The following is a 288358-nucleotide window of genomic DNA, read 5'->3' on the forward strand; positions in this document are numbered from 1 at the left end:
ATTCTAGCCCGACCTGTCAGTCAAATCCCGGACACGAATCAGGTCTCGGCGGAGGCGTGATTAGTCTCTAGAACCAGGGTATTTAAGGGAGCTCTCAGCATTTGCTCATTGCCCTGTCGTGGTTCTAGCCAGCCTAGTCACACAGTGCTCTTGTATTCTCTTGTCTTTTGGTTCTGACCCGGCTTTGTTATTACTTACCTGTCTTCTCTGTTATCCTTGACCCGGCTTGTCTCTCGCTTACCTGTCTTCTCGTTCCCTCGACCTCGGCTTGTCCCTGACCATTCTATACGTAGTTTTACGTTAAGTCCGGCCATTCTAAGGTCCGGTATACGTATCTGCTACTCTTTGTACTCTGCGTGTTGGATCCCTGTCCCGATCCTGACATTACGACAGGGCCAATGGATCCTGCAGGTACAAACTGTCAGCTTGGTTCTCCTGATCCTAGGTTTGACGCCATGGATCATAGAATGGATCAGATGGCACTGGCACTACAGGCGTTACTATCACGTCCTAATAATCCACCTGAGGAGATGCGTAATACTTCTATTCCTCCTGTGAGTTCAGGGCTAGAGGTAGCCACTGTAGGTGCTTCTTCCCGAGTTACCCCACCTGTACGTTATGCTGGTTCTCCTGAAAGGTGTCGTGGCTTTTTGAACCAGATCGGTATCCATTTCGAGCTACAACCCCGTTCCTACCCTACTGATAGGGCAAAGGTGGGATTTATTATCACCTTACTCATTGAGAAGGCTCTGAGATGGGCTAATCCCTTGTGGGAGAATGATAATCCATTAGTCTATAACTTTGTAGCTGCTTTTAGAAGAACTTTTGACCCCCCTGGCAGAAAGGTCAATGCAGCTAGATTACTGTTGCGCCTTAGACAAGAGAACCGAACACTTGTGGATTACGCACTAGAGTTCAGGTCTTTGGCGGCAGAGGTTAAGTGGAATGAACAGGCTTATATAGACGTATTTTTAAACGGATTATCCGATGTAATACTTGACGAGGTAGCGACGAGAGACCTTCCCGAGAATTTGGAGGACTTAATTTCCTTTATCTCTCGCATTGACGAACGTCTAAGAGAGAGGCAGAACACTCGAGATAGAACCGGTAGACTCCGGAGCTGCTGAGAGCTTTATCGACCAAGTTTTTCTCACCAAACACGCTATCCCATCCCAGTTAAGGAAGACACCTTTGGCTGTTGAGGCCATAGATGGTAGACCTTTAGTTGAGCCTGTGATTTTCCGGGAGACCACACCTCTTAACTTAACTACTGGTATTCTACACAAGGAGGAGATATCTCTACTACTCATTTCATCTCCTTCTGTTCCCATAGTCCTGGGATACTCCTGGCTGAAGAGACATAACCCCATTATAGATTGGAAATCAGGGGAAATAGTCTCGTGGGGTCAGGGTTGTCAAGAGAGATGTTTAAAGAGAGTGTCACCCCTTTGTATTGTTAACACACTTAATAACTCTACCGACTACTAAAGTACAGATACCGTCCTTGTATCTAGATTTAAAGGCGGTATTTGACAAAGGAAAGGCTGATACCTTACCACCACACAGGCCTTTTGATTGCAAAATTAATTTACTTCCTGGTACTATGCCTCCCAGGGGCCATGTATACCCTTTGTCTACGAATGAGAACTTAGTCTTAGAGGAGTATATTCGTGAGAACCTAGACAAAGGGTTCATTAGGAGATCCTCCTCCCCTGCTGGGGCTGGATTTTTTTTTGTTAAAAAGAAGGATGGTTCTTTAAGACCTTGCATTGACTACCGAGGTTTGAACAAGATAACCATTAGAAATGCCTATCCGATCCCCTTGATCACCGAGCTTTTTGATCGATTAAAGGGTTCCAAGATTTTCACTAAGTTAGACCTCAGAGGTGCTTATACAGGGACACGAGTGGAAGACTGCGTTCAATACTCGTTATGGGCACTATGAGTATACTGTAATGCCTTTTGTTCTCTGTAATGCCCGGCGGTATTTCAGGATCTTATTAATGAAGTTCTTAGGGAATTTCAGCATGACTGTGTTATTGTATACCTCGATGATATACTTATACATTCCAGGGATATTGAGACTCACCACGGACAGGTCAGAAGGGTTTTGCACAAACTTCTTCAACATGGCTTGTACTGCAAATTAGAGAAATGTAGCTTTGACCAATCCCAGACTACCTTTCTTGGTTACGTGATTTCTGGAGAGGGGTTTGAAATGGATCCGGAGAAACTCCAATCCATTTTAGATTGGCCTTTACCTAAGGGTCTCAAGGCCATTCAGAGATTTATTGGTTTCTCTAATTATTACAGACGTTTCATTAAGGGTTACTCCTCTATTATTGCTCCTATCACCAATATGACCAGACAAGGGGCAGACACTAAGAATTGGTCTAATGAAGCACTTCTGGCTTTTAAGACTCTCAAGGAGCTGTTTGCTTCCGCACCAATTTTAGTTCACCCTGATACTACTCTACCTTTCCTACTCGAGGTTGACGCTTCTGAGACGGGTATAGGTGCCATCCTGTCCCAAAGGTTGGGTGTGGATAAACCATTACATCCATGTGGGTATTTTTCCAAAAAATTATCGGGTACTGAGAGCAGATATGACATTGGTGACAGGGAACTCCTAGCGGTTATCATGGCTTTAAAGGAGTGGAGACATCTATTGGAGGGGACTTTGCATCCTGTTACCATTTTGACGGATCATAAAAACTTATCCTATATTGGGGAGGCTAAACGATTATCATCTAGACAGGCCCGTTGGTCTATATTCCTCACTCACTTCAATTACATACTCACATATAGGCCTGGTTCTAAGAATTCTAAAGCTGATGCCTTGTCTCGCCAACATGAACCTTCTGCCATATCTGAGCCGGTTTTATCCTCTATAGTACCTAAGTGTAATATTATCGCTAACACAACTCTCAAAATCCATTCTCCGCTTCTGGATCAGATCAGGAGCTTGCAGCATCTGGCACCTAGACTGACTCCTGCATCTAGACACTTCGTTCCTCCTGAACTCCAACTGGAGCTCTTACAGTGTCTTCACGAGAGTAAGGTGGCTGGTCATCCGGGCGTTCACAAAACATATTCCTTGATCTCTAAGGATTTCTGGTGGCCTTCTTTACGGAGGGATATTAAGGATTTTATCGGAGCCTGTGAGGTCTGTACTAAGACTAAACTACCTCATTCGCTTCCTTGTGGTCTCTTACATCCCCTGGAAGTTCCAGAGAAACCTTGGTCCTGTTTGGTGATGGATTTTATTGTGGATTTGCCTGTTTCGAAAAAGCACACTGTTATTCTCACAGTGGTGGATAGGTTTACCAAGATGGCTCATTTCGTGCCTTTACCTAAACTTCCGACTTCACCTGAATTAGCGGAGATTTTTGCTAAAGAGATCTTTCGCTTACATGGGATACCTTCCGAGATTACTTCTGATAGAGGTTCCCAGTTTGTTTCACGTTTCTGGAGATCATTCTGTTCTCAACTAGGCGTTAAATTGAATTTTTCTTCTGCTTATCACCCTCAGTCTAACGGAGCCGCTGAACGTACCAATCAAAAGATTGAACAATATCTGCGTTGTTTTGTTTCTGAACACCAGGACGATTGGGTCGGTCTGATTCCTTGGGCAGAGTTCGCACACAATAATCTTGTTTGCGATTCAACTCGCTCTAGCCCCTTTTTCATGAATTATGGTTTTCATCCTTCCATTCTTCCGTCGGTTCCTTCTTCCCAGGGGGTACCGTCGGTTGATACTCATGTTGCCAATCTGAAGAAGTTGTGGGATCAGACTCGACAAATTCTCCTACATAATTCTATACTGTATAAAAAACACGCTGACAAACGCAGAAGGCTGGCTCCTAGTTTTGTCCCTGGTGATAGGGTATGGTTGAGTACTAGAAACATTCGTTTGAAAGTACCGTCTATGAAATTCGCTCCTCGCTACATTGGACCCTATAGGATCCTGAATCGAATTAATCCTGTTGCGTATCGCCTAGCGCTCCCCTCTGCCTTACGTATTCCTAATTCCTTTCATGTTTCCTTGCTAAAACCCCTGATCTGTAACAGATTCTCCTCCAAGGTCTCCTCTCCTCACTCTGTTCAGGTTGAGGGCCAGGAGGAGTACGAAATCAACTCCATCATCGATTCTCGAATCTCCCGGGGGAAAATTCAATACCTGGTTGACTGGAAGGGATATGGTCCAGAAGAGAGGACCTGGGTACCACAGGAGGATGTCCATGCTCCTCGTCTTCGCAGGGCTTTTCATTCCCGCTTTCCATCTCGTCCCGGTTCCTTCCGCCCGGTGGGCGTTTCTGAGAGGGGGGGTACTGTCAGGGTACCTGTAGTCTCTACCCCTGAGACGGGTAGAGACTTAGACGTTTTTCCATCCGGACGGCATGATTCTCCCGTTCCTCGCGGTCCCCTCGCGCATGTAAACGCCGGCCGCGAGAGAACTATGCCTTTTTGTAACGTGACGCTCAATAGTCGACGTCATGACGCTATTCTAGCCCGACCTGTCAGTCAAATCCCGGACACGAATCAGGTCTCGGCGGAGGCGTGATTAGTCTCTAGAACCAGGGTATTTAAAGGAGCTCTCAGCATTTGCTCATTGCCCTGTCGTGGTTCTAGCCAGCCTAGTCACACAGTGCTCTTGTATTCTCTTGTCTTTTGGTTCTGACCCGGCTTTGTTATTACTTACCTGTCTTCTCTGTTATCCTTGACCCGGCTTGTCTCTCGCTTACCTGTCTTCTCGTTCCCTCGACCTCGGCTTGTCCCTGACCATTCTATACGTAGTTTTACGTTAAGTCCGGCCATTCTAAGGTCCGGTATACGTATCTGCTACTCTTTGTACTCTGCGTGTTGGATCCCTGTCTCGATCCTGACAGCCTGGCAGCAAAGGGACTTGGCTGTTCCTGCATTTCATGGTGTTATAATGTAGACTCCAAGCACAATAATGACTTAAATCAACAAAAGTGGTCATATAATCCATACACTATCTCCTGGTCATATATTAACCAATCAGAATGCTTAAATAAAAATTCAGGCTGTGCCTGAGATGGTCCACAGAGGCGGATAGTTAAGGTCTTAAGCTAATTCTATTGTGGATAATGCTAGTCTACCGCTAATTAAGACTTATCTGGTTCATCATATTTTGTGGAGTTGGTTCCCACCTGATGTACCAAGTAGGTTCATTAGGAATGAATCAGTCATGTTGCAGCATGACTCTGCTAAACTTGTATGAGGGTTTTTTTTTTTTTTATTCCTCAAACACTGTGTCGTCTTATCTGCAGAAATTGGGTAAAACCCTGTATAACGAGCCTTTATTGCCAGACATCTTAATATGTTTTCCATTAAATTGGGTAAATGTAACATCCCCAAGATACACTGAGAAACCAGAAACACCCAAATCCCATACGTGAAGTAGTTGCGTTAAGATCCTATGGTCAAGAAGGCTGTGACCGCTTACAGGCATTTTTTTTAGACTGCTGGTTTTCGCTATAAGGCTTTGCTGGCAGGTGCAGCGGTTTCCAGAACTAATACTTTTAATGTAATCATTAATGGAGGTTTTTGGAGTCTTCGAATAAGCTGCTTGTAAGTTTACTGCAGTATTTGTAAATATCATATGCTTTTATGATGGATATGAGGAATATACTTTAAAGGTCTCAGCCAAGATCTTGGGTTGACCTTCTTTTGCCCTTATAACCTTGGGCTTTGACTGCAGATCAGCGTCCCTTTCGGTCGTCTGCTGACTCCCGTTAGAAAAATGGGTATCTTAATACTTATGTCAGAAACAATAAAGCTCTGCCTCAAGACAGGTAGTTTTTTTTTTGGTAAGCTGGTTGCAGAACTGGGTTCGACTTTGGTGGGCATTTCTGACGCCCAGAAGGATTTAAGGCTGAATCCAGTATTTCTATTCCAAGTGGGTGGAAACTACTGGCAATCACTGGTTTCTTAATCTAGTAAAAAGGGTTACCGCTTGCTCTTTATTATTTTGCACAATCCATAATTCCTTTTTTCATTCTAATCTTCCAGAAAATCTGGTTCTCTAATTACAAAAACAGTGTTTCTGTTGGATTAGGAGTTAGAGATAGGGCCTAAACCACAAAAAAACCCGATCATTCCTTTAGACCTGTTATGGATTTTAATGAATTGTTTCTCACTTGAGGTTCAGAATAGAGTCTATTGCTTCTGTACTCTGAAAAGGGAAATTGCATGGTGAAAGTAGAACACCGATATCTACCTACATATCTCTATTGCGATCCACGATATAGGTTTATCAACCCATTTAGTCAGGTCGCCAATCAGATCTTTAAAAAGCGGGATATAGTTCTGCGCGTATAATTGGTCAAGGGAGGCTGTTAATCTGACTCCTAAATATTTAATGGCAGTGTGGTTTAGTTGTATACGGTGCGTTGTGGTGATAAAGGTGGCATCTATGTCTGTCATGTTGAGTGGTAGGGCACTGGACTTTCCCAGGTTAACTTTATAGCCCGATAAGCCGCCATACTCTTCTAGCACCTGTGCGAAGGTCCATATTGAGTCCTCTGGGCGAGTCAGTGTGAGGAGTATGTTGTCTGCGTAACCTGCCACTTTGAATGGTTTCCCCCCACCCTCCCCATGGTCATCCTGTGAATATTAGGATGCTTCCTGATGTTATGTAAAAGCAGTTCGAGGGCAAGGACAAACAAGAGCGGGGAGAGCGGGCAGCCCTGTCTGGTCCCATTCCTGAGACCGAAGGGTCTGTTCGGGGCTCCGGTTATCTGAATCTGAGCATTGATATCATTGTACATTGCTTTGATTGCTGTAACATATGGGGCTGGGAAGCCCAGATGGGCCAACAGGGTGAACAGGAATGGCCATCTGACCCTGTCAAATGTTTTTTCAGCATCTAGTGACAGGATCAGAGACGGTTCCCCCGTCTTCGTCTGCCTCCAGATAATGTCAATTTTGCATTTAATATTTATTTATTATTGCCATTTATATAGCGCCTACAGATTCCGTAGCGCTTTACAATATTATGAGAGGGGATTTAACTATGAATAGGACAATTACAAAAAACTGACGGGAACAATAGGTTGAAGAGGACCCTGCTCAATTGAGCTTACATTTTATAGGAGGTGGGGTGTAAAACACATTAGGACAGGAATTTGCAGTCAAATAAGGTGGGTTGCCCTTAAGAAGAGAGCAAGAGACAAGTATGTGAGGTAGAGGTTACTCTGGGAGGCCATAAGCTTTCCTAAAGAGATGGGTTTTAAGGCACTTCTTAAAAGATGCAAGACCAGGGGAGAGTCTGATGGAGGTAGGCAGGCTATTCCATAGGAAGGGAGCTGCCCGTGAGAAGTCCTGCAAGCGTGAGTTGGCCGTATGGGTGCGAACAACGGACAGGAGGTGGTCACGGGCAGCGCGGAGAGACCGAGAAGGGACATACCTATGGATCTGTGAGGAGATATAAGAGGGGCTAGAGTTGTTCAGTGCTTTATAGGTGTGAATTAGTACCTTGAATTGACTCCTATAGCATACAGGAAGCCAATGTAAGGACTGACAGAGGGGTGAGGTGTGAGAGAAACGACTAGAGAGGAAAATCAGTCTGGCAGCAGCGTGCAGTACGGCTTTTGGGAAGACCAATCAGGAGAGGGTTACAATAATCCATGCGGGAAATTACTAGAGCATGGACAAGCTCCTTGGTAGTATCTGGTGCAAGAAAGGGGCGGATGCGGGCTATGTTTTTAAGATGGAATCTACAGGATTTGGCAACATGCTGGATGTGAGGCTCAAAGGTGAGGCCAGAATCAAGTATGAGGCCAAGACAGCGCGCTTGCAAGGATGGACTGATGTGGGTAGCACAAACTTGAAGGGAGAGCGAAAGAGGAGGATCAGTATTAGGAGGAGGAAAGACAAGGAGCTTAGTTTTAGAGAGATTGAGTTTCAGAAAGCGGGAGGACATCCAGTCAGTGATGGAAGAAAGGCAAGCAGTGACACGTATCAGGACGGCAGGGGAGAGGTCCGGGGAGGAGAGATATATAACTGGGGGTCATCAGCGTACAGGTGGTATCGGAATCCAAAAGAGGTAATAAGTTTGCCAAGAGAGGCAGTATAAAAAGAAAATAGAAGGGGACCAAGGACAGAGCCTTGGGGGACTCCAACTGAGACAAGACGAGGGGAGGAGGTATCATTAGAAAAAGAGACACTGAATGAGCGTTGGGAGAGATAAGAGGAAAACCACGAGAGGACAGAGTCACAGAGACCAAGCGATTGAAGAGTTTGAAGAAGGAGAGAATGATCAACGGTGTCAAAAGCCGCTGAGAGGTCAGGAAGAATTAGTATGGAGTAGTGGCCTTTATTTAGCTGCGATTAGGTCGTTAGTAACTTTGATAAGCGCAGTCTCAGTAGAGTGGAGAGGGCGGAAACCAGATTGAAGAGGGTCAAGGAGAGAGTTGGAATTGAGAAAATTAGACACACGGGTAAATACAAGTCTTTCCAGAAGCTTTGAGGAAAAAGGGAGCAGGGATATGGGACGATAGTTAGAGGGGGTGGACAGGTCGAGGGATGGTTTTTTTAGTATAGGTACTACAGTGGCATGTTTAAGGTCAGCAGGGACAATGCCAGAAGAGAGAGAGCAGTTTAAGATGTGAGTTAAGGAAGGCACGAGACAAATGGAGAGAGATCTAATAAGGTGAGATGGGACAGGAACGAGTGGGCAAGTGGTGGGGCGAGAGGAACAGAGAAGAGCAGCCACCTCTTGGTCAGTAGCCGGGGAGAATGTCTGAAGGGTAGGAAAGGCATGATCTATGTGTGGTTGAGGAACAGAATGGCAAGGAGGGGAGAATTATTTCCTTAGCTGTTCAATCTTGTCAGTAAAGTAACATGCAAAGTTATCAGCATTAAGGTTAGTTTGGGGGGTGGCCACAGCAGGGCGAAGAAGAGAATTAAAGGTGTCAAAGAGACGTCTGGGATTGCGGGAGCATGAACTAATGAGTTGTGTTCTCGAATAGTCACCCCCACCAAAAAAAAAAATGAACCCCCCTACCTATCACCCTCACCCTAAAAATAATGAGGGGAGGACCTTTAACTAAGTACCTGTAAAAAAAAACAAAAAACTCCTCATGACCTTAACAGCATTCTGTCTCAGGTCCAGCCCAAGTACATACATACTGCAAGGCATCTCAGAATGCAGTGTGCCTTATGCTCCCCAATGTCACTTTGAAGCAGTGCATGGTATTAAATCCATCTACATTACTTCCTATGGATTTAACAGAGGGGAGTGGCAGTGGCAATTAATTTCTTATCACCTGATGAGTTAGTTAAGGCACATGTACCTCATGACTGTGCAGCCTTAATGGCTCAGGAAACTGCAGATTTGTCGCATATCATTGATTCACCATTGTCTAATCCAGACTTTGAGTATTTTGTAGCTGGTTCTCGATTTGCTGATGAGAAGGGTAACTTCTGGATATGCTATTGTCTTTGCACAGAAGGTAATTAAAGCACCACTCGCTCCTCACTGCTCTGCACAGGAGGCCAAGCTGAAGGCTCTCACTGAAGCGTGTAAACTGGCCTCAGGTAAGACTGCTAATATCTATACTGACTCTCTGTACGCCTTTGGCATAGTCCATGACTTTGGACCTCTTTGGCGGGTCTGAGATTTTCTCACATCTGCAGGAACCCAAATCAAGAACTCAGAAGCCGTGAGTGCCCTAATGGGGAAAAAATACATAAAATAATGCAAGCACTGAGGATCAGTCAGGCCTTCCATACACCATATCATCCCCAAAGCAGTGGGAAAGTAGAAAGGGCAAATGGAACCCTGAAGAATAAGATAGCAAAAGCTATGCAAGAGACAGGGAAACCATAGACTGAATGCACTGTAAATTGGTGCCTGATCCAGAATGAAGTTACTTTTCATTTCCTTATCTGCTATACTGACCTTGACCTTCTCTATTATCCCTGGGATGAAGTTAACAGACTGTTCACAGGACACTATGTTTTTTAAGAATAAAACAAAGAAAAAAGGGGAAAGGGTGCGCCTTAAAATATAGTAATACAAATAGTATATACAAGTGGATAATAAGATATAGTCCAAATAATTTAACACTGGTCCAATGTAGTGTAATTCACAGTAGCAGGGAAAATTCTTGTAGAACAGCAGATTGGATGAATCGTCACAGGTATGGACTTGTAATTCAATGGAACATATGGGAAAAAACAGAAAGCCGGAACTCCAATGGTACAGTAGCTAGATAAACTTGGATATTGGAATTATGGTAATAAAGTACTACTCACAATCTCCAGAGCTAAAATCCAGCTCTGGTATGGAATGCGTGAAGTGGAATAATCCCCACTCAAGGATATATGGAGTGTTACCAGTTGAAGGATGTGTATAGCAATGCAGTAGTCCAACAGCGGTGTGGTTCAGCCCAAAAATAAAAATAATAACATATAGTGCTCACTGCATCTTATTAAAATAAAAAGATAAAAGTATGACATTTACTCAGTGTATTGAGCAGGCTCACTGCCCATGTTAAGCGTATGGGTGGTATAATCCCCACCTAAGGATTCTTTATGTTTCTTTTAGGCGATGAACATCAATGTAGTCAGGTTAAAAACAAAATAGAAGAAAGGAATATGGCAACCAAGGTATTTAGAGCCAAAAATTCCTTTATTGTAACAAATAAAAATACTTAAACCTGACATACATGACTTTATGTAGGGTACATTAACTGTATTGGAATTTGAATATTCCCGCCAAAATGACATCATCAAAGTTTTAGTGAAAAGATACATACTTAAAAATGAATGCTGATATTAAATAAACTATTAAAATGTATCAGGGAAAGTAATAATAAGTATTCTTTACAAAAACAAGGTTTTAATCTGCTAGAAATTAAAAGACCACTATAGTGCCAGGAAAACACTCGTTTTCCTGGCACTATAGTGTTAACAGGTCCCCGCCACCCTCATGGCCCCCCTCCTGCCGGGCTCTAGGGGGAGGAAGTGTTTAAAGGCTTACCTTTCTCCAGCGCTGTGCTCACTCGGCGCTGGGGACTCTCCTCCCTCTACCGTCGAATGGGCATGCGCGGCAAGGGCCGCGCGAATTCAGTCAGTCCATAGGAAAGCATTCTCAATGCTTTCCTATGGATGCTGGCTTCTTCTCACTGTGAAAATCACAGTGAGAAGCACGGAAGCGCCTCTAGCGGCTGTCAATAAGACAGCCACTAGTGGCTGGATTAACCCTAATGTAAACATAGCAGTTTCTCTACAGCAGGCAGGGTTAACCCTAGATGGACCTGGCACCCAAACCACTTCGTTGAGCTGAAGTGGTCTGGGTGCCTATAGTGGTCCTTTTAAAGTATAAAGAGAATCACGTGACGCGCGGCTATTTTACTTCCGCCTCACGTGGTCTCGGGTGGAACACATGCGTCACATATAGGTTGGACGCATGTGTATAAAAGAGAAAACTGAGGCAGAGCCGTCAGGGGGAGAATCGTCGCGTCACCAAAAGGGAGGAGCCCTTGGGTGATCGCAACGAGAATTAGTATATGCCGATATCGAAAGACACTTGCCCCACAGGGTCTAAATATAGACTTTTTTTAGAGAATTTTTCATAATACCTATTATATCTTTTTTTTTTTTTTATTCTTTATTTTATTTGTGCATAGCTTGAACAATCATGTTTGTACCGCCACAATAGCAGGTGCAAGCAGGTTTGGAAACCTACAATAACATAGGTATGGCATTGAAATACATAGCACAGTTTTTTTTTTTTATATTCAAGATAGGAGACATGTTAAAGGTTAAACAATGGTGTATATTTGCACAAGAAATCTGCCTGTCTTAGAGTTTAGTAATGCAGTATGCTGATTAATCTTACAGCCTATGGATTAACATGCTAGCTGAAAATATCTGAGGCTTACTTAGTGCATATGGTACCATCGCTGCTCTATCTAAACTTAGAATTGGCATGCTATGTCACGAACTACCAGAATGTATACATGCAGTTTAATCATATTTGCATTGTAATCTGTGAATAACACACAAGCTTTTGCAGGCTAGTCTCGCTTAGCTGTTAGATTACTTATATTAAATCTGCGCTTCGCTGCCTGGTAGGCTTGAAAGATGGAACAAGGCAAAAACTTAATGCACAGTTATAGTAGGTTAGGTGAGAGAGACAAATATGCTAGGTAATATGGCACAGTTGGTGTTTGCTTAAAATATAAAAAAGAAAAAATTATGCCACCGTGATTAACAAATAACCCTGGGTTCCGAACAGGGACTCCTCTCCCAAAGGAGAGGGAAACTTGCTCTTGAATGTAGTTCTTTAGGAGGCAGAGAGTAGGCAGCCCCAGTCCTCATGCAGAGAGCAGCTAACTCCCATCACTGGCAGGTCACAGTTCTGTGTTGTTCAGCTCTATCCGAATAAGGATGCTGTGGTGTGGTTTGTCAGGTAGTGTTAGACGGTTGCAGGTGGGAGCTGGGTATGTGTGAGGTCTTCGTACTGATCCTCGGCTGTCGTGCGTGTTGCTCGCTTGTACAGGAACGTGCCGGCTTACAGTCTGAGTGCCCTTAGAGTTGCTTGCCAGTCAGATGGTCTCCGCTCAAGGTCCTCGGTGTCGATTGGAGCACTCAAGGTCGGGACACAGGACAGGTAGGTTGCTCTAATGATTGTCTCCCTGAGTTGCCCGTAGTGAGCGCCAAGAGCCGCGAGGAGGGGCCGCCCTCTCCATAGTGTGCCGTTCAGGCGCAGCCGCCATCTTAGGTAATAAACAAAGTCCCCCGCTCGGGGTAGAACCCCAGGGTAGGCCGGGATGACCCCCACCGGCCCAGAGGGGGGGAAGCAGGGCCATCACCCCATTGTATTAGGGGACCTCCGTGTTGCAGCCAGGCAGGATAGCAGGGCGGCGGCCGTCCGCCCTACTCACCACCCGGATAGGTTTGACTAGGACTCGAAGCTCCGTTTTCACTCCAAACGCGGGCCCAGAAGCGGGTCGCTGACTGTTCTCCGGTCCTAGCACCTCATAGTGCAGTTGCCTGCCGTGACTCAGTGCCAGAAGGTGCGTTTTGGGGCCATAATGCCTGAAAATAGCGGGAGCTCTAGTGCCATGCATCCACTCTGCTTGGCGGTCTGGCCCCGCCCCCCTATATCTTTTTTTTAATAGTGTTTCTCTTACCCTATTTTATTATAATTTTATTATTTTATTTATTTATTTTAGTTAAAATTCTAAGTTACTGTCATACTCTGACTTACACATGCTGTTATTTTTTAAAGCTAAACATAAAAGTATCTTTTTCTTTTTTCTTTTGTGCTAATAGACAAGTAATATCTGTTGACATTCTGTTGTTTTTATTTCATATATCTGTAAAATATTTGTCCAGTGATAAGCCCTTCATAACACATGATTGTCTGTGTGAAATGTTTGGTCTCCCTTCGGGTCTTGATCCTGTGACCCGTTCGGGATAAATGTGCCTGTGCTGTCTGCTCTGCCAAATGAGCATACAGCATATCGGCATATACTAATTCTCGTCGCGATCATCACAGGGCTCCTCCCTTTTGGTGCCGTGACGATTCTCCCCCTGACGGCTCTGCCTCAGTTCTCTGTTTTATTCACCACGTGACGCGGAAGTAAAATAGCCGCGCGTCACGTGATTCTCTTTATACTCATCGCCTAAAAAAAGCATAAAGAATCCTTAGGTGGGGATTATACCACCCAAACGCTATACATTGGGCAGTGAGCCTGCTCAATACACTGTGAGTAAATTTCCTACTTGTATCTTTTTATTTTAATAAGATGCAGTGAGCACTATATTTTATTCTTTTTATTTTTGGGCTGAACCACACCGCTGTTGGACTACTGCATTGCTATACACACCCTTCAACTGGTAACACTCCATATATCCTTGAGTGGGGATTATTCCACTTCACGCATTCCATACCAGAGCTGGATTTTAGCTCTGGAGATTGTGAGTAGTACCCTATTACCATAATTCAGGGCCGGAATGGCCATCGGGCATACCGGGCAAATGCCCGGTGGGCCGCGATGGCCGTGGGGCCGAGGCCGGCAGGAGAGAGAACAGGATCTCCCCTGCCTGCCCCTGCAGGGCCGGCGCTACCCGAGCGCCGGCCCTGCTGTGTACCTCCATGGGCCGGTGGGGAGATTAAAGATCTCCCCTACCGGCCCACAGGCACTGTTACAGGCGGCCGCTGGCTGTGGTGGGAGGGAGGAGAGGACCGGTGGAGCTCTAGCCAGCAGCTCCGCCGGGTCCTCTCGCGAGGTCTGAGCGTTGCCACGGTTACCGCGGCAACGCTTAGATCTCGCCAATCACCACTGGACCACCAGGGATCAGGCAAAATGGCACCCTCCATGACACCAGGCACCCCCCCATGGAAACCCGGCTTCCCACCCCCTCCCAGGCTAAAGGTAAGAAGGGAGGGGGTGGGATAAATAATTTTAGTTTTTATAAATAATAATAAAAAACATTTATTCAAACATTGTGCTATATACACTCAGCACACTCATACTAACATCACCCTCAGACACAGACAGCACCCTCAGACACAGACAGCACACACAGCACCCTCAGACACAGACAGCACCCTCAGACACACACACACACACAGCACCCTCAGACACACACACAGCCCCCTCAGACACACACACACAGCCCCCTCAGACACACACACACAGCCCCCTCAGACACACACACACACACACACACACACACACACACACACACACAGCACTCTCAGACACACACACACACAGCACCCTCAGACACAGCACACTCTCACACATATACAACACACACGTATGTATAATATATAAAATAACACTCAGTAAGTTAACAGACAAAAAAAAATAGAAACATAGAATGTGACAGTAGATAAGAACACCCTCACACACACGGCACCCCTCTTACACACACACTGCAATCCTCACACACATGCTGCACCCTTCACACATACAATACGTCCAAATGTATATATATATATATATATATGTGTTTGGACATATTGTATGTGTGAAGAGCGCAGTGTGTTGGGTGTGCTGTGTGTATGTGTGAAGGGTGCAGCATGCATAATATTATTATTATTATTATTGCCATTTATATAGCACCAACAGATTCCGTAGCGCTTTACAATATTATATACTACAGCACCACTACACACATTACGCTCCAGATGCATGCTAGATCCCTTACCCTATATACACTCTGAATCCTCTATACAAACACACACACACACACACACACACTCTGGGTCCTTTACACACAAGATCCCCTACACACACTGCATCACCTACACACACTACATTCCTGACATACAAACTCTGGATCCCCTATGCACACACTACATTCCTTGTAAGCAAACACATACTACATTCTCTAAACACACACTCTCTACAACCCCTACACACACTACAGCCCGTATGCACACACTCGCTACATGCCCTATACACACTATGCCCCCTATAAACACTCGCTACAGCCCCTAGCCCCACATATTACACCACAAACACGAATTTAATTGACCTATTTACACAATACCACACCACAATCAACTTACTCAACACACACGCAATCCCACAAGCAGGCTCCAAACACATGCACCATACGCTTTTCTGGCCCTTTTGTCCTCTGGTATCCCACTTATGGAGACACCAGAGACAAGTTAAAAGCAAACACAGCGCAAGCTTGTTATTAAATTTGCTTGCACTGCGCAGAAAAAATACAGGGCCTTTTTCTAATGCTAGAGCTCCTCAGCGGGGCTCTGCGCATTGAACTAATATGCTCACTTTGAGAGGGGGCGTGCTTGTCATTAGTGATGACAAAACACACCCTCTCTGGCCCCGCCCCTTTCTCAGGGGGCCGCTGTGATTGAAAAACGCCCGGGCCGAATTTTTTTCCCAGTGCGGCCATGCCATAATTCCAATATCCACGTTTATCTACCTACTGTACCGTCTTTCTGTTTTTTTCTCATATGTCCCATTGAATTACAAGTCTACACCCGTGACGATTCATCCAATCTGCTGTTCTACAAGAATTTTCCCTACTACTGTGGATTACACTACATTGGACTAGTGTTTTAAAGTAATTTTTTATAATTTTTATGAAAATATTATTTTAATATTTATCACCCCATAAATATACTCACAGTACTCCGGTGTCCTCTGGGCTAGCAGGTATGCCAATAATCCCATACTCATGTATACTGGGCAGTGCAGTCGTTTCTGGTGCTAGGTATTGAGCTGGGCCCGATGTGGCTCTCTTGTGTTAGCTGATAAGGCAGCAGATACCTGCTTCATTCTTCCTCCCAAGAGAGTAGGTAAATAGGTTACAGCAGCATGCCACAAAGTGATCTGCCATCCCCTGCTACGCCTCACTAGTAGGGCACCCATTGATGTTGCAGGGGGGTTGCATTGTAGAAATCTAGAAGGTTAGGCCACTTTATATTAAAGGAACACTAATTGGTCAGGAACACAAACATGTACTCCTGACCCTAAATTTTTAAAACACCACCTAGCCCCTCTGCTACCCTTAAATATAATAAAATCTTACTTTTGTTCAAGTCTGCAGCTGCTAGTTCTGCCCCTGATCTGCCTACTTGGCTGACATCATAAGAAGTGATTCTCTGAGCCTATCACAATGCTTTCCCATAGGAGGTAGATCAGGGGCAGAGTAAGCACAAGTCAAACACAGCCATGGTATATCAGCATCTCCTCATAGAGATGCATTGAATCAATACATCTCTATGAGGAAAGTTCAATGTCTCCATGCAAAGAGCGTAGACACTGAATGGCCCCAGGAAGCACCTCTAGCAGCCATATGAGGGGTGGCCAGTGGAGGCCGAGGTTGTAATGTAAACACTGCATTTTCTCTGAAAAGACAGTGTTTGCTGCAAACAGCCTGAAGGGAATAATTATACTCACCAGAACGAATGCAATAAGCTGTAGTTGGTCTAATGATTATAATGTCCATTTAATGGGTGGCAGTAGTAGAGTTGTGCCAAGGTCCACAATATGCCCCTATGGGTACGGATTAGCTGCCGTCCAGTCTTTGTGTGAATAAAAGGCCCGTGGGCATTTGCCAGCTGTATCTTACTTTCTGTGTTTGTAGGACTATTGTCAAAGGTTTCAAAGCTCTCCAATATGTCAGTGTTGCTGGGTTCAGGTTAGTGAAGAGTTGCAGGGATTATTATATACCGTATATATTATGTCACACGTTTTTCTGGTTCTTTGGACGATTTCCTCCTTTTAGGCTGTAGCGATAAAGACAGCAGATTGTGTCTCGAGGTGGGGTGTCTGGCGGACTTTGTAGGCGCAGGGCCCTGGGTGCCTGTTCAAAGACAATTTCAGTCTGCGGATGGCATTCCAGCAGGATATTAATGATTTCCCTGAGGACATCCCTCAATTGTTCTGGTGATTATCCCAGCTCCAGTAGGCCATGGAGTCTTTGATTATGCCGACGACCATGTTTGTACAGATCTTCTACATGAAAGACCAGTTTCTTGATATGGTCGGTGAATTTTGCAATTCGGCTGAGGTCATGGTTTGGGCAGCCATGACAGAGTCACATATGGCCTTGATGCAGCCCACTCTTCCTGTGAGAACCTGCAGGTCTTTTCTAACCGTCTGGATGTCTGTCCGTACAGAGGCTTGCAAGTCTGAGTTTGTTTGTCTGTCTGAGGTATTCTTTAGTGGGCACGTTACAGAGCATGGCCACCCAGTCAGATTTGTCCGGTTGCTCCCCTGACTTTGCCTCCAAGCTTGGGGTGGCTGTTTTGGGCTGTCTGAGGCTCATGGGCTTCTTGCACGTGGCGGCTGTGAGGCGAGATCAGCTGGGGTTGAGAAGTACTGCCTAAGAAGGCTGATGTGTCCTTTTCATGCGATTGGGGTCTTCAAGGGACTCTGAGTTCTTCCTCATTTGCCACAAATGTGCTATGTGTTTGCAGTGAAGGTGCTCTTAAATGCCACGAGGTGAAGCATCTTTGATGACATCCAGATCACGCACCCCTTTTTTGTACAATTTTAATGCATTATCTATATAATGTAATAAGGAGACTGGATTACATTCTGCATAATGTGTTCCCTTTAATTGGCAATTTATTGTATTAGGAAGTGAATAGGACAAACTGATGATATGGAAAAGCCCAGTAAGGATGGCACACAGGTTGCAACAGAGTCATGTCATTTGTTAAAGGACCACTCTAGTGCCAGGAAAGCATACTCGTTTTCCTGGCACTAGAGTGCCCTGAGGGTGCCCCCACCCTCAGGGACCCCCTCCCGCCCGGCTCTGGAAAGGGGAAAGGGGTTAAATCTTACCTTTTTCCAGCGCTGGGCGGAGAGATCTCCTCCTGCTCTCCTCCTCTTCTCCTCCCCGTCGGCTGAATGCGCACGCGCGGCAAGAGCTGCGCGCGCATTCAGCCTGTCACATAGGAAAGCATTCATAATGCTTTCCTATGGACGCTGGCGTGCTCTCACTGTGAAAATCACAGTGAGAAGCACGCAAGCGCCTCTAGCGGCTGTCAATGAGACAGCCACTAGAGGACATAGGGGGCAGGCTTAACCCATTCATAAACATAGCAGTTTCTCTGAAACTGCTATGTTTATGAAAAAATGGGTTAACCCTAGAAGGACCTGGCACCCAGACCACTTCATTAAGCTGAAGTGGTCTGGGTGCCTAGAGTGGTCCTTTAATTATATTCCAGTCAACCGTGATTATTATTATTGCACACTAAACTGGGAATTTGTGGAGGATTGCAAACTAGATCAAAGTAGCCAATTTAATAAATGTTAGATATTTTTGTTGTTGTTGTAATTCTTCATACATTCCCACATTAGTAGATAACACATCCATGTGGCTGGCTGAATTATACTTGGCGAATATCACTTTTTGGCCTATATATTCAGTAAAATGATCAAGTGTTTAACATATGCAATCCCTATCTAGGCCATGTGTATGAGTTTGTTTGTGTCCAGTGCAGCTCTTATTGCTAAGCAATAAATTTACTTCTTTGTTGCTGTATTATATAATAGTAATATACCTGTATGATGCTTGGGATGGGGGTTCATACATCTTGTAGTCAGCGCATACAGGTAGGAGTTATTTCAGTAGGCTTCAACTTATAGTGATTTACATTAAATGTAGGCAAAAAATATTGATTTAGAAAATAATGCACAGACTAATTATTTTTTAAATCTAAATTTTACTGTTTGGTTTCCACAGAGCCGTAATTCGCTGCTTAGTTAATAACCCCCTATAGAGTTTGCGTGTAGAGCCAGGCAGTGTTCGGGGAGAGGACATGGGGTATACCTGATGCATCCAGGCGGCAGAAGATGGAAATGTTACTACGGTATTTTGCGCGTGTTATTGTTTACGCCTCTCGCTGTGCGCGCACTCGCGTCCTGTACGCGGACACGCGCGTTCGCGCCAGTGGTGGTGCTGCTCTCGGGAGCGCGGTATAGGGAACCCCGGGAACATCAACGAGAAATACCCGGGGACCAGGATACCGGAGATACCGATTCCATGCAGGTCAGTGTCCTATCGGGTCTACAGGCCAGTTCATTCCTGCTCCGTGTGTGCTGCTCTACTTATCATTATTATTATTATTACTAGAATGGTATGAGATCATTTATAATATTGAGTTTCTCTTAATGTTGACATGGTGACGTCAGAGCCTAACTCTGCTCTTACCACACATTCTCTGACGCCTCTCTGTGTGTAATTTTTTTTGTTTTGTTCCCAGTATAGGAAAGGAGGTTTATCCACTAGCATTAATCTATAAATAATATAACAAACGTCATATTAGATGTGCCTAATTGGGTAATATTAAGGTTCCTGGCGGAATAAAATAGTGATTTTAGAGATAAGTGGCTATAAAATGTATTAGTGGTACTTTGTAAAAAAAATCAGGTGCAGAAGTTCTGATCTGATAGAACGCTGGCTTTTAAAAAGTAAAGACCCATTTGATTGCAAACTGTGCCATTATGGGTTAGATATATATCTATATAAATGCCACTCATACCCAATGCGTTGAAGGACTTTTGATGGCTAAAAGAAGTACTTGGGCCCCCATGTCTGTGTGGAACTATCAACACAATTCAACATGAAGAACCCAAATTTTGCAGTTGAATGTATGAAGTTATTCATCACTCCATTATCTTGGTGTACAGAGTATTTAGCAGGCCTTAACACAAAACATGCACAAAAAAACAGGCAGTGTGTATAAATTTAAGAGAGCGGTATGGCGGCTGAATTGAACTGCAGCTGGGGCATAAACTACATATCCTTAAGCACCTGCTGGACAGTGGTTTATTAGATAAGATCAAACTCCACAGACCAGAATGAGAGGCTGCTGGTCTGAAAAGGGACTGCTGGTAGCCTTAGACTTCCTCTCTAAGCTGTGCAGCTGCAGGAATTTTGAAGATCAATATCTTTTTTTTAATTTTTAATTTTTTTTTTTATAATTTGCGTAAACAAAATTAGAGGATTCACTGCACCTAAAACCCGCTGCCTCTTTTTAGGATGTCGCAAACGATTACTTCAACAATTCTGCTTTTAGAAGTGGTCAGGGTGGTAGGGGTCTACATGTGCATAGCGGAAGGCTTGAAAAGAAACTTTGGCTGCATTGAAGGTTCCTCAGAGTACAGTGGCCCTTATAATTTAACAGAAGAAGTTTGGAACAACCAGGAACCAGTTGCCCAGTACAAACTGGGCAATGGGGGACACTGGCCTTGGTAAGAAAGATGACCAAGAACCTGATGTGAGCTCCAGAGATCATGTTGGGAGAGATGGGAGAAGGACAACCATCACTGCAACATGCCACGGATCGGGCCTTTACGGCAGCATGGTCTACTCACTACAGGACACATGAAAGTAATTTGCAAAAAAGCACTTAAGGGGTTAAAGGACTGTAAGAAACAAGATTCTATGCTTTGATGTGATGAAGATTGAATTGTTTGGCCTTAATTTAAACCATCGTGTCTGGAGGAAACTGGGCACTTCTCGTCACCTACTCAGTACCATCCCAATGGTAATCATGGGTGTTTTCCAGTAGCAGGGAGTGGGAAACTGGTCAGGATTGCAGGAAAGCAAAACACCAAAAAATACAGAGATATCCTTAATAAAAACCTGATCCAAAGCACACTTGAGGGCTGTAAGCACACAGCCAAATCAACGTCCTAAAAACGGCTGACTACCGACGATCCCCATCCAACCTGACAGAGCTTGAGAGGATCAGCAAAGATAATTGGCAGAAACTACCCAAGTCCTGTTCTACAAAGCTTGTCACATCCTACCCAAAAAGACTTGAGGCTTTAATCGCTGCCAAAGGTTCTTCGACTAAGTACTGAGTCAAGTATTGAATACTATCACGTCAATGTGATAGTTCCTTTTTTTCTGTTTAATATATTTGCAATGGTGTCCAAAATCTGTTTTTAGCTTTGTCATTACAGCATATTGATGTGAAAATAAATAATTCAAACAGTTGTAGTATGAGATTGCAAAAAAACTAATGGGTCTCAATTCTTTATGAGTGCACTGTACATTCATACACACACACACGTTGTTACTTGCTGGTTCAAATATTTGCCTTCTCCCATTGCATAGTGAGCTTTGTCAGCAGTGAGGAGGGAGAGGAGATGGGAGGTCAGCAGTGAGGAGGGAGAGGAGATGGGAGGTCAGCAACTCTGTCCCTGACATTTAGTTGAGAAAAGAGCTGTTGCTCTGTGACAGCAAATACAGCTTTTCCTACTCCTCTTGCGCATCCTAGCATTACATTTATGCAGCATGCTGGGAACGTGTGATGTTATGTCTTTTTCTCACAATGCTGCTAGGGAGTGCATTATAAGTTCCACTTTAAAATAACACTCCACTGCAAAATAAAACATTCATGCATATTTGTATGCATTTTCTTCTTTGGGGGCTTAACTATAAACAGCCTGGAAAACCTGTAGATCTCTTGTCTGCAGCCTTTGCATAACCTACATCTTGCCTGGGCTGGGGAATACATTAATCTGAGGCTTTTAACTGTAAAGCCCCTGTGCTGCAGGCACAAGCACGCATGCTCCGGCGAGTGTGGCTTTCCTAATCTTCCCAATCAGCTGTAATACAGTAGCCATTGAAAGGCAAGCGCGTGCAAGCACCGTGAGCCTGCAACTTCTGATAGCTCTCTGGAGCTAACGGAAGCTGTAGAAAACCTCACTAGCTGTCAGTCAGAAAAGTATTGAAATTAGCACTTTTATAAACTGTAAAATATACAACAAACTCCAGACCCATTAAGCACTTCAGCAAAATGTGCGTGGAGCATTCTTTTAACACTATAAGTATTGCTGTAGATCTTCCAATTCCTCTGCCATAAAACAACAGTGAGCAGCAGGGCGGTGGGTGAGAGAATATTAAACCTGGCAAGTGGGTGTGTCAGGGGAACACATTTGTGACCTGGCACTATTGATTTCTCGAGCTAGGCTCCAAATTAAGAGGATACTTAATCCCACCATTTTGTGATATCACTTTGTACAGCTGTATATCCTCCAAATGATAGGGGACTTCAATGCACTTTCTCCTAGCTTGCGATGAGAGAGTCTGTAGAGCAGCTGCATGTGGCTTGTGTGTATTTGCTTTCAGTAGTACTATGTTTCTTTCATAGATTAAACTTCTTACAGCTGAACAACATTTCTTTTAACGGACCAGTTTGAGCACCATTATGATTTTATTGAAATTCAGTTGTTATGGTGCCAGGAGGTCTCTGACACTGGCTCACCTTAAGGGGTTAAACCGTTTTAAGCCCTTAAGGTGAGTAAGTGCAAGAGACTTCCTGGCACCATAACCGCTTCATTTCACTGGAGTGTTCCTTTAAGCCAGTACTGGGCTATGTGCTCCTATTGAAAACAGTATAGAGTAACACTTAAAATTCGTCTGCTTCCTGTTTGTTTACAGAAGCTAAATATTTGCAGTAATTGAGCAACATTTAATGGGGATTCTTTAAAGGGAATATCTATGTTCATAAATGTATATATTATTTTTAATGTACATCAATAGCCGCCAAAAATAAATTTGCTAAATTGTACACAAATGTTTCCTAAGACTTAAAGGGACACTGTCTGAAGGCACTCGGACTACTTTAGCTAATTGAAGTGGTCTGGGTGCTGTGTCCCTTTTGAACTTAGTCCAGAGAACTGCAATGTGTAAAATGTGCCGATTTCAACAAGATATTGAAAAACATTTACCTTTTTACACCACCCTCTCTATGAATCAAACAACTGGTACAGTTACTTCCTGGTAGTTTAGCTCAGTGGAGCTAAACTCAAGAAGCAGATATTTACCAAGAGCACCTGCCTTGCAAAAACCTCTCATTGAGCTGCATTGGAAAGTCTGTGATTACACAGCCACAGACAAGATATCTCCAGCTTTTACAATCTGTTTTTAGCTGTACCCCCAATGATTTTTTTTTTAAAATAATTAAATACATGTATGTTTTTGTTGGTGTTATATCCTTTAACCCCTTAAGGACTGAGCCAAATGTACACTTTGTGAACAAAACAAAACGTAAAATAAACCTGGCGCTATATGTCTGTCCAACCGTAACTCACCTCTTTCATATTAAATACACCCACCCTTATTATATATCATTTTATTCAGGGGAGGGCTTTCATTTAATATCAAATATTTAGCTATGAAACATAATTTAATATGAAAAAAATGGGAGAAAATAAGAAATTGTGTTATTTATTTAGTTCTACATGACATTTTAACTGTCAATGTCATAATACTGTTTGCTTTTACTGCAATAAAATACACATTTGTATTCAGCAAAGTCTCATGTGTAAAACAGTACCCCCTATGTACAGGTTTTATGGTGTTTTGGGAAGTTACAGGGTCAAATATAGCACGTTACATTTGAAATTGAAATTCGCCAGATTGGTTACGTTGCCTTTGAGACTGTATAGTAGCCCATTAATTAAATTTAGACCCATAATGGCATACCATTTGCAATAGTAGACAACCCAAGGTATTGCAAATGAGGTATGTCCAGTCTTTTTAGTAGCCATTTGGTCACAAACACTGGCCAAAGTTAACGTAGTATTTGTTTGTGTGTGAAAAATGCAATAAACGCCAATTTTGGCCAGTGTTTGTGACTAAGTGGCTACTAAAAAAGACTGGACATACCCCATTTGCAATACCTTGGGTTGTCTACTATTGCAAATGGTATGCCATCATAGGGGTAATTTTCATTCTTGGGCTACCATAGGGTCTCAAAGGCAACGTAACCAATCTGGCGAATTTTAATGTGAAAAAAATGAAACACAATCTTTATATTTGACGCTGTAACTTTTGAAAACACCATAAAACCTGTACATGAGGGGTACTGTTGTACTCGGGAGACTTCGCTGAACACAAATATTTCTGTTTCAAAACAGTAAAAAGTATCACAGCAATAATATCGTCCGTGTAAGTGCTGTTTGTGCGTGAAAAATGCAAAAAAATTCACTTTTACTGGCGATATCATCGTTGTAATACTGTTTTGAAACCCTAATATTTGTATTCAGCGAAGTCTCCCGAGTAAAACAGTACCCCCCATGTACAGGTTTTATGGTGTCTTGGAAAGTTATAGGGTTAAATATAGTGCTAGCAAATTAAATCCCCTTTACTTTCGACATGGGTTGTCAGGCAGGTCCCGCTAATTGTAATTAATTAGGATACCTAATTATGTAAAAATATTACATAAATATATGTAGAATTAATATATGTGTGTATGTATATGTGTATATATATATATATATATATATATATATATACGTGTGTGTGTGTGTGTGTGTGTGTGTGTGTGTGTATATATATATATATATATATATATATATATATAAATAATCTTTTTAAAAAAATATTTTTATTTATATATAGGTATATATATAGTGATATATTCGCATATATTTATGTACCGGTATATAGATATATATTATTTGTATATGTATATTATTTGTATTTGTATATGTATATTAATATCACAATACAGTTAGAACGAAATAACACACATCTATATATTTTTTAATTATTTATTTTTAATTATTTTTAAAATGTAATTTTTTAACGTATTTACATATTTTTTATATTATGCATTAATATATATAACAATAATTATATATATTTAATCAGTATAAGTCTACGTGTAATTTGATATTAATATATATATATAAATATATATATATATATATATATATATATATATATATATATATATATATATTAATAGTAAAATACACCTAGACAGTGTGTGTGTGTGTGTGTATGTATATATATATATATATATATGATCTAAGTATATATATATATATTATTTTTTTTTACAATTATTTCACTTAATTTTATTTTATTTCCAGCCAGCAGGGGGACTACCTGTCATTACAGGCAGTCCCCCTGCTGGCAATGCAGCAGGCAGCTAACCCGGCCATGTGATTGTGAGGTCCTCGTAAGGACCTCACTCTCACATGGCCGAGGGGGGCTGCAGGAGGACGGATGTGCCGCGGGGGGCTCCCTGGGAGTTCCCCCAAACGCGATCGCCGGCGACCGGGTAAGTAAAAAAACCAAAAAAATGGAGGGCGTACTATTACGCCCTGCAGCGTTTAGAGCAGCTTAGAATAGGGCGTAATAGTACGCCCTCTGGTTTTAAGGGGTTAAACTGTGATTCTTATGTATTTGGGCAGTGGGTGTCCCATTAAGGTTTCATTAGATGAAGACCTGGCTTCTGCAGCTAATGAAGTTCCACATTCTCTGTTCCTAGCACTTACACTGCTCAAAAAAATAAAGGGAACTCAAAAATAACACATCCTAGATCTGAATGAATTAAATATTCTTCTGAAATATTTTATTCTTTACATAGCTGAATGTGCTGACAGCAAAATCACACAGAAATTGGAAATCAAATTTTTCAACCCATGGAGGTCTGGATTTGGAGCAACACTAAAAATTAAAGTGGAAAAACACACTACAGGCTGATCTAACTTTTGATGTAATGTCCTTAAAACAAGTCAAAATGAAGCTCAGTAGTGTGTGTGGCCTCCACGTGCCTGTCGGACCTCCCTACAACGCCTGTGCATGCTCATGCTCCATCCTTGTGGCGGATGGTCTCCTGAGGAATCTCCTCCAAGACCTGGACTAAAGCATCTGCCAACTCCTTGACAGTCTGTGGTGCAACGTGACATTGGTGGATGGAGCAAGACATGATGTCTCGGATGTGCTCAGTTGGATTCAGGTCTGGGGAACGGGCGGGCCAGTCCATAGCCTCAATGCCTTCGTCTTGCAGGAACTGCTAACACACTCCAGCCACATGAGGTCTAGCATTGTCTTGCATTATGAGGAACCCAGGGCCAACCGCACCAACATATGGTCTCACAAGGGGTCTGAGGATCTCATCTCTGTACCTAATGACAGTCAGGCTACCTCTGGCGAGCGCATGGAGGGCTGTGCGGCCCCCCAAAGAAATGCCACCTCACATCATTACTGACCCACTGACAAACCGGTCATGCTGGAGGATGTTGCAGGCAGCAGAACGTTCTCCACGGCGTCTCCAGTCTCTGTCACGTCTGTCACATGTGCTCAGTGTGAACCTGCTTTCCTCTATGAAGAGCACAGGGCGCCAGTGGTGAATTTGCCAATCTTGGCGTTCTCTGGCAAATGCCAAACGTCCTGCACGGTGTTGGGCTGTAAGCACAACCCCCACCTGTGGACGTCAGGCCCTCATGGAGTCTGTTTCTGAACGTTTGAGCAGACACTTGCACATTTGTGGCCTGCTGGAGGTCATCTTGCAGGGCTCTGGCAGTGCTCCTCCTGATCCTCCTTGCACAAAGGCAGAGGTAGCTGTCCTGCTGCTGGGTTGTTGCCCTCCTACGGCCTCCTCAACGTCTCCTGATGTACTGGCCTGTCTCCTGGTAGCGCCTCCATGCTCTGGACACTACGCTGACAGACACAGCAAACCTTCTTGCCACAGCCCGCATTGATGTGCCATCTTGGATGAGCTGCACTACCTGAGCCACTTGTGTGGGTTGTAGACTCCGTCTCATGCTACCACTAGAGTGAAAGCGCCGCCAGCATTCAAAAGTGAACTGAGAAGTGCCATGTGGTCACCACCTGCAGAACCACTCCTTTATTGGGGGTGTCTTGCTAATTGCCTATAATTTCCACCTGTTGTCTATCCAATTTGCACAACAGCATGTGAAATTGATTGTCACTCAGTGTTGCTTCCTAATTGGACAGTTTGATTTCACAGAAGTGTGATTGACTTGGAGTTACATTGTGTTGTTTAAGTGTATTTCCTTGTTAGTATTGGGCATTGTCCCAGCAAATGCTTTTCACAGAGTAGCATTGAGGGCATTACTCCTGCCAAAGCTTCTCATAGAGATGGGTGTGTTTATTGAGATTTAGGAAAAGTATAGATATTAAAAAAAAATAAAAAAAAATAACACTTTAGGGCTGTATTTGTTCAATCACCACTTTTAAGCATTAAAGGAAGACTACAGTGTCAGGAATACAAATATGTATTGTACTATAAATTGAATAGATCAACACTTTCCCAGTGCAAGTAAAACACACAATAACGTGAAAAATTAGTTAAATTACCGTTTTCACTAAAAGTTGTAGAAATACAAGGTTCCTCAAAATCCTCGATATGAAATTTACAAAGGTAAATCTACATAAATATAAAACAAGAGACCAAATAGTGTAATACGTTCATAAAACTCAAATTAAAAGATTAAACTCACAAATCCAAATATGGAAAAGGGCTCCACTGGTCTGTGCTGTTGAATTGTATCTTCATGCATACATATAAAGGAAATAAAAAACAGCCATAGTGCAACACTGTAATTAAAATAAATTCACTGCTTTATTAAGTTAAACTAACAAGATGTAAGTAGTTAAAAAGCCCATCATCATTACTTGTAGATCTTGGAAAAAGTGCACCGTGCAGTTACAAACAAATTCATCCAAGTATGATTTGTTTTGGGGATAAAATATACAATAATATAATTTTACAGCATAAAAAGTGAAGCACTCTAAAGGCCCTACGCATTTCGTCCTAACATTAAGACTTCCTCAGGGTATCCAAAGAAATGCAGCATATAATAGTTAATCACAACGCAACCCTTATAAAGCCCATAAAGTTCATCATGTGTCCTGTTTCCTCCAATCCTGGGTTCTAAAACCCAGCTGTGGGATTAAAATTTTGCAATAGAAATAATAATGATCCCAAGGCCCATCAAGGTTTGCACATAAAAAAAGCATTTATTCATGCATTAAAAAATACATCAATAGATTTTGACAGAAAAAAAAGTACATAACGTAGTGCATATCCAATCTATAATACCAATACCACAATAATAATAAAGTGCTAAATGCAAAAACCCATTAAAAAGGTATACTGACCAAGAGCAGGAGAAATGAAAACCCAGACGTTTCGGGGGGACCTCTCACTGACTGATCTATGTTCCTACTTATATACCCTATAGGTTCAAACTAATAAACCTAAGTACGATCAGCTGGATAAAGGGAGGTACTTGCTATTAGTTATTGATGATCTGCATAATCTTCTGTATAATGCCGGAGGCTACTTCCGGGTATCGATGACGTCATGACGCACATGCATCAAATTACGTATGAACGTGATCCGGTAGTACAGAGCAATTACAGGAGAACGAAGTGGCCAAAATTGATATTAGTCAAAAGGAAAAATAGTTCTACTGCATAACGGCTATTTGTAAACTTTATTTAACGCCCATTTCATTCCAGTCCCCTGCAGCACATCATATAAGTACTGTGTGTATGCATATAGTAAATATATGCTATAGAAAGAATCTATGTAATTTGGATATAAGTTCTTATATTAATATTATAGCCCAAATTTGGGTGTTTAAATGAGACAGATTTTATGACATTATTACAGTTGACACACCTCCCGCACCTATACATCCCTTTTGGAGGTGTTAACCATGTGTCTCTATTCATATTGTCTCCATTTGCTCTGGAGTGTATTAAATCCTGCCTGAGATTTCTCGAGTTCTTAAAAGCCATAATTGGAACTGTTCCAAAAATATTCCTCAGGTCCGTATCCTCACTTAACATATGCCATTGTTTTTTTTTATAATTTGTGTACTATGGCGAGACTTGGTGGAATAGGTGTGTACAAAAGGAATTCGTTTTGGTTTTGTCTCAACTTCAATCCTCGGTCTCTCCTGATTATTGTACTCCAAAACCCTTTCTTTTTAAATTTTGCACCATAATTATGTCCGGAATTCGGATTTTCCCATGGAGCGCACCTACGTTGCACCAACATCACTTCCTATGTCTGATTCCCATCGGATATACTACGTCACTCCTCCTGACGTATTTTGTCTCGTGGAATGCTCCTGCGTTCCACCGATAACCCCTCCGCCTTAAGTTCCTCTTCCGGATGTGTTTCATTTTGTGCAACGCATATGCTCCAGAAATATACATGTAAGAAGAAATAAAAAATAAAATAAAAAATTGCTAGTATCATACCTTATATACTACACACAGGAAACATATTAATCGACAAACTTCTTTGGTAACATTACTTTGGAATGAAGTGGTCACTGAGAAGATCCCCTCTTTTACCTACTCTCTCCACCTTCGTTTTCAATTCCTTTATGTGGTAACCTTTTCTAAGAATGTATTACTTAGAATTTGTGCTTGCTCTAAATATTTTCCATGGCCAGTGCAATGGCGTCTCTATAGGTGTAAATATCTGTTTATTCCCGGTCTCACTTACCTCCGGTTAAATAGGTGATGTACTCTCCTTTTTTCCAGCCCAGCGTCGGTTTGGTCGCTGCTGATCCCTCCTATGCTCCTCTCCCTTGGCTGAGATCATCAGCTATCGTGTATATGTGTCAAAATGCTGCGCTGTGCTAATGAGCATCTCCTCATAAAGTTACATTGACTCAATACATCTCTACAGGGAAAGTTCAGCACCTCCATATGGAGTGTGAAAATGCTGAATGTCACGTGCAGCACTGACCTTGGACAGACCTCTAGTGTCCGTCTGAGTTACTGCCAAAGTCAGCTTTTTGAAAAGCACTCTATCCTTTGCAACACAAATGTTATAGGTCACATGGTGTTGCAACCATCATGGTTTTGGTGACCATTTTTGTACAATATTCAAGCATCTTTTTCTCTAAAATTGCTCATGTTACAAATGCACAAATTACAGTGTGAGGATATGTTGTGACCTAGACTTAGATTTATTCAAGAGAAACTTGTTAGTCATATGGTTTGGCAGCTATATTGGACAAAATTGAAGATTATGCTAGCGTTAGTGTACTTATAATCTTAATTTTAGTAATGACAGGAGGCGAGTATTTTGCATTAACTCTCTTTACTAACTCACATAGCAGTAAAGAAAAGGTGAAAAACATTAACCAATCAAAAGAAAGTAGGAGGTATAGTATTCACAGTAATGAGGCTCCTCCCCCTCTTTCGAGAGCGACATCAGATACAATAAAAAATTATCAAAGAACGGATAAAGTCTTGCAACATGCACCAACGGGTGACTTTTTCAAATACGAAGTCCTAGGGTGATCCAAACATGCACCAACAGATGACTTGTCCAGTTGCGAAGTCCTGGTTTCTGAAGGAAGGTCCAAAACCTGTCCGTCCTGAGTGTAGGCTGTACTGTCTTGAGGTTATGCTGAAAGAGAGTGTGGAAAAGGTTAGGAACCGGTCTGGCAACTGTTTGCAGTAATGTAATAAACCCAGCACAAACTCTAACGAAATGTACCTAGTCTAAGTATGACAATAACAGTAATGAAGATGTATTTAAATAAGGTACACGTCTTATATATACCAGGTAGCACACGTCTTATATATACCAGGTAGAAAATATGAAGGAAAAAATAGAGTATAGGTATACTTACATGAGATTTCATCCCTCGAGGGTGCGGAGGGTGGGAAAATAATCGCCTCCTGTCATTACTAAAATTAAGATTATAAGTACACTAACGCTAGCATAATCTTCAATTTTACCACATGACAGGAGGCTTCATATTTTGCATTTTTAACGCTGATGAAGGAGAGACGTGGCTGCCCCCGAGTTTGGGCGGAAATAGAAGGTCCGAAAGGTCGCTTCGCGTGACCAATCCGCGGCTCGTAGGATGTCTGCCAGTGATGCTCCCGCGGAGAAAGCCGACGAGGCCGCCGCTCCGCGAACGGAATGGGCACCGAAGGTGTCTTCCACACCTGCTAGAGACAGGATCCAGCGAACCCATCTGGCCAGGGTGGTAGTAGAGACGGGAACGTGAGGTCTAACGTAAGACACCAATAGTTGTCCCGAAGATGAAACCCGAAGGAGGGAAGTGACCTGAACATAACGACGCAGAGCAGAGACCACGCAAAGTAGCGGTTCCATAGGAAAAAAGGGGTAGAAGACCGACGATGAGTCCGATTTAGTACGACGAGACACTTGGAAGGTAACTCCCTCTGGGGAGACCGAGAAGGCGTCGATGTCGAAAGCCCGCACGTCCGAAACTCTGCGGAACGATACCAGACAAAGTAGGAGTGTTAGTTTGGCCGACAGTTGTCGAAGTGAGAGTCTGTCGTTATCTGGCCAGTCTCGCAGGAACTGTAGGACGACTTCCACGTCCCATAGCCGAGTGTACTTGGGTCTGGGGGGCCTTTGAAGTCTGATGCCCCTGAGGAGGCGGCATACCAGAGGGTGTCTCCCGACGGGTGAACCCAGGACCGGAACGTGAGCCGCTGAGATCGCGGAGCGCACGACGTTGAGGGATCGGTATGACCTGCCCGCGGAGTGTAGGTGGGAGAGAAAATTCAAGATGGCCGTTACAGGTGCCGTAAAGGGATCAAAGTTCCGTTCACTGCACCAAGTGGACCAGGAGTTCCATGCTGCAAGATAGCATCGTCTGGTTCCTGGTGCCCACGAATCCCATAAGAGGTCTCTAGCTGTCTGCGATAAGTCCTCGGTCTGCCAGGCAACCCTGAAAGAGTCCAGGCTACTAGAGTGAGGCGGTCTTCCAGAATGAGAGGATGGGGGTTCCCTCTCGGGTCTGTGAGGAGCGTCCGGTAGGACGGTATGAGGAGAGGATCCCTGTAGGATGAAGCTAGAAGGTCCGGGAACCATGGTTGGCTCGGCCATAGGGGAGTGATGAGGAGCAGAGATCCGCGTTGCGTCTTTAAGTATTGTATCGTCCTTGCCACCATGGCAAATGGGGGAAAGGCGTAAGCGCCCCTGGGTGGCCATGGTTGGAGAAAGGCGTCTACTGCTTTGCAGTCCGGATCTGGTAGCCAGCTGAAGTACTCGTCCGTCTGCCTGTTGTTCCGAGATGCGAAGAGGTCCAGGTGGAGGGGGCCTCTCCTGACCGAGAGGCGATGGAAGATTGTGGGGTCCAGTCTCCAGTCGCTGCTGTCCCGCCAATGGCGAGAGAACCAGTCCGCTGTCAGGTTCGTTTCGCCCGGGAGATATTCTGCCATGAGGGAGATTTTCCGGGGAAGGCAAAACTCGAATATTTCTTTCGTAATCTCTGAGAGGATTCTAGATCGGGCCTCTCCAAGTCTGTAGATGTAACGGACCGCTGACACATTGTCCATCCGGAGGAGGATGCAGCAGTTGGTCCGGTTTCTCGCTAGGCTGCGGATTGCAAATGACCCCGCTAGAAGTTCTAGGCAGTTGATGTGGAGTTTGAGTTCTTGGGAAGTCCAAGCGCCTCCCGTCGAACTGCCTTCGCAGGTGGCGCCCCATCCCCAGAGGCTGGCGTCTGATTCCAGGACCATGTCGGGCGTGTTCCCGAAGATGGCTCGGCCATTCCACGCTTCCATGCTGTCCAGCCACCATCCCAGTTCTTCTTTGACTTCCTCCGTCACCGGAACCGTTTGGTCGTACGAAGGGTTCTGGCGGAGAAAGGAAGCCTTCAAGCGCTGCATCGCTCTGTAGTGGAGTGGACCCGGGAATATCGCCTGGATAGATGCGGATAGCAAGCCCACGATCCGAGCCAGGTTGCGGAGTGGAATGGAGTGGCTGCGAATGGCTCTGCGTATTTCCTTCTTGATGGCTGTGATCTTTGAGGTTGGGAGCCGAAGTGTGCTGGTCTTGGAATCTATCTCGAAGCCCAGGAATTGTATCTTCTGGGCTGGGGATATTTCCGATTTTTGAAAGTTCACCACGAAACCTAGGGACGTGAGGAGCCGGGTGGTATATTGTGTGTGTTGCGTTAGACTGTACCTGTCTGAGGAAAACAGTAGCAGGTCGTCCAGGTAAATAATGCACCGAATTCCTTGAGTGCGTAGTCGAGACACTACTGGCTTCAGGAGTTTGGTGAAGCACCACGGTGCGGAGCTGAGGCCGAAGGGGAGGCATGTAAACTGCCAGGGGCGGCCTTGCCATCGGAATCTGAGGAACTGTCGGCAGGATGTATGGACGGGTACCGATAGGTAGGCGTCCTTGAGGTCCAGTCTTGTGAACCAGTCCCCTTCTTGGAGCAGATCTCTTAGGAGATGGATGCCTTCCATCTTGAAATGTCTGTATGCTACGAAAGCATTGAGTTTCCTTAGGTTTATAACCGGCCGAAAGTCTCCAGATTTCTTTTTCACTAGGAAAATGTTGCTGAAGAAGCCGTTTTGGTCGTGAGCGGGTTCTATCGCTCCTTTGGCCCTGAGTTCCCGTAGTTCGCCATCGATTAGAAGGCGATCTTCCTTGGAGCACTGAATGGGGTACGGAGGGGCGGTCTGGGACGGGGTTTCCACAAAATCTATGATGTAGCCTTGGACCGTCTGGAGGATCCATGCGTCCGTGGAGATGGCTGTCCAGTTCTGAAAAGACAGAGCGATACGACCTGCAGTATACGGGGTTAGTGGACATTGAGGCATAGTGGTGCTTACCTGTGGGGAAGCGTGCTCTGCCACGGCTACGAGGTCCTCTGCCTCTGTCTGCTCCACGGGTGTAGGAGAAAGGCTGCCTGAAACCCACTTCCGGGTAGAAGGGTTGGGGTCTGTGTGAGCGGGGGCCAGAGGGCCAAAAACGGCTGGCTGCTCGGCCCCTGTAGCGGCCAGCCCGTCCAAAAACACCCCGACTGGGGTAGCCCCTGAATACTCGCTTCATTGAAGTTTGCGCCTTATTGAGCGAGGTGAAAATATTTACATGCTTATTAAGCTCTTTGAGGAAGGCTTCCCCAAACAATTTGCCCTGTGCAAGCGGTCCCAACTCCTTGGTGCCCAATTCCACCAGCTTTCCGTCAATACGGAGCAGCGCTGCTTTTCGCCTCTCAGAGGAGAGGGCTACATTGGTGTTACCAACAAAACAAAAGCACCTCTGTGCCCATTCTCTTATATCGTGAGCCCACTCTTTAACCATACTGGTATCAAATTCGTCAGCCCTTGTAAAAGCATCGTCCGCCAAAAACATGATGCGGGAAAGTGGGCCAATAGAGTCTAGGAGTTTGTCTTGAACTCCGTGGAAGCCCTTCTCCACTCCTCTCCTGGGGTCGCGGCCACCCCTAGACATGAATGTGTTCATGACCTGGTCGAATTCGGGGGTTTGGGCCACGTTGTCGGGAAGGGAAGGGCGAGGGCATTCCGAACGTAGTCGGTTGCGCACCGTTTTGTCCAGGGGTTTGCGGAGCCAACGGTGCATAAATTTGGAGAGATGGTCGGGGGGGGGTCCAGTCCCCCGAACGCGGGTGTCGTATGTTGCGGGGGTCGAATAGACGTTGCCCCGTGGGGTCCAGAATGGCTTCCCCTTCTTCTTGGACCGGTGTGGGGTCGTCCGGTAGTTGGATGTCGTCCAAGAAGGTGCCTTTTAGGAGACCCGTATGGGATCCCGTGTCCGAACCCCAGTCATTGTCTGGATCGGAATCTGCGGCCTGCCACTCATCTAACACAGCCATGGAGCGTGTTTGTTCTTCCCCCTCGTCCGAGGAGTAATGGGCGGGGGTGGGTGGTGCTGGCCTGTGGCGTTTGGCAGGAGCCTTGCCTTTGCCCATGTTGTCATTCCTTTCCTTGCCCTTCCAGTGGCGTTTGCTGGGCCGAGAGTCGGCCTGGGCATGGGATTCTGAAGCCTCAGAATCATAGTCATGGGCTTGGGCTGTTGTGGCTTTTTTAGTCTGATCGGCAGTCGCCGTCATAACCCTGGATAATGCTTTCTCCATAGAGGCGGAGATGGCTTCCGCAATCATGGTTTGGAAGTCTGCAGGGTTTTGAGGTGTATCCATGGTAATAGGAGTTGGGTCGCTGTAATAGCTGAGGCACAGAAATGTTGGGCTAGGGGTCTGTCCCAGTTAGTGATAAAAAAGGGGGGTACCTGCAGTACTCAGTTAACCCCAGCAGGGTAGGTATAGGTATTGAAATGTAAAAAGGTAAAAAACCCCAGCAGGGTGAATATGACAATTCTGGCAGTAAAAAAGCACCAGTTTCCCCAGCAGGGAATATTGGGATTTTCTTCTGGGCCACACCCAGGTATAAATGCTCAAATATATATAGGTGGCACGAAATCCACCTGATAGCAGCGGTATTAAATATAGGGCTTCACCCTGTAAGTGTGCAAAAGCACCAGTAGGCAGTAAATATTTTACGATTGTGGGGCCACACCCCAAGCACAGGTAAATAATTTGACTGACCTGGGGACCCCTGCCTGGTTGTGTCCGATTACTGTGTGTACGGGCGCCGGAATGAGGAGACCGCAATGCTCCCAAGATGGCGGCCGTGGATCTCGCGAGACGCGAGATCCAAGATGGCCGCCGGAGGAGCGGGAAAAAACGGTTTCCCGCCGTGCGGCTACAGTGAAAGCGGCTGTGAAGCCGTGTGGAGGAAAAAAAGGGGGGGTGGAGGGTGAGCGTTACCCTCAGGGAAGTGAGAGACAGTCGGTCCGACGGCGGAGAAGCCGGCGGACCGAGAGGTGAAGAAAAGGAGAGAAACCCTGTGAGGAAAACAGGGAGGGGGAAAAGACTCCCCCAAGAGCGAAACCCCAAGAGGGCAGATGAAATAAAGGTAGAAAACAACAATAGTAGCAAAAATAAAACTACATATATAAGATAAATACAGTATATATAAAGAATTACATAAAAAATTACATATACAATAGTGAAAAAGGGAAGAGCCAAAAACTCTGACCTGTCTGCTGATGGAGCAGTAAAGAAAGAGGGGGAGGAGCCTCATTACTGTGAATACTATACCTCCTACTTTCTTTTGATTGGTTAATGTTTTTCACCTTTTCTTTACTGCTATGTGAGTTAGTAAAGAGAGTTAATGCAAAATATGAAGCCTCCTGTCATGTGGTAAAATTCTTCAAACATCTTCTTTGAAATTAGCTGGTAGAAAAATAAGATTTGTCATATATGTCCCCTACCATGGTTGTTCAAAGCAAATTCATATCAAGTTCAATATAGCTGTCATGAAGAAATTACCTTCAAAGCATTCTAGATTTACCTTCATTTGTACTTATTGCACTATTAAATTATAATACAATTGTTTAAATGTTATATCTGCAATATCTGTGCGTATGCTATTATTGCAGGGCTTGACAAATCCCAGGTCGCCATGGCGACTAGAAATTTCCCCCTGGCACCTGAGATTTGCCAGCTATTAATGTTAATGTGCCAGCTGGAGCTTTGAAGGCGGCCATCGCAGGGAGCCGGCCGCCCTGGGGAGCAAGGAGGCGGCCGCCCGCCCTGGGGAGCAAGGAGGCGGCAGCCCGCCCTGGGGAGCAAGGAGGCGGCCGTCCGTCCTGAGAAGCATGGAGCCGGCCGCTTTGCAGAGGATGGAGGCAGGCAGCGTGAGCATTGTAGGCAACATGCGAGGGAGCAGTACTCTGCCTGTAGCTCCTGTAGTGATCCTTTAACCCTGCAATAGTAATTATTGCAGTTATTGAGAAATTGCAATAATTACTATACAGGGATAAAACCATCACTAGTGACAGCCAGTAGAGGGACTTCCTGGTTTGAAACGGACCTTTGGTCCGGTATCTGACGCTGGACGGCCTCACGCTTTGCATGAGGACCTCCAGCGTCATATTTTTCCCCATAGGAAAATGGGCGGAGCCTGACCCAGCGCTGAGGGATAACGGTGCTTAAATCAGGTAAGTGACTGAAGGGGTTTTAACACCTTCAGTGCCACAAGAGGGCGGGGGGAGAGGGGAGAGGGGGGGGGGGGGGGGGTAAAAGGGAGGGGGCACTGTAGGATTCTATAATGCCAGGAAAACAGCTTTGATCATTTATTGTTATTATTTGATATATACTGTACAAAGACAAACTCAAAAGAAAAACCAAACAAAAAAGTAAACCAACACACCAAAATATCCAGAATATATCCAGGATATACCCAAAATATAATTATATTGTGCGAGCGTTTCATGATTGTTACATATTAAGTCCCTTTATTGTCTCTCTGTAATTTTGGACTGTTGAATACTTTGGATTTTTTACATTTAAATATTTAAATGATTACATTGAATTTCAGTCACAATCAACAAATTTCATAGATTTCGTAGATTTATGTATTAGGACCAAAGAAAAGCAAAATAGCAACTGCCACAAAGACACTGTGCTTTTATTAACGAGCATTCCCGGAATCATCTAATTAGCCAAGTCCTCCCCCAGAGCAGGCTGGACAGCTGTCTGTGAGATTAGAGAAACAAGAAACACAGGGTCTCATTCAACTTTAACACTCCACCCCATTCATAAGTATAAGAGGGAGGGATAGAGGCACATCAGGGACACATACCTCTCCCACACTTACTGAAACATCAGAACACTACCTCTCCTTCCCAGTGCAGACATCAGAACACTCCCTCTGATTCCGAATTCAGAATTCTGACTGCAAGGCACTGCCTCTTCCAACCAGCGCAGGCATCAGGATACTGCATCTTATTAATATTGACAGCACGACACTTAATTCCTCTCCTAGTGCAGATAGCAAGACACTGCCTTTTTTCCTGTTTACTAACAACAGAACACTTCCTATTCCTCCTACTGCAGAGATCAGGATATTCGCTTCCCGAGTACTGATAGCAGGACACTGTTTCTCTTTCAAAGTAGGAGTGACTCTCATTTCTAAAACTGACAATAGGACACTGCTTTTCTTTTCCAGTGCAGACAGCAGGACATTGTCTTTCCCATCCAGTGCAGATATCAGAACACTGCTTTACTATCCTAGTATAAACAGTAGAGTACTGCTACAGCCATCGAGCTCTGACATCAGGATACGAGCCTCCGCTATGCAGACACAAAGACACTGTGCTGTTCTATGCAGTGATGAATTATTAAAGGGACACTATAGTAACCCAGACCACTTCAGCTCAATGAAGTGTTCTGGGTGCCAGGTCCCCCAGGTTTTAACCCTTCAGATGTAAACATAGCAGTTTCAGAGAAACTGCTATGTGTACATAGCAGGGTTAATCCAACCTCTAGTGGCTGTCTTCCTTGAGAAATGCTTTCCTATGGACTGTTTGAATGCGTGCGTGGCTCTTGCTTCGCATTCGCATTCTGCTCCACTCGGGAGCTGACGTTGGCAGGGGAGGAGTGGTCACCAGCACTGAGGGAGCCCGGCGCTAGATTAAGGTGAGGGGCTGAAGGGGGACCCTGAGGGTGGGGGGACCCTTAGGATTAAATAGTGTCAGGAAAACGGGTTTGTATCCTTTAAACTTGAATAAAACTGGGCCCTTCTGCTGACTTTCTGAGCACGGTGACATGGCAGACATGCAAACAGGCGCTTGTTAAGAGATTGTTGTATGAGCAAGCAAGACTACTGCTTAATTTTCATCTTCTTATAAAAACAGCAGTGATGAATGTAACTATAGAAAGAATATTTCAGTTCATGTTCAAACTTCTGTATCTCACGTCACCAGTATTCCCTTTTCATGTGCCTTCTTTAATTACTGACTGGACAGTGGCCTTGTGATTCGTAGTGGAAGAACATTTGAATTGAGTTAACCCCTTAAGGACACATGACATGTGTGACATGTCATGATTACCTTTTATTCCAGAAGTTTGGTCCTTAAGGGGTTAAAGGACCACTATAGGCACCCAGACCACTTCAGCTTAATGAAGTGGTCTGGGTGCCTGGTCCAGCTAGGGTTAACCCTTTTTTCTATAAACATAGCAGTTTCAGAGAAACTGCTATGTTTATACTGAGGGTTAATCCAGCCTCTAGTGGCTGTCTCATTGACAGCCGCTAGAGGCGCTTGCGTGCTTCTCACTGTGAAAATCACAGTGAGAAGACGCCAGCGTCCATAGGAAAGCATTGTAAATGCTTTCCTATGAGACTGGCTGAATGCACGCGCGGCTCTTGCCGTGCATGCGCATTCAGCCAAAGAGGAGGAGGAGAACTCCCCGCCCGGCGCTGGAGAAAGAGGTAAGTTTAACCCCTTCCTCTCCATCCACCCAGGCGGGGGCACCCTCAGGGCACTATAGTGCTAGGAAAACGAGTATGTTTTCCTGGCACTATAGTGGTCCTTTAAACAATATTTAGATCAGTCTGGCTATTTTGAGGCTAATATAGGTACATATAGGTACATTTCTTTTCATAACTTTGACTATTGGCTGTCTGATTCCACTCTGCTCTCCCTGTCTGTACTATATACTTTGTGTGTCACCACACATAACCCATCGCTGTTTCTTACAGCACCCAAATTCTGCATGGAGACACTGAGTGTTCCCCATAGAGATGCATTGATTCAATGTATCTCTATGATGAGATGCTGATTAGTACATGTACAATATCCTCCCAATGTTTTCCAATGGGAAAGCATTGACTTGGCTGAGATCATCAAGATTGATTATCTCAGCCATGGAGTCAGAGCCAGTCCATTTCAACCCATTTAACGCAACAGTAATTTGATTGTTTAAACTTTAGAATCAATGAATCACAACTTTCTTTGCTTTACAATACATTTTAACTATTGGAAGCTTGCTATATAATAAGAACCTTTGCTTTACAATAAGTTTAAGCTCTGAAAATATATCTCTCTATATGCAGCGAGCTGTACATACTGACTCTAAGTACCACAACCACTTAAAAATTACTGAAGTTGACATGATGCTGGGAGTGGGAGGTACCCTTTAAAATCCATGGTGGAAAACCAGTATACTCTTGTGATTTATGCAAAAATGGAAAGAAAAACATAGGTTTTGCTTTGGAACACCTGCATTGATAAAACCAGCATACTGCAGCTGAGGCCTAGGCATGTATGTGTCTATACGTAACAAACCTCCATAATTATATCTATACAGTAAACCGGTATTACAGGTTGTGTTACTACAGAGTGAGGGAGGAGCAGCCTCAGCCTGCAGGTAATGACATCAGTGGCCTGTAGGACAACTTGAAGCGGCTCTATGGTTTACTGATATTTGTATCCTGGTGTCCACATCTTGCTGAATTGGTTTTATATTTGCTGTCAGACTTTGAACTATGTGAGGCACATGTTATCAGAAGGGGCCTGAATTTTTGGAAACTCCATGATTCACTTTAAATAGCATAGGGATTTGTTCATTAATATACACCCCGCATAAAGAATCCGCATCAAGCTGAAGAAAGAGGGGGCAAAGGAAGAAAAAGTCAAATACAGAGAGATTGTATCACATTCACTGCACTTTTTTTGTTTCTTGTTGACTAACCATAAAATGTGGTTTCATCCATTATGAGGCTTCTGTGTGTGGGAGATGGACAGAAAAAAACTGAATCCATAATTTTAACACCTACCTTCTTATTTTAATTCATTGAAAGGATGGCTACAGTTACACCAGCTCATTAATTACTGGAAACACATTATATGTGTGTGCATGTAGCATCAGAGGGTTTTGTTTCTCTTCTCTGTGCTTCCCTTAAGCTGCTGTCAGTCTTTTTTTGCACGCAGTGTCACCCTTTGATACGCTCTGTGATGAGCCTGGCAGTGACTATTTGCTTTTTTGTCACAGCTGAGGAGCGAGAGAAGGTTTCTGAGTTACGGATGCAATGAATGACCTTGCATCACTCGTAACTCTCTGTGCCAGGCAAACAAGCAGTATTCAGTAATAGCTGGCAACTTTGTCCACCAGGACTTGACCTCATAAACCTTTGTTCTTTAGAATTGTCACTGCTTGTGCCAAAAATGTTAATATTTTACACTATCAGGGTTATTTACTAAACTCAGAATTTTTGCAAACTAAATCAGAATGTAAAAACTGAAGCAAAAATTGCTCATTGAATGGAAAACTCATGTTTGCCCTGTTATTTCGATTTGAATTTAATTTGCAAAGAAAATATGAGTTTGGTGAATTAACCGTTGAGTTCCACAAATATCAGGGTTATTCACTAAAGTTTGTTCAAATTGAGTTTCAGAATTTAGAGCAAAGTATCTGAACTGGAAGCATAGCTAATTTAGCTATTTATTTACGGTTTGGCTACTTTGGCATTCAATTTTAATTCAATTTGAATTCCTCAAAGAACCTGATCGCTGTTTGTTTATGTATATACATTGGGTGCCTGTAACACTTTAGTGATGTTATCAAATACATAGTTAAGTTCATCCTTTAAAATGCACCTTAAAGTTATCAGTGTTAATTACATTGTAAGGCCTTTACTAGAATTGGTTAGCATGTTGTAACCCTCCAGTACCAGCAGAGTGAGCTACTTCATCTCATTGAGGATCTGCAAGGTGTTTCTCCAGTAGCTTCGGGAACTTACTGATGGATACAGGAGTCGGGATTATCAGTATAACTTTAATAGACCAACATTTATTTATTTATTTGCCAATTGTAAGCAGGTTTCAAAAAAACACACCCAGATCGATAAATTGTTGCATGTTTGTTGATCTGAAATAAAGGAACATATTTGGGATTGAGAAGTACTATATTATATATATTTTTTCTGTTACAGGATAGCTGTATACATACATACATACATACATTCATGAAACTTAAAGTAACACTCCAAACACCATATCAACTACATCTCTTCAGTGGTGGAGGAGGTCTCCAATCCTTGGAGTTTTCCTTTAATTGAAATTAAACGTCAGTGCATTTTAACTCGCATTAACTATATCTATATATTTTAGTCCCATGACTGGCTATTTCTCAATAAAAAAAAATGCAGTTTTCCATTAGAGGCTCAATTCTTTTTGAGCACTCCTGCATACTTTATATCAACGCTTCTTCTTTTTTTGTCTGTGGGCCACTTTTGAAAGATTGGAATCTGAAGACCCCTTTCAACTCTGTACTGTTTGAAATAACAATACAAATAAAAACATTACGATAATTCAAAATAAATAAATCAAATTTTAAGAAACTGGTTCATTTTGATTCTACTTTCTTTTTTTTTTTTGTACATGGATGTTTCTGGGCAAACACTCTAATTCTGCCATGCCGTGCCTCATCCTATTCATTAGCTTTGTTGTCCCGGGGACAACCTTACTACAATTTCAATACAGCTGCCTTAGATGGATCACTTGTCTAATCCAGAATGGAGTGTGTGGATAGCTTTGTGACTAATTTATATTAGCACTCTCTGTGGCTCATTCATAGTGACACTCGGTCACTCCCCCAAAAATAATTATATATCTAAATATTTTTTCAGGTGTGTAAAAAAATAAAAATCTAGCTAGCTTTGCAATATATGCATCCACACCTGTTTGTGTGCACTACAATAAGAAAAATATAAAGCAGGACTCTGTATAAAATATAAGTTCTTCTGTATAGTCTTAAAATGAAAAAATTTAAATATACACCACTATCTGTATGGGTGCATGAAAATCAGGTCTCATCCCAAGCACAGGATATGAGCAGTTTGTGTAATGTGAGTTATTTATATGAACACACCACACCATTCCTATTAATGATAAAATATTATCACAGCAACACAGTACTAGTAATTAGTGTGGTATGTTATTGCATTTGGTAAAATGTTTTTAGAATTGTGGTTGAAGAGTAATAATATCTTATAAAGTGACTAACTGTGATGAGAAACCAATGTTATTATTTTTATTGCCATCAGTTTTATTGTTATTTTTTTTAATGTATTTATAGGTGTGGATTCTAGGTGAGCACCAGGATGGTGTGAGATTCATATTTTGGATACTCCTTACTGTATAATACTGACCGTCAACACACTAATACAAGCTCATGGAGTGTACGTTGGGTCTGAATTCACTATAGTAAGAACAGCCGGAGGCACAGAAAAGCTAACACCATGTGATCATTGCGTGAAATGTGTTCTTGGGGGACTGTTAACCAGCATGAACATAAAAATGGAGCTTGCAGTCTGTCCTATGTGATGCGCTGAAAGCAGTGGAGTCTTACGTTAGAGGAATCAGCTAAGGAGGACGGCACTACACAAATCATTTAGCAGCAAGGCACCTAGAACAGTAGACATAGAGGGGTAAGTGGTTGTATTGACCGTTTCCTCAGTTTGTGAATCAGTGCTCTGATATGATGGGATAACTCCTCAAATGTTGGAACATTATATCGGAATTGCAAATCTTAGGCTAAGCTGTGCCTTCAGGTGAGCTGGAGAATTGCTTTTGAAATCAGTTATTTTCGCATTAATGTTTCAATTTAGATTTGCTTTGCTCAAATTCAGAGAAGAGTGAATAACCCGGTTGGTACTCATGGCGCTCGTATTGTTATGAAAATCTGTTCTCCTCAATTCTCTCCTGAATGGTTGCTAGGCTATCACACTTTAGCGATTTGTCCCTCACATTCACATTTGTTAAAAATACGCTAGTGCCGATGCTACAATGTTACTTTTATTTATTAGTATGATTACTTGTATTTATAAAGTACTAATAATTTCAATTTTTATTTATTTATTAGTATGATTACTTGTATTTATAAAGTACTAATAATTTCAATTTTTTATTATGCTCATGATACACTAATTTCAACAATTTCTACAACTTTCACATGGACTGGCTTTACACCACTAAACCTGAAACATAAACCAAAATGTTATTGCATTAATAGAAGTCTTACCCTGCCACCATGGACCCTCATCTGCAGGACACACAACAAAAGCACACATACACCACACACATTACATACAGCCAGCCAGCACACACCACAGACATTGCATACAGCCACACACATCATGCATTACAGCCTGCAGACACTATACACATTTATTACTCACAGCCAACACACTACATACACACACTACATACATGCAACACACACCACACACATTCATTACTCACAGCTAGCACACACCAAACACATTCATTACTCACAGCCAGCACACACTACACACATTCATTACTCACATCCAACACACTACATACACACATTACATACAACCAATGCACTACACACGCACACTACATACAACCAACGCACTACACACACACACTACATACATGCAACACACACCACACACATTCATTACTCACAGCTAGCACACACCAAACACATTCATTACTCACAGCCAGCACACACTACACACATTCATTACTCACATCCAACACACTACATACACACATTACATACAACCAATGCACTACACACGCACACTACATACAGCCAGCACACTACACACACACACACACACACACTACATACAGCCAGCACACAGCCAACACATTCATTACTTACAACCAACACACTACACACACACACACACACACATTACATACATGCAGCACACACCATACACACACCTAACATGCAGCCAGCACATACCTTACATTCATTACACCTAGCCAGTGCCACCAAACACACTCTATGGGGGAGGATTGAAGGCAGGACACTAAACTCAAAATTGCAAATTAAATCCATTGAGCAAAATTAAGACAAGCAATAGCTAGTTGTGACTATTGCTGAGTTTATTTATTTTTTCCAAATCAGCTATTTTGCCTCAGTCTATCCCATTCTGTTTTAATTTGATAAAATTTAGAGTTTGGTGAAAAATGTCCAGGTCAAAACTAGGTTCCCAAATTTTCTAATTAGAGTGTTGTGTCAGGAAAAGTAGATTGTAACGACGGTGAAATAGATTTAGCTACCACTTTAGTCCCTTGGACAAGTAGATTTTTTGTTTTTAATTTCCACACCCTCGACTTACTTGTGTTACTATATACATTATTGTCTTTGTAAGACTGTATAAGGCTATTATTGGTTTCAAGAACATCATCCCATATCCCAGATTTGGGAGTTACAGAGGTTAGTCAAATTATGTTTCCCACCCATCCGGCACAATTACAGCTGTTACTATACAGTTTTATTTTAATGGAGTGTGGAACCGGAAACCTATAACACAGGACATCATACCTTCTCCATCTCAGACTGGTTGGCTTAGCATCAAAGTGCTGAAATCACTCAAAGAAGTATCTACTTATTTGCAGGTGGAGATTGCTTCCTGTTGGTCCCTCCCTGCATTCATTACTAGGTCAGGAGTACCTGGGGCGGACAGGAAGTCAAACAGCATTCCTGGGAGCATTCCACTAAATGTGCCCACTCAGCTAGACTCCTGCTAATTACAGGCCAAACTAAATGTGCTTGTACAGTATAAGCTCTACACCTGTCTTTCCCTTAACCTGTGGTTTGCTGGGTCTGACACACTGCATTTTATATTCTCCCTGTTGAAAGCTCTAGCTAATAAAAAAAAATATTTTGCAGTTGCAGGCTGACTTTGCAGGAATGGCATCTTTGTAGTACTGCTATACAAGAAGAGTGGGAAGGAAGTATGTTATTAATTATTGTTAATAGCAATCATATAGTGCCAAGGTTTTCCACATTGTTTGCAGTTATACAGTGGGGTTATATAACAATAAGTAATTGACAGAAAATAACATATATAACATAACATAATATACATACCAGAGGTGAAGAGGGCTGCTGCAGAACTTCATCAACCAAGATGCTTCGCTAAACTTATGGCTTATGAAGCTACATGACATTTGTATTTCTGGGATAGCTGGAGATAAACGTTTTGGCCATCCCTGCTATACAAAATACCAATTAACTAGCCCAATCCGGGGGCATAGTCCCGATTTTGGACCATTGTTGATCTTAATTTTGTTCTCTCCTTAGAAACCAAAGAGATGTTTCCAAATAGTGTAGCTCTTCTATTTTGAGCTAAGTGAAGTCAGTGAGAGCATTTATACTTATTGGCTGCTCTTTTTAAGCAAGCTTGCAGGGCTACCTGCCACTCCAACCTAGCACACATGGGCCCATGTCTGGTCATAGCTTACCTTTCCTTTGTTCATGCTTCCCAGTGGGCTGGGACAATCCGTGATTGCTAAAAGGTTTATTTTTGTGAAATTGCAACTGACAATAAATATTTTAAGAATGGTAATTAGCAGGTGCAAACGTTTTAATGCCTCATAGTAATTTTTATCATATAACATGGAAGCTAGAACTTAGTATTTAACATTTTTTATTAATCACTATCTGTCGCTATCTGACTAAAAAATACGCTTGTCTAATCTAAGTGCAAAGGGAAAAAGACAAGCTAACAACATACCTTTTGTAATAGCTCCCAGCTATCTGCTAAGGGTTTTCTTCCTTACTTGCTCCAAGGCAAAGCGAGATCTTCTCATGGTGAAGCATTGGTATCAATGCTTCTCTGTGAGCAGATTGTGGGGATTGCCTTGCAAGGCCCCCATTGTGGGTGATGTCAGCTTTGATTCTGACCTCACCAGAGAAGGATTGGGCAGCTGCTGCAGAGGAGCCCCGGTGCTAGAAACGAGGTGATTAATATCTATTTCACATAAAAAACTTTGCATTGCAAAGGGGGGTGTACAGAAGGGAACCTATAATCCAGGAAATAATTGTTGTTGTTTTAGAGGCTACAGGTTCCCTTTCAACGAAAAACAGTTTAACACCGAACTGTGGGATGATGCCAGGGTACTCCAGGCCCCATAACAACTTCAAAGCGGTTAAGTGGTTATGGTTCCTAGAGTGTCCCTTCAGCTGATTTTTCTGTGATGGTCATCTAGCTCTTTGGCTGACTGTGCATCATGGGAAATGTAGTTTCAAAACAGGTTTTTTTTTATGGTACTGTGCACTCATGTTTTTATAAAATAATTTTCATGTACCAGTTTATCATAAACATTGTTTTTTTTTTAAAATCTCATTTCCATTTTTATGTCAATAGGGCTAGGATTTACAGTGCATAGTATTGACCATCAGAAATGATACATGGCACCCAATGGTAAAAAATGAAAGCTGAAATTTGGAATGAAATTAGTAAGGGATTTTCTTATTCTAATTAGAATTATAGGAAAATAGAAACTAAATCCTAATATCCTCCTGAAAACAAGGTACACCCCTTCCCTCATGCTGGTGACAGCTTGGTATGAATGTTAATGTATAGCTCACGTAAAGGATAAAAATCTAGCTACTGTAATGTAATATTGCCTTTTTATTTTGTTTTGTTTTAAAATAAATGTCTTGTTCCGTGTAAATCTTAGAAATTCTAAATAAAAAAATGGAAAAAAAATAAAAAATGATACACGGCTAAACATATGGGCATATAGTGCAACAGTAGTAAGGCATATATTTAACTGCCTAACTTCCCCTTGTATTCCCCTCTACATCGTTTGCTGATGTGAGCTGATCTTGGGCGCCTCCCCCTCTCAGTCGTTCACATGTCATTCAGATCTGCAGGACTGTGCCTAGCATATGGAGAGTTTTATCTCAGAAAAGCTGCTTATACCACGAATATTAATGTAAGTCTGAAGCTTTTTCTGGACTAGCCTGTTCCCTTGCTAATTGATTGGAGGGAAGGTTCTTTCATTATGTATATCCTTTTTTGCATTGTGCAACAACTCTACAAACACAGGAGTTGTAAAAGTAGCGATGCTTTGAAATGAATAAAAGCCCCTGTTTGTTCTGTGTTTTGAGAAGGTATGTCTGTTTCCTCCACTTACTCTCATTATTTGCTGAGTATAGCACTTTTATAACAAAATATGGAATGTGTTTGCAAACCCAGCTCATAAAGAAATCCTCAGGGACAACCCAGTCACTTCATCTAAGTTTCTCCCCCAAGAAAGAAAGCTGAGACATGGCCTGTGTATTTAAGGTCCATGCCTTTTTCATTGATCTTGGCTGTGTGTAAACCGATAGCAGTCATGGTGTAGATGCTATCAGTTTATTGAGCAGTTCATATCTTCCTATGCTGTGGTTAGGCAACCTTTGGCACTCCAGATGTTGTGGACGTCATCTCCCAAAATGCTCTTACAGCAATAATGCTGGCAAAGCATCAGGAAAGATTTAATCCACAATGTCTGGAGTGCCAATTGTTGCCTACCCCTGTCCTATGCTATGGATGGAGCTGCTTTTGTCGGACTACTATTGCCTTCACAACTGAGACTACTGCTTCCTTCACTTTCCACGTCCTTTCTAGCTCATCTAGAAGTCTTTGGTATTTGTCCACCTTCTCATGTTCCTGCTTCTTGATGTTATAGTAACTGGGTATTGCCACATGTTTTGATTGGATTAGAATTATACTGAATCAATCTGAGTATTTTATAAACATTGTATGTTTATGAAATGCCCACTAGCTACTAGAGACACTTCCACTGCAACAACTGAGTGAAACTTGGTAATGTGACAAAATGCAGCTCATAGGAAAGCATTGAACCCAGCATTTAATTGGGGACATATTGGATTCCACATGTATTGTGGAAGCCACTATGGCATTGCAGGTTGTGGGGTGTGCAGCAGCTCTGATTGAGTCAAAAAATTAAATTTTTCCCCTGTATTTTTTACTTTGAAAAAAGGGGTCCTTGAATCTAAATAGGTAACAGGTTTGTAATTCTAACACTATAGTGTTCCTTTAAGTAACTTTTTTTTCCTCTAATTTAGTTTTTTTTTCTTTTTTTGCATATTTGATGAAACTTCACGTCATTGAACTGTTGTCACTGACAGTAACATATCCAGTACAAAGTATCCAATTAAAGGATTTCTTGGTTCTTCTACATTTCCACTGCTTCGCATTGCATACTAAGAATTGCATACCCTTATGCTGTGACACCCACTCCACTCCATTCACACAAAGCCTTATTGTCATTCTTTAGTTGATTTGTGTTTGGAACTCTATGAATAACATCTTCACATCTCATTCCCTAACAAGACTATTCAAACAGCTGGACTTAGTACTTGAATTTGTTATATGCCAAAGAACTCTGGGGTTAGCTCTCCAGCTGTTAAAATACGAAGACTACTATCCTCAGTCATATGCAAATTAGGAGCCGAAATAACTGTTGTCCTAGAACAGCAAGAGTATTACTTGTCCACTACTTCTTGGTTATAGTCTTGAGAAACTGGGGAGCCACAATAACCAATAGTTTTTGTTTTAGGTCTTGTGGTCATTGTTATGATCACAGCAATTGTATTGAAACGTTTCTTACAGTCATGTGAGACCTTAACCCCTTCACGCCGTTAATCATGAATTACCAATTGCCAGGGGATGCAGCTGCAATTGTGTATATGCAATTTTTACCATTGCAAATGAAATTATTTTAGTTTGCAATGGTTGTTCGGACAGCAGAGTTGTTTCTACCATTCTAACTCGAGCTTTCTGCACGGGCCGGTGGGGAGATCTATAGGTCTCCCTGCATGTCCTCTGCATTGCTTTCTGTGCTGGCAGCACCTCTGGCTGGGAGCAGATCTCTGCAGGTGCTTACATACACTAAGTTAGCCATGTTATTCCAGAATCTGCTTTAGTAGTGTAGATTGGATTAGCCGTATTAGTCCAGATATATAAAACTTGATTTATCACTCCTCATTCTCAGGTCCTCTACCAGAGACCGGGGAGTCAACACTCTTTTGGACAGAGATCTCAGATGTTCCACCTGGAATCTGTTGAAGCCACTACCCCAACTTGGGAGTCAATATTGATCCTGATGAAAGTCCTTGAATAGGCCTGAAACGTTGATCCTTTTTAATATTACCCAATAAAGACCGGATTTTATAGAAGACCGTGAGTGCAACTGACAATATTTACAATATATATATATATATAGCACTTTGTGGGTGAGCTGGAAATATAGCTTCCCCAAACACAATCCACTTCCCTAACTAACCACTTTCACACTCACCACCCCAACTTACCTCACACACAGATACCCTGCTGCACTCACCCCACACATAACACATAGTCACCGTGTCACACTCACCCCCTCACTCTTTAAAAACAAAACATGCACAGTCACCATGTCACTGTCACCAAAAACAGTCACATTGCCGCAATAGACACTTACAGACACACACTGTGATTGTATGTCTCTATCTGTCAATGTGTGTGTGTCATTGTTTGTCTCAATGCATCACTATGTTTGGCTGTGTGTATGTATTGGGCAATATATATATATTCATGTCCCTCCTTATTCCTTACCAAATTATAAGCATTTTTGATGGTGATCTTATTCAATGCCTTATAATCAATACATGGGCATAACTCTCCTCCTTTCTTGGTAACGAAAAAGAACCCTGCACCTGCAGGAGAAGAGGAGAAGAAGATTTACTCATGTGGCCTTTTTGTAGAGACTCTTTAATGTATTCTTCCATAACTCTACCTTCTGAGTCAATCAGGGTGTTACACGTACATCTTAAATTATCACATTGAGCAGCAACACTAAGGAGAAATCTACTTTGGGTAGTACCAGGGGACATATACATTACACCTCAGGCCGGTCCCCTAATGGTTCTTAGGTGCGCAGGCTTTCCAGACGTATGGGACAAGCATTTCTTATGTGTCCTTTCTTGCCAGAGTATTAGCAGAGGCCTTCTTTTTTCCTAAACTGCTTCTCTGCCTCTAACAGTCTCATAACCCCTAACTGCATAGGTTCCAGTTCAGATTGTACAGAAAGGGCCAGGGACAACAGGATTGGAGAAGCAGGGTGCCAGTGACATATTCATACGTCTGGTTCTATTTCTAGTTATCTCCCTGTTCCTAAGTTCCTATCAATATGCATCACATAAGTGATGTATTCATTTAACCTTCCTGGTAGTTCTTTGGCTGCTATTTCGTCAAGGATAGCTTCAGATAATCCCTCTGCAAATGCAGTAATTAATCAGTTATTAGTCCAGTCTACCTCAGAAGCCAGGGTGTGGAATTCTATGGCTTAATCAAAGACAGAACGGTTCCCTTGTTTAATATGCATTAGTGTAGTGGAAGCGTTGTTCTCCCTTCCCAATGGTTCAAATGTTAATTTGAATTCCGCAAGAAATTCTTCGTAATTATGGGCAATAGTTCTATCACTTTCCCACAATGGATTGGCCCAAGCTAAGGCTTTACCTTTCAGTTGGTTCATTAAGTACCCAATTTTAGCTCTATCCGAGTTGAAGGACCCAGGTGAGACTTTAAAATGGTACTCAATCTGCTTAAGGAATCCCCAACATTCTTGAGTATTTCCTTCAAAATGCGGGAGTGGAGATAGGGAGATAGTAGGTGCCTTATACTATAGTTGTAGGTACAGTAGGCGGGGTGTAACCGCCGGAGGAATTTCAGGCTGCAAATGAGCCATACGTATTAGGAGCGTATTGAAAGCCTGGGCAAATTGATCCATACGATTATCATTTTCCTCTAGCTTTCTCTTGCAAGCTGCTATGTGCTGACACAAATCTGCAGGATCTATGGCCATGTCGTAATGTCAGGATTATATTTGATCCAGCACGCAGAATAGTATCACACTTAGGACTAAGGATAATGTTTAACCAGATCTTAGAATGGCCGGACTTAACATACCGGAGAATAGTCGAAACACTTGCCGAGATCAGGGACACTGAACGTGACACAACGATGAGGAAAGCCAGAAGTCAAGAATACCAGAAATCATGGAAGTCAAAACAAAGCCAAAGTCAAATACCAGAAAAAACACAGTCAGGAACACACTCTCGGATAACCAGCTAGTGGAAACCACAACAGGGCACTAACCAAAAGGTAATTTGGGTTTAAATAACCCTCTTGAGGCTGTAATTGGTTGTCTCTGGCCTCTGACCCCAAAATGTGCGTGCACGTCTATGACGTGGCGTTGCACGCATGTTGGCTCCATCTTTGATGTGGGCGAAGGTTAGTTTCCTATTAAAACCGGAACTGCAGTGGCCGGCATCTCTAGGAACGTCGTATTCGCTGGGGACCGGAACGGAAGGAGGTTGGGCAGTGGTTTGCCGTGACCAAGGTAAGTATACAAAATCTCTGTCGGCGTGGCAGCTTAGTTTATGTGCGGCCACGCCGGCAGAAGAATGGGTACACTAGTGTATCATGCCTACTTTTCCATTATTGCACTTTATCAGTTCTAAGTTCTTTGGTGAAGAGACAGTCTCTCCTCTAGCGTTATTTTTATGTATTTTATTGGCACATATTTATTTGACATGATAAATTATTATAATTTGGTCTGAAGAAAATATTTTGTACATGCCCAAACTGAACATATCATTGAACATGACAATAAATATCACTTGTTGTGGTAAATGTAATTTCTCTTAAAAACAACAAAAAACAAGTACATTACCTGGCTAAAACAGAAGACTATGGATCTTCGCATTATCCAAGAAAATAAAAATGTGAGGGAGCAGCAAGCCAAGGCAATTTTTTCTCCTATTTTCAAAAAAAAACAACAATTTATATTGGGACATAATCCTAGTGATGTTATGTGCAGCTGCCTACAATATACAGTTCCACGCAAAGCACAAGTGATAAATGATAAACAATATGTGGATATTTAGTAGATATTACTGCTATGCTGTTTCTGTAGACAACCAGCCAGATGGGAAGGCCTGAAGGTTGAGTTGGATGTTGCATCTGGTTAAACAGTGGCTAATTGGGTTGACAGTCCTTCTGTAACACAAGCTAAGATCTGCTACTTGGATAGGCCTTAAAAAAGAGTTATTAACCCCTTAAAACCGGCGGTCGTACTATTACGCCCTATTCTAAGCGGCTCTAAACGCCGCAGGGCGTAATAGTACGCCCACCGTTTTTTTTTTACTTACCCGTCGCCGGCCATCCCACGCCGGCCATCGCGGTTGGGGGGACTCCTAGGGAGTCCCCCGCGGCAGATCCTCCCTCCTGCAGCCCCCCCGGCCATGTGAGAGTGAAGTCCTTGCGAGGACCTCACAATCACATGGCGGGGTTAGCTGCCTGCTGCATTGCCAGCAGGGGACTGCCTTTATTCACAGGTAGTCCCCCTGCTGTCTGGAAATAAAATAAAATTACCGTATATACTCGAGTATAAGCCGACCCGAATATAAGCCGAGGCCCCTAATTTTACCCAAAAAACCTGGGAAAACTTATTGACTCGAGTATAAGACTAGGGTGAGAAATGCAGCAGCTACTGGTAAATTTCTAAATAAAATTAGATCCTAAAAAAAATATATTAATTGAATATTTATTTACAGTGTGTGTATAATGAATGCAGTGTGTGTGTATGAATGCAGTGTGTGTGTATGAATGCAGTGTGTGTGTATGAATGCAGTGTGAGTGTATGAATGCAGTGTGAGTGTATGAGTGCAGTGTGTGTATGAGTGCAGTGTGTGTATGAGTGCAGCGTGTGTATGAGTGCAGCGTGTGTATGAGTGCAGCGTGTGTATGAGTGCAGCGTGTGTATGAGTGCAGCGTGTGTATGAATGCAGCGTGTGTATGAATGCAGCGTGTGTATGAGTGCAGCGTGTGTATGAGTGCAGCGTGTGTATGAGTGCAGCGTGTGTATGAGTGCAGTGTGTGTGTATGAATGCAGTGTGAGTGTATGAGTGCAGTGCGAGTGTATGAGTGCAGTGCGAGTGTATGAGTGCAGTGTGAGTGTATGAGTGCAGTGTGTGTGTGTATGAGTGCAGTGTGTGTGTATGAGTGTGAGTGTGTGAGTGTGTGAGAGTGTGAGAGTTGCAGAGCCTTGGTGGGGGGTGGGTGTTTTTTTTATTATTTAAATTTTTATTATTATTATTAATTATTATTTTTATTTATTTAATTATTATTATTATTGTATTATTTTTTATTATTTAATTATTATTATTTTATTATTATTCTTTTTTTTTTTTCGTCCCCCCTCCCTGCTTGATATATGGCAGGGAGGGGGGCTCCTTCCCTGGTGGTCCAGTGGCATTGGCAGTTCAGTGGGGGGAAGGGGGGGCTGGAAGAGCTGTAACTTACCTGTCCTGCAGCTCCTGTCAGCTCTCTCCTCCTCTGCGCCGTCCGTGCAGCTCCCTCTGTCAGCTCACAGTGTAAGTCTCGCGAGAGCCGCGGCTCTCGCGAGACTTACACTGTGAGCTGACCGAGGTGCTGAACGGACGGTGCGGAGGAGGAGAGAGCTGACAGGAGCTGCAGGACAGGTAAGTTACAGCTCTGCCAGCCCCCCTCTCCCCCAGTCTGTATTATGGCAATGCAAATTGCCATAATACATACTATTGACTCGAGTATAAGCCGAGTTGGGGTTTTTTAGCACAAAAAATGTGCAAAAAAACTCGGCTTATACTCGAGTATATACGGTAATCAGTGTAAAAAAATAAAATAATATACTTAGATCATATATATGTGATCTAAGTATATATATACACATATACACACACACACACACACATACACTGTCTAGGTGTATTTTACTATTAATTTATATATATATATATATAATTATATATATATATATATATATATATTAATATCAAATTACACGTAGACTAATACTGATTAAATATATATATATAATTATTGTTATATATATATTTATATATAATATAAAAAAAATTATATGTAAATACGTTAAAAAATAAAATTAAAAAAATAATTAGAATATATAGATGTGTGTTATTTCGTTCTAACTGTATTTTGATATTAATATATATATATTTATATCAAAATACACGTAGAACAAAATAATATATGTATCTATATACATAAATATATATGTATATATCACTATATATATACCTATATTTAAATAAAAATATGTAATTGTTTTTATATATATATATATATATATATATATATATATATATATATATATATATATATATATATATAGTATTCGAATCTCCCGCACTCAATTTGCCGGTCTTGTACTTGCCTCGGTGCTGCCTCAGCCGTGTTATATAAGCATAGAAAAAGAGTGCACTCAAGAGGGCTTCTTTAGAAAATAAATTTCATTTATTCACATACAAGTGATATTTTCAAAAAACGATCAAGTCGACGTTTTCAGTCCGTTTCAGTCCGTTTCAGTCCGTTTCAGTCCATGAAGGACTTTTATCAAGACCCCTTTATCAAGGTCTTGATAAAAGTCCTTCGTGGACTGAAACGTCGACTTGATCGTTTTTTGAAAATATCACTTGTATGTGAATAAATGAAATTTATTTTCTAAAGAAGCCCTCTTGAGTGCACTCTTTTTCTATGCTTATATATATATATATATACATATATTAATTCTACATATATATTTAGGTAATATTTTTACATAATTAGGTATCTTAATTAATTACAATTAGCGGTACCTGCCTGACAACCCATGCCAAAAGTATAGGGAATTTAATTTGCTAGCACTATATTTAACCCTATAACTTTTCAAGACACCATAAAACCTGTACATGGGGGGTACTGTTTTACTCGGGCTACTTCGCTGAACACAAATATTAGTGTTTCAAAACAGTAAAAGGTATTACAACGATGATATAGCCAGTAAAAGTGAAGTTTTTTGCATTTTTCACGCACAAACAGCACTTACACGGACGATATTATTGCTGTGATACTTTTTACTGTTTTAAAACACAAATATTTGTGTTCAGCAAAGTCTCCCGAGTACAACAGTACCCCTCATGTACAGGTTTTATGGTGTTTTCAAAAGTTACAGCGTCAAATATAAAGATTGTGTTTCATTTTTTTCACATTAAAATTCGCCAGATTGGTTACGTTGCATTTGAGACCGTATGGTAGCCCAGGAATGAGAATTACCCCCATGATGGCAGACCATTTGCAATATTAGACAACCCAAGGTATTGCAAATGGGGTATGTCCAGTCTTTTTTAGTAGCCACTTAGTCACAAACACTGGCCAAAATTAGCGTTCAAACGAGTTTTTTGCATTTTTAACACACTGACAAATATTAACGCTAACTTTGGCCAGTGTCTGTGACTAAGTGGCTACTAAAAAAGACTGGACATATCCCATTTGCAATACCTTGGGTTGTCTACTATTGCAAATGGTCTGCCATTATGGGGGTAATTCTCATTCTGTTTCTGCCAGGTTAGGCTTGTAAGAACTTTGGTACATTGTTACTGTTTTATTTTTGATGCCTGTATATTGTCACTCTGTATTTTTTGCTATATGCATATTTAACCAATTGTTGGTTCATTAAATATTTGCATTACTTTATTCATGGTTCTAGTGTGCATTCTCTTTTTGGTAAAATTTTTGTTTATTTTGTACCTGAGGGAGTACCTGTGAATAATAGCACCTAGTGAGATATTTTTTCTATGGTTATATATTCTCTCCATACAGTGTTATTGTATTGCTGATGTAAACTTGCAGCAAACGGGTGTTGATGTCCTCTACACCCTGTGTGTTTTACACTGCAGGATAGTAGCTCTCTGTTCTGGATAATATGGCATGTGTATCAATAAGTATTAGCATTATTCTAATTATAGAAGCCAAAGTTTAAAAATAAATATATATTTTAAAAGCAATCTTAGTAGGAATTATATGTAACTGGTTTTATGTGTAAACCATATTCTAGCAATAAGTAGAATGCTTTCACTTGTATAGTGACAAGCATGTAATAGAATTTAGCACTTTGTTTAGTCATGGGAATAAAGGTAGCTTATTCTAAACTCCTTTTCAAACCCACATATAATGTAAATTATCTTCCTGGATAGTAGATTTTCTCCCAAAAAAGGCAGGCTTTGAGTACAATTTCTCCTTTTTTTGGTTATTTGCCAAGTGTCCTCGGAGACTTGTGAGTAGGCGCCCGGATTGTAAGGAAACCTCTCAGCCGGGTAAACATTATAGAAAGCCCACAGTTTGTTTGAGGCATAGTGATGTCATGGCCTGACCATGAAAGGCCCCTTTAAGAGGTTCGTGACAGCACCATCACGTGTCCAGGAGCAAGGTCGTAGGTTTGGATAAGCTGCTGTCAGGTCAGACTTCAGGTTAGACGCTTGAGCTCAGCATCATGCTGGAGGTAAGGCACGTATAATCCTGCTCCAAATGTCTTTCTTGTCTCATCATTCATTAACCCCATCAGTGCTCATTTGCATACTTGTTTGTGACTAACCATTTATAAACAAAATGTCCTGGAGTAAGATGTGTTTTAAAGAAACAGTGTGATGCATTTGCAAAAGGAAAAAATATATTATATCAAGGTTGCTAAATTCAGATTAGAGAAAGGCAGAAACAGTATCGTTCTTTGACTTTAAAAAAAAAAATTAAAAAAAAATATAGCTTTAGGTCATACGAGATCCTCTTTGTGCTTTTTCTGGGAAAGAATTTTACAGTGCCTGCTCTTTTCTTAGAATTACTGAACCCTAATGTGATTGGATCATAGTACCACTTTGCAATCATGCATATTAATATCCTAAATATCACCCAACGGCAGAAAAAAAATGCTTTACAAATGATTGCAGGGTTGGAAAACATAAGCTTTTCTCACAAATAACTTTATTTCACTGTTTAAAAATAATCTTTTAAATATTATTTTGTGCCACAAAAGAGAATGTTCTTTGTTTTCTGTTACTAATTGTTATTTACATATTCAGGATACCATGATGTATAAAACAGACTCATTAAGGTCTCCTCTTAGTGATCCCCCATATGTGGGAATGTCATGATGCATTCTGCAGGGAAGCTCTATAGCAGTAACAGGCAAATCCGGATCTCTGTGCGTTAATGGACTACAACTCTCATACGACAGCTGCTGAATAACTTTATTTGTTCATTCTAACTCTACAGAATGCGTGCGTCCATATATTTCATTGTAGGACCTCATTAACCTCTTTACTAACAAGTTACTTTTGTTAAAAAAAAATAGCATAGCATTTCTTTGTATGATTGATGAAAAACATAGCTGGTTCATAATTGTAGGATAAAACAGCAGTTCTGTGTAAAAAGTGATGTTCAGGGATACCTAAACAAATATGTTTGTACATTTTCACAATTTTCTCTTTCATTTGCTTGTTTATCATTTATGGGCTGGGAGAAATAAAATATTTTTAGATAGTGTTTGGTGTTGTTTAGAATGTGTTTCTTCAGTCAGGGTAGCATAAAAGCTGATTTATTTTGACACATGAAGTAGATGTGAAAAGATGAATACGTATAGTTAAATGAACTATTTATCGATATTTGTCAGGAACTTCACGAGAATGCTTCTGAAAAACCATGTTTCCTTGTGGCCATAATACATACCTGCATGCAGCAATATCAGTAGCACCAATCATCTGTGATATGCAAGGCTATGCAAAAAGGAAGCTTTATGAATGCTGTTGGGAGGGAATAGGTTAATGTTTTTAATGATTCATGCATGTTGATTGCCTTAGTACATCTCAGAGGGAGACTTCTTTATGGGGAAAAGGAACTGATGAAAGAGATCGGTATTGGTGTAAAATGCAAGTACTCATGAACTTATCCAGGGTGCCCAGAGCTTTTGGTGACTCAGTTATAGGTTTATTAACCTAATGGCGATAACAGACATTCCTGGTGAATGAACACGACATTCCATATAATTTATTGCAATTATCAAATATTCTTGGCCAGAGTGCTTGAACTAAGCTAGTAATAATATAGTAATTGTACCTAGATTCCATTATAAGGATATATGTGGCAGCTGTTTTGCTATGTTCTCCATAGATGTCAATGGGAAAACGGCAGTTCAGTTACCAGAGTAACGTTTATCTCTTATAACCAGAATCAGGTGGAGTCATACTGTTGGTTTTATGGCCTTGGAAATGAAAAGTAGAGGGTTTAAGTGTCACCACACTGGTGGTGAGCATGGGATAATGGGCAAATGCGTTAAATCAGATGCTTTGGACTAAGAGAGAATAATAAGGTATTACAATGTGAAATGTGAAGGAATGCCTTTGCGACAAGAGTTTGTAAAAGAAACAAAACAATTAAAGCATTAGCCTATTGCCCTGTGTTTCATGGCTGGGCAGTGTGTGGCTCCTTGGAAAGCTCTAGGAAGAATGGGCTACTCCTATCACATGTTGCTTCATAATGACAAATATGGAAACTAACTCACTTTCAAAGGGAAGTTTCACTTATCTGGAAATTATCCCACTGAATAAAACAATGAAAGATTGTAATTTGTGTTAACCATTTTTTCATGTCATGCTCTGTTTTTCTTTACATTTATATTTTAGGTAAGTACATCACAAAGTAGGTCCATATAGTATTCTATATAGCCTCTGTAACAGACTCCCCTTTTCAAGTGAGTTTGCCACGAGTTCTTGGAGGGGACTACTTGCCAGGCTTTTGCCCTGTGACTATGGCCCCTTTAATTTATTGTGATTGATAGACCCTATTTGTGGCTACTGGGACTTTAAACAATGGTTCTTCGAACTCCCGAACAGTCGAACTGGCCGCCATTCGACATTCGAACACGTGGTGGCGACCATCTTGTTCACATGGACCAAAAGAGCGAATAGACTTCAGGGGGACTTAGCCGCGAATGCCCTGGAACTATTTTCGGCATGAAAACCTTGCGGTTCCCAGTCGTCCTCCAGCGGCACTTAGCCGCGATTCTATTGAACTGTTTTGGGCATGAAATCCTGGGTTCGCCTGGGCAAAAATATGACTTCCATAACATTTCTGAACCTCTGATTTGATCTGGGTGATTTTTGGATATGTTGTGAATATGCCTTTTTTTTCTTTTTAATATTACTAGTTGTCTAATTTTGTGAATATAGACAATGCTAAAATTATTTTGAAAAATTAATGCGCAAATAAGGGGAAAACAGAAATAAAGTGACGGAAAGAGATTATTTTGGTGCACTAGAGAAAAAGTAGAAAAAAAATCACCAATGTATAAGGATGGAGTAACCGTTTTTTACATAAGAAAATGGCACTCTTGATACAAATGTGAAAACTAACACCTTTTATATATAACCTCATTGGTTAATTTCTCTATCCTGAATTCCATTAGTAAATGATAGAACATTTAACAGTGACTGGCAAAGATGGAGACAGCCTAGTTGCTGGATAAAGATGTATGAATGTCTAAGTTTTATTTTTCACACCTCGTAGATACATGTTTGTTTGTTGTAGCAGATAAGTGAACCTAAAGGGACACTATAGTCACCAGAACAACTATAGCTTAATGTAGTTGTTCTGGTGAGCATAGTCAGTCCCTGCAGCCTTTTTATGTAAACACATGTTGACATTGCTCCGTAGGGACACCTCCAATGGCAGTCACTCAGACGGCCACTAGAGGTGCTTCTGTGCAGCACTGACATTCAGCGTCTTCACGCTCTGTATGGAAGCATTCTCCATAGAGATGGAACTTTCTCCATAGAGATGCACTGATTTAGACACCTCTATGAGGAGATGCTAATTGGCCAGCGTGTCTTTTTGCTCTGTCGCTGCCCTACCTCCTTGGCTGAGATCATCAGAATTGACGATGAATACATTGAATTGGCTGAGATTGTCAATTCTGATGATCTCAGCCAAGCAGGCAGATCGAGGGCGGGACCAGCACCAGCAGACCCGCACGGTGCTAGAATAAAGGTAGGTTTTTATCTTAATTAAGGGGGTTAGAAGGTAGGAGGCAACCAAAATAGTGTTCTTAACACTGTGGAGTCAGGAATACATGTTTGTATTCCAGATCGTATAGTGTTCCTTTAAAATGAAAAAATCCTGTGAAGTGACAATTGGTTTTTTTTCAGGGGAAAACTGTTTTATCCCAGTTACTCCTGGAAGACGTGTTTATATATTTTGGTACCTTAAAGAGTAACTGACTGGCAGACACTCCAAACAGCTTGAAGGTACACTTAGAAGGGACGCTTGGCGTTGTTAACACCACGTAGTAGTGGACACAGGGGTTTTTAATACCGTCTCTAGGCTTAGGAAAAACTAGAGCAACCACATGGCTCTATATAAGTCACAGGGAAGGGCAAGGGTGTCAAAATAATTGTGGATGATTAACAGGAAAGCCTGTAAATGAACACCCACTTGTAGAATCAGAGAAGAAAAGAAAACTGTTGCTCTACTGGAACAAGACACCGGGACAAGTAGAACATACATAACTGTGAAACATGCTGTGGTGGACTGCCTGGCACCTCGACTGGGTACCCGATCATGCTTCTTAGCTGTCGCCGAGTACCCAAAGCACTCCACCAGACACCATAACCACCGTAGCCCCTTACCCACTGTAACTTGGCTGGGGTCTCACTATCCCTTCTCACCCTGGATCCAAACTCCAGGATCCAGCTCCCAGTGAGAAGACCTTTCCTCCAAGAGAGTATAGCAGTATGCTCTTAAAAGAGCAAGGGATTATAGCAATTCCCCCCAAACATGAGACAAGGCTCTATGCTGGGAAGTCATCTGGTTTAATGGGAGCCACACACGGCCTTTTTTTTTTTTTTTGTAAATCTTTCTTTTATTAAGGCATGCGAGATGGGTACAGAATAAAGAACGGGAAATGTACGGGTGGTAAACAATATAGGGTTATTACAGCGTTAACAGTGATTGACATTTCCGATATATTAGTGTCTCATTTTTGTTTTTAGGTTGTTCAACGAAAACATGTTATAAACAGGCTTATATTCCCTCACATGTCACAGATTTAAAGAATAGGGTGGTAAGATGAGGGGCACAAGTGTGCGTGCGGGTTTGCGTAGGTAAGCTTAATTTGTAGGTTATAGACATGTTGAGGCTTCTCACACGTTATAATAGTTACAAGTTGCCAGACAAGCTGAATAGGACATGCATACGTTCAAGTTGGATATGTGTGATTAGTTTGCACATTATAAATAGGCTTAATCTTTTTAACATGTCACGAGAGTTATGAGATGTAAATGCATAACAAATAATAAGGTGAGATGTATAATCTATGCATCAAATTAAAGACATGCTAATAGGTAAGATCACGTTAGGCTAGCTAGTGACAGCAACTCTTCAACATAGACACCCATATACCATGCATTAAGTAGGGAGACATAAGTGGTAGCAGGTTTCTTTATATTAACCCTCTCATAACCAGTGAGGAATGGCATATTCTGGCTGACCAGAGCGTGAGTTGGAGAGAGTCCTTGCAGGGAGACGTAGAGAGAAAAGGTACCATGAGTCCGCAGAACAGTCCCCTTTGGCCCAGGCCGGGTCCTGGCTTGTAGGTTTGCGGTAACAGCCCGCTGATGTGCGTGCGGTGTGTGTCCGTCGCTGGGCTGCAGTGGTTTGCTGCATGACAGGCGATGGAGAGGGTGTCTCTTTAGGCCCAGGGTGGTCAGGAGGTCTGTATTGACTTGCCGTAAGCTCGGTTGCCACTGGGGTCTGGAGTTTCTGCGCCCCGAGTCCACTGGCGTTCGCTGTGGGCGGGTGATGCAACGCCGTGGTGGTCTTCGGCCTGAGGCCTGTGTGGGTGCTCTTGCCTTTAGTCATTGGGCCCATCATCAGGTCCGTGGGCCCAGGGTTCCGCCGGCTCCCAAGCTTCTCCCTGGGTGTATGGCAGGCTGTGGGGGGGGGGGGGGGGGGTTTCGATCCCTGTGACACACTGCCTTTTATGTAACTCCTCATGCAAGGGGTTTCCTTAATCACATTCCAGGGGCAAACCCCACTGGACCTGAGAGGAGACTAGTTACAAGCAAACATTCCATGGTTGTGCGCCTGTTCGGTTCCCAAACAGAATAGGGAAAGTGCCCGAACCAAGTCTTTTATAAGTCCTTTCGCATGGCCCATAGTCCTGGGGCAGGAGGCTGGCAAGCAGGCTCCTCCAGAAACCCGTGGCAAGGTTATGGTCGCCATAGGATCCTGAGATGACATCATTCTCCCATAACACGTGGGTCTCTCTTGTGTAGCTTTTATTTTACATAATAAAGGCTGCCAGGGCATCATGGGACATGCAGATGATGTAAATGCTAACTTTAGAGCTGTACATATGTGATTTCTCTTGTCATGGTCTATGAGAAATTGAGGCTGCATGACCATAGCAACATACACATCATGCAGTCCTAGATAGGATCTGGCTTTTTACTGGAACACACAATAAGAGACTGGGAGAACATAACAGTTGCAGTTAATAATTTTCCTTCTTCCTGCCATATGCAAAGATTGGTTAAGAGGCTTCTGAGTGGTAGCCACAAGTTCTCCCTGATTCTTATTTATAATTCACTGTGATGATGCTGTTCCTGTAAATTATTTTGAAATAAAATAACATGATATAGTGTGGGTTTGTAATGGAATGGGGTGGATAGTTTATTAAAGAGTGGGTAGGTAAATGTTATTTCAGTTTGACCATATTAGAAGCTCAAAACATATACTGATGTAAAAAACTTTTTTAATGGCTTCATTTGCATATGCTTTATAAACTGTTTGCTGGGACAACCAAGCAAATGCTTTTTTTACCTCTTAAGGATGGAGGTAAAAAAAAATAAATATTTCTTTCACCATTATTTAAGGGGTTCTCCCATACATGTTATATATTGTTTTTTAAATGTATATGTAACACTACATAAAAGAAACACGTTAGCCACCAGATCAACTACAGCTTAATGTAGTTGTTCTGATGTCTACAGCATGTCCCTGCAGGCTTTTTATTGGAAAGTCAGACACCATGAGAGGTGCTTTCTGGGTCAGTGCTGCACAGTGTGCATTTAGCTAAACACGTCCCATAGGGATGTATTGATTCAATGTATTCCTATGAGGAGATGCTTATTTGCACAGCTTGGTGTTTTGCTGTATATGCTATAAGAAAGCATTGGATTGACTGAGATCGTCAAGGTAAGTAAAATGCTTTTTCAAACAAAAGCAACAGGGGACGATCAACTAAAGAGTGATTTTGCCACTATAGAGTCAGGAATACATGTTTGTGCTCCTGACACTATAGTGTTGCTATAAGTGTGAATAAAATATAAACAATGGAAAAAGGAAAAAAAGAAAAGAAAAAGTCAAACTCCGCCCCTGTCCTCCTCGTTGTAACTCTGTAATGTAAAACATTGTCATTCTGTTTACATTGCAGTGTTTAAATACCTCTTACTCCTGTCATACTGACACCGACTAGATGTACTTCTGCAGAAATAGCCGAGCTAAACTTGGCTATTTCTATCAGATGGTCTCATGCATTTTCGTATGGGAAAACATTGGATCGCTGAGATTATTGACGGCAGTGAGGAGTTGGACGTCAGCAAGGAGAAGGGCACTAAGAGAAAAGGTAAGTAAAATGTTTTCACAAAGAACCTAAACCGTTAACAGGTAGGAATACAACTGACACTATAGTGCTGGTGTAGGCTGGTGTGACTGTTTAGTTGGCTGGCCCTGCTCCTTTAAAAAGTGAATTTGCTTACCTTTTATCTCACAGTCTCCTTGTGGCTGGTTCCGCCTCCATGACTGAGTTAATCAATATTTTGATTTCAGCCAATCCTATTCCATTCCATATGTGACAAATCTCCTGTATTCCAACTGGGTACGTCTGCCCAGTCCACTTCCTAGTTGCCACAGGAGATTCTGAAGCACTTCAGCCCCAGTTGCCGAAGCTTGACTGTGGACTTTACAAAACGTTCCTACCCAATAGGCTGCAGCTCCCTTATTCCAGGGAGGTATTGTCCCATCTGCCACTTCAGTTCCTCTCCCAAGCTGGTACTAACACATCTGATAGTTTATGAAGGCAGTTCTTGCTCTCAGGGATAGCTCTTGTGCACTTGGCTATGTCACTGGGATCCCTGAACAAATCCACACAGGATACAAAGTTCCAAAAGGAACTGACATACAATACTTTATTTTTGAACTAGGACTAGCATTTGGGGACTAGTTCTTAAACATGCGGTGACAACACTCAAATATTAACAACATACTTATGGTGAAGAAGAAGCAACATAATAATTGCTCAAATATATAACATAAATACAAACTTTCCAAACTATGTGAAAACAGATATATATATAGATGGAACTTGTCATTTTTGCACTTTCCTAATTTGCATATTGCAGTTATACAAATCAATGCATTTTCCGGTTTACATCAACAGAGGGGAATGGAGAGCGTGATCACTGCCTTCACTACTGTCTGAGACCAGCAATTGTGGCTATCACTCCAAACATCTGAGGTTAACATGCGCCATGTATTGACAAAGTGGTACAGTATGGGCCCCCACATTTTATAGGGAAGTAAAGAACTCACCATAAGGCCGTCAGCCATAAGAGGATCCTCTGGCTCCTCGAGACTGCCAAGATCTGCCCCGAACCGGGAAGTAGGTTTAAGGCGACTTGGTCTCAGCAACGTTGTATTTAGAGTGTAGTTGGAGCAGAGCCTCTTTAGCCCTGGCATGAACCCCAGGAGGAACTGCCGGGAAGACAGCCTCAATGTTTGCCGGCCCTGCCAAAAGCCTTCTGTGAGAACACTCTTTTCATATTGGATTGAGCCTTGTCTAATGCCGTGAAGGTATTGACATAGGGGGGCCCAGTTCTTTAACAAAGTTATCTCTGAAGAGAAGGCTTTTTGCCTGTGGCCCAGGCTCAGAAATAGTTAGATTAACTTTGGTTCAATATTGATTAAGATCGCCTTACGCCTCTCATTGACAATCATGCAAACAGAGTGTTGGATCCAGCGTCTGATGGCAAGCTGATCCACTGAGGTTCCCTCAGCCAAGGCTGTTTCAACCATGTCCAGAACTTTGACCTGGCAGTGGCGCAAGGGACAATTCAGGTCTTTCTTGACCTTCCACCCAGATTTGCCCAGGAATTGAGCAACCTTGAGGGTCCATGTCAGAATTGATGCAACCCATGTCTGGGACTGTTGGGTGTGAGCATTCTGCCAGGAATTTATTCCTCGCAGTCTTAGCCAGGAGCTTCCTGATCCGTGCCGTGGATGCTGAAGGATTTTCGAACAGCATTTCCACTTGTGAGTCATATGGTCATACCCTCCTTAGGAAGAACCCTTGGCACGGTAGAAAGACTGTGGTCAGGAGAAGATTTCTCTGAATCAAAAGAGTTAACCACATTAGATTCGATAGACTCAGAATCAGAAGAATCAATTTGGGCTTTTGCCCTCTTTTCAGTTCCTCACCGCTCTTTTCTGTAGTGTAACCACATAATCAGTCGTAACAAGATGCACCCTGTCTCTATCTAGTGTTTTGGAGGTGTGTTTGACCACATGATAGGCCTTCTTAGTGGACCTATGGCCACTGGAAACCAAAGGTTTATTCTCAGAGAGATTAGGGGAGTAAACACCAGTAGTATGTTGGCTATCCATGATGGTGTGCATAATGGAGTGAGACAGGTTGTCTGACATCACTCCCATGGCAGTGTATTTTGCCTGTGTGACCGACTTGACCATAGTCGCATCAAGGAGTGAGTGAAATTCTTCCGAATTGATCTGCTCTTGTAACATTTCATCCTCCCCAGAGTGGGTAGAGGTCCTAGGGGGTACAGTGAGCATATGGTGCCTTTTGGCACTAACAGAGGTACCAGCAGCATGAAACTCCAAATCCTCAGGGGTTTGCATGACCACAAGAAAGCATAAACCAGGGCAAATAAGAGAAGAGAATATATAAATATATATGAACACAAGCTGAATGTCGCAAAACACTGGGCAGGCACCAGCAAAGTCATAAAAAAACACAATCACTACTGGCACAGTGTATGTGAAAATTCTGGCACAGTTAGAAAAAGAAAAAAAACTGGCCCAGTATAAGAGCTGTGAACAGCTAATATAATGTATATTTGCAGCTAATATATATGGGGACAGAGCAATGATACATCAAGAGCTAGCTAACCAAGTGTTCTCTCAGGAATGGCTCCTCGGGAGCACTGGCAAGCGTTGCGAGCCATTGAAAAGTGCGGCAGAAGGATGTTGTGATGCGCATGCGCAAACGTCACAAGACGCTAGCCAGATAAAAGTAAACAAATAAAAGAAACAAAATAACAAATACAATAAAATCAAGACGTATAGACCACAAATATTTGACAGAGAAACTGTCAATGTACTCCGCTAAGGAGGCAGCAGAAAAGGAAGCGGAATTAAATAGTTTTTTTTTTAAACCATTGCATTTGAACGTGCTACTTGTTAAAGATTTACATGCACATTGGCAAGCAATAGGCTGTAACAATTTAAATGGACACAGATATACTAGTCTGTGTATGTGTATATGTGTGTATATGTATAGATATAGATAGAGAGAGAGAACATGATGACGTGCATGCACGCTGTCTAATTTCCCATCGGAAACAATATAATCATATTTGTGTACGCTAAATGCAGCAATCAGCTGCATTATCTTATTCATTAAAATAAATTAATAATTGAATGAGACTGGCTCACGCAAATCCAGTGCCAACGTCTATTTCCTTACATGAACTGGTCTGCTTAATACAGACTTTGGCATCCACTTGGAAGAGAGACCAGGAAGATTATACTAGCCTGAGTACAATATTTTAACAAGAAGTCGGATGCATTTGGAAAATAGATTCTCTACTTAAAAAAACAATGCAAGTGCTAAGATGAAACCATAAAAATAGTGATTCATGCTAACAGATGAATGCAAATATTAATGCAACGGACATTTGTTCATGCTCTAGTGATTGTATAATGTTTTAATAATATTTTCAGATGACTAAGCCATTACAATAAATCTGCCCTGAAACTTGGTCATATTTTTTTAATACTGATTTTAACCTGAAAAGGGTAAATGACTTTTCAAGTCAAACTCAGTTCTTAAATGCACAATGCTTAACAAGCATTTATTTCCATGTTAGTGTATTCAGACCTGAAAATCCATTATTTTCAAAATGAAGGTAGAGGAACTAAAATTTGCTTAAGGACACAACTTCTTGAATAAAAGGGAATCATGACGGAATATTTCCGTCATGTGTCCTTAAGGGGTTAATAAAGGGTGATCCTTTATTTTTATATTTTTTATTTATATATATACCCAAATAGGTTATGGGGGGGAAAAATGGTGATTGAAAACCCCTTCCACCTGAAGTCTGTGGATAGTTAATACAATGTGTTAAACAAAAATCTGCACACCAGTCAAGCCATAAGACTTGCTTTTCCCACAGAAATCACAAATCTGCAGTGATGTTACTACCGCAAAGGATTCTGGTCGGGCATATGCAAATTAGTTTAACATTGAATCACATTTTTGCCTCATTCCATTTTAAACATGGATTCCTTTGAGTCTGTGTTTGCTGCATACAACAGCTTTGAAACACAACTTAGGAAAAGATGCAAAGCCAGTAAACCACTCATGGACAGCTGTTTCATTGTTTATGTGAATCATCAACATGAGGTTGCTTACTGGTTTGGTGGATGGGGGCCCTAAATAACAATAAGGGGGAGGACCTATTGTCCTTCCCCCGGGCCACACTGCTGAGCAGCAGGTGGCGGCCCTAACTAACAATAAAGGTGGGGACCTATTTTCCCTCTCCTCCGGCCCCCACCCCTATTTGGCAGGTGGGGGCCCTAAATCAATATGGGGGGGCTATTGTCTCCCCCCCCGCCCTCACCCATGAGCGACGGGTGGGGGCCCTAAAAGAAAATGTTAACTGCCCCAGGTGACTTGGGGTCTTTTTTGAGGCAGAAAAAAGAAGATTTTAGAAAATAGTTGACATCAAATGGTAAGTTATTTTTAATTTACAGGGATTTAGTTTTATTATTACCCCCTCACTATTGTTAGGGTAAAGGGGGTAGGTAGGGGTTTATTATTATTACTTTTTTAGTGGGGGGGTGACCTGGGGCTTGGGACCCCTAGTCACCTTGGGGGGGGTTAACATTTTCATTTAGGGCCCCCACCCGCCGCTCATGGGTAGGGGCTGGGGGGAGGACAATAGGCACAAATAGGATCGGAGTTTCATTCATTCAAATGAAATTCTTATCTAAACAAAGTCCCGAATGACATCCTAACACAATTTGAGAAACTGTTCTCATTCTGTTAGGACGAAATTCGGTAGTTTTGCCGGCGTTCTGTTTAAGTGACAGGATGTTCGGGAATACACACAGGAAGCATCGCGAGATCACGGATCAAAGGTGAGAATTGTGGTAAAATTGCTTTGATGACCGGAAATGAAGCACACTTTGCTCCTCCGCTGGTCATAGCTGGTCAGGCGTAGGAAACCTCCATAAGACAAAGTAGTCACTACATTGTCTTATGTTTTAAAGAAAACTAGAGCAGACAGGAAGAAATGAAGAACATATCCTGACAAAGGGAGAGAAGAGGAATCGATTAAAGAAAGGTAAGTTTGGCATGACAGTGCCGCTTTAAGCAAGGTTTTTAAGATGACACGGAATGTCATCATTTCTTAATTATGGGATCTGTGTGAAACCACAATGGTGTTTGCCAGTGGGGAAGTGTTTTCTGAGAAGTCAGCATTACACCTATTATAACAGTAGAACTAATAGGATCATCATTCATAAACCCAGGTAATTTCATGTGATGTATCCTCTGGAGCATGTCTCAGCCAAAGTGCCATTAAATAATACTTGAGCACTTTTAAAGGTTACAACAAGAATGAACACATCAGAACGAGAAATTCTTTGCTGCTTGTCTTTCATTCCCTCTGGATTTATATCCAGACACTGCTGATATAAAAGTCTGTCGTATAAAATGCATGTGACAGTTATTCACAGTTTAAGCAGTTAAAAGAACACTCTGGGCACCTAAACAACTTTATCAAAAGGATATCCCAGGCCCTGGATTCTCGAACGATTTAATATCTTTGTTCCAGCGCTGAATCTCTCTCTGCGTCTCTGTCCTTGACCCCCCCCCCCCCCTTCATAAAACTGGCTTGAAAAAGGTACTGGTTTGAAAAAGGGCCTTCCGGTTTCCCAATTTTGAGAAAACAGAATGACAAATAAGTAGGGAGATTCAGCGTTGGAACACAGACTTTGGGGTTAACCCCCTCGAGAGTGGTTTAACCATTCAAGGTGAGCCAGTGCCCGTTACCATAACAACTTCATTTCGATAACTTATTGTGGTGCCTAAACTATTCCTTTAAGTTAATATGTCAGAGTTTTGCAAAAAAAACAAACAGTATCTGTTTAAAAGTTTTTTGTATTTTTATTAAAATCGAAATCATTGTTTTTTACTTAAAAGTACTTGCAAATTAATTTAACATTCACAGTGCAGTACCTGCTGATGTACACCTGTGTATGACTCTATGAAACAAAGCCAGAGCCCACATTTGGTTGACATTTCCCAGCAGACACCGGAGTACAAATGAGCATGCCGAGAGCATTATAGGAAAATTATGTTGCACTGGACATAGAAGTGTTGCAGAGCTCAGTGTGTTTATCTACAATCCCTAGTACTTACTTAATGAAGGATTTAAAGGGACACTCCAGGCACCCAGACCACTTTTGCCCATTGGAGTGGTCTGGGTGCCAACTCCCACTACTCTTAACCCTGCAAGTTTAATTATTGCAGTTTTTTATAAACTGCAATAATTACCTTGCAGGGTTAACTCCACCTCTAGTGGCTGTCTACTAGACAGCCACTAGGGGGCACTTCCTGCATCATAGCACAGAAAACCTGTGCTAGAGCGTCGCTGGACGTCCTCACGCTGTGTGAGGACCTCCAGCGTCGCTCAATTCCCCATAGGAAAGCATTGAAAAGCATTTTAAATGCTTTCCTATGGGGAGCTCTAATGCGCATGCGCGGCATTGCTGCGCATGCGCATTAGGTCTCCCCGGCCGGTGGGCGGCATCAGTCTCGCCCACCGGCCGACATAATACAGATGAGGAGCGGCGGCGGAGGAAGAAGCAGCGACGTGGGACATGTCGCTGCCTCTGGTAAGTTACTGAAGGGGTTTTCACTCCTTCAGCAACCGGGGATTTGGGGGTGAGAGGGAAAGGGGGGATTGTTTTCCTGGCACTGGAGTTTCCCTTTAATAGTATTTAATACTATTTAAATAGTATTTACTGTAGTGAGGGAATGATTAACAGTGACTTGCAGAGAAGTGACAGTTCTATTTTAATGCGTGCTGGAAAAAATTCAAACAAGTCAAATTATGTGAGCAATTGATGAAGAGAAATATGCACAATTACATTTAATTTGTCTGCATAATTGATAGAACTTGTGTCTTTCTCAATAAAAAAAAATTGATGCATGCTCAGCATTATGAATTCTAGTTTGAACATCATTTCTCACTGTGTCACTGTCATGTGTGATGGTGCCACTCATTTGCAGGTTCCACTGATGCACAAAATTATAATAAATGTAGTGCAATATATTTTATGTGTAGAAAAAGCAAGCCTAGGAGGCTCAAACCCCAATCTTACCACCAGAGTGAAACTGATAGAGTCCCAAAGTCCAGATAATATAGCGATAAAGGCCTCCTCCTCAAGCTAAAATTCCAATAAACTGGCGATCGAAAAAGTATGTGAGCTCGGAATGCATTAGACTGGCTTGTCCCTCCCTCCATGTTGTATTTGTTCTCGTTTTTATATAATAAACAACATTTTAGTTTTTCACTTTTTGGTAATATCTCCAGTTTGGATTGTTTTTGCAGGCATTTTCATTTGGGTATTCAAACGACAGTTTATTTATTTTTAAATTTAGCTATAGTCCACTGCAAATTCTATATCAGGGGTGGCTAAATGTCATGTCTATAAGAGCCTTGTGTTCAAATTTAGACATATTCATGAGCTGGATTTAAATTTACTGGAGTATTCAACAAAACCAAATATCTGAATTATAACTTCTATAAATATGATTAATTAATTATACAAAAAAAAATAAAAAAACAGAAATCAAGAGAACAAAATGAATAGGTGAGAACAAAATCTATAGAAAAGTATTTATATATTTTTTTTCTCTATTGTTTTCCACTATTATACAAATAACAGAAATCAAGAGAACAAAATTAACAGGTGAGAAAAAAATCTATAAAAATATTTTTTTTTGTCAATCTTTTTTTTATTGAGAAATAGTCACTATGCCTCAATAAAAGAAAAATTGAATTTTTTTTATTGATTTTGTTCTCACTTATTAATTTTGTTTTCTTGATTTCTGTTTTCTTGTATCATAGTGAAAAGCAATACAGAAAAATGATTTATAACAAAAGTACACGTGTCACTAATGCAGTACTTTGAGTACTGCTGTATACTCCTGCATAGGCAGCTTCATTTCTTTATAATAAACAGGTTAGGCAAACATGTCTAAACATGATACAAAACAATATTTAATTGTGTCTTATTCCCCCAGCATCTCCACTCACCTGTCTCATTTCCCCAGCCTTCCCATGTGTCTCATTCCCCCAAACTCCATGTGTTTTTATTCCCCCGAACCCTCCTTTATCTCTTTCCCCAAGCCCCCCTCATGTGTCTAATTTCCTCCCCCGCCTGTGCCAGCTTACCTCCTATGCATAGTGTGGCTGAGCAGTGGACCGGGGTAGAGAAGCTTGTTTCCCTCCACCCGATCTCACAGGTAGCAGTTCGGTGCCATCAGTGCACACTCCTTTTCAGACCGGATAGAGGGAAACAAGCTGAAAAAATTTAATTAAATGCAGAATTACACATATGGAATGCAATAAAGGCTGCTCTTTTCTGCCATTTAACATAATAATAATAATAATAATAATAAAGAACAAAATAAATAAAAAAAAATGTATTTTCCTCATTTGAGTGCTCTGGCTGTGCCGGGAATGCAACTGAATTATGATGCAATTTCCTAAGGCTACTTACAAATGACATTTGCCTCTTTGAGCAAGCTGAAAACCTGCCAGAGAGAAATTTAGAAGTAGCATAAGGGAATTGTATTTATTAGACAGACTAAGCAACTTACAAGAGAAATTCTACACCTGCCCATGGCAGACGTAAGGCTGGCATATCTCTAACTTGTAGTGCTGCTTTTTACCAGCCAGCCACTACTTGCCAAAATATCTATTACGACTTTTATCATCTGCTAATTTCACCAGCAGCCAATACTAAAAATAATGTAGAAAGGGGGTATGGATTGTCGTAGTGCAGGTCTATCATATCTATTGTCATCACTATTTTGACGTTTTCATTCCAGGAAAATTAATACAGTGGACTGAACTTTTAGGCTACTTTCTGATACCATGACCCAGATTTCATGGATCTTTTAAAAGAAATACAAGTATAAATATATTTTTTATCTTTAATATGCATTTTAAAAGAAAACAGAGCATCACATGAAAAAAAGAAGAAAACTATTTAGCACAAGTTATAGGTGATTTTCAATGTTTTATTCAATAGTTTAATGCAGTGCTCGACAAATCCCAGGCACCAGGTCACCATGGCAACTAGAAATGTCACCCTGGCGCCGGGGATTTGTTAGTCCTTTAGCGAAGTTGGCCGCTCGGGTTAGCATTGGAGCCATGGGTGAATGTGTGTCTGTTTAGCAACCTGCATCCCGTGTCCCCCCCACCCCCATTGCACTGGAAAGGTGTTTCTATTTTTTTCCCATGGCATGCTGGTTTCAGTGTGGATGGTCCACTTCCATAGCTTAGATCATCAATCTTGATGATCTTAGCTAAGCTAATGCGTTCCCATAGGAAAGCGGCGGAAGGACATTGCGCATGCGCGGCACAACACCATGTTGCACCAGTCATAGAGATGCATTGAATCAATGTGTCCCTGTGGGGGATGTTCATTGCATCCATGCAGAGCCTGGAGACGCTGAACGTAGGAAGCACCTCTAGTGACTGTCTGAGTGATTGTCACTAGAGGTGTTACTAGGCAGTAATTATAAACACTGAATTTACAATAAAAAGCCTGACAGGACAGGCTTTAGACACCAGGACAACTTCATTAAGCTGCAGTTGGTCTGGCGACTATAATTGCATTGTTCTTATTAAAAATGAAACTTTGCTAGTTTAAAAAAAACACTGGCTCATAAATTTTTTTTAGCTGGCTCCTAGATTCCCAAAAAATAGTCAAGCCATGGTTTAATGAAGTGGTTTCTAAACCAGTTAATATGGCCCTGCAACAGCTCAGATTTTGTCAGCATCTCTATGGGAATAGAAAAAGAAAATACATAAATCCTTGACCATTGCTGAACCATGAGGACTTTTTTAGGAACCATTAGTGCAGGGGTAGGCAACCTTCGGCACGCCAGATGTTGTGGACTACATCCCCCATAATGTTTTTACACCTATAGTGCTGGCAAAGCATCATGGGAGGTGTAGTCCAAAACATCTGGAGTGCCGAAGGTTGCCTATGCCTGCATTAGTGTAAAGGTTACCAAGAGTAACAGTTATGCTCTAAGTTCTATTTTAATGTGTATATATTTTTTTGTATGTATTAATCACATGATCTGTCGTTACTGCAAAAAGCTACATAAACCCACGTATTACAAATGAAGATATGTAATATCCTCCTCTACTTCCCCCATATCACATTCCAAAAGCTATTCCTAAAAGTAATTTTTTTTTTAAATTTACAAAATTGATCACTGAGATATTCGTCATGTAAGCTACCTCTTTACATTCTATTCTTCTGTTTCTTTTACTTTTTAAAATATCTGTTAATATACACAGTGACAATTGTTAGGATAACGGAAACCCTTCAAGTAAATATTTAAATAAAAAAATAAAAGGGTTAGAAGATCATGTAATTTATTTTACATCATATTGCCATTAGACGCCATATATTGGTTGTTTGTCTGTTTCGTGTATCAAGCGGTAAATCAAGCTCATAGTGTTTTCATTTTCTTTTATGAATGTGCCTAAGGGGGCATGGGGCTGGCAAGGTTAATATTATATTGTCTGGCAATAGCTGTTTCTGAAACTCTTTTTTTAAATTCACACTAGTTGCAAGTATGCAAATGATTACAACATTTCTGCAGCTGTTTCTATTTTCCTTTTTTTAAATTAAATTATTTTACTTTTTTTTTATATCAGCATTTACTGAAAACTGGCAACTTTTTACTCATTCAGGCTCTGTGCTACAACTCATCAAGGTTATACAAAATGTGACTTATTCTTCACAGGTGCAAGCTACCATGATTTTTGGACTCTGGTCCATGGAATGTCATGCTAAGTTATACACTGTAGCACTTCTAATTTAGCCTCTCTTATCCAGGTGCTTGCTCTTATGCCTCTTCCTTCTTATCTCAGTATGCATTCATTCTTATCCTTTACACAGGTGTTAATCTTTCTTTCAGGCTGAAGGTTAGGAGACACCATGAAACATGCACAGCATCTCTCTGTCTACTGTGCTTTCCTTATTATTATCACAGAGATGCTCTGATGTGGGTGGGGGTGGTGCTTACCCAGCAGATGTGGTCTGGGTGATTGCCGCTGGGTTGGGAGGCTCAGCTCAACCTTCACTAATCTGCAGTGAGAGGTGGAGACAGAGAGGAGCTGCTGGCACTGACACAGAAAGGGAGGGTGTATTGTGTACCCAGCAGTGGGGGGGGGGGGGGGGTGGCGTGAAGCTGCAGTGCAGAACTGCGACAGCCTTTTGCATGGCCAGTCCTATCTCCCATACAAATGGATGTTCTGGGAAGGTTTTATAAAGCAGCCTACTAATGCCTGCACCCTGTCTTACATTTTCAGGCAGAAGTGAACAGCAGAAGGAAAACGGGAACATAAGCAGAATTTTATTATCTATGGACAATGTATTGTGCTACAGTTACATTTGTTCTTTTGGATAATGCTGTATCTGCCATGATGCTCTCCGCAACAACACAGAGTTTGGTTTTTGCATTTAGTTCCTGACCGGACGCCGTGAGAGTTGGCGCAACCTACAATTATTCAGTTTTTTTAAATTTTTTTATTATGACACATCAGCTGCTAATTAGGAAACAAATAAGGACTATGGTGCTTGTCAGACAACATTCCGGTTTCTGGTAGCTTTTTTAATTAGCCATTATTTTTATTTATTTTTTTGTTTGCCCTTTTAATACATCCAGAAAACCACTGCAGGTGCAGACATCTACTTGGACTATTTCTATGAGGCATAGACCAAATGCCATTTAATGCTGTGATTTGTAATGTTCTCTTTACTGACTTCTGAGGAGAGGAAAATACAGGAACACATATACTTTAAAATTAAGTTTTTCTGAACCCCCGCAAAGCAAAAAGTTTGTCATGTAAACAGTCATCTGCTCGTTACTATTATATATCCAAATGTATATTTTGTCTACGATCGATTCTGTCTTATTGACACCCTGATGCCAGGCTCCTTTCACCCTGGCATTACTAGAGGTAATGGGGGAAAAATCGGAGTACCAGAGGCTCCCAAGCATGGATGGCAAAGAGGAAGAAGAGGTAATACTTCTCTTAAACTGTTTACAGTGACTCACATTTAAACGATTGTTATTGTTTGTATATTTGCGGTGCTGTTGTTTAACTTATACTCTGTGCATGTTATGTATTATATGTTAGATAATATATCTCTCATTTTGAGCCATAGCCGTCTTCTCCTAATAGTCACGTCAAGAGTAATTTATCACGACAAGACATCTGGACATTTTGTTAATTGCATTTATAATCTTAGTAACATCTGGGAGGGTATTTAGTGGAATAAACAGGATTTGCTAGGCTGCCATAGAAACTAAAGCTGCGGATGTTGTTGTTTTGAATGTATATAGCATTGTTTTTTTTTTGCATGTTATTTTTCCATTGTGCATCTCTAAAAAAATAAATAAAAAAAGCGGTGCAGCTTTTATTTAGCACTTTTTTTTTTTTTTTTTTACTTTAATACTGTTATTCTTCTTCTTCTATGCTTGTTAAGCAATGACATTAGAATTCCTCCCTAGTTGCCCAGTGGTTTCTATAGTAACTCTTAAGTTGCCACTTACTGGTTGGTTGATCAAATGCAATACTAGCCAATTACAGAACAGTTTGAATTATAGCCACATGATGGTGGTGAATTGTAATTTTTAACCCTAGGATGTTAGAAGAGCTAGCTCACATAACAATAACTATATATTGAAACATATGCAAAGAGGAGATTTGTGAATTAAAATAAAAGTATTTCTCACATTCTTAGCTGATTTGGAGTGAAAATGGAGAAGGCCGGGAGGAGAGGGGGGTATGGATTACTATACATTTCCTCCAAAAATGGTGGAATGTTGATATGCTGCTAATACATATTTATTTAACTTACATTTCCTTGCTTTAGATTTTCTATATTTTATACTATAGCTTCAATAGCTTTACTTTTTCACATTTCATTTATAGTGCCATGTGTAAAATGTATTCATATTCTGATAAAGGGAACGTCTCTTTCAATTTACTGTGTTCGTATTTTTAATACTTATTTTTCAAAATTACTTTTCATGTTTCAAGATCCTTAAGAACCAAACCTAAATCATTATTGTGTGGTTTATTTACTAAATTCGCAAATCAGAGTGAATTGTAAACAAAAGTGCAAGAACAGGAAGAGCCAAGCTATGACTATAGTTGAGTTAGAGAATATTAACAAATGAGATATTTTAGTCTACATTTTTCAATTAGATTTTCAGTTCACTGTAATTTTTTTTTTTTTTTTAGGTAACAAATTGATTTTTAAAGATGTATGGGCAAATTGAGTGTTCATTCTATAATACCGTATAAGCTATGTCAAAAGTGAGCTTGTTTGTTCTCAGATATAAAAAGCAGCCATGGCACTGTAAAGGCAACATAGTAGCAAGTAAACTATTCAATAACATTTTTCAATAGGCATCATGGTCATATAATGATAACACCAACACATTAATACAAAGTCAGTACTAAAGTGAAAAAAAATTACAGTATTTTTATATAAATTTTTTTTCCTTAATATGGTGGCAGTACACAGATGGGTTGTACTTCCATATGCTGGGACAAGTAGCCTGTAAGATATTAAATTGATTAAACATTCTCCTCCCACTCTCCCCTTAAAGGAGCACTATAGTGCCAGGAAAACAAACTCGTTTTCCTGGCACTGTAGGGTTATTAGTTCCCCCCTCCCTCAGGGCCCCCCTCCCGCTGGGCTGAAGGGGTTAAAACCCCTTCAGCCACTTACGTTAATCCAGCGCTGGGCTCCTTCGGCGCTGGTGACCTCTCCTCCCCCTGCCAACGTTAGCTCCGCCAATTACTCAATGCTTTCCTATGGACGTCAGCGTGTCCTCAATGCGATTTTCATATTGAGAATCGTGGAAGCGGCCTCTAGTGGCTGTCAGGGAGACAGCCACTAGATGCTGGATTAACCCTCAATGTAAACATAGCAGTTTTTCTGAAACTATGTTTACAGTTGCAGGGTTAAAACTAGGGGGACCTGGCATCCAGACCACTTCATTGAGCTGAAGTGGTCTGGGTGCCTATAGTGGTCCTTTAACCCCTTAAGGACCAAACTTCTGGAATAAAAGGGAATCATGACATGTCACACATGTCATGTGTCCTTAAGGGGTTAAATTCCCCATGGTCCTCTACTAACCAATTCTTCTTGTCCCAGCACAGGACGGACAGGTAGTCTGTTTTGGGCTGGTGAGGCACACGGGATGTTGCCAGGGGGAAATGGTCTGATAGCTGCCCTGGTGGTACGCTGAGTGACCCTGCTCCGGCTCCTGCGGCAGTTATGAAGGGAATGAGGTAAGCGCCTGATCGTCTGGCATTTCCTGTTTGGCGGTCAAGGCGGTGATTTCTCGGAATCTTCTGATTTGTCCGCTAGTGTAGAGATGGGTTTCCAACCAGACGAGCTGAGAAAATTTATGAAGGAAGTATCACTGAACTTGAGTGAAGATATATCGAAAAAAATCTAAGGAAAAAGGTTTTCCTTTTCAAGATAAACTAATCAATTTGATCTACAGAGAATGGAAAAATCTATAAAGGAGAGCCTTTATTTCAAGGCATTTTAAAAATCTTTTCAAGATCCAATGTAATGATAAATGGGAAGAACTACCCAAGGTAGACATTCAGGTAGCTCAACTTTCAAAAACCCCTACCATTTCAGTTGGTGAAGTTTCCAGCCTTAAAGATCCGATGAACAAACCGGCTGAGACATCTTGTAGAAGAGCCTTCCAGTCAGTTGGCTTTCAGTGTAATGCAGCCTTAGCCGGGGCTTCTGTTGTTAAAGCTAAAAGCTTATTGTTACAATCTTTGGAAGATAGTTTTATGGAAGACGGTGATAAAAATTTAGCCCTTATCATGAATAACTTGAAACTTACCAATGAATTTGTAATGGATATGTCAGAAGGAATTCTGAAATTGGCAGCGCACATTATGGGCCTTTCCTCTGTAGCCAGAAGAGCTTTATGGCTATGATCTTGGTCTGCTGATACTGCCTCCAAGTCTGCCCTGTGTGAATTGCCTTTAGAAAAGTCTAAGCTGTTTGGATCTCCTCTGGAAGAGATTATCAGACAAATGTCTGAAACTAAAAAGGCATTTCTACAGAATAGAAAGTTCTTGAAAGCCGGGTTACAAAAACGTCCAGTTTCGCATGCGCGAGATTTATGGATATCAAGATCGATTCAGAAAGTTTTATAGATTCCAGAAGGAATCCAGATATGAAGATAAAACCGGTAGACAAGATAGAAAGAGGAGGTTTTGATGTCAGAAGGATAGGAGGCAGGATGCATTACTTTTTTCAGGCTTGGAAGCAGACCACACAAAATTCTTGGGTGCTGAATATCATTGCAGATAGCTACAAAATCAGATTTACAGAAAAACCAAAACACAATCTCACAATTTCCTTTTACCAATCAAAAGAAAACACAGAGGGTCTTTTGGTAGCAGCAGTATCTCTTTTGAGGAAAGGGATTATAGAGAAGGTCCCAAAGAACCAAGATATTTAAGGCGTGTGTTCTCGTATTTTTTTTAGTTCCAAAGCAAGAGCAATACCTGAGACCGATTCTGGATCTAAAGAATTTGAACAAGATCATCCCATACCAAAAATTCGGTATTGAATCCATTCTATCGGCTATCCATATCATACAGAAAGGGGACTTCATGGCTACCCTGGATCTCAAAGATGCTTATTTTTCATGTTTCTATGGCCCAAGCGTCAACAAAATTCTTAAGATTTGTCATAAGAATAAGAGGAAAACTTCTCAATTCTCAATTCAAAGCTCTGCTGTTTGGTCTGACTTCAACTCCAAGAATTTTCACGAAGATCCTCACTCCCAGAACTGCAGTTTTAAGGGAAAAAGGTATTGCTATCATTCCATATCTGGATGATTGGCTTCTAAAGGCAAAGTCAAAAGAGCTCCTGAAGCTTCACGCCCAGACTACTACAGATTTCTTAGAACATGGTTGGGTGATCAATCGAAAAAAGTCTCATCTTCATCCCGCTACAGAAGCTCAGTTTCCGGGATTCATCATAAACTCAAGGACTCTTTCTTTACACCTTACTCCTGAAAGAAAAAAGAAAGAAAAAAACATTTTTTTACAAAAACAACCAAGCTGTTCAATTCGAAGGGCTATGAGTGTTCTGGGGACTTTAACATCGTCCATCCCAGCAGTGAAGTGGTCAAGAGCAGCAATGAGACTCCTGTTCAATGGGAAAGAAGTGGTCCAAAAGGTAAGACGATCTAGATTTGGAAATTATGCTATTTTCCGAAATCAGAAGTCAACTCGATCCTTTCAAAAGGTCTATCTTTCAAACCAAAGAATGGCTTATCATGACTACAGACGCCTTCAAACACGGTTGGGGTGCTCATTTCCAATCCCATATGTGTCAAGGGATCTGGTTCACAAAAGACACACATGCCAATCTTCAAACTTCAGGGAACTAAAAGCCATTCTCAATGCTCTTCTTCATTTCAAAACTTGGATATCACACAAAGCTGTAAGAATTCAATCAGACAACAGTTGCTTATTTGAACAGACAAGGTGGAACAAGAATAAAAAGCCTTTATCTTCTTTGTTCAGAAATCTTTCCTTGGGCACAAAAGGAACTGGAAGATTTGGCTGCTACACGCATAAAGGGGAAAGACAACGTAGTAGCAGACAAGTTGAGCAGGTCAAAATGGTCACAAGCGGAATGGTCCCTTAATCCAGACTTATTCTCAGCTCTCACCAAAAGATTCAGAACTCCACACATAGATCTAATGGCCAGGAGGATAAATCACAAGGTCAGGATGTTCGCCTCACTTCACTGTCAGGATCATCCCCATTTTCTAGACAGAATGACGATCAACTGGAATTTCCATCTGGCAAAAGTTTTCCCACCAGTGGCCTTGATTCCAAGGATCATCCAGAAAATCAGATCAGAAGAGGCTTGAGTGCTGGCAATTATTCCTTACTGGCCCAACAGAAATTGGTTCTCGGAGTTGCGGATGATGACAGTAGTGTTTTGGGAACTACCAATCGACCTTCCCATGTTAGAAAACAGGCAACTGCCCCTCGACACCTTGAGCATGTTCAGGTTGACAGGGTGGCTGCCGCATCTTTTAAAGAGCTCCACTAGGAAATCTACTTCGAGAATGTATTTAAGAATTTGAAAAAGGTTTCTTCTTTGGTGTAATGATCACAACTGCCTCCAAAGTTCCCCTTCAGTGGACACAATTATCCATTTTCTTCAAGATGGTTTCTTATCTGGTCTCAGCGTCTCAACGTTAAAGGACCACTATAGGCACCCAGACCACTTCAGCTTAACCCCTTAAGGACCAAACTTCTGTAATAAAAGGGAATCATGACATGTCACACATGTCATGTGTCCTTAAGGGGTTAATGGAGTGGTCTGGGTGCCTGGTCCATCTAGGGTTAACCCTTTTTTATATAAACATGGCAGTTTCAGAGAAAATGCTATGTTTATATAAGGGTTAAGCCAGCCTCTAGTGACTGTCTCATTGACAGCCGCTAGAGGGCTTGCGTGCTTCTCACTGTGAAAATCACAGTGAGAAGACGCAAGCGTCCATAGGAAAGCATTGTAAATGCTTTCCTTTGAGACCGGCTGAATGCACACGCGGCTCCTGCCGCGCATGCGCATTCAGCCGAGGAGGCGGAGAGGAGGAGGACAGCAGGAGGAGAGCTCCCCGCCCGGCGCTGGAAAAAGAGGTAAGTTTAACCCCTTCCACTCCATCCATCCTGGCGGGAGGGGGACCCTGAAGGTGGGGGCACCCTCAGGGCACTATAGTGCCAGGAAAACGAGTATGTTTTCCTGGCACTATAGTGGTCCTTTAAATGTAAATTTATCTGCCTTGAGCTATTTCCTCGTTAAGGAACGTCTGAGTCTTAGATGCTTCTTCAAAGCTATCATACTGCTCAGACCACCTCTCAATTCTTTTGTCCCTTCTTGGGATTTGTCACTAGTTCTTCAGGCTCTATGTGTACCTCCATTTGAGTCTCTGGAAGATGTCTCTTTAAAATGTATTTTTCTCAAGACCGTTTTTCTCGTGGCTATCACTGCCAAAAGAATTGGAAAAATGCAAGCCCTCTCTTCCTCTGAAGATTTTAAAATTTTTCATCAGGATAAAGTCATGTTATATCCCAAGCCTTCTTTCCTGCCGAAGGTCATCTCTTTGAAGGGCATTAACCAGCCTATTATTCTTCCCTCATTCTGTGGCTCGGCATTTTCTCCTCTGGAACTCAAGCTGCACACATTGGATGTTAAACGATCATTACAAATTTATCTCCGCAGGTCTGCTCTCTCAGGATTTCAGACCACCTATTCATTGGATTCCAAAGAAAATCTAAGGGCAAGGTGGTCTCAAGAACCACCATCACTAGGTGGCCTACAGAAACCATCAGATTATCATATACTCATAGTGGTCTTCAATCTCCTATGTCTGTTAAAGCTCACTCCACTAGAGCTATGGACACTTCATGAGCTGAACCTGCCAACGGATATCTCCAGACAACATTTGCAGAGCTGCCACCTAGTCTTCTTTTCATACATTGATATCCTGATTTCCCACCCTTTTTTTTTTTTTTTCAATTTTGGGATCTTGCTATATATATGTGTACTGCCACCAAATGCTAGGAAATACAGACATTTGTATTCACCGTAAATTCTTTTTTCCTTAATATGGTGGCAGTACAATATCCCTTCCTGTTTTTATCAATTTAATTTGCATTCGTGGAGTCCATATTTCTCTTGGTATTAACTGGTTTGTAGTGGACCGTGGGGAATTTAAGGGGAGAGAGGGGGGAGCACATTTAATCAATTTAATATCTTACAGGCTACTTGTCCCAGCATATGGTTAAGTACAACCCATCTGTGTACTGCCACCATATTAAGCAAAAAAGTTCTGTTTTCTCTGTAGAGTCACTCATTCTGATTATAAAGGTCATTGGGACACTTACTTCTTTGATGTGAAATTTATCTGTGTAGGATATATATTCAGAAGGTTCATTTCATATTTTTATTTAGTTATTTAATTTTCACCAATGGTTGTTTAAAATGTTAGCTGTAGAAATTGAAATTTGCAGCTTTTTTTTTTTCAGCAGACCAAGGACATGTGAAACGTTTATTTAATGAACCATGAATTGACCAGGGTATTGCAATCTTTCAACTATAAAAAATTATATATATATATATATATATATATATATATATATAATTGTTCAGATTTAAAAAAAAATGGCTAACATTTTCAATTCTCTAATGCAAACTCTGCAAATCATGAAAAAAATGGAAATATTGCAGTTTTCTTTGCGTTTATTGGTAATAATGCGTTTATTTAGAACATTGTGTCTTTTTAGGAATGGCAGTATGATAATGTCAGTTAAACTTTTGTTTTATTTAAAACTCAGTAAAAAACTGATAAGTGGCTTATTACTTGCCAGTATATTATACGTAAGAAATGAAAAACAATGCAGGCATTTCACGGGACCGCAACCAAGTGGGAGCCCCTACTGGTCGCCAGTTTGCCCACAAATGTTGTGTGGAACCAAGATCTCTTACATTTTGATTCAGGCATTTCAGGTCTTCCAATGATACACATTTAATATATATATATATATATATATATATATATATATATATATATATATATATATATAATGGGTTTTGAACCTTGTAATATGTATGTAGTTTAATACTTGAAAGCCAGGCTGAGAATAAGACCTATACTCACAGGGTTTAGACAAACCTCTACCAACCTGTTACGATAAGTTTTACTAAGGACTCACTTATACCACAGGGGTTAACGCACTGACATTATCCCATACTGGATATGATCTGTGCAATGAAGATGCATGGCTAGACCTCAGCACTTCTGTTCTAGACAATATTGTGTAATGCAAAATTCTACTTCACAATTACGACTTGTGATCTGTAACTCCACTTTTGAAGAATAATTACTGTATTTTTGTAAAAAAAAAAAAAAAAAAAAGAAATGAAAAACAGTATCATACCTTTTCTTGTGGATGCTTCTTAGAAGAACCGGATTACTCTACAAAAAGCATCTTCAGTTCCAGCAACTTGAATGCAGCTCATCAGGAACTGCTTAACGGTATCTCTTAACTAGCACATTACATTTTTTTCATAGCCAGAATTTCATGCAATACCCAGGTTATGATGCTGGAAAGGTTAAAAAAACATTACACAAATGTATAAAATCAATAAATGATAACGCCTCTTTAGACAAAATGAGAGATTCCAAGCTGCCTATAATCTCAAACAGTGTCAATAAATTATTCCACAATATAGTATGGTCCCTATTATTATTATTATTATTATTGCCATTTATATAGCGCCAACAAATTCCATAGTGTCATAGTTTTTGAAACTGTTTTTCCTTGCGGCAACCAGAGATACAGGTGGACAAATCATCCAGCCGAACAGGGAGAACGCCGGATAAAGCAGCTTACCACCCCGTTATACATAAAGCCTGTATAGTGAGTTGACATATATGTGTCACACTCACCAACGAATCTAGTAAGGGGCTCATCACCCTACTTCTTATTTTTATTTTTTTTATTTTTTTTATTCATTTTATGTATTTATGTGTTTTTTCCTGCATGTGGCAGATAATAAATCAATGTCATTTTTTTCTTATTGGCATTCCACTATAAGTATTCTTCAAAAATAATGCTTTAAAGTCTGTGAATCACTACAGTCATATATGCCTATATTTTCTCTATAGACAATCTGCACCATTATTGTTTTTTCTTTTCCCTTATATATATCTCGATATTGCTGGAGGATATATCATCTAACAGTTTGTATATATGCACCTCTTTTTATTTCATTCTCAATTTTGGTAAAATTGCTCCACTCACTATCACACATTAAATTCCATAGTGCTTTACAATATTATGAAAGGGGGGATTTAACTATAAATAGGACAATTACAATAAAACAGGAACGATAGGTTGAAGAGGACCCTGCTCAAACGAGCTTACATTCTATAGGAGGTGGGGTATAAAACACATTAGGACAGGAAATGGCAATCAAATAAGGTGAGAGTGAAGTAGAGCTGGAGGAGAGAGCAAGAGCTATGTAAGGTAGAGGTTACTCTGGGAGGCCATAAGCTTTCCTAAAGAGATGGGTTTTAAGACACTTCTTCAACGATTGAAAACTAGGGGAGAGTCTGATGGCGGTAGGCAGGCTATTCCATAGGAAGGGAGCCGCCCGTGAGAAGTCCCGTAAGCGTGAGTTGGCCGTACAGGTGCGAGTAGCGGAAGGAGAAGGGGCATACCTATGGATCTGTGAAGAGATATAAGAAGGGCTAGAATTGTTCAGTGCTTTATAGGTATGGGTTAGCACTTTGAATTGACTCCTATAGGATACAGGAAGCCAATGTAAGGACTGACAGAGTGGTGAGGTGTGAGAGGACCGACTAGAGAGGAAAATGAGTTTGGTGTCAGCATTCATTACAGACTGTAACGTGGCAATACGGCTTTTGAGAAGACCGATTAGGAGAGGGTGACAATAATCCATGCTGGAAATTACTAGAGCATGGACAAGCTCCTTGGTAGCATCTTGCGTAAGAAAGTGGCGGATGCGGGCTATGTTTTTACAATGGAATCTACAGGATTTGGCAACATACTGGATGTGAGGCTCAAAGGTGAGGCCAGAATCAAGTATGACACCAAGACACAGCGCTTGCAAGGATAGACTTATGTGGATACCACTCATTTGAAGGGAGAGCGAAAGAGGAGGATCAGTATTAGAAGGAGTAAAGACAAGGAGCTCAGTTTTAGAGAGATTGAGTTTCAGAAAGCAGGAGGACATCCAGTCAGAGATGGAAGAAAGGTAAGCAGTGACGCTGCAGGACAGCAGGGGAGAGGTCCAGGGAGGAGATATATATCTGGGTGTCATCAGCGTACAGGTGGTAGTGGAATCCAAAAGAGGTAATACGAGAGAAGCAGTATAAAGAGAAAATAGAAGGGGCCTTGGGGGACTCTAACCGAGACAGGACAAGGGGAGGAGGTATCATTAGAAAAGGAGACACTGAATGAGCGTTGGGAGAGATAAGAGGAAAACCACGAGAGGACAGAGTCACAGAGACCAAGTGATTGAAGAGGTTGAAGAAGTTGAAGAAGGAGAGTAGGGATGCACCAAAATTTTCAAAGGCAACGGGGTCAAAGGCAGCAGAGAAGTGAAGAAGAATTAGTATGGAGTAGTGGCCTTTGGATTTAGCTGCGATTAGGTTGTTAGTAACTTTGATAAGCGCAGTCTCAGTAGAGTGGAGAGGGCAGAAGCCAGATTGAAGAGGGCCAGGGAGAGAGTTGGAATTGAGGAAGTGAGACATACGGGTAAAGACAAGTCTTTCTAGAAGCTTTGAGGAGAAAGGGAGCAGGTATATGGGACGATAGTTAGAGGGGGAGGACAGGTCAAGAGATTTTTTTTTTCAGAATAGGTACTACAGTGGCATGTTTAAGGTCAGCAGGGACAACACCAGAAGAGAGAGACCAGTTGAAGATGTGTGTTAAGGAAAGCGCAAGACATGGGGAGAGAGATCTAATAAGGTGACATGGAATAGGATCGAGCAGGCAAGTAGTGGGGCGAGAGCCGGTATGATGTCATATTCCGAGTCCCGGCATCACTATATAGCATGAGGGAGCAGAGAGGGGCTGAAGGAAGATCACTGCTCCCTCGTGCGCTACCTCTGCCGACCACCTCGATGATAACCAGGGCGGTTGCCCGGCCGGCTAGCTCCAATGCTCCCTGAGCCGGCTGCCTCCATGCTCCCCAGTACAGCTGGCCGGCTACAATACTCCCTGAGCTTGCTGCCCCCCTGTTCCACTGGGCATGCGCCCAGCTACCATACTCCCTGAGTAGGCCGCCCCCATTCTCCATTGTTTGCCCATTGACCTCCTATGCATATTATACATTGTTTTTTAACAGACAGAATATATATATATATATATATATATATTTAATATCCTATATTTATACCCAACAGTGTGAATAAAATGTCAAAATGTTGAAAAAACACTGTAAAAAACTATTTTTACACATCTAGTACAATTACCAGTATCGGCCCTGGAGGTTAAATGCCTTGTAAGTCTAGCATCTAACTTTATTTTTGGTAGCTAACGCTAAACCACTCCCTATACCACTCCCCATGCTATACCAACCCTACCCCTCTCCCTGTGCTTGCATTAACTCTAACCTTATGCATACCTTAACCTTACCCCTAACATTAACTCTACATTATCTCTTACCCAGAATTAACCAGTACATTACCCCAACCCTAAGGAAACACTATGGAAAAATCAGTACTAATATCAGCAAATGGGTTTCCTAGTTAAAAAAGAGACCACCATCTACTGGCTGTTTTCAACATTACAGGGATATTTTCCTGCAATGCAGAATAAAACTTGCTACCTCTGCTGCTTACAGTGTGATTGGTGCTGGACCCTGGGGATCACCCTGGGGATAGCTTAAAATACACGGCGGCTGAGTGTGATCTACTCAGATGCAATATTCTCAATGCATTTAAATTGCTGTATGCAGCGCTCTCGTTCATGCGGCTGTGTAATGTGTGAACCTTGCTGATAGAGGGAAGCACCAGGTATCAACTGATACCTGGGCTTTCTTGGTGTGAGCATGGATTTAACCCTGCTTACACATTTGAAACAGGGTCTTTAAATGTCTATTTAAATGAATGTATGCACCCTTCACACAGACACACACATACACACTGCACCCCTCACACACAGTGCACCCCCTCACACACACACACACACACACACACACACACACACTGCACTCCTGTTCCCCACACTGAACTCCTCACACACTGCACCCTTCATCCACACACTTCACTCACACACTGCACCTTTTATACACACTGCAGCCTTCACACACAGTGCACCCCTCCACACACACTGCACTATTCTCACACATACACACATTGCACTCCTCACACACATTGCACGCTTCCAGAGCATTGAACCAACATGCTCACTTTGAGAGGGGGCGTGCTTGTCATTGGTGATGGCAAAACACCCCCTCTCTGGCCCCGCCCCCCTTCCCAGTGGACCGATGTGACTTTGAAAATGCCCGGGCCGAATTTCTTTCCCAGTCCGGCCCTGGTGAAACACACTGCTTAATGGTAAAACTGTATTTGTCTTCCAGCATAATTACAAGAAGGATGGTTATCATGGTATGTTAAAAAAACCCAAATGTGTCTGTCTTTCAGCCTGTCTACATGGTTATAAATATGTTTATTACAGCTACATATGTGATTCTTATATCCATATATGCAGATACAGGTTCAGTTTTGTAAAGCCATGCAAAGTAAACTACATCACAATGCTGGCAGCTAAATTGACAAGATTTGTTTGTGTGCTTTTGTGTTTGATAAGCAGACGACGGTTTAATCAGAAAGTTCATTTAAAACTAAAGTGAATACTGTTCATATAACTAGAAGGGATTCATTACAGGTCAGAGAATTCATTTTTATATAATTACTTCCTGTGTGTGCATGCATGCATGTCCTACCTACTCAGTCAGTTTGTGCCAGACTTGAACATCCTCCCATACTTCTTAACCCTTTCATTCTTGTGTCTTTGGAACTTAAAGGGTAATTGCACAAAGCATTAACAGAATGGGGGAACTGCTGAAAGAGCTCACAGTCTAAAGCGGGTAGGCAACCTTCCGCACTCCAGATGTTGTGGATGTGGTCCATAACATCTGGGGTTTTACAAAAGTACACCGAGGCATACATCCAAGCGTTTCTAAAGATGTGTGACCAAAGATTCACCAGTGTAAATATGAAATGTGTTGTGGAGGGCCATATGACAGTGCTACTGAATTTGCTGGCGCTATATAAATAATAAAATAGTAATAATATAAGCAATATAATTTCTGAAATAACGTGCCTGGGCTACTAAGGCCTTTTCCCCCAATTTTGCTGTATGTTTGATCCTGTGTACTTTTCTGCTTTCCCTTTGTATGCACCCATACATATTATAAATCTTGAGCAGCCATTCATAAACATGTTTGGTGCGGTGAGTACCTAGAATACTCATCCCTCTACCTGAGGTAGTTTTGTATCTTTCAAACTTGTCATCTGTTAGGAACGTCCCTCGCACGTCCTTTCAAACTTGTCAAACTTGTCATCTGTTAGGAACATCCCTCACATCTGCCATAAACATTTATTAACAAGATTGTGTAATGCAATGTAATCAAAGACATGCTCTAGTGTTTTTTTTTTGCTTTTGCATTTTCTATAATAAATTCCACATGGAAAATGGTTTTTGGTTGATTTAGCATTTTTTTTTTTTTTAATTCTTTATTTTTGTTGAGGCATGTGATTATAGGGATACAGAAAAAAGAGAGGGAGACGTTCAAAAGTTGTACAGGTTAGGGTCGTCAAAACATATCGTCAAAGTCTCCTATGATTTTCAACCTCATTTTATATATAATAAAGTTTAGACAGTACGCTAAGTCTAGGCGCTCTACAATCATGCACGCTATGGCTAATAAAAGTGTATTCAAGCTTAGTTAAACATTCTGTGCGTTACAACAGGTTAATAGCAGGCGTAATGCAATGCTAGTGGGAGTAGCTAGTTCCATACCATGTTTTGCATAATGTTATTGCTTATCTCGGAGTACTTTTATATTGTTCTACAAGAGAACTAAGTTGTGGGCAGTTAGGGCAGTTGAGGGAGCATGATATAGTAAGCATACATAAGAAGCAATGGCTCCGCCAAAAGGGATTCTAAACGCAAGAGATAGAAGGGTTCAGTATACAATAGATTAGTGAACTAGATAAACAGCTGCACTGACAGATTATTAAGAACAAGACTAGCTAAACATGTTACTTGAACTAAAATGAGATGTAACTATTTGCTTAGCTTTATATCTCAGGCTTAGGTGAAGCCAGGGTAAAGTCCTGTGTGTGATCCTCAGCCGATTCCTACTATGGGCAAAACTGTGCTCCTCCTTATGTCGCCGTTCAGCGGACCGGGCATTAGAGACCGTGGTGAGGCATTAGAGGAATCCCCAAGCACAATAGAGCATGGGTACGTGGGTATGTTGTCTTCTGTGCAGCAGCTGCAGGGTCTCTGCCGGGTCGGCGTGTGGTAGAACCTCGGGGGGGTTGCCCTGGTGTCCGGGGTCTCCCAGCCCATTGCCGGTGGAGTGCGAGGCGTCGGTGTGGCGATACAGGAGTGAGTCCCTGTGGGAGCTTGGGGCGACTTACCGTTGGTCGGGGTTTCATACGGGTCACCCGTGGTTGCTGGTCTGTGTGCTGGGACTTTGGTCGGCTCTTCCCCGCTTTCTTTGGTACTCTTGGGGCGTTCACTTGTGCTGCAGGTTTTAGTTTGGGTGCCTGTTTCATTGCGGTCCCTGGGTTACCGTTCAGGGTGTTCTCACGCCTAGAGAGCTTGGCCCAAAAGTCTGCAAAGATGCGATCCAGCCTCACCGATAGTGGGGGCAGGTCGGACTCCGGCTCTGAGGCCCACGTGGCGTCCGCCATGTTGCTTGTCCCTGGTACAGTGGCGCCGTGCTTCGGAGTGTGATGCCCTCGTGCTGGGTTACATGCTGGAGTTACCGGGATATCCCTCACCGGCAGGGGGGGGGGGGAAGGTTGATCCTTGGAGACCTCCAGTGTAGTGGGTCTCGGTCGGCGGAGGGACCGGCCGTCTCCCCCGCGCCTCCCGGGTAGGCCTCGCCTAGGCCTCAGGATCATCCATCAGCCGTGGTCGCCCAGTCGGGTCTATTCGCCGATTTGGCCTTCCTCCTGTTATAGGCCCCTAGTCCTGGGGTCTGAAGGTGAGTAGCTCGTCGTGTGTGGAGGTGTTTCAGGCTGAATTTATGCTTAAATCGGGCTATTTTGCCCGGAGCTCTTCTGGCTTGCGACCTCTCGGCTGGGCTGTCAGGCTCCGCCCCCGATTTAGCATTTTTATGGTTGTCGATTGACGTAGTTCTTATCAATCATTTTACTATAAATATTTGAGAAGTGAGTGTATAGTTAACAGATACAATTGCATGTTTAAAAAACTGTTAAAACAGTAAACCAGTTCTGAATATAACAAGTCTTTATTTAGTAATTTACTGGTATGTCTCCTGATAAGTAATCACTAGTGTTATACAAACATCATTCATTCACAACTCATGTAGTTGTACGAGTTATACGTTCACGTTATACATTCAATTTAGAAACTATTGGAAACTATATATATGATTGCATGCAGCATTCACATTTTCCTGTGCTGTGCAATTTTATTCTTGTAGGATTTGCTCTGTCTGTTCAGTGATAAAGTATATTCATAGTTCAACACTTCATTCATTTAATGTAAACCTATGTTTATAACTATGACTATAAAGAACAGATTGATCTCCGCATTGCTTTAATTTCATAGCGAGACCAACACTAAAATAGTAATTTCATTCCTTTCAGTTGTGAAATTATTTAGATAACGTTGTGAAAGGCGGTGCAGTACCTTTGGCCCCAGAGACCATCTCATGCAAATGCTAAATGTCTCATGTGCTCTAAAAGGGAAGAAAGGGCCCTATAGGGCACCAGCAGATGTTTGTAGCAGAAAAGAAAAAACACGCTTTGTCCACTTTTCCGGAATTACTGAAGGCTATTTAGTGGCATTGAGCATGGTAGGTGCCCAGCTATCTGTGTGTTAGGATACAACATATAGGTAACTGTTTGTACGTTTAGAATTTGAAATGGAAAGGTGTATATATAGTGGATCTCTGTATGTTAGAAGTAGACACAAACAGATCACTGGTACTGTTCTATTAGAAAGTGACATGTCTGTGTATTAGGAATATGCCACTAATATTTGTGTACTAGGAATTGGTGTGCTACATGGGCTATTGATTTATGTGTTGTAACAGGAGCTAAGGAGAATATATTAAGAGTGTCAGACAGAATTATTCCCTTATTCCGAATTAATCGAAAATAGCCAAGCTGCGGCTCTAACTAACTTGGAAACGTTTTCCAAATAAGCTAATTTAGGCTAAATTTTGCCATTCTGATTTCAATCTGATAAACGATGGAATTGTGTCTGCTGTATCCAGTTGTAAAGATAGACCTGCTCTGTTTGGCAAAAAAAAGCAAAACTGTTTAAAATCCCATCAAGGATAACCTATATACTGAATGGCAACCAGGGCCAACATAAAGATAGTTATAAACCTCATGTTCAGGGGGTTGAAAGGTAACTCTGCCTCTTTGTGGGACCAATACAAAAAATATTTTCTATAATACAAATATACAGATTCAGTGTACATGAACTGTTATAACTTAATAAGAGCTCTTGGTGTTGAACTCATTTTTCTATGTTGCCGTCCTACTTATATACATGTCTTTTGCTTTCCCAATACAATCAAACACTGCATTTCATCATCTCTCGAGTACAGGTGTAGAATACGTCTGGCAGTCCAAAAACTGTGACTCCTACAAAGTGCCTTCCAGCAAAGATTGTACCAGAGGTAGAGTGGTTGTTTATCTTACAAAGCTCTGTTCTATGTGTTTGTGTTGCAGCACTGTTGAGCCTAACTTGAAAGCTTTGCTACTGATAACATGGGAGTGTGAAGGACGTGTTGGGATAAATGGATATCCGTTCTTACGTGTGAGTTTATGTTTAGTGTGGGAATGCCTGGCTTCATTAAGAGTGCTTGTTTTTAAAGGTGTAGACTCCCTGTATGGTTCTAAGCAAGATATACCTATACCTAAAAAATACAAAAGAAAATACGCTCATAGGGGATTAACGTTGATACAATAAAGTGCCCCTTATTTATATAACACACTCACAAGATTGAGGTTTTTTTCAAGCTCATCAGAATGATGTGGATTCTCTTGGACCCCTCGTTTGTTGAAGGAATAGATATTACATGCAAGAGATAAAAGATGACATAGTGTAATGCTGTTTTGAAAAAGTATAAATTGGCTTTAATGGTTACACTTACAGCATAAAAGTTGTAAAAAGGCCCATCAATACAAATCTGTCGTCCAGACAATGCAGGAAACGAAATCCTTGTAGAGATCTCAGCCAGATAGACAAATATAAAATCAAATAAAATAAAATCAAAGTTCAAATAACTCTACGCGTTTCGTCTGACTTCGCAGACTTCCTCAGGAGTGATGAAGTGCTTCAAATCTTCTGGGTGCTTTGTCCTCCATTTATAAGTCTTCCCGCCGTTGATTCGGATCGAAATCAGCTGTAAATCATATGTTGTATTTTGGTCCGTGATGTTTTCCCATATATGGAGATCCGGAGCGTCTCTGTGGAACGCACGTGCGTTCCACCAACCCGGAAACATCCACCTTCATCTCGGCTGGGCGGAAGTCATCGACTTTGCGACGCAATGCGTCTCACTGGAACGCACGTGCGTTCCATCTCACCCCCACGAAGCAGTCATCATAAAATGAAATTGGACAAATACATAATATTAGAAATTTGTTCACATCATTATCATTTTGAGCCAATATAAAAGTATATACTAGGACTCCAGTTATCTTCTAAAATATATTCTTAAGGAGTAAGACACTCATAGCGTTTTTGTGATCTTAAAGTGGTACCAATGTTGAGCACACATAGTAATATCAAGGTTTTTCACATATAATGATTCTATACTTTCTCTTAACATTCCTTGTTCACACTCTATTTTTGGGGAGTATCTTTTGGATGTAAAAAATATCCAAGACTAAATCGAATGGAGCATCACAATCCAAGAATTGGATACACAAAGAGACAAAAAAACAGAGGTAAAAAATAGGATACAGTGACTGGAATAAGTGCACGGCGGAGAAACCAGAGAGAGGGATTCTGGACTACAAAAAATGAATAGATAAAAATAAAAATAAAAATAAAAATAAAAATAAAAATAAAACCCTGTATGGTTCTACAAAATAAGTTTAATAAAATAGGTTATGTGTAAAAGTTATTAAAGTTATTGCAAAGGAAAAAGGAAACTATTCAGTAGAATCCAACATTGCATTTATAATCCTTAAAGGAACGCTCCAGGCACCATAATCACAACAGCCTCCTGTAGTGGTTAAAGGGATACAAAGCTCTGCCTCCCCCTACCTTGCACTTATAAAGGGTTAAAAAATATAAGCAATATAATTTCTGAAAAAACGTGCCTGGGCTACTAAGGCCTTTTCCCACTGCCGATGTCCCTCGGCGCTGGGTCGAAACTCTGCCCCCTCCTCCTTCCCGCGATGAGCAGGGTCTAATGCGCATGTGTGGCAAATGCTGTGCGCGCATTAGACCTCCCCATAAGAAATTATTGAATCAGTACTTTCCTATGAGGAAAAATCTGACGTTGGATGTCGTCATGCAGAGCATGAGGATGTCCAGCATCAGATAACGGACCGGAAGTGCCCCAAGTGGATGTCTGATAGACAGCCACTGAGGGCAGACTTAGTGCTGCAATGTAAACATTGCAGTTCTCTGGAACTGCAATTTTTTACATTGCAGCACTAGGTGCAAAAGGGACACAGCACCCAGACCACTTCAATGAGCTGAAGTGGTCTGGGTGCCTACAGTGTCCCTTTGAGGTGCTAGGAGTGCCCTGGCACTGTCTCAGAGTAAGAAGTCAAACCATTGAAGAACGATGACATCTTACTTGGGTCCCGCCACACACCCGCAGCCACACTGTCTGCATCAAGAGTCCAGCTAGCTCAATTGAGCTAAGTAGGCCTGCTCTTTTTGGTCTCAGCTTAGTGCCTGTATTGGGGTGTGTTTGGCTCCAGATAGACAACCAGATGTTGTGCTGTAATCTGAGGGACCACAGTAAGTTGTCAAACCATTCTTAAATGGTTTAAATACTTATTCTGGGAGGGGCCAGGGCACTTTTGGCACTATAACTACTACAGCAGGTTGTAATGTGTATGATGCTTGGGATATTTAAATAAAAATACTAATGGATTTGTCAAACTGTATACATATAGATGAAGCAGTGCTAAGGAGTTCATTCACAAAGCAACATTTTGTGGTGATTCGACTGACTGATTTGCAGATGCAAACAAAAATAACTGAATTGTGAATTTGGTTAAATTGTTAATTTTATACAAGTCAGCCATTTAGCAAATTCTTAAGTCACTGCGACTTGCTAGTAAGTGAATACATTCTGCCTGATATAGTATGTTCTGAGATTAGTTAGATAGGTTTGATAAAGAGCATTGCTTATCTTGAATTGCCTTTTGCGTACTTGGTCAAGAATTATGAGTGAATTAGGTATTCACCTGGAGGACCAGTGTAATGGGGGTTACTCTGTAGATCTATGAGTCCATGAGGAGATAAAAAGATAAGCCCTAGCTCTGCCAGTTGTTGTGAGAGAACATGTGATCAGTGCCTGTCTGTGAGTAATGATCACTATCGGTGCTCCCTTGCAATTCAACAATTCTTTGTGAGTCAGAATATTCATCGGGGATTTCCTCCAAAAAGAATGGAGGCTCACAAGATTTTTAGACCTAGTGTTCTCCCACCTTACCATTAGAGATAATGTCCCACTCCTTGTCTAAAAGGTAAGAAACAAGGGGTGGATGAATCCTAAAATATAAACAAATGAATGGAGGCAGGGGATGCTCCATGTTTCCCACACACATCATTTACGTGTAGTCGCACACCAACAACATCCACCCCACACATGCAACTCCTAACACACTCTTAGAGCTACATAGAGAGGACTATAAAAGAGCAAGTATATTGTCACTTAAGCAATGTTTGGAGACAAAAACACGAGCCTTTATCAAGCTGTGTGTCTTTTGCTTCTCATTCTTCATCTTTTGTTGAGAGATACAGGGAATTGCTTGGGGATGCTAATGAAAACTCCTGTGGATAAAATTATTGGTGAGAAGAAAGAGTAAGAGGTAGATATGTAACTGACTTGGGAAACTGAGACCAACAAGCATCAGCTGGAGGCGATTGTGTAACACACATAAATGCAAAATGAAACCTAGGCAAAAAAGACACTGATGCTAAGACTGGACAAAATAAGCCATAGGAAAATTTACAGAGTTAGAAACTAAAACGGTGAAAGAAATGTAAAAAAGGTAACCCAATTTTGGCTAAAGGGTGGTAATATTCCATGCATTGGCCCTGGATGAACAGAAAGTCTGGCTGAATAGCATAGCTTTATAATAGCCATATTTCAATATATTGGTATGAATACCCAGTTTGAGTAATCATTGAGTTTGGAGGTGAATAGCAAATTGTATCCATCTCTTAGTAATGATGGCATGAATAATATTTATACAAGACATAAGCTTCTCTTGTGGGGCTTGTTTCCTTCGATGTTCCTTGGAAAGTATGTCTTTCCGATAAACCCTTCACCACTCTTTTACCATTAGTAATACTGTTGCCATGGGAATGAGTTCCGTAAACTATCCTTAGGTACCCAAGTGATTTAAACTGTTTTTCTTTTACACTGAATAGTGTTAAAATTATTTAGACAAAATAAATGAAAACCACCTATCAGAAGATATTTCGTTTTTGCTTGGACCATATCTATTGTAAATGCCTAGACTGTAGTCTTATTAGACATGCCATGTCAGTTCTTTGATGCTTTAAACGGAGCTCAACACTCAGCTTGAGTGTCTCCTTCAAGGGTCTCTCTCTTTCAGCACTGGATACTTGGAGTGATTATAGCTGTTATAGCTGTCTCATCAAAATACTAGCTGTAACTTAGTGAAGGGTGAATAAAAAGTTGATTGACAACTTTTATACACATGACCCTAATAGGAGGTCCATGGCATGAACAATGTAAATCTGACCCAGGTGCCTCGGAGTCTTGGAGATAAATAAATTAGGTTGCGATTTATGCCCCAGACATTAGGACACGGTTACAATATTCCCCAAAACATACAAAATGACACAAAAAAAAACACATGTCTAATATCCCAGAATAGTTCTCCCCCCTCTGCCTCCTTTGGTCAAAAGAGAGCTCTTGTTACACTCATGGTGTTGAATTGTCACCTGGTTAAAGTCTTAGCCAAGTGACTCTTAGGAGATTTGCAGCTTTCCTTGTGAGACTTGTCACCAGGTGGATTGGAGTGATGGCACTCTTTGGAGAAGGTGAAGAACAGAGGGAAAGCCAGGGAGTGTGTCTAGCTCTTAAGTGAGAAATTGGTGTGACTGTCTCTACATAGTGGCAGAATTGCGTTTTTGTCACAATGCTTTAACCCCTTAAGGACCAAACTTCTGGAATAAAAGGGAATCATGACATGTCACACACGTCATGTGTCCTTAAGGGGTTAAATATTCTGCACACAATAAACAGTATTTTTAAAAAATGAATCACTTTATTATGTATAAGAAAGTTAAATATAATATTGGATGGGATAAATATAGCTCTTCTTAGCACCAATTATCACCTTGATTTAATAGAGACATTAAAGATTTTAGCACTGGGTTAGAGTTATGTGAAAATGACATTTACTACTGTCTACATCTAATCAGTTACCCTAGCATAGAAAACTCTCAGTGAGTTGAAAAACTTCAACAGAGAAACACAGTAATAATGATGGGGAAAAGCATTTATTGGGTAGACTAAACAACTTATGCACAGAAATCGGCTACATTTACACCAGAAATTAGGGCGTGTGTGTCTCCATATCTGTTACTACCTTTTACCATATAGTCTCTACTTGCTAAAATATCGGTCACTATTTTTATCAAGTAATAACTATTTACCGACTGGCATTTTCACAAGTAGTGACAGGGAGTTACCAGCAGCAGCTACTAAAAAGTTGCTTCCATTATATTCTATGGGATTGGTTCTAACCCTGTTGCTAATTTTTTTTTTCATACTGACTAATTGATAATGTGTGTGCAAGCTCACTATTGATAAAGGAGCAAAGGTGCATATTCAGCTTCTCTTTGATGATTGTAGGTCTGGACAGGAGTATCTGTTATCGTCTATTATGAAGGCTTTACACTAGGAAATGTATTATGCTTGAGCTGTATATTTACTTAGCTTTTCGATAAGTGAGTAAGACTAGTAAGTGACTACTCTTCTAAAAGAAATACAAGCATAAATAGTTTTCACGTGCACTAACTAATACACTAATAAATCGAGTCATGTATTTAGAAGAATTGAAAAAAATATATATTTAAGGATGGGCCTGTAGTTGTGGGAGGGGCTTGTGGTCCTCTTTAGAAGGGCCTCCAATCCCCTCTCACTGTTATTGGTCTGGCAAGTTGAGTTGTGACTACTTCCAGTCACTCACAAGTCGCCATTTTGCAAGCTTACCTGTATCCCCGTGGTCCTGTCTCCTGGCTTGCTGTCCATTTTCTCCACTGCTTACCAACCGCCGAACTTCACCTCCAGCCCGCTTCCCACTCCTGCTTCCACGAAAACTGACTTGGAAGCATCCTCTGACCCGTAAGTCGAGACCTATGGGTCTATTCCCTTACTTGTTTTGCACGCTTGCATTTCGTTTGTTTGTGCTCGTTTGGGCATAATCACACATATAGTTATTCCCATATGCTGAGCTTCATGGGGCTTGTTCGACTCCTTTTTCACATTTTAAATTCTGTACGTATTCCTAAACTCATGCGAACAAGTTTTTTAATTTTTGGTTCTAGGAGTCGGTTCTAGGAATCTTCCTGATTGCCTTAAATAACGTTAGTTCTCTTAAATAGACGAATGTCAGATAGTTATGCGAACATATTATGTTATATGTAATTCTAATGTATGTAGCAGAATCCCCCTACGGGTGTAGCCTGGTTCTGCAGTCTGATTCTATATTATTTCTTTTACCCTAGAGAATTATTATATTATATAAGATAGTTAATCGGTTATTTATATCTTACATGTTTTAGATTCTGCTGGGTATGTTTGGATCTGTATATATTATCTCTATCTTTGGACGTCCAGCAAATTGTCATTTCTAGGTTGGTCACAATTTTGTATATAATCATGCTATAATCTTACACCCTCCTCTGGACAGATGCTCCTCTGTTGTTGCTCTTGTTTCACTTATTTAGGTGACACGCTTTGTCCAACCTTTTGTCCTGTCAAGTTGCTCATCATTCCTGGCAGCATTTGCCATTTATTTGCCACGTGTCCAACAGTAGGGTAGTGTCGCGGCTTACCTTGGTTGGAGTCTAGCGCAGATAAGTATGCTCACCCTTGCAGATAGACACAGTCCAAGGTGACCAGGTAAGAAGCCACCTGGACTGTGAATCCAATGCAGTACGGACAAGGTCACAAACAGAAGGATAGTTGAGGGATAGCCGAAGTCAAAGGATGCCTGAGGTCAGGATAAACAAAGTGTAGCCGAAGTCAAGGGATGCCAGAGGTCAGAATAAACGAAGACAGAAGCCGGGGTCAATATGGAGTATTAGTTCAAGAGACTAGAACACAGGAACTGAACACATACGCCAGGATAAAATAACTGACAAAGTTCCCAGGGCGAGGCAGTGCTTAAATACTCTGTTGATGAGCGATCTGCCTCAGGTGAAGCACAGGTAATAGCCACAGAAGAAGTCCAGCCCCCAGTGCTGCAGACATAGCCAGGTGTAACAAGGATAGAATTACTCAAAATAACAGAATCTGCTGTGGCTTATTGGCAGCATAGCAAGCCCAAGACCCGGTTCAAATCCCTTGTTGGGCACTTATGGGGTGGCCACGCCCAGCCATCTGGACGGCAAGAACCGTGACAGGTAGGTTACTTTTCATTTCTTTGGGTCCACGATCTGGCCCACACAGATGCATACGTTCTCAGACACTATTCTATGTTATACTAGCCTTACTCTACTCCTATTGAACCTACTTTCAGACTTTATAGTCTTAGGTACGACATTACTTTTTCGGTCTAAATTGTGGTCCCCTATTAGTAGAAATTACTGGCTGTTAGTGATATGGTAGGTTTTCCGGCCTTTATGCCATAGGCAAGCAGTCCCGCGAGGTCAACACCCATCCTCATACTCTGAGGTATATGCCCACTGGCCCAATACATAGTTATTCGCCTTGCATAGTTGCATAGAAGGGCCTCACCTGTCACTCCCATACTATTTCCTGCTTTAAATGTCACTGAGAGGCCGACACACCGCCACAACATTCGATGGCCTCAAAAATCCCCCACGAGCCAACACGTAATTAGAGCCGCTTGGCAACTAGCAGGGCCTCACCTGTCACTTTTAGTGGAATGGTTTTGCCACTTGGCAATAGCTAGTCTGCTAGTACCTGTTGGGTTTTCACACTCAATGGTACCTTTATATTTCAGTATGTCCCAGGAAAACTGTCCCTTTCCAGCACTCCTGCTAGGTCTGGTACTCCTTCCCGGGGAGCAGACACAAATAGTCCATCATCGCTCAGATCATGTAATACCATGTATCACTGCTGAAGTCCGCCGGAGGAATATCCCAGGAAAGCAGAGTTGTTCAAGCATATTAATGTTAACACAGACAACTCTGATGCTGTGGAGGGGACGAGTGGATTCCAGCCGCCTGATGTCCAAGCCATGATGGCATCTTTTTTTATCATCCATTGGACTGATAAACAAAAGGTTGGGGCAGTTTCAAACTGCCAGCACTCTTACCTTGCCTACTAGACCCACAGATGCTATCCAAGCAGCATCCGCACCGACAAACTCGGGTAATTCTCTAGTTCCACTGAGAGCCCCTGAGGCTATAAATCCTTTGCATATGATTCCAGCTCATCTTAAAAAGGACATCCTGTAAGGCAAAGATGTTAACCTGGTTTTGCTTCTTATTAGGGATCGACCGATTATCGGTTTTACCGATATTATCGGCCAATATTTGGTATTTTTGGCAATATCGGTATCGGCCAATTCAGATACTGATATTGCCGATAATATATAACAGGACCGCCAGGCTCATTACAAGCCTGGCGGTCCAGGGGGGCCGGCAGCAAGCGTTTACTTACCTCCCAGCAGCTCCTCCAGCTCCCCAGTGTAAGTCTCGCGAAACCCGCGGCCGTCAGAGCGTTGCCACAGGTTACCATGGCAACGCGGCACGCTGGCCGCGAGACTTACACTGGGGAGCTGGAGGAGCTGCTGTGAGGTAAGTAAACGCTTTCTGCTGGCCCCCCCACAGCTCAACCAATGCCACTGGACCACCAGGGACTGCTATATCCCCCCTACCTGGCCAGGTAAAAAGCAGGGCGGGGGGGGGGCAACAAAAATAAATAATAATAATTAAATATAAAAGAAAAAATGATAATAATTTAATAAAAAATGCCCCCTCACACACACACTCCATTATATACACATACACTACACAAACACACTGTGTATATAATGCACACTACACAAACACACTGCATTATATAAACACACTACACAAACACACTGCATTATATACACAGTGTGTTTGTGTAGTGTGTTTATATAATGCAGTGTGTGTGTTTGTATAGTGTGTTTATATAATGCACACTACACAAACACACTGCATTATAAATACACACTATACAAACACACACTGCATTATATAAACACTACATTCACTATACACACACTACACAAATACACACACAGACTCTGCATTCATTATATACATACACTACACAAACACACACACTTTGCATTTAGTATATACAGCATTCACTTTACACACACTACACAAACACTCTGCTTTCATTACATACACACTACACTAATACACACTGCATCCACTACACATACTAGACAAATACACACTGCATCCACTACACAAACATACACTGCATCCACTACAAACACACTACACAAAACTGCATTGTTGGTTCCGGCACACCACAACCGACTGGTGTTTTAAACTATGTTATTTATTACTATTTATATGTTATTACTATTTATAGGTTATATAACTATTACGGCAATATTGCCCCAACCACAAAGTTAAGGCTGGGCCTGTAGTTGTGGGAGAGGCTTAGGGGCCACTTTATAAGGGCCTCCAATCCTCTCACACATTCCGTTATTGGTCTGGCGAGTTGACCCTCCCACTACTCACTCTTTTCATATCACTCTCTAAGGTGGGCCCTCTTTTATTACAGGCCTACTGCATTGTCAGTTCAGTTCAGTTTTTTTTTTTTACTTTTTATGTTACTACTATTTATAGGTTATCTAACCATTACGCCAATATTGCCCCGACCACAAATATGTATATATCTCCCTAATTTTACTGTTTCAAGGGACACTATCTGCATTGTAACTGCTTTGTCCCATTTTTTTTTTTTTTTGTATTCTTTATTTTATTTGTGCATGGTGTGAACAAACACGTTTGCACTGCCATAATAGCTGGTGCAGACGAATACTTAAACATTTTAGAACATTGGTATGGCATCGAAAACAGTGCACATTTTTTGTTTTTGAGAGTCAAGGTATGGAACAAGTTGAGTCTAGAACAGGCTTATACAAAAGAGAGATTGCCACATTTTTTATACAATATTAACAATATTAAGCAGAGGTGTATAGGATAGGTTTAGCCAGTGCGTCTGCTGTGGTTTTCACTGGAGGAGTGCATTAAAGTAAGCCTGCAAAATGAATAATGAGAGGGTACTGCTGCGTCCGCCAGTGAGACCCGGTTCAATACATAAATGAGCAGCGTTGGCTTAACGTAGTGACTATGCAATACCTAGCTTCACTCCAGGGGGAACGTGCTGTTGATAACCCTGTTATATTAATGGGCTGGCATTGAGTATATATAGATAAACAATACAGTACACGCTAAGCTTACTGGCTGCATTGTCATATTCGGCATTAAAATGGTAAAATGCAAGTGAGTTAAGCAAACTAGGAAAAGCATAACAGGAGGAGTTCAACAGTCCACTGGTACCTGCTCCGCTCTGCTAGGGCTGAGGTAAGTAAGCAGTCAGGTGAGGTGCACCTCAGTTAATACTTTAGCTCATCTGCAGAACAAAAAGAAATATGAGTCCTCGGCAGTCCAGGGTTAGGCATGACAGCCGTGCAGGTAGGAGAAAAAGGCGTTCCTGTGTGGTGTGAGGCGTGTTTGGGACACATGTAGCCAGTCCACCGTAGGCCCTCAGCCCACGCCAGTCCTCGAGGCCTGGTGCCCGGCGGCAAGGTTCCGTTCGGCAGTATGTTGTAGCCAGTTTTTCCGTAAGATGCATGGTGTCAGGCTAGGAGCCGCTTTGATCGTGCACCTCAGTTAATACTTTAGCTCATCTGCAGAACAAAAAGAAATATGAGTCCTCGGCAGTCCAGGGTTAGGCATGACAGCCGTGCAGGTAGGAGAAAAAGGCGTTCCTGTGTGGTGTGAGGCGTGTTTGGGACACATGTAGCCAGTCCACTGTAGGCCCTCAGCCCACGCCAGTCCTCGAGGCCTGGTGCCCGGCGGCAAGGTTCCGTTCGGCAGTATGTTGTAGCCAGTTTTTCCGTAAGATGCATGGTGTCAGGCTAGGAGCCGCTTTGATCGTGGGCGTGTAAGGCAGAGCAGTCTCTTGGGTAAGAATTCTCTGGGATGCTGTGGGTGTGCGGTGGGGTTCTGTTTGAGGTCTCTGCGGTCTCTTGTGTGGGTTCTCCCCATGGTGAGTGCTGATCTTCTGGAGGGTGATGAGGTTACAGAGGGGTAGTCCCTGCTGTGGGGCTGGACGACTCACCGCTGGTCCTGGTCTGCGGTTTCGAGGTTCGTATCGGGACGCCCACCCCTTTCTTCACGCCTTTTTAATTTTTTCATTAGCCCGGACGGGAGCCACAGGTCTTTGCTGGGTCTCACTTTGGATAGCTGCTGGTGGGGTTTCCACTTCTGTGCCCCCTGGTGATAGAGTTTGGCCCAAAAGGCTGCAAACAGGCGATCCAACCTTTCTTCTAAGGAAGGTCGCTGGGCACTATTCAGGGGGTTACACGTGGTGTCCGCCATGATTGTCAGTGCAGTTCCGGCTATGTGGGCCAGGCACCGTTGTGGTCTTATCGCTTTGGTTGCCGGGATATCCCTCACCGGCAGGAGGAAGGGGGGAGTGTGAACGCCGGGGAGACCTCCAGATGAGTGGCTGCGCTCAGCGTAGGGATCGGCCGCCTCCCTCGCCTTGTCCGAGTAGGCCTCTGGTAGGCCTCAGGTCTATCCCCGGTTAGAAGCCGCTTATTTCGGTCAGGATACTTGGTGCTTGATTTTGTAGTGTAGGGCTCCTTTCTCCAGTTCGTTTAATCGTCGATTAGGTAGGTTTTTGCTCAGTTTTTGAGCGTTTTTTGCACAGAGCTCTACTCATGAGCGACCGCTCAGCATGGTAGCTTGGCTCCGCCCCCTGCTTTGTCCCATTTTAAACTGTTTTTAATGTTTTAATCCTAAATAATATTCCTAGCAGCCCATGCCCTCTTCATTGATCTGGTTAATGAGGAATCATTAGCCTGAGCAACAATGGGCAGCGATGATTGGCTGAGAGTGTCAGCTGACCCCTTTCACCCTATAACCGTTGAGATTGCTTGTATGAATTTGTATGAGGTGGTGTGTTATCCTCCTAGAAATACCTGCAGTGGGGACTGGACTATGGGTGGCCAGGCAACCTCATGCAGTATTAAACTACTTGAAAATTGTTTAACATAGAATGAAGGGAGAGTGCCAGGGGACTCTAAGCACTATAACCAATTCAATTAGATGAAATGGTTATACTGCCAAGAGTGTCCCTTTAATGAATGTATTGCTTGAAACATATTTGGTTGGTCATGGATTCACTTCTAAAATATCTTTACTATTTTCTATGTAGAATATTAAAATTCTAGAACAATTCAAAAGTGAAGAACATATTATGTTACACAGAATTCTCTGATTGTGATGTACCATGTGACACGATATTTTCAATTCAATTAATGTATTCAACTGCTGAGCAATAATTACTGCCATATGATTTTCTTCTTATATAAATTCTCTATTATTGTGACAGTGATTTGCAGTGACTATCCATTTACAGTTAATTGATCATGTGGATAATCTACTACATATGATTGTCCAAGCTATTTAATAAAGGTCATTTACCACTAATTTAGCATTGGCATACATAGGTATTTCTAATTGAGTACTACGTATATTCTGATTCTGCTTTTCACTTTTAATTTATTTAGCTGTAAGGAACTTTTTCTACTATTATTCTATTTTAGCTCTATTTCTCTGTGTCACTCCAAACACGTTGGTTCCAGGTTGGAACTTTTCTCAATGAATACTATCCTAGCAACCTACTTTTCTACCTCACCATTACCTTTTGTGACACTACACCCCACTCCGTCTAGCATGTAAGCTCATTGAGCATGGCCCTCAATCCCTCTGTTCCTGTGCGTCAAACTTGTCTGGTTACAAATACGTGTCTATTAGTCCACTCATTGTACAGCGCTACGGAACTTGTTCGCGCCTTATAAACAATAATAATTTATTTCAGAAAATATGGCTCCCATGGGAAACTTCCCGTGGACGGTGCTTTTCTGTTCCTCTTTTTCGCGGTTCCAAACTTTTCTTTCTTCTCTCCTGTCTATATACTTTGTCTACTTCTACGACACTCTATACGTCTCAAGTCTCCTCTTGCAAGGAACTCACTTTTCCCTTGTAATGAAAATACAGGGCAGTGAAACATGCCCACACATCTTGTGTAGTGGTACAACGTTTAACTTTGACTTTGTTACAACTTTTAACTTTGAATTTGTTACAACATTTGACTTTGAATTTGTATGGCTAGAAGGGAGTGTGTAATCCTCCTGTACTGCCTGCTTTTTTTGTTGCCTGGCACTAAATAAAGAATTTAAAAAAATGTTCATATCAGTTAACATTTTTAATTACAAATTCAGATACAATATAATGAAAAAAAAAAGAGCTAACAAAAAAGTTAAAGATAATTTCTTTATTTTTACATATTTAGGTTTACTAAAAAGGAGTTCTCTCAGGGTTAAATAAGGCAAATAGAACATCCTTGTATACATTTTACAGCTGTAGAACAGTGGGCAACAAAGCATTCCTTCTTCTAGTTTAGTATAACTATAAACATACATAAGCTTGGCACTGGTGGAATTAACAGATCGTGTACTCTTACATTAGATATGTGATCAGAGTGTCTCACGCATCATACAGCTTCCGTGCAATGTAGCAGTTAGTGTGCCTGTTATTCAGAAAGGATGTGGGGGATGGGAAGAAATTTTAAATCAGTTTATATTTGATAGCAGCTCTTCTAGAACAATATGTATGTCTTTCTTTTCTTTTCTTGGAAACTGTCCGGATATTACAAGGTCCAAGTTGCAACTTTTGCAATTGCTTCTTATAGGCGTTGTCTAAGCAGATGGATGGGGTTCGGAATTATAGTAACTATACTATTAGTTACATAGTAGTTATATAATCCATCAAGTTATCTCTTTTAACCTTTTGTTCCAGAAGGATTTATAAATAAAATCTTCCACTTCTATAGTTTTTAAAGTTCACATCATTTTTTATAGATTGATGTCATGTTAAATTACCACAATAGAAAATAAAACGTCAATTGCTGGCAAAAATACTAAATAAATAACACCCATATGAAATAATTAAAAAGACAAATGTAATTCTCAATAAATCCCCTCTGACAAGATGTAACTCACTGAAAGTAACATCTCTAAATATTTTGGCAACCCTCGGGAAGAAGTCTAATAGTCTGTTAAATATTTTGCTATATATTCCTTCACTGCTAAATGAAACTAATAAACACAATCTAAAACGTGTCTATAGAACTTTCATAAAACCAATGCAGAAATGGTGAAAACTCGTGACCAGTGATAGCGGATCACGGGTGGCGTCGGTTTTGAGGTAAAAATGACACCTTGTTATGTTAATGCATCACACAGGATGAGCCAAAATTGACAGTAGAATTTGAGGAGTCAGTAACTTATTTTTATTTAGGAACCTATTTCAATGATATTACATTCAATGGATGCTTAACGTGTGGAGATTTATTTGACTAGGTACAGAACATGACATCTTTTAAATGAGCAAAATGTTCTGCCTTGCAAAATCGGCTCTTTCAAATGCATTGTTCATAACAATGTTTGAGGCTCTAGCGGTCTAGAGGCCAAACCACACCAGACTGTGCATTTGGTACGGTGCAACTCACAGAGAGCTGAGTGCAAATTTGACATGCATCGTTCACAAAAGACCTGAGTAACTTGGTAACAACAGTGATATAGGCGTTCACAAACCACCTGAGTAACTTGGTAACAACAGTGATATAGGCGTTCACAAACCACCTTAGTAACTTGGTAACAACAGTGATATAGGCGTTCACAAACCACCTTAGTAACTTGGTAACAACAGTGATATAGGCGTTCACAAACCACCTGAGTAACTTGGTAACAACAGTGATATAGGCGTTCACAAACCACCTTAGTAACTTGGTAACAACAGTGATATAGGCGTTCACAAACCACCTTAGTAACTTGGTAACAACAACAGTGATATAGGCGTTCACAAACCAACTGAGTAACTTGGTAACAACAGTGATATAGGCATTCACAAACCACCTGAGTTATTTGGTAACATCAGTGATATAGGCATTCACAAACCAACTGAGTAACTTGGTAACAGGCGTTCACAAACCACCTGAGTAACTTGGTAACAACAGTGATATAGGCATTCACAAACCAACTGAGTAACTTGGTAACAGGCGTTCACAAACCAACTGAGTAACTTGGTAACAACAGTGTTATAGGTGTTCACAAACCACCTGAGTAACTTGGTAACAACAGTGATATAGGCATTCACAAACCAACTGAGTAACTTGGTAACAGGCGTTCACAAACCAACTGAGTAACTTGGTAACAACAGTGATATAGGCGTTCACAAACCACCTGAGTAACTTGGTAACATCAGTGATATAGGCATTCACAAACCACCTGAGTAACTTGGTAACATCAGTGATATAGGCATTCACAAACCAACTGAGTAACTTGGAAACAGGCGTTCACAAACCAACTGAGTAACTTGGTAACAACAGTGATATAGGCGTTCACAAACCACCTGAGTAACTTGGTAACAACAGTGATATAGGTGTTCACAAACCACCTGAGTAACTTGGTAACGTCAGTGATATAGGCTACCCAACACTGAGTGTTCCAGTTGCTTATTTCTAGTTCTGATGGGCTGCCTTGTTACAAATCTCCATGGTTCTAAGACACTTGGAGCTGAGAGTTGGTTGCATTATGCAACATCACCTTTGCAATCATGCTAAGTTGTGATGGCACTGAGGTTGACCATTTAATCGGGTATCTGTTTAGTGTGCTAGCTAAAGCAGCAAAGAATGTCCATCATTTAGTTTTAAGCTTTTTTCCTATTGAGTTATCTCATTTCTTCTGCCAATACAGATGAAGGAAAACTTCAGACTGACTCCAGCCGCCATAACAACAACAACTTTATCTCAATGATGGTGGTATGGAGGCTAGGGACACTGGGCATCCACTTACCTTTAGGGGTTAAACCATTTTCATACCGTATACCTCTGAAGTGGTTCCCCAGGAGCCTGTCCTGTCTGCCTGTCTGTCTTTGGTCTCTTCCTCCAGCAACCATACAGTCTAGAAAGTTTTCATTGGTGGATTGAGAGCATTAGCTGTACTGTTGCTTGTTATAGATAGCCACTGATTTGCTAAAAGCTAGCACTCTCAGCCTATCACTGGCCAGCAAAAATAAACCTTCCTGGACTTGAAAACATTTAAAAAAAAGAATGTACTGCTGCCACTATAATGAATTGATAGATATAAAGTTATTACGAGTGGGAGTATTCCTTTATACATTAAACTTGATTTAAATCTATTAAATAGATATAGATATTATAAATTATTTGAATTTATCTTCCGGTGTGTTTTTTCACTATCAAATGGTTATCTACCTGAATTAAGTATGTACTACCCACACATTAAAAAATGCCGTTATAAAGAACAATTTTGAAGAATTTGAATTTCATTTATATAATACAATGACACAATTATACATAAAAGTACGTAATTAGCTAATATATATATTATATGTACACATAACATACATAAAAAAGATACTTACCTAATTAGCTATTTGTCTTTCATCATTATTCAGTTTCTGTTCAGTCACGTTAGTCAGGAAGTGTTTGAGAAATCCCAGATAATTCTGATATCCTAGTGACCAGGAGCTAAATCATACCTGGATTTTGCTTAATTATACACACATAAATGTCAATTAGAATAAACAAATAGGTATTTTTTTCCCTTCTTCTATTAAAAATAGCCCAGCCACCATACCAAATCGACCAGAATAATAACTCCAAGTTCATTAAAAAAAACATTTGACCTGTGCTGACAGCGCCACTGGATAAACACACCACCATTACCTGTCTTCGACAGGACAACCAATGAAAAATGAAGGTACCTCAGAACTTCTAGTGGACATGGTTCTTCTAGTGGCCACCCGCTTTTCTCACTCAAAATTAAAGGAACACTTCAAACACTATAATCACTACAATGTGCTGAAGCAGTTGCGGTGCGTGTCTTGGCACCCCACTTCTGTAAGTAGTCAAACTGTTTTGGAATGCCTCCACTACAACTGACACAGAGGCAGAGGCTCCTGCTTAGGAGTTTCCATCAGTTCTCCTGAGCTAAACCCTGCAGTGTGTAGTACATTGACTGAGAACATCAACTGGTCACTCTCAGCCAATAAGCTAAGTCTTGCACTTTTGGTCTTAGCTCATACAGAGAGCTTCTGGCTTATTTTAGCAGTAGTTAAAGCAGTGAGCAGCGCCCAGCTGACTTTAGATAAGTGTTCTAAAATGGTTTGACTTATATAGACACCAGAGCCCTCCTGACACAATAACCACTACAGCAATGTAGTAATGTTGGTGCTTGAAGTGTTTATTTTACTCCCCTTCCAGCTGCCATATTGCCAATGTAGCAAGCACATGTGGAAAATTTAAATGGTGTTTGTGTGCTGTTTCTTATGAAACACAATTGTAGGGGTTACTCTGCCCTAAAGTATGAGCAGGTGAAATTACTGTTAATTTTTGTGATTGTTGTTTTGTTGTAATACTCTGGTTTCAGTGGGTCTAGTAGACAATGAGAAAAAATAGACTATTTAGAAAAAACAAACTGATGCTGATGTGTACAAACAGGAAAGGGAAGGGAAGTGGATAACTCGGACAGCATGCTGAAGGAATTACAGGATGAAGTTAGGAATTTTGTAAAATGTATAAGATAGCAGTGACTGTATTGTGTCCATGTTGAACAGTGAGTGGGTTGTGAACGCAGAACAGGAAGGAAAAGTTTTAAACTGAGAGGTCAGAGACAATGATATGATTTATTCGCTGAACAGTGAACTGAATTGCAAATTTTACCTGGCTAAAGCATACAAAATAGTTGGAGAATATTAATCTCTTTTGTCTTAAATTTTGTGCGTTGATATTTGCTTTAATATATTCACTGTTTAGTCAATAGACACTAAAACTGTGAATTACGGTGAATTGAAAAACACATTTTCAATTTCAGGCTAAATAAGCAGGAATATAGCCAAGTTTGAGTATTTTCCCAAAACAAGTTTTGGCCTGAATTGTGCTATTAGATTTTCCCTTTTCCCCAAATTCACTGTTAGTGTGAGAAAACAGAGGAGGAGGGTAGTGAAAAAGGGTGTAATCTGTAATCTGTATTATTATTGTTCCTATGGATGAGTGCAGGCAAAACAAATTATGGAAAGAATGCAAAAATGTTGATGAAAGAAAATATGGTAGGGCAAGTGGAAGAATTTGAAATGCATAGCACATTAGTGAACTAATGTCTAACATCCCTCACCTGCTTTTCACAAGGTTCTTGCTTGGGGTTAACAAAATGTAGATTATTATATAGGTGTAAAGGATTTCTTGGCCAGGTAAAAAAGCGTTCTGAAAAAAACACGCTAAAAAGCCTTACTACTACTACTTCTTACAGTGATTGAGCTATTTGACACAAACTGGAGCTCTTTTGCACTGTAATCCAGTTCCCTTTGCTAGGGCGCTGTAGTGAAACCAAATTAGCTTTCAAAAATTTTGTGCAATGGCGTGCTGAAAGCACTGGGTTATCCCAGAAGAGCTGCAAAAGGTGGGTTAGGTGGGATCTTTGGTTTTTGTCAAACTGCTCAAAAATACTTTGACAAAACCTGAAGAGAAATACTTTTTGCACCATAAACACTACCTCATTTGTTATGGTGCTCCAAGCCTCTTTTGTTTAAGATAGCATAATGCCCTATGGCACTGCTTGATGCACCCCAGTCTGACATCAAGGGAGCTGCGCCAAGGTTTAATCAAAGGCTTCTCATAGAGCAGCCTTTGATTGGACCACTTTACCAGCCTGCACCAGCTTGCACGGGTGCTCTGAGCCGGCGAAGGGAGTGGGACATATAGGGAAAGGAAAAGGAGGGAGGTAGGGGGGATTGAACATATTGTGAGGGGATAGGGAGGGCTTCCCTCAGTGTAGATTGGATGGAGCGGAGACAAGGAGCAAATAGCTTCTCTTGGCAGCGTGCAGTGTGTGCTGATGACAGATGTATTTTATGCACGGAGTTGACATTACAAATGGGATTAGTTCACTTATGACATCACGTGTGATTAAGTCCCATAGCGATTCCCTTGTTGATTTCCCCCTCCTTTCTGCAACTTAGCTTAAAGGGACACTATATTCACCAGGACAACTACAGCTTAATGCAGGCCTTTTGCTGTAAACACTACCTTTTAACCCCTTAAGGACCCATGACATGTGTGACATGTCATGATTCCTTTTATTCCAGAAGTTTGGTCCTTAAGGGGTTAAGAGAAAAGACAGTGTTTACATTGCTGCCCAGAGGCAGCCACTCAGACGACCACTAGACGTGCTTCCTGGGTCAGTGTTGTACAGTGTGCAACACTAATGTTCAGCTTCTCCACGCTCTGCATGAAAGAGCTGAACTTATCCCATAGAGATGCATTGAGTTAGTGTATCTCTATGAGGAGATGCGTTTGTTGCCGTGCATGTGCATTAGCCTCCTGATTGTCAGTTTTGATGATCTCAGCCAATTGGGGAGCATATGTAAACAAATGTGAATTTTCATTCTTTTTTTTTTTTTTGTACATCTCTTTTTTATTGAGGCATAACAATTTGTGGGTACAGAATGTAAGAAGGGAGACAATAAAGTTTCATACAGGTCGGGAGTAATACAATGCAGTGCATATCATCTCTAAAGGATTGCTAGCCTCATTTTTTTTTAAATATTCTTTATTTTAGTTGTGCATACGATTATAACAGTCGCTTGTGAGGTACCCCAAAGGCAGTCCTCTAGCGCGTGGTAAACAGTTTAAACATAGGGGTAGACGGTGGATCTAGCACATTTTTTAAGTAAATAAGGTTATGAACAGTATAGATTTTCGTTGCTTAAGCATTTCAATACATAACACGAAACAACATCGCTTGTAACTTTCTGGATAGTAGGTTTTCGTTGCTTAAGCATTTCAATATATAACACGAAACAACATCGCTTGTAACTTTCTGGATAGTAGGTTTTCACGCTTTGTCATAAGCTAGTCAAACATAAAATAATTACACTAAACATACATCAGTAGGGTAAAGTAACACTTTGCTTCTTTGGAGTTTGCACAATATATAATCCCTGTAGTATATCCTGCCAGGCTAAGTGTGCGCTAAACACAACTAGTCATGTATAAGATTATGGGTGTATTGCACTTTTTTATAGTGTAGCACAGTAATTAATGATTAGGCGAACTGTGTTTGTCGTGAGAAAATATAGTAGAGGTATATCAAGGTGTAGGCTGATTGCAGGCTGAGCTAGTGTGTCTAAAGTGCTGGGTCCTGTTAGGGTCTATTAGCTAGCTACATTGCACATATGTGTATGCTTAAGTGTGTAAATGTAGGTTTTGCTAGAGTGTCATATGGTAGAAATGTAGTTATAGGGTACTCCCACATAACCCATAATAACTGAGCGTTGGACTTTGTGGTTATTAAGGCAATACGTATACCATAAGACTGCAACACTGAGGCAGAAAATAGGGAAAAGCAGATCTAGAAATGGAGGAGGAATGTAGTGAATGAGAACCGTGTTCAGCAACAGTAAAGCGAGTCCTCTTTACAACAGCTCCTCACCCGACGCCTCTATTGTGCTGGAGCAAATAGTCCCTTTTTTGGCCCGATAGGTTGGTCCTCGCGAGAGGGTGCCACCTGATCCAGATGTACGTGCTTTCCTGTGCCCTATTGATGTGGTAAGTGTCCTGTCCAGCCGCCGGGTCAGGGCTTTGGTGCGTTTTGTAGCGCTGAGTGGGTGTCATGCAGGGCCGGACTGGGGATACAAAGCAGCGCTGGAAAAAAAAATCTATGCCAGCCCCATAAGTCATTGCGCCATATATTGTCGCAATATATATATATATATATATATATATATTGCTTTTTGTAATATAATATATTGGTCCTTTCAGAGTAAAACATTTAATTATACAGTAAGCATACTCACATGCAGACACAGACAATCTCACTGACACACACAAGCTCATTGATACACAGCCTCATAGACAAACAATTTCACTAATATACATAAGCTCATTGACATAAAAACCACAAGCTCACTCACTAGCAGGCACACACACACACACACACATACACATGCAAGCAAGCTCACTAGCAGGCGCACACACACACAGCTTAATGTAGTGGTTCTGGTGTCTATAGCCTGTCCCTGCAGGCTTTTGAATGTAAACACTGACTTTGCAGAGAAAAGGCAGTGTTTACATTGCTTCCTAGTGACACCTCTAGTGACAGACACTCAGACGGTCACTAGAGGCGCTTCCTGTGTCAGTGTGGATTGGCTGAGATCATCAAGCTTGATGATCCCAGTCATAGAGGCAGAGACCAGCACGACGTTGGAAAAAAAAAAAAAAGGTGAGTAAAACACTATTTTTAAAAACACACACAGACACCACGACTGACACACACACACACACACCATGACAGACAAAGACACACACACACACACACACCATGACAGACACACACCATGATACAGACACACCGTGACACAGACAGACACACAGCATGACACATACAGACACACACACACAGCGTAACACAGACAGACATACACACAGCGTAACACAGACACACACACAGCGTAACACAGACAGACACACAGCGTAACACAGACAGGCACACAGCATGACACAGACAGGCACACAGCATGACACAGACAGACACAGCATGACACAGACAGACACACAGCATGACACAGACAGACACACACACACAGCATGACACAGACAGACACACACACACTGCATGACACAGACAGACACACAGCATGACACAGACACACACACACTGCATGACACAGACAGATACACAGCATGACACAGACACACACACACACCGCATGACACAGACAGACACACAGACACACCGCATGACACAGACACACACACAGCATGACACAGACAGACACACACACACCATGACAGACACACACACACACCATGACAGACACACACACACACCATGACAGACACAGCATGACACAGACAGACACACAGCATGATACAGACACACACACACCGCATGACACAGACAGATACACAGCATGACACAGACATAAACACAGCATGATACAGACACACACAGCATGACACAGACACACACACACAGCATGACGCAGACACACACAGCATGACACAGACACACACACACAGCATGACGCAGACACACACACACAGCATGACGCAGACACACACACACAGCATGACGCAGACACACACAGCATGACACAGACAGACAGACACACACACACACACAGCATGATACAGACACACACACACACAGCATGACACAGACACATACACACACCATGACAGACAGACACAAACACACACAGCATGACACACACACACACTTCCACTGACATACATATTTTTTAGTACCTGTGGGCAGGGGCGTACCTAGAGCATTTGGCACCCGGGGCGGACCCTGAGTGTGGCAACCCCCCTCCCCCATAATAAAAATGTAAGAAAACACCCACATATTTTTTCAATGTTTTCAATAATATTTATTGCACAAATTTGTAAACTGCTTGTAAAATTTGTAAAATGCGCCAGTTTTGTAGACGGGGGAAGACCAGTGCTTTTGTAGAAAGGGGCTGGTGAGAACCTTCTAGAAAACTCCTGCCCTGCCCCTTTCTACAAAGCCCCTTGTCTCGCCCTTCATATAAAAACCCTGCACCCCGATCACATAAATTTCAGACACTCCCTACACATAAAAACCCTGCACCCCGATCGCATAAATTTCATTCACTCCCTACACATAAAAATCCTGCACACACCCTTAATAAAAAACCCTGCACACCCCCTTAATAAAAAACAAAAACGTGCACAACCCCTCTTAATAACAAAAAACCTGCACACCCCCTTATAAAAACCCTGCACACCCCCTTAACAAAAAAGCAAAAATCTGCAGTGCACATCCTCCCTTAATAAATAGAATACTGCAACCCCCTTAATCAAAAAAACCCTGCACCCCCATTATGTAAACCTCCCCCTTTAATTCTTTAATCCACAGCCCCCTTTAATTAATCCACACACCCCTTAATTAATACAACACCCTTAATAAATCCTCACCCCCCCTTAATTAATACACCCCCCTTAATTAATCCTCACTCCCCCTTAATTAATACACCCCCTTAATTAATCAACACACCCCTTAATTAACACACCCCCCTTAATTAATCCACACACCCCTTAATTATTACACCCCCTTAATTAATCCTCACTCCCCCTTAATACACCCCCCTTAATTAATCCACACCCCCTTAATTAATACATCCCCCTTAATTAATCCACTCACCCCTTAATTAATCCACTCACCCCTTAATTAATCCTCACTCCCCCTTAATACACCCCCCTTAATTAATAGACCCCCCTTAATTAACCCACACCCCCATTAATACACCCCCCTTAATTAATACATCCCATTTAATTAATCCACTCACCCCTTAATTAATCCTCACTCCCCCTTAATACACCACACTTAATTAATACTCACTCCCCCCTTAATTAATACACCCCCCTTAATTAATCCACACCCCCTTAATTAATACACCCCCTTAATACAACCCCCTTAATTAATCCACACCCCCCTTAATTAATACTCACTCCCGCCTTAATTAATCAATACACCCCCCTTAATTAATACACCCCCTTAATAAATACACCCCGTTAATAAATACACCCCCTTAATAAATACACCCCCGTTAATTAATACACCCCCTTAATTAATACACCCCCCTTAATTAATACACCCCCCTTAATTAATACACCCCATTAATTAATACTCACTCCCCCCTTAATTAATACACCCCCCTTAATTAATACACCCCCTTAATTAATACTCACTCCCCCCTTAATTAATACACCCTCCTTAATTAATACACCCCCCTTAATTAATACTCACTCCCCCCTTAATTAATACACCCCCCCTTAATTAATACACCCCCCCCCTTAATTAAACCTCCCTCCCCTTTAATTCTTTAATTAATCCATTATCCACCCCGCCTTTAATTAATTTAGCCCCATCACATAAAATGACTACTTACATTTTATTGAAGTAGTACGCCACTGCCTGTGGGTGGGCAGACTGGTAGCTGTGCTGGCGGCTGCAGGAAGAACTTGAAAGGCGGCCGCAGGGGAAGCTTTTCATGAGGCCGGGAGCAGGCTCTTCTGGGGGAGCAGGCTGTTCTGTCTCTGCTCCCCCTCCCTCGCGCGCTAGAAAGACCGGGGCCGGAATATGACGTCATATTCCGGCTCTGGTCTCATTAAGCTGTGCGCGAGGGAGGGGGAGCAGAGACAGAACATCCTGCTCCCCCAGAAGAGCCTGCTCCCGGCCTCATGAAAAGCTTCCCCTGCGGCCGCCTTTCAAGTTCTCCCTGCGGCCGCAGGTCACCCCGGCCCCAGTTGCCGACGGCCCACCGGGAAATTTCCCGGTATCCCGGTGGGCCAGTCCGGCCCTGGTGTCATGTGACTCTGTCGGTGGTGTGCAGTGCGTTGGCCCCCTCCGGAGCTCCCTTTTGATAAGCAGCTGCGGGGTGGTTTAGAAGGGTTACGGAGGCGGTGTGTTGCCAGCGGCCAGCATGTGTACCCCTCCGGCGCTTAGTAAAAAATGGGTCGCAAGAGAATACTGAGAACGGGCAGCAACTGAAATAGCCTGCCCTTCGGTCGGTCACCGCTCAGTTCTCAAGCTGTTTTTTGCTCATCTTGTGCCATTACAGAGAGAACTTCTCTGAAACATATCAGACTGGTCCCACCCATACGGGCAGTCCAGATCCGAAATGCCAGCAAGTTCTCTCTGCACGAGAGACACAGCAACCCCAGACGATCGTTTCAGCCTTGTTAGGCATCATCAGTGAGGCATAGCTGATATCTCCCTAGGCACCGTGAGCAAGGGGTCCACGTCTGGATTATCCCTTAAACTTGTGGAGAGTAAAAAATGGGTCGCAAGAGAATACTGAGAACGGGCAGCAACTGAAATAGCCTGCCCTTCGGTCGGTCACCGCTCAGTTCTCAAGCTGTTTTTTGCTCATCTTGTGCCATTACAGAGAGAACTTCTCTGAAACATATCAGACTGGTCCCACCCATACGGGCAGTCCAGATCCGAAATGCCAGCAAGTTCTCTCTGCACGAGAGACACAGCAACCCCAGACGATCGTTTCAGCCTTGTTAGGCATCATCAGTGAGGCATAGCTGATATCTCACTAGGCACCGTGAGCAAGGGGTCCACGTCTGGATTATCCCTTAAACTTGTGGAGAGTAAAAAATGGGTCGCAAGAGAATACTGAGAACGGGCAGCAACTGAAATAGCCTGCCCTTCGGTCGGTCACCGCTCAGTTCTCAAGCTGTTTTTTGCTCATCTTGTGCCATTACAGAGAGAACTTCTCTGAAACATATCAGACTGGTCCCACCCATACGGGCAGTCCAGATCCGAAATGCCAGCAAGTTCTCTCTGCACGAGAGACACAGCAACCCCAGACGATCGTTTCAGCCTTGTTAGGCATCATCAGTGAGGCATAGCTGATATCTCCCTAGGCACCGTGAGCAAGGGGTCCACGTCTGGATTATCCCTTAAAGCCCTCCGGCGCTTGTGTCGCTGCAGACCGTTGGACACTAGCTTTATGAGGCTGTGGGTCCCTCTGCCTCTTATGCCTCCTGTGCAGGTTGCGCTTTGAAGGGCGAGCGGGCTGTGGACGAGGTGATTGTATTCGCGTCACCTGCCTCTGCTTACCCTTCCCCGGCACTACTTTGGGTTTCTCTGCAGGCCTCGCTGCGGCAGGTCATTGTTTCTTTGGCTCTGGTCTGTGAAGGGAGCCGGTGCCCTTAGTCTGTGGATCCCCCTTCTTCCATCGGCGAGATCGTTGTGGCTAATACGTGTGGATTTCTTGTTTGGTATGGTCGCTGGTGTGTTGCCCTGTTGCTCTCTATACGCTATTTTCGCCCAAAAGGCGTCCAAGATGGCATCCAGCCTTGTCTGGGTCTGGAGATCGGTCCCCTCTCTGCCGCCATTGTGGTCGCACGTGGCGTCCGCCATTTTGTGAACCTGTGCGGCCAGGAGTTGCTTGTGGGGCTCCTTCGTCTGCGTCTGCTGTTGCCATGCTGTCTGACAGGGTTGGACCGGGATCACCCCCGCCGGTCCTAGGGGGGGGGGGAGGGGAGCGGGCGATCAGTGGCTCGGCGCCCCGGGCGTGGAGGCGAGGAGAGCGGCTGCCTTCCCTCTGCCCCTGCCACTGCAGGCCACCGTGAACCGCTTCACGTTGATGCCTGTGGGGGACTCGTGTGACTAGTATCGGGCGATTCGCCAGGGTGCCCCCGGCTTGGGTAGCGTACCCCGGCATCTTTTCAGGCTTCAAGTCAGCGAGTATTTCCCGCCCCCGTTTTCATTCTTTTTTAACCTATTAAGGACACATGACATGTGTGACATGTCATGATTCCCTTTTATTCCAGAAGTTTGGTCCTTAAGGGGTTAAAGGGGGTAAGCAGGTCTGGGGAACTAAAATGGGTTTTTAATACTATAGAGTAAGGAATACACATTTGTATTCCTGACCTCATAGTGTTCCTTTAATTCTACTCTAGTAACTTCCCCATTGATTATGATAGGTCTTCATTATTATCCCTGACTGGTTTTAGCTCTTCCCTGATTGGACAAACCAAATGGATATGTGAGGGGGCTTCACTAACTCTTTAGAAAAGTCCTACGGCAGGAACCCACTCCAGTTTTGTGTATCACTGCACTCAGCTCCCAACTCCAATAATAGTTAAAGTTGGCCCTAACCAGTATGATGCATGCACCCATTTTCAAACATCTAGCATCACCAGCCAGCACAAACATGGGTATTTACTTAAATGATTGCTCCAAGCACCATGCCCACTTCAGTGATTTGAAATGGTCATTGTGCCTGGAGTCTGTATGTGATGTGTTTCGCTTTTAAATGCTGAACATACAGAGTTTAACCCCTCTGCTGCTGGAGATGTTACTCCAGCTTTGGAAGCGTCATTGAATTGCACAGAATTTGGTCATTGGCTGAGAGGGGTCAGCTGACGCTGTAAGGCAATAAATGGCGACGGCCACGGTTCTGGGATCAGCAAGCTGTAGTGGTTATGATGATTGGAGTAACCCTTTAAGTGAAAATTTCCATGAATTCTAAGGACAGACTGAGAAGAGGACTTAGCGAGACGGAGTGGGGGAAGCCATGTCATTATTGGTCCCCTGTCAGTAGCATGGTGTGTGCTAAAGATAGATGTCTAATATGCACATAATTGACATTAGCCAGCCCAGAACCCTTGTTCCAAGTTTACTAATGACTCTATAATGACTATTCCAGAAGTGGAATTACACCTCCGACAGCAAAGCGTGATTTAATATATATGTATATGCAGCGTTTTAATAGTGCAATGTTGCGCATACTGACTCCAAGCACAGTAACCACTTCAAATCACTGAAGTGGTTATGGTGCTTGGAGTAAACTTTAAAATTTGACATTCACTTTGAATTCAGGTAAATTTTACAGCAATTATCACTGTAGTGAATAACCTTAAAGTGCGCTAAGAGGAGTATCAACATCTCCCAAGATCAGCTGAGAAGGAGGAGATGCCTGCATCACCAATATATATATATATATATATATATATATATATATATATATATATATATAGGTGAACCCTGTATTCTGGTAGGGACACTGTTCTTAACAATTGCATTATATGTACATCCTGCAGATGTACAATATTAATCTGTGTCTGTTTTTACTGCTTTCCCAGGCTGTGACAATGTCTTGACTCTATTACTTTTATTGTACAACAGAGATCCTGTGTTAGATTGTTGATAAATTAGAAAATAACAGTTTTTTTTAACTTGCATGTTGCTCTTCAAATAATCCAGATGCATGCTTATACTTGACCAGTAGATAATTAGATTTTATTTCATGTTTTAAACAAATTCTTTGCTAACTAGGTGAAGCAATATATTTTTGCAGAATAATTTTATTTGTCTCCAGGAATTTATTAATGCTCGTTGTTAAGCTTCGCTGTGCAGTGCAGGGTGGCTTACTATTTTTGGCATTGGAGGGGTTAAGGGGATGTTGACAGATGAGAGAGAGGGACTGTTTTAAATCCCAGTGGAGGCTTCCACAGGAAATTAACTCTCCATCCTGCAGTTAAATCTGACCCTTTGGCTCTGATTCAAACAGTTAGCCATGTGAACACCATAGAGTGTCTGTTTTTAGCTGGGCAGACTCACAAACCAAGAGGACTGTGCTTCTAGGAATGAGCTGGGACCAGAGGCAACACCCCCTAAACAACATATTTCCTAGTGTGCTGTCAGAGGCACAGAGACGGCTGGGATACACAGCTTTTGATGAGAAAGACAAACACAGGAATTTCACTATTTTCATGCTGCTGCTGCTGTTGATTTCTTGGTGGATTTTATCCCTTAGAGAATGGATTCTGAAGAGTGAGCCCATCACATCCTACAGTTTCTGTGTTTTTAAATCCACAGCCCTGGATGTAGTTTGTAAGTCTCTTTCCTGCTTCCAGAGCTGTACAAGTGAACAAGGACAAGGTCTGCCACACACAAGGCAGGGTTCTGTTACACTAGGCCACCCTTTTGCAATTCTGACTTTGTTGTCATTTATTTGCCCTGCTGGCCCTGGATGTCACATCACACTTAGAAGAAATATTGGGCTTACAGAATGCCATGGACGAACCATCCCGAAATGGATACAGCAGAAAAATGATTGTATTGTACACATCGCTAACTTCTACTGTGCTGAAATAAATGCTGGAAAGGCACACTGACTATGGAACATATGGACACTAATTTCTGATTTTGCATGCTGTAATTACAGAAAAATTCAGGGATCTTTAGTTGTTATGTGCTTTTGATTATTTATTTATTTTATTGACTTTTATACCCTGGTTCACGACTGCAGTTATTCACTAGACAATAATCCTGTCATCTCAGTATGGATACAATCAACTGTATTTTTTGATATACTAATATTTGTAATACTTGTTTGTACTACGTTTGGAATCTTTCATTCATTAGTTTAGTCTAGATGCTTTGAAAGATCCAAACAAAAAACAACAACTCGGCCTTCAAGATGAAGAAAAAAAAACGTCAGTGTGTTTTCTGAGTAATTTGGTTCAAGTCTAATCATTCCCAGGACGACCTAAGAATCATCCCACCTTCCTTCTCTCAGAAAACATTTGTCTGATTTTCTAGAATTTTTTTTATTTTCAAGCTTTTTTTTCTGTTCTTGCTGGAACACGGAATACTTTTTTTTTTATTCTTGAATTTTGATATTTTACATTGTGTTTTGATTGTACTAAAACACTTGAAATAGCTGCTTTGTTTCTTGTGCTTCCAGAATTACAAAGGCGTTAAGATTGGGATCCTTAAAATATAACTGGCTATATATTTACCTCCAAGTAACTAAGGAACACAGACCTTGCCTGTCTTCTCCTATGGTACTTGTATCTCTTTTCTCGTTAAGATGTTTTATTCTGTCAAAATAGCATCTCATTTCAAGAAGCAGCTGAGGAAGTTATGGTAGGTCATTTACAGGAATACAGTCACCCCAGCACCTCTCTGTACCAGTTTGAATACCCAGACACCCTCTACATTTTGGCAGAGCAGTCACCCCTTTTGAGTTTGTTTGATTTTTACTTCTGCTTTTGTGGATTGACTTGTGGCCACGATGAAACGGTTCCAAGCTTGGAAGAACTCTCTTCCTTTTCTCTCTCATTTTAAGATTTATAAAGTAAGTACAAATATGCGATTCCCTATGCTAAAGAGTCAATACATGTTTGTATATATTAATATGTTCATTCAGAGTACATATTCTTTTAAATGGTAATACAGATGTTTGGTATAGCCATGAGACTGTTGTTTGCAAAGTGACAGAGATTCAAAATTCTAGTCTGAGTTTCTTAAACATTCCAGACTCACACTATATGAGACAGTTGACATTTTTAAAACAGATATCAGATTCTCAAGTGAATAATCAAAGCATTTAAAAAAAAAAAAAAAGGAACTGATTTTCTGTATTTTGCTGGGTTTTCCAGAAATGCATACTGTTACTTTGTCCTCAAAAGAAAACTGTAACTTCTGAAAAGTACACCATTGAATAAATCATTGAAAATCACCTATAACTTCATGAACTGCTTCATTTAAAAAAAAAAAAAAAAAAAAGGGCCAGGGCAAGCATTGCAAATGAAGAGGAGAAATAGAAACATTGTTTTCTGTGTAAACAATGATTTACAAGTAGCTAAAATGGAGGCACCAAGCTGCAAGATAAAGAGGTGTGGGTTTCTACAATTAAAGGGACACTATAGTCACGAAAACAACTACAGCTTATTAAATTTGTTCTGGTGAGTAGAATCATTACCTTCAGGCTTTTTGCGGTAAACACTGTCTTTTCAGAGAAAATGCAGTGTTTACATTACAGCCTAGTGATAACTTCACTGGCCACTCGTTAGATGGCTGTTAGAGATCCTTCCTGGGTCATGGCTGCCTAAAATGCATCCAAACATTCAGTATCTCCTCCCTCTGCATGCAGTCACTGAACTTTCCTCATAAAGATTAATTGATTCAATTCATCTCTATGAGGAGATGCTGATTGGCCAGGGCTGTGTTTGAATTGTGCTGGCTCTGCCCCTGATCTGCCTCTTTGTCAGTCTCAGCCAATCCTATGGGGAAGCATTGTGATTGGATCAGGCTACCACTTTTGCTGATGTCAGCAGGCAGTGGGCAGGTCTAAAGAAAACAGGCACAAACCATGTAGCTCCAGACTTGAATAGAAGTAAGATTTGATATATTTAGAGAGGCATGAGGGGACCAGGGTGGCTAGATGATGGTTTTAACCCTATAGTGTCAGGAATACATGTTTGTGTTCCTGACCCTATAGTGCTCCTTTAAAGGACCACTATAGTGTCAGGAAAACAAACTCGTTTTCCTGACACTATATAATCCTTAGGGTGTCCCGTCCCTGAAACTGCTATGTTTACATCTGAAGGGTTAAAACCTGGGGGACCTGGCACCCAGACCACTTCATTGAGCTGAAGTGGTCTGGGTGACTTTAGTGGTCCTTTAATCTTACTTTTCACACCTCACAAATACATATTTAAAAAATACAGGGATAAGTAAACATATTAAAATCCTGGGAAGTGATATTTCTCCATTAAGCCCTTCATGGGGTAACCCAGATTGTAAGCTTCCTTGTTTCCCGAGCTAAATTAAAAATGAAAAAGTTTTCATTCAAATTTTAAATTTTTCATGGTACTTCCAATGGGGTGGATGTGTCCATAAGCTGTAAAAATTGCGATATAGGATTAATGGAAGATTAATCATGCTTGGGTTCTGTTAACAGCAGGTGTTTGCGTTGATTGTAATCGTCCTTATATTCAAGCAGTACTTTCTCATGAGTCTGTCAGCTCCATAGATAGTGCCAGAAATTCTCATTATGTCTTGTAACAAAACAAACTGCAATACAAAAAGAGCCTGCTCCTGCATTCATTCCAAACCATGTTCCATACAGCATTTTGAAGAACCGATATTCTGCTGCTTTGATCATCACACACACTGCCAAAAAACCTTGAGTAGTTGGCATTCAGAGTGTTATTGATTATGAATTGATTTCACATTTCATAGCAATCCCATGAGAGCTTAATATTATTCCCGTAATGTGATAAATATAATTAAAATGTGGCTAGAAAATGAATCAATGCCCTGAAGTGCATGAAGATTAATAAACACGTGGTACACGTGCGAGTTTTTTGGAATGGTGATCAGGTGATAAGCCTAGTACAGTTTTAAATAAATGATTTAAAAGCAAGTGTTTTGTATCAGTATGTAGCTTTATGTCGGGAGTGACACCAGCAGCACTTTACTAAAAATGCCTTGCGAGAGAGTACTAAGCATAAGTCTGAGGTTTACTAGTTCATGTGCAGATGCAATTTACCTTTTTTTATTGCTTTTGTACTAATCTGTACTCTAGGTTTGGAACAGTCTAGTTTTCTGTGTTGTGTTTTACCCTTTGCATGCAATGCATTTTACTTTCGATTTGGTAATACTTCATGAGGAAGCTATTGATAAAAAGATCCTTATAGTAAGTATTTGATTGAGAGGGCACTCTAAGCATCATACCCATTGCAGGTCATTGTAGTGGTTATATAGAGTGTTGAGATGCCCCTAGCTATTGTTAGCCAATCATTACATAGAAACATACTAACCAAACCTGGACAGCCCAATGTGAAAGTCCAATTCATGATTCGATGAACTGCATCAGTTGGGCTGGGCTTTATGCACTTAATGTTTCCTAAGCTGGTTGAAAACAGTTTGAACCAAAGTAATGGGAACTGTGCCCAAAGTCTCTTTGCACTGTAACCCCTACCATGATCTTTTAACATTCTTGCATTTGGACATAATTATAATATTTTCACAAAACTGACTCTCACTTTTTCAATCTTAGCAGGCCTTATTTTTTTTCCCCCCGCAGTCAATTATTTTGTATGCTGTCATGATATTTCCTTGGCTTAGGCCAGTCACTGCAAAGCCTCCTGCTCCACATTCACATATGCCTCCAATTGTATGCTCCTTTTGCTTTTTTTTTCTCCGAACAGTGTTAGAAAAGAATAATTGTAACCAGTTCTTACTGTTTATTTGTTTACTCAGGATTTTAATAAGTTTGAAATTAAATTGTGTTGCAATCAAATATGGCTCACCAGATGTTGAAATTTCAAATGGTTTGGGTTCAAATCAGCAGATATGTGTGCCTTTTGCAGACTGTACATTACCATGGATTCACACTAAACCTTTGCATAGAAACCTGATTTGAGTTCCCTGACTAATGGCTTGTGCGGCCTTTGTTAAAGGGACACTATAGTCACCAGAACAACTACGGCTTATTGTATTTGTTTTGGTGAGTATAATCAGTCCCTGCAGGCTTTTTGCAGTAAACACGTTTTTTTTCAGAGAAAAGGCAGTGTTTACATTACAGCCTAGGGATACTTCTAGTGGCCAGGTCTGTGTTTGGCTTGTGCTGGCTTTGCCCCTGATCTGCCTTCTTGGCAATCTTAGCCAATCCAATGCTTTCCTATAGTGTTCCTTTAATAACACCAGCCATTAAATGTTTTCGGATATTAACCCCTTAATGATGGTGGGCGTTCTATGCCATATTTGGGGACCCGGTCCTAAACGACGGTGGGCAACATAGAACGTCCCCGTCGTCCTATTCACTTACCCGGTTGCCGGCGATCCCATGCCGGCGATCGCGGTGGGGGGACTCACCTGGCATCCCAGGGAGTCCCCCTGCTTCCGATCCGGCCCTCCTGGGCCATGTGATCGCGAAGTCCTTGCGAGGACCTCACAATCACATGGACAGCATAGCCGTCCACAGCATTACCAGCAGGGGGACTGCCTGGAATGACAGGCAGTCCCCCTGCTGGCTGTAAAATGTAAAATAAAAGTTTAAAACAGTTAAAAATTAAATAAAATATATATATATATATATATATTGATATAAAAATACACATAGAATGAAATAATATATATATATCTATATACATAAGTATATACGTATATATCACTATATATTAATACAAATAATAAAAAAATTATATATATATATATATGCATACATATACATATAATTCTACATATATTAATTCTACGTCTATATTTATGTAATATTTTTACATAATTAGGTCATTTTATTAATTACAATTTGCGAGACCTGCCTGACAACCAATGCTAAGAGTATAGGGCATTTAATTTGCTAGCACTATATTTAACCCTATAACTTTCCAAGACATCATAAAACCTGTACATGAGGGGTACTGTTTTACTCTGGAGACTTTGCTGAACACAAATATTAGTGTTTCAAAACAGTAAAATGTATTACAACGATGATATCGCCAGTAAAAGTTAAGTTTTTTGCATTTTTCACACACAAACAGCAATTACACTGATGATATTATTGCTGTGATACTTTTTACTGTTTTAGCTGTTAATATTTGTGTTCAGCGAAGTCTCCCGAGTATAACAGTACCCCCAGTGGCGGATCCAGAGCCTGATCTCGGGAGGGGCACTTGTAGATTATTTAAAGAAATAATCCAGGCACAATAACCACTACAGCTCAGTGTAGTAGTTATGGCGCCCGTAGTGCCAGGATCCCATCCCAGAGTAAGTAGTCAAACCGTTTAAGAACAGTTTGACAACTTACCTGGGGTCTGCTGGGATATAGGGCATAGGAGCAGTGGTATGTGTTAGGGGTGAAGTGTGTGTGAAAGGTGCAGTGTGTGTGTGTGTGTGTGAGCGGTGAAGTGTGTGTGCGAGTGCGTGAGGGCAGCAGTGTATGTCAGGATTGCAGTGTGTGTGTGTTAGGGGACAGTGTATGTGTGGGGCTGTGTGAGAGAGTTGCAGTGTGTGTTTGGGGGGCAGTGTGTGTATGGGGGGCAGTGTGTGAAGTGTGTGTATGAGGGGGCAGTGTGTGTATGGGGGCAGAGTGTAGTGTGTGTATGGGGGCTGTGTTTGTGGGGCAGTGTGTGTAGTATGTGTATGGGGGGCAGTGTGTGTATGGGGGGGGAAGGAGGGTAAGGATGCTTTTAATTTTTTATTATTTTATTTAATCAAATAAATAATCGATGTCCCCCCTCCCTTCTTACCTTTACTGAGGAGGAGGAGGGACATTTCTTAGTCCCTGGTGGTCCCAGTGGGGAATCCCTGGTGGTCCACTGGTTACAGTGAACTCTAGCCCGCGCTACAGGGTAACCGCAGCAACGCTCCATGCTCGCGAGAGGAGGACCCGGAGGAGCTGCAGGTAAGAGCTCCCGGGTCCTCTCTCCCTCCCTCCCCTGCCGGCTGTCAGCACGGTGCCTGCGGACCGGGGAGGAAGATCACTGATCTCCTTCCCCGGTCTGCAGGCACATTGCAGGGCTGGCACTTGGACAATGCCAGCCCTGCATTAGCCGGCAGGGGAGAATCTCGGGGGGGCAATTGCGCCAGTGAGTACCCCTCATGTACAGGTTTTACGGTGTTTTCAAAAGATACAGCGTCAAATATAAGGCTTGCGTTTCAGTTTTTTCACATTGATTACGTTGCCTTTGAGACCGTATGGTAGCCCAGGAATGAAAATTACCCTAATGATAGCATACCATTTGCAATAGTAGACACCCCAAGGTATTACAAATGGGGTATATCCAGTCTTTTTTAGTAGCCACGTAGTCACAAGCACTGTAAAACATTTTTTTTTTGTTTTGTTTTTTTTAAATTCTTTATTTTTGTCGTGCAGGTGATTACAATGCATAGTCACACGCCACAACAGCGTGCTTATGTATTTAAACATAGAATAAACCGTGACATGAAAGTTTTGCACATTTTTGTTTTGAAAAAGACATAAGTAAACCAGACAAATATGTCTAGTCGGGTAGAAATTGTTTGCATTAACTGCAAAGGGTTATCAACAATCGCTTCGTCGTCGTCAGGTGCCACTACAGCGTATTCAGACAGGTGCATGCAGTTTAGGTAGTGGCATGTTTTTTTTATGTTTTAGTATAATATGGCTAGTGTGACCTTGGTTTAGGGCTATAGGGGCTATAGGGGTGCCTGGTAACGGAGTCTCCAGGGGCACAAGGCTGTACTGGCGGGTGGATGTGTCATGAACGTTACATGTGAGACACATGTAGGGGGGTCTCAGTGAGTTCCCTCAGGTGAATCAGTAGGTTTGTGTGGCAAAGTCCCTACGTGTGTGAATAGTGTAAGTCCCCTTCCTGGGTCAAGGTGGAGGTGTGGTGGCTTTTTCGTTTGATTCGGGAGGGGAGGGGGTGGGGGTCTCTATCGTGGTTCTCGCTCTGGTCCCCTATTACTGCGGGTACATTGTGGGTCTGAAATGGGCACGACCGTATATAGCAAGTCACGTGTGGTGGGGGGGGCGTGTTGAACCTATAGTGGTGAGGGGCATCAAGACAAACCACAACAAAAAAGGTAGTAACATTAACATTTTGCGGTATCTTAGATCTGAGTTCAGAACCTAGTTTAATCAGTCTGTGGACCTGGTATGTAGTAGAGAGTCCAGCTACTAGAGCTGTGTTTTTCAGGTTTCTCCTCTGGCATGCAGTTTGCGTTGCGCTGTGCGAGGGGTGAACTCCTGGATGGTGGAGGGGTTTATACCCGCCAGACCCGTTGTGGCGGATATCACCGGTCCGTGCAGGCTCAGGTGTTGCATGTGTTGGTCCAGCTCCTGGAGAATCGTTGCCCTGTATGTCTCGCCCTGATAGGTGAATGAAATGGCTCTCGGGAACCCCCAACGGTAAAGAATGTCCTTGGCCCTTAGAGTCTTTAATAGTGGCTGTAGGGTCTTGTGCTATGTGATGGTGCCTCTGGTGAGGTCCGGGTACAGTGATAGGGTGGACCCCTCGAACACCTGGTTTCGACAGTCGGAACATGCTCTCTGGCTTGACTGCCTTGGCCTGTTTCGGTGACAGCAGGGTGTTAAGCAGGCGTCTTATATAGTGTGGTAGATCTGTCGAGCTCACAGAGTCCGGAATGCCCCGTACTTTCAGGTTCGTGCGCCTCTTGCGTTCCTCCAGGGCTCTGTCCTTTGTCCTCTGTTGAAGCTCCGTCAGTGCGTGTTCCACAGCCGTGGGTCGTGAGTCATGTGTGTCTGTCTTTACCTCCAGGAGGGTTATTTTTTGCACCGTTCCGTCTATGGCGTCTTTATAATGGGCCATATCTGCCGCTATATTCGCTCTCAGTTCCGATAGCATGTCCTTAAGTTGGGCAGCTGTGACCAGGTCACCGGCAGCCGGTGGTCTAACTTTTGGCTCTATTGGCTGATCGTTTGAGGTCCCCACCCCAGGGATATAAGAGAGATCTTCAGAGGAATATGAGGAACCTTCGTCTCCCGACGCCATTTTGTCCCATGTTTGTCTTCGAGGGCCTCGCAGCATCTCACCGATATCATGGCAAAAGGGGCCTCTATCCGCCCTCTGTTTTTTGTTTTTCCGACCCATCACACTCTTATGTGGGTATGTGATAGCTTGGTGTCGGTTCCTGGCTCTTTTCCGTGAGTTTATTGCTTTATTTTAGTTCCGTAGCTCGGAGCTTGGGAAAAGTGTGGCCGCTCCGTTCGGCTGCTAGCTCCGCCCCCTATGTAAAACGTTTTTGTGTCAGACATAAGAGTCAGATAAATTTTGGCTCACAGGCTATAGTGATTTGTTAAGTTCTCCTATACAGCCATCAAGGTTGACACATGCAATAGAAGGGAATATACAATTTAAAACGTAGCAGAAGCTTCAGATAAAAGGATATAATTAGTTTGGTCACACAGTGTATTTTAATTAATCAGAAATACAACATTCTAAACCACAGAATGCTACAACATGTGATTTACCTAGAAAAATGCATTGAACATATTGTTATTTCTGTGTGCATCTGTGTGTTTAGAGCAGGGGTTCCCAATTAATTTTTCCCGTGGAACGCTTTTGCATAGTGTATTAACCGCATCCCCGCTCCAAAAAGATCACGCCTTAGCATAATCCTTTCAATTAGCAAAACATAATGTTTTCTTTTTTTGGCAAATTTAGTTTTTTAGAGTTGGTATTTGTATATAATTTAAGCATTTTAATACAGAGATGTGTTTTGTACGTAATGTTTGCATTTGCATGCAGAGGTGTGTTTGGATGTATAGTTGGATTTTTAAATGCGGATGTACATTTGTGTAGTACTGCCACATACATACGTACACATTTACATACACCTTAACAAACAGAAACACACTAACACATACACAGTCATGTACACGTGGTAAGAGCACTATTGCTGCCAGGTCTCAGTAGGTGAGGGGACACTTCAGGGGCAACATATAATGTTACATTATGCCTCTCTGGCTGGAGAGATCTCTGAACTCCCCAGCCAGCGAGAGTATGACTGTTCAGGAAGCCAGGCCTCTGACTGCCTCGGTCCATGACAGATCTGCCCGAGTGGTCAGTCCGCCCCTGAACACCTTGACATACAGATATACAACGTGGCACATACTCACACTGGCATATACACATTGACATATAGATACACACACGTAGACACATGTTTATATTTACATTCATCTTCCTGTTCACTTACCTTTTTTCTGCAGCAGGGTGGCTTCCTTTAGTGCTGCTGTCTGATGCTGCTGTGTTGCTCAATCCCCGCTGCTCCATCTCTCCCTCCAGCCGGCGCGCTCTGTCTGAGAAGAAGTGCGGTCACTTCCTCCCAGCATTCCATACTACAGTGACTGGTCGCGGTCTTGGACGGCCGTGGCACCTGACCGGACCCATGTTTACCCATCGGGTGGTCCTAAATTATTGGGCCACCTGATGGGCAAATTGCAGAGGAGCGTCAATGTTGTTCTCACGGAACCCTGGGGTTCCATGGAACAACAATTGGGAAATGCTGGTTTAGAGAATACATAACAGTGAATATGTATATTTTAGGGCCAATAATGCACTTAGTGTGGTTAATGAATGCCTCCAGAATCCCAATATTGAATTATAGGCTCATATAATGCATACATCAATGTTGATATATTTTGTATCATATGAAACATTTTGGGTACTTACATACTTCTGTCTACAACAGCTGAAGTGACAGCCTCATCTTTTCCCCTCTGTGCTCATTCAACCAGACAGTGACACATTCATGCATAAACACAGACAGACTGACTTACTCATATGCTCACTTACATAGACACACAAATAATTACATTTAGAAAAATAAAACAGTTTATGGATGTCTCCAGATCCACAAATTGTCAGTCTAGGCCCAAATGCCACATATGTTTGTTAGTGCTTTGTATTTGTTATGATAAGTAATATTTTTAGATGTCTCAAAGCAGCTGGAGTGGCAGAGATTGTTCCTTAGTACTTCTGTAACATTTTACTCCCATCATAATCAAACAAACAGACACCTCATAGAAATACAAATAATTGTTAGTATGTTAAAGGGAACTATCATATGCCAGGATTTTTAATAGTATTCTTACTTATCTCTAAAATTGACAAATCTGGATTTGTGACGTGTGAAAAATATAATAAAACATGGAAATCCACAGCTGTTTATCTACAACTTGATGCCCCTATCGGTTAGCATAGACAAAGCACATAGAGAAGAGGAGACACAAAGCTTAATTTGCAATGATAACTTTGCCTTGTCTGAACTGGATTGTGATGGTCATTAACAAAACCTTTAATATCAATTTAAAAGAACTGAACAGCTCATAAAGTTGTAGGTGATTTTTTAGTGTCAATTGTAGGTGACACAAGTTGTAGGTGATTTTCAATGTTTTATTCAATGGTGTAAATTTCAAAGAAGTGTGCCCTACTTCTGCTTAAAGTCTAAGAGTGACAAAGTTTAATAGGTTAGGTACTATAGCTCCAGTACATGCCGCAGCGCTGTAAAGATATACAACCTAGAACTTTGTTTTGACTTGGGGCACCTTGGTAACATATTGAAATATTAAAGGGATACTATAAGCTCCCTCTTTTTTTGTTTTTCAATTTTTTACCATAATTTTTTTTTTTTTAAAGCAAATTTTATGACATGATACAAATAATGGTATGTAAAGAAATCCCTTTTGTCCTGAAAAAAACAATATATAACTTGTATGGGAACAGTAAATGAGGGAGATGAAAATTACAGCTAAACACAAACACCACAAAAGTGCTAAACAGCTCTGGTCCTCAACGTACAACATGGCCAAAGAGTCCGGTCCTGAAGGGGTTCAAGTAACTTTGTTTTGATGCCTACAGCTTTGACATACTTCCATTTTTCATGGTTTTCTCATAGTATTGAAAAGGATGATGTTTACCATATATAAAACAGCATTTGTACAAGTTTGAATAAAATCAAATTAGATTATTTAATCAGAAAAGATATTCTAGATTTCACAGGTACATTGTGTGGTATGATACAAATTTTGATTGGATCAAAGTTTGCGTTTACCTTGCTAGGAATCAAACGTGCAGTTTCAACATATACTAAAGATACCACAACTGTAATATATATGGATATAAAGGGTTCTATCCATAATAGTGCAGTTCTAAGAACAGCTAAAATACTCTGCAGAACCCTCAGGCTACCTAGAGAATGAGGAATACACAGAATATCAGCAGGACGAGTGAGAAAGCCAGTTTATAAATCAAAGTCTCCTAATTCTTACATATTGGTGTGAGAATTCAAGCAGCTAAAGAGATGCACCCAGCTCATCTAACCTGTCCATCCCCTCACGTTATAAATCCAATCATTGTCTATAGACAACCTTTGGCATTCCAGATGTTTTGGACTACACCTCCATGATGCTTTTCCAGCATTATGGGTGTACGAGCATTATGGGGGGTGTAGTCCACAACATCTGGAGTGACGAAGATTGCCTATCCCTGGTCTAGTTTCATATTAAATCTGTTTGTGTTTGGCCCTATTATCTCTTTAACCCCTTAAGGACTGGACTGTTTTTGCGATGTTGTACATTTGCGACCAGGCCTCTTTTTACACTTTTGTGGTGTTTGTGTTTAGCTGTAATTTTCTGCTCTCTCATTTACTGTTCCTATACAAATTATATATATTTTTTTTTCAGGACAAAAAAGGCTTTCTTTACATACCATTATTTATATAATCTCATGTAATTTAATTTTAAAAAACAAACAAATATGATGAAAAATTTAAAAAAATACATGTTTTTTTTACTTTTACTTGAAAAATCTTTTACTCATCTACAAAAGCGAATAAAAAAAACTGCTAAATAGATTACAAATATTGTCCTGAGTTTTAAAATACCCAGTGTTTACATGATTTTTTGCTTTTTTTTGCAAGTTATAGGGTTATAGGTACAAGTAGGATATTGCGATGTCAAAACATATTATTTCAAATTTATCAATAGTGACATTGTAACACTATTATCTGCCAAAAGTCTCTCAATAACACCCCACATGTACATATTTTTTTTAAAGTAGACAAACCAGGGTATTCAATATAGGGGATGTCCAGTCTTTTTTAGTAGCCACCTAGTCGCAAACACTGGCCAAAGTTAGCGTTCATATTTGTTTTCTGTGTGAAAAAACAAAAAAAACTAAATTGAACGCTAATTTTGGCCAGTGTTTGTGACTAAGTGGCTACTAAAAAAGACTGGGCATACCCCATTTGCAATACCTTTTGTTGTCTTCTTTTGCAAATGGTATGCCATCATGGGGGTAATTCTCATTCCTGGGCTACCATACGCTCTCAAAGGCAACATAACCAACCTGGCCATTTTCAATGTAAAAATATTTGACCCATATATTTGACCCTGTAACTTTCAAAAACGCTATAAAATCTGTACATGGGGGGTACTGTTATACTCGGGAGACTTTCTTGAACACAAATATTAGTGTTTCAAAACAGGAAAACATATCACAACAATTATATCATCAGTAAAAGTGCTGTTTGTGTGTGAAAAATGCGAAACAAAGTCACTATCACTGACAATATCATCGCTGTGATAGGTTTTGCTGTTTTGAATCACTAATATTTGTGTTCAGTGAAGTCTCCCGAGTAAAACGGTACCCCCCATGTACAGGTTTTAGGGTGTCATAGAAAGTTACAGGGTAAAATACAGTGCTAGCAAATTAAATTCTCTGGAATTTCGGCCTGGGTTGGCAGGCAGGTCCCTCAAATTGCAATTAATAAAATTACTTAATTATGTAAAAATATTACATAAATATGCACGTAGAATTTAAATATATATGCATATTTATATATTTGAAGTCTATGTGTATATTTATATAATTATTTATGGAATTTTGTATATGGACATATGTATATTTCGTTTTATATTTATTTATTTATATATACATAGATATATATACAATTTCATTCTAAGTGTATTTTGATATAAATATATATATTTTAATCTCAAAATACAGTTAGAATAAAATTGCATATAGATATGTATTTTTTTTAATTTTTATTATTATTTTTAATTTTTTTTTATTTAATTTAAATTACTTATTATTAGTATTTTATAATAACATATATATACAATATATATAGTTATTATATATATTATATATATATATATACGTGTGTAATTTAATTATGACTGTATTTTTATATTAATATATGTACATATTAATATAAAAATACACTTAGTATGACATTATATATATATATGATATATAGACGTATATTATATATATATAATATACGTCTATATATCATATATATATACACATATATAATTATTATTTGTATTTATTAACTTTAACCTTTATTTTTTTTCTTCTGATTTTACAGTTGCAGGGAGACTGCCTGTCAGCACAGACAGTCCCCCTGCAGGCAGACACATGGACACCTATTGTGACCATGTGGTCGCTCTGTTGAGCGATCACATGGCCACAGGGGTCCTAATCTGCCATGGGGAGACTGTCTGGGCTGCAGGCAGTCTCCCCACACCGGGACCAACGCCGATCGCCGCCGGGGGAACGACGGCGATCAGGTAAGTACATCTGACCGTTAGGACGGTTCAGGACCGTCATCGGTCGGCAACGCAAAAATGCAGATGACGGTCCTGAACCGTCCTCGGTCGTTAAGGGGTTAAAGGACCACTATAATGCCAGGAAAACAAACTCGTTTTCCTGGCACTATAGGGGCTTTAGGTCCCCCCCACCCTCAGGGTCCCACTCCCTCTGGGCTGAAGGGGTTAAAACCCTTTCAGCCAATGACCTTTCACCGGCGCTATGGAACTCTCCTCCTCCTGCCGACATCAGCGCCGAATGCGCATGCGCGGCAAGAGCTGGACGCGCATTCAAACCACCCATAGGAAAGCATTTCTCAATGCTTTCCTATGTACGTCCAGCGTCTTCTCACTGTGATTTTCACAGTGAGAATCGCGGAAGCTCCTCTAGCGGGTGTCAGTGTGACAACCACTAGAGGCTGGATTTTCCCTCAGTGAAACATAACTCATAATACTCAGCTCATTGAGCTGAAGTGGTCTGGGTTCCTGTAGTGGTCCTTTAATTAATGTCCACAATTTAATTAATGTCCACACTAGTGATTTATGTTTTAGTATCCCAGTTTGCAAATGGGAGAAGGGGAACTGAACAGTTTTTAGTTTTACATGACATTTTCGTGGCTAAAGAGATACACCAAAATGTATTATTTAGTTAAATTCTACTGTCAAGTTAAAGGTTGTTAATATGTGCTGCTGAATTAAACTAGGGAAATGTTTTAAAATTATTCACAGTTATATTTATCTCAGGGGGTTCCTTTCATATATGCTCCTCGAAAGTACGTACTTGGTTTCCCGTGATTGCTGTTTTCTTGAATGTAATTGAGTGTTGCCGTCTACCAGTGGTACTGCAAGTTACTTTCCATTCCTTAGCAATTTCATCTTTCATTGTGGTGTGAAAATTCACACAGGCTTCAGATTCCTTACGATGTGACAATAAGGCTCTCATGATAAACACAGCTCATTCCTTTGTATGCTTTCCATAGGCTGGAAAACTTTGACTCCCTGTTTAAACAGTCTATTAGCGTAGTAATTTACCTCTGTCACAACATCCTACACGCTCCAGGTGAAGGTTCTTATGACAGGGGGTGAGTATTTAGCACAGGAAATATAGTTATAGCACAAGCCTGTGTAAGACCTGTACAGAACTTTTGTGGTGGCATCTGTTTCCTGCATGTATCATCTTTTCACTAATATCAGTCTTTTCTTCTTTCTACAGAGGTTAGGTAATAGTATGCATTCAGATGAGGGCTCAGAATGGCTTCTGGAGCTCCTGAGCGAGGTGCAGTTACAGCAGTATTTCCTACGCATCCGAGATGACCTCAATATTACACGGCTCTCCCACTTTGATTACGTCAAGAATGAAGACCTGGAGAAGATTGGCATGGGCCGGCCCGGTGAGCAGAACAAAGACTTTAAAAAGTACTCACAGCACATGACTTGCACCCAGCTTATCTAGGCTGTCCATCCCTTCAAGTTGTAAATCCAATTTTTGTTATTTAATCAGGTGCATTCCCCTACATTTTGTATTATTGGAAATTAAATGGCCAGAAGGATTTTGCACATACTCTTAAAGGGAAATTATCATTTCATTTTTTTAATTAGTTGCTGGTGTTGATATTGTATTGTTTCAAAACAGTAGTGTTTTAAATCACTATACATGCATTACATAGCTTTATATACACCTTTAAACCCCTTGGGGACCATCATGTTTATAGTTAACTGGCCCAGAGGACCAGATCTTATTTTGTTATTTTGGATGTGTTTATATCGAACCACAATTCCCTTTTTTTTTTTTTATATTTAATGCGCCCGTCCTTATTATTTTTTTTTAAAGATGGACAGGGCTTTCATGTGATGCCTTATATATTATACATTAAAATGTAACATAAAAAAAATTCCCCAATTTTTTTTTTTTTTTTTTAACAGATTTGCTTATAATCTTATGTATATTACTCAGCTAGTGTAGGAAAGATACTTCAACCTAAATTAACTTACTTGTGTAGCATTTCAGTTTGTTTCATCAGTTAGATATCTCAAATCAATAGCAGTGTTATATGTTCACAAATTAGATGACTTAAAAAAAAAAAGTAAAAAGTATTTTTGCTCTTAATTTAATGGCAGTCACAGAAATCAAAATGGCCAAAGTATATATATTTTTTTTAAAGTGCGTATCTTAAGGTATTTATCTTGCTGTATTCTGACAATTTTCACTTGGTCATTTTACCACCACAATCTGCTAAATTTTCTTGTAAAATAATCAAGAATATTCACTGTTATAATAGGGATTCCAAGTGAATGGGAAATTGAAGGCTAAAATAGCCGAGCTGGAAACATTCTCCAAGTCAGCTATGCTTCCAATTGTTTTTGCTTTGCATTTGAAATACACTTTAAATTTGCTGAATAACCGCGAGCGCAGTTTGGGTTTTTTCCTTTAATGTCAAACGTATGTATTTCCAAAACCTGATATTTGCTGCTGCAGAGACAAAATGTGCTCAGCTACATCTTATTGATACAGCAATACCCCCCATGTAAACCTTTGCAAGGATTTTACATTGCAATTACAGTTACATCAATGTTTCGACCCTCCTGGGACTTTATCAAAATCTTGATAAAGACCAAGGAGGGTCGAAACGTTTATTTAATTTTGGAATTTTATTAATACATTGCTGGAAGGAGATGCATATATATATATATATAAAATACAACATGAAAAAAGCCAAAGATGGAATTTTTTCCCCAAGTAAGTGGGTTAATCTCATAAGAGCAGACATTAGACTGTGAGAGTAGGACCTGCCAAAGATGGGGTACATTGACGTTGTGGCAGGCTTATGCAATGTATGATCATATAATGTAACTAAACCCCCATTATTTTTGCCTAGATTAGGTATTTAAAAAAAAAAAAAAAAAAACTAATAAAATCTGTCAACATTGAAGTTGCTGTTTAGTGGATAGGTGAGTGCGCTGGACCATGTGTATTGTGTGTATTGTGTGTGTGTGTGTGTGTGTGTATATATATATATATATATATATATATATATATATAATCCAAAATGAAAAAAATGACACACACCACTCTCCCTCCCCCTCCGTTTAAAGCGTGGACTTACAATGATATAACAGGGGTCCCTTTTAGTGCAATATTACATCCTTTTGGCCAAAAGGGTTAAACTATTTTAACATAAAAGCTCTTGCAATACCTTTAATTCTTACAGAATCTGTCACAGCTTAAAGTTCCCCTAGTATGGTAACTTTAACGTTGGGTCCTTTAAGTAGTTAAGACACATTCTACCTTTGGGTTTTTCTGTCATTTGTAATTGCATACATTAATATTCTCTTACACTTTCCAATTATCATGTGACTATCTTTGTGTGTTTTTGAGCCATGCATGTGCATTGGGTTGGACATCATCTAGCATCTCAGCTATTGTGGATTACACATATTCACTGGCCAAGTCCACAGCATCTAGAATGTCATATACTGGTTACACTTGTGTGTGGCATTATTGGAGCATTTACATGTGAATTAAAGCAAATTTATAGTTAAAGGGACCCTGTAGACCTCTATAGCACTTCATGTTTCTGAAGTGGATATTTTAATAGAAATTGACACTCTTATAAATTAACCTTGTTACACCCTCTCTCTGTCATTCAGACAGCCGGTCCTGTTACTTCCTGGATTTTCTTAGTTCTGTGTACCTAAACTCAAGAGGCAGGCGATTGCCCAGACCAACTGCCTTCTCATTGAGCTACATTGGCATGTTTGTAATTGGACAGCCACAGAAAGTCTGGGCTGGGTTAGAAGGGGCATGCTTGCAAAGGCTGCAGACAAGGTTTTGCAACCTGTTTTTCGACATGTCCCCAATAAAAAAATGCATAAGTAAATGCATGCATGTCTTCAATGGGGTATATCTACTCAACAGTAATTTGCATTTATTTGGGCAGTGGAGTGTTTGTTTAATAATAGAAGTCAGTGGGTCAGGTGTAAATGTTTACTGTCTGTGTGCTGGGAAGATAAAAATTGTAAACTCGTCACCTTGTATGCATTGCAGGAACAAAACACAACGCAACACAACACCCGTATAAAACACAATATTATAGTATGTTATCTAAATGTAAATATGATTATTCTAAATTGTTATTGTTCATTTCCCATGAAAACATCACAGAATTGTTGGTTTTTATCCCCGCATTGTTTAAAGAACATATCTTGTAATTTCATATCTGTGGCAAAATCTTGTGTAACTCACTAATATGTGTAGAATACGAAACCAGTATGACAATCTTTCTGTGATGTATTCACTAAATGCCAGAATGTAATTAATTTAAAGCCAGATTTCAGAATTTTGGCTAAAATAGCTAAATTGTGACTGCAAATAATTTTTCAGATTATCTCTTTTTTTGTGTGTACATTTTGCAATTCAGGTTTTAATTAACTACAATTCAGTGTTACTTTATTTACACAGACCACTGACTTGTTGAGTTCTGTGATACACACTACACATTGTATAAAATGTGTCACTGGTAATCTCTGCTAAACATCCAGCACGTTTCTGTGAGTTTTATCACTGTGGAGCTCTGTGATACATATTGCATTTGGCTGTGGAACTCAGTTTATACATCTCATGTTACATTGAGTTTTAAAACTGTGGAGTTGTGTAGAAAATAAATTTTGAACTCCTAAAAAGAGAAATACCACACAACAGAGAGCTGGTTTTGAGTTTTAAAAGATTGACACAATAGTGCAGTTTTTACCACTGGCATTTATTGTTTTGTTTTTACTGCTCATACAGGCCAGCGTCGGTTATGGGAAGCAGTGAAGAGGAGGAAAGCTATGTGCAAGAGGAAATCTTGGATGAGCAAGGTAAGCCTCATGAAGGAGTCTACTATGAAGGAGTCTCTCAGAGGAACAGGAACTTGTATGGAATGTGCCTACCTCATGGGCTTATACCTTAAAGGGACACTATAGTCACCAGGATAACTAAAGCTTAAAGTGACACTAGAGTCAGCAGAACAATTGCAGCTTATTGTATTTGTTCTGGTGAGTATAATCATTCCCTTCAGGCCTTTTGCAGTAAACACTGTGTTTTCAGAGAAAATACATTGTTTACATTACAGCCCAATGATAACTCCAATGGCCACTCATCAGAAGGCTGCTAGAGGTGCTTCCCGGGACAGTGTTGCTCACTGTGCAGCACTGCCATTCATTGCCTCCACCCCCTGCATGCAGACACTGAACTTTCCTCATAGAGATGCATTGATTCACTTCATCTCGATGAGGAGATGCTGATTGGCCAGGCCTGTGTTTGTCTTGTGCTGACTCTGCCCCTGATCTGCCTCCTTGACAGTCTCAGCCAACCCTATGGGGAAGCACTGTAATTGGATCAGGCCACCACTTCTGATGATGTCAGCAGGCAGGTCAGAGACAGACAGGGGCAGAGGCAGCAGCTGCAGGCTTGAATAAAAGTAAGATTCTACTGTATTTAGGGAGGCATGAGGGGGGCAGGAGGGGCTAGATGGTGATTCTAACACTATAGGTTGTTTGTGTTACTGACCCTATAGTATTCCTTTAATGTCTATACCCTGTCACTGCAGACCTTTTTTTTACTTTTCAGAGAAAAGGTAGTGTTTACATTACTGCCTAGGGACACCTTCAGTGGCGGTCACCCAGATGACCTCTAGAGGGGCCTTCCTGGGCCAGTGCTGTATGGACATGCTGAACTTTCTCCATAGAGATGCATTGATTTAATTCATTTTTTATGATTAGATGATGATTGACCAGCTCAGCGTTTGTTAAGTTAAAAACGTACCTGTATTCAAGCGCCAAGTGGGTCTGCTAGTGCTGGACCTGCCCCCACCTCCCATCCTTGGAGAGATCATCAGAATTCACGATCTAAGACAATCAAATGCCTTCCCATGGGAAAGCATTTGATTGGCAGAGATTGTCAATTCTGGTGATCTCAGTGACCCTGTAAAGTTCATTTTAGTGATGTATACAAAATGGTTCAGCTGTAGCTGTGTGCACTGACAGTGATAGGGGACCTCCTTCTATTATAACCATTTTAAGGAGGATATATTATCAGTATTATATTAACAAAATTTGACATTTGGGTGTCAAAACTTTGAGAAAGGACTTCCCTGTTACCCATTGTTATTGTTTTGTGTTTTTGGGTGGTGCTCCATCGCAGTGTGGCTAATGATTTAATGGAAATGTGAAAACTCATGATATTTTCCTATGTTCTTGACTTTGTGAACTAAAAGATTCATTAAAAAAAAGTATCTCTTTGGACCTTCAGCAAGCAATAGGACCCGATTAAAGTATATTTGTGACACCTAAGCAGGACTTAACTAATGAAGTTATACAACACCCTTAAAAACAAGCAAACTATATAAATAATTAAATGCACCCCTCTAAGTAGAATGAATATACCCTAAACCACAAACCACTACCACTCTAGATAAATTGCTATCTGTATACGCTGTTATTAACAAAAAACCTCTGAGTAAATGGAGTGCTCCACCCTAAACATTACTTGGCAATAGCAGGTTATTGTGAATTATGGAGAGAATAAAATGAATCTATTGAGGACAACCAACGTGTCATGCATGTCATGGAAAACAAACGCTTGAGGCCACGCTTTGCACAATGTGCTCTTAAACATAAACAGCTCCATTGTAATTGGGCTAATTAGCTTCTCCAGGTCCGGAGCAGTTAAATCCATCCTTCCTGGCCTTTTCATTCATGCCCCTGCTCTAAAAGTAAATTGCATGACTGATTATAAGCATTTGATGTTTTAAGCCACTTCAATGACAGTCACCAGCGTCAATCATAGAGACAGTAATAGACGTGTATGCAGACTGTTAGCAGGTTTTCATACCCCCCATGACTCCTCTCCTGCAACTGTCAAAAATAACCTACCTTAATAAATACTTTTCTAGCAACCTACTTCGTCACCCCTACTTCTACCCTTTGTGTCACTACACCCCACTCCTTATAGCATATAAGCCCATGAGCAGGGCCCTGTACGTGTCTGTTAGTCCACCAATTGTACAGCGCTACGGAATTTACTGGCACTGTATAAATAATAAAATAATAATAATAATCAACATCAACACTGAGATCTATGGAGGATCCTACAAGACTGTGGAATCCTCAATAGATAGAGCCTTTTTACCTCAGCAGTCACTAGTGATGGCTGGGGGCTTGGCAAGGCTTGACATAAGAGCTTTACGGAGGAGACTGGCGTGACAGGGGATTAAAGGTAAGTAAATTATCTTTTTTTAAAGTTTGCAGTGCTGGCCTGGTCACCTAAATGTTGACTAGGGCACTTTGGTGTTAGGAATACATTTTTGTACGTCTAACATTTTTGTACGTCTAACACTATAGTGTTCCTTTCAACATTTGGGAAAAGATGAAACTGGTGGGCTCTATATTGTTCAAAACAAGCTATTCACCCAAAAATTGTTTACACACAAAATTTAATTTGAAAAACTGAAATTTGTGCATCTTTGATTTATGCAGGTAACATCGCCAGAACATGTGCCAATCACGTGACACTGCATTACTCAGGGAATATAGCTGGATATCAATCATAGTGTTTTATCTGACGTTTCACACAAAAAACACTAAAAAAGCTAAATCTCACCACATGTTTTGGCTGTATTTTTACTGTATTAAATATTATTATTGGCATTTATATAGCTCTAACAAATCCCACAACTCTTTACAATATTATTAAGGAGACTTTAACACAAATGTGAGAACTTATTACAGGATAATTGTGACAGGAACAATAGTTTGATGAGGACTCAAACACGTTTACAATTGCTGTCAGAAATACCTTATGTATACTAATTAAAAATGTATATATACTTTTTTTATGGCAATTTGGATTATTTGACTGCTGTTACATTTATGGGTCCGACATAGCAAATTCTGAAAGGTTTCATTTTAAAATAGTGATAAGCCCCTGGTAATAGTTCTGTAACTGACAGCAGAAAATATATTAAGTTAGCAGAAAATCGATCTGATAAGTGTATAGATGTGCTTAAACTGTACAATAACTAATATGCCAAAAAAAATACTCAAAAACAAACTACTTTTAGTGATTTTGGAGAACCTCATTTGCTCACACATTGGAAATATTTTTGGTAACTTATTAGATATATGTTCTGCTCATTTATAGAATATATTTTTAGTCAGTTACAGATCTATTACAGGTCTACTGATATCCTGTGTGAAAACAGAATACAATAAAGTTGTGTTATATACATTGGCTCATCAACCAATTTAGCAAGCTGGGTCATTGTATGTTCCCAAGGTCCCCACGGTCTCCCCATACTCTGTGTATGTTCCAAGAGCTCCCAAAGTTCTCCTCATAGTCTATATATGTCTCCCGAGCTTCCCATGGTCTGATTATGTCTCAGAGCTTCGCCATAGTCTATGTTCCTAGAGCTTTCCAGGGTCTGAGAATGTTCCAGAGATTCCCCATAGTCTGTTTATGTTCCTAGAGATTCTCAGGGTCTGAGTATGTCCTAGACGCAGGTATAGGCATCCTTCAGGCACTGCAGATGTCTTGGACTACATCTCCCATGATGCTTTGCCAACATTATGGCTGTAATAGCATTGTGGGGGATGTAGTCCACAACATCAGGAGTGCCAAATGTTGCCTACCCTGGCAACATTTGTCTGTTTATGTTCCTAGAGCTTCCCCGGGTCTGAGTATGTCCCAGAGATTCCCCATAGTCTGTTTATGTTCCTAGAGCTTCCCAGGGTCTGAGTATGTCCCAGAGATTCCAAGTTTCTGTGTATATCCCCAAAGCTCGACAGTGTTGTAAGATGTTCCAAGAGCATCCCAGGGTGTTATGTGTTCTCTGAGCTCCAATACCTGTCTTGTGCACTGAAATATGAAAAGTACAAAAGTAAATTGTCCATGTTCTTGTTAATTTTATGTAATTTACTTACTACATGCTTGTGTATCAAAAGAAAGCCATATCTATATTTTAAAGATGTAATACACTGAATTGCACGTGCTGGTGCACTAAATGAGGATAAGGGAATTGCATTTAGTTATTACATAACAAAATCACCAAAGCTCATCTGTTCCTGTAATACAAAATAGTCCTGATCCTGAGGGATTAAAGATGCAATGAGAAACAAAAATAAAATTTAGTGTATTAAAAAAAATAATAATAATAAAAGAAAAAAAAAATATATATATATATATATATATATATTTTTTTTTTTTTTTGTTGTTGTTGTTTTAAGCAGGAATCCCAGCTAGATTAAAACACCTATTATTTGCTCAGGTAAAATCAAAGATTATGCTAGCTTTAGTGTACTAATAATCTTAATTTTAATAAGGACAGGAGGCAAATATTTTGCAGTCATCTACCTCATTATCAATGTGCCATTCATGTCTAGAAAAGGCTGAAGGCATCACAGTGTACTCTGTAAATCCTCCTTTTAATTAGTAACAATATTATACCATATTGCACAGGACACAGATTGTGCCAAGTAGTTATTTAATAACCAGCCTGTCTATCAGTTAATTCCCAGCAGGGGCATAGCATTGGTTGATTGACTTAAAAATATGACCACAAATGCAGCAGCACTGTAGTGATATTTATAATGGCGGGATTCATTAGAGTGCAAGACACACTAATTTCCTGGCCATATCCATGACAGCATAACAATGGGTAGCTCCTCCCTATCCCTACTTAGACAGGAACTAATTAAAATAAATGTATAAGTACCACCTCCTATCCTCGCCTCCCTCAGTCTTTTTGTTCCTGTCCTATCCCTATAGGACATGCGTTTTTTCTTTTATGGCTTACCTGGGGATTTGTTCCCCTGGCCCCTTGGGAGTTCAGCCTCTCTCCCTTGGGAAGTCTCCAGTACATGGCCCTGCGCAAAGGTGACCCCCTGGAGAAAACCCCTTTAGTGACTGGGGGTCTGGTACTTGCTGTAACCCAAGGGGTAGCAAGCTGTTATGCCTGGTTCCCACATGCTGCAGTGACCCTAGGGGTAGCAGTGGGCAAGGCTTGGACATCCTTCTAAAGTCCCTGTTTTTTCTTTCATATCAGCTTGGCGTTCGTTTTTTTGAACGCGCATGCGTTCGTTTGGTTTTGTGGTTTGCCGCTTGGTTTTGGGTTCGCATATTCTGGGCGAACGTTCGTTTGATCCCACGAATGGTGGCGTGCGTTCGCGCGCATGCTTGTTCGCCTGTTCGCACAGGTGCTTTCGTGTGTGACGTCAGACGCTTATTTAAAGCCCCCTGGTTCACACACTCGTGGGAATCGTTTTTGGCGAATGCTGCATTACTTTCCTCCTATCTCCTGCTTGATTCTCGTTTCTTTGCGCAGGAGGAGTGGAAGTTCCCTGCGGATGACTTGCCTTCCAATCTCCTGGAACTCTTCGCTGTTCTCGAAGCCCTGAAACATTCTCTCCACTAATTCATCACCGTTGGGTGAAGATACAGTCAGACAATGCTGCGGTAGTAGCCTACATCAACCATCAAGGTGGCACCCCTTTGAACCTTTGGATTCAGTGTCTTTCCATTTTCTCTCCATTAAAACTGCCTCACTGGTGGCTTTGGCTTTGGGCAGAAGGGTCTCGGAACTTCATGCTCTGTTGGTTAAGGAGCCTTTCTCAGTCTTCCATAAGGACAGGGTCGTCCTTCGTACTATCCCAGAATTTCGAGATAAATTGTTCTCCCAGCTCTGCATCCAGTTCCACGAGTAGATGGTGATGACAGAGATCTTTCCTCCTTGGATTTGATGAGATGCCTCAGAATCTATGTTGACAGAACCGCCCCTTGGCGTTTATCTCCGGGCCTCTTTGTCCTTTATAACAGATGTAGAAAGGGCAGTCAGGCTTCCAAATTTACCATTAGTAGATGGATTGTATCGGCCATCATCCAAGCTTATCAGGCCTCGAAAGCTCCAGTCCCGCATGGACTCAAAGCTCATTCCACGAGATCCTCTTTCCTCCTCTTTACATATGATATTTTGGAGTCTGTGGTTTCTTTATTTCTTCTTCCCTCCCTTGGTTATTGCTTGGGTATTACCCATCGTTGTGCTGCCATGGATATGGCCAGGAAAAGGGAAAATGTATCCATACTTACCGTAATTTTCTTTTCCTGGTCATATGCCATGGCAGCACAAAGGTCCCGTCCCTGGGATATTGTTAGTAACAAGACTGGGGGAGGAGGGGATAGGAGGTGGTACATTTATTTTAATTAGTTCCTGTCTAATAAGGGATAGGGAGAAGCTACCCATCGTTGTGCTGCCGTGGCATATGACCAGGAAAAGAAAATAATGGTAAGTATGGATACATTTTACCTTATTTTGCAGTTACAGGGACATAAGGTCAGTAATTGTTAAGGATTATGGGAAGACTTACATTTAGAGAGAAATTTGAGGTAGTGGGTACTCACCTTTGAGATTCTGTGTTCTGCAACTCCTATCACTTTTAAACAGGATTCATCTGTATGACAGTCATGGCATTTACAGCCTAAAGAATATTGAAGTTAAATCCAAAGAAAGGCTAAAATGGACACTATAGTCACTAAAACAGCTTTAGCTTAATGAAGCAGTTTTGGTGTATAAATCATGCCCCTGCAGTCTCACCGCTCAATTCAGTGCAATTTTGGAACTAATTAACTTTGTTTATGCAGCTCTAACCACACCTTCAAGCATGTGACTTGCACATCTTTCCTAAACACATCCTGTAAAGAGTCCTCTATTGTTTACATTTCCTTTATTGCACAGTCTGTATAATTTAGAGTCTCCTACATTGTTAATAGCTTGCTTGACCTTTCAGGAGCCTAGTGTGTGATTAAAGTTCAATTTACAGAACATGAGATAAATAAAATCTTTTACAGTTACATCTGATTGAAAATTAAACCTTTTTTTTCAAGGGAGGTGTGGATAGGGCTGCATGAACAGAAACAAAAGTGATTTAACTCATTAATGGCAGTGAATTTAGCAGTGAGACTGCAGGGGCATAATCTATAGACAAAAACTGCTTCATTAAGCTAAAGTTGTTTTATTGACTATAGTGTCCCTTTAAGCACTCCTAAAGTAAAATGAGAATACATTTATTTTGCATACAAACAGATAAAGTTCAACAGTGTTTTTACCTGATTTATGTTTGTCTTGGTTCGTTGAAACATTGTTGCACTTTATCTGTTAGTACTCTGACTAAAGCATACTGTTTTTTCTGGACAGAAAGACGCACCCTCCTTTGTATTTATGTGCTCAACTAATACTTATTGTTATAATGCAACTGTTTTTATGAATGACATTACTGAAACTGAAACCATGAAACAACAGCGTTTTAAATGCATATGCATCATATCCTATAAGAATAATTTCTGTGTGTAATTAGAGACATTATTTCTATTGTACTATTATTTATTAAAAGTCAATAGATCCCATAATATTAAGTCTAATAATAAACTATTGACAAATATGTGGAGGTGATTCGTCACCAAGTCAATTATGTATTTATCCCAATGACTCCCATGGTTCCTTATACAAATAAGATTACTTACTAGCTTCTAATTGCCTGTGTTATGCTACAACTGTGCAGAATAAGCTGAATATTCAAATACAGTTTAAGCTGTATGTGAAAGTACTTCTGAGTAAATTTCACATTAGAGACTATTTAAAATTGGTAAAAATTTGACTTAGGATACAGGGTTCTTGTCCTTTATGGTTAGTGACCTGGGAATAATCCTTTAATACCGAATACTAGAAAAGTTGCTTTAAACCTGGGATTAATAACAAGGGCATTTTTTATTTTATTTTTTTCACCCTGTACAGATATGTTGATGGGGATAAAATTTAATTACTTGAGTGGGACTCTCACCATCTTCTGTTCCTGTTTGCTCAATTTATCCTGTTGCAATTAATTGATTGCTTGCACAGCAGTGTTCAGTATGTTGGTGTTTTGTATATACACTAGACAAAATTATAAACAAAACAATTTAGTTTTTGCCCCCATTTTTCATGAGCTGAACTCAAAGATCTAAGACTTTTTCTATGTACACAAAAGGAGCATTTCACTCAAATATTGGTCAGATCTGTGTTAGTGAGCACTTCTCCTATGCCAAGATAATCCATCCACCTCACAGGTGTGGCATATCAAGATGCTAAAAAAACAGGTATAGACCACCCAGGTGCAGTGTGTATGTAATAAATACAAAAAGATAGTTACTTCTTTTTGGTTAGGTATGACAAAAGGATTCCTCTCAATCCTCAATATAAATGGAAAAACAAAATATACCTAAACGTATAAACAGAGAAAGGAAAACCTCATAGGGTAATAACGTTAATCGCAATAAATCCCTATTTCAATGTTGCACTCACAAATTGGAGGAGTATTCAGGCTATGAATACCTGAGCCTGAATACTCCTCCAATTTGTGAGTGCAACATTGAAATAGGGATTTATTGCGATTAACGTTATTACCCTATGAGGTTTTCCTTTCTCAGTTTATACGTTTAGGTATATTCTGGTTTTCCATATCAAGATGCCACATGCTGTAAGTGCGAATTGAGCCCTCCCTTTCCTTTTGGATGTTTTTCAAGAGGATTGCAAGTAGAGAAAAATTGTTTCTCCACACAGTGGCGGATCTGAGGGCTTCTGCCGCCGAGTCCCGGCTTTTTAGAGCGTTGCCGTGGTTACCACGGCAACGCTCGATTCCTCGTGGTCCCAGGACTCTCGACAAGTGCCTTCACCCGGCAGAGCTGCAGAGGTGAAGACTGAGACTCCCCAGAGTGCCGTGGGACCACCAGGAAATAGTGCCACCGGACCACCCTCCCTTGAAGCAGGTAAGAAACAGGGAAGGGGGCAAACACTTAAATAAAAAAAAAAATATATATATATATATATAATAACATTTTTAAAATGCCCCCCTCTCAGACCCCGCAACACTCAGCCCCAATACTAGCATACAAAGTCTCTCTCACACTGCACCCCTCACAATCACACACACTGTCAGGTCTCAACCACACACACTGCACCCCTCACATACTGCATCTCTCACAACCAAACACACTGCACCCCTCACAATCACGCACACCGCACCCCTCACAATCACAAACTACACCCCTCACAATCACACACTGCACTCCCCACACACTGCACCCCCCACAATCCCACACCCACTGCACCCCTCACACATACACACCCTGCACCGCTCACACACACACGCAACCCCTGCACCCCTCACTCACACACACCCTGCACCCCTCACAAACACACACACACCCTGCACCCCTCACAAACACACCCTGCACTTCACATACACACACACACGCTGCACCACACACACACACACACGCTGCACCCCTCACATACACACACAACCTGCATCCCACAAACATGCACTGCAGCCCTCACTACACTACACCTCCTAACTCCCCACTACTGCCCATATCCCCTACAACAGACCCAGTACCGGAAGACCCCAGGTAAGTTGTCAAACTGTTCTTAAACAGTTTCACTACTTACTCTTGGACAGCACCATGGCACGTCTGGCACCATTACCACTAAAGAGGTCTGTAGTGGTTATTGTGTCTGTATTGTTCCTTTAAATAATCTACCAGTGCCCCTCCCGAGATTAGGTTCTGGATCCGCCCCTGTCTCCACAGCATTTAGACTGGTATGGCAGCAGAAGAGCAAATTAGTGGGACTTAATTAGATATAGTTTGCTTCCCTTTTTTTAAACAGCATGACATTTAGTCTGTTGTGCAGTTAGGAGATAAATGTATGATGTTTGCCATGAAACACAGTTTATAATTCTGAAATAAAACAAATATATGCAAAAAATGTAATGAGGTTTTTGTTAAATGAACATTTCAGGCACCTTAACCACTGCAGACTGCTGTAGTGGTTGTGGTGCCCAGAGTACCGTCCAATGGTAAGTAATCAAACCATTTTAGTACAGTTTGACAAGTTATCTAGGTTCCGCCATAAGCCCTCCTTCCGTGGTTCTTATGCAGAGTAGTTAGGTCTACAGAGCTAAGCATGGCTTCACACTATTGGCTGACTACTTACTATGGGACTTCTGTCACCTTAACCCGACCAGCAGGCTACAGTGGTTATGTTCATTTAATATAATCATCTCTGTGATAATATATACCAAAACTGACTTCTTAACTAACTGATAGTATATTGTAATAAGGGCTCCACACGTTACAGATGGCATTTCTTATGTTGTTATGGCTACTGAAGCAGGTGTGAAACTGCAATATTGTGAAGTATGAGAGATTAAAAAGAACACATAACTAAATGTACACAAGCATTAAGGCTGCCCTATTTGCATCATGCTTAGAACTCTAAAGAATAACAAAGAGTAAGGTAGATTTTTTTTAAAAAAATTCATATAATATAATATAATATTAATTGGTACTTCAAGAAAAAAAGGTAGTGCTGAAGCTAACTTTGCCATCTCTCACAATTTTATTCTGTTCTCTGTCTGCGGTATTTGAATATTTGGATCTGGGGTTACTCTGAAAATAGAACCCACCCACTCATAGTATTGAATGTCCTTATGAGCTTAGTGATGGGTCAGGGGCTGGTGACACACACTGTACAAGTGTCAACAGTTGTCCCAGGATTTCCTTTCTGAGGACAGTCACAGAGAGAAAGAGAGATTGATTGAGCAGCAGGACTATCTGACAGCGGAAACCGTTAATCCCAGATGAGAGATTTGTTGCAATTTTCCAGAAAATACATCACACTATCAGAATTCAGTATCTCAGGCAATGAAATACATAACACCCCTGGGGACCCTCAATATACCAGAGCTAAGCACCCCGCAGCCCCATCCTAACCTCTGACTTTCAATGTTATCTTTGGAGTGAAGGAAAGGCGATGAATTGGTTAGAATTTTAAAACATTGCCAGATTTATTCAGTAGCATAAACTCCAATATTTTTACAATGCATGGTTTACAGTAAATTACTGCTGTACATTCTTACCACTCATTTAAATAGATTTTATAATCTATTAACACTAGAAGGTGATAGATATGCGTTTTTAATGTATGTTTTCACACTAACAAGTACAATAATAATGGTACTTTGTGTGATGATAATAATATACAATTGTGTGCAAAATTGTGGGCATACATCCAAAAGGTGTACTGATTGCCATGAAGCCCAATTCATTATTCCTGTCTGTTTCTCTGGTTTTAGAACCTTGCCTCACAACTCTTATAACCTTTTCATGTTGACACTTCAGTAAATTTCTATTGATAGAAGTAAAAAACACTGCAACGCAAAATCAATATGTATAACCCTAAATGAATATAGAGTTTGTGTTTGTTTCTGACTTCTGGTTTTCATAGAATAAGTGTTCATATCAATTCTTCTGCAGGTTTTTAGTGGAAAACGTCCAGACTCAGAATTTCCACCGCTGCCCCAAAGTACTTTCCGCAAGCCTCCCAGCCCACCTCTGCCTGAAGGCCAGCAGGCCTTGACCTGCCTCATCAGTGAGAAGGACCTCTCCCTTTACGAGAAGCTTGGAGATGGCTCATTTGGAGTGGTCAGGAGAGGAGAGTGGAGCACTCCAAGTGGCAAATTGGTAATGACTTAAAAAAAATTAATGTTCCAGTACTGAACTGGAAAAACATAAGAATTATATAAATGTAGTCATAACACAGGTTTTACAAACAAAGTAATAAAAGTGAAATCAATCTAAAGGTAACAAGTCGTAATAACGTAATAATTTAAATGTTTTTCCTCTTTAAAAATCACAATGTTAAAGGAACACTATGGCCACCAGATCAACTACTGCTTAATGTACAGGTGATACTCGAAAAATTATTATATCATGCAAAAGTTCATTTATTTCAGTAATGCAGAGTAAAAGGGGAAACTAATATATGAGATAGACGCATTACATGCAAAGCAAGATAGTTCAAGCCGTGATTTGTCATAAGTGCGATGATTATGGCTTGCAGCTCATGAAAACCCCAAATTCAAACAAATAAGAATATTGTGAAAAGGTGCAATATTCTCGGCTCACAGTGTCCCACTCTAATCAGCTAAGTAAGCCATAAGCCAAGTAAGCCATAACACCTGCAAAGAGTTTCTGAGCCTTTAAATGGTCTCTCAGTCTGGTTCAATAAGAATCACAATCATGGGGAAGACTGCTGACCTGACAGTTATGCAGAAAACCATCATTGACACCCTCCATAAGGAGGGAAAGCCTCAAAAGGTAATTGCAAAGGAAGTTGGATGTGCCCAAAGTGCTGTATCAAAGCACATTAATAGAAAGTTATGTGATATGGAAAAGTGTGGAAGAAAAAGGTGCACAAGCAGCAGGGATGACCACAGCCTGGAGAGGATTGTCAGGAAAAGGCCATTCAAAAGTGTTGTGGACTTTCACAAGGAGTGGACTGAGGCTGGAGTCAGTGCATCAAGAGCCACCACACAAAGACGGATCCTGGACATGGGACATGGACAGATGTAGTATTCCTCTTGTCAAGCTGCTCCTGAACAACAAACAACGTCAGAAGCATCTTACCTGGGCTAAAGAAAAACAGACCTGGTCTGTTGCTCAGTGGTCCAAATTCCTCTTTTCTGATGAGAGCAACTTTTGCATCTCATTTAGAAACCAAGGACCCAGAGTCTGGAGGAAGAATGGAGAGGCACACACTTACAGATGCTTGAAGTCCAGTGTGAAGTTTCCACAGTCTGTGTTGATTTGGGGAGCCATGTCATCTGCTGGTGTTGGTCCACTGTGCTTCATTAAGTCCAGGGTCAACGCAGCCGTCTACCAGGAGATTTTGGAGCACTTCATGCTTCCTTCGGCAGACAAGCTTTATGGGGATGTTGACTTCATTTTCCTGCAGGACTTGGCACCTGCCCACACTGCCAAAAGCACCAAAGCCTGGTTCAATGACCGTGGGGTTACTATGCTTGATTGGCCAGCAAACTCGCCTGACCTGATCCCCATAGAGAATCTATGGGGCATTGCCAAGAGAAAGATGAGACATGAGACCGAACAATGCGGAAGAGCTGAAGGCCACTATTGAAGCATCCTGGTCTTCCATAACACCTCAGCAGTGCCACAGGCTGATAGCTTCCATGCCACGTCGCATTGAGGCAGTAATTGCTGCAAAAGGGGCCCAAACCAAGTAATGAGTCCATATGCATGGTTTTACTTTTCAGAGGTCCAATATTGTTCTATGTACACTCCTTGTTTTATTGATTGCATGAAAAATTCTAATTTACGGAGATTGTGGACTTTGGGTTTTCATGAGCTGTAAGCCATAGTCATCGCACTTATGACAAATCACGGCTTGAACTATCTTGCTTTGCATGTAATGCATCTATCTCATATATTAGTTTCCCCTTTTACGTTGCATTACTGAAATAAATGAACTTTTGCATGATATTCTAATTTTTCGAGTATCACCTGTAGTTGTTCTGGTGGCCATAGTGTCCCTTTAACATTGTGATTTTTAAAGAGGAAAAACATTTAAAGCGATATTCTAATTTTTTGAGTATCACCTGTAGGTGTTCTGGTGAGTATAGTCTGTCCCTGCAGCCTTCTTGCAGTTGACACTGTCTTTTCAGAGAAAAGGCAGTGTTTACATTACAGCCTAGGGACACCTCCACTGGCCACTCCTCAGATGGCTACTAGTGGTGCTTCCAGATGCAGTGGTGCACAGTGTGCTGTGAAAATTCCAAGTTGGATAACTAGAATGCGCACCCTCCAAATAAGGTCTTTTAGCCCCCAGAGAACCCGACACACCTATGCATGAGTGGTATCACTGTACTCGGGAGATGTTGCTGAACATATATTGGGGTGTTCGTTGGCAGTAACCCCTAAAGTTCTCAGTACATGTATTCTTAAATTGCTATGTGTGTCAAAAAAATCACCAATTTTTTTTTTTTTTTTAAGTTTGGCATAGATTGGTGGTAAAATGGTTGCATGAAAAGAGTCAAAATACCCCAAGTTTAATACCTTAGGTTGTCTTCTTTTAAAAAATATATACTGTACATGTGAAGGGTTATTCAGGGATTCCTGACAGATACCAGTGTTACAGTGTAACTTTCGTTAATTTAAAAAAAAAAAAAAGGGTTTGGAAATAGCAATGTGCTACTTGTACTTCCAAATAATTGCCCTATAACTTTCCAAAAAGCTAAGAACATGTTAACATTGGGTATTTCTAAACTCAGGACAAAATTTAGAAACTATTTAGCATCGGTGTTTTTTGGCAGTTGTAGATGCGTAACAGATTTTGGGGGTCAAAGTTAGAAAAAGTGTTTTTTTTGTTTTTTTTTCATGTGTGGGTACTGTAAATGAGTTAGAGGAAAATTACAGCTAAACAAAACACCGCAGAAATGTCAAAACAGTGCTGGTCCTTAACCGTAAGAAAATTGAAAAACACTAAGGGGTTAAACACCCTTTAAGACTGTCCCTTTAATTCATTAAACTTATTTTTGATAGATTCCTAAAGATATTCATTGTGGGTTTTGAAGAGATACACACTATATTTATGTACCAATGTGTCTGTCTGTGGGGTTTGTTATGTTATGCTAGGTATTTAGATCCCTGGCTAGACTAATTGTATTTTTCATACAGCAACTCTGTCAGGTTTACAACTTATATTTTTACTTTTTTTTTTACTACTTTTCTTGCTTTTCTTGTTTCTTCAGAGCTGCCCAAGTGCTTGTAGTGTCATTTTAAATATACAGCTTAGTCTTTTGACTTCCTGGGTTAAGCAAACTCCTCACTAAAATTAACAAACTTCCAAATTGTCAAGTCTACACGAGGCTCAACTCAACTCTGTTGAATATAAAAACATATGGGATACAGCTGTGTACCTAAAATATACACAGTAAACATAACATACAGTGCAATATACTGTATAATAACATACAAATGCACCCCTGCAAAGATTGCACTCACAGAAGTCAGAACACAAAAGTGCCTCAAAATATCTTCCTCTTTGGTTTGTGGGGAATCAGAATTATTTACGTCCATTTAGCTCTCCTAACAGAAACCAAAATCCAGGTGGGTAGGATAACTTAATTTATTTAAAATGTTTTAACAAAAATAAGTAAATCAAAACAAAATATACAAATGGTCTCCGGTCCTACAGGTTTCGTTCCTATAGGAACTTCCTCCCAAACCACAATAATAAAAAGGGGTGTGTTTCTTGCTGGCTTGGCAACATGGGAGCTGTGAGATGTAAGATGCTTGCCCTGTTTTGTAGTGCATTTAGTTATTTTGATAACTCAAAACTTTCAGCTCTCTATCACCCTTTTTTTTTCCCTAACAAAAAAGACAGCCTGCGTGTAATGCAGTGTTTTCATGTTTCTCCCTATTCAAAGTTTAATGTGGCAGTAAAGTGTTTGAAGACAGATGTTCTTTCTCAGCCGGATGCCATGGACGATTTCATTCGAGAAGTGAACGCCATGCACTCCCTTGACCATGTTAACCTCATCCGACTTTATGGAGTGGTCCTCACACACCCTATGAAAATGGTGAGATATGATTGTGCATGTTGTCAACTTGGAAAATGTTGTTTTTTTTCTTATATTTCAATATAATGAAAGCTGATCGGTCACATTGAGCAATTATTACCTATTGTGTCAGAAGGGTTCACAGATTCAAAAGTGCTGCGTTCCTAAAGTCTAGTCGGACTCCCATGCTGGCATTATTTTCCTTTCAGGCACAGTCCTCTGTCTTGCTTTTTTTTCTTAATTTTTTTAATTCATGGGTACCGTGGGCATGTTTACTGACACATACATCAGAAGACAAACACATCACATTGATTGTCAGTGTGGATTTGTAGAGAAAAGAGAAAACAGCAAATAGTGCTCCTCCTGTGCATAGCCTTGTTGCAGTTACTGCAGCTGACACCCAGATATAAATTATGGTGTAATGAACATTCATATGTAAAAAAGAGTGCATGTGTGATGCTTTCCCTTTCAGTGTGATTAATGACAGACTGTTTATTTAAAAAAGACTGTTGTCTCTCTCCTTGCTAAGGTAGAGTATCATACGGATTCTAACCCCCACAATTCTCAGGATGATGCCATCTCTCTGAATTTCAAAATGTAATTCAACAGAGATGATGTCACTCCTCTATATTATGTGTTTTGAAATTATGATCTCCCTATTTAAGATAACAGGCAAAATAAATAATTTTATTTGCTGAATGCAAAAATTGTCATTACTTTAGATTCAGCATTTTTTAATAACAGTGGCTCAGTTATTTATAATGATTAAAACATTTATGGGTATTAGCAACATTTTGAAAAGGTGACTTATAAGTTCATACACATTTACGGTTTCTGAGTGCGTGCGTGTGTGTGTATGTATATATTATTAATATTATTATTATTATTGCTATTTATGTAACGCCAACAGATTCCGTAGCACTTTACAATATTTGAAGAGGGGGATTTAACTATAGATAGGACAATTACAAAAATAACTTACAGGAACGATAGGTTGAAGAGGACCCTGCTCAAACGAGCTTACAGTCTATAGGAGGTGGGGTGTAAAACACAATAGGACAGGAAATAGCAATCAAATAAGGTGGAGTGAAGCAGAGCTGGAGGAGAGAGTAGAGTGCTACCATTTAGGAGAGAGCAATAGACAGGTATACAAGGTAGAGAGATGGGTTTTAAGGCACTTCTTAAACGATTGAAGACTAGGGGAGAGTCTGTATTGTGTGTGTGTGTGTGTGTGTATATATATATTACACACACAATCATATCAAAAGTGCTCTTTATATATTTATATATATATATGTATATATATATATATATATATATATATATATAACTAATTTGTTCATGATCCTGAGGAAAGCCCTGGACCGGGACTGAAACATCGATCAGCACATTTTAATGATTTTTCAATAAAGGAAGAAAACTTTTAACTACATATATATAGTCATTTGAATTCCTTGCACTCCAGGCTCAAATATATCCTTGCCAGGTGCTTACAGCCCAGGGCTTAATATCCAGTCGGCACAAATTGATATAAGCTAGCACTCATGGTCTTGTAGTTAAAAGTTTTCTTCCTTTATTGAAAAATCATTAAAATGTGCTGATCGATGTTTCAGTCCTCAGGATCATAAACAAGTTGCTAAAATGAAAAACACACATTTATAGCCGAATAATCAGAATAGAAATTCTTACCACCTGGATCGTGCACCCGCCGCAGCGTTCCCCTGTGTGCAGTGCGCAAGCGTGAGCGTCTACTACTTGCGTGCCGTAGTGATGTGACACATGTTGCCATAGTAACTGCTATCACAATGCCGTAACCATGGAAATCCGTGCAAATAATATAATATAGCAGTGCACAGGCACCAAGGCATTTTATAATAGTGGTTTGTATGTATAACATGCACCTTATTTGATCCCCAGCATGTTGTTTGCACTGGTTTCCATAGTTACGGCATTGTGATAGTGGTTACTATGGCAACACGTGTCAGGTGACCACGGCACGCAAGTAGTAGATGCTCATGCATGCGCACTGCACACAGGGGAACGCTGCGGTGGGTGCACGATCCAGGTGGTAAGAATTTCTGTTCTCATTATTTGGCTATAAATGTGCGTTTTTCATGTTAGTAATTTGTTTATGATCCTGAGGAAAGTCCTGGACCTGGACTGAAACGTCGATCTGCACATTTTAATGATTTTTCAATAAAGGAAGAAAACTTTTAACTACAAGACCGTGAGTGCTAGCTTATATCAATTTGTACCGATTATATATATATATATAACACTTTTAATATGATTGTATAATTTCTTGCATCATATTAAAGACAACCTGTTTATAAAGTGGATAGTTCAAGGGCAAATGAGGTGAACAGTGTGGCCAGAGCCGGCCTTAGGGGTGTGCGAGCTGTGCAGCCGCACATGGCTGGTGTCAGGGGAGCTAAAACAGGTACCTGGGTTGAGGATTAATTATTCTCCACCTGGGTCTATAAAAAAAACACACAAAAATTAGGTGGCATGGGCGGGGCTTAATGAGCGGAGGGCGGGGCTTATCAGGAGGTGGGGCTTAAACATACCCGAAGCCCCTGGTAATACCTACCCGAAGCTGCACATGAAGAGGGAAGCAGGAAGGCGTCCCTGCTTCCCCAACAACCAACTGCATCTACTCCCCCTTCCAGCCATAATGGAAAGAGGTAGGTCTGTGTGTGTGTGTGACTGTGACTGCCTGCATGTGTGTGTGTGTGTATGTGTGTGAGATGGTCTGTCTGACTGCCTGTATGTCTGTGTGTGTGTTTGACTGACTGTCTGTCTGTGTGTGTGACTGCCTGTGTGTCTGCCTGCCTGTGTGTGTGTGTGACTGCTTGTGTGTGTGACTGTCTGTCTGTCTGACTGCCTGCCTGTGTGTGTGTGTCTGCCTATCTGTCTGTGTTACTGCCTGCCTGTGTGTGTGTGTGTGTGTGACTGTCTGTGTGACTGCCTGCCTGTGTGTGTGACTGTCTGTCTGTGTGACTGCCTGCCTGTGTGTGTGTGTGACTGTCTGTCTGACTGCCTGTGTGTGTGTGACTGTCTTTCTGTGTGACTGCCTGCCTGTGTGTGTGACTGCCTGCTTGTGTGTGTGACTGTCTAACTGACTGCCTGTGTGTGTCTGTGTGACTGCCTCCCTGTGTGTGTGTGTGTGTGTGTGTGTGTGACTGTCTGCCTGTGTGTGTGACTGTCTGTCTGTGTGTGTGACTGTCTGCCTGTGTGTGTGACTGTCTGCCTGTGTGTGTGTGACTGTCTGTGTGTGTGACTGTCTGTGTGTGTGACTGTCTGCCTGTGTGTGCGCGTGTGTTTGTGACTGTCTGCCTACCTGTGTGTGTGTGACTCTCTGGCTGTGTATTTGACTGTCTGCTTGTTTATTACTCCAATTGTGTGTGTCACTTTAGCTGTGCAGTTGTGTGTGCCTGTGCCTGTATGTGTGACGATCTGCCTTTAACTGAGTGTGTGTGCCTATCATCGTGTGTGAGTGTCTGCATGCCTGTAACGAAGTGTGTATGACTGTCTGCTTGTAATGGAGTATCCAGGCAACGTGGTGGGGGGAGGAGGGGCGCTGTTAAAACTTTTCGCACAGGGCGCCTAATGGCCTAAGGCCGGCCCTGAATGTGGTATTATTTTGTGATTGTTAAGTAATACTTTTGTTTCGTTATAAGCACATCCTTCGTAATGATGCATGATGTATGAACTAACTAGAAAAGAATCATAAGACAGGTGTGTACTGATTGAAAACGAATACAAATTGAAAACAGGAAGCACATAGTTAGATTGTGATATGGTTGTTTTTTGTGCAGACTCTGTGCAGTGGAAACAAGATTTTGGCAGCAGATAAAATCTATTTGTTTATTTAGACTGATCATTTCTAAAATAAAGCACAGTCTAATTGTTGTCTGTCTAATGGACCATCTTCCTCTATTAGTCTCTCTAACCTCTGCAGGAAGAATGATCCATGTATTACTTTCATGCATTCTCCTGACTTGCCTCTATATTCCCCTCTCTCCAATTTATATGATGTACTTTTTTTCTGGTAGTTATGCCAGATGTCCAATGCTTAATCAGTTAACTAAGCATGGTACTCTGGGATCTCTGTAGTGATTAATTAATCTCACATTGAGGTCATTTGAACTGATCTAGTTTTGAAAGATGATAATAAAGAAAATGCCTATATCAGTACAAGAGTTCTTGGTTAGAACTCCATACCAGGGACGGACTGACCTGGGCCCCCGGCAAAATTAACACCTGGGCCCCCAGCAGACCAATATATATGCTGGTGTAGATGTACCGTGTATTTGATTGTATGTGCATGTAAAGTAAATGTATGTTTCTGTGTTTATATTCACTGTGAGACCTGCTGTAAGTGAATATATGTATGTCTTTGTATGTAGTGTCAGGATATGTGGATTCAGAGTATATCTGAATACATGCTTTTGGTTTTGTAAATAGGGTTGTATTTATTTTATGTGTGTTTGTATAGCATGGCAAAAAAGTATAAGCGGGTATTTGTGCATTTTGGCAATGTGTTTGTATGAGGTATGCAGGCCTCCAAATTGTGCATCTTAAATTACAAACCAAGTGTTAAATGTTATGAGCCACCTTAAAGGAACACTATAGAAGGAACACAAACGTGTATCACTGACACTGTAGGTTTATAGGCAACCATTAAAAAGGTGATTTACTCACCTTTATTCCAGCGCCGTGGAAACTCGTGGCTGCACTGCCCCTGCTCCGCCTCCTTGGCGGAGTTCATCAATTTAGATGATGTCAGCCAATCCAATGCTTTACTATAGAAAAGCCCTGGAAGGCAATGCATGCACGGTAAAACGCTACGCTGCGCCAATAATCATCTCCTCATAGATATGCATTGAATCAGTGATTCTCTATGACTAGCGTGCAGCGTCTCCATGCAGAGCATGGAGGTGCTGAATGTCAGTGCTGCACATTTTGCAACACTGACACATTAAGCACCTAGGTGCTCCTATGCAGCAATGTAAACACTGCTTTTTCTCTGAAAATGCAGTGTTTACAGCAAAAACCCTGCAGGGGCAGGCTATACTCACCAGAACAACTACATTAAGCTGTAGTTGATCTGCTAACTATAGTGTCCCTTTATGCTTGTGAGTGCAAAGGGGTAGGGACTGCAAAGGGTGTAGGGGGAGGGGCTGCAGAGGGTGCCTTGGGATGATAGGAGTTGTAGTTAGTGTAAAGGTATAGGGGTGTGGTGGTATAAGGGCTGTGATGGGGCAATAATGGGAGAGATTATAAAATTAGAATTATTTTTTATTTAAAGGACCACTATAGTGCCAGGAAAACAAACTCGTCCCTCCCACCCTCATGGCCTCACTCCCGCTGTGCTGAAGGGGTTAAGACCCCTTCAGCCACTTACCTTTCTCCAGCGCCGGGCTCCCTCAGCGTTGAGGAACTCTCCTCCTCCTGCTAACGATAGTGCCGATTGCGCCGCGTGTGCATTCAAACCGCCCATAGGAAAGCTCAATGCTTTCCTATGGACGTCAGCGTCTTCTCACTAGAGCAGCCACAAAAGGCTGAATTAACCCTTAGTGTAAACATAGCAGTTTCTCTAAATGTTTTCAGCTGCAGAGTTAAAACTAGGGGGGGGACCTGGCACCCAGACCACTTCATTGAGCTGAAGTGGTCTGGGTGCCTATAGTGGTCCATTAAGAAATAAAATTATATATAAAAAAAAAAATCTCCTTCCCCAAGTCTTACCTTCCTGGTGGTGCACAAATCCTCTTCTGACCGCCCCAGACATGCTGCTTGTAAATCTGCTCATGGCAGCTCCACACAGCTCACTCTGCACTTTGACTGATAATGTCACTAACTGCAGAACTATCCGCACGGAGCTGCCCTAAGTAGTGTTACAGGCAGCTCAGTGAGGCTGTGTTCAGTGAGACAGGCACACCGAGGGGCAGCCTAGTGGTGTCTTTGAGAAGGCCCCTTAGCTGTCCCTCAGTGTGCCCAGCAAGGGGGATTATATTTTTAGCAGCAGGGGCCCCCTTTCTGATTGCAGGCTGGCTGGGAAACTCCCCATCTCAGCCATTACTGCACTGCACCACGGGTGTGCCCCCCAGAGCCTCGGGTCCTCGGTCCATGACCGATTTGCCCTAGTGCTCATTCCGCCCCTGCTCCCTACACAGATAAAAAGGGCTTGCTCCCAACGGGAGAGAACATATATATATATATATATATAATTTTTTATTAATTGAATTATGATTAAAATTAAAGCATCAAGGGATCTTGGTTAGACCTCCATGCATAAAAACGAAAACAGAAATAATGTATAAAATGCAGTGCAGTTGTAGTATAAGAATTAATAGTGAATCATGTTATAACCCTCGCACATTTAATTAACTAGTGCTACATTTATATAAATAAAAGCATACAAATAAGTCAGTGCTAATAGGCACAATGAACTAGAGCAGGCAGCAACCCTGAAAAAGGGATTCCCTCCAAACCCTTTTAATCCCCACCTTGGATTCTTTGGAGTCAGAGATAACATATTTAAATGCCAGGTTGTATGTAAGAATAAAAATAAAATATGAAGCTAAAAGGATAATTGGCACAAAAGGCTAATTTTAGTGACCAGAAATCTCTTTATTGCTTAAAATCCAAACAATAAACATTCATATTGCGTTTCGCCTGTATGGCTTCTTCAAGTGGCTTAAAACATACATGCTGGTAAGATAGAGCTTATATAGGTATAAAACAAATTAAAATTGGCGCAAAAATTGCAGCATCTAATCAATAGACAATACATAATTACATTATAAAAATAACTTAAAAAGCATTGATATCCTTATAGAACACATAAGTGCTTAAAACTACTGAGAAAACAAGGATTATGCAAATGCAACTTTCCCTAATTGCGTTATTTTAGTTTTTGTTCTTATCTGACTAAGATATCTTGTGGGGAAAGAGGTGGGATTTCTAGGTGAGACTTATACAGCAAACTGGAAATTGTGGAGAGTTGACAGAGGACTGGCACGTTTTTGGATGCTTTGGGGTGATTGTAATACTCTTCCCTTCTGGGAACAAAATGTTTTGTTACCATGTTGCATGCCTGTGAGTTTCATGTTCCTATATTTTTCAGGTAACAGAGCTTGCTCCCCTGGGGTCTCTCCTAGACCGTCTACGAAAGAACCTGGGCCATTTCTTGATCTCCACCCTCTGTCACTATGCTATTCAGATTGCCAATGGTATGGCCTATTTGGAATCTAAACGTTTCATCCATCGGGATCTTGCTGCTAGGAACATTTTACTCTCCTCCAATGATTTAGTTAAGATTGGCGACTTTGGCCTCATGCGAGCCTTGCCCAAAAATGATGATCACTATGTAATGCAGGAACATCGGAAGGTGCCCTTTGCTTGGTAAGTATATATTTGGCATACAAAGCAAATACACCCCAAAAGCAAGTAGCTTGTTTACATAAATGGTTCTACTAGCTGGAGTTTTTATTTTATTTGGACTTTCTTAATTATAAACAGGGGGATACTGCCTTTGTAGGATACCTCCAGTTGAACTAATAATGAAGTTATGTTTGGAGGTGGGCTGTTGAAAGGGTCTGAGGCCCTTCCCTCAGCTAGCTTCTTCTTTGCAGATTTGCCCTCAGGTGACACGGGGGAGGTGGTAAGGCTCTCCCCCTGTCCCTATGTGTTGGTGCGAGTTGGGGTGTGTGACTTTTATTCTCCTTTTCAATCTGTCTCTGTTCCCCTCTATTTTCTTTCTTCTCTTAGGGCCTTGTTACTTTATTAAAGTACTTTGATGATTCATACTGTTCCAGTGTTTAGTGCACTAGTTATCCACCCAACCTTGGGCAATTCCCTTGGCTGTTGCTGGTTACTTGTTGTATTTATTTATTCTGATTTAGTAGCCTCTTCATAGTATATGAAGTCACCTTTCAGAGTATTGTTTTGGGTGGATGCTTTTGCACCCTGGTTTGTGCTGGCACAGGCATTTAGTGCATTATCTAAATAATCTTTGTATTTCTCTACAGTTGTAGTGAGACCCTCCGTGAGAATTGTGTCTATTTTCAGACTTGTGTATTATCTGCACTCATGTTTCTTTAGTCTCTATATCACCACTCAACTTTGACTTATATGTGTTTTTTTGCTCCGAAATGCTTTAGACTTGAGAAAGGAAGGTTCTTCTGAAAACTTGTCATTCCAAAGTTCTGTTAGTTCAATAAAAAAGGTATTACAAGATACTAATTTAATCTGCTATTTTGCTTTCTACAGTTGTATACTCGTTGGTTGTTCCCCATTCTGTGATAAATATCTTTCCCTCTCTGTATTACATTCTAGGTGTGCACCCGAGAGCCTAAAGACCCGCACTTTTTCACATGCAAGTGACACGTGGATGTTTGGTGTTACATTGTGGGAGATGTTTACATATGGGCAGGAACCATGGATTGGACTTAATGGAAGCCAGGTAAAGCAAGCTATCCAGATGATGAATTTTACCAGAAAAGCAGACTGCACAGGTCCTCGGACATATAACAGCAAATGAGAATGTACTGGCTGATGGAGTCACTTGTTTACCTATCCATTTAACAGATTTTTAGTGTGCAGCAAAGTATTATGCATACCACAAGCATTTTAATAGTTGCTGTATCTCTTGTAAAGAACTTGCTGGCACTTTGGATCTGGACTGCCGTTGTGAGTTGATTCAGTCCGATATGCAACTGGTATAGGTACTCTCTGAGACCTGAGCAGGAACTAATTGAAGGGCATGGTTTAATAAGGAATTGTGTCTTCCTTTATTTTAGCAAAACCTAATTTTAATACCTGGCTAAAGGTTAGCTAATTTGTTGTGCTAAAATTATTACTTTTTTTTTTTAATAAAAATATTTAAATGTTGTACATTCCTGTTCCTATGACTCAAGAATGCATCTGTTCGTAGCATTGGAAACAAACATTTAAACATTGGATAGCGTATAAAATCACTTTAAAATTCATATCTTTTCCAGCCATTTAAGACTAGGAAGTAACTAGTGTTGACAGCCCCATGTTACTGCTCTGAAAGACATGCTTTCAAAACTTAGTATGTGTTCTGATCCTTGCAGATTCTTCATAAGATTGATAAGGAGGGTGAACGTTTGCCTCGGCCAGAAGATAGCCCACAGGACATCTATAATGTCATGCTGCAATGTTGGGCTCACAAGCCTGAGGACAGGCCTACCTTCGTAGCACTCAGAGATTTTCTGGTGGAGGTAAGGTATAGGGGAGAACAATGGGAAAGCATCTTATCACTTACATGGCTTACCGCTAAGTCATTCAATTAATAAGACTCCACAGGTAAATAGGACTCTGGACAGATTGATTAGTTCGGTATGGATTAAAAGGAATTTGATTTGAGAAACTGTCTGAGACAAATTTTTGCTCAAGTCTTATATTGTTTACAAACAATAAGCAGGCACAAGATGGAGTCCATAATGCCAATTCTTAAGGCACATGTACACGGACTATAAAGGCATCCAGGGCCGGATTAAGAGCACAGTGGGCCTGGTGCTGACAATTATGATGGGCCTAATTACGGAATCTTATTGACCAAAAACACTAAAACAGTCATACCTCCCAAGCATCATGTATCTGATGGAGATGGTGCTGGGGGAAACTCATAGGATGCGGCAATAAGAAAACACATACTCTATTCTAATCTCTCTCTAATTATCGCTTTCATCTTTCAAGTAAATCCATAACCCCTAACAGCAGTGTCCAGTGAAGCAGGAAGTCAATGGGCGGGGTAAAAGGTGGGCCACTGGTGCGAATCATGTGACCAGACCTGCCAAAAGGGGAGAACATGCCCAAAAAGGGGGCATGTCTGTCCAAAGAATTTGAAGGACAGCCTGGCATGAATGCATGTCAGGCTGCCCGCCAATCCTGCAGGCTGTCCAACTAAGGGCATACTATGCAGGCAGCACCCTGAGCTTGACATAAATGCGTCTAATGTTGCGCTCACTCCATGCTTTCTAAGGACTGTCCCCTAGCACTCACATGTCCACTTGTCTCCTTACCTTCTTACTAGCAGGCAGAAGTTCCTGCTATATAGTCTGAAACAGAGAAAAGGTGTATGTAGTGAGTGTAGAAGAAAGGGGACATGCCACAGTGTTGGAGAGACCAGCGTCTGCATTACCTAAACTAATTTTATTGTCAGCCAGTCCACACAAGTTTTGTTCCCATACATCCCTCTTAAACTTTCAAACTTAAAGGAACACTATAGTCACCATAACAACTACAGCTTATTGTATTTGTTCTGGTAAGTAGAATCATTCCATTCAGGCCTTTTGCAGTAAACACTGTCTTTTCAGAGAAAATAACTCCACTGGCCACTCCTTTAGATGGCTGCTAGAGGTGCTTCCTGGGGCAGTACTGCCTAGTGTGCAGCACTGCCATTCAGTGTCTCCACCCTCTGCATGCAGACACTGAACTTTCCTCATACAGATGCATTGATTCATTTTATCTTTATGATGAGATGCTGATTGGAATTGTGCTGGCTCTGCCCCTGATCTGCCTAGTTGACAGTCTCAGCCAATCCTAGGGGGAAGTATTGGAATTTGCTCAGACCACCACTTCTGATGATGTCAGCAGACAGTCAGTTCAGAGGCAGAGCCAGCAGCTGCAGACTTGAATACAAGTTATATTTTACTATACTTAGGGGGCAAGAAGGGGCCAAGGTGGTGGTTTTAACATAATAGGGTCAGAAATACATGATTGTGTTCCTGACCCTATAGTGCTCCTTTAAGCAAGAATATGTGAAGAGTAGTTAGGGTTGCCACCTTTCTTGGAAAAAAATACCAGTCTTAATCATTTGTTTAATCACAAGGGGTGACATCAGAGAAAATTCTGTAAAATCACCAACAAACTACTCACAGTTTGATTCTGCTGTATAGATGGATTGCTCTCAGTCTCGCAAGTCACCCAGTGTCTGTGTCCCTATGTATAATAGTGTTAGTGTCCCCATGTCGTCCAGTCCCCTAGTCTCTCACTGTCCCCATTTCTCCCAGTGTCCCAATGTCTCAGTGTGTCCTCATGTCACTAGGATACTGGGGACACTGAGAGACATGGGGACACTGAGAGACCCGGGGACACTGGGAGACATGGGGACACTGAAACATTTAGGGAAACTGGGAGAAATGGGGACACTGAGACACTGGGAGACATGGGGACACTGAAACATTTGGGGACACTAAGGCACTAGGGACACATAGACATGGGAACACAGACACTGGGAGACTAGGGGACACTGGGAGACTAGGGGACACTGGCTGGGAGACAGACACTTGGGGACACTGGGAGACATGGGGACAGTTGTGGACATAGACATGGGGACACTGGGACATATAGGGACACTGGGAGACATGGGGACACTAGGCACACTGAGACACTAGGAACACAGACACTGGGAGACATGGGGACACTGACACATTTAGGGACACTAAGACACCAGGGACACAGTGACATAGGGACACTGGGAGACTATGGGACACTGGGAGACTAGGGGGACACTGGCTGGGAGACAGACACTTGGGGACACTGGGAGACATGGGGACAGTTGTGGACATAGACATGGGGACACTGGGACATATAGGGACATGGGGACACTAGGCACACTGAGAGACATGGGACACTGGATGGGGGATATGGGGACACTGGGAGAAATGGGGACATAGTGTCTCCGTGTCCCAATGTCTCAGTGTCTCCCAATGTCCCTATGTCTCACAGCATCCCCATGTGTCCCCTAGTGTCTCAGTGTCCCCATGTTTTCCAGTGTCCCCAAGTGTGTTAGTGTTTCCAGGTCTCCCAGTGTCTGTGTCCCCATTTGTCCTAGTGTCTCAGTGTCCCCTAGTGTCTGTGTCCCCATTTGTCCCCTAGTGTCTGTGTCCCTCAGTGTCTCAGTGTCTCAGTGTCCCCATGTGTCCCTGCTGCCTTTCCCCCCATCCCTCTCTTACCTGAGCTGTAGAGCTGCTGTCTGGACTCTGTGCTGTGTTGCTGCTCCCTCACGGATCAGTAAGTAGTAGAGAGAGGCAGGGATATGCTGTAACTTCCTATCCCTGCCTCTCTCCACACACAGTGACCCCTACTGGCCGGTGCTGGTATTGCAGAGTAATATCCATTTATTCTGAGAAAAGTACCTGCATTTGTATTGCCGGTATTACTGCAATACTGGCACGGGCAGGCAGCCTCAAATACCAGTCAGGTGGCAAACCAGTCAAATACCAGTCAGGTGGCAAACCTAAGAGTAGTGTGTGTAAAAAAATAAATAAATATATATATATATTTTTTTAAATGGGCCTATTCCACGGGCCTGGGCCTGGAGCTACAGCTCCATCAGCCCCTATCTTAATCCGGCCTTGAAGGCATCTGACCAGTTACTTCCTCGTGATCTCCTTCTATGACTTTCCCATCTTTCATCAGTGCTTAAATATTTGCCCTGAGAATGCAACTTTTCTGGAACATTACTTCATTTTAGGGATTTATGTATTCATGTAGGACTCATTGTGAGCCCTGCATTAGTGTGGAGATTTTATTTTATATTTTAAGAGCATTTTAAACTTAAAGGGACACTATAGTCACTGGAACAACTAAAGCGTAATGTAGTTGTTATGGTGTGTGTATAGTCCTTGCAGGCTTTTTAATGTAAGCACTGCCCTTTCAGAGAAAATGCAGAATTTTCATTGCTGGCTAGTTTCACCTCTAGTGGCAGTCACTCAGATAGCCAATAGAGGTGCTTCCTATCTCAGTGATGTACAGTGTGCAGCACTGACGTTCAGCTTCTCCCTGCTCTGAATGGACATGCTGAATGCTCCCCCTAGAGATGCATTGAATCAATGCATCTCTACCGTACATGCGCAATAGCACAATATGAGGGGGGGGTCACCTAAACAATGTTTTTAATACTATAGTGTCAGCGATACACATTTGTATTCCTCACTCTATAGAATTCCTTTAAAAGCAGCAGTTGTAAAACCTGGTGCCTGTTTCACTTTAACACTGATTTTGCTGTGCTGATAGAGCCAAACTCCTTTTCTTCTATGCTAGCTGCTGAGAAGATACTATCCTTATTCTCCCCACGTGTTCTATTGGAATCCAAATCATTATATTTAAGGGAAACCTGGAGTTCCAAATGGTGTAAGGGAGGATTGTGATTGTAGAGATCCTCACAGTGATTCTGATATATGTGTACTGTGCAAGTTAGTGAGTTAGCTTACTGTCACAGTTTTGTATGTGATGTGTAACCAAATCGCCCCTTTTATCTGAAAACATTATTCTATAGTCCTTTATGCCAGCCTTCTGGTGACTACTCTCTGCAGTAAGGGTCCAACTGTGGTGACCTTGTGTCCCCATGATACAGGAAAATACCACTGCCAATTATTGTGTTGGATCGGCTACAGGAATGTGACAATACCATGGCAGTGACTTATGTTAGCCACCAATGGGTCACGGATTGCTACCACCATGAAAAAGACCTAAAGATTTTCCAGTAGATAACATCTCACATCACGGCTATTATATATTACATACTCTGCATGGGAAACAAGGTGGTTGGCAAGTTGAGTCTTTACGGATATTTCCATAGGCAAGTGGAGTCTTCACATGTTATGTTTGCTCAGATTGTACCACCCCCCACACACCTATGGGTATTTTTACAGATTTTTCAGAAAAGCTAAAGTTACCATTGTTTTTTGTTCTAGTATATTATATATTTGTTTCATATAGCTAACAAAAATATCTCTGTTGTTTATTGTCACAGTATGTCCTTACAGGCTGTGGATTGTTACACAGTAGTAAACAAGGTAACCGTGTTTTTATGTTTTTGACCTCAGGCTCAGCCAACAGATATGCGAGCGCTGCAGGATTTCCAGGAGCCAGACAAACTGAACATCCAGATGAATGATGTCATAACAGTCATCGAGGGCAGGTACCAATTTCCTCTCCCCCAACAAACCTAAGCACATTATACCTGTGGCACCAGAACTCTCAGGTTACCATAACTTAGGTAATTATTGACATGCCTCCTGGATTAAAGAGGAAAGTCCTTTCCATGTGCTTCACAAACCAGCTCTAAGAAGAGTTACCTATCTGAAGAATGCTGTGATGATTACTGTGAATGGTTTAAGTTGTTTTGCAAACCTTGCTGGTAGAGTAAGGGTTACACAATGATTGTGTCACTGACTCACTTTGTGGGTTAGGTTATCACATCTGGGTGGGGACCCACTAATGAGTCACAGAGGATTGCCCATCACAGCCACACCCCATAATTGAGCACGGGCAGGTAGTGCAGGCTGATAACCCTTGCCCCACCAGAATTGAATATTCTTGTGCAATAATTAACCTCTTCACTGCTAAACATACACTTTCCCTCTAGTATAATACCTTTCCTTTAACACACCTTCTTGCTCTGTCACTGATTGCACCTTAGCCTTTAACTGAGCACCAGGCTATACTACAAATTAGCCATTACAATTGTCCTTATTAAAGTAAAAATATAAGCAGTAGCTTAATAATAATTCATTTTACTATTTACTATTGTAATATTTTATTCATGTAAATACTAACACTAGATATTTTACTTTCTTATTATATATATATATATATATATATATATATATCTTATGTTTTCATCTAACACCAACATATTCAATAGCTTTGTGCAGTGGGTGAACTAAATATACAATTGTGACAAAACAAGTTAGACAAACAGGAACAGGAGCTGATGAGGTCCCTGCTCAAAGAAGTTTATTGTCTGAGAGAAGTGGGGTATAGTTACACAAAAGGTAAAAGTGCAATATATCCAAACATGAAGACAGATTGCTGGTTCACTAACAATATAGAGTATTTACATAAATGCATGACATGTTGATGTACAAGAGTGAAAAAGAAGTTAGTGTAGACAGTGGGTGGACCTGTTAAACAAGGTGATACAGGGGTGGACTGCCATAGGGAGAGATTTAAATAGTTCGTTGATCTGCTTCTATATAGAACATGGTTTTTAGGGACTTCCTAAATGACTATTTAATGGGCAGAGGAAGGGTATTTCTCAAAGGGACACTATAGGCACCCAGACCACTTCAGCTCATTGACTGCATTGTTTACATTGCAGCGCTAAGTCTGCTTCCTGGATCCTGACTGGGACTGACGCTGGACGTCCTCAGGCTCTGCATCCAGCGTCAGCTATTTCCCCTTAGGAAAGCATTGATTTAATGTTTTCCTATGGGGAGGCCTAATACGAGCGACACTCTCCATGCACGTGCATTAGCGCCCACTCGTCGAGGTACATTGGAAAAGGCAGAGCTGCAACACAGTACCCTGGAATAAGGTAAGTAAATAAAGAGATTTTAACCCCTTATTTACAGTGGCAGGGAGGGGGAGGCAGGGGGAACTATAGTGCCAGGAATACAGCTTTGTATTCCTCATACTATAGTATCCCTTTAACCCCAGATTAATCTCTATTGGTCAAGATGGCTATGGATGTGCAAGCAGAAGGAAGATGAATATCAAAGACAAAAAGAAGAACTAGAAATTGGTTATGATTTCTGATTTTTAAAGATATATAGATTGGGCTGCAGTTGTACGCTTAAAAGACAATTACCATTATCTAAAATATAATCTCTCCAAGCACCATAACCACTGTAAGTAACTTTAAAACAGTTTGACTTCTTACCTGTGGTCTGCCAGGTATGGCTCCCTGCCTCCACTACTTCTGTCAGAGATGCAGAAGCTCCTGCTTCTCAGCCAAAGTGCCACCACGCTTAGCTTAGACATAAAGCTTCAGGCTCTCTATTGGAATTAATAAAGGCAGATAGAAGCACCCAGTGGACCCCAGGCAAGAAGTCAGACCTTTAGAAAATGGTTTGACTACTTTTACTGGAGAGTGACATCAGTGTACTCCTGGCATCTTTAACGCTGTAGCACACTGTAGTGGTTATGGTACTTTAAGTGTTCCTTTAAAAATACAGTAAGTCAGATTACATATTTATTTTAAGGAGAGATGTAAGAACGCTGGTAAAAATGATAACTTTTTCTGCAACATCCTTAATAGGTTGATAGGGTGCAAATAAAAAAAAAGGTTGTAATAACATAGACAGTAGATGATATATATGTGAGCAAGCTCTTTGGTTATATCTTTAGTAAAAGGGGACAGGTGACATATATTTTTAAAATAAAAGTGGCCATGTTGGAAGACTAACTGATATGGCAAATGAAGGAGAGGAAAAAGTAAAACATGCTGCCAAGTCAGTGTGATTGTGAGTAAGATTGTGGTAGCTTTGTTGGCCTGAAGGTAGAGTGACAAAGATGGTTAGTGTGTGAATGTGGAAATTGAAGTAGAAGTCAGCTGGAGTAAATAGCGTTGAAGACACAATCTAGGAGAGAGACGGGTCAGCATCTTCATTGTATTGTAGTTACTGTAATGCAAAGTTAAGTTATATGTCCAAAAGCGGTATTGCACAGTGAAAACAAAAATGGACCCAGAATAGAACGTTAGGCTACTTCAGCTGAAATAGTTACCAGAGAGCAGGACATACCAGAAAAAGTGTCAGTGAGACGCCCAACGTTACAGCGTGTAAAAAGAAGCCTGTGGTCCATACGGCAAATTGTGTCTGGAACAATAGGAAGACTTAAAGGGTCATTATACAGCATGCTTACTGTGCCAGGAGTCCCTTAGTACTGTCACAAGGTAAGGAGCCAGGTTTGAAACTTACTTGATGCTCTTAGCAATTTTATCCTTTAGGACTGAATTATTTGGCTATGGAAGAGTAAGAACGTTAGCATAATCACAGAAAAAACAGACAGACTGAGGGCACCCAGAGGACACAAGTAAGAGTCAAACAGTTCAAAAAAGACAGTGTTTAAAGCCTGAAGTGACTGATTATACCCACCAGAACAAATACAATAAGCTGTAGTTGTTCTGGTGACTATAGTGCGCCTTTAAGGGACTCCTTGCACCATAACTGCTACAGCATGCTGTAGTATGTATAGTGATCACATTATTCAGAGAGTTACGTATGGCCTTTTTATATAATAGCAATTAAGTCATTGATCACCCTGGTTGAAAAGAGGTTGTGAGGGAGGATGGTGATGAAGGAAGCAGAGTTAAAGGATCACTATAGGGTCAGGAACACAAACATGTATTCCTAACCCTATAGTGTTAAAACCACCATCTAGCCCCTCTGGGCCCCTCATGCCTCCATAAATATAATACAAATCTTACTGTATTGAAACCTGAAGCTGTAACTCTGCATGCTGTTAGACTCAGAAAAACAAGCAGTCTGCTGACATCATCAGAAGTGGTAGCCTGATCCAATCACAATGCTTCCCCATAGGATTGGCTGAGACTGACAAGGAGGCAGATCGGGGCAGAGCCAGCATGGTTCAAACACAGCCCTGGCCAATCAGCATCTCCTCATAGAGATGAATTGAATCAATGAATCTCTATGAGAAAAGTTTAGTGTCTGCTTGCAGAAGGAGGAGATACTGAATGTTTGGATGCATTTTAGGCAGCCATGACCCAAGAAGAATCTCTAAGAGCCGTCTGAGGAGTGGCCAGTGAAGTTATCACTAGGCTGTAATGTAAACACTACATTTTCTCTGAAAACACAGTGTTAACAGCAAAAGGCCTGAAGGTAACAAATTCAATAAGCTGTAGTTGTTCTGGTGACACAAGAGAATTCTGAAAAAGCAAGGCTCCACTTTTTAGAAGGAAAGGAGGTACTGTCAGACTTTCTACAGATGCATTGAACTGTTCAGGAGCATTTTGGAGGTTGTGGATTCATTTTGTGTGCTAGAGTTGAGATCGCAGTGAGGAACAGGTTAGTTGAGAAAGTGGAATTATAAAGGGAGTTACCCAGATTTGGACAAGAGAAGGGTAAGATGAATTTGAAAAGAAGTTGAAGGAAGATGGAGAATTGGGGCAGATCTTGGTAGCCTCTGTTTCTGCATGTATAGTAGTAAAAGCAAAAAGAGTATGAGTTGTTTCCATCTCAAGCAATGAGCACAACCTAAATAGCCCATAAAGACCCTGGTGTTGAGATAATGCAGTATTATTAGTTTTGCAGCTCTTCTGGATGGAGGTTCTAAATTTTAACCAAGGTAGCTTTTCAAACGTAACCATCCTTCCTATTAAATTCTATGTACTAAATCAAGATGTCTTCTGTAGTCAAATCTTTAATCTAAGCATGTATCACACAATTTAAAATGTGATGATATTTTGTGCTGTATATATATGTATTAATTAAGTATAGCTTTTATAATTTAAGGCGCTCACTGTAATAAAAAGGGCAGCAGTAAATCACACCTAAACGTGAGTACACATACAAGTATACATATAGCTGGTAGGAATCTTCATAGCAGTGTCAAGCTTTTAAACAACTATAAGCAAAATAAAAAAAATAGTACAGTATGAATGTGCCATTGGCCAAGTAGATTGCATCATTTTGGCATTTTTAGAGAGTATGGTTCTCTTTTGTTTCACTAGTAAATCTATAATTTGAGATCGGGGGGCAACTTAGAACTGGCATTACATGCATTAATGAGCTCTCTAAATGAGAGAGGGAGCGGGAGGCTTTCTTTTTGGAATATATGAGACGTTTCTTGGTGTTACTTCATGTCATTTGTAAGTGAATCACAGGCTAAATTATGTAGCCACTGTGTGCTGCTACTTAATACTAGGTATTCTATTCAGAACCCATAAAGGTAAATTTAAAGTTTCAGTATGCAGATTGAAAATAGTATGCGAGGAAGGGTTAAAAGCAGAACAACGAACTTAAATGCACTCATTTCCTTTGACCCGGCATGTGTGTGTACCAATGGCGTGCTGCAGCTTAGATACACTGTAACACACCCACACACTGCTCCCATTCCTGCTGGCAGCAGTGCAGAGGGGGCAGGTGAGCTGATCTTCATAGAAGGGATGGGTTACAAGTGATGGCAGGGGGAGGGGAGAGGTGCTCGAACAGAGAGGACAGAAGTCCTGTATGAGTAGGGTATAGAGTTTGGACTCTCTCAAGTTCCTGGACGATCCGTAAGTAATTCACAAACAGCAGACCTTTAAAATCTGAAGTTTACATCTATGCATTGAGGGATATGGGTTCTTTATTACTTACCGAGCGAGAGCTCCTGTCATAGATATTTATTGCTATGTGTAGTGTGTTGTACCATTATTAGTGGTTTAATGGAACTCTTTTTTTATTTTAAATAAAACTAGGGTAAAGGTGGTAGTATGTATGCTGGTTGTAGAACTTTGGCAGAGTTAGATCATGTGTAGCTATCATTATAATAGAATGCAACCTGATGAGAGAATGTGAATGTTGTTCTAAAGTTTTTGTGTTTTAAACCTGCTTTTTTGGCTACATTTTCAGCTATCTTTGTAACTTAAGTGCAATGTTCAGTAGATAAACCCCATTGTGTTAACCTTTCCCCTACAATGTAACGCTTATGGGGAAATGGGTAATTTTGTTAATGCTTTCTTTTAAACATTGATGGTTAGCGTTTGGCATAACTAATGCTGTAGACACCAGAGTCTTTTAACTGGATGTACTTGATGAGAGTGGTAGTTCACTGATGTTCTTTCTCTATTGAAACATTGTTATAGACTCTTTGGCCAGAGTGAATGAAGCATTGTATTTAGCGGGGCAGTCTTTATGAAGTATGTGCAGTTAACTTTTTGTTTGACTTTTCAAACTTAGAACTGCTCTGGCAGTGCCCATGTCCTCCTCCGCCTTCCTAGACACCACTCTTCTTGTTTCCCTTTTGCTGACTCTGCTCACCTCTCGTTTAGTCCGTAAAAATACACTTATGTTTCCAGTATTTCTACATTTCTATAACTACGAGTTAGTACCTGATACAAATAATTTCATTTAAATGTCCATTGCAGTTGGTTAAACATTATGGTCAGTATTGGTTTTTTTTTGTGGACAGAATTTACGTTTAATTTTGCCGTTTATGTTAAATTTACAGTGAAAGCTTTGGTCACCTATTACCCCAGACTGGACATGTACAGAGTATAAGAGCATTCAGCCATCCTTTTACTGCTAATTTACATGTGTCACAGAAGGAGTTTACATGTGCCCACTAATTTTGGGTGAATGGATCCTTGTGTGCCCTACTGCTTAGTTTTCAGACATTCAAATCAGTATGCATACAGTGCATACAAAGTACTTTTGTGGCCTGATATAGGGGGATTTTTAGCTCCAAACAGTTTTATTGAGGTAGCAATAGGAGTTACAGTCAACAGCAGCATGAGTGGACTCAACCCTTCGTATTCCCCCAATCCCTAGTACCCCCTAACTCTAATGGCAATATTAAAAGTTGCTCTATTTTGAACAGTTCTCTACTGACGCTTCACTTTTATAAACAATACTCGGAATTTCAAACACACATTACAGATTTTTAAGGGTTAAAGGATACACAAGCATCAACATTTATCTTATAAATACTTCCAAATGAATATCATATCTTCTCCATCTGTCTTCCAACCTATAAAATGAAAAGTAATTTGGTCCTCTTTACGTTTAGATATTTAAACCATGTATTCAATGGTATACTTATCAGAGTGTGTTCCTAATACTATACTTCTAAATATACCAACCATGCACTTCTGAAGATTGTGTTTTCTTTACCAATAGTGCCAGAAGTATAATCGTTTACACTCTTTGCCAATATTCAATATTGTGACAGTTGAACTTTCTGTTGGCTGTATTCAGTCACGGCTTTCAGAACTGTCACAGTTAAAAGTGTCTTGAAAAAGCTAAGATTGGTGAACGTTCTGCCACTCTCTACTGGTATGCTAATAGCAATTATGCATCCATATTTATAACTAAAGTTGGGCAAAAAACATTAATATAGTGTTACAGTATTTAGACCTTTGTAACATCTTGGCCCATTTACTATGCTGGTTCTTTTTTTCTAGAAGTTGTAGTGTTGTCTGAATGTCTTTAACTCTTTAGTGTTATCAGAGAGCAATCCTACGCATTGCTCATATTTGTGAATCTGAAGGTCTAACTCACCGGATATGACACAGGATGACACTCAAGTGGTGTAGCTTCATGTTAATAACCCTTATTTAAGGAGGCATAATAACGATGCATGTTGTATTCATTAGAATTATGGGCTCCAAAACACCCACCTCATTTTAGCTTTCTTTACCTTATGGATAAATGTTTAATTTGCATTTATCATTGTCTGATATACATAGCTAGGGAAGGTGGGGGCCTGTCACATCTTGCCCGGTACCCTCTCAGCTGCTGACATTCTCAACAAGGTAATTGGTAAGAGGTGGAAGTAATTCCATAGAAGGCAGGAAAGAGTGCTTGTGACAGATTAAAGTCTCAAAGATTGTGCTGTGTCTGAGCGTGTTTCTCCGGGGATGACAGGAAGGAGGGCTGACTCATTCTTACTATGCAAGGACCCACGTGTTAATTGGGCAGAGCGTTAATCAGCCACACTGAACACGTAGCCACTTCAGCAGTAAAAACCTGTTGTGCCTTAGAAGTTACACAGTGACTCTACCTTGTTCTAAGTGGTGAGTAATTTAAAAATAAGGAGAAAAGATTGTAAAATTTAAATTTTTAGAGGACAATATCTCATACATCTGTTTATTCAAAGTGTGATAATGCAGGTGACACAGGGGTATTAATAAGTACCTCTTCTACTGGCACAGCGACTAACCTGTACCTGTCTTCCTTTTTTTAACACAGGGCAGAGAATTATTGGTGGAGAGGGCAAAACAAACGAACCTTGACAGTGGGACAATTCCCCCGGAACACAGTGACATCAGTTGCTGGTCTGTCTGCTCAAGACATCAGCCGACCTCTTAAAAACAGCTTCATCCATACCGGCCATGGAGACACTGTACCTGCCCACTGCTGGGGATTCCCGGACCGGATTGATGAGTAAGGGAAACTTATTTTTATATTTAATTAGATTTGATATTGTATTGTAACATCAACTCACAACTTAAAACATGTGCTACTCTCCTGGTGTTTTCTCATTTGATAATAGGTAATTCCTTTTATTCTGTGTCCTCACTGTACTGATCTGAATTCAGATGTAGCCAATATTTCTAGATTAGTGTAACGCTGGTAAAAAAACAAGCTCTGTGGACTTTGTGTGGCTGTGCACATGGGTAGCGAAGTTGAGCATACGGCACGCGTGCCACGGCGGACATGCAGAGGCCTATCTTTTGGCACGTGAGCAATAAGTTCTCCACATTGTCAGAACAGCTGTGTACCTGCTTGCTACTGTTGTCAATCCTCCAGCAGTCATCTGGCTTGTGATTGACACAAGCCGGGCAGCTTCCGGTGAATGTGAATGCTTGTGCGAGTGTAAGTACAGTGTTTTATATATTTGAGTCATGTCAACTGATGTGCACCCTATCTTAGAGTTATAAGTAGCAGGCTTACAGGTATATTCACTTACCTGTAAGTGTGTATTGTGGTGAATTAGCCAGAAAATTGCAAAAGACTAATGCATCAGTTTAGGAAAAAGAGTTTAATTGGGGATTTCTTTCACTTCAGATATTTTAGACTAGATTTTTGCAATTCTCTTAATAATTAACATGTCACTTTGTAGTAAGCAGAACACTATAGGGAGATTTGTTTTACTATGATGAGTTATTTTTTTTTTTTATTAGAGTTGATTGTCAAGTGTGATCAATAGAAATCAGCAGTATCACTGAAACCTCTTTTATTGTTTTTTCCTTTGGGAAAAAAAGGAAAAGAAAAACGGTTACGGTAATTAGTTCAGACAATTGTGTGGAGTGTTTTCTTAAAAAAACCAAAAAGAAAACCCCACAGTTTTCAGGTTCATTTGCAGTGTTGGAACTTTGAGATACATCACTGTATTCTGTATAATCTTGAATAGAAGAATAGTTATTTCTGTGTATATACATTTATGTTTGTGTATATTTATAATTGTATTGTACTTTTATAAAATGTATGTTTTGATCTGATATTTAATATTTGAAAGACATCAATAGTTACCCTCTAAATAAAACATCCAGTTAGGTTATTGAGAATACTCTTTTGCAAAGTAGGTAAAATAGGAAGGTTTTTCAAAAGTTTTTCTTTAGACTGTTTTATAAATTGGACACATAACACATAAATATAATATATTTTAGTCTATGGTCAACCACCACAGATCCTGACCAAAGCACAAACAATTTGAAAGTGCTCAAAGATCACTAAAGGCAATGTAATGTGAACAGGTAATGCAGCAATATGTTTACCTCCTATAGTAAGGCCAATTTCAAAAAGGAATTTATTTTTTAGCAGGTACTGTTTCTATCAATACAACCAATTCATTATAGATACTGATAATGGGGAAGTTTCTGGTCTGTTTTTAAAAGGGAGAGGACAATTGCCAAAACCACAGTAATATTCAAAAGAGGGAATAATCTAATTGTATGATAAATAGTAGCAAGGACTTAATTTATTATTGTTGGATAAGCTTTTCAAATTATTTAATATGTTTGGGGAAACATTAAACATGCTCAAATATTATAAAAAAATATAAAAGTTTTTATATTTTTTGATATATTGATATATATTTTAATATTTTAAAAGTTTATCCAAATATATTAAAACATTTGGAAAGTTTATCCAACATTAAATCAAGTCCTAAATAAGAGAGAACAACGAACAGAAACAGCACCAATAGTGTAAATCATGCTGTGACAAAGTGCCGTTCGCCACTTGTGCCTGGAGAGGACTAATTACCAGCCTCTTGCCGTATGACTATGGTCCCTGTGAGATTTTGCCAGTTAGAAACACCATTTGGACTTATTTGTGTTTTAAAAGACTGTTCTGGCCCTTTAAATGGTACTGGCACAGTTCTGCAACTTCCAATAACTGTCATATATTCAAACTCTGACTGAACTTAACGGTCATTTTGTTTTCCTCTGAGGAGGAGTTGTTTTGCTGCAGGAGTGCTGTTGCTTGTGTGTGCTCATTAAACAGACCTGCTTGACCCTTTCTTGAAGCCTTGGCTCATGCTTGGGGGATGGGATAAGTCTGCAGTGCTGATGGTGTCGGTTGGAGTCCTCGGCAAGCACTAGGAGCATCGATTGGCGGAGGTACTCGGTCGGCGTGCCAGCCGGTCCGTCACACATGCCATATAGTGAAATTAAAGGGAAACTATAGGGGAAACAATACCTTATTTTTTTAATGAATTAAAAATAATGCAAAAAAACCTATAGAAATTAAAATAAAATGTTTATGCAACTACAGGCTTCATTAGGAAGAGGCTTCCAATTTGGAGCACCTCTTGCTCTCTGTGTAGGGCCGGCACGTCCTATAGGCCGATTAGGTGGCCACCTAGGGCACTTCTTAAGGGATAGGGGGGTCTGTGTGTGTGTCTGCTTGGGTTAGTGTGTGTGTGTGTGTCTGCTTGGGTCAGGGTGTGTTTGTGTCTGCTTGGGTTAGTGTGTGTGTGTGTGTGCTTGGGTCAGGGTGTGTGTGTGTCTGCTTGGGTTAGTGTGTGTGTGTGTGTGTGTGCTTGGGTTAGTGTGTGTGTGTCTGCTTGGGTCAGGGTGTGTTTGTGTCTGCTTGGGTTAGTGTGTGTGTGTGTGTGCTTGGGTCAGGGTGTGTGTCTGTCTGCTTGGGTTAGTGTGTGTGTGTGTGTGTGTGTGTGTCTGCTTGGGTCAGGGTGTGTGTGTGTCTGCTTGGGTCAGTGTTTGTATCTGGTTGGATCTGTGTGTGTCTGGATCAGTATGTTTGTCTGCTTATGTCTGTTTGGATCTGTGTGTGTGTCTGCTTGGGTTAGTGTTTATGTCTGCTTGGATCTGTGCGTGCCTGGATCAGTGTGTGTGTCTGCTTTGTGTGTGTGTGTGTGCGTCTGGATCAGTATTTTGGGTGTGTCGGCTTTGGTCAGTGTGTGTGTCTGCTTGGATCAGTGTGTGTCTGCTTGGGTTAGTGTGTGTGTCTGGATCAGTATTTTGTGTGTGTCTGCTTGGGTCAGTGTTTGTGTCCAATTGGATCTGTGTGTGTCTGATTGAGTCTGTCTGTGTGTGTGTTTGCTTGGATGTGTGTGTCTGGATCAGTGTGTGTGTGCCTGGATTAGTGTGTTTGTCTGATTGGATCTGTGTGTGACTGGATCAGTTTGTGTGCCTGTTTGGGTCTGTCTGTGTGTGTGTGTGTGTGTGTGTGTGTGTGTGTGTGTGTGTCAGTCTGCATGAGTCAGTGTGTGTGTCTCACTCTGCGTGAGTCATTGAATTTGTGTGTGCATTGGTCATGGATTGTGCTTCTGTGGGCCATTGAGTGTGAGTGAGTGTGTGTGTGTGTGTGTGTGTGTATGTATGCAGTATCAGTGATTGTATTTGGGGAAAAAGAACCATTTTAATAAAAATGAATGAATCAATAAATCAATACTTTTAAAGGAACACTATCGTGTTAGGAATATAAACCTGTATTCCGAATACTATGGTGTCTCTGTCCCTGCATAGATTCAAGCCCCTCCCCACCATAAAAATAATTTTTAAAAAAAGGGGGTGGGGTGGTGTTACTTACATTTTTCAAGCGCCAACACCCCCTGCACTGCTTGTCTCATTACTTCGCTCAATGTCACTGATGGGACAATGGTGGTCCAATCCAATGTTCCTTATACAGAAGCATTGGCAATCGCTATGCACTTTCAACGCTTTATGTAGCTAAATATGGCATTGTAGCAGAGGTGTCTCTAGTGGCTGTCAGTGAGACAACTACTAGAGGCTTGTTTAACCCTTCAAGGTAAGGCAATGTTTTATCTTGTGGGGTTAAGACCACTGTGGAGCGAATGAGAGCGTCAAAATCTTTTTTGCCTAGGACACCTTGCACCGGCCTTGTCTCTGCGTGGTCTCTTTGTACCCCATAAACCTCTGTCCAGTAGTTTATCCTTCTAGAGCAGGGGTCAGCAACTTATGGCATGTGTCCCATGCATGGCACTCGAAGTGCCTTTGCACCTCACTCAAGACAGCTAAAATGTTCCATTCCTATTGTTAATGTTGTAGCCCTCCTCTTTCTAGTGCCATAATATCCTTCTTTAGAACAGGTGCCCAAAATTGCACAGCATATTAAATTAAATCTAGAATATGTAAAAGTCTTGTACTCACATTTTAATGAGATGGGATTATTTAGTGAGGTTTCCTTTGAAGTTGTAAAGAGTGAGGCAAGCTAGATAAAATAGAGGTAAAATAATAAAACATAATAAAAAAGGAGATATATGGCACAAAAACAAAAGTAGCCAATATTCCTTTAATAGTACAGAAGACATAAAATAAGCCACAATGCGTTTCGCCAACACAGGGCTTCATCAAGTGGTAACATCTTGTGAGAACAAGACTTTGACATATTCTAGATTTTAATTGGTTTTATACAGATATCACTATTGTCTTCTGTTCTTTTCTTTTTTGGTTACCACATCTCCGAAATATCTGATTAACATATTATCATTAATATCCTACCAGTGGGGGTTCAATTTCTCTTTCTATATGTGGACATGGATCCAAAGTTGTCTCTGACTCCCCTATCCCTACAGGAAAGAATTCCCGAAAGGACTTGACTGCCGTACCATGTGTATTTTAAAGTTTGAACTTAATCTTTAATTTGCAAAGTTCTATTATTTTAGTCCTGTTGTTCTTTATTTTTTGGACTTTTAACTACTCTTTTATTTGCTTTATACTATTATTTTATACTTTTTAGCCGCATCCTATCTCTGTTTTTTGTTTGCTTATATCCATACCAAAGCTGCTGTCAGTTTACAAACAACCCATTTCACTGCTTAGGGAACAAGGGTGTGTGCAGTAATCAGAAGGACGTGGTTTGACACTCAGTACTCACTCTCTCTTGGGGGTCCACAATAACTTATCCCAAGTTGTGTTGTACATTTTGCGCATGTCACATGCATATCTTGGACACAGTTATAGTTACTATTATTACTTGCATTTCTAAAATACTAACAGCGCTGTACAATTGGGGAAAAACACAGGACAATATGCACAGACCAAAAATGTAAAGAAGGCCCTGTCTGTGAGCCACTGAAACTCTTTCATATAAAGTACTTAGCCAGATAGCCCGTGAGCTTACAATGCCAAAGTCAAACTGAGTGTTCCTGCAGCCTGATAGCCTAAAGTGACCATTTACATTTAGGTTCTATGGAAAAAAAAACTCATTAGAACTCTTAACATGATTATGACATAAATGCACACACAGAATTGGAAAGATGTGTATGTATGTGTGTATATATATATATATATATATATATATATATATATATATATATATATACACACACCGGTATATGTATATCTTAGCAATTACCCCAAGTTCCATAAAGCATAAGCAGGCCCTGTTTGTTATTAATGCATGTTTTGGTCCTCCAGTAATCGTTGAAAAATTAATGCATATATAGAAGTGTATAATACATATTTAACACCAATCAAAATTGGTAATACCTTTCAAAATGATTGAGCTGAACTTTACAGTTTACAATAGAATAAAGAAAAATATATATGGTATAAAACAATATGACATTATATTTGCAAACAATATAATATTATTATAATAGTTAAATAAATCTGATAGAACAATAAAGAGTTATATAGCCCTTAGCTGAATAAAATAACCCTGAATCACTTATATTTATATGTACACTGAATGAGGAGGTATGTACGTAGATAAGTAAAAATAGTCCTATCCCATCCAAAAGCAATATATAATATGTATTGGTGAGAGAACAAAAATGCTTAAATGGATATTGTCATCTATGCTACTGTATGTGATAGCAGAATAACCTGCAATTATATTATTTTGCAGTGTTTATTTATAAAGAATTGTGTGACAGGGAATCCTCTTACAGGCAAATCTGGTGCTGTTCCTCACAGCAACTACGGTGTATGCACTGTGGTTGCTGTGATCATACGCTTGTATCTACTAAGCCTTGCACTTTGCCAAAGGAATAAAAAAATAAAGTGACAGATGTCTAATGCCAGTGTTCTGGGAAAAAAGCCAGCATGTTGTAGTCATGGAGGAGGTTTGCTTTGTTTAGGATAATGATCTCAAGCAGGACCATATCTGTGGAAGAGGGGGCGTCAGTAAGTGGTAGGAGTGTATTAATGTGACACTTAAAGACCCTTCATGCTGTCGGCCCCAGAGAGAAATGAAAGGGACACTATAGTCACCAGAACAACTACAGTTTATTGTATTTGTTCTGGTGAGTAGAATCATTCACTTCAGGTTTTTTGCACTAAACATTGTATTTTTGGCGAAAATGCAGTGTTTACATTACAGCCTAGTGATAACTCTACTGGCCACTCCTTAGATAGCTGCAATAAGTCTTCCCGGGGGCAGTGCTGCACATTGTGTGTCTCCACCCTGCCGTTCAGTGTCTCCACCCTCTGCATGGAGACACTGAACTTTCCTCATAGAGATGCAATGATTCAATGCATCCCTATGAAGATATGCTGATTGTTTTTTCTTCATGCTGCTAAACTCAAGAGGCAGACAGTTGCCCATAATACAGCTCATTGGGAAGTCTATGAAAGGACAGCCACAGAAAGTCTGCAGTTATTGCAAGCCAGGATTTCATATACCCCCACAGAAAACATGCAAAACAAACAACATGCATATTTTCTTTGAAGGTATATCTACTATTATTTTTTTTAATGGAGTGTTCCTTTAACGTGAAAGCACCATGTACCCAACTAGAGATGACTCTGGTTAGTCCAACTATATTGCTCATTTCCAGTGCAATGGCATCACTAATGACATATGTGGCTTGTACTATTGAAGCTGACTTGGTGACCTGATTTCTTTGTACAGACTGGATGTGTGTGGGCAATTGTGCATCACAGATATATATCCTTTTTGCCTCATTAAATTATATAAATCTCATTATGAAAACATTATAGTGCAAGACCAGATCCCTCTGCTGCTTCCCTGGATGTGGATCGGAGGTTCTGTAATTCCACTAACATTTTTTTTTTTTTTTAATTCTTTATTTTTGTTGTGCAGATATAGACATTTAACATTTTCTTCCCGTGCGACAACAGCATTAGAAAGGTGGCATACGGAGTAACAGCACATTTTTTCAACAGTATTAGGCTAAGTCCAGAGGAGTCGTGTCGCTATGGGTGTTATAGGTTGAAACTAAATAAGAAAACTACAGCTGTAGTGGTAAGTATGGTGGATGCGTATGGTACAGTCCTATTGGTAGTGCGGCTTGGTCAACTAAAAAATTAAACTCTGCAGTCCAGGTGAGAATTTAGAAGGTTAGGGCTAGGTAGAGGCTGTGCCCTGTGTGTTGTGTTATCTGAGGGGCCTAATGCTATTTGTCCTCCGATCTGGTTCCTGGCTTTGTGTCTGAGTTTCCGGTCGGGGGTCAGGACGTGCAGGTCGGTGTGAGTGGGTGACTAAGTGCGTCTCCACTGTAAGTGGGGGGCCTAGGTAGGCTATAGCTCTAGGGGAGGTTCTCGCTTAAGCGAGTTCGCCTGCGCTATTACGGGTGTCTCTAACTGTGGTAGCGTGAGTCGTCCTATTAGTGTGGGTGAAACGCCCGTCAAAGGGAAACACCAAATCACAACATATAACATTCGTAAGATATAAAGCCATAAGTGGCATAAGCAGATTAAGTAACATAGGCTGCAAGGCAGTTCCGAACATAACGTGACAGAAAAAAAAAAATACAGTAGCGGAAGATAAGCAGGAGAGTGTCCCGGTCCTAGTGAGGTCCTATCAGGGAGCCCCAGAGGGCCTCATGTGGTTGCCGCCGCCGCCGCCGATTCTGCCGTGGGTCTTCGTGGGATGAACGGTGTGACCCTACTCGGGTCCCAGGCATGTGTGGGTCTGTTATTGGGTTGCGGTTGCGGCTGTGACAGGTAGTCTTGTGAGAGTCCCAAGTCTCGTAGGAGCGCGGTTGCATCGCTCAGGCTCTGGATAGAGTAAGCAGTCTCCCCGTGTGTTGCTTGGAGCATGCGAGGTGAGCGCCAGCGGTATCCGATGTTGCCATGGCGGAGCAATAGGGTAAGGGGTCTGAGTGACCGTCTCCAGGCCATGGTGCTGCCTGACAAGTCGCTGTAAAATTCCAGTGCCATGTTTTCGAACCTGCAGTTTGGCTTGCCCCTGAGTGCCTTCAGTATCGCCGTCTTATCCGCTCCATTGCGGAATTGGATGATCAGGTCGCTCGTGGCGGTTGGAGGGGCTTTGGCCGGCTTGGGGATTCAGAAGAGACTGTCCAGTGGAGTGGCTTTGGCCTGTTTAGGCGGCAGTAAGTCACCCATCATCCTCCTGATTAGGTGCGGCAACTCCGTTTCGGGGACCGTATCGGGTACCCCCCTTATTTTCAGATTATTTCTGCGGCGTAGGTCTTCTTGGGCCGCAAAGCGGCGTTCGTGGGCCTGATTCAGCTTTTGGAGGTCCCGTACTGCCCCCTCCAGCGCCTGTATCCGCTGGGATTCTCTTTGGGCGTTTGATTCCATGTTCCCCATGCGGTCTGTTAGGCCCTGTAGGCCCCCTTTTATCGTGGCTATGTCTGCCTGTAGGGTGGTCTGCAAATCCGCTAGGAGCCCCTTCAGTGCCGATATGGTGACCGGAGATGAGTCCAGGTCTGTTCGTTTTGGCTGAGGTTTCGTCGGTGTGGGTAGGAAGGTCTCGTCCTCCTCTGAGGCCAGGTCCTCCGAGAAATCGGAACAGCTGCCTGATAACGCGGCCATCTTGGGCCCAGTCGCGCCATGCGCCTGGCGCCATAGTTCGCCAATATCCATTCCCATATTGGGACGATCTGGTTTGGCTTTTTTAGTCTTACGCCCCATGCTGGTTTAACGTACGGGTGAGCTGTCCGGGCTCTCGATATCGCCGGTTATTGCCCGTGGAAAAAGGCTTTTTTAGCCGTTTTGTGTCCGGAGCAGCAGAGGCTTGCGTCCGTTCGCTTTGGCAGTTAGGCTCCGCCCCCCTCCACTAACAATTTTAAAGCAAACCCTGTGTGGGAAGCGTTGAAGATATGCTAAGAAATCCGATGGTGGCTATGGAAGAAAATAAACAATGTTTATCTTTTTAAATCTTTCTGACTATTGCTCCCTACTTGCTGGAAAAAGTAACAAAATACAGAAACTGGTGTATAAATTCAGATTTAAATAGTTATTAAATGGCAGCATCTTTCCTGTAGCAATAACACAACAATAAATAAACAACAACAAATCACAACTGGAACTGTAAAATATTTTTGAATGTCTGTAATTCTCTTACTTATGTGGTTACTTGTTTTTTTGTTTTTTTTTAGTGCATCTTCTGTCTTTATAAATCTTTTGCAGGAGTTTGGAGAGCGTTACACTCCATATCACTGCAACACTCATTTTCCTTAATTTAGATTGTACCTTCGTTTGGGAAGAGCCTTCTTCTCCTACTGTTCATATGTGTCAAACTTGTTTTGCTAGAATTAATTGTTTGTCATCTTTTCCCTATTGCACAGCACTGTGGAATATGCTGTCACTATATATATATATATATATATATATATATATATATATATATATATAAGAGGCTGCACTCATCTGAACATGCATACATTATAGGGTGCTGCTGGGGCCAATATACAAAACATACAAAACACACAATCCAGCGCACTCGTATTACATTATATGATCATATATTGCATAAGCCTATCACGTCAATGTACCCCATTCTTGGCAGGTCCTACTCTAACATCCTAATGCCTGCTCTTATGAGATTAATCCACTTACTTGGGATATATTTCCTCCAGGGACACTATTTGTTGCTAGGTGAGGTGTTTTTATAGAAAAAAATAATAAAAAAAAAATAATACAGTCTGTGAGATTTGAAATAATTGTTTGGTGAATAAGCGAGTGTGCTGGATTGTGTATTTTGTATGTGTGTGTGTATATATATATATATATATATATATATATATATATATATATATATATATACACACACACTTTTTTTTTTTAATTATAGTAGTCTGTTAGCAGTAGATTGGTTTGTGTATAGACAGTCTTCTTCTTGTGTGAGTATTTTATACCCCAAAAATATAATATAAATGCATGTTTCATTTTTTCTATATCATTGTGTTGTTTGTAATAGAAACATGATAACCTTGTTTTCTGCTGAGTCTATTTACACTTATATAATATGTTCTCTGCTTCCCCCTACAGGCTGTACCTGGGAAATCCCATGGACCCACCTGATATTCTAGGCTTGGATCAAGGTACTGCTCGACCAACTCAGCTCCCTGGAAGGGCAAAAAGTGAGTAAATTGACTTTCATATATTAATTCTGTGAATGTGTAGCCTTTGCTTACAGATAATCCTCCCATTTAAACCTTGTGACATTAGGCCAACCTGCTTGTCAAATCAGAGCCCAACAAAACATATGTTGCTAAAAAGAACAAAAAAAAAAAAACTATATCAAAACAGAAGTAAAATGTATTCAAATATAATCTACCTATTTGCATATGTGCATTATATTATAAAGCCAAATAGAAGTCATGCTGCTGGTTACTGTGATGTTTATATGCAAATAGAACAATGCTGCTACTCAAAGGAATTGAATGCTTTAGCCCTATATGATGTACATATAGGCGAGTTGGAGAATTTCAAAATTTGCTATTTGGCCTTAAAATTCTCACTTCATTGGTCAGTTCTATAGAGTTATCCATTTGGTGAATAAATGAAACCCCTTAGTGTTTTGAATAATATAATATATGTATTGTATTTTATTTATACAGTTGAATTTGTTGTTATTGTATTGTTGCTCTTTCTTTGTGTTTTGTATTTGCTTGATTGTGTTTGTAGGCTTATGCAGTAAATGGTGGCATATGCAATGACTTATATTTAACAAGCAGAGCCAGACAATATATTATAATATGTGCAATACGCAGAGTCACATGGTGAGCTATATTGTGCAGAACAAGACAGTTCTTTATATTATGCACAATAAGCACTGAAGACACTTAGTTATAATATGCACATAAGCGATCAGCAAGCCTTGTTCCGTAAATAGTTCCCTGTAATGAGGTGCAGTGCTCATACTCCGACTTGCCAATAGCATGTATCCCCTATCCTCTAGGCTTTGGGACAGTGTATTTAAAATGGGCTAATTGGCCTAGATTCCTACTGCTTGATTACTATGGACATTTAAATGCCAAATCAAAACACACTAACTGACAATTAACTCATCTCCCTACTGCAGTTGACTTGTCTCACCCCTTAGACATTATCCTCCCACTTTTTGTTGTTGCCCTACTGTGCAGTCTTACATTAGATGCTATACATGTCATACATACAATGTATATGTGTACAGTTGGATATGTTTGTTAGCCTGTCTCTTTTCCTTTCTGGATGCATTGCACTGTTACCATTTGAAATAACACCGCACTCATATTAGACTGTAAGCTTTCCGGAGCAGGGCTTCCATCGCTTCTTCCTGTTTTCCAGCTTGTTTTGTTATAAGTTGCTTGTATGTCTTGTTTATCCATTGTACAGCACTTACAGGATGTTTTTACAGTGTAACGATATTAACATATGCTAGTTCATTTTTATATGTGTTAACACTAAGCCATGTTCATTTCTTGCCTTTTTTCATAAATTCTTTAACTCTTAGTTATACTTTTGTTTAGATTTTTTTTTTTTATCTTCTCATTTATGCTCTTTTTATTTCTTACTAATTCCTCTCCTATTTTTGCTACCCCAACCCATCTAAACCACATCTCCCTCTCTCATTTCCTCTCCCACTATTTCTTAATGCTTTCGTGATCTTCTGCCAGGGGAGCCACCGCCTCGCCCTCCTCAACCGGCTGCCCTGGTTAAGAGTAAGTTTCATGGCTCCCTTCTGCGTGCACCTTGCCACTGTCCACTCTGCGCTCTTGTAGTTCCTCTCTTTCAAGGTACAGAGTGTGCTGTCTGTGGTCAGGTCTATACTGCCTTAAGTTTGCCATAACCAGCGTGCAGTGCTTCTAATCAAGATATCCACAAAGCAATCAGTTTTGTACACAAACTTTTTCAAATAGACATAAAACTGTAATAACCCTCCTCTGTATAGAATAGTACTAATCCTCTTTATCTATAAGAACTTTACACTCGGTTGTCATTGCTTTTAAAGCAATAAATGTGACCACTGAATGCAGAAATATAAATTTTGTCACATTCTGTACTGGAAAGAGAATATTTATACCTTGCATGACACCATTCCTAGACACCGTTCCAATTTTATGTAATTTAATGATACTGCATGCCATTTGCTGTGCACTAATTGTTTTCTAGTGTTAGCTAGTAGATAACAATAAATAAATGTATACAAGGCATCTTTACATGGAATTATGTAGCAGAATATTTCAGTTGAGTATATAGGTTGGCATATGTGCTGGGCTCTAACCTGTTTAAGTATTAACCCACACACTCCCACTGAATTATCACTATGGATCATAAGCAGGTAAGACTTGGATTCCTCCACCTAACCATGGTGTCTAGTAGGTGAGTGGCAAGATGTGTACCATCCTTTTAGTGCCTGTAATAGTGGGGAGTTCATAAAGGAAGTAGATAAAGGTCTGTATTTACATGTACCTGTATTTGATTTACAGGATCTCTCATATTTCAGGGCTACGTAAAAAAAAAATCTCCCACTGAAATGTTTATTCATATTTGTGTAGTTCAGCTTTGAATCTCTGGCTGCAATAGAATCGCAACAATGCGGAGTTTAGGCTGAAAACATGTAAATGTATTGAGAGTGATTTATCAGTGGTAATTTAAACTTTAAAGTCAGGGAATTGATCTGGTACAATGTAACGTAACAGGGACAACGCCTTTTAAGCTACTTTAACCTTTGAAAGACCGGCAAGCAATGCTTCCCTCTGCAGGAAGAGTCCTTAAAGCAATAAGTATTAGTTAATTGACAGACAAAGCAAATGTTGACAGATACAAGAAGCGAAGATGGCCCTGCTCAAACGAGCCTACAATCTGAGAGGAAGTGCGTAATGGTAGACAAGAGGAAGAACAATGTGTCAGAGAGGAGGAGAGATTAATAAACATGACGTGTGGCTGTATCTGATGTGTGAGGTTGGCTGAATGTGATATTGAGGCGGGTTTAATAATAGTTAAGAAATTGATCCTTGGTGGTCTGCTGGGGTAGTTTGTAGTTTTCATCTCTGACGAGTGGTAATTATACTCAGAGCTCCTCCAGTGTGGCACTTAGTAAATGGGTCAGTGCACAGCCAGGAACCTGGAAGCAGTGCTCTGACTCATCACTGAGTGCCTGATTAAGGGAATTTTTAGAGAGATTTAACCGAAGGTTCAGATCATGTGGTCACCTACTGGCACAGCACAGTATGTTACAAAGCACCCATGGATTAATTTTCATTTAATACATTGCCATAAATACTCTATAATAAATGGTAATTGTCACTCCCCTCCTGTCTGTCATATGAGGAAGCTTCCCCATTATTGCAATGTCATTCGTTAAATCTTTAGTGTAAAGTTAAACGAACAAAACCTCACATAAAAAAGGTTAACATGAGTCTTCAATGATTTTTAAAGTTTAGAGATATTATGGTTGTTTCTTAATGGAACACTTTAGCGTTTTGAATAAAAATATATACTGTATTCCTAATGCAATTCACCTCTCCACCTGTAGAGAGTGAAAAGATAGGTTACTTACTGTTACTCCATTGTAGCGCTTTTCTCTGCGCTGATGTTCCACTTTCTTGGCTGAGATCATAGGTCTGTGCCAAACCAATGCTTTCCCATAATAAAGCATTGGAAGGTTGGTGCGCATTTGCAGCAAAACATTGCACTGGGAATCAGATGGTCTCTCTGAGACCATCTGATTGAAATAACAGAAGTCTTGTGGGGTGTTCCCAGTCTGCAGTGGTTAGTACCTACCGTAAGTGGTGCAAGTAAGAACAACCAGTGAAGTCAGGGGCCCATGGGAAGCGAAGGCTTGCCCAACTGGTCCCATCACACAGAACTGTAGCTCAAATTGCTGAAAAATATAATGCTAACCATGATGGCAAAGTCTCAGAACACACAGAGCGGTCACAGTGTCCATGTTGACCCCTAACCACCATCGTAAGCACATTCAGTGGGTTTGTATTCATCAGAAGTGGACCACGGAGCAATGGAATGGAAGATTGCCTGGTCTGATGAATCACATTTTCTTTTAGATCAGGTGGATGGCCGGGTGCGTGTGCATAATTTACCTGCAGAAGGATGCACTATGGGAAGAAGATAGGAATCTGAGTCAGGGAACTAATCTGGGCGAAACTAATCTGCAGGGCTGTGTTGTGCTCTGGGTAATGTTTTGCTGATAAACCTAGGGTCCTGGCATTCGTGTGGATGTTACTTTGACAAGTACCACCTACCTAGAAATTGTTGTAAACCACTTACACCCCTTCATGGCAATGGTGTTCCTTGATGGCAGTGGCCTCTTTCATCAGGATAATGCACCATGCCCACTGCAAAGATTGTTCAGGAATGATTCGAGGAACATGACGAGTTCAAGGTTTTGCCTTGGCCTCCCAATTGACCAGATATCAATACAATTGAGTATCTGTGGCATGTGTTGGAATAGCAAATCTGCAACTTGCAGGATCTATATAATATGTTGCTAATGTCTTGGACACTTTCACAGGTCTTGTGGAGTCAAGTCTAAACAGAAAGTGTTAAGGGAAAGGGTGTCAGGTTGCATCAAAGGAAGGTGGGGGGTAACCCCTACTAATAAAAATTCCAGTTACACTCAATAGGGAGCAAAAAAGGCTTTCAATAGAGGAGGATAAGACCAGTGTACAAAATCCTCTATCTGTGGGGAGCAACCCATGCATAATAAAAATTAACTTTTAATGAATATAAAATATAAAAACAAATCATATATTCTGCCAATCAAAACTACAACTGTCTTAATTCAGCCACATAATTGATACAATATTGGATATGATGGTATAACAATGTACTATCCACCTGTAGGTAGAAAAATAGATCTGTACCTTATAACATGTAGCAAGTAAAAAAGAAACCTAATCCAAAACCAGAGGAGGGGGTGATTTATAAACCGAGTATTAAAGGACCACTATAGTCACCCAGACCACTTCAGCTCAATTAAGTGGTCTGGGTGCCAGGTCCCCCAGGTTTTAATCCTTCAAATGTAAACATAGCGTTTACATTGCAGGGTTAATTCAGCCTCCAGTGGCTTTCTTCCTGACAGCCACTAGAGGCACTTCTGCGACGCTGAATGCGGAAATCACATTTAGCCTGTAGAACGTCCATAGGAAAGCATTGAGAATTGAGGAGCTGACGTCAGAGTGGGAGGAGAGATCACCAGAGCCGAGGGAGCCTGGCGCTGGATTAAAGTAAGTAGCTAAAGGGGTTTTAAAGGCGCCCAACTCTATCCTGTCTGTGCCTTCGAGGGCACCCCTTACAAAATGCTTGCCACCCTCCAGCTAATAGTCATGAATAGTAAGTAATAAAAACAAAAACAAATTGAGGAAATAATAGTGTGCAGTGATACAATCTTCAAAGTGTTATCAAATAGAGCTGCAGCATCATCCCTAAGTATATGTAGATCACTAACACACACACACAACGTCCCGACACGCGTTTCGCCAATTAATGGCTCTTTCAGGGGAACTGTCACATTGGCGGCAGGGGTTTAAATCTGGCGCCTTCGTGGTTGATTTGATATTTTATCCACCAATCAGTTGGCTTAAAATAAGCCAAATTCGAATTGTCCGCCATTTGTGAGAGATTTTGAAAGCAGGCGGATTGCTATCAAAGAGGTAAAATTAACCCTTCATAGGCATTATTGGAAACATGGTATTAATCATGAAGTGAATACAGCACCAGAGCTGTCTTGGCAGTAGGAGATGAAACTAGACAATATTATACACATGGTTTTAATATTGTGGCTGATCAGTGTAAGTCAAAAGACTTGGCTACAAAAGTGTACGATATCCAGCAAGGAAGAAATAAAACAGATAAACAAACATATAGCCTTTCAAAGCAATACCATTGTTGCACAGCCACTATTTGCACAGTCTCTCTTCATCCTGGTGTAGATTACAGAATTTCAACTATCACACATGATTGCTGAGTCTAACAAATTGCCCGTTAGTTTTCTTATTAGAAGGCCATCAACAGAAAATAAATATTTTAGGAAAATATAAAAAAATATAAGTGGCAAACAAGAACACTATTAATTGGATATAATGGTAAATATTACACAAATTGTCTTTGAAAAAAAATATTTGTAACCTTCTCTTTAGATTTTCCAAATTATGTATACATATGTAAATAAATCGTTAACATTTTACTTATGAAAGAGGTAAACCTTCTTTGAAATATTAAAAAAAATAAAAATATTCTGAGACATCGTCTTTTTTAGTTGCCATTGTAAATTGGATTACAAATGTACCAATTTCACTTTATAATCTTTGTAATTATTATTATTTTAGAAACGTCTTACAATCCCATCAACGGAGAGGACGAATTTATTTCTTCAGGAATTAAGAAGCTCTCGCTTAAGAAGCCAACACCAGTCAAAGGACTTAAACTGGTGAAACCTTCAGCACGAGTTGCTGGAACTAAAATAACTGATAATCAGCTGCTTGGTGTTAAAAGCAGTAGTTTTTCCTCTGGAGACATTGCTTTAATTGATTTTGGTGAAGAGCTCAGTCCACTAAGCCCCGGTTTAATTTCACCTCTAATAGAGCAAACTGCTCCCTCTTTAGCTAAACTGGCCATGGAGGCCTTCTCATTGCTTGATAAGACTCCTCCACAAAGTCCCTCACGCTCTCTACCCCGTCCTCTTCATCCTACTCCAGTTGTAGACTGGGATTCTAAGCCTCTACCTGCTCCTCCAGCTTATGACGAGGTGGCCCAGGATGAAGATGATTATGAAGTTTGTTCCATCAATAGCTCTGATGCCCAGAGAGACAACTTGTCTAATAACTTTACTCAGAGAGCGAGGGAGAAAGGAGATAATAAATATGGATATGTCCAGGATACTGAACGTGGCCAGGGTAAAACTAAAGTGGAGGACAATCTTTTCCTACCCCCAAAGGATGTGAAGCAGCCCAGTCAGTTTCAGACTTCAGAGATCTTTGAAGAGCTTCAACAGGAATGCATGAAGAGACTCAACGTCCCAGTTTCCTCATTGGCATCTTCACCTAGCCCAAACTCATGTGTTACCAGCATTAATGTGACTGCAGCAGAGGACAAACCTCAAATTCCTCCCAGGATTCCTATACCTCCAAGACCTGTTAGGCGTAATGAACATGAACGCTGGTCTGGTGAGCTGTCTCCAGCTTTTGGGGGAGAGGAAGTAGTAAGACCACCACTGCTGCCTCCACGTGATCCAATGTCTCAGCCCACTTCTAGGACACCAAGCCCTATGACTCTACATGTGGGTTCTCCGCAGCAGCGATCCAACCTCTGCTCCCCTCTCTCCATTGGTTCCTACCTTTCTACTTCTCCTGGTAAACCAATGCCTACCACCCAAAGCTTTGCATCTGATCCAAAGTATGCCACTCCCAAAGTAATACAGGCCCAAGGAAAAGATGCTCACAAAGGTCCTTGTATTCTTCCAATTGTGAAAGATGGCAAGAAAGTTAGCAATACACACTACTATCTTCTCCCTGAGAGGCCTTCTTATTTAGACAAATATGAAAAGTTTTTTAAAGAGGCTAGGAGCCCAGAAGAGGCTCCAATTTCCAGGAGTGTCACCACTGCTACAGTCCGACCTATGGTGCAGCAGACAGACTATAAAGCCAATTTTTCATCCAATAACAGTAATTGTTCATCCAAGAATGCGGTAAAGACATCCTGCAGCCTTCAAAAAATTGTTTACGATGGGCCTGATGGCTTTAGACCTTCAGAAAAAATCAGACTGGTAAGCTTTTGTTTGTCTGGAGTTTGTATTATTCATGTATACTTAAATAAAAAGCATTCCTACTTATATATGTCAAAACAATATGGAATTGATTTGCTTTGTTACATACCGTAGTTTAGGAGTCAGGGGAGCTCCAAAGTTCTTCCATGAGTATATCCATAGGAAACAGTTAAGCAGGCTGCCTTGGTGTGCTTTTTTAACATAGACAGCTTTAGGCATCCTCTTGCTTTTATTGATTTATAGTGCTAGCAGATGTTATCACTTGTTATGCTATGAGTTTGTGACTGAAAGGGTAGAACAGGACCTGCCCACTCTTGTGTCCTTGCTCTGTTTCGGCATCATAATGGTGTTCTTTAACTCCTCACATGCCATGATGCCAGATGCTGTGTTACCTCACAAAGACTGACAGCATAGAGTCCAAGATTCTAAGAGACAACAATTCGCTGTTTAAGAATTTTTTTACCGTATCTTATAGAGTAGGGGTGGGAAAGGTAGATCCCCAGTTTTTGTGGACCTGCAAATTCCATAATGCTTTGATATTCTGATGGCTGGCAAAGCATCATGACAGCAATAGCTCTTCAACATCTAGTGATCAAATTTGTTTCTTAGTACTGTTATAGATGACAATCAATTTGCGTTGCTTTGACCTCTAGAAGCAAGGTCAACTTTGTAATTCTGTTTTTGAACTGGGCATTTATTGAAATCTAGTATGATTTTATTTATCTAGCCCCGGAAACATTTGACCTTGAGTTGCTATAGGATCACTATTGGGTCAAGAACACAAACATGTATTCCTGACCCTATAGTGTTAACACCAACATCTAGCCCCCCTGGGCCCCTCATGCTGCCATAAATATAGCAACATTTTACTGTATTCAAGCTTGAAGATGTAACTCTGCATGCTGTTTGCCTAAAAAAAAAAAAAAAAAAACAAGCAGTCTTCTGACATCATAGGAAATGGTAGCCTGATCCAATCACAGTGCTTCCCAATAGGACTGGCTGAGACTGACAAAGAGGCATATTAGGGGCAGAGCCAGCATGATTCAAACACAGCCTTGGGCAATCCGCATCTCCTCATAGAGATGAATTGAATGAATGAATCTATATGAGGAAAGTTCAGTGTCTGCATGCATGATACTGAATGTTTTGGATGCATTTTAGGAAGCCATGACCCAGGAAGGATCTCTAACAGCCATCTGAGGAGTGGCCAGTGAAGTTATCACTAGGCTGTAATGTAAACACTGCATTTTCTCTGAAAAGACAGTGTTTACAGCAAAAAGCCTGAAGGCAATGATTCTACTTACCAGAACAAATTCAATAAGCTGTAGTTGTTCTGGTGACTATAGTGTCCCTTTAACATACTTGCATGAACAGTGCCTTCAAGATCAGCATTATAATAATCAAGGTAATTCATGGGTTTTGGAGAGAATGTTCTGAACAAGCCTGAATATGGTGTAGATTTTAGACCAACCAAACATTGATGGATAAGCCTATGGGGGTCAATATGACCCTCATATTAGTGTAAGGAAGGTGTAAAACCTGTGTTGCTGTGCGGCAGGTGGGAGCATATCTACTATGCAGTGATCAGACTGTGGCTGCTCACTGTAACTAAACACAAATGTCTTGGCAGCTGTCTTGGTAGCTATTGCTGCTTTGTTGCCACAAATGACCAACCCCATGGAGAGGAATCATGTCACCACCTGTGTACATTGGTTGGGGGCTTGGGCATAATAAAATCATCAGATCCATACCCCTGGCCAAAAAGGGAGGGGATCAACCTTATGCCCAACCCTCACTCAGGTGGGGGCAACTTATTAAACAACAACGAGTTGGGGTTATAATGAAAATATACTGTAAAAAAAATTATACTTACCATCAGATATCTTCTTTCTTTTTAAAATCTTCTTCAGCCCCAAAAAAGGATCGCCAAAATATCTATAGTATCCCAACACTACTAATGAAAATCAAAAAGGGGACAGGTGTAAGGGCTCTTCACAGACTTAGGTTTCAAAATGGGAAAAGGCTTTCCCATGTTGTGAAATCTCAGTAGAGCACTCTGACTGATTGACCAACCAAATAGTGCAGGGTGACAGACAAGTCTCTTGCCATAGGATTATTTTAAATTTTTTAAATTCCTTTTTTAATATAGCAAGCTGCTAGCACTGCAAGATGAAAATAGTATTTAAATGTATTGTTCGCTTGCAAAAAGCAAGTGAACTATAATTTGCAAACCAAGATGCATGTGGTCCCAAATTTTTTTTAAATTTGTGCTTGGTAAATATTCCAAATCCTATTGTTTGTATAGAGTTCAGATACAAAAAACACTGATTTTAAACCAAACACCAAATTCATCCAAAAGATTGGTGCTGTTTCATTATGGTTGGAGTTCTAACTGGAATTAGTTTTAGTAGATTTGAGAATTGCCATTCCAGATATAATTAGGCTATTTTCATCAGATTTTGTCCATTCAGACAAAATACATTGTTTAGTTAATTATCCTGACTGTCAGATGAAGTTTTCGACAGAAAACATAATGAAAAGGAATTCAAGCTATGTTGTTTGGTTGTCAGCGTTATTATCTTAAATCTTTTGACAGGTCCACTATAAATCGCATGCTAATCTAAAATAACATCACAATACAATAGCAAAAATAGCACAAACAATGGTTCAAAATAGACATCTCAAAACATTGCAGTGCCTATGAGTACCTTCAGTACTTTGAGTAATTTACTTTAAAATTGACATTATAATACAAACTCTAGTCTGTATATATCCTATTTGTGTCTGCCAAGAGCAGCGCCCTTCACATTTTCAGCTTTCGCCATTAATCCCTTAATGACACAGTTTGCTTGTTTGATTCTTAAAAGAACACTCTAGACACCTAAAGCACTTTTGCTTGCTAGATTTAAAAAAAAAACCAAAAAAAACTGCACTTTTATAAAATAACCTTGTCAATCAGACAACTGATCCTGATATTTCCTTGTACTTTAGTGAAGCTAAACTTAATTGGAGCGAAACCCAAGAGGCAGGCAATTGTCCGGAGCACCTGCCTTGCAAAGACTCCTCATTGAGTTGCATTGGAAAGTTTGTGATTGGACAACCACAGAAAGGGCTTGCATATGCCGCCCACAATATATCTGCGAACTTTGCAAGCTGTTTTTAGATGTACCCCCCCAATTAACAAAATACATAATTAAATGCATGCATGTTTTAATTGGAGATACATCTTCTAAATTATGTATTTTTTTTGTACTAGGGCAGTGGAGAATCACTTTAAGAACACAAACATAACATTTATTTAGCAATTTTGAATTTTGCTTTCCGTGTTCAAACACAATTTCCCTCTTTCTCATTTAGTGCACCAACACATATTATATACTGTTTTTTAAAGGACAGAAATTTGATATATATAAATTCAAATGTTGTTTTTATTAAAAGAAAACAAAAAAAATGAACTCCCCACCCCCACAATAGTGGATGCATAATTAGTGCAGCTTCTGAAAAGTAATTCAAAATAATTAAATGTATTTATTATTTATTTAGAAAATATTTTCCAGGAAGGATACATTGAGATTTCTCTCGTTTTCAAGTATGTTCTGGGTCCACAAAACATTATATTGATACAATAGGGTACAATAAAATACAAAAACAATATTAATACACAATATATACAAAATGTAACTTAGAGCAGGTAAAAATATTTAATCAACCATGACAAGTGCATTCTGTTTTCAAAGTATTTTAGACCTGGGGAAGATTTGAAAGTGTGCGGGAGGTTGTTCCATAATTGCGGTGCTCTGTAGGAAAAGGAGGATCGGGCAACTTTCTTTTTGTTTTGAGGTAGACTAAGTAAAGTTATGGTACTGGATCGCAGGTTATAGGAGGTGGGAACAGCCGAGGAGACCATTTTGCTCAGGTAGGGTGGGAGCTTACCAGAAAAGCCCCCCCCCCCCCCAAAAAAAAAACAGCCAGTTTAGTTCTTTTAGCATGTCACAATGGTGGGTCATGTAATTATATTATACACAGAGCACTTTACAAAGATCACTTGATGTGCCTTTAAAGTAGAGAGCCGACTGATATGGCTCTCTAAAGTGTGAGTGCTTCTATTTATTCGCTCTAAAAGTATTGGGATTTTATATATTTCCCTATGAAAGTTGTTTATTTTACAGAATACATCATACATCCAAAGTGTGCGCAGAACCTCCTTTTCTTTTGTCTAAAATTGTATATGGAAGTGTTTTTAGGTGACTTTAGGGGATTTTATGTGCATATTGTTTAGCGCCATTTCACCTAATCTTTGTGTGTGCATGTAATTATATTGTAGCACAAAGTGGTAGAACGAGTTATACAATGTATTAAGCTGGTGGATGGGTGGGTTTGCAGTGCAGATGCATATACTGTATCCCCATAATCAATGATTGGCATCAGCATTTGCTGTACAATCTTTTCCTTTACTGTAGGGCTTAGGCAGGATTTGTTTCTGTACAGGGTACCTAGTTTTGGATAAAGTTTAGATTGGGGTCTAACAACATACCCAGGTTTTGAAAAGAGTGTACTGCGGTCAGTGTGCTATTTAAATTTGTTTTAATGCATAGATGGGAATTTTGTAATTTGTGTCATTTAGGTACTGTTCCAAAGATCATTGTGACAGTTTTGTCAGTGTTTAGGAAGAGTTTGCTTTTTTGTGATCAACTTTTCTACCTCTGTGCACTGGTTTTGGAGCACAGCCTCAAGCTGCGGTAGATCGGATTTGCTCGCATAGATTACTGTGTCGTCTGCGTACATGTGTACATTTGAGGATTTGCAGACAATAGGCAGATCACTTATAAATACCTTATTTTTACTTTTGAACCCAGGAAAATCTTCTCAAAAGTCGGGGGTCGTCTTATACACCGGGTGTACTAAGGGCGGGCTTCCTATAAGGCGAACTAGGCAGCCGCCTAGGGCGTCATATAGAAGGGGGCGCCCTGCGCCCCCATCGCCGGCCCTTCTAATGCTGCTCTATAGAGAGCGCTCAGGCGGATGCCGCACTGCCTCTCTCCTCACCTCCCATTCCCTGTGTAGCGTGGGTGGCCGCGCTCCTCCTCCTCCTGTCAGTCCGGCCGGGTACCGGACGGTACAGGAGATTCAGTTACCTGTTCCCGGCCGGACTGAAAGGAAGTGAGCACTCAGTGTGCACTTCCTGTCAGTCCGGCCGTGAAAAGGAAACAGAATCTCCTGTACCGCACGGTTCCCGGCCGGACTGACAGGAGGAGGAGGAGCGCGGCCACCCACGCTACACAGGGAATGGGAGGTTAGAAGAACATAGGAAGGGTTGGGGGGTAGTACCCTGTGGTGTGGTAGTGTGTGCTTTATACACAACATTATAATGTGTATAATCAAAGCATTGCTACACAACATTGCTATTTTCATGACCACTTTAGACCAGTAAATTATTTTTTTTTGTCATGAAAAACTGATTGCCCTGACTATCGGAGTGCCTCAAGCTTGGCCTCTGTTCTCCTCAGGATCACAAATCATGTTGAGTTGGTACAATTCTTCTTTCAGCTAAAAGACTACATGATTGTGATTCAGGAAGAGAGCTAAATAAGTGACAGTTTGAAAGGGTAGTGAAATCTGTCCATATATGTATAAATATAAACACAGGGTAAGAAACCTGTGGCTGTTGTGGGACGATAACTTCTAACAATATCAAACAATCACAAGCTTCAGATGATGGAAGTTGTAGTCCGACAACCGAAACAAATTCAAAGGTTGCCCATCGATGTAATGGAGAATACATATTTCTGCAGATGTAATAAGATTAGGAAATGTCTGTATTAAAGCAATTTGGTAGGATACAAATGGCAATGAAGTGGTGTTCTGAACAATTTGTGGTACCAGAAACCTCAGCATATTGATTAATCGGTATAAGGGTTCAGAAACTGAATCCACAATGTACAGAAAAAAAAAAAAATGCTGTATATCCCAAACTCTATATTTTAACTGGAAAAGTTGGGGGTCGTCTTATGCGCCCAGTCGTCTTATACACCGAAAAATACGGTAATGTGAATAGTAGGGGGCTGAGAATGGAACATTGGGTACACCACACGTGACTGGGAGAGGTAGGGAGTCGCTGTCAGAAATGGACACATACAGGGAGTGCAGAATTATTAGGCAAGTTGTATTTTTGAGGATTAATTTTATTATTGAACAACAACCATGTTCTCAATGAACCCAAAAAACTCATTCATATCAAAGCTGAATATTTTTGGAAGTAGTTTTTAGTTTGTTTTTAGTTATAGCTATTTTAGGGGGATATCTGTGTGTGCAGGTGACTATTACTGTGCATAATTATTAGGCAACTTAACAAAAAACAAATATATACCCATTTCAATTATTTATTTTTACCAGTGAAACCAATATAACATCTCAACATTCACAAATATACATTTCTGACATTCAAAAACAAAACAAAAACAAATCAGTGACCAATATAGCCACCTTTCTTTGCAAGGACACTCAAAAGCCTGCCATCAATGGATTCTGTCAGTGTTTTGATCTGTTCACCATCAACATTGCGTGCAGAAGCAACCACAGCCTCCCAGACACTGTTCAGAGAGGTGTACTGTTTTCCCTCCTTGTAAATCTCACATTTGATGATGGACCACAGGTTCTCAATGGGGTTCAGATCAGGTGAACAAGGAGGCCATGTCATTAGATTTTCTTCTTTTATACCCTTTCTTGCCAGCCACGCTGTGGAGTACTTGGACGCGTGTGATGGAGCATTGTCCTGCATGAAAATCATGTTTTTCTTGAAGGATGCAGACTTCTTCCTGTACCACTGCTTGAAGAAGGTGTCTTCCAGAAACTGGCAGTAGGACTGGGAGTTGAGCTTGACTCCATCCTCAACCCGAAAAGGCCCCACAAGCTCATCTTTGATGATACCAGCCCAAACCAGTACTCCACCTCCACCTTGCTGGCGTCTGAGTCGGACTGGAGCTCTCTGCCCTTTACCAATCCAGCCACGGGCCCATCCATCTGGCCCATCAAGACTCACTCTCATTTCATCAGTCCATAAAACCTTAGAAAAATCAGTCTTGAGATATTTCTTGGCCCAGTCTTGACGTTTCAGCTTGTGTGTCTTCTTCAGTGGTGGTCGTCTTTCAGCCTTTCTTACCTTGGCCATGTCTCTGAGTATTGCACACCTTGTGCTTTTGGGCACTCCAGTGATGTTGCAGCTCTGAAATATGGAAAGGAAGGGCGTGTACCCCAGCTTGCTAGGCTGGGGGATCGCCCAAGGAGGGGAGTTCTGCAGCTGTAGTACTGCTTGAATAATGGTCTAAAATATTTTAATCGTGGGTATCATCAAAAATATGATCCCTAAAGAAAACAAAACAAATAAACCTTAATGTACCATCACCATCCTAAACACACTGGGGTGGGTCTTATCCTCGCTATCAATAGTGTACAGCGAACCTGGTGCTACAAAAGGGATGAACCAGAAAATTGTGCAATGGAAAACTTCCTAGAAGGGCACTGGTCAGTAGTCACTGGTCAAGTCCCTTGCATGGGCCATAGACAACACGGTATCCCTATTGCACTCTGCACTGTACATAGACCTATGGTAAATAGCAACGTGTCCCTGTGTAACTACAGGAGCATAAAGTAGCCGTCTGACCTGCTGGAGATACAGTGTATAAATCCAGCGTCAGGACACACTGAATGTGCCTTTAAAGTAGAGAGCCGACTGATATGGCTCTCTAAAGTGTGAGTGCTTCTATTTATTCGCTCTAAAAGTATTGGGATTTTATATATTTCCCTATGAAAGTTGTTTATTTTACAGAATACATCATACATCCAAAGTGTGCGCAGAACCTCCTTTTCTTTTGTCTAAAATTGTATATGGAAGTGTTTTTAGGTGACTTTAGGGGATTTTATGTGCATATTGTTTAGCGCCATTTCACCTAATCTTTGTGTGTGCATGTAATTATATTGTAGCACAAAGTGGTAGAACGAGTTATACAATGTATTAAGCTGGTGGATGGGTGGGTTTGCAGTGCAGATGCATATACTGTATCCCCATAATCAATGATTGGCATCAGCATTTGCTGTACAATCTTTTCCTTTACTGTAGGGCTTAGGCAGGATTTGTTTCTGTACAGGGTACCTAGTTTTGGATAAAGTTTAGATTGGGGTCTAACAACATACCCAGGTTTTGAAAAGAGTGTACTGCGGTCAGTGTGCTATTTAAATTTGTTTTAATGCATAGATGGGAATTTTGTAATTTGTGTCATTTAGGTACTGTTCCAAAGATCATTGTGACAGTTTTGTCAGTGTTTAGGAAGAGTTTGCTTTTTTGTGATCAACTTTTCTACCTCTGTGCACTGGTTTTGGAGCACAGCCTCAAGCTGCGGTAGATCGGATTTGCTCGCATAGATTACTGTGTCGTCTGCGTACATGTGTACATTTGAGGATTTGCAGACAATAGGCAGATCACTTATAAATACCTTATTTTTACTTTTGAACCCAGGAAAATCTTCTCAAAAGTCGGGGGTCGTCTTATACACCGGGTGTACTAAGGGCGGGCTTCCTATAAGGCGAACTAGGCAGCCGCCTAGGGCGTCATATAGAAGGGGGCGCCCTGCGCCCCCATCGCCGGCCCTTCTAATGCTGCTCTATAGAGAGCGCTCAGGCGGATGCCGCACTGCCTCTCTCCTCACCTCCCATTCCCTGTGTAGCGTGGGTGGCCGCGCTCCTCCTCCTCCTGTCAGTCCGGCCGGGTACCGGACGGTACAGGAGATTCAGTTACCTGTTCCCGGCCGGACTGAAAGGAAGTGAGCACTCAGTGTGCACTTCCTGTCAGTCCGGCCGTGAAAAGGAAACAGAATCTCCTGTACCGCACGGTTCCCGGCCGGACTGACAGGAGGAGGAGGAGCGCGGCCACCCACGCTACACAGGGAATGGGAGGTTAGAAGAACATAGGAAGGGTTGGGGGGTAGTACCCTGTGGTGTGGTAGTGTGTGCTTTATACACAACATTATAATGTGTATAATCAAAGCATTGCTACACAACATTGCTATTTTCATGACCACTTTAGACCAGTAAATTATTTTTTTTTGTCATGAAAAACTGATTGCCCTGACTATCGGAGTGCCTCAAGCTTGGCCTCTGTTCTCCTCAGGATCACAAATCATGTTGAGTTGGTACAATTCTTCTTTCAGCTAAAAGACTACATGATTGTGATTCAGGAAGAGAGCTAAATAAGTGACAGTTTGAAAGGGTAGTGAAATCTGTCCATATATGTATAAATATAAACACAGGGTAAGAAACCTGTGGCTGTTGTGGGACGATAACTTCTAACAATATCAAACAATCACAAGCTTCAGATGATGGAAGTTGTAGTCCGACAACCGAAACAAATTCAAAGGTTGCCCATCGATGTAATGGAGAATACATATTTCTGCAGATGTAATAAGATTAGGAAATGTCTGTATTAAAGCAATTTGGTAGGATACAAATGGCAATGAAGTGGTGTTCTGAACAATTTGTGGTACCAGAAACCTCAGCATATTGATTAATCGGTATAAGGGTTCAGAAACTGAATCCACAATGTACAGAAAAAAAAAAAAATGCTGTATATCCCAAACTCTATATTTTAACTGGAAAAGTTGGGGGTCGTCTTATGCGCCCAGTCGTCTTATACACCGAAAAATACGGTAATGTGAATAGTAGGGGGCTGAGAATGGAACATTGGGTACACCACACGTGACTGGGAGAGGTAGGGAGTCGCTGTCAGAAATGGACACATACAGGGAGTGCAGAATTATTAGGCAAGTTGTATTTTTGAGGATTAATTTTATTATTGAACAACAACCATGTTCTCAATGAACCCAAAAAACTCATTCATATCAAAGCTGAATATTTTTGGAAGTAGTTTTTAGTTTGTTTTTAGTTATAGCTATTTTAGGGGGATATCTGTGTGTGCAGGTGACTATTACTGTGCATAATTATTAGGCAACTTAACAAAAAACAAATATATACCCATTTCAATTATTTATTTTTACCAGTGAAACCAATATAACATCTCAACATTCACAAATATACATTTCTGACATTCAAAAACAAAACAAAAACAAATCAGTGACCAATATAGCCACCTTTCTTTGCAAGGACACTCAAAAGCCTGCCATCAATGGATTCTGTCAGTGTTTTGATCTGTTCACCATCAACATTGCGTGCAGAAGCAACCACAGCCTCCCAGACACTGTTCAGAGAGGTGTACTGTTTTCCCTCCTTGTAAATCTCACATTTGATGATGGACCACAGGTTCTCAATGGGGTTCAGATCAGGTGAACAAGGAGGCCATGTCATTAGATTTTCTTCTTTTATACCCTTTCTTGCCAGCCACGCTGTGGAGTACTTGGACGCGTGTGATGGAGCATTGTCCTGCATGAAAATCATGTTTTTCTTGAAGGATGCAGACTTCTTCCTGTACCACTGCTTGAAGAAGGTGTCTTCCAGAAACTGGCAGTAGGACTGGGAGTTGAGCTTGACTCCATCCTCAACCCGAAAAGGCCCCACAAGCTCATCTTTGATGATACCAGCCCAAACCAGTACTCCACCTCCACCTTGCTGGCGTCTGAGTCGGACTGGAGCTCTCTGCCCTTTACCAATCCAGCCACGGGCCCATCCATCTGGCCCATCAAGACTCACTCTCATTTCATCAGTCCATAAAACCTTAGAAAAATCAGTCTTGAGATATTTCTTGGCCCAGTCTTGACGTTTCAGCTTGTGTGTCTTCTTCAGTGGTGGTCGTCTTTCAGCCTTTCTTACCTTGGCCATGTCTCTGAGTATTGCACACCTTGTGCTTTTGGGCACTCCAGTGATGTTGCAGCTCTGAAATATGGAAAGGAAGGGCGTGTACCCCAGCTTGCTAGGCTGGGGGATCGCCCAAGGAGGGGAGTTCTGCAGCTGTAGTACTGCTTGAATAATGGTCTAAAATATTTTAATCGTGGGTATCATCAAAAATATGATCCCTAAAGAAAACAAAACAAATAAACCTTAATGTACCATCACCATCCTAAACACACTGGGGTGGGTCTTATCCTCGCTATCAATAGTGTACAGCGAACCTGGTGCTACAAAAGGGATGAACCAGAAAATTGTGCAATGGAAAACTTCCTAGAAGGGCACTGGTCAGTAGTCACTGGTCAAGTCCCTTGCATGGGCCATAGACAACACGGTATCCCTATTGCACTCTGCACTGTACATAGACCTATGGTAAATAGCAACGTGTCCCTGTGTAACTACAGGAGCATAAAGTAGCCGTCTGACCTGCTGGAGATACAGTGTATAAATCCAGCGTCAGGACACACTGAATGATTACTTAGGTTGCACTCAGCACTGTGCATAGACCTATGGTAAATAACAACGTGTCCCTATGTGACTACAGGAGCATAAAGTAGCCGTCTGACCTGCTGGAGATACACTGTATAGACCCAGCGTCAGGACACACTGAATGATTGCTCTGGTTGTTGCAATAGTTATGCGGGGTCAAAGAGCCTGCCGTAAAAAGGCAGCATAGAAATGTAACTGATAACAGTCTGATAACAGCCTAATCCTGACCAAGACTGACTAGGGTAACTTGATGCAGTACTCGCCCTTAAGCTTGTAGGAGCTGTGATTAAACCGCTGTCGAGAGACTAGGAGATTAATTCTGCACTGTCCGTGGTTGAGGAGTCTGCTGCAGAGAGTGACCCGTTGGCCTCACTAGTAACAGCCTAATCCCATCAAAGGCCGACTACAATAGCTTGCTGACGTATTTGTGATGAAGCCGCTGTGGAGAGAAAAAGATTCTACACTATACTCTGTACACTTGTCCAAAGCTGCTATCAGGAACATAACCAGCATAGGTTGAGCGAGACAATAACCCACTACCCTCACCCAGTGATCACATCAAACGTGCTGGTGATCTTAAAAGCAAAAGTAATGACCTAACGTCCGTTTCGGCGCTATTAGAGCGCCTTTATCAAAGGTGAACCGGTATGGGTGCCTGGCTGGGTTTAAATAACCCGCCCGATAATGTAAGTGACCAATTGCGGCGCTGGGCGTGTCTCGCCTCTTCGCGCCGTGTTGCCGTGTAGCCCGTCATTGGTCCGTAAGATCGCCCACGTGGGTGTCTGTGGGGCGGGTCTACGGACGAGGGGAGGGTGTTACTATCCCACTGACTGGAAGAGGACTCCTCCCCGAAAAAGAGAAATGGCTTAAACGGTTAACCCTTCGTACTTTGTCCACATACTAGTTAGAAACCCTTATTACACGGTAAATCTGGGTAAAAACCCATAGTCCGTTGAGGCTTAAAAGCTAGGAGGGTTTGACATATGCCGATTGATTCAAGGTTAGTATTGGGGAATACAGAGCTGTGATAACCCTTTCAGGGCTTCAGGACGATGTTAACCCTTGCTCGTATGCAACAGAAATCATGTTGCAGTAGAGGACAGGGTAGGGTATGTCTCCCACATCCATAAACTATTTATGAAGGGGGAGACACTGGTATAGAATGGTCCTAAGGATAACTGAACCCTTTAAAGCGTATTGACGGACCTTATACCTGCAGCTATTAGGTTGCAGGCAGAGGTGCCCTCTTGCATGTGGGATACAAATGAAGTGATCCTATTATGTCCTATGTAGGGAAGGTCCTAGAGTGGAGTAGGACCAATGCTCATATCCCAAAGGAAACCAAACGGAGACAATCGGGGAAGGGGGTATGAGCCCAGATTGGTAATTGATGGGAAAGGTACGGGGCGGTCACTACATATAATGGCACACAAGTACTCGGTACAACACTTTCTATATGTACAGAAAAGTGTATCTGTTAGCAAACAAAAGACCAAAAAATGAAATTGAAGACTGGACTACACAAATCTATTTACATATGTACACAGTGGGGAAAACCATCAGTCAATAAACGGGGTGAAGGTAAACCCTTCATTGAGGCCTTTGGGGGCAAGTGTGTCAAATTTGTAAATCCAATAACATTCCCTTCTTTTAAGGGTTTGATCCAGATCCCCGCCTCTTCTGCCCAGTTGGATTCTCTCTATTCCGGCAAACTTGATACATTTAGGAGTGTCCATGTGGTTGGTTCTAACGTGTCTGGCAACTGACGTGTCTCTGTCAGACGTTATAGAATGGATATGTTCCATAATCCGTCGCTTGAATGGGCGTATGGTTTTTCCTACATATTTCTTGCCACACTTGCACGTGAGTAGATATACCATTCCCTGGGTGTTGCAGTTGAAAAACTGTTTTATGGGAATCTCAACAGTGTTATTATAGTTAGTGAGGGTTTTTGACCCTTTGGCTATGTATGTGCATGCGACACACTTCCCACACTGGTATGTGCCATGTACAGTCAACCATGTGGTGTTAGTTTTTTTTGGGGGGGATAGGTAACTAGGTACCAGCATCTCCTTTAGATTTCTACCTCTCTTTGCTGTAATGGACACCCTAGTGGAGATGGTGTCCTTCAGGTGTGGATCTTGTGTCAGCAAGGGCCAAAAGCGACCCATTACTTTTTTTACTTTGTCCCATCCAGCATCGTATTTCGCTACACATCTGATTAGTTTTTTAGAGTCTGAAGCTCTGAAATATGGCCAAACTGGTGGCAAGTGGAATCTTGGCAGCTGCACGCTTGACTTTTCTCAGTTCATGGGCAGTTATTTTGCGCCTTGGTTTTTCCACACGCTTCTTGCGACCCTGTTGACTATTTTGAATGAAATGCTTGATTGTTCGATGATCACGCTTCAGAAGCTTTGCAATTTTAAGAGTGCTGCATCCCTCTGCAAGATATCTCACTATTTTTGACTTTTCTGAGCCTGTCAAGTCCTTCTTTTGACCCATTTTGCCAAAGGAAAGGAAGTTGCCTAATAATTATGCACACCTGATATAGGGTGTTGATGTCATTAGACCACACCCCTTCTCATTACAGAGATGCACATCACCTAATATGCTTAATTGGTAGTAGGCTTTCGAGCATATACAGCTTGGAGTAAGACAACATGCATAAAGAGGATGATGTGGTCAAAATACTCATTTGCCTAATAATTCTGCACTCCCTGTATTGTGATCGATCCAATACATATGATCGAAACCAGGTTAGCGGGTGATCACCAATACCTGAGTTTTTGAGTTTGTGCAGTAGAATGACGTATTCTACAGTGCCAAAGGCCTTTGCAAAATCAAGGATGTCATTGCAAACTTTTAAGAGGGCAGTTATAGTGGAGTGATTCGGGCGAAAACCTTATTGATCAGGGGTCAGATAGTTAGATTGTTGGTAATACTGACATAGTTGTGTATGGATGCATTTTTCTAAGATTTTGACAATACTGGGAGCAATGATATTGGGCAATAGTTAGAAACCAAAGTAGTGTTACCACTTTTATAGATAGGCACTACTCTCGCAGTCTTCCAAAGTTTGGGTATGTATCCAGACACCAAGGATTTGTTAATTAGGGTTGTAACAGGTTTAGCAATTGCCGGCGCACTGTGCTGCAACAGAATTGCTGGGATTTGATCAGGTCCATACTAGTTTTTCATTTTTTGATTATTTATTTTTTTTATTTTTATTATTATTCTTTATTTTATTTGTGCATGGATATATCACAACAGCTATGGTAAGCAGTTCGCTAACATATAGGTACATTAGTTAGGCATGAAAGAGTACTGCACAATTTTATATAGTAATGTTGCTTATTTAGGAGTTCTTATATGCTGCTCAACAGAAAAGGTAAGATACGAGTGTAGACATAGTAAAGTAGTAGAACATACATTTAGCACTATAGATTAAGGCATTTCTATTGCAGATTATGCATGAGTGAAAGGTATAGTGACATTTGTTTAATGATTTCTGCATTTTTAGGATTCCACTAGCGCTAATAATTATATATAAAATGTCGCTTGCTTGCAAGATGGCCAGCTCAGGTATAGGCAAAAAATTGAGTGCACACATTGTGTTAAGCTTTGTGTGCTGCGTCTGTATTAATTAACGCAATGTCCAGCCTGTATGGCCTAACCGATCCCCCTCAGTCGTCTGGTTAGTGCCCGGAGCAGTTCGTGGTGGGGGTCCCCCCAGTCAGCGCTCTTCCAGTGTCCAGCCAGGATGTAGTCAGAGGGTATGGTTGCAGAAATCCCCTGTCTTGTGATGAGCATGTTGTGGGTTTGTTGTCCCTGGTGGGGATAGTGGGTCTTATGGTGATTGGTATGCTCTGTTAAGGCAGTTTGGTGAGTATGAGGAGGTCCCCCATCGCGCCACAGCACTTTTAGGTAGTGGTATTGGGCTGGGCTGTGCCTGGGAGTCTGGTGGTCTCCGCCATGGTGTCTTTGCTCAGGTGGGGTTGTGATCACAGTGCGGGGAGGGCGGGTTTGGGTGGATAGTCCTGGGGTTTGTCTCCTTTCAGTTAGGTGACTCACCGCTGGTGGGCTGTTGCCGACCCGCAGAGGCTTGCGTCGGGTTTCCCGCCTTCTCCTCCCCGCTTTCCATGCTGTAGTTTGGCCCCATCCTGGAGCCGCGCGCTGTAGCATGGTGACTTGCGTGGTAGTAGCCGCTGGTGTCTCTGCTGGGGTGGTTCTGTGGGCAGATAGCTTGGCCCAGAAGTCTGCCAACAGGCGGTCCAGCCGTTCCGAGAGTGGTGGCAGTGGGGTTCCGCGATCTGGCTGGCACGTGGCAATCGCCATGTTATGCAGCGCCGGACCGGTAATGCAGTTATGCCAAGGGTGGTGCCTTGTACCTGAGGCGTGAGTCGTGTGCCGGGATATCCATCTCCGGAGGGGGGGGGGGGGGGGGAGGGAGTGAGTGTCGGGGAGACCTCCAGATAAGTTGGCTGCAGTGAGCAGGGGGATCGGCCGCTTCCCCCGTGTCTTCTGAGTAGGCCGTTAGTAGGCCTCAGTTTGATCCCCAGGATGCCATTGCCGTTTTCGGCTCGCTCGTACACTTCCTCTGTGTTAAGCCCCCCTCTTGGAAGCTGAGAAGCAGGCAGTTTTTAGGCTTAAAGTTTATTTTCAGGCTTAATTTAGGCGTTTTTAATGAGGAGCTCTTCTGATTTGGGTCTTTTCAAATTTTGTGGGGCCTGATCCACATTTGTAGTTTGTCATTTTGGCAATCAGGATGGTGGAGCATCAGACAAAATAATTGTTAAAGGCATTTGCTACATTTAATGGAAGCTGCAGGGTATGGTTGTCCACTTTGACAGTGGAGGGTTGGTAGTGGATTGGGGGAGTTTGCAAGTTATTTATGACTTTCCAAAAGTTTCTCTTTTTTGAAATGTTATTGTTCAGATTTTCACAGAAATATTGACCACAATGAATCCCGAAACTGGTACATTTGAATGAGGTCAGCTGTGATCCAATTCATATATCTTTTACTCTCACCTTACGCAGCAGGGAATGCAAATTCCAAACACACATATAACAAGTATTTTTATATGTGTATTTTGTAACCGTAATGCTTGTTACTCTTGTTTAAAACTCCACATTGTGTTCAGCTACATCTTCAACAACGATACCCCCAATGTATGACTTTGTCACTGTTCTGTGAAACTATTGCCATATAGGAGAACCGTCCATTTAGGTTTTACAAATAGAATTTTTGACAGATGGATTTTATAGGTGTACATCTTTTGGGGGAATTATAGCAGTTTGACTATTACAATGACCTCACAAAAACCTGCCTTTTGTGAAAATAGACATTCCAGGGTATCTCATATGGTGTATAGTGTGTCTTAATGTGATGACATTGTTCACCACTTCATCTCAAAACTTACAGCAAACAAAGTGAACAGCGCATAATAAATTATTATAATGGCGGGTCATATCTTGCTTAGTCTGTAAGTGCAATGACATGCAACGCTAATGTGCATACATATGTATTATAAAAATATACCCAAAGTCTGGTATAATTATCGATGCAAAAAAATAAGAAAACAGCAAAAATCTCCTAGGGTAGTATAGTAATCATATGTAATACCTGGATGTTATAATTCTCACAAAGTATCACACTCACATTTTTCTGAGCCTTTCAAATAACTGGCTCAGGTAATACAGCAGGTGTGATAGTTGTAGTTCCAGACCGGGTAAGTGGCAGCTTTTCCTCAATAGTAGAAAAAGAAGCAGGAGAAGGCAACACAAGTTAAAGGACCACTATAGTGCCAGGAAAACATACTCGTTTTCCTGGCACTATAGTGCCCTGAGGGTGCCCCCACCCTCAGGGTCCCCCTCCCGCCCGGCTCTGGAAAGGGGAAAAGGGGTAAAACTTACCTTTTTCCAGTGCTGGGCAGGGAGCTCTCTGCCTCCGATCCTCCTCCGTTCCGCCCCGTCGGCTGAATACGCACGCGCGGCAAGAGCTGCGTGCGCATTCAGCCGGTCGCATAGAAAAGCATTTACAATGCTTTCCTATGGACGCTTGCGTGCTCTCACTTTGCTTTTCACAGTGAGAATCACGCAAGCGCCTCTAGCGGCTGTCAGTGAGACAGCCACTAGAGGCTTTGGGGGAAGGCTTAACCCATTTATAAACATAGCAGTTTCTCTGAAACTTCTATGTTTATAAAAAAAAAAATGGGTTAACCCTAGCTGGACCTGGCACCCAGACCACTTCATTAAGCTGAAGTGGTCTGGGTGCCTATAGTGGTCCTTTAAGGTAAGATAAACAATATTTATTAAACAGATAATATAAAAACCCTTACATTCAAGTAATTGGAGTGCCATAGAACATAAGTCCACAGTAATAGAACACAGTACAACACGTTTCAACACTCCTCAGGTGCCTACCTTTTTGCTCGCCGCTGCCTCAGAGGGAATGGGCTGACAAATACCAAGACGCCAGGCAGGGCCGGTGCAAGGATTTTTGCCGCCCTAGGCAAAAGTAAAGTTTGCCGCCCCCCATCCCTCCCCCGATATGACATCACAATGCCCCATGTTAACTAACGCAAGTGCTGCAGTGCCACCGTGTTTACATTAAAAGGCCTGCAGGGACAGGCTATAGACACCAGAACCACTACATTAAGCTGCAGTGGTTCTGGGGACTAAAGTGTCCCTTTAATGTGAGGTAAATTAGAGATTAGTGCCACGAATAATATACTAGATTGCCTACTTACAATCAGATGAGGATGGTGATGGGCTCTACCTGCAGTCTGGCTCCACTGGTCTGGTGTAGAACAGGCTCTCTGGAGGCTGTTTGTGTTCTGGGAGAACAGGAAGAAGGCTCCATTTTTTTTAAGGCCCTTTGCACAGCTCAAGGTCTGGGCCCCAGGGTCCACCTTCATGTTCCACCAATTAGTTTGTTCACAGGAGTAGGGGATGTCCTGATATGTGTGTAAGGAATGCATTGTGTGAATCTGTGTTTGTATGTGTAAGGGCTGCAATGAGTGTTTCTGTGTATGTACGGGATGCAGTGTGTGCGTCTGTAAGGGGTGCATTGAGTGTGTGTAAGGAATGCATTGTGTGTTTCTGTGTGTGTAAGGGATGCATTGTGTGTAAGGGTTGAATTGCTTGTGTGTGTGTGTGTCTGTGTGTAATGCATTGTGTGTTTTTCTGTGTGCAAGGGGTGCATTGTGTGTGTGTGATGGATGTCAATCTCTCCCCCCTCCCTTGTCACTCTCTTCTCCCCCTCTCCCTCCCTCGTCACTCTCTTCTCAACCCCCCTTGTCCCTCTCTTCTCCCCCCCATGTCCCTCTCTTCTCCCCCCTCTTGTCCCTCTCTTCTCCCCCCTCCTCCCTTGTCACTCTCTTCTCCCCTGCGTGTCCCTCTCTTCTCCCCCTCCCTTGTCACTCTCGTCTCCCCTGTTGTCACTCTCTTCTCCCCTCCCCACTCTCATTCCCCCTCCTAATCCCGTCAATTCCCCTCCCTGTCAATTTATCCCCCCCCCCTTTCAATTTATTCCCCCCCACCCTGCCTGTCCATTTATTCCCCCACCCTGCCTGTCCATTTCCCCCCCCCTCCCCGTCCATTTATCCCCCCGTCCATTTATCCCCCCGTCCATTTATCCCCCCCCCCTCCCTGTCCATGTATTCCCTCCCCCTCCTGTCCATTTATTCCCTCCCCCTCCCTGTCCATTTATTTACCCCCTCCCTGTCCATTTATTTCCCCCCCTCCCTGTCCATTTATTTCCCCCCCCTGTCCATTTATCCCCCCCTCCCTGTCCATTTATTCCCCCTTCCCTGTCTGTCCATTTATTCCCCCCTCCCTGTCTGTCCATTTATTCCCCCCACCCTGCCTGTCCATTTATTCCCCCCTCCCTGTCCATTTATCCCCCCCTCCCTGTCCATTTATCACCCCCCCTGTCCATTTATCCCCCCCCTGTCCATTTATTTCCCCCCCTCCCTGTCCATTTATTTCCCCCCCTCCCTGTCCATTTATCCCCCCCCTCCCTGTCCATTTATTTCTCCCCCCTCCCTGTCCATTTATTTCTCCCCCCTCCCTGTCCATTTATTTCTCCCCCCCCCCTCTTCATTGATTTCTCCTCCTCCCCTCCCTGTCCATTTATTTCTCCCCCCCCCCTTCATTGATTTCTCCTCCTCCCCTCCCTCTCCATTTATTTCTCCTCCCCCCCTCTCCATTTATTTCTCCCCCCCCCTCCCTCTTCATTGATTTCTCCTCCTCCCCTCCCTCTCCATGTATTTATCTCCCCCCCCCTCTCTATTTATTCCCCCCACCCTCCCCTACCTCTATAGTAGCGTGGCCGAGCTCTGTATCATGGTCCGCGGGTACAGGGAGCTTTTGTTTCCTGTACCCGGCGGACTAACAGGAAGTGAACACCAGTGTTCACTTCCTGTTAGTCCGTCCGAGTACAGGAGACAGATGCTCCCTGTACCGGCGGACAATACTGCGCTCGGTCACGCTACAGAGAGGGAGTGACAGGAGGGAGCGCTGAGCGCTTCCCTCCTGTCAGCCCCCTCCCTCTCCTCATGCTGTGCCCGGGCGGTGCGCCCTCATGGACGCACCAGCCCGGGCAAAGCTGCAGCCGCCTGAGGCTCTCTACAGAGCGCTCGGGCGGCTGCAGCATTAGGGGGGCCGGCGCTCCTGGCGGCGCCCCTTCCCAAGGGGCGCCCTAGGCGGCTGCCTAGTCCGCCTTACAGGTAGCGCCGGCCCTGACGCCAGGAAAAATTCCAAGTCTCCATGGCAACCTGATGCCTGGGATTTTTGCCAGCCTTGTCCTGAGGGTTTTCCTCAGCTAATATAAATACTGATATTAGCAAATGGAATTCACAACAATAAGCATTCTGAGGTCATATTTGTGAAAGATTTTTGAAAGAAAATAGCATATATTATAAACAACCATATGTTATAAACAGTAAGGACATCTGAAAAAGTTATGATACCTACAAAGGCTGACAAAGCCACCAATGCATGTCAGGTTCCCTACAACTTGATAATGACATCCTTTCAAATTATAGAATTTTACATCAGATAGAACTCAATACTCCTGTTTCCTTTATGAAAGCGATGGATTAATTTTAGCTTTATGTATATCTCTCAGGAGTGTTTTTTGTTTTTTTTTTTATATAAACTTGTTTGAATGCTACCAATATATTATTCTCTACTAGCCTATCCATAGGGTTACTCAAAGCATCTAAAATATTTTTTTGAAAAAAATCATATATTTAAATTGGCTGTGCTCTTTTTACACCACATGTTATCTTCACTAGTTTAAACCTATACATATGTTTTTTGTTTTTTTTAATCACCTGCTGGCCCTTTGTACTGAAAATTGCTAGCATGGCTGACATTTGCTTTCATGAGAAGAGCATTTGTCAGTGAGGTAGTAACACAGTTGTGACTTGCCATTTCATGAGACACCTCGAGTTCCTCGACTTTGTAAAATGTCTTCCATCTCTTCTGCAACAATACTTGCATAATTAGCTTTACAGAATGAGAATAAAATAAACAAACATCTTAACTAAAATAAAAAAATATGGACTTTAGGGAAAGAGGTATTGAGGTGCTAGAAAAGCAGTTGCACTAACAATACTTTATGTGATATTCCTGTTGACCTATCAATTTCTGTGGCTAATCTGGATAATTTATAGGAACAAAGAACAAAAGAGGAAGATCTAGAGAGAGATAGAAAACTCCTAATCTCTATCAAGATCGACCAAAGTAGGTAACCCCTTCCTAGTAGTAATACTAAAACTTAACCTTTAATAGAAATAAATTAAAACCAAATGAACACCAATGTAAAAATAACGAAGAAAACAAAAAAATAATAATAAATAAAATATAAAAAAGGAGTGGTTACTAAATAACTGTGGTAATGGACGATAGAAATTGTAGAAAAATCAGCTGTCGTCCTTCAAAAACCACCTATAGATAGAGACTAGAGTCCAAACTGATCCCAAATACGGGGAGGTCTAGAGAGGTAAAGGGAGAAAGTTGGAATATGGATATGGTAAACCCTTAAAATTCGTTAAATAAAGAGTTAAACCATTCCTGAAATAATTGTAGTATACTGGCTAACAAGTGCTAAAAAAACTGTGTAATAAGCACTTGTAGCAAAAAACCTAGGTCCTAGAGTGGAATGGTTAGCAACACTGAAAAAACTGTTGCATATAAGCTAACAAGTGGGTGCTGTAACAAAATACCACTGCCAAATTACACTTGTAGCAAAACCCTATAACCACTAACCAGCTGGACCTCAAGGTTAACAGTAACAAAAATCGGCTAAATGATATTGCCGACAGAGACACTTAACCCCTAATATCCCTCTTAGAAAACCTCAAGTGTTGCAATCACAGAAGCAAAACTATCTAGTCTAGACTAAAGGCTCAAAGTCTGGAATTCACTCCTAAACTAGCTACCTGACGCGCGTTTCAGCGCTATAATTGCGCCTTCGTCAGAGGTACAAGCAGTGTGCTGTCCTTCTGACGGCTCTTATATACCTGGAGAGCCGGCAACATGAGGAGGGAGTTGGAGGATTCGTTCGCGCCAAAACGGCGTTTCAATCAGTTCCGCCCATCTGATTACGTCATGGGCTGATTGACAGGATATGCAAATTTATGTCAAACCACCTAGATGCTTACTTTGAAGTAAAGAAAAAGTTAAGAAAAAGTTGAAAGACCCCAAATATGTGCTAATGAAAAATCCTCATATAAACTAGAGGGATGCAGTCTAATTACCAACTTGTAGAAATAATAAAATAATAAATATACGAGTAGTAGTGATTCAAAGTGAAATATAGCATATAAAAACGGGTCTAATTATAACTTTAATTTATCTTGAAAAAGGCAGTCATGATAATGACAGAATCCAGAACTCCCAACTCTTGAAGGAACAGATATATGTAATCCAAGTTATTCAAAAATTAATAAAATAAAGGTATTTACAAAAAAAAAATTTTATGAAATATATACAGATTAAGGGTAAGAGCATTACTGATGGTATAAATTTATGCTCTCCGTGTAATTCATTTTTCAATGAAGGGAGTAAATGTAAACCCTTCATTTAGACCATTGGGGGTCAGTGTATTAAAACTGTAAATCCAAAAGGATTCTCTTCTGAGGAGAGTGCGATCTAAGTCACCCCCTCTGCGACCCAATAGGACTCTCTCAATCCCTGCAAATTTTACCCCGCTTGTGTCACCGTGATGGTAATTCCTAATGTGCCTAGCGACAGGGGTATCCTTAAGGTTTCTGACTGAGTGTATGTGTTCCATAACACGCCTCTTAAAGGGGCGTATGGTTTTTCCCACATACCTAAGTCCACATACACAAGTCAATAGGTAAACGATGCCCTTTGTGTTACAGTTAAAGAAATGTTTCACTTTACATGCCGTATTGTCTACCAAATTTGGGAGTATTTTAGAGTTTTTCATCATATATTGGCAGGCTACACATTTACCACATTGGTAGGTACCCTGCACTGAAAGCCAGTTAGTAGTGGCACTTCTAGAGGATAAATGGCTGGAAACCAGGACATCTTTGAGGTTTTTCCCTCTTCGTGCAGTAAGGGAAGCGAATGGAGTCACAGCTCCCTTTAGTTGGGGATCTTGAGAGATCAGTGGCCAGAACCTACTCAGTATCCGTTTAGACTGGTCCCATCCGGAGTCAAACGTTGCTATGCAACGAATGAGTTCCTGGTTGGATGGTGTTGCCTTATCTTTTAAAAGGTCTTCCCTGTCACTCAAGAGTGCCCTTTGATATGCCCTCTTGAGGCAACGATTAGGGTATCCCCTCTCTTTGAATCTCGTTCTCAGGAGTTTAGCTTGATCCATGAATTCCTCCACCGTTGAGCAGTTTCTCCTCAAGCGGAGGTACTGTCCAACTGGAATCCCATTTTTGAGGGGTATCGGGTGATGGCTGTCCCACCTCAGCATGGTATTTGTTGAGGTGGGCTTCCTATAGAGGGTAGTGTCGATTACCAAGTCTTTGGAGATATTAAAGGTACAATCTAGAAAATTAAGTGTGGTTCCTCCGATCTCAAACGTGAATCTTAGATTGAGATCGTTGGAATTCAAATTTTCCACAAAGGATCTAAAGAAGTCCTCCGTGCCAGTCCAGACAACGAGGACATCATCGATAAATCTCTTCCACAGAAATACATGTTTTGTAAAGTCAGCATTTGTATCAGAGAACACCACATTTTCTTCCCACCATCCCAGGTGCAGGTTGGCATACGATGGAGCACAAGACGTGCCCATAGCAGTCCCCTGCACCTGGTGGTAGAACTGACCATCAAAGAGGAAGAAATTGTGGGTCAGGATAAATCTCAGCAAATTGATCACGAATTTCGTGTGGCAGTCATGTTTCGGACCCCGTGTGGCTAGATAGTATTCAGAGTGCATAAGACCTTGAGTGTGGGGAATTGACGAATACAGGGCCTCAACGTCGAGACTACATAGGAGTGCATTGCTTGGTATATTGAGAGAAGCTAGACATTTTAATGTGTCCTTTGTGTCTCTCAAGTACGAAGGTAATTTTTCGACGTATGGTCTCAATATTGTATCTACATAAAGACTGGCCCTGTTCGTTAGATTATTAACCCCTGACACGATAGGTCTAGCTGTTAGTTGGCTACATTTTTTGTGCACCTTGGGTAGGCAATAGAATGTAGAGACCACTGGGCTTTTATTATAGATATATGAATGTTCGTCCCTACTCAAGGTGCCTTCATCAAATGCTGAGTCCAAGATAGCTTTAAAATCTGATAGGAATTTAGTGGAAGGGTCAGATTTAAGGATACGATAGGTTGTTTCATCCTTTAGTATGTTAGTAGCTAACTGGATGTAGTGTGTCCTATTAAGGACCACAATATTTCCCCCATTGTCTGCTGGTTTGATTATGATGTCCTCGTTGTCTCGCAGGCTACGGAGGGCTAACCCTTCCTCCCTCGAGAGGTTACTGTGAGGTCGGGGTTCCAGAGAATCGACTTTTAGCTTCTGTATCATCGTACATACAGACTCTATAAATAGTTCGACATTTTTGAAGTCCCTAATATTGGGAGTGAATTTGCTTTTAGGGCACAGTTCTGTATAAGGTTGTAGAGAGGTAACTTCGTTATCCTCCAGGAGGGACACTAAATCATTAAGACACTGGTACTCTCTAACGCTGAAGCCAAGATCTTTGGCTCTTTTTTCATTAATGGTGTAGAAGTATTTATGAAGGGCCAATCGTCTCCCAAACAAATGGATGTCTTTGATCCAGTCGAACTTATTAAAAGGGGGGACCGGAACAAAAGATAAACCCTTCATCAAGATTTGACATTGCTGTTCAGTGAGTATAGTGTCTGAGAGATTAAGCACCTTAGTATTAGTGCTCAATATCTCTTCCGTGCCCTTCCTCTGTACCGTGTTTGTCTGTACTGTTGTGGTTGTTCCCCCTCTCGGGGGTTGTGCCCTAAAAAAGTCACCCCCTTTTTAAGAATGCTTTTAGATTGTTCACTAGTCTGGGACATAGAAGAGGTACTGCTATCGTCGTTGTCTGTATCTGATGTCTCGTATTCAGATGTGGTGTTCTGATCTGAGTCTACTCTGGTACTTCTTTTAAATTTTCTATACACCCGCTCATTTTTGTAGTCATTATGATCTCTAAGAAACTTTCTGTGTTTTCGTTTTTTGATAGAATCTCTATATTTGTTTAAACTTTGTTGAAGATTATCCTCTTGAATGTTAAAATTAGGATCTTCCTTTAAGTTTTGAGTGACTTCTACAGCCTCATTAACTTTTTCATTAACTGCAGTAAGTCTACGAGTAGTAGTGATTCAAAGTGAAATATAGCATATAAAAACGGGTCTAATTATAACTTTAATTTATCTTGAAAAAGGCAGTCATGATAATGACAGAATCCAGAACTCCCAACTCTTGCAGGAACAGATATATGTAATCCAAGTTATTCAAAAATTAATAAAATAAAGGTATTTACAGATTAAGGGTTAGAGCATTAATTTTTGAATAACTTGGATTACATATATCTGTTCCTTCAAGAGTTGGGAGTTCTGGATTCTGTCATTATCATGACTGCCTTTTTCAAGATAAATTAAAGTTATAATTAGGCCCGTTTTTATATGCTATATTTCACTTTGAATCACTACTACTCGTATATTTATTATTTTATTATTTCTACAAGTTGGTAATTAGACTGCATCCCTCTAGTTTATATGAGGATTTTTCATTAGCACATATTTGGGGTCTTTCAACTTTTTCTTAACTTTTTCTTTACTTCAAAGTAAGCATCTAGGTGGTTTGACATAAATTTGCATATCCTGTCAATCAGCCCATGACGTAATCAGATGGGCGGAACTGATTGAAACGCCGTTTTGGCGCGAACGAATCCTCCAACTCCCTCCTCATGTTGCCGGCTCTCCAGGTATATAAGAGCCGTCAGAAGGACAGCACACTGCTTGTACCTCTGACGAAGGCGCAATTATAGTGCTGAAACGCGCGTCAGGTAGCTAGTTTAGGAGTGAGTTCCAGACTTTGAGCCTTTAGTCTAGACTAGATAGTTTTGCTTCTGTGATTGCAACACTTGAGGTTTTCTAAGAGGGATATTAGGGGTTAAGTGTCTCTGTCGGCAATATCATTTAGCCGATTTTTGTTACTGTTAACCTTGAGGTCCAGCTGGTTAGTGGATATAGGGTTTTGCTACAAGTGTAATTTGGCAGTGGTATTTTGTTACAGCACCCACTTGTTAGCTTATATGCAACAGTTTTTTCAGTGTTGCTAACCATTCCACTCTAGGACCTAGGTTTTTTGCTACAAGTGCTTATTACACAGTTTTTTTAGCACTTGTTAGCCAGTATACTACAATTATTTCAGGAATGGTTTAACTCTTTATTTAACGAATTTTAAGGGTTTACCATATCCATATTCCAACTTTCTCCCTTTACCTCTCTAGACCTCCCCGTATTTGGGATCAGTTTGGACTCTAGTCTCTATCTATAGGTGGTTTTTGAAGGACGACAGCTGATTTTTCTACAATTTCTATCGTCCATTACCACAGTTATTTAGTAACCACTCCTTTTTTATATTTTATTTATTATTATTTTTTTGTTTTCTTCGTTATTTTTACATTGGTGTTCATTTGGTTTTAATTTATTTCTATTAAAGGTTAAGTTTTAGTATTACTACTAGGAAGGGGTTACCTACTTTGGTCGATCTTGATAGAAATTAGGAGTTTTCTATCTCTCTCTAGATCTTCCTCTTTTGTTCTTTGTTCCTATCACGTATGTAAGGGTTACCCCCTTTCCCAGGTTTCCCCAGGCACACTCACGGGCTGGTTGCCCTTGGCAACTAGCTTTTGGTTTCTTTTATTTTAATGTGGATAATTTTCAGAATTGCTGTGGTTCCTTTTTGTGACAACTGTTTGTTTTCTACTTTTCAGGTTCAAGACATGGTCCATGGAGTGACCACTGAGGAGTGCCAGGCAGCTTTACAGAACCACGGTTGGAGTGTCCAGAAAGCTATCCAATATCTGAAGGTATAGTGCACTCCAATGAATGAGCTCTTTCTTAATCTAAATACAAAAATACATATAGTAAGAACCAAAGAAAAAAAGTTACCTGCGCTCTCTCCTTAATCCCTATGTATATTTAAACAAATGGAGGTCATTTAGTTATTCCAATGGCCACTGGAGGGAATGCCCACCTGCCAACGTCAAGGCAGACCCCCCCTAGACGGGTCCTACTCTGACCCTTTACATTGCTTCCTTGAGCTTCTGGCAAAAATATCTCTAATGAGACAGAAAGGGGTATTTTTTATATACACCCCTATATACTTGTTGATCTAAAACTGAAAGAAATGTTTATCTTCATCTCTCTAACATGTTTTTTTCCCTCAATATTTTGCACATACTGTAAATCTACCTTCATTAAATTCATATTCCATGGTGGTAGCTATAGTGGTTATTCCACATTCCAAATCTTTTGTTCCTTGTGGTTAGGAATAAACCCCTCCAATAATAATAATAATAAATGACTTTTTTTTTTAAAGAAACACTGTAGCCTTAGGAATACAAAAATGTATTCCTGATGCTGCAGTGTCCCTTAGCCATAAACTTCTTGTTCCCCTTCCCTGGGTGTTATAAGGATTAGTAAAAAAAAACAAAAACCTTTCAACACTTACCTCTTTATATCACCGAGGTCCCTCAGCGCTGGTTCTCTTCTTCAAATATCTTCATTAACAATACTAATAATTGAAGCTATTACAATTTGTAGTTATTATTATTGAATTGCCACCCTCCTGCGAGCTGTGGTTAATTTCCATTAGTTGTACTTTGGACGTACTGCTTGGAAATCTAGGTTTTATGTTGGCTATCTAAGAAGTCCAACACATTTATAACATATATTAAGGGATTAATAGGTAATCTAAAAAAACTATTGAAACATTTTTGCTGATTTTTGTTTTTAAGATTCTTTCAATGTCTGCCCTTAGTAACAAGCTTACATACACATTTTGACATATGAAAAAAATGCATTGAATCAAGTTGGACATTGTCTAGTAGTCTTACCGATACGCTCTCCGTTCTCAGTTTAGCTAAGTAAGAAGATAGTTAATGACGCCCAAAAAAAAATTCAAACAAATATGAAGATGGTTACGTATTATTTGAAGGAAAAAATGCTTTTAGTAGTAAAGACTTAGTTAGTCACGTTCACATATCCTCTTTCAGTTATTTGGTGTACTAGTGAATACTCTTTGAAATTGTACCACTAACACATGCGTTTAGCTGTGTGGTATTTACTTTGTGAGCAAATTTGTCTCATTTACTGTGGGAGTGTATACATTACATACCTTAATTACTTCTGCTCATGATTTAGGTGGAGCAGCTGTTCTGCCTAGGTCTGAAGACACGAATGGAGTGCCACAAAGTGCTGGAGATGTTTGACTGGAATCTGGAGACTGCCAGCTCCCATCTTCTGGATTCCTACAGCTGTGGACAGCAAAAGTATGGAATTATGAAATTTATGTTAATTCTTTCAGCACATTTGAATGCAGATTAGGCAGCTACAATTATCATAATGAGTATTGTTTTGTATTCTTAGAAAACATTAACAATAGGAATATTTTATATATGCATAATTGCCAGATTAATCGATTTATCTCTGTGTTTTTGATTTGCAGACGGTGATGTAGCGCCTTTGGACAGTTGTCTGAATCTAGATATGCTGCCAACCTGCACAACATTTAGCTACATGGACTCTTCTGCACAGTAGATCCATTGACTGGCAGGGTGGAACCACTTCTGTCTATCTTGGGACCTGCCTGAACAATGACTTTCTCCCACTAGTGGGGAATCCGTTAAACCAACCCAGTGTTTTGCTACATGGACTTGTGTTAATGTTGCATTTTCTGTTTTAATGTGTTGTTTTTTTCCCTTTTTGTTTGTTTGCCCTATTCTGTTGTTTATTTGTGTAACTCATTGTTTTTATAAAAAAATGTGTAATTTTAATATATATATATATATATATATATATATATATATGTATATATATATGTATGTATATATATATATATATATATATATATATATATATATATATACATATACATATATATATATATATATATATATATACATAAATATAAGATATAAAGTTTATTTGAAGAAAAGAGGAGATTTTGTGAATATTCTTCTGTTTTTATTTTGGTATGATAAACAATGGTTAATCACCAAAAATACACATACAAAGAATACGAAGAAACATTAACACAGGTATTCAGTGTATTGTAGACAAAGTATGCCATTGAATATTAACAAGCTGTTTGCAGACATTTGTAAAACCTTATTTAAAAAAATTATTGTGTTTTGTGTTTAACATTTTAGAGTGGGGACTCTCGCCATGCCACATATACACATACTTAGTATGTGAGTTTACTAATCAGACAACAGGCTCTGTTACTTCCTGGTTGTTTAACTCAGTGGAGCTAAACTCACGAGGCACACAATTGCCCAGAGCACCTGCCTTGCAAACACTTCTTGCTTTGCTGCATTGGGAAGTCTGTGATTGGACTGCCATAGAAATAGGGAGAGACCCCTGACGAAGGTGCCGTTTGAGCTCCAAAATACGCGTCGGGTTATTTAATTTTATTTTAACTTGCACTAAGGACTGATTCACTTTGGATTCACTATTTTGATTAATAGGGTGTTGGTGGGATTGCAGGGAATTTTATGGGGATAACGACAAGGATAGATACGAAAGGCATTGGTGACTCAGATGGGAGTAACCGATTTACATACTATTATTAGCACCCATGAAGGTGCAGACAGGGATAGCTAGGAGAGGACAGCAATGGATCTATACAGCATTTAAGCACCTAATAAGTTTTAGGCAGGAATAGCTATATGATTCCTTTTTGTATTAGGGATTTAGGCAACAAATAAAGCTTAATAAACTACTGAATAGGCAACAAAGTGAATTACCAAATTATATATATTTCCCTTTATTCTATCACAGCTGCATTAACTCTTAGGACTGTAAAGTATTATAAATACCAATGTAGGGATCTCCTTCTGGGATCTCTTGAAATCTAATCATTTTGCTTAATGAAGCAGTGTTGGTGTATAGATCATGTCTATTAAGTTGCACTGCTCAATTCCCTGCCATTTAGGAGTTAAATCACTTTTATTTCTGTTTATACAGCCGCAGCCACACCTACTCTGGCTGTGACTGACACAGCCTGCATGAAAACAAAATGGTTTCATTTTCAGTCAGATGTAACTTACTTTGAAAGTTGTTACCGATACTCTGAACTGAACTTTAATAACACACAGGAGGCTCCTGCAGGGCCTAGCAAGCTATTAACAGAGCAGGGAATAAGATATTCTGAATTAAATATAATTTACAATAAAGAAGTGTAAACATTACATGACTCTTTACAGGAAGTGTTTGGGAAAGCTGTGTATGTCACATGAATGGAGGTGTGACTAGGGCAGCATAAACAAAGTGATTTAACTCCTAAAATGACAGAGAATTGAGCAGTGAAACTGCAGGGGCATGATCTGTACACCAAAACTGCTAGAGTTGTTTTGGTGGCTATAGTGTCCCTTTAATGTTAATTAGGCTCTAGATAAGCCTCTAACTATAAACATAAATACACTACAAATACTATTCTTATGATGTTGGGTGTAGTGGCTATGGTGATGGGAGTGACTTTAGAACTGTTTAACGTCTTCACGGGGGCCCAGCAGTTGATGTTATCCACCCGCTCTAGAGCTCAGCAAGAGCTGGAGCTTCCATTATCTCTCCTGAGCTAAGCACTGCAGTGCAAGGCTAGCGCATTAGCTGAGATTATCAGCTGTTTTATCTCAGACAATGATCTAAGCCCTGCACCATAAAACTGGAAAATATGTGAGTTGAAAAATTATTTAATTCCAACTCTTGGAATTTTGGTATGCTGGGATACATCTTATATGAGTGACAATATTATCATATTATATTTGATAATCTTTTCATACTTTTATTATTGTTAATCAATTTTTATTTTTTTTAATTTTCATTTTGAAATGTTTGTATGCTTTGTACTATTATGAGCATAATTTGGGTTTAACTACAGAATGTAACTGGCTGGTACACCGGTATGCATTCCTGTTTGTGAGGATTTTATTCACTTTTTTCCTTTGAACCTTGAAAATATCGCCAGCATACTGGAGAGTGTCATACATAAATGACTTGTACGCTGTAGACCAGCGCTTCCCAATTGGTATTCCATGGAACACTGGGGCTCTGCGAGAACATAACTGTGGTACAGCTGCGATTTGCCCATCGGGTGGCCCATGCACTTAGGACCACCCGATAGGTATTATGCTGAACTGGGGCCTGTTCAGGCCCCTAGGTCCTTAAGAGCACGACCTGGACCCTCTAGTGTCGGATGCTGGGTGGAAGTGACAGCTGGATAGAGAGATGCAGCAGCGGTGAATGAGCTACTGCACACTCCACACACCAGCCTTAGCCAGCAGCACTACAAGCAAGCCACCCTCTTGCAGACGAAAGGTAAGCTAAGGGTGGCTGCAAATATACAAATGGTGGCATGTGTGTGTATCTCTGAGTGTGTGTGTGTGTTTGTATCTGAGTGTGTGTATGTGCCAGTTTGTGTGTATGTGTCACTGTGTGTATCTGAGTGTGTGTGTATGTGCCAGTTAGTGTATCTACATGTCAGTGTGTGTATCCGAGTGTATGTGAGTGTGTATGCCAGTATGTGTGTACAGGTGTGGGTGTGTCAATGTGTTTATATGTGTTAATTTGCATGTTCATGTACACTGCCACATACATACATACATACATACATACATACTTACACATATATCTGTGAAAGCAGGTATGTATGTGGCAGTGTAAACATCCCAGAAATTAAACACAGACACAACGTGCAAACACAAATATTACATACAAATACACCTCTGAGTTCAAACTTCAAATTTTTATGCAAACACTCAAACACATCCTTTACTCAAACATTACTACACACAAATGTACGTCCGCATTTAAAAGCCAACAGTCTATCCAAATACACTGGTTTTTAATTTTCTTACCGTTGGGACCAGGGCTCTTTTTACATTTCTGCGGTGTTTGTGTTTTTTTTTTTGGAAAGTTATAGGGCTATAAGTAAAAGTAGCACTTTGCTATTTCCAAACCATTTTTTTTTTCAAAATTAACGCAAGTTACATTGTAATACTGATTTCTGTCAGGAATCCCTGAATAACCCTTCATATGTATATATATATTTTTTAAAAGAAGATAACCTAAGGTATTAAACTTGGGGTATTTTGACTATTTTCATGCAACCATTTTACCACCAATCTATGTCCAATTAAAAAATAAAAATAATAATTATTGATTTTTTTGACACACATAACAATTTAAGAATATATGTATGGAGAACTTTAAGTTTACTGCCAAAGAACACCCCAATATGTGTTCAGCAACATCACCTGAATACAGTGATACCACCCATGCATAGGTGTGTCGGGTTGTTGCTTGTTGCTCCTGAGGAAAGCCCCGGACGTGGGCTGAAATGTCGAGATTTTATGGAATAACCGAATGAAGATGTTTACTTTTTAACTACAAGACCGTGAGTGCTAGCCTATATTTTACATATATATATATGCAGAACCTTTATTGGGTGTGTCTTGCTAATTGCCTATAATTTCCACCTGTTGTCTATTCCATTTGCACAACAGCATGTGAAATTGATTGTCACTCAGTGTTGCTTCCTAAGTAGACAGTTTGATTTCACAGAAGTGTGATTGACTTGGAGTTACATTGTAATGTTTAAGTGTTCCCTTTATTTTTTTGAGCAGTGTGTATATATATATCTACAGATATATATATATATATATATATATATACGTCCTAGGTCCCAGCACTCAATGCTCCCGGACTTTTAATGCTCTGGTGCTGTCTCCAACCAAATTGTTTATTGAAGTATAGGAAGTGAAAAGGGTAGGCGCGCATCCGTTATTGCTATTTCAATGTTCATTTTACATTGATACATTGCAAATATGATAGTATAACATGTAAAACTGTTCCAATCCTTTACTTGTGCCTGTATTTTCTGTCAGGAGCTGAAGGTGGGACTCAGTGTTAGTGTGTCGTGTTTTCCCCCTCTCGTGCTTTTGAAATATTGTCTGCCCGGGTAGGGCATCTGTTGCTTAATAGAGACCTTGAAAAAAGTATTTTACAGAGTGAAACATCGACTTAAACGTTGTGCGAATTTGTAATTGCTCAATAAAGCAACAGATGAAATCTACTTCGAAAGACTCCTGAGTGCTCTCTACTGGTATCGTGTGTATACTAGTAGAGAGCACTCAGGAGTCTTTCAAAGTAAATTTCATCTGGGTCTTGAAAAAAGTATTTTACAGACTGAAACGTCGACTTGAACATTGTGTGAATTTGTAATTGCTCACTAAAGCAACAGATGGAATTTACTTTGAAAGACGCCTGAGTGTTCTCCACTGGTATTGTGTGTGTATATATATATATATATATGTATATATATATATATATATATATATATATATATATATATATTATTTAAAAAAAAACAATTTATTAACTTTATTTTATTTATTTTTTTACTTTTTATTGTTTTTGTTTATTTACTTTTTTCACTAGTCAGTCAGTTCAGGCAGTCTCCCTGCTGGCAGCACAATGGACACCTATTGCGGCCATGTGACCGGTCTTTCAGATCACATGGCCCCTGGGGGTCCTAATCTGCAGAAGGGTGACTGTCTGGACTGTCAGACAGTCACCCCATAGAAGAAGAAGACCGATCGCCGGTGGGGGAACGGTGGCGATCGGGTAAGTACATATGGAGGGAGAGGCAGGAAAAGAGAAAAAGGGAGGGGGGGGTTAATTTAACCCCTTAAGACCGCAGCCAAATATACAAGTTGTGAACCAAAAAAAACGTAAACAAACCACAGATTTTGACTATGTCTGTTCAACAATAATTTACCTCTTTCATATTAAATGCACCCACACTTATTATATATCATTTTGTTCAGGGGAAACAGGGCTTTCATTTAACATCAAATATTTAGGTATGGAACATAACGTAATATGAATAAAATATAAAAAAATTAGAGAAAATATGATTTTTTAACATTTTCTTAGTTCTATGTGACATTCTAACTGTGAATGTCATAATACTGTTTGCTTTTACTGCAATAAAATACACATATTTGTATTCAGCGATGTCTCACGTGTAAAACAGTACCCCCTATGTACAGGTTTTATGGTGTTTTGGGAAGTTACAGGGTCAAATATAGCATGTTACACTTTTCAGTTTTTTGACATTGAAATTTGCCAGTTTGGTTACGTTGCCTTTGAGACTGTATGGTAGCCCAGGAATAAAAATTACCCCCATGATGGCATACCATTTGCAAAAGTAGACAACCCAAGGTATTGCAAATGGGGTATGTCCAGTCTTTTTTAGTAGCCACTTGGTCACAAACACTAGCCAAAGTTAACGTTAATATTTGTTTGTGTGTGAAAAATGCAAAAAACTAATTTGAAAGCCAATTTTGGCCAGTGTTTGTGACTAAGTGGCTACTAAAAAAGACTGAACATACCCCATTTGCAATACCTTGGGTTGTCTACTTTTGCAAATGGTATGCCATTATGGAGGTAATTCTTATTTCTGGGCTACTATACGGTCTCAAAGCCAACGTAACCAATCTGGCGAATTTCATTGTGAAAAAACTGAAACGCAAGCCTTATATTTGACTCTGTAACTTTTGAAAACACCATAAAACCTGTACATGAGGGGTACTGTTATACTCAGGAGACTTTGCTGAACACAAATATTTGTGTTTCAAAACAGTAAAAAGTATGACAGCAAAAATATTGTCAGTGTAAGTGCCGTTTGTGTGCGAAAAATGTAATAAATTTAACTTTCCCTGACGATATCATTGTTGTAATAAATTTTACGGTTTTGAAACACAAATATTTGTATTCAGCGATGTCTCACGAGTAAAACAGTACCCCCCATGTACAGGTTTTATAGTGTCTTGGAAAGTTATAGGGTTAAATATAGTGCTAGCAAATTAAATTCCCTATACTTTCGGCCTGGGTTGTTAGGCAGGTCCTGCAAATTGTAATTAATAAAAGGACCTAATTATGTAAAATTATTACATAAATATATATGTAAAATTATTATATAAACACGTGTGTGTGTATATATATATATATATATATATATATATGTATATGATTTTTTTACTATTATTTTTATTTATATATAGGTATACAAATAGTGATGTATACGTATATACTTAGGTATATACATATATATATTATTTTGTTCTACGTGTATTTTGATATCTATCTATCTATATATATATATATATATATATATATATAATCAAAATACAGTTAGAACGAAATTACACACATATATATTTTTAATAATTTTTTTTTTTTTTACGTATTTACATATTTTTTATTATAATATATATATATATATAATTATAATTATGTATATATTTAATCAATATCCTTCTACGTGTATTTTGATATTAATATATATATATAATTATATATATAAATATTAAAATACACTTAGTGTATGTGTAAATGTGTAAATGTGTGCGTGTATATATATATATATATATATATATATATAGATCATATATATAATATATATATAAATGATGTAAGTATATTTTATTTTTAACTTTAATTTTTTTTTTTTTTTTTACTTTAAGGGGTTAAGAGGGGAGGAGAGGGGCAGAGACAGTGTCAGCCAGTGATTTTACATCACTGGCTGACACACAGGATCAGTGATCACAGTGACTGCCTGTCACTGTGATCACCTCCTGCAGATCGCGGTAATTGGCCACAGGGGGAGTGCCTGGGTGACCAGGCATGCCCCCCACCGCGATCTGCAGGGGGATCCTGCCTGCAGTTACTATGGGTCAGCCAATAGGCTGACACATAGTAACTCTGATCGCAGTGACAGGCTGTCACTGCGATCAGATCGCAGGGAGAGGCGGTCTCTGCATTCAGATCGCAGAGACAGCCTCTCCCTGCGATCATACTCTGCAGATCGCGGTCACTGACCGCAGGGGGACTGCCTGGGGGGCCAGGCATGTCCCCCGACCGCGATCTGCAGAGTGAAAATGCGGCCGGCTCCATGTGTCAGCCGATTTTAAAATCGGCAGACACATGGTAAATACCGATCTCAGTGACAGCCTGTCACTAAATTCCTAATACCTGATTGGCCTAATACCTCCCAAATGTCATGTATCTGGTCGAGGGGATGCTGCAGGGAAACTCAGGATAAAGCTTTCAGAAAACCTATGCTAATCTCTCACTTTCATCTTTAAAGTAAATCCATACCCACTAACAGCAGTGTCCAATAAATCAGGATTTCGGTGTGTGTGTATGTGTATTCAGCGGACTGTGTGCATGTATTGTATGTATGTATGTATGTATGTATTGCATTTGTTGGAGATACTAATAAATATAAGCTTAATTTTATCTATAATTTAAATTTTTATTCCTGTGAGTTATGTGTAGGCATGGCCCAGTGCACTGCTTTGCCCAGAGGCCCATAATGTTGTTAAGAAGGCACTTTATGGAGTGAGTGTAGAAGAAAGGGAACATGCCAAAGTGTTAGACAGACTGAAGCAGCAAGAGCATTTGCGTAGTGCATAAAGTCAGTTTTACCTTAACTAATTTCATTGCCAGTCTGTCCACACCAGTTTTCTTCTCCTACACAGGGCCAGCCCAAGACATTGTGCAGCCTTGGTCCAAGAATGAAGTGCTGCCCCACCCCCCAAAAAACAAACAAAACATATATGTTTCTACAATGGTAGTATATCTATGTGTATGTGCTGGGGATGAAATGTGTCTGTGTGTTTGCTGTGGATTAAGTTTGTGTCTGTGTGTGTACTGGAATGAAGTGTGTCTGTATGTGTGCTGGGGATGTAGTATGTGTCTGTGTGTGTGCTGGGGATGAAGTGTATGTCTGTCTATGTACTGGGGATGTAGTATGTGTCTGTGTGTGTGCTGGGGATGTAGTATATGTTACGGTTGTGCCTGGGAAAAATATTCGGTTTGGTTCTGCATTCCGAACTTCGAAACTTCAACACTTTGGGACTTTGGAACTTCAGTACTTTGGGTAAGTGTAGGGTTAGGGGTAGGCTTAGGTTAGGTTTAGGGGTAGGGTTAGATTTAGGGGAAGGGGAAGGGGAAGGGGTAGGGGTAGGGTAACGGTTGGTTTAGAGTTAGAAGTAAGGTTAGAGGTAGGATTATGGTATGGTTAGAGGCAGGGTTGGGTTAGGAGCAGGGTTAGGGTTAGGAGTAAGGTTAGGGGTAGGTTTAGGAATAGGGTTAAGGTTACCCTACCCTTAGATGACCCCTAGCCCTAGTTCTAACCCTACTCCAACCCCTACCCTAACCCCAACCCCCTCCTGTTTTGCCACTTTTCAGAAATCCGAAGCACTTCCGAAAATCGGTACGGTTCAGCATTCCAAAATTCGGCACTTCAGAAATTCGGTTCGGTTTGGCATTCCGAAATTCGGTACTTCGGACATTCGGAAGTATCCGAATTTCCGAAATTAGTCTGAATTTGTATTCAGAACGAAACGAATTGCACATGTCTAGTATATGTCTGTGTGTGCTGCGGATGTAGTGTGTCTGTGTGCTGGGGATGTAGTGTGTGTCTGTGTGTGAACTGCAGCCAATACACTTACCTATACACTGTGTCTGTGTATATGCATGTGTGTAAGTGTTTGTATCTGTGTCAGTAATTGTATCTTGGTCTATATATCTGCATGTTTGGAATTTTTTATATCTGTGTGTGTATGAGTGTGTCTGTGCAACTGCATGTGTGTCAGTATATGTATTAAACTGACACACATGCAGATATTGACATACATACAGATGTACACACAAACTGATATGCCTGCAGATACAGACATACACACTGACACAGACACACATACTTACACATACACATCCAGACACTGACACATACAAATACAAACACTACACAGAGACACATGCACACATACAGATACACACTACACAAATACAGAAGCACAAACTTCACTCATACAAATACACACACTACACACATACAGATACATACACTACACATACACATATACACACATTTCAAACATGCAAACAGATACACACACACTACACATTCAGATACACACTTCAAACAGATACACACACACACACACACACACAGATACACATATACAAACAAATGCACAGAAACGCCCATTAAAAAATGAAGCCACCCTGACACCCACCACCATATGGGCCGCTCCTAAGTCGGTCATCAGGGGTGCCCTCATTAGGGAAGCTACCAGAAAAAAAAAACGAAAAACAAAACACCTAAAATCCCTCCTACGTGACCTACACACCCAAGAACAGAGACACAAATCTAACCCCACCCCCAAAGGGCTCACAGCCCTACAAACTACCCGACGCCACATCAAAGAAACCCTACTGGACGACGTAGCTAAGGCAATGACTTGGTCTAAGAGAACATTCTATGAACAAGCCAACAAAATGCACACGCTATTGGCACGGACTCTCCGCCCACGACCAAAACAAACTCACATCACGGCAATTAGAGACCGCACAGGTCAGACTAAGACAGCACCTACCGACATAGCTCAAATATTCACAGAATTCTATAAAACCTTATACACCCACAGACGCCGGCAAAGCCCCGCACATGCAGGATGAGATCAGACAATACTTGCACAAAATTAACCTCCCGAAACTGACCCCCTCAGTAACAGGAACCCTAGGGGAAGAATTCACAGCGGACGAAATAGACAGAGCCATCACACGCCTTAAAGGACGTAAAGCCCCGGGTCCGGACGGTTACGAGGGCAGCTATTATAAGACATATAGGGAGGAACTGACACCCCACCTATTAGAGTGGTTCAACCACCTGATGCAGGGCGGACGCCCTGACCCGGAAATGTCCACAGCTCACATAGTACTAATACCAAAACCGGGAAAGGACACGACGTACCCAGAACACTACAGGCCCATATCATTGATCAACCATGACGTAAAACTACTGGCCAAGATACTGGCAGACAGACTATCCCCACACTTACATAACCTAGTCCATGCCGACCAAGTGGGATTCATCCCTGACCGCCAACTATTTGAAAATACCAGACGCAACATTGACCTAATTTGGACACAGACGACTTCACAAACCCCAGCGCTCATTCTCTCTCTCGACGCCGAAAAGGCGTTCGATAGAGTTAAGTGGATATACCTGTTTGAACTCTTACGACATCTCCGATTCCCTGAAACGTATATTAAAACAATCCAAGCCATGTACACTGATGTCAAGGCACTCATACGGATCCCAGGCGCCACAACATCCCCCATCACCCTACACAATGGCACGCGCCAAGGCTGCCCGCTGTCACCTCTCTTATTCGTACTCATGTTAGAACCCCTACTACAAGCAATCAGATCGAACAGTTCCATAGAGGGAATCACAGTGGGCGACCAAACGTACAAAGTCTCGGGATATGCAGACGACGTCCTTCTCACCCTTACAAACCCAGGGAATTCAATGACGGCATTAGACAGAGAACTAACAGAATACGGAACCCTCTCAGGTTACAAGGTCAACCTATCCAAATCCGCTGCTCTCCCAATAGCCATGACAGCAAACGACACGACACACATTAGGAATCACCACCACATAACCATAACACATAACGCTATAAAATATCTAGGGATACAACTGACCGCTGATCCCCAAAAGCTTTACGGGGTGAACTACACCCCCCTTTTTAGGACCCTGGACGCAGACCTCGACAGATGGACAGATAAACCCATATCTTGGATAGGGAGAGTCCACACGATAAAAATGAACATACTCCCCAGACTCCTCTTCCAAGCCCTCCCCATTCCCGTCACTAAAAAGGACCTAGCCCCCTTACAGAGGACAATTGGGGACTTTATATGGCAACGCAAACATACTATATAGACCCAAAGACGGAGGGGGGCTGGGTTTGCCCCATCTCTGTAACTACTACCTGGCGGCCCAACTGGCACAGGTGGCCATGTGGCATTCAACACCGGGCGACCGCAGATGGGCAGACCTAGAACGGGAGCCGACCTACCCCAATTCTACATCTGGTTACCCAGAGAACACAGGGCTATCCTGCGCACAGGTTGCCCAGCCATACTGAACTCCCACCGGGTGTGGGACTCCGCAGCCCTGAAACATAAACTAACCACGGCCCCCTACCCAATGATGCCCCTGTTGAGAAATAGAGCTTTCTTACCGGGAATGAGGGCCCGAGATTTCAAAAACATAGAGGAGGCGGGACTGCAGAGGGCGATACACCTATATGAAGGGAATCAAATAGTGCCGTTTGAAAGGTTGACGGAGAGGACCAGGTTAGGCCTCTCAGACTTCTTTAGATATGTCCAGATTCGAGACTTCGCACAACACAAACTAGCAAAAACGGCAGCAACAACTGCACCCACAGGTTTCGAACGAATTTGCCTCAAAGAAAATCCCCCAAAGGGACTTATCACAAACCTATACGCTCACCTATGCACAAACAGCACCGATTGGGGCGACCTCCACTACACCACACAATGGGAAACCAACCTCAAAGAGACACTAGAGGGCACAGACTGGAGAGAAATTTGGGACGCGAACAGGGCTATCTCAGTATGCGTCACCCAACAAGAGCAGGCCTACAAGACCATGCTGAGATGGTATACAACCCCGGTAAAACTTTACCGCATGCAAAAAAACCCGGACGACCTGTGCTGGAGAGGGTGCGGACATAAAGGGACTTACATCCACATGTGGTGGGACTGCCCAACAGCACAGGATTCTGGAGAGATATTGGGAACCGACTGCAACAAGTATTCCATAGGCAAATAAAAGTAGACCCATGGGATTGGCCGAGGAAGGAACAAAAACTCTTACATAAAATAACATTAGCGGCCAGACTTACCATGGCGCAGGCATGGCATAAACCAGAGATCCCCCAGGTCGCCGCAGTAATTCATAAAATAAAAGACATACAGGTTATGGACAACCTCACAGCACGAGTGAGAGGCAATATAAAAACCTACGATAACATCTGTGAATTGTGGATGGCTGGCGACTGGGGGTCGTAAAGTAGACCATGCCAGGGCCACCCCGCAGACCCAATGCCCCAAGCTGACACAGACACCAACCTGACACAAAGGGAGCCCCCTCCTACACGGCGCTCCGACCTTCACCATGAGGTAACCCCCCCTCCCCAGACTATCCTCCCCCCCTGTTTTGCCACAACTAAGAGGATGAGGGATAGACCAAGTCTATTCAACCACAACATCGAGAGGTCATGTTCCTTATGTATCCAGCCAGTACGCATTGTTTGAAGGTGTATAATTCGGTACACTACACTCGGAGTAAAGATCTAAGCCACTAGGCTGGACCCTCCTGGCAGGATACTAACTCGTTTAACTACGTTTAACTATGTTTCTTTTTATTGTGTTCTTTTTACTGTGCTCTTACTATGTACAATCTCCGTAATGTATAAATATGACACCAATTAGCGAATACATGCAAACCTGAGAAACTATGCCTGAACTGCAGACGCGGTATGTTCCAATGCAAACTGTATCCAAACCAATGTAATCGGATGAACATGCCATGTAACTTATGTTGCGATGCAAATATGTATAACAATGTCATACCAAAAATAAAGAATTAAAAAAAAAAAATGAAGCCACCCAGTAGTTGGCTGGTGGAAGTTCGGGGCCTGCTCTCCAGGTCCGGCCCCATCCTTGCGGCTCCCTCCTGCCATGCGGCTCAGTCTCAGTGTGTGTGAGCTGGAAGGAAGTGAGAGGCTGTCACTTCCTCCTTGCTCTCCCTGCAGATAGAAGGAGCCTGGTTGTGATGTTAATGCGCCACAGCGCATGACTGGGCCCCTCAGTGCACATGTCCATCGGATGGCCCTAAGGGCATGGGCCAACCGATGGACCTTCACACAGGTTCCCAACCCATGCAGTGCAGCTGCACCGCCGCCACGGGTTATAAACTCCTGTTTTAGATGACGACAGGGACGGCAAAATGACACCCCTGTCAGTGTGCCACCTGGAGCTGTGGCTCCACATCGGTCTAAGAACGGGCCGGCCCTTCCCCTTCATCCCTCTTAAGTTTCCATACTTAAGCAAGAACATGTGAAGAGTAGTAATATATATATATACAAGGAGGGATTAATTGATATCCTGCTTATTTTGAACATTTGTACACTGACAAATAAATGATCAGTCTATAATTTTAATGGCAGGTGTATTTTAACATTGAGAGACAGAATAAAAAAAAAAAATCCAGAAAAACGTATGTAAAAAAAAAAAGGGGGGGGTGAACCACAGAAGTCAGGGTCACAAAGTCTGGAGAGAAACCACAGAAGGAAATCTGGAGGGGCGACAAAGACACACAGAAGGGAGTCTGGGGGTTGACAAAGACACACAGAAGTAAGGCTGGGGGTATGACAAAGACACACAGAATGCAGTCTGGGGGTAACAAAGACACAGAAGGGAGGCTGAGGGGTGACAAAGAGACACACAGAAGGGAGGCTGGTGGTATGATAAAGATACACAGAAGGGAGGCTGGGGGTATGATAAAGATACACAGAATGGAGGCTGAGGGAACAAAGGGACACAGTGCAGTTGAGGGGACAAAAAATACAGTGGGGCTGGGAGGACAAAGAGATACACAGATGGGCTAGGAGGACAAAGTAAAGTAAATATCAAAAAAAGAGACGTGGTATGTGTGGAGCGGATCATATGGGTAGGACATTGTAATAATTCAACATGGGGGCGGCAAATTATTTTTTGCCTAGGGTGGAAAAAATCCTTGCACTTACCCTGCTGTCAGTGTGTGTCACATTAGTGAGTGTGTCTGTCAGTGAATGTGTGTGTCAAATCAGTAAGAGTGGGTCTTTACTGGGACTTCTTAAGAAAAGAGAGAATAAAAAAGAAAAAGACATGACCCAGTTATTATTTTGTCATTTGTGACACTCCATTATTTTGATCACTAGATGGGGCTGTCTACTAACAGTAAAGAAACAAACTTTACATTCTCTCTGACGTTTTCAGTTCCTCATATGTGAGCGCAGTGACCAGTGAGAAAAATGAAAGTGAAAAGCTTTCTTCTGTTTTATTCATGTGATCTGTGATTATTTTTTTTATATTCTTTATTTTTGCGTGCTTAGTGGGACATACAGGTTTAGAAAGACATTTCATGAGGAATATATTCAATAGTCATTGACGTAGCAGAGTTGAAAATGTCATGAGAAAACATTGCACGTTTTATAATACAAAATCAAGATGGTGTAACAAGCTTGGTTAATGCAAGAGCTGAAGCTTTTCAGACTTGTGTGATAATTATATGCCTTTGCTACTGAAATTGTGTACATTGCTGCCTCGCTGCACTGGATGAAATAGCAAAAAAGAGGGGAAACAAAGGTTAATACAGGCTAATGCATACTGTGTGTGGCGAACGTAACCTCACCACTGGGTTTTGGAGAGGCCTGCTTGCCAGCCTCTTGCTCTGTGACTATGGCCCTTGGGGTGTGTGAAGAAAACCCCTGTTTTATGGACTTAGTTCGACTGTTTTATCCCTCCCCCCTAGAACACCAGTTAAACCCTTAATACCTTGTTACATTCAAACACCATCTGACCCAATAACTGTCATATTTTCAAACACTCTGACCTTTTAACTGTCATTTTGTTTTCCTCAGAACAGGAGAGAAAGGGAACCCAAGATGGTCAGAGAGGGTTGGACCGTCACACTGTGTAAAAGTGCAAGGGCCTTATGTGTCCCATCTGCTCCTTGTCTGCCACTGACAAAATCCACTTGATCAAAGTGGATGAATGTAGGTAGAATAGTAGTAAGCCTGTTAGCATAAACTTTGGCCAATATTTTGACATCTGAATTTAGTAAGGATATGGGTTTGAAAATTACACATTTGGTTGGGGATTTTTTCCTGATTTGGGTTATGTGGCTACCTTCTCCTCTAGCATCTAACTAAGTAAGGTTTCTAATGATGTGTCAGTTGTGGGGGGAGGATGTAGGAGCACCTTTGATAGTACACGTTCGGGAGACCATCTGAACCAGGCGATTTGTTATATGGCAAAGCAGATATTACTTTATCCATGTCCTCTATGGGTTATTGGTTTGGCCAGTTGTGTTTTCTGGCCCGAAGTTAAGAAGGGTAGGTCTATTTCAGATAAAAATGCAGAGATCTAATCACCTGTAGGTTGGTGAACTTGAGGGTCGTCTTTGAAATTATAAAGCTTGCTATAGAATGTGAATGCGTTACTTATGCCTTGAGGTTTCATAATTTAACGTCATCCTGTAAGTCAACATTATTGGGACATGATGTGACCAGATAATTGTCCCTTATGGTACAGGAGGTAAATTGCTTTAAAGAGGACTCCAGTACAAGAATGATGTCTATTCTTGAGTTTGTCCTATTGGGTATGTGAGTAGCATGAATAGCGTCTATGTGAGTAGCATGAATAGCAGTCATAAGTTAAATTGGAGCAATAATTTTGTTAATTCTTTTTTATTGGGACTTGAGTGACCTGTACCTATGGAAATGTTTCGGCGTGAATGTATCTATGGTTTAAATCACTGCTGCGGACACAGGGTAACCCGACTGGTTACCTCTGCTAATTCCCTTCCTTCAACTGATCGGGAACCACTTACAAGGTAAAGAGACCCATTTCCCCTTCAGAAACTGGACAAGACCTAGTTCTGGAGGTACAACACAATTTTATTGGCCACACACGGCTTTTATGCATACCCCGTGCAAGGGGTGGACCACACACACATACAAAGACACATCTCACATTCCTCCCCCTCCCCTAGGTCCCAGTCCGGTAAGGGACTTTGTTCCCTATGTCTCCAAAGCCCTCCACTAAATCCAAGAGGTTCCCCACACCAACCACCAGGGGTCTTCCTTCCAAGAGCCTCTGTGCCTGGGAGTCTAAGCGCGGGAAAAAGGGACTGTCCCTTTGTCTGCCAGGCACAGAAAAACCTGCCCATGGGTAAAGAGCTGGTCTCTCCGCCCCTCGGGCTCATGATAGCCCGCCAAAATTCGCCAGTGCCTCTGTCCCTCGATCGACTAGGCTAGGCTCCATTCGCGAGGGACAGAGGCGAGGAAAGCATCTCCTTTCGAGGTACGAATGCTCCCCCTAAATGGCGTTTGACTGTTCGAATGGTGGCCACCCGTTGGAGCATTCATTAATTACTTCCCTTGCAGTTTCACACCTATGTTGTGGGTGCGAGCATTCTGATTAATTAGTGTGAATGTTCTAGTGGGGCACCGGGGAGTCCCTCTTTTGGGATACGAATGAGTCGGGAAACAATCCACAAATGCTCCCCCTGGTGGCCTTCGCCTGTCTGAATGGCATCCACCCAGGGAAGCACTCATTAATTGTTTCCCTTGCGGTTTGCGGTTTTGACACTTATGTTGCGAGGTGATTGGGAGGTGTGAACATTCTATACTAATTTTCTAAATTAGGTATTGGGGTGGTCCCTGTTCGGGAGGTGAATGAATTCCCTTTGTGGACACACACATATTACAAGCGGGAACAAAACGAACCGGCAGTGGTTCCGCTGCAATCACCACAAATAGTTGTCCAGCATTGGCAGAAGGTTAGGCTGCCACACTGTGCAAAAAAATTACCAACATGTACATAACATTGTTCATTAAACACATAAGCAGAGTGAAGCCATATAGGGAAGTGTTTCATGCCAAATTGAGGGATCTTAGCTTTAGTGAAATGAGTCTCTTGAAAACATAAAACATCAGTTGCACGTTTCCATGCTTCATTTATCTTCATTACCATGTGCTTTTTATGGGGCATATTAAGCCTGTGCACATTATGAGAAAGGATTTTCAGTGTGGTAGCATAGTATTTACCGTCTGAGTGATTCATCTAAAAGGTAGAACATAGTGCTGCAACCACAGATTTGTAAGTTTTATACTGGTAGTACAAAGGGTATACAGAAATTGTGGCTTTAGTGGCCTGGATGTGTTAGTGATTTGTCCCTTGGGCTGGGATTTACGTGAGGAAATAAGGAAAGAATAGGTCGGCACCAAAACATAAGGAGAATCATAAAAGAAAGTATATACAATGGAACCTGAGTACGGTACAAAGAATGTGTACCCTGAGGAGCATTGGGGATATCTGAGGTGATGTCAATACAGGTGGCCTGAGCTGTCTTTTTTCAGTATGGTGCCAGTTAAAAAAAATAAAAAATAAAGTGTAGTGTATATATAAATATATATATATATATATATCTTATTTATCACACGTTGGTTTTGTGAACAATATAATGATATATATATATATATATATATATATATATATATATATATATATCATTATATTGTTCACAAAACCAACGTGTGATAAAATACTAGAAATATAAACATAATAAACATAATATATATACCCTGTTATCCTATGGTGACATTCCCTGGGCACACCAAACATAAAATAAATAATGCTCACTTAAAACGTAAGCAAAGTGTTCTAAACACTCACTAAGTGAATTTGCAGCTTAACTTATAACCGTCAAATGAAGCTGTACACTTGCAGAATGTTCACTTGGAATCTTGGGCAGGGGACCATTCCTTGTCCAGTTGTTTTGGTGACTGCAGGTGCGGTGCTCCATCTGACAATTTCAGGTTTCATTGTTGTAAGAACCGGAAACTATCTTCCACTATCTGAACAACAGATGTTGTCCCATTCCTCGAGATTATCAGGTGAGTTGGGAAGCCCCAGTGATATATTATATGTTGCTTCTGTAGGGTCTCCATGATGTGTTGCTAAGTTTTCCTCTGTCGCAGTGTGACTTCTGAAAGATCAGAGATCTGAATTCCAGTAAATTCGGCTGGGAGGTCTTTCACCATTCGGCTCCTTTGTAAATTAGCTCTTTAACGTGGAAGGAGTGTGTCTTCAATAATACATCTCTCGTCAGGGAGACAGAAATATAGTCTCCACGTGTACCGTGAGGGAACCCAGATCTTGTAAGCCGGCCACACTTGTTTGCCAGATAGCTATAAGTTTGTTGGATTGTTGCTCCAATGCCTTCTGTAGGAAGGAGGTCATGAGGGATTCTGCCTCAGAAAGTCACCTCCAGATCTGATGGTCGGCGTCATCTTGAAGGCCTAACTCTGTAGTCCGTGATGATGTGGTTCGTTTTTAAATAGCTGCACATTTTATTCTGGCTTGTGAGGGTAACTCATTTTATAGCTACACTGGTTTTTGCATTGTCCTAGAGCACTTCTTTAAATTTAGTTTACACTATAGTTATGTATATAAACAAACCTGTTGTAGGATTATTGCAGTTGATGGCACATTCTATATAGAATGTTACAAGAATTAAACAAAAGGCTGATGGCTAGCCTAGCTTACTGAGGAGTTGTCCAAAGTGGCAAAACAAAAGTTCTCAGAGTAGCCACCTCTTGGTGTGCCTCTTTTCACTTTTAAACTATGAACATCCTTTCTTTATAAGGGGCCTCTAAGTTTGTGCCACAATGAATCTGTTACATTTCTTGATTAGGGTAGTGGTTCTTCAAGTGCTTCACAAGCCTGGACATGTGGCTTGATGTAATTGTGTAGAATTGTGGGGTTTTTAGTAGTCCCTGCCAAGGCTGGAGATAGGGCCTCTTCAAGTATTAAAGGAACAGAGGGTTGCTTACAAATTCTTTTTTGTAGAGATTTTAAATTCACATTTTTAAAATCCATGTAGCAATAACTGATTTGAAAACATTCTTCAACACTATATATATATACAACATTATAGTACCAGATGTGCTATTTGAGCCTGAACTTTGCTATTCAGATTGCAATTAGCTACAATTCAGATTTTTGTGAATTAACTATGTGGGTCAACAAATTAAATTTATCCCAGATTGTCAAGAATACAGAACAGTCTGAGATCACAATCGCGTACATATATTTGTTCTCTGGCTCAAAAAGTGCACCTGACATCCGGTATGTCTTCAAATACTTCACACCAGACAACTATGATCTTAAGCATTTCCAAAAAGAAATATTCACTTCTTAAGTGAAATGACCCACAGTAAAAATCTACGTCAACAATACCAAAGTAATGTAGATCTTTCAACAGCCCAGCATTCTTGTATATATTGTACCATCCTCCCTAGGATTATGCATAGATCTCTTGAAAGCAGTCTTCATGCTGAAATAGTTCTGTTATGAGGGGGAGTCTCCATTAGCATTGCGTAATAATTACCTACAATCGCAACCCTTCCCTTTTCTCCTGTTGTTTAGGATATAATTTCACAATGTTGTCTTTCCACTGTCCTGGGACTGAGTTTATCTACTTTAGCACCATGTCAATAATTTTTATAAATGCTAAGCTTTTCTGTTATTGAACATAGTAAATGGAAAAGGAGAAACAGAAACTTGATTATGTTTATTGCTAAATCTTTAGATATATATATTTAAAGCGGCACTGTCATGCCGAACTTACCTTTCCTCAATCTCTTCCTCTTCTCCGCCTCTCTCAGGATCTGTTATTCTTTTCTTCCATTCTTCTTTAGTTTTCTTTAAAATTATAAGACAAAGTAGGGACTCTTTGCCTTATGGAGGATTCCTCCGCTTGACCAGCTCTGACCAGCGGAGGAGCAAAGTGTGCTTCATTTCCGCTGGTCAGAGCAATTTTCCCATGATCCCTAGCTTTCCTCCCAGTTCCCACAATACTTCCTGTCAGTATTGCCGAACGTCCTGTCACTTAGACAGAACGCCGGCAAAACTGCCGAATTGCATCCTAACAGAATGATAAGAGTTTCTCCATTGGTGTTAGGATGCAATTCGGTACTTTGTTCGTATCGGAATTTCATTCTAATGAATGAAACTCCGATCCTATTCATTGCTGTGGCTGCATCTTGCAGCCGCTTAGTAGATAACTCCCTAATTCCCACGGTATCAGGGAGCTATCTACTAAAAGGCTGAAAGACCTGAATTGGTCTTTCAGCCAAATGTACTAATACTAAGTAAAGATTACTTAGTATTAGTAAATAATATGCCCCTACTCGCTATACCGCGAGTAGGGGCATGTCTAGTAAGCAGTGAGCAGCCTGTGGCCTGCTCACTGTAAAAAAAAAAAAAAACACCTAATAACCCCCCCCCCCCGCGCGGGGGTTAAAGATGGGGGGGACCTACTGTCCTCCCCCCCTGGCCCCCACCCCTGCGCTGTGGGTGGGGGCCCTAATAAAATAATAAGGGGGGGGACCTACTGTCCTCCCCCCCTGGCCCCCACCCCTGCGCTGTGGGTGGGGGCCCTAATAAAATAATAAGGGGGGGGACCTACTGTCCTCCCCCCCTGGCCCCCACCCCTGCGCTGTGGGTGGGGGCCCTAATAAAATAATAAGGGGGGGGACCTACTGTCCTCCCCCCCTGGCCCCCACCCCTGCGCGGTGGGTGGGGGCCCTAGTAAAATAATAAGGGGGGGGGACCTACTGTCCTCCCCCCCTGGCCCCCACCCCTGCGCTGTGGGTGGGGGCCCTAATAAAATAATAAGGGGGGGGACCTACTGTCCTCCCCCCCTGGCCCCCACCCCTGCGCTGTGGGTGGGGGCCCTAATAAAATAATAAGGGGGGGGACCTACTGTCCTCCCCCCCTGGCCCCCACCCCTGCGCTGTGGGTGGGGGCCCTAATAAAATAATAAGGGGGGACCTACTGTCCTCCCCCCCTGGCCCCCACCCCTGCGCGGTGGGTAGGGGCCCTAGTAAAATAATAAGGGGGGGGACCTACTGTCCTCCCCCCCTGGCCCCCACCCCTGCGCTGTGGGTGGGGGCCCTAATAAAATAATAAGGGGGGGGACCTACTGTCCTCCCCCCCCTGGCCCCCACCCCTGAGCGGTGGGTGGGGGCCCTAAATGACCCCCCCCCCCATTAAGGTGACTAGGGGTCCCAAGCCCCTAGTCACCCCCCCCACCCAAAACATTCTATCCCCTACCTACCCCCCTCACCCTAAAAATAGTGAGGGGGGAATAAAATAACTAACCTGTAAAAAAAAAAAAAAATTAAACTTACCATTTGACGTCTTCTTTTTTCTAAATTCTTCTTTCTTCAGCCCCCAAAAAAGCCAAATAAAAATCCATCATACCCGTCGCACTTTAAAAAAAAAACAAAAAAAAAACGAGCGCAAAAAAAAATTAATCCATGTTCACCCATGGAGGGCACGCCGCGTACTGAGCTCCGCAGGGCGGATCAAGGCTTATATAGCCTTGCCCCGCCCTGCAATTAGGCTTAGAACACACTGATTGGTTGGTTTAAGCCAATCAGAGTGCTCTGTGTCATTTTACACAGCGTGGGAAAATTCAAAAGAACTTTCCCACGCTGTGTAAAATGACAGATCACTGTGATTGGATGGTTTTCAAGCCATCCAATCACAGTGCTCTGTGTCATTTTACAAGCGTGGGAAAATTCCAAAGAACTTTCCCACGCTTGTAAAATGACACAGAGCACTGTGATAGGATGGATTTCAAGCCATCCAATCACAGTGCTCTGTGTCATTTTACAAGCGTGGGAAAATTCCAAAGAACTTTCCCAAGCTTGTAAAATTACACAGAGCACTGTGATTGGATGGCTTGAAAACCATCCTATCACAGTGCTCTGTGTCATTTTACAAGCGTGGGAAAGTTCTTTGGAATTTTCCCACGCTTGTAAAATGACACAGAGCACTCTGATTGGCTTAAACCAACCAATCAGTGTGTTCTAAGCCTAATTGCAGGGCGGGGCAAGGCTATATAAGCCTTGACCCGCCCTGCGGAGCTCAGTACGCGGCGTGCCCTCCATGGGTGAACATGGATTAATTTTTTTTTTGCGCTCGTTTTTTTTTTATTTTTTTTTAAAGTGCGACGGGTATGATTTTTATTTGGCCTTTTTGGGGGCTGAAGAAAGAAGAATTTAGAAAAAAGAAGACGTCAAATGGTAAGTTTAATTATTTTTTTTACAGGTTAGTTATTTTATTCCCCCCTCACTATTTTTAGGGTGAGGGGGGTAGGTAGGGGTTAGAATGTTTTGGGGTGGGGGGGGTGACTAGGGGCTTGGGACCCCTAGTCACCTTGATGGGGGGTGTTCATTTAGGGCCCCCACCCACCGCTCAGGGGTGGGGGCCAGGGGGGAGGACAGTAGGTCCCCCCCTTATTGTTTTATTAGGGCCCCCACCCACCGCGCAGGGGTGGGGGCCAGGGGGGAGGACAGTAGGTCCCCCCCCTATCTTTATTTAGGGCCCCCACCCACCGCTCAGGGGTGGGGGCCAGGGGGGAGGACAGTAGGTCCCCCCCTTATTATTTTATTAGGGCCCCCACCCACCGCGCAGGGGTGGGGGCCAAGGGGGAGGACAGTAGGTCCCCCCCCTATCTTTATTTAGGGCCCCCACCCACCGCGCAGGGGTGGGGGCCAGGGGGGAGGACAGTAGGTCCCCCCCCCCTATCTTTATTTAGGGCCCCCACCCAGCGCTCAGGGGTGGGGGCCAGGGGGGAGGACAGTAGGTCCCCCCCCCCCTATCTTTATTTAGGGCCCCCACCCAGCGCTCAGGGGTGGGGGCCAGGGGGGAGGACAGTAGGTCCCCCCCCTTATTATTTTATTAGGGCCACCGCGCAGGGGTGGGGGCCGGGGGGGAGGACAGTAGGTCCCCCCCTTATTATTTTATTAGGGCCACCGCACAGGGGTGGGGGCCGGGGGGGGGAGGACAGTAGGTCCCCCCCCCTTATTGTTTTATTAGGGCCCCCACCCACCGCGCAGGGGTGGGGGCCAGGGGGGAGGACAGTAGGTCCCCCCCTTATTATTTTATTAGGGCCCCCACCCACCGCGCAGGGGTGGGGGCCAAGGGGGAGGACAGTAGGTCCCCCCCCTATCTTTATTTAGGGCCCCCACCCACCGCGCAGGGGTGGGGGCCAGGGGGGAGGACAGTAGGTCCCCCCCCCCTATCTTTATTTAGGGCCCCCACCCAGCGCTCAGGGGTGGGGGCCAGGGGGGAGGACAGTAGGTCCCCCCCCCCCTATCTTTATTTAGGGCCCCCACCCAGCGCTCAGGGGTGGGGGCCAGGGGGGAGGACAGTAGGTCCCCCCCCTTATTATTTTATTAGGGCCACCGCGCAGGGGTGGGGGCCGGGGGGGAGGACAGTAGGTCCCCCCCTTATTATTTTATTAGGGCCACCGCACAGGGGTGGGGGCCGGGGGGGGGAGGACAGTAGGTCCCCCCCCCTTATTGTTTTATTAGGGCCCCCACCCACCGCGCAGGGGTGGGGGCCAGGGGGGAGGACAGTAGGTCCCCCCCCCTATCTTTATTTAGGGCCCCCACCCACCGCGCAGGGGTGGGGGCCAGGGGGGAGGACAGTAGGTCCCCCCCCCTATCTTTATTTAGGGCCCCCACCCACCGCGCAGGGGTGGGGGCCAGGGGGGAGGACAGTAGGTCCCCCACCTATCTTTATTTAGGGCCCCCACCCAGCGCTCAGGGGTGGGGGCCAGGGGGGAGGACAGTAGGTCCCCCCCCCCTATCTTTATTTAGGGCCCCCACCCAGCGCTCAGGGGTGGGGGCCAGGGGGGAGGACAGTAGGTCCCCCCCCTATCTTTATTTAGGGCCCCCACCCACCGCTCAGGGGTGGGGGCCAGGGGGGAGGACAGTAGGTCCCCCCCCCCTATCTTTATTTAGGGCCCCCACCCAGCGCTCAGGGGTGGGGGCCAGGGGGGAGGACAGTAGGTCCCCCCCCCTATCTTTATTTAGGGCCCCCACCCAGCGCTCAGGGGTGGGGGCCAGGGGGGAGGACAGTAGGTCCCCCCCCTTATTATTTTATTAGGGCCACCGCGCAGGGGTGGGGGCCGGGGGGGAGGACAGTAGGTCCCCCCCCTTATTATTTTATTAGGGCCACCGCACAGGGGTGGGGGCCAGGGGGGAGGACAGTAGGTCCCCCCCCCTATCTTTATTTAGGGCCCCCACCCACCGCGCAGGGGTGGGGGCCAGGGGGGAGGACAGTAGGTCCCCCCCCTATCTTTATTTAGGGCCCCCACCCACCGCGCAGGGGTGGGGGCCAGGGGGGAGGACAGTAGGTCCCCCCCCTATCTTTATTTAGGGCCCCCACCCAGCGCTCAGGGGTGGGGGCCAGGGGGGAGGACAGTAGGTCCCCCCCCCTATCTTTATTTAGGGCCCCCACCCAGCGCTCAGGGGTGGGGGCCAGGGGGGAGGACAGTAGGTCCCCCCCATCTTTATTTAGGGCCCCCACCCACCGCTCAGGGGTGGGGGCCAGGGGGGAGGACAGTAGGTCCCCCCCCCAATCTTTATTTAGGGCCCCCACCCAGCGCTCAGGGGTGGGGGCCAGGGGGGAGGACAGTAGGTCCCCCCCCTATCTTTATTTAGGGCCCCCACCCACCGCTCAGGGGTGGGGGCCAGGGGGGAGGACAGTAGGTCCCCCCCCTATCTTTATTTAGGGCCCCCACCCACCGCGCAGGGGTGGGGGCCAGGGGGGAGGACAGTAGGTCCCCCCCCTATCTTTATTTAGGGCCCCCACCCACCGCGCAGGGGTGGGGGCCAGGGGGGAGGACAGTAGGTCCCCCCCTATCTTTATTTAGGGCCCCCACCCACCGCGCAGGGGTGGGGGCCAGGGGGGAGGACAGTAGGTCCCCCCCCTATCTTTATTTAGGGCCCCCACCCAGCGCTCAGGGGTGGGGGCCAGGGGGGAGGACAGTAGGTCCCCCCCCCTATCTTTATTTAGGGCCCCCACCCAGCGCTCAGGGGTGGGGGCCAGGGGGGAGGACAGTAGGTCCCCCCCATCTTTATTTAGGGCCCCCACCCACCGCTCAGGGGTGGGGGCCAGGGGGGAGGACAGTAGGTCCCCCCCCCAATCTTTATTTAGGGCCCCCACCCAGCGCTCAGGGGTGGGGGCCAGGGGGGAGGACAGTAGGTCCCCCCCCTATCTTTATTTAGGGCCCCCACCCACCGCTCAGGGGTGGGGGCCAGGGGGGAGGACAGTAGGTCCCCCCCCTATCTTTATTTAGGGCCCCCACCCACCGCGCAGGGGTGGGGGCCAGGGGGGAGGACAGTAGGTCCCCCCCCTATCTTTATTTAGGGCCCCCACCCACCGCGCAGGGGTGGGGGCCAGGGGGGAGGACATTTGGTCCCCCCCTATCTTTATTTAGGGCCCCCACCCAGCGCTCAGGGGTGGGGGCCAGGGGGGAGGACAGTAGGTCCCCCCTATCTTTATTTAGGGCCCCCACCCAGCGCTCAGGGGTGGGGGCCAGGGGGGAGGACAGTAGGTCCCCCCCCCTTATTATTTTATTAGGGCCACCACGCAGGGGTGGGGGCCAGGGGGGAGGACAGTAGGTCCCCCCCCTTATTATTTTATTAGGGCCACCGCGCAGGGGTGGGGGCCGGGGGGGGAGGACAGTAGGTCCCCCCCCTTATTGTTTTACTAGGGCCCCCACCCACCGCGCAGGGGTGGGGGCCAGGGGGGAGGACAGTAGGTCCCCCCCCCTATCTTTATTTAGGGCCCCCACCCAGCGCTCAGGGGTGGGGGCCAGGGGGGAGGACAGTAGGTCCCCCCCCCCTATCTTTATTTAGGGCCCGCACCCAGCGCTCAGGGGTGGGGGCCAGGGGGGAGGACAGTAGGTCCCCCCCTTATTGTTTTATTAGGGCCCCCACCCACCACGCAGGAGTGGGCGCCGGAGGGAGGACAGTAGGTCCCCCCCCCCTTATTACCATTTATGATTTTACAGTGAGCAGCCACAGGCTGCTCACTGTTTAGTGGACATGCCCCTACTCGCGGTATAGCGAGTAGGGGCATTGGGGAGATTTTAATCTCCCTTGTGCTATTATGGGGGTCATATTGACCCCCATAGAGTGAGGGGGGGACCTGGGGGGCTTATGAAGTGGTGGGGAGCACAGCTCCCCACCACTTCTGTCTTTACATATTACAAGGAGGGAGCTGCACGTCGGTAGCTCCCTCCTTGTAATAAACTGATCGAACAAACGAACACTGATACTCAGTGTTAGTTTGTTCGTCTGATTTTTTCTATTCATTCATTCGTCTGATGAATGAATGAATAGATGAAATTCCCGTTCGCATGTCCAGGTGTTTCACTGGGCATGTGCGGGAATCTCACAGTCTGTCTAGTGTGGGTAGATGACGTGTCCCACAGGGACTTCACCTACCCACACAAAGATGGCGGCGCCCTGAATAAAGATCGGGGCAGAAGATACAGATTTAAAAATAGGTAATCTGGGGGGCTTGGGGGCATTTGGGGGTGACTAGGGGGTCAATTGGATGTAGTGGAGGCGGGAGGGGGGTTAAAAAAAAACGGGATTCGGCATGACAGTGCCGCTTTAAAGCTAAAAAGAGCTTGCAGGGCTGATTTTTGGTAAGGAAGAAAAATCCCCCCAAAATGCATCTTCAGCTGTGTGTTCCTTAATCCCCCTCTCAAATTTCTTACCCATTTTGTGTTTCTTATCCTCCTCTTTTTTTCCCTTTGTGCCTCTTACACCCCACCCTTAGTGCGTCGCGTACTTCCCTCCAGCCCCTTTGTGTGTCTCTTTCTATTCCAGCCCCTTGTTGGGTCACCTCTTTATCCCCATCCCCTTTGTGTCTCTTTCTTCCTCCAGTCCCTTTGTGTATCTCTCCCCTAAGCCTTTTGCCCCTTTCCTATACCCTCTGTGTCTCTTTGTGTGTCCCCCAACCCCTCTGAGTGTTTCTCCCCTCAGCCCCTGTCTCTTTTGCCCCTTCCCCTGTCTGTCTCTTTTGCACCTTCCCAAGCCCCTTTGTGGCTCTTGCACCGCTCCCTGCCCTTCTGTGTGTCTCTGTCTTTCCTCAGTCCAATATGGGATCTCTTCCCCCAGCACCATGTCTCTTTCTCCCACAGCCCCTCTATGTCGCTTTCTTTATCCCTCAGCCCCTCCATGTATCCCATCTCCCCCACGTGTTTAATTCTCCAACCCTCCATGGGTTCCAATTCCTCCCCCAGCCACTCCATATGTCTCATTCACCCCCCAAGCCACCATGTGCTCATTGCCTCCCGCCATGTGTCTCATTACCCCAAGACCCCTTGTGTCTCAATCCCCCAGCCTCCTTGTGTCTCAATTTCCCAGCCCTCTCATGTGTCTCATTCTCCTAGCTCCCGTGTCATTCTTCCAGACCCCTTGTTTCCCATTCCTCCAGCCCCCCATGTGTCTCATTCCACCAGTCCCCATATGCCTCAATCTCCCAGCCCCCATGTGTCTTAATTCCCAAGTCTCAATGTGTCTCATTCTCTCAGGCCCCATGTGGCTCAATCCCCCAACCCCCGTGTGTCTCAATCCCCACGCCTCCATGTGTCTCAATCCCCCAGCCACCCCAATGTCTCAATCCCCCATCCCCCCAATGTCCCAATCCCCCAATGTTTCAATCCCCAGCCCCCCAATGTCTCAATCCCCAACCCCTCCAATGTCTCAATCCCCCATCCCCCCATGTGTCTCAATCACCAGCCGCCACTTGTGTCTCAATTCCTCAGCCCCTGTGTGTATCATGTGTTTCCCCCAGCCCTCCATGTGTTTCATTCTCTCAGTCACCTATATGTCTCAATCTCCCAGCCCCTATATGCCTTAAGCTCCCAGCCCCCATGTGTCTCAATCTCCCAGCCCCATGTGTCTTAATCTCCCAGCCCCATGTGTCTTAATTCCCCAGCCCCCATGTGTCTCAATTCCCCAGCTCTCATGTGTATCATTACCCCAAGCCCCCCTTGTGTCTCATTCACCCAGACCCCTTGTGCCTCATTCCTCCAGCCCCCACATGTGTCTCATTCCCACAGCCCCCATGTGTCTCAATCCCCCAGTCCCCATGGGTCTCAATCCCCCAACTCCCCATTTGTCTCAATCCCCCAACTCCCCATGTGTCTCAATCCCTCAGCCCCATGTGTATCAGTCCCACAGCCCCCTTGTACCTCAATCCCCCAACTCCCCATGTGTCTCAATCCCCCAACTCCCTAGATGTCTCAATCCCCTAGCCCCATGTGTCTTAATCCCCCAGACCTCATGTGTCTCAATCACTAGCCCCCATGTGTCTCAACCCCTCAGCCCCTGTGTGTATCATTCACCCAGCCCCTATGTGGTTCACCCAGTCCTAAATGTGTTGTATTCCACCAGCCACCTCATGTGTCTCATTCTCCCAGTCCCCCATATGTCTCAATCTCCCAGCCCCCATGTGTCTCCAACTTCCAGCCCTCCATGTGTCTCATTACTCTAAGCCCCCCTTGTGCCCCATTCCTCCAGACCCCTTGTATCTCATTCCTCCAGCCATCACATGCGTCTCATTCCCACAGCCCCCCCTTGTGCCTCAATCCCCCAACTCCCCATGTGTCTTAATCCCCCAACTCCCCATGTGTCTCAATCCCTCAACTCCCCATGTGTCTCAATCCCCCAGCCCCCCATGTGTCTCAATCCCCCAGATCCCCATGTGTCTTAATCCCCCAGCCCCCATGTGCCTGCTCACCTCTCTCCTCCTGTGTAGCTTCTTGAGCTCCCAGACCCACAATGTGTCTCGATACATCAGCCGCTCCCTGTGTCTTAATTCCCCAGCCACCATGTGCATTATTTCCCCAGCCCCCACATGTGCCTGCCCACCTCTCTCCTCCTGTGTAGCATGGGCGAGCACACACTGCAGAGGAGGAGCTTGTTTCCCTCTGCCCGGTCTGACAGGATGCAGTTTGGTGCTTCCTCTACAGCGGTGTGCACTCAGCCATGCTACATTCAGAGACCGGCAGAAGGGGAGCACTGCACTGTGCTGTAGTGTATGCTCCCCTCCTGCTGAGAGGCTATCCAGAGATGTGAATTTCCTCTTTAATAGCTCTTTTGTGTGGTTGGACCAGATGGGCTAGCCTTCACTCCCTACAGCCTTGGGTGCACATGACCCTCATACCGATTCACCAGTTATTCAACCTTGCACCACTTTTGGAAGGTACTAATCACTGCATATTGGAAACACCCCACAAGACTTGTCATTTTGGAGATGCTCAGATCCAGTCATCTAGCCATTACTATTTGACTCTTGTCAGAGTCACTCAGATCTTTACATTGCCCATTTTTCCTGCTTTTAACAAATCAAATTATGACTGTTCCCTTGCTGCCTAATATATCCCACCCCTTAAAAGGTGCCATTGCAACAATATAATCAATATTATTTACTTAACCTGTCACTAGTTTTAATGTTGCGACTGATCAGTGTATATACAGGTACATTGGAATCATCTAGAAATGTGATCCCTGTTATCTTTCGGTAGTTGGGCACCTTGAAGTGCTGTGTATATCCGGGAGGCATGCTTAAATCATTATATTCTGTTCTTGTACATGCAAACACAAAATTCCTTCTCATCCTTCTTGGCTCCAACTAAACACAGAGTGGAGGATGACCCACACACAGGTGGTGGCAGCAGTTAACATATTAGAATTGTCACCCATCATCTGTACACAAAAGATGAAACTTAGGAAAATGTCAGGCCTCTGCACTGATTGATTTAAGGTTACTATTTAATACACTTATTTACATATATCCTTGGGATAGAAGAAACACTTTAAAACCAGTGGCACTAATCAGAAACTAATGTGGTATTGCGTGGTGTGACAGACACAGGAAATTCCAACTAAGGTACAGGAAATCATAGATTAAAGGACACCCATGCAAAATGTTTTGGAATGGAATTTTTCTTATTATAAAAGTAAAACCAGAGTTTAACATAAAAAGAGCTTCATATTATTTGGTTTCTTTTTCAGTCAAGGGTTCTGAATCTGTTTTTAGACAGTGTTCTAGGAATGCAGTGGAGCCCGTTTCTTTCCTTTGTTTGACAGACAAGGTGATATAAAACAGTTTCTGGAGAATTACTGTATTGTAAGGTTTTCGTAAAAGATTTGTTTTGTTTAGTTATATAAAGCCGTACAAAAATGTTAACAAGCATGTAAATGTGTCATGTCCGGTCAGTGAATATTCTACTGACAAACTCAGAGAAGGTACGAGGGAGTGTGAAGAAACACTATTTGTCTCTGCATGGTGAGTGTTTATCGTGTTGTAAAATGTCAGCTTTATTACCGTGGAGTGCTCAAACTAATTACTGTATATAACACCTAGTGTTCTTTTGGGGTGATCCACCACATTGCCCACACAGTTTATTGCTGTGACACACTGGTTCCTGCCAGTTACTGCCTGCGCCACTTACTTCTATAAAGTGAGAAACCAGCTTCTCATTTTGCTGACATCAATACTGTGTTTAGTTTGTATTAACCCTGCACTCCTCATCATATGTAATATGGAGGAATATCAGCTTCACAATGGTGACCAGTAGACAATGACCAACGCATGAAAAATCCCTACACAGGGTGTTCGTCTATAAACCTGCAGACCAAGTTGGACTGCTTCTTGCTCCCAAAAGGAACAAGCTCTATTCAGAGAAATCCATGGACTCAAACAGCTTAGTAAGAGGGCAACCCAGACCCTCAGAAAGGCTTCTACAGGTGGGTGGGACCTGACCGCCATGCTGACCGGTCGCAGGCTTGAGGGGCTCCGGCAAAACTTGTTCCCCTAGGGCAAAATATCGAAGGTTTTTACCTGCATTGAAGCCCAGGAGATATCCCATATGTCCGGGTAGCTGCCGGCGGCACTGCGGTCCCCAAGATCGGAAGTTTCAGAGCATGTGGGGGCGATACGATGCTTTGGGGCCTGTGCGGGTGAAGAGCGGGACGGACCGGCGCCGTCCTGTTGGTGAGCCCGGCTGCCGTGTGGCAAGCTTGAGACGTGCCTCGCAGGTCCCGCTTCCCCCACCCTTGGGCCGGGGCAGTTATCCCGGTCCCCACTGGGGAGAATCACAGCCTACCATCGGCCCCTCACCAGGTTTACACTGCATGGTGCACTTGGTGCCTGAGCACCAAAATGGCGGCAATGTGACCAACGCTGACAACTTCACCTGCCTGCAGACACCTCCGCCCGTGCCCTGAATCAACCTACGGTACCTGACTCACACACAACGGATCCCCGCGGAAGCTCCTGCCCACGAACTCACTGATTAGAACTGGCACCCACGGCTGCCTTCCTGGGCACGGAGCCCTCAGAGGTGAACCCTCGCACCACAGCCCTACACCTGGACATTTCACCTCCCCCAGGACTCCCGTTGTTGGCCATAAATCGCCAACCGAGGGCGCAAGTACCAGGCCCATAAAGTGCAGGGGGCCGGCGGCGGGGTAATATCAAGACCACACACCATGATGCTCTATACTGCTGGTGGGAAACAGGAGCCAACCACAATCAGAAGACATGGCAGCTCAGTCTGTAAGCGTACCCCTGGAGGCCTCAGGCGATGGCCAGACAGCATGCCCTGGCAACCTACTACACCCACTGGACGCAATAGAGCTCTGATAGTTTTATTTTGATTTTGGCCTGTTGCCTTATGCTCTATTATTTTATTGCACTTCAAATGTTCATGCTAGTTCAGGTGGGGTCAATACTGCAGTGACAGGCAGGGGCACAGGATTACTTGTTTTATCATATCAGATGTAACCAGCATTGTTGATGATAACCCAGGCTCAATGTACCCCTATATGTCTCTCAGTGTTGTGTTCATTCGATTAGCTTAATCTAAGGGAGAAATAGCCTCAGGGCATGTTACTGGGTCACCGTCCCCAAGCGTAGAGCTCATCTTGTCTCTCATTACCCTCTAAGGCAACACTGCCTGACGCAGACCTACCACTCGTGGCATGGCCACCAGCGGCATGGGATGGAAGACACGAGCGGAAATCTTAATTAGTTAACATCCTAATTTAGCATCTAGCTTCCAGCGATGCAATGCCCCGTTCTACCAAAGATAGCCTGAAAGTGCATCCCCCCCCAGTGGTCCTATAATGTGTTGAAGAAAGCTATAAATAATCATTTACAATTGCTATAGAGTCTAGATAAATTTGAATACCCTAAGAACCTACGTTATGATCTAACTCTATAATAGTGATACCAAGCATGTACCTACTCTTGTCGTTGTAACTTTAAAAAACTGTGCATGTTTTCTCACTGCCTTACTGCTTACAAGCTGTGTGTCTTGTCTCATGTCACAAGCTGTGGGGGCGTGACAAGTTGTATGTAATTATCTGCACTTCAAAAATAAAGAATTTAAAAAAAAAGGCTTCTACAGACAGACAGACAGATGATAGATACCTCCTAAGGTCCAATCAACAAAAGATGGTCATCAGATGAGGATGACAAGTCTGATGAGAAGAGAAGCCAGACTCAGAGAGTGACAACTGGTGGACGAGACCCACTGTGGGGCAGGGCAGGGCCTAAACCAACTGAGGCCAAATTGAAATTATTTTTGATGGGACAGCGTGTTCCACCCACACACAGTAATCCTGCAGTAATAATTATTGCAGTTTCTGAGATTTTAGTTAAAATCCCCATAGGAAAGCATCTACGGGGAGGGTCTAACGCATGTGCAGCATTTGTCATACATGTGCATTAGCGCCCCCTGTCTTGTGATGTTTGTGATATATATACACCTTAAATAAGAGCACATGCACATTTGGGATATAGGGGCAAAGCGCCTCTGTGATTGTACAGGCCTAGACATTTGGCTACACTATTCTCTAAATGTGTGCACTAAATTTGCCTTCTGACCTACAAAAAGCTACAAAAACATGGTATGTTGGATTATGTGTCACAGGGCACAGAGGCTCCACATCAGATACCCCTATGAAGAAAGACTTCAGTTGGGAAAAAAAAATACCAGATACGAACAAAAGGAGGATGATAACAGTACAAGCTATCACTTACTTATCAAACAGAAAGACAAATGCTAAGTACACAAGGAAATTATTACTGAAAAAGTAGCTTTTGAAAATAGTTTATTTTTTTTACACAGTTTTAGTACAGAGGCATCAACCTGTTTGACAAGTTATTGTGGATTGTAGATGTAAACTAGGTTGCAGTAGTAAATTGTAGCATTTTAATATAACTAAATCAAATGAGTAATTAAAAAATAATAATATTAATCATATGAACAGTTGTGGAAGAATCCAACTACACAAACTACACTCAAAATCTGGATAACTAATGAATATTTCAACAAGAGTGATCTGTGATACTTAAATGGAGTCTAAAAGCTGCTACCACACTAGTGTAAGTTCCTCTCCAACTATACACATACAGTACATACAAACAACGGTCAACACCAGTAGGACAAGTGGAGCACTAATTTATAAATACACTTACCCATCTATAGGGGTATCTTATACAGAATGCTCAATTAAAACAAAAACAACAAGTATACAGTATAATATTGTATCAACTATGGAGAGTGAAAGGTCAGTAAGATGAATACATTATGTTCTGCCTGTTATATAATTTTCTGTGTTCTGGTTGGTTTATTTCATTATTTGCTTGCTGCTATTTGGAGACGCAGTACAGAAAGAATGCCTCCTGTGATTTTATAAATTAAGACTATTTCTTCATGCAAGCTAGAATAATCTATAACGTATGCATTAATTTATTTATTATTTTGATGCCATGGAAAGAACTCTGAATCACAAAAAAAAAAAAAAAAAAAAAGGCTTATTCGCTCTTTGTTCAATTTGTTTTGTGATTTGGTCAACAGAGCCTTTTAGGGATAGACTCAAAACTCTTGGGAAAGAGTGACACTGACCCTCTTCAATCTTCTATCAGGAAAGACAATGATAGGGTATTTAGTGTAGTAAATCAGATGATAGACTTAATAAAACAGGAGACAGTAAATACTAATTATGGTGCTTTGGAGTTGGGAGGTAAGAATGCAGGACAGGAGTAGGACAACGTACAATGGAACACCTTATTGAGGCTAATGATATAGTTAGTGACGTGGTGAGGGTAGGTGGGGTGTGCACAGGGCAGCCACTTGGATGAGTCCACCTTGGTGATGGCCTAGGGTGCCAGTTTACTTGGGGCGCCACAGCGGAGAGTCAGCTGCTGAACAAGCTGGCAAGGAGATTAAAAGACTGGTGATGTGTCCGCTCCCCACCCCTCCCTGAAGCCAAGCAATCACAAGCCGAGGAGAGAAGAGGTCTCTACTTCCAGACCAAGTTCTCCGCTCCCTCTACTTTATTAGTGTTTTGCCATAGGTTACCACGGCAATGCTCTGATACACTTCCTAGACTTAATAAAACAGGAGACAGTGAATCCTAATTAGGGCCTCCCACCACCTGGCTCTGAATAAAATCATAGGTGTGTCTATAAAGGGAGACCTAACCCTCCTTGAATGCAAGACCCAGCTTAAAGAGGACACCACAGGACTTCAATATCAAAGTGTGAAACTAACATATCACAATGAAAACAATATTAAAATATCAACAAAATGTTCTTCAGCTTACCTCTTCAAGGAACGTTTTGACTACTCGCAGCTTTCTCGGCTGGATAAAGATTGTTTGCCATTCAGTTGCTGTGTTTTTTTCAACTAATAAATACTGATGATTCTATTCAAAATTACCTCCTCTTATCTTTAAGACACCCAACAGAACTATAGCTGTAAACTTTCCTGCAGCTATCAATGAGGGAAGGAATATTGGTGTCCTGCACCACTGTACGGCTGTGCACATTACTATATATAGCATTATGCAATCTATTTTAGTGAATTTAAATCCACATTAATGAGGCTAAAATAGCCACGCTGTAACTATAGCTAAGATTAAGACTTTTCCAGATATGCTATTTTGGGAATATAGAATGTTGTTGTGGGTTACTATGGCAATGCTCTGAAACCCCACAGTCCCTCTCAACCAGACCACCCCCCGCCAATGAAGAATCAGGTACATTTTGTATAAGCAGAAAATACATTGAAATTAAAATAATAAAAAATAATATAAAACTACTCACTTCTCAACTTTCAATTCACCATGATTCACTAGAATTTGCGGTTTTGTGATAAAGAGGTAATAACATTTTGGTGATATATAAGTCTAGAATTGCATCACGGTTACACCTATAAAGAAAGACTTCAGTTGGCTAAAAAAATAAATGGAACTATGAGTGTAAATAAGCAGAAAATACAAAACAAATATTCTAGATACGAACAAAAGGAGGATCAGAATAGTACAAGCTATTGCTTACAAAACAGAAAGATAAGTGTTAAGTACACATGAAAAATATTACTGGCAGGCAAGCCTTTGAAAATGGTTTTGTTTATTTTTACACGATTTTAGTGCATCAACCTGTTTCCCCTGCTATGTGCTATGGTCCTTAGTTATAAACTAGGTGGCAATAGTAAATGAACAGCAAACAATGGCGTAATCTAGATACGTACGAGCAATTCGTTTAGTTCCGAATGTACATTCGTACGAATTTCATGACATTCGGACATTCGGATGCTTATGAATGTCCGAAGTGCTAAGGTTCCAAAGTGGCAAAATTACAAAGTTTGGTAGTTCCGAAGAGCCGAAGCTCCGAAGTGCCAAGGTGATTCGGATTTCTGAAAAGTGGCAAAACAATAGAGAGGGAGGTAAAATTACATGAATGATGACTGCAATCTTGAGCAATAATCTAATTCCTTTTGTTCAATGTAATGCTTGCTTGCCCAATCCGGTTTCACTATTCCATGTCTAATGAAATTAGCAAATTTTTGTGAATGATGTTAAAGGACAGCCAATAAATGGTGATTTTGTCTCTGACACTTGGCCAATGAAGGCATACAGAGTCATTGAGGTGAGATCGAATATAAATCAGGCTGTCAGGGTGTTGGCTTGCATTCATGTGACCAGACTAGTTGTGATAGCACAAGAGACTGAGAGAGATAAATTACATTACAGTTATTGTACTTTACTTGTTGCAAACACGGAGAGCCACATTGCTTTTACGTGTGTGTTCCAGCGAGAGAGACAGTTTTGCCTTTTTTTTCTTCTGCATTTTGTATCTTTGTTTCTTTCTTTTTTTTTTTTTAAAGGGGGGGAGGGGGTGAGAGAGTGTGTGGCTGCAGCACTGTGACTTTACTGCAGTGATTAATTTTGTATTTTTAAGCTGTTCCCAGGTAGCTTGATTGCCAGGGTGTCTCTCTGCTGCACTGTGACTTTGCTACAGTGATTCATTTTGTGTTTTTTAGTTTTCTGTGATTTAATTTAAATAAAAATTTACTAAAACAAAAGAAACCATAACGGATCGTCCACGTCCTCCTCCATTCTCCCCTCAAGCAAAGTGACTGAGGAAACTGGTATCTGTCATGTCGCTGTTGGTAGTACCACTACCAGCTCCTCCACCAGTATTAGTGTTAAGAGGCAGAGCACAGGTAGTGGTACACTTGCTTCTTCTTCAACTCATCGGAAGTGGAGGCAAATGAAACAACAGAAGCTGCTAGTGCCGCCACCCTCCCTGCCACCATCCTCCCTGGGCAAATATCCGACAACTAATCCACTGCCACCACAACTCTCCCTGGGGGACCCTACCCTGCTCTCCCTACCAGCCATCACTTGCTCTCACTTTACTCTCTCTCTCACACACACATTCTCACTTGCTTGTTCACACACTATTTGCTTTCTTTCTGCTTCCACACTCTGCTCTCACTCTCTGCTCCTAAACTCTCCACAAAGAAGGTGTCACAGGGGTGGGATTATATAGTGTGCAGAAGTGTTGCATTCTAATAGTGCTCCCTACATGGCTGCACTATCCGTGCAGTGAAAATATCATTTGCATATATACTAAACTAACACTACTAATTATTAACTATTACTACTAATGATTAATTATTAACTAAACCCAGACCACCAGGGTGCTGCTGTGGTCCACTATGGTCCACTATGCAATGTAAAACTTTGCTGTTTAAGAAAAAAACACACAAATATTTATTTTTCAAAACGAACAGCATTTCGAACTGCCGAATGCCTGAAACAGATGACATGCCGAATGCCTGAAACAGATGACATGCCGAATTCTCGAAATGAATGCCCGAATGCCGCATTCCCAAATGCCGAATATACGAACCGAATGCTGAATGTCTGAACCGAATGCCATTCGGCAGTTCCGAAGTGCCGAACCGAATACTATTGGTCTGAATTGCCGAAGCAGACTCATTTTTTTGCTTACCCGAATATCCGAACTGAACCAAACCAAATTTTTTGCCCATGCAGAGTAATCCCATAAAAAGGATCCCCTATCTGGCAATAGAAAAGACCCCAGAGTCTAAATATCAGTATTACTATAAAGTTGGACGTAACTAAAAGTAATGTATAGAGTGTAGCAGATAAGTATATATGTGTAGCAAAATCAGTGTGCAAACCAGGCTTAAATCATTTGTGCCCATAGCCCACTGCAACAGATTATTACTATTTCTATGTATTTAGAAAGAGAGTTTGGCCAAAAGATCAGGGAAGGTAGAAATAATCAAAGGAATCAGTATAGTGATTTCTATCATTCTCAGCCTGTAGAGTCATAAATATAGCCAATTAAAAAAAATGTAGGGGTTAAGCTGAACATAAAATTCTGTTATTGTAATATACTATAATAATATTCATATGGAAATATTAAATTATTTGAAAAGCTTACCCAAAATTATTCAATCATGTCCTAATATGGAGGTAATGCATGCCAGTCAAAGTAAAAATAGTAGACCAGCAATACTAGTTCAAAAGAGAGCTTTATTCCACCAATTTGAACATGGTAGCATTTTGACTGACCCTCTCTGCCAATCCTATGTAAATTGGAGTCCAGAACATTACTGGGTCCACACTGGTGGAATAAAGCTCTCAGTGGAACTTAATCTGCTCTTGTGAGTCGATCACATTTAATTTGTTGCGATTGAGACTTGAGCAAATCATGGGACACCGCACCTATAATCTACTTCACAGTGTACTTTCTTCTTTAGCAGTGCAGTTTATACTGCAGATTACCAATAGAGAACAATGGGGTTACACTATATTTTAACATAGATGTATGGAATACAGCCCAAGGGTGTGTAGCTAGCAGGTCCGAAATGCTCCTCCGCTGCTTGGTTGTTCAGTGGAACTAGATACATAGCTTAAATTACCAGTCATACGTTTCATTTCTAAGAGGCTTTAAACTAAGGTAATTCATTTGACCGTTGCTAAAATGGGTAATAAATTATATAAATTATTAGAAATAAATATATAACAATTTACCTTAATTTAACTTTATACCATAATCTTTGTTGGATATAAATAAGATACTAAATAGGGGAACCTATTTTCATTATATATTATTGTGGAATGCACTCACCTGAGTACCTTTATATGATGATGTATTTTACCAACATTGGCCCTGATTTCAGATTTTTGGATAATCTTTTCAAATGATTTAATATTTTTGCATCATCTGTTAATATGATATATTCAAAATAATAAAATATCAAAAATATATCTATATATCAAAAATATACAATATTAAATCATTTTAAAAGTGTCTCCAAAAATATGAAACAATTTGAAAAGCTTATTTAAAAATATTAAATGTACACTGCAGGTGTCACACCTTGGTGAGGGCAGGGCTATGGTAGCCCAGTGACCCTCATTCAGTGTTAACAATTTTGAAAATGGTTTAACACTGAATGGAGAGACAGTGCCAGGGTACTCCATGCACTGTAATCAATTCAATTAAATGCCTACAGTGTCCCTCTAAATTGAGACCATTGTAAGACAAATTTTATGAAATACTAGTGTCACACTGGTGTCTTTCTATTATATTCATAGTCAGTTCTACACAGGGGAGGGCTGTTTGTGCAGGTGATGCAGTGTGTTTGTGTGTAGTGGAAGCAGTGTGTATTTGTGTATAAGGGATGTATTAGGTGTTTCTGGTTGTGTGTAAGGGATGCATTGTGTGAATCTGTGTTTGTGTGCATAAGGGATGCAAGGTGTGTGTCTGTATGTGTGTGCATTGAGTGTAAGAGATGCATTGTGTTTCTGTGTGTATGTAAATAAAGCAGTGTGTGTATGTTTGCATTGTCTGTTTCTGTGTATGTGTGCAAAGGATGCATTGTCTTTGTGTGGGGGTTGCATTGTCTTTGTGTGTAATGGATGCATTGTGTGTTTCTCTGTGTGTAAGGGAAGCATGTTGTGTTTCTGTGTATGTATAGGGATGCATTGTGTGTGTGTGTGCGCATAGTGTGAAAGAGCTCCCTGTCTTGCCCCCTGTCCTATAGAGCTGTCCCTTCTGTCCCTTAGAGCTTCTTAACCCTCCTACTTCTTCTTACTCACCCTTCTTCTTCTTACCCCCTCTTCTTCTTCTTCTTCTTCTTACACCCCCTTCATCTTACCCCCTTCTTCTTCTTACTCCCCCTTCTTCTTCTTACTCCCCCTTCTTCTTCTTACTCCCCCCTCTTCTTCTTACTCCCCCTTCTTCTTCTTCTTATCTCCCCTCCTTCTTATCCCCCCTCTCCCTCTTCTTACTCCCCCTCCCCTTCCCCCCTCTTTTTATTATCTCCCCTCCTTCTTATTCCCCCTCTCCCTCTTCTTACTCCCCCTCCCCTTCCCCCTCTTTTTCTTATCTCCCCTCCTTCTTACTCCCCCTCCCCTTCCCCCTCTTTTTCTTATCTCCCCTCCTTCTTACTCTCCCCTCTTCTTACTCCCCTTCCCCCTCTTCTTCTTACTCCCCCTCTTCTTCTTACTTTCCCTTCTTCTTCTTACCCCCCTCTTTTTCTTATCTCCCCTCCTTCTTACTCCCCCCTTCTTTTTCTTATCTCCCCTCCTTCTTACTCCCCCCTCTTCTTATTCCCCCTCCCCCTCTTCTTATTCCCCATCCCCCTCTTCTTCCTCCCCCTCCCCCTCTTCTTCCCCCTTTTTCTTATCTCCCCTCCTTCTTACTGCCCCATCTTCTTACTCCCCCCTCCCCCTCTCCCTCTCTCCCTACTCCCCCTCCCTCTCTTCTTACTCCCCCTCCCTCTCTTCTTACCCCCTCCCCTCTTACCCCCCTCCCTCTCTTATTACCCCCCTCCCCTCTTACTCCCCCTCCCCTCTTCTTACTCCCCCCCTCCCCTCTTCTTACTCCCCCCTCTTCTTATTCCCCCACCTCCCCTCTTACTCCCCCCTCCCCTCTTCTTACTCCCCCTCCCCTCTTCTTACTCTCCCCCCTCCCCTCCTCTTACTCCCCCCTCCCCTGTTACTCCCCCCTCACTCTCCCCCTCTTCTTATTCCCCCCTCCCCTCTTCTTATTCCCCCCTCCCCTCTTCTTTCCCCCCTTCCCTCTTCTTATTCCCCCCTCCCCTCTTCTTATTCCCCCCTCCCCTCTTCTTATTCCCCCCCTCTTCTTATTTCCCCCCTCCCCTCTTCTTATTTCCCTCCCCTCTTCTTATTCCCCCCTCTTCTTATTCCCCCCTCCCCTCCTACTCCCCCCTCCCCTCTTCTTATCCCCCCTCCCCTCTTCTTATTCCACCCCTCCCCTCTTCTTACTCCCCCCTCCCCTCTTCTTACTCCCCCCTCCCCTCTTCTTACTCCCCCTCCCTCTCCTTACTCCCCCCTCCCTCTTCCCCCTCCCCTCCTCTTACTCCCCCCTCCCCTCCTCTTACTCCCCCCTCCCCTATTACTCCCCCCTCACTCTCCCCCTCTTCTTATTCCCCTCCTCCCCTCTTCTTATTCCCCCCCTCCCCTCTTCTTATTCCCCCCTCTTCTTATTCCCCCCTGTAACGGACCGTTTCAGCATAAAAGGGGAAAAATCCGTTTAGGCGATAATCCCCTTTTAGATAGACCAGCAGCTACTATAAGCACCAAGTTCCCGAACTCCCAAACTGCACGGATTCACCAACTCTCGAACAGCAGACACACGAACCCTGGAAGCAGCCGAACAGGAAAAGCAATACAAACAGCTTACACTCCTGGCAGTCGGCATACAGTCCCCTTTCCCCCAAGAAAGAGACACACTCCAGCTTCAGGGTTAAACAGCAACAACACTGATTTATTCACACACAGGCTTATATGAGATTCTCCCATGCAAGGGAGGGGTTTACAGTACACCAATCCAGTTTAAGGTACAACCCACACATCTCCTCCCTCCAACATATCTGTTAACACAATTAACAGGGACATAGTTTTACCCAAGTTTTGGATGTACCCTAAATACTTGGGGTACATCCACAAATCCAATATCTCCAGATAGCCCTAGTCTGGAGGAACAACATACGTTAAAATCAGCCCATTCGGATAAACGGTTCGGGAGTTATGGGACTTTAAAGTATTGACCGACCGCATGGGTAAAGTATCCGAAAACAGTTCCATGCATTTTGGCCCTGCGGTCGGTCACAAACAAGGAAATAGAAACAGGCGAATTGCCTGTGTTATAGAGCCTGGAGAGGGTTTGAATGAATTCCCTTGTTTGTGGGGTTCTTTCTACCGAACGGCGGGCCATTCGGTAGTTTCCATACGAATTTCTGGAAGTATGGAGGTCTCAGCGGTGTTTGCCTAGTCGAGTGTCCGATTTTAGTTCCAGACACTCGACGGCAAAACACCGCTGTTCGGTAGTTTAAGATGGCCGCCGCCACGTGTTAGTTTCCCGAATGGCGGCCACCCAGAGGACAAAGAATATATTACACTGATTGCCAATTACCCGTTTGCAACAATGTTGCAACCGGTAATTGGAGGCACACTTATTCCTGGGTGGTCTGGTTGTCCGGTAGTTTCACTCAATATACTGAAGGGAGTGATTCTACCGAACAATCAGATGAATGCTGCATATATATAACCCAGGTTAACTGTGATGTGGGATTATTTAAAAAAACCTTATTGTACTTGTATTCAATTATTGCACTAACTCCATTTTAACTTTATACTGTGACAATCCTCCATTTTGTCCTCCTAACCTGACTTGTTCAATCTTCCATTTTGTCCTCATAACCTAACTTGTTCATTTTAAAATCACCTTACATGACAGAATTTCCCAGCACATCTAATACAATAGAACAAAGACTGTATTTTCTGTAAAGACATGATTAACACAGGAATTGCTGACTTTCCCTTAGATTTGCAACATAGTATAATTTGAAGGCCATGCGAACACAGTAGTAATGAAATGTTCTATTCATAAGAGACCTTGCACCTGGCCACGAGGCCTGAGATCACCGACCGTGTAAAATGACGCTCAAGACCCCTTGTCCCCCACCCGTGTCCAGAACAATCCCACCTCTTGGTGGGTGGACACGGGATTAACCACTTAGTCTTTTGAGCCAATTAATAATATTGATAGGTGGACACTAATCCCGACACTTGACAATTAATCCAATTAATGATGTTTATTTACTGATATTCTAATAATCAATGATGACGTAAAATGTCTCTTAAAAGGACCTGCGCGTCCACTTTTTAATCACTTGCCAATAAATTTTCTCGAAGTTATTTTAACCTGAACCTTGTGTGTCAGACTTAATTACTTCAGCGTATATACGCAATTTATTTTATTGATTTGGACAGGAACAGATAGACATTTAAACATTTTGGTTTACTGCTAAAAAGTACCATAACAACTTGGCTGCCCAACGTGGGGCATCGGGCTATGTCCGGCCGGTGAGCCGTCCTAAGGAAGACAAGGGTGGACGGAGGAATCCAGGGGGAAGGAAGGGAGATTGATCACCTCCAGATACACGGTAGAGACTTCTGCAGAGCCACCGGTACGTTCCGGCCCCTTTGATTGACCCGTCCACGTGTCTGTGACTGCTTCCCGGGAGGACATCAAAGACAGGTAATATCTTGCCCGGTGTCTCGTTACTCATTTGTTTACCTGCATTTTAGTCTATCTGTTGCCTGGGTGTGTTTGAATTGTGTTTGAATTGTTTGCCTGTTTCCCCATTTTGAGATAAAGGGGGGGTGGACCTGCAGGGGATTTGCCTGGGGTTCTGTCTTGCTTGTTTTCCCCTTTTTGGGATAAAGGGGGGTGGACCTGAGGGGATTTGCCTGGGTCTTCAGTTTGTCTGTCTATCTGTTTGTATTTTACCCCTTTTGGGATAAAGGGGGGTGGACCTGAGGGGATTTGCCTGGGTCTTCTGTTGCCTGTTTTACCCCTTTTAGGAACCACGGTGCTGTGGTTGTAGGGAAAAAGGGGGGTTGACCTGTGGATGTGTTCCTGGGGGTCATCTTTTCCTGTTTAACTCTTTTAGGAGCCTCGTGGCTGGGGCTGTAGGGAAAAAGAGGTGTGTTGGATCTGTGGAGATTGTGTAGACTCATAGTTTCCTGGGGATCCTTCTTGTGTCACTTTGATAGCCTTGCTAGCTTCTCTGTGCACGTTACTCTGCTTGCAGAGTGGTGGTACCCTCCAGCTTTGAGCGCTGAGCTGGAGCTATTCCAATTTTTATTTTGTGGTGTGTGAATTCGGGCAGGCATTGCTGTCTTCATCACCACGGAGTAGTGGGACTTATAAAGTGGGTTTTTTATAGGGGCACTACAAGGGTGAGGGTAGCGCAGACACCATTAGTGGGCTGCTGTGACGAGGGAGGCATATGGATTTCGGACCGGTGTTAGCTGTTATCCTTGGCCGTTGGTAGTAAGATACTACGGGATTGAGGGAGGTGACTTTGGAGTAAGCACACGAGTAAAGGAAAGGAATTACTGTTGATTTTATTTGAACTGTGATGCATGCACTGTATTTCAACTGTATTGTTGTCTTGGTTGTTTAATGAGGAGTCTCATGTACTCCTGTGTCTGTCTCTAAGGATTTTTCCTTGCCTTTCATCTTTTTCTACACTTTCTATATTATTATACTATCCACTCCCATTCCTCTTAAAAGAGAAGTGATTGGTCACACACTCCTCACCCCGCTCCAATCCGTGTCTACCACTCCGGGTAGGCGGATTCAGTGACTAGTCTACGTTTTGGGAAGACGCACCTGAGAAAGTCCCACGATTCTCAGGTGGCAGTCGAGCATTGTAGACGTTCCTGTTCAATTTTCCTTCTCTCTCTCTATATCTAGGACGCTGGTATAGGGGTAAAGGGACTATGGGACAGGATTTAGATAAGCCCAGCAAGGGCTGGTTAGCATGTGATTTAGTAGAGAACAGAGAGGGTGAAGAGATGGTTAAAGGTGTTGAAAAGATTGCAAAAGTATGTAAAATTGCTGTACCGACATGTGGAAGATTGCAACCAGAAAGTTGGCGCAAGTTACTAGCAGAAATGAAAGGCAAGCTTACAGATAATGATTTATTAAAGACTGCTGAAGCATGGTACAGAGTAGCGAAGGCTATTCAGTTAGAAGGTTGGGTTGAGGAAGAGATAAATCACAAGGGTGTGAAATTGTTTGTGTATCATAAAAATTGTGTTGCTGGGGTCTTCCCTCAGCCAGCGCCCCAAAATGGCGCCCAGGGGATGTCTATCCCCAAGGTTCAGTCAGCCATAGGTGATAGCCAGCTGACTATGTTCCCCACTCCCAATCCTCCCGAATCCCATCTCACCACCTCCCCTGTCTGCCCGGTCCTGAATTCTGATGGATCTTTCTTTACCCCTTCCCCTTCTCTAACAGTCCCATCATCCCCAGCCATCCCCACGCTCCCTTCCATGCCTAATCCTAACATCTCATCTGCCACCTCCTCCCTGCAATCCCTCTCCATGGTTAATCCCCTTCCATCAGCACCCGCCCAACTAACTACCCCTCCCTCCCTTGCTGCTACTCCTCTTTCTGCATCCATCCCCACTAATCCCGTCCTGTCTCCTCCCATAACCAGCTCCGCCCCAGTCCATTATCCTACCTCCTTAACCGTACCTGCCCACCCTACTCTTTTGCCCTCCCCTGCCTGGCCCTACCCCTTCCCATATCCCATGGCCCTGCCCTACCCCGGTTACCCTCCCTTTCCCCAAGCCACTCCCCAGGTTCCGGTCATGCCCAGTCCGGCTCAGTCCGTCCCGGAAGTGCCCATATCAAACATGGCCGCCACTTCTTCCCTTAATCCTAATGCAACTCCTTTCCCCGCCTCCAATATGGCGGCCCCCAGTTCAGCCCTGATGCCGGTAATCCCCGGTGACTACCTGTCTCCAGGTTATGACTCGCTAGCCACCCCTGCATCTGGGGCTCATTCCCAACCACCGATCCTTTCACCTCATGCGGGCCCTGCACCGCGCAAAAGAGCCAATATCATAGAATTCGATGATGACGAGATGGACAGGGTGTCCCATGTCTCATCGGAGCTTGCCGCGGGAGCCCCAACTCATCGTTCTATCGATGACCCCTTTGGCCACAAGGGTCGGGGAGAACGGGCCCCTCCTAAATATGTTGCTTTCAATCCCACTCAAGCTAGTGCTCTAATGAAATCACTCCCTGACCCAGAAAAACAGCCTATGCCCTTCTACCGAGGGATAGTTCAAATTCAAAAGACTTATTCCGCCGCATGGCGTGATCTACTGAGCATTTGTGCTATTAAAGCAGGGGATGCATATTGGCCAAGCATGGCCCGACACCTAAGTACAGATTTGCTCAGCAGTGATGTTGATTACCCCTCCGGAGTAACTTTTTGCGCCCAATTAAGAGAATGGGCTAAGGACAAACTTGCAGATCAGGCTGCTGGCCTTACTGATGTTATTCAAGATAAAGGAGAATCAGTGGAAAAGTTTCATGCAAGACTGTATCAAATGTTTACAGATTTGGGGTTTGATCTTACTGACAAGATTCATTCACAAATGCTGTCAGGTGCGTTTGTCCAAGGTGTTAAAGACTCTATACGCAAGGGAATCATTGCTGCACGCCCTGAATATAAGGTTGTTCCCCTGGATACCCTACTTTTAGTTGCTAGGGGCTTAGAATCTGCCCAGACCCCCAGAAGGCCAAGCTCTGCCCCTCTTATGGTATCACGCAGTACCCCTGTCCCCAGGGGCACCAGACCAGAGGATGGTTTCTGCTTTAATTGTAAAGCCAAGGGACATTTTAAAAGTGACTGTCCAGAACCCAAGAGAGAGCCAAGAAAGCCATCCAGGCCTGCCCCGGCCCCTAAGGCCGAAAAAGAGGTTCCGATAATTGAGGAACCCGATGATTAGGAAATTGGCAAGCCTGTGTCTGTAACCCCTGTAATGGCAGTGTCTACAGGGGATAAAGGGGGGCCACTTGCCACAGTGACTTTGCCCATTGAAGGCCACCCTACCACCTTTCTAGTTGACACAGGTGCAGCCCGTAGTGTTCTCCGTGAACAAGACCTGCCAGATCCATCCTTTCTGTCAAATATTGATGTCTCTTGTGTCGGAGTGGATGGCCAGCCAAGACATAGCCCTTTAACAACTCCACTCCGAGTTGGCTCCAGCCTGCTAGCTCGCTTTGTGGTATCCTCCACATGCCCAATTAACCTGTTAGGTGCTGATGTTCTCTCACGCCTGCAAGCATCCATTACCTTCACCCCGGATGGGCAGGTAGAAATGTCCACACCTCTATCTGAATCAGACACCTCAGCCTTGTGCTCCTTGCCTCTAATGCTGCATTTAGAAAAGCCCCGTGAGAAAGCAGCAGAATTAAGGTCCAATTTCCCAGAGGCATTAAAAACACAGGTGCCCGCCAAGTTATGGTCCTCAGGCCCAGAGGACATAGGTCACCTAAATGTTCCCCCTGTGGTGGTAAAGCTTATTCCAGGGGCTAAATTACCAAGAAAACCACAATATCCATTAAAACCAGCACAGGCTGCTGCCATTTCTACCCACATCAAGGCACTCTTGGAGAAGGGTGCCCTAGTGAAATGCAAATCTGAATGCAACACCCCATTATTCCCTGTGAAAAAGAAAACTCCAAAAGGTGAGCCAGAGATGTACAGGATGGTTCAGGATCTCCGTGCTGTTAATGAAGCTACCGTCCTGGACACCCCTCTTGTACCAAATCCCCATACTCTGCTCTCTGGAGTCCCACCATCTGCAAAATTTTTCACAGTCATTGACCTAGCAAATGCCTTTTTCAGTGTTCCACTGGACCCATCCTGCCAATACCTGTTTGCTTTCACCCATGAGATGCAACAGTATACCTGGACTGTCATGCCCCAAGGGGCACAAAATTCACCAAGTCAATTTGCAAAGGCCATGGCCACCATCCTTGACCCATGGCAAGCCGAGCACCCAGAAGTTGTTCTGCTTCAGTATGTGGATGATTTGCTGCTCTGTGGAGATGATATACCCACTACTGAAAAGTGCTCAATTAGCCTGCTTTGTTATTTGGCAGAACAAGGATGCAAAGCTTCACTCATCAAGCTACAGTTCTGCCAACCCTTAGTAATTTTCCTTGGACATTGCCTATCTCAAGGTACCAGACATCTTACCCGGGACCGGGTAAGAGCCGTACTGGATATTCCAACTCCAAGAACTTCAAAATCTCTCCATGCCTTCCTAGGCCTCATTTCCTACTGCTGAGCATGGATCCCTGAAGCCTCCCTGCTCATGCAACCCCTCTATGACGCACTTAAGTCTGACCCTTTCTGTTTAACTAATGAAGCTCTGGACAATTTCAATGCTCTCAAACGTGCCATTGCTTCTGCTCCTGCCTTGGGCCTACCTGATTACTCCAAACCTTTCAAATTATTTGTCTCTGAAAGACAAGGCCACGCAACAGGAGTTCTCACCCAAACTAATGACTTAAGAGGCCGCCAGAGGCCTATTGGATATTTCTCATGTCAACTGGACATTGCGGCCAGAGGGACTCCTTCCTGTCTCAGGGCTGTTTTTGCTGCAAGAGAGCTCATAGAAAGAACCTCAGACCTGGTCCTTGGCCACCCCCTGGTTGTTTTGGCCCCTCATGACATTTCTGCCATCATCAACCAAGTCCAGCTCAAGCACGTGTCTCCAGCCAGACACCTACGCCTCCAGTGCCATCTTCTTCTACCTGACAACATTTCCATCCAAAGATGTCAAGTTCTTAACCCATCCACTCTTCTTCCACTCCCTGAGGGGGGTATCTATTATGGATTTATCACAGATGAAACCTACATTTACCTGCTTTGTGGATGTATCAAGAAAGTCATGCATCCACATTTGACATTTTATGAAGGTGAAAAGCCTCTCTGTGAAGGCCCAGATCACGCCTTCTGTACCATGTGGTACAAACCAGACATTACTCCCGAGCCTTGCTATGAAGATGAGCTCTACCATTGGACTGATGTTAAGCTCACTGCTCAAGATTTCTATTGTGACTCTGAAGGCAATAGCATGGTCTTGGTCCAACTACCTCAACAACTTAACTACCTCTACCGCCATTGGGATACTGCTATCCCACATATTCCTGTTACCAAATTGAAGACAAAGTCATGGAATGATCTTGGGCCCATGGCAAAGTTATGGGCCACCATGGATGAAGAACAGCTACAGGAAAATGGTATTGTCAAATACCCAACAACTGACCTTCTGGAAGCATGGCCACGCCACTTCCTAGAAAAAGAATTTCAAGATCTGGTCATAGTGAATGATTATGACCCCGAAACACCTCATGACTGTTTTGAACAGATGAAAATGGAGACAGTGCACCTACCAACCGTGCACGAGAATCCATTACCAGATCCGGATTTTACCCTGTTTGTGGACGGTTCAAGATATGCTGATGAAGAAGGAAGATACCATACAGGATATGCCGTAACCACAACAGATGAAGTTATCAAATCATCATCCTTACCACCAGCAATGTCTGCGCAAGAAGCTGAATTACAGGCTCTGACTTCAGCATGCAAAATTTCCGAAGGAAAACGTGCCAATATCTATACAGATTCAAGATATGCTCTAGGCGTGGCACATGACTTCGGCCTAATCTGGAAGACAAGAGGATTTCTTACCACCGCCGGTACGCCAGTCAAGCATAGTACTGCAATCAAGGAGCTAATGGATGCCCTCCTACTCCCTAAAGAAGTGGCCGTCTTGAAGGTAAAGGCCCATGGGAAGTTGGATACAGATGAAGCAATGGGCAACCATTTGGCTGATCAGGCTGCTAAGCTAGCAGCCAGGGATTTGCAGGAAGTGGATGAAGACGTGTCCGGACAAGAAGAAGAAGAAGAAGTCCCTATTTTTGCTCTGCAAACTCTTCCTACTGATTTGCGAATTTTGCGAGAACAGCAAGCTGCAGTCACTCCTGAAGAAATCCAGAAATGGAAAAAGAAAGGAGCTGTCCAAAAGGACGGAGTATATTACAACAACTTCAAATTCTGTCTCCCCAAAAATTTATATCCAGCAGTTGTCCAATGGGCACATGGGCCTGCACACTTGTCAAAGGAATTAATGGCCGCCCTCATACAGAAGTATTATGAAGCACCCGGAATCACAACATTGATCAGCAGCTTCTGTAAGGCCTGTGTCATTTGTGCAAAATGCAATCCAGGAAGACCAATCAAGGTGCCTGCAAAACACCTGGCAAAGCCCATGTACCCCTTCCAGCGAATTCAAATTGACCACATCCAGATGCCCAAGAGTGGGCCCCATGAATATGCACTAGTCATAGTGGACATGTTCTCAGGATGGCCAGAGGCCTACCCAGTGGCCAATATCACTGCGAAAACAACCGCAAGACGCCTACTTACAGAGATAGTATGTAGGTTCGGACTCCCAGAAGTCATTGAAAGTGATCAAGGCCCAGCCTTTACAGCAACAGTGACTAAAGAAATTTGGACTGCTCTAGGGGTGACCTTAGCCTTCCACACCCCTTACCACCCACAAAGTAGTGGTAAAGTAGAGCGCATGAATGGCACTCTAAAGGCCAGAATGTTAAAAATGTCACAAGAAACAAAGATGCCCTGGCCAGAAAGCCTGTCAATAGCTTTATTTAGTGTTAGGCACACACCTAGAGGGAAGCATTCACTGTCCCCATATGAGATTCTATTTGGGACAGCACCCAGACTAGGTTGTTATTATCCGCAGCAGTTACAACTCCAATCAGATGTTTTAGTAGATTATGTAACTGAACTTGCAAGTGCCTTGAACAAAATACATGCCCAAGTTTTCTCTTCAATTCCAGATCCCGAATTGGATACAGGTACCCATAACCTGCTTCCCGGAGATTGGGTTCTGGTCAAGAAGTTTGTGCGGAAAAATACCCTGGAACCAAGATTTGACGGTCCATTCCAAGTTCTCCTGATTACCGCAACCTCCGTCAAACTGGCCGGTAGGCCAAATTGGATCCACGCTTCCCACTGCAAGAAATCTCCAGCCCCTGAGGAAGCAGATACCGCACAAGCATGTACCTCTGGTACACCTTCTTCTTAATTAGCCTTATAAAGGCCCAACAAGTAGCCATCACCAAAGATATTAGTGGGTATACCTTCTGGTACAATTCATCATGCACCCATGTGGCTACTTACACCTTTGACTATTGTGATATTGTAGAATGCCCGTTCCCCACATCACAAATCCAGAGTATTTACAGAGATATCCCTCATTCAAAAGATCCATATGTTTGTGTAGTTGACAAACAATGGGGGCACAATTGTAATCACTGGGGGGCGGCGGGATGGAATGCCGGGCCTGCCTGGGGTTACAAACCAAAAAGTGCCCTATCTAAAGTAGATGATCAAGGTAGATCCCTTCTCCAGAGAATGACTTTGAGAAAGCCTGGGGGGGGTATACCAATGAAATTAATCCTTAACATTGAGCATCCAAGCCCAACGGATGCAGACCAGTATGTGATGGGAATGTATTGGAAAAAGGGTTCCTACCGTAAATTAGGGCATTTCTTCTTAAAAGATATGTGCAACTCTTCTGAGTGGCAAGGGGCCACCCATATGGTCCCTAACCCATTAAAACCTCACATCCAGACCTTTCAAGACATGATGGCCATTGCTAACCCCACCTTTGAAGATACCATGGCCGCTGAAACAGGTTTTAATGATGCAAATTTATGGTTAGAATGGATGAAATATAATGCTAATAAGCATAATAAGACTGCATGCTATGTGTGTGGTGGTGCCCGGCCTCACCTGGGTACTGTACCTCTAATCCTGCCAGTAGATATAGAGGAATGTGTTTTAAGCCTTTTTGCCTATCACTATGATTTTAACAGGTCCATATGTATTGCATGGACAAAGGAGTATCCTCTCCTAACCAAGGATGTCAAACCCCCAGATGGTATTACCGTGTATAAAGGTAATTACACTTGTTATGCTAATTATGATGGAATTGGTAAATTCTTGGGTAACTTCTCTAAGGGGTATTGTGCTACCTACAGGAGTGTCTCTGTGAACTTGTTGCAGTTTCACACCAGGTCATTAGGGGATATCTACTGGTTGTGTGGGGATTTACAGCTAAGATCCAGAATGGACAAGGAATGGTGGGGGGAGTGTACTTTGGCTAAAGCTATTATGCCTATACATATCATCTCTGACACACACCTCGTCACCCATGAGTCCAGGCACACTAAGGTTAAGCGTGACGCCCCAGTGAAAGGAAGTTTTGATCCTCATGTTTATATTGATGCCATTGGGGTGCCTAGGGGGGTGCCCAATGAATTTAAAGCGAGAGATGAAGTTGCTGCGGGATTTGAATCACTTTTTGCCATAGTTACCACAAACAAGAATTTAAATTGGATAAATTACATTTATTATAATCAACAGCGTTTTGTTAATTATACCAGAGATGCCCTCCAGGGATTGGCCGAACAATTGCAGGCCACATCCCAAATGGCTTTCCAGAATAGAATGGCCCTAGATATGATCTTAGCCGAAAAAGGAGGGGTTTGTAAAATTTTGCCCGACACCTTGACATGTTGTACCTATATCCCAGAAAACACAGGCCCTAATGGTAAAGTTACATTAGCCATAGAAAAATTAAATGACCTGTCTATAGAGTTGAAAAGGAATTCTGGGATACAAGATCCCTGGGAAAGATGGTTTGGTTGGATGACAGGATGGCAAAAGGCTTTAATGCATATTGGTATGGCTATACTAATTTTTCTTTTTCTCTTTGCTCTTCTCTTTTGTTGTATCCTCCCATGTCTGAGAAAATCCCTCCTGAAGACTGTTGACCAAGCGGCACCCACTTTCACCCATCTTGAAGTTGATGACCAAGATTTCCAAGACATCAACTCACCCTGTCTGCCGCTGCAAACAATCCCTTTTGTTGATAAAGTGCAGGAATTCTAGGAAGGGACTAGCCCAGGGACAGCATCTGTCAGTGAATGGTAAAGACCCCGTGTGGAGAAGTGGTGGGTTAGCTACCATGGGATACCCGTGGGTGTGAAGTGTTCGAGAGCCATACTGACGGATGAGTTAGCCTATTAGGGTCAGATCTAGGGACAGCCTTGCACTTTGCATTAACACCTAGCTAGCGGCCACGGGGTTTCTGTGCCTTTGGGTTAACACGTCTTCCTGGTACTAACTTAATAAAGTTTTATCTCTTAGAATCTAACATTTCATAGGGGGGACTGATGTGGGATTATTTAAAAAAACCTTATTGTACTTGTATTCAATTATTGCACTAACTCCATTTTAACTTTATACTGTGACAATCCTCCATTTTGTCCTCCTAACCTGACTTGTTCAATCTTCCATTTTGTCCTCATAACCTAACTTGTTCATTTTAAAATCACCTTACATGACAGAATTTCCCAGCACATCTAATACAATAGAACAAAGACTGTATTTTCTGTAAAGACATGATTAACACAGGAATTGCTGACTTTCCCTTAGATTTGCAACATAGTATAATTTGAAGGCCATGCGAACACAGTAGTAATGAAATGTTCTATTCATAAGAGACCTTGCACCTGGCCACGAGGCCTGAGATCACCGACCGTGTAAAATGACGCTCAAGACCCCTTGTCCCCCACCCGTGTCCAGAACAATCCCACCTCTTGGTAAGTGGACACGGGATTAACCACTTAGTCTTTTGAGCCAATTAATAATATTGATAGGTGGACACTAATCCCGACACTTGACAATTAATCCAATTAATGATGTTTATTTACTGATATTCTAATAATCAATGATGACGTAAAATGTCTCTTAAAAGGACCTGCGCGTCCACTTTTTAATCACTTGCCAATAAATTTTCTCGAAGTTATTTTAACCTGAACCTTGTGTGTCAGACTTAATTACTTCAGCGTATATACGCAATTTATTTTATTGATTTGGACAGGAACAGATAGACATTTAAACATTTTGGTTTACTGCTAAAAAGTACCATAACAACTGCACACATAAATACATACATGACATTAAAGGATTAAAGGCAGGATTACTGTACTACGCTCCACAGTCTTAAAGGTACAGTATCCCAAAAGTCCCAATAGGTCCACGGATGGCCCTTAAAGGCCCAGTAGCAGTAATATAGATTATTACATGCCCAAATATAGTTTTTATAGTACAATATGTCCAGGGGCCATAGTCGCAGGGCAGGAGGCTAGCAACCAGGCTTCTCCAGTTCATAGTGGCGAAGTTGGTTTCCCCACACCCCCTCCCCTCTTCTTATTCCCCCCCTCCCCTCTTCGTATCCCCCCCTCCCCTCTTCTTATTTCCCCCCTCCCCTTTTCTTATTCCCCATCCCCTCTTCTTACTCCCCCCATCCCCTCTTCTTACTCCCCCTCCCTCTCCCCCCTCCCTCTTCTTACTCTCCCCCCTCCCCTCCTCTTACTCCCCCCTCCCCTCTTACTCCCCCCTCACTCTCCCCCTATTCTTATTCCCCCCTCCCCTCTTCTTATTCTACCCCTCCCCTCTTCTTTTCCCCCCTTCCCTCTTCTTATTCCCCCCTCCCCTCTTCTTATTCCCCCCTCCCCTCTTCTTATTCCCCCCCCTCCCCTCTTCTTATTTCCCTCCCCTCTTCTTATTCCCCCCCTCTTCTTATCCCCCCCCTCCCCTCCTACTCCCCCCTCCCCTCTTCTTATTCCCCCCCTCCCCTCTTCTTACCCCCTCCCCTGTAGCGTGGCCGAGCTGCTTTACGGTCCGCGGTCCCGGCCGGAGTGATGGGAAAGTGCACGCTTAGTGTGCACTTCCTGTCAGTCTGGCCGGTTACTGGAAACCGAAACTCCGCGCGGAACAGGAGTTTCTGTTTCCTGTAACCGGCCGGACTGACGGGAAGTGCACACTCAGTGTGCACCTTCCCATCACTCCGGCCGGGACCGCGGACCCAATTGCCTCCCTGCCCCCCGGCCCAGCCCACCCCTGGTTCTACAGAAATATATGAGGAAGTTACATAGTTTCCCTCATCTTTAGTATACAGGCAGGTGCAAATATGACAGCAATGGAACGCATACACATGTATGGGATGAATATATCATATTAGTTGTGATACATCATATGCCAACATGTGTATGGTGTTGGCTGACGATAAACAGTGGAGGAGCATTTTGGACCCTTTAAGCCCCAATTGCATCGGGGAAGACACTCTTGGACTGTTTTCTATACATTTATATTACATTATGCTATAGCTCCTGTGACGGGTCCTCTGTGCCCCGACTGAGCACGCCCGTCCAAACAGCTTCTTCCCACCACCAAACCACAGGTGTCAGCCCATTCACGAAGATCCAATCAGCTAACACCTCTCCCCCAAGAACAGCAGACACACGCAGCTTGAGGGTAGAACAAGAACTAATTTTTATTAGACAAACCCAGGTATTTGTGTACAAGTAAACTCATTAGTAAATACACAAAGGTTTGGAACAGCAACCAATCAAACCGGGTCTAAACAACAACCAATCACACTAAGCCCATTAATAACCAATAGGACACACCATCACAGATCACCTACTTTGCATACACAGGAAAACATTATGCATTAGGTAAAGGGATTAACACACAGTCAACAATAGGTGACTCCTGAGTCACAAAGAGCAAAGTCCCAACCCCCACCCATGTGGTCACACAGTATCTGGTTCAGGGCCATCTTGTCGCTCCATATTGTAGCTAGGTCTTTGCGGTCTAAAAGTGTCAGGATCGGGACAGGGATCCAACACGCAGAGTACAAACAGGTACAGGATACGTATACCGGACCTTAGAATGGCCGGACTAACGTACGGAGAGTATAGAGAATGGTCAGAGACAAGCCGAGGTCGAGGGAACGAGAGGACAGGTAAGCGAGAAACAAGCCGGGTCAAGGATAACAGAGGAAAACAGAGTAAGTCAAACAAGCCGGGTCGGAACCAAAGGGATAACAGAAAATACCAGAGCACTTTGTGACTAGACAGGCTAGAACCACGACAGGTCAATGAGCAAATGGGAGAAGCAAGTATAAATACCCTGGCTCGGAGGGAGAGACACGCCTCCGACGAGATCTGATTAGTCTCTAAAGGATTGAGTGACAGGTCGTTCCGGGCTGGCGTCATGACGTCGGTTTCCGGACGTCGTGCTACAAAAGGAAGTGACTCCCTCGCGGCCGGCGTTTACGTGACCGGGTGGACCGCGAGGAACAGAGGAAACAGCCCGTCCGGACGGATAGACGTCTAAGTCTCTACCTCTCTCGGAGGTAGAGACTTCAGGTACCCTGACAGTACCCCCCCTCTCAGATACGCCCACCGGGCAGAAGGAACCGGGACGAGATGGGAAGCGGGAGTGAAACGCCCTGCGGAGACGAGGAGCATGAACATCCTCTTGAGGTACCCAACTCCTCTCCTCAGGACCATATCCCTTCCAATCGACCAGATATTGTACTTTACCCCGGGAGATTCGAGAATCGATAATAGAGTTAACCTCATACTCCTCCTGGCCCTCCACCTGAACAGAGCGAGGAGAGGACGTTGTGGAGGAAAATCTGTTGCAGACTAGTGGTTTCAGCAATGAAACATGAAATGAGTTAGGGATGCGTAAGGCAGTTGGAAGAGCTAGACGATACGCAACTGGGTTAATCCGAGTCAGCACCCTGTAAGGTCCAATATAACGAGGAGCGAACTTCATGGAAGGTACTTTTAAACGGATGTTTCTTGTACTCAACCATACTCTATCACCTGGAACAAACACCGGAGCCGCCCTTCTACGTTTATCGGCGTGTTTCTTAACCAGCATAGAATTGTGCAGAAGAATTTGTCGAGTCTGATCCCACAACTTCCTCAAATTGGCAACATGAACATCAACCGACGGTATCCCTTGGGAAGGGGAGGCCGAGGGAAGAATAGATGGATGAAAGCCATAATTCATGAAGAAGGGGCTTGAATGAGTCGAATCACAAACAAGATTGTTGTGTGCAAACTCCGCCCAAGGAATCAAACCAACCCAATCGTCCTGGTGTTCAGAAACAAAACAACGTAAATATTGTTCAATTTTTTGGTTGGTGCGTTCAGCAGCTCCGTTAGACTGAGGATGATAGGCAGAAGAGAAATTCAATTTGATACCCAGTTGAGAGCAGAAGGACCTCCAAAAACGGGAAACAAATTGGGAACCTCTGTCAGATACAATTTGGGAGGGTATCCCATGTAAACGAAAAATCTCCCTTGCGAATATCTCTGCCAATTCGGGTGAAGACGGGAGTTTAGGCAGAGGAACGAAGTGAGCCATCTTGGTGAATCTGTCGACCAAGTTGAGGTTGACAGTCTGTTTTTTAGAGATAGGCAAATCGACAATGAAGTCCATAGCTAAACAGGACCATGGTTTCTCTGGAACCTCTAAGGGATGCAGAAACCCACATGGAAGCGTATGAGGCTGCTTAGTCTTAGTACAGACCTCACAAGTATCGATGAAATCTTTAATATCCTTACGCAAGGCAGGCCACCAGAAATCTTTGGAGATTAAAGCATACGTCTTGCGAATGCCAGGATGCCCAGCTACCTTGCTGTTGTGGAAACACCGTAACACTTCCAGTTGGAGAGCAGGAGGAACGAAGTGTCTATCCCCAGGAGTCTGTTTAGGAGCTAGATGTTGTAACTTTATGATCTCGGTAAGCAACGGAGAATGAATCCTGAGATTCGTGTTAGCGATGATATTACATTTAGGAACTATCGAGGAAAGAACTGGCTCAACTATAGTGGACGGTTCATATTGGCGAGATAAAGCATCGGCTTTGGAGTTCTTAGAACCAGGTCTATAAGTAAGCACATAATTGAAATGAGTCAGGAATAGGGACCAACGAGCTTGCCTGGCGGATAGGCGTTTAGCCTCCCCAATATAGGACAAGTTCTTGTGGTCCGTTAAAATAGTAACAGGATGTAAGGTCCCCTCTAATAAATGCCTCCACTCCTTAAGAGCCATAATGACCGCTAACAGTTCCCTGTCACCGATGTCATATCTGCTTTCAGGACCAGATAGTTTCTTAGAGAAAAACCCACAAGGGTGTAACGGTTTGTCCACCCCTAACCTTTGTGACAGAACAGCCCCTACTCCCGTCTCAGAGGCATCGACCTCGAGTAGGAACGGCAGAGTCGTATCAGGATGAACCAAAATTGGGGCAGAAGCAAAAAGTTCCTTGAGCGTCTTGAAAGCAACAAGAGCCTCAGTAGACCAGGTCTTAGTATTAGCCCCTTGTTTGGTCATATTGGTAATAGGCGCAATAATAGAAGAGTATCCCTTAATAAAGCGCCTATAATAATTAGAGAAACCAATAAACCTCTGAATAGCCTTGAGTCCCTTAGGCAATGGCCAATCTAAAATAGATTGGAGTTTGTCAGGATCCATCTTAAAGCCTTCCCCAGAAATCACGTACCCAAGAAAGTCTATCTGAGACTGGTCAAAACTGCATTTCTCCAATTTACAGTATAGGCCATGTTGCAGAAGTTTGAGCAATACCTTTCTGACTTGTCTGTGGTGGGTCTCAATCTCCCTAGAGTGTATAAGTATGTCATCCAGGTATACAATGACACAATCATGTTGAAACTCCCTAAGAACTTCATTAATCAAATCCTGAAAGACTGCCGGGGCGTTACAAAGACCAAATGGCATAACCGTGTATTCATAGTGACCATAACGGGTATTGAACGCTGTCATCCACTCGTGTCCATCCTGGATTCTCACCAAGTTATATGCCCCTCTGAGATCTAACTTGGTGAAAATTTTAGAGCCCTTTAAACGATCAAACAACTCGGTAATCAAAGGAATGGGATAGGCATTTCTGATGGTTATCTTATTCAAACCCCGGTAATCAATACAAGGTCTCAAAGTACCATCCTTCTTTTTAACGAAAAAAAAACCAGCCCCGGCGGGGGAAGAGGATCTCCTAATGAATCCTTTTTCTAGATTCTCACGAATATATTCCTCTAGAACTGAGTTCTCTTGAGTGGATAGAGGATATACATTGCCCCTCGGAGGCATAGTACCAGGTAAAAGCTTAATTTTACAATCAAATGACCTGTGTGGAGGTAAGGTATCGGCATTCTTTTTGTCGAATACTGCTTTTAAGTCCTGGTAGATGAACGGTATCTGTCCCTCTGTAGACTGAGTGGAACTACCCGGTGTGTTTATTACAGCCAATGGGGAAACCCTGCGTAAACACTTCTCCTGGCAGTAAAAACCAAAGAAAAGAAAATGTTACTTGCGCTTTCTCCTTAATCCCTATGTATATTTAGACAAATGGAGGTCATTTAGTTGCTCCAATGGCCATTGGAGGGATGCCCGCCTGCCAACGTCAAGGCAGACCCCCCTAGGCGGGTCCTAACACTGACCCTTCAGCCTGCTTCCTTGAGCTTCTGGCAAAGATATCTCTAATGAGACAGAAAGGGGTATTTTTTATATACACCCCTTTACTTATTAACCCTTAATAGGGAACACATGGGATGGGTAGCAGCATTGTAACCAGGCTGTGTGATACAAAGTAAATACAAATACAAAAAGAGAAGTCCTGCGCTTAAGCAGCAAGGACTACAACACACATCAGCCCCAATATATAGTAAAAACCAAAGAAAAGAAAATGTTACTTGCGCTTTCTCCTTAATCCCTATGTATATTTAGACAAATGGAGGTCATTTAGTGGAGGGATGCCCGCCTGCCCGCTTAGGGGGGTCTGCCTTGACGTTGGCAGGCGGGCATCCCTCCAATGGCCATTGGAGCAACTAAATGACCTCCATTTGTCTAAATATACATAGGGATTAAGGAGAAAGCGCAAGTAACATTTTCTTTTCTTTGGTTTTTACTATATATTGGGGCTGATGTGTGTTGTAGTCCTTGCTGCTTAAGCGCAGGACTTCTCTTTTTGTATTTGTATTTACTTTGTATCACACAGCCTGGTTACAATGCTGCTACCCATCCCATGTGTTCCCTATTAAGGGTTAATGAGTAAAGGGGTGTATATAAAAAATACCCCTTTCTGTCTCATTAGAGATATCTTTGCCAGAAGCTCAAGGAAGCAGGCTGAAGGGTCAGTGTTAGGACCCGCTTAGGGGGGTCTGCCTTGACGTTGGCAGGCAGGCATCCCTCCAATGGCCATTGGAGCAACTAAATGACCTCCATTTGTCTAAATATACATAGGGATTAAGGAGAAAGCGCAAGTAACATTTTCTTTTCTTTGGTTTTTACTATATATTGGGGCTGATGTGTGTTGTAGTCCTTGCTGCTTAAGCGCAGGACTTCTCTTTTTGTATTTGTATTTACTTCTCCTGGCAGCCCTGACCCCATGAGAGTATCTCCCCTAACTCCCAATCGATAATAGGGTTATGTCTCTTTAACCATGGGTACCCCAGGACTATGGGGACCGAAGGGGACGAAATGAGCATAAGTGATAAGTTCTCCTCGTGTAAGATACCAACAGTTAAGTTAACGGGTATAGTCTCACGGGTGATAACAGGCTCAAGTAAAGGTCTACCATCTATGGCCTCAACGGCCAAGGGTGTATCCCTTAACTGGGATGGGACAGTGTGTTTAGTAGCAAAGGCTTGGTCGATAAAATTCTCAGCAGCTTCGGAATCTATCAAAGCCATAGTCTTTAGTACTCCCTTCTCCCAAGTTAAAGAAACTGGTAGCAGAAGCCTGTGATCTTTATAATTATGAGTAGAGGACAAAATAGAAACACCCAAGGCCTGTCCTCTAGAGAAACTTAGGTGCGAGCGTTTCCCGAACGATTAGGACAATTCAGGCGTAAATGACCTCTGACTCCACAATACATGCATAATCCCTCTCTTCTCCTGTACTGTCTCTCTTCTTCTGAGAGGCGAGTATTGCCTATCTGCATAGGTTCAGGAAACAGTGAGGCAGTGGAATCAGGACTTTGAAATGCGGGAGCTAATTTAAAGGAAGGTCTAAGGTTCCTCTCTCGAGTGTTCGGTCTCTCTCTTAAACGCTCATCAATACGAGAAATGAACGAAATTAAATCCTCCAAATTTTCAGGGAGTTCTCTAGTAGCAACCTCATCAAGGATTACGTCTGATAACCCGTTCAAAAATACATCTATATAAGCCTGCTCATTCCACTTAACTTCTGACGCCAGAGACCTGAATTCTAGTGCATAATCCACGAGAGTTCGGTTCTCCTGTCTCAGGCGCAACAGTAATCTGGCTGCATTGACCTTTCTACCAGGGGGGTCAAAAGTTCTTCTAAAGGCAGCTACAAAGGCATTATAGTTATATACTAACAGGTTATCGTTCTCCCATAGTGGGTTGGCCCATCTCAGAGCTTTCTCAATGAGTAAGGTGATAATAAATCCAACCTTTGCCCTATCTGTAGGATAGGAGCGAGGTTGTAATTCAAAGTGGATACTGATCTGGTTAAGGAAACCACGACACTTCTCAGGTGAGCCACCATAACGTACTGGTGGTGTAATACGGGAAGAGGCACCTACAGTGGCTACCTCTAGGCCTGAGCTCACAGGAGAAATAGAAGTAGTACGCGTCTCCTCTGGCGGGTTATTAGCACGAAACAATAACGCCTGTAGTGCTAGCGCCATCTGATCCACTCTGTGCTCCATGGCTTCGAACCTAGGATCAGAAGAACCAAGCTGACTGTTTGTACTTGCAGGATCCATTGGCCCTGTCGTAATGTCAGGATCGGGACAGGGATCCAACACGCAGAGTACAAACAGGTACAGGATACGTATACCGGACCTTAGAATGGCCGGACTAATGTACGGAGAGTATAGAGAATGGTCAGAGACAAGCCGAGGTCGAGGGAACGAGAGGCAGGGGAGGGCTGGCAGCCTCAGGCCTGGGGGGCAAATCCAGTCAAGTGGCCCATTGCACCCCTGAATTAGCTCACCATCCATGGCCACCTTTTCCTGGTTTTATAACGGATATTGATATTATGCTAATTAGTAGCTCTTTGTCATACCCACTCCTTTGCGGCTCCGACTTTCAATGTTGTTAGAGCGCAGGCTGAGAATCTCTGAGCCTGTGCCCTGACTCACTAACTGAGCACCGGAACCACAAGGGATATGATCTGACTGCACCTACTGCTGGTGTGCACCAATGGACCACCAGGGAATCGTTTAAATTAAATATGCTGGTGTCCAAAACTTGTGAGCTGTGTTGGCCGCCGGGCGCCTCTGTTGTTATTGCGCCCTACATGACCCCACAGCTTGCATACCTCAAAGGCTGGCCCTGCTGACAGACACACTGGCCCTCACTCTCAATAACATACACACACAAACCCTGACAAACACTCACTGACAGGCAGACACATACACACACACACACTGACAGGCAGACACACACACATTCACTGACAGACACTTACTTGACAGACACACTTGCTGACACACACACACACTGACAGACACCAGTGCCATCTTAACAACATTCTGGGTCCCCGGGCAAAGCAGTGCACTGGGGCCCTGCCTACACAACTTACAGGAATAAAAATTTTAATTATAGATACAACGAAGATTATATTTAGAAGTACCTCCAACAAATGCAATGCATACATTCAATACATACACACAGACTGCCGAATGCAGTCACACACCGACTGCTGAATGCATACACACGACGACTGATGAATACACGCATACAGACTGACGAATAGACACACACACACACACACACACAGACTGCTGAGTACACATAGAGAGTGCTGAATACATACACAGTCCGCTGAATACAAACATACACAAACATACACACAGACGGCTGAATACATACACAGACGGCTGAATACACACACACAACAGTGAGGGGTGCAGTGTATGTGTTTGTGTGTATGGGTGCGGTGTGTGTGGGGTGCTGTGTGTGTGTGGAATGCTATGTGAGTGTGGGGTTCTCTGTGTGTGTGTGGAGTGCTATGTGAGTGGGGTGCTGTGTGTGTGTGGAGTGCTATGTGAGTGGGGTGCTGCGTGTGAGTGGAGTGCTATATGTGTGTTGGGTGCTGTGTGTGTGTTTGAGGGGTGCAGGTAGCAAATATTTTTTGTTTTTTAATACTACTATACGTTAAATAAAATCTATATGTCCCCCCCACCCTTCTTCTTACCTTTGGTGAAAGAGGCTGGGACACAGCCAGCCCTGGTGGTCCAGTTGTGAATTCTGTACAGCCTGCAGCTTGTCTGGCTGCAGGCTATCTCCTGTCCTACTGCGCGCAGAATGCTGTGTGGAGCATTGCAATGGTAATGCGCTGCAACGCTCCACACAGCCTGCTTGCGGGAGGAACGATCTGCCTTACAGGTCGGCCTCTCCTGCAGCCCTGGGTCCTAGGCAGCTTCCTCTCTCCCCGCCAGAAAGGCCAGAAAACAAGGCCACCTCTCCGTTGTCTGGCAGGGGAGATCAAAGGATCTCCCCTGTCGGCCGGGCATGCTGGGCAGCGCGGAAAGACGTCCCTGACAGACACACACAAACACTTCCAGACACACACACACTTCCAGACACACACACACTTCCACACACACACACACACTTCCAGACACACACACTTCCAGACACACACACACTTCCACACACACACTTCCAGACACACACACACACACTTCCAGACACACACACACTTCCAGACACACACACACTTCCAGACACACACACACACACACACACACTTCCAGACACACACACACACACACACACACACACACACTTCCAGACACACACACACACACTTACACACACACACACACACACTTCCAGACACACACACACGCACACACACTTCCAGACACACACACACACTTCCAGACACACACACACACTTCCAGACACACACACACACACACACACACTTACACACACACACACACACACTTCCAGACACACACACACGCACACACTTACACACACACACACTTCCAGACACACACACACACTTCCAGACACACACACACACTTCCAGACACACACACACGCACACACACTTCCAGACACACACACACTTCCAGACACACACACACACACACACACACACTTCCAGACACACACACACACACACACTTACACACACACACACACACTTCCAGACACACACACGCACACACACGCACACACACGCACACTTCCAGACACACACACACTTCCAGACACACACACACTTCCAGACACACACACACACACACTCAGACACACACACACACACACACTCTTACACTTCCTGACACACACACACACTTACAGACACACACACACACTTACACTTCCTGACACACACACACACTTACAGACACACACACACACACACTTACTTTCAGACACACACACACAAATTTATTTTATTTCTTGTTGCTCCTACCTTTAGGAGTGCTCTGGGTCCTTTCCCCGGGGTCCAGTGACTTCCTCCGTGATATTCCTGCTCCTCTCTGCTCCCTCGCGCAGTTTAGTGATGCGGGGCCGGAATGACGTCATATTCCGGCTCCCAACATCAACAGAGAGGGCGCGCGAGGGAGCAGGAAGATCATCAGCAGAGCTCCTTCGCTGCTGCATGCCTCCTTCCTCACCCGGCCGGTATATTGCTGCAGAGTAGGCACCTGCCATCTGGGACAAGCAGGTGCCTACTCTGCCTTGCTACTGGGGCACCGCACCGTAAGTGGCCAGCTGGCCACCTGCTGGGCTCCTTGTGACAGGCTATCAGCCTACTCCGCGCGGCACCCCCTCCTCCTGGCGCCCAGGACC

At 42.3% G+C, this 288358-nt stretch overlaps 1 protein-coding gene across 8 annotated transcripts; it reads left to right on the top strand.

Moving 5' to 3' along the window:
• The first annotated feature begins 19443 nt into the window (after positions 1 to 19443).
• On the top strand, positions 19444 to 224454 carry TNK2 (tyrosine kinase non receptor 2). Of its 8 annotated transcripts, none has more exons than XM_063442836.1 (18): positions 19444 to 19527; positions 43002 to 43353; positions 75543 to 76256; positions 136447 to 136649; positions 140020 to 140090; positions 151615 to 151821; positions 155586 to 155738; positions 162847 to 163124; positions 164058 to 164184; positions 164819 to 164965; positions 169580 to 169674; positions 177449 to 177643; positions 187891 to 187982; positions 189501 to 189620; positions 194175 to 195610; positions 222454 to 222549; positions 223886 to 224013; positions 224190 to 224454. In XM_063442836.1, the coding sequence occupies exons 4-18, from the start codon at positions 136544 to 136546 to the stop codon at positions 224194 to 224196; spliced, it is 3258 nt and encodes a 1085-aa protein (XP_063298906.1). In that variant the 5' UTR covers positions 19444 to 19527; positions 43002 to 43353; positions 75543 to 76256; positions 136447 to 136543; the 3' UTR covers positions 224197 to 224454. The 8 variants fall into 8 exon arrangements, with proteins under 8 accessions (XP_063298906.1, XP_063298899.1, XP_063298903.1 ...); XM_063442829.1 differs by having other exon boundaries at positions 136447 to 136624; XM_063442833.1 differs by lacking the exon at positions 75543 to 76256 and having other exon boundaries at positions 136447 to 136624.
• The last annotated feature ends 63904 nt before the right edge of the window (positions 224455 to 288358 follow it).

Source organism: Pelobates fuscus, chromosome 2 (assembly GCF_036172605.1).
Source record: "Pelobates fuscus isolate aPelFus1 chromosome 2, aPelFus1.pri, whole genome shotgun sequence".
Classification (NCBI taxonomy): domain Eukaryota; kingdom Metazoa; phylum Chordata; class Amphibia; order Anura; family Pelobatidae; genus Pelobates; species Pelobates fuscus.

Coding starts and splice junctions, on each gene's coding strand:
- TNK2 (XM_063442828.1), top strand. CDS start 122,412: ATGAAACGGTTCCAAGCTTGGAAGAACTCTCTTCCTTTTCTCTCTCAT. Junction 140,091..151,614: donor GGAAATCTTGGATGAGCAAG/GTAAGCCTCATG, acceptor ATTCTTCTGCAG/GTTTTTAGTGGAAAACGTCC. Junction 169,675..177,448: donor ATAACAGTCATCGAGGGCAG/GTACCAATTTCC, acceptor TTTTTAACACAG/GGCAGAGAATTATTGGTGGA.